Source organism: Ptychodera flava, chromosome 4 (genome assembly GCF_041260155.1).
Source record: "Ptychodera flava strain L36383 chromosome 4, AS_Pfla_20210202, whole genome shotgun sequence".
NCBI classification, from domain to species: Eukaryota; Metazoa; Hemichordata; class Enteropneusta; family Ptychoderidae; genus Ptychodera; species Ptychodera flava.
This window is the reverse complement of record NC_091931.1, coordinates 12,798,714-13,038,235: the sequence shown is the minus strand read 5'-3', so window position 1 is coordinate 13,038,235 and position 239,522 is coordinate 12,798,714. Positions and strand designations below refer to the sequence as shown.

Genomic DNA, 239,522 nt, shown 5'->3' with positions numbered 1-239,522 from the left:
CAACAGGGCCCCAGAAGGCCAGAACCTGTCAGTGAGTAGTGCACGCGCTGCAAAAATTTTGCAAATCCGGAGACTTTTTTGAAAAAAAGCGTCTAAACTTGGCCCACAAATGCTCTATTTTATTTTGTGGTTGATTATGATCTTTGTACAATTCACAATTTTCGTTTTAGCCGTAAAGTTACTCTGTTTACGATATTATTCATGTTCACGTGCATGAAAACAAACCATTACTATGTATTTGTGGGCAGTCACGTGGTCCAGCTCAACTAATTAAAACGCAATGGACAGGGCATGGTAATATAATATATAAATAATTACATGAGTATGTCATTCAAATGAGCATTGGTCAGTATATAGTTAGATGTGCCTCGAGGATGGATATTTGAAAGCTCAAACTTTTATAAAATTATTTTGGTCTGCCACTTGAGGGGCACATTTTAGAGCTCATGAAATAATTATTTTTTTTCAACGGCTAAGTATAGTTAAATTCGAAACTGTTATTTAAACCAATACAGTTACCACAGAGATGGCGGCCATTTTGAATTTCAAAAGTCCGTATATGCTGGGTAATTTTTCTTTGTCTTGTACACAATTTTGCGCGGTGACCCCTTATTTTTTTGTTGCTTTCAAAAGGGATTCGCTTAAAGTTTCCTAATGGAATGGTTTAGCGCAACTTTAATCCTTTCAATTTCGAAGAGTGTACTGCCGATTAGTCTCCAACGATCACACGTGAAGGGACCTGGTTGTCCCTCTCGCTATCGTTCTCACAAAGAAAAAAACAAAAAACAAACTACGTACAAAGAGAGAAACAATTTCGCTATTTAATAACAATTTAATTGGTCTGATTATATTTTTTCTTTAAAAAACACTAATGTTCCTGCAAACAATAGTAAGTCATTATAAAGTATCTCGACTCTATCATTTACCGATTCAGTTTAACACAGCAAGGAGTTGTCGTCTGCGTTGTACGTAGGAGGGGGATTATTGAGGATAATTTGTCAACGCCTTCCTTGTATATTTGTCAACCGGTTAGCAGATACTCCCAAATTGTTAGATAATTGGCTTGGCCATTACCTTAGAGCCAAACATATCATTTCGTTCAAGAGAGATTGAAAGGCATGCGATCGCGTTGTTGGCGAGTTTGTAAGAATTTGGAGACATATTACGTTTCACTCAACAAATATGTCTATTTATTTGTAACACCAGTTAGAGTAGCATTTTAAACAAAAACAAACATTCTCAGCCCCGATAATACTGGTACAGCAGTTTCCAAATTATGCTTGTAGATAAAAGTAATCGTATTTCAGAATATTTAAAAGACGGTTTAATTTTGATCGTGCTACGTTCATTTCTTTAAAATAGTCTTCTCTGATATTACTTGTCTTGTGCAATCAAATTTGATATAAGGATTCAGGTAGATGACTGTATTATGCTTTGTTTAAATGATGATGAAATGTGTATATGCAATTTTGTAAGATTAATTTTCTCTCTCTGTTGAACAATAAGGTTCCCCTTCTCATAACTTCAGATTTATGATGTAGCATCTTGGGATGCCAAATGTGTGATTATTTCAAATGGCAAAATTCGTTTGTGTAATTTTTGCGTGTTTTCCCTCAGAAATTCTTCATAAATTGACTTTTCCATGTGGTTCAAGAAATGACATGAGATTCAGATTGGTAAATTTTATATACACGTGAAAACGGATAAAATTGTAAATTTTAAGACCGATTTCTTCACTTCAATGATGTCATGTAGTAAAATATTTTACTACTTGTGTGACGGCTGTGGTGTTGACTCAATCAATTAATCCGCTGATACGGACAACGGATTAGAAAGTTGGCAATGTTTTCAACACAAGTTGGAGAGGAGATAAGGACTTGTCGGTAATATATAAAGCAGTCAGACGGTGTGGAGTCGAAATCTTTATTTGAAATACCACAGTCAAAATTAATAAAATTACTTGTAGTAATAAAGAAAGCAGTCAGACGGTTTGGAGTTGAACTCTTTATTTGAAATATCACAGTCAAAATTAATAAAATCAAATAAGGTAAACCGTTGCACACCTCCCTCCCCACCCCAGGGGACTGATTTCTTTCCCCTGTGATAGCAGCTTCTGGCATAGCTTACAAGATAATAGCTTGCCTTGGCCAGGGCGTACGTCCCGGACTTTCAACTGTCCGCCCTGATGGGGACTTCATGCGCAAAAATAGGCGTTCCAAGCCTTTGATGTACTTACTCGAGCAATAATGAACTAAAATCAATCGACTCGCGTCAATCAGCTCGTGTCTTTATCAGTAGACTTCATCAAAACAAACATGTATGTCTGTAGTCGGCTTCGCCAGGAATAAAACTAAAGCTGAGCCTAATTGTGAGAAACGAAATACGAGCCATATTCGTCATTCGTTGTTGAAGTGCCTCAAGAAAGTTTAATTACGTTGCTGGATGTCTCTGCGTGGCCTGAAGGAGCTCTCGTGAGGAAGTTCTACCCTTCAAAATCCATTTAGATGTCTAATCGAATCACTTCAAACAACTGTCGTGGTTTCAAATCGACTGTTTATCCCATTAAATCTTTGTGTGATGATCACAATCTTATTTTACATGTATTATCACTGGCGCACGACGTCTTTTAAAATCACTTGTCTGTAATTTTAATGTTGAAACTAGATTTGATTCAAGTCTGTGATCTGTGAATGTTTATGTGGAGTGAACGCGACGATTTGTCTTTATTTCATGTGAAACGCGGGGGAGGAGTGAACGCGTTGAGTGGGGTGAACGCTGGACAGGAGTTTCACCGGGAATCACTACTGCGCAGACTCAAAGGTAACGCATTCAATCGCTTGGCAACCTGGCCAGGGTTGCCAAATTCGGAATAGGTTTGTACGAAATAGGAGAGGCACAAGACAAACTATTGTAAATGATTTTAGTTTTTTAAAAATCACCGACTTGAACTACGTCTATGAAGAGTTCAAAGCTCTCCAACGTATTTATCGCAACAGTTTGAAGCGAAAAAAGAAAGAGCACGATCTACAGAAACAAAAACGTCTTACCAAACCTGCCATGGACTCAGATTTTAGGCGTTTTTTGGTCTATGTTACGACCATTTACCCCAGGCGCTTCGGATACAATTTCACCGAAAGTGTGGTTTGACTATTTTGCTAATTTATTTAACACCCCAGGGAATATTGATGAGGATTGTAATGACTTTTAATTTTATTCTGAAGTTCAAGATTACGTAGACTCTGCATTTTCTTTACCTAACGCTGTAAATGTTGATGTATCCGATGATACTATTACTGGCATTGATGTTCTAGATTGAGAAATAACATCCGTTGAAATTGATTCGTCAATAAGTAAGCTCAAAGTTGGCAAAGCTGCAGGTATTGACGGCATTCCAGTTGAATTTGTCAAGTTAAGTTGCCAAGATCAATTTTGTTAAACCTGTTTAATGGTATTCTCAACTGTGGTTGTTTTCCCTCTGAGTGGGTAAAGGGAATGATAGTCTCTCTTTTCAAGAAGAGGCGAGAGGAGCTGTTTGAAATTACAATGGCATTACTTTACTCCCTATTATTAGTAAGATATCTGTTATGTTCAACCCTTTGTCAGATTTTATTGAAATTAATTTTCCCATTTCCTAAGCTCAGTCAGGGTTGAGGAAGACTCACAGTACTATAGATAACATTTTTATTCTTGACACCATCATCTGGAAATATATTTCAAAACACAAATGTCGTTTATATTGCGCATTTATTGATTTCGAAAAGGCATTTGATAGAATAGACCATAGCTCCTTGTTTTATAGACTTTTGAAATTAGGGACTAATGGCAGAATGCTGAAAGTCTTAAAATCCATGTTTAATACTGTGAAATAGTGTGTAAGGACTCCCCATGGAATTACTGAGTTTTCAATTGTACCTTTGGTGTTCAGTAAGGCTCTGTTTTGTTACCTTTTTGTTTAACCTTTTATTGACTAAACTCTTAGGATTCCAATATTGTGAGGGTTGCACACTTTTGATCAACTGTTTTACTGTGACATTGGCTTTCGGAGACAACAGTCTCCTTCATCAGATGTACTTGCAGAATGGACAGAGAAGCAACAGGCCAAATGCGTGGGTAATGGATAATGCCTAAGGGAGGTGTCAAAATGAAACAAAGAGTTTGAGCAAAGGTGTGAAAACACTGTTGAGTGAGGACAATGGTAGGAACAACCACAGGGGGCAGATGAAAGTCCCCTGGGGTGGGGAGGATGTTTTCTTTGTGCAACGGTTTACCTTTAATATTTGATTTTATTAATTTTGACTGTGATATTTCTAATAAAGCTTTCGACTCCAAACTGTCTGACTGTGTTTCCACTTCCTTATCTCCTCTTCAACCAGTGCACATACTACTCTAATTGCTGCGCAAACATTGCCAACTTGTTAATGACTGAGCGTATCAGCGGATTAGCTTATTAAGTCAACACCACAGCCTTCCCACAAGTAGTGAAATAAGGATGCGTGTGGGCGGCCGTGGTGTTGACTCAATCACTTAATCCGCTGATACGGACAGCGGATTAGCACGTTGGCAAAGTTTTCGGAGCAATTACAGTGGCGTATACACAAGTTGGGTGAGGAGATAAGGACTTGTCGGTAATATATAAAGCAGTCAGACGATGTAGAGTTGAACTCTTTATTTGAAATATCACAGTCAAAATTAATAAAATCAAATAAGGTAAACCGTTGCACAAAAAAACACCTTCCTCCCCACCCCAGGGGACTTTCCCCTGTACCCTGTGCCTAAACCTACAGTGGGTGTTCAAAAACAGAGTTATTTTTTACAACACGTGAGTAATTTTCTAATAAAAATTATATTATATCATCTTACCATGTGCCATTCTGGTTGGACGAGAGCTCATTCCACTGATGCTAAAATACTATTTTAGCACTGGTAGCGGTGGTAAAACGAACCCTAACCCAGCATTTTCGAAAATTGCCCGGTCTATGCATTAGAACGTACCTATCTTAACAATATCCGAAACAGTTCGCTTTGTTTCAAAGACCAGAGTCCAAATTTCGATACAGAGATAAATTATGGGTCTGTAACTTACCTCTTGGTGAAAATAAAGTGGAGGTCGATGATAAAAGAAATCTCCAAAGCAACACATACATTTGGGTATGATGATATACACAAAGATAAGCTCATAGGGTAACAGCGCACAATGCAGTTTCGTTGATTAAGCGGGAGTAGCATGTAAAAACTTTATTTGACCACCTCTGATTATATTCGACAAATCAATGATCGAATATTGGATGTTCCTCAGAACTCCAAGGTAGGAGCACGTCTGCAAAAATCCGATATCGACCATATGCACGTTGAAGCGAAATCGCCCATTGTTGATTCAGTCAAAGTGCTTGACATTGACCAGACACCTGTTAACAGTGCATCGGTGAATGAATGTGATAATGGAGATGCTGAATTGGAACAGAATGCGGACAGGACAGTTGTATGTAGTCAGAATGCTACGGCTGACAAGAACGACATGCCAGATACAACTGAAAATGGTTTTACCACAGTTACATACAGGCGGAGACATAAAAGCTATGCCGATGTGGTTGCCAATGGGCAGGTCAAGAATCCAGTGTCGTCCAATGACCGTGATACCACAGGGGGCAGATGAAAGTCCCCTGGGGTGGGGAGGATGTTTTCTTTGTGCACCGGTTTACATTTAATATTTGATTTTATTAATTTACTATGATATTTCTAATAAAGCTTCTGACTCCAAACTGTCTGACTGTGTTTCCACTTCCTTATCTCCTCTTCAACCAGTGCACATACCACTCTAATTGCTCCGAAAACATTGCCAACGTGCTAATCCGCTGTCCGTATCAGCGGATTAGATTATTAAGTCAACACCACAGCCGTCCACACGTAGTGAAATAAGGAAATGCGTGTGGGACGGCTTTGGTGTTGACTCAATCACTTAATCCGCTGATACTGACAGGGATTAGCAAGTTGGCAATGTTTTCGGAGCAATTACAGTGGCGTATACACAAGTTGGAGAGGAGATAAGGACTTGTCGGTAATATATAAAGCAGTCAGACGGTGTGGAGTCGAAATCTGTATTTGAAATACCACAGTCAAAATTAACAAAATTATTTGTAGTAATAAAGAAAGCAGTCAGACGGTTTGGACTTGAACTTTATTTGAAATATCACAGTCAAAATTAATAAAATAAAATAAGGTAAACCGTTGCACAAAAAATCTCCCTTCCCAGCCCAGGGGACTGATTTCTTTCCCCTATGGAACAACTGGGGCAAATCACAGCCAACATAGTTATTTGTAATGTGCTAAAGCGGCACTTTCAATTCCAGGTTCTCGCATTAGTGGAGTTCTCCTCCCAGTCAAACACTTGGCCAGTACGATGTTTCATTTCTATAACATTAATTACACAAACTGATCTTAACCTTTTGTCACATTTGCTAATCCTGCAAACATAGTTTATGCAAGCTTTGATTGACGGTCGCTTCAAATCGCCAATGGTCATTGATTCCCCACCACAAACGCTCGCATTTCCTAAAAAAATTGCCTTCGAGTGGCGTTAGACTTTGAATATAACCACAGAGTTCGATCAGCAGCAACATCGCGCTGACCGCTTGGCAGTCTGTCTGTGTTTTTGCGGCCGGGAAAAACTAAAAAGTGGCATTTTCTGGAGCGTGTGCCCGCCTGTTGCCTGTTTAGTGTCCACTTACACAATGAACGCCGTCATACCTTGGCGTCCTTTTAAAGGGAGGTTCCGTAATCTCGATTGAGTCCTCTTTAAGGTTCCAAGACAAGAAATTGACCATTTTGAAACCAACAATTCTCTTGTGTTTAAGAAGCTCAGAACCCCCGTAAATTGTATATTTCGGAAAGCCTAGACATAGGGAAACAGTTTGGTTACCATAGTGTCACCATTGTTTACATAACTATCACGTGACAGGTAATTTGCATAACCTTTCAAAAATCGATTTTCCCTATGTTTTGTTTCAATGCTTTGAGATATGTGGCTGAAATTTGTGTGAGTGCAAGCTGTCCTAAGGGTCTTCAAAAGCATGTCTCAGAATTTTTTTAACCTTCTACAACAGTTTTTATGCCAGAAAAACTTCCAGAGCAGTGAATTTAAGCGTAGTTGATTTCTTTAAAATTGTGCTCCAAAAAAACTAAGCAAGATATAAAAAATCTGAGACACACTTTGGAAGAATGTTGTGACAGCTTGCATTCCAGCAAATTTAAGTCAGATATTTTGAAGCATTGAGACAAAACATAGGGAAACTGATTTTTGAAAGCTTACGCAAATTACCGTGTCACGTGATAGTTATGTAAACAATGGAGACACTGTGGTTACCAAAATGTTCGCGTATATCTAGGCTTTCAGAAAATATATAGTTTACAGGGGTTCTGAGCTTATTAAGCGTTAGAGAATTGTTAGATTAAAAAGGTCAAATTTCTTGTCTTGGAACCTAACACAGTCGAAATATTGTATGATTTTGAGTTCTTCAGTCTCTCTGCGGATGATGCTTTTACTACGGATCTTTCTCAGTACAGCCACACGGAAATCATTGATAGAATGTCCAGCTGTTCGGCAACATGTTTATATGTTTTGTTGCTCTGTATATCGAACTTGTTATTGTTGATGCGTTTCCGCAGCGGCTGTCCCGTTTGGCCAATATATAAAGCGGATGGACATTTATACAGGTGATAGCATAGATGACGTAATTACTGGAGTCACAGTCATATGATCCTTTGATGTTGAAATTCTTCTGATTGGGTCCGACAACAGTAGTGGCGGTATTGATGAGAGGGCACAGTTTGCATCTTACTTTATTACAGGGTTTTGTTCCATGAAATTGGATGGTGGTAGAAAGTTTACTGGTGACAATGCGTTGTTTGAGGTTCGGAGGCTGCCTGTAAGCTACGATCGGTTTTTCCGGGAAGACTTCTCGGAGTAGTGTGTCCTCTCGTACGATTGGGTGGAGTTCTCTATTTAAAGAGGGTTATTTTATGGATTATGTTTTGATAAAATTGTGTTTTGAGAAAAATTATGGTGGTCGAATTAAAAGGGTGGTCGAATTGATAGTGTTTTTACGGTATATGTAAGTGTCTTAAAGCTCTTGTATTTATCACTTGCAGATGATTTGTCTATCATGGGTAATTCAGTAATTGGTTTACAAAGACAACTCGATAACAATGGAAACTGAAAGTCAATGTACGTAAAACTAAAGTTGTTGTTTTTCGTAATGGTGGTAAACTGAAACGGTATGAAAAATGAAATCTAGATTGGGTACGTTTCGAGACTGTTTCTAATTTAATTATCTTGGACTAACTCTATCATGTTCGGAAGTTTGGACATATGCTCAAGAAAACTTGGCCAAAAAAGGAAAGAGTTTCGTTTAATGTTAAAAAATGTTGATGCCAGTTGTGTAATGTCAATGTTGATGTTGCTTTGCGGATTTTCGATTGTAAAATTCTCCCGATTCTAATGTGCGGATGTGAAGTATGGGGTTTTCACGGAGGTAATGATGAAGAAAGCGTTGACGTAGCATTCTGTAATACATACTACAAGTCAGCCACACATATAACGTTGCCGTCCTATGAACTGGGACGTCATTTGCTGAGCACACTGAGATTTCCTCGTATTATTAATTGTTGGTTGAAGATGCTACATTGTGATAGTAGTAGATTTTATTTTTATTTTTATTATTCAGCTTTGACATAAAGTCAGGATGAGTCGCACAGGTGACTAACACCTATACAAAAGCAACCCTCCAAAAAAACACACATGTAACAAGTTACACATACAAAATTAAAAACAGAAAAGACAAACGCAGAATAAAACAGTCATAAAAAATACAAGAAATTTCAAAACAGAACAAAACAAAACAGAGAAATTAACAGAGACGGCAATTTTTACAGTGGCACTTTTCCACCCAAGTACAAGTGTTATCAAGATAAAAATTATTGTTTAACAAGCCCGTGTAATGTTTTAATAAAATAGACTTGTATGACCTAACACTTGTTGAAGATTTGCCATGAAAGGGCATAACACTACTCGAGTAAAAAGCTCTGTTAAAAAACGAGTAACGAAAACATTCAGTTTTAAAAAATGGCATCTTCATGGAAGTATCATCAGGAGATTTAAATGTGACAAACTGGCTTAAATTTAAGTCATACATACCAGTAAAACATTTAGCTAAAAGACACAGTCATTTAATTCTCTCCTGTAGCTCAATGGGAGCAAATTCAATTTAATCATACGCTCTTTGTAATCCATCTCCTGGGGATATCCAAGAATGTATTTTGTGGCTCTCCTTTGGACGCCTTCAAGATGAAGCATTGATTGCTTAGTCGTGACAGCCCATGACTGGGATGAATAATCAAGAATACTACGGACAAGGGATAAATACAGTTGGAGTTTCATTTAGTGGAACAGGTGTGGCCACATGTACGTTTAATCAGTCCCAGCATGCGGTTTGCTTTTGTAACAGATATATTGATATGCTTATCCCAAGACATATTTGAAGAAACTTCGACTCCAAGATCGCGGATGCTGTCAACTTTTCTAGGGAAACACCACGCATTGAATAAGTATAGGTAATGGGGTTGCGTTTTCTACTAATGGTAAGGAGCTTGCATTTTTCAGCATTGAAAAGCATGCTCCATTTCTCACTCCATGATACTAAATTGTTGATATCACTTTGCAGTTTTAGACAATCAGAAATGTCGTTGATTTCATTGATACATTTGGAGTCATCTGCAAAGAGTGCAACCATTGTGTTTGAACTAACATGGTCTGGTAAATCGTTAATATATAACAGGAACAACATTGGCCCCAGTATTGATCCCTGGGGTACTCCGGACGATACATTACACCACTGTGAATTTGAGCCCTCTACAACAACTCTTTGTTTTCTGTTTGACAAATATGCAGTGAACCACCGCAGTAAAGTGCCATGAAAGCCGAAAGATTTGATTTTGTGGATAAGAAGGTCATGTGGAACGGAATCGAAGGCCTTTGAAAAGTCGAGATATATTATATCGACTTGCCCTGACCGATCGAGGATTTTCCCTACATGATGAAATATTTGTACAAGTTGTGTAGTCGTGGAACGTCTTTTAGTAAAACCATGTTGCATATGATGGAGAAGGGGTTCAATATGTGGATAAATGGAGTTAAAAATACATCTCTCGAAAACTTTGCTACAAATACACAATAAGGAAACAGGCCTGTAGTTAATGACGTTTGATTTGTCAGACTTTTTGTGCACCGGAATAACATTAGCTGACAGCCATTCATCGGGTAGTGCACCTGTTTCTATCGATTTGTTGTAAAGTGAACACAATGAAGGTGCTAATTCATGTGAGCACTCTTTGAGAATTCGGGCTGGCAATTCATCAGGCCCACTGGCTTTGTTTGTATCCAGGTGTTTTAAAATATGTTCGACCTCACCGATCGAAATGCTAATACTGCCAAGACCAGCATGTTGGAAAACTGAAGTTACAGGATAAGTCCGATTCATGGGTTGAGAAGTAAAAATGGACTTGAAGTGATCATTGAAAAGTTCTGCTTTCTCGTTTGGCTGGATGGCTGTCTTGGCATTGAGTTTAACTTGATTCGGTATATTTTTAGATTTCGTTTTACTTTTAAAGAAACCCCAAAATCTCTTGGGGTTTTCTTTAACTGAGTCACTGAGGACTTGTAGGTAATCATTATATTTGTGGGTGCACATATTTTTAAGTTTATTTCTTAATTTGCGGAAGTTAGACCAAGCTGATGATGAGTTAGAGCGGTGTGCCTTTCTCCGTGCTGTTTGAACCTTTTTGCTAAAGTGTTTAATTTCACTGTCAACCCAGGGAGGTCTGTTGACATCCTTAATTACAGTGGTTGGTACAAACTCCTTTACTGCTAAGAATACTAGATCTTTCCAACATTGCCAATTAACATTAATGTCAGAGTCAAGCAGTGCACTATGGAGAGGGACTTTATCTAGTAATGAACGCAGGCCATCAAAATCCGCCTTTTTGAAATTAAAAGCTATGCGTGGAACTTTGCTTAATCTAGTAATATGTGTTTTAAACACAAATTCAATGACAGCATGATCGCTGTCAAACAGCTCAAAGGTAACCGTTGGTACAGAACAAAGTTCTGGTTCTTTAACAAAAATTAAATTAAATCCAATATTTTACCTTTCTTGTGAGTTGGTTGGTTGACAATTTGTGATAAAGATACACTAGACTAATGACTTAGACAATGTTGCAATTATCAATTTGAAATGGCCGAGAAAGCCTATAATTGCTAGGCAAAGAAAGTTTAAGATTTACTATTCTCTTTTGGTTTTGGTATGGCAATTGCAAAATGTTGGAATGAGTCTGTCTTTCTTTCTGCCTTTGAACAGAGATGTTTTGATATTGGCTCTCAAAAATGGGAAATGGATCCAGGAACTTTTCCCAAGTCGGACTCATATCGCTTATTCAAACATTATTTAAGCAAAAAACCGCTGCCGCAGGCGGGTATACACGAGATTTTGGTACATGCGCTACATATAGCACGAGCCGATAGGCGAGTGCTCTATGGAGGGAATTGTACCACAGTCGAGCGTATACCCGACTGCGAAGGGGGTTATTGCTAATATATTATATCTACTTGTTTGTCTTTATTGTCTTACTTGGGTATTTTCATCACTCTAAGCGCCGAATGCGGAAAACTGACGTCTGAGAGATCGAACGTCAGGAATTCATCGCCCGAGACCGAACATTATACAGTTTGGATTAGGTCGGCACACAGGCTCAAAACGATAACATACGCATTGCTTTCATCAATATTTCATTAATAGTCGCGCCAGCGGCTTACTGACTACGCATGCGCATATTTATAATATACTATGCGAGTAACCGGAAGTGTACCCTTCTTTCATTGGCGCCGCCATGTTTTTTTTTTTTGAGTACTCGTAAATAAACAAATACGAAACAAATGACTATTATATAACATGCCATTTATAAATATACCTCTTTTATTAGCCATTAAATGTTATTATGCACCTTGTCGCCGATACAAAATATCGTTTATGTAGATAAAGGGAGAAAACTGTCGTGCATATGAACGGGGGAATACGCAAAGAATGCTGGGATTTAATTTTAGAAAAGCGCCCCCTGTGTCAATAATTAGATTCAAAAATTGCCAGTTTTTAGACGGAACGCTGTAGTTTTCAGCACGAGGGACCGTGTTTTCAGCTTGCAAGTGGAAGGTGGGCAGTGCGGTTACCATTGCAATGATAATGATTGCATGATACGTCCCTTGTTTAACGCAATAGGCTGTTATCATTGTAAAAATTGCCAATTTTTGTCCAAAATTTTTACACGTTACAGAAAATCTATACCTGCTCTGCTGCAGGGTTTGACGTCGTGTACGTACGTGAACTGCTTTCATCAGAGGGAAACTGGGCATAGTTGTCATATAAACGTTTATGAAGTAACAATTAATTACATTTTATCATGAATCAATACAAATAACATTGCCAATCTTAACCTCTGGCGCGACACCAAGGGCTGAGCCCTATATAATATTATTACATGCTACTCCCGATGAATCAAGGAAACTGCATTGTGCGCTGTTACCTATAATACGGTGGCCCAAAACTACCTGTTCTCCGCATTCAAAGTCTGCGTCGCATTCAATTGTTTTTCTCTCACATATGTCTCCGCATTCAAAGTCTGCGTCGCATTCAATTGTTTTTCTCTCACATATGTCTCCGCATTCAAAGTCTGCGTCGCAATCAAATGTTTTTCTCTCACATAAGCTTATGTCTCCGCATTCAAAGTCTGCGTCGCAATCAAATGTTTTTCTCTCACATGTCTCCGCATTCAAAGTCTGCGTCGCATTCAATTGTTTTTCTCTCACATATGTCTCCGCATTCAAAGTCTGCGTCGCATTCAATTGTTTCTCTCTCACATATGTGTCCGCATTCAAAGTCTGCGTCGCAGTTAATTGTTCCTCTCCTAGATGGGCCACAGGCGGCCCAAACACTATTAATAAGCTTATTATTGAGTTTTTCTCAGTTTTCTCTATCAGTTCTTCTCCCTTTCTTCACGCTCTGACTGATCGTAGGAAATAAAAAGAAATTACTTTATAGCCTAACCTAGCCTCTTGACTCTTTATTTATTTTACACCCCATTACAAGGACGTTTATCTCTCATATACACACATCTTGTAATTAATTAGTCAACATGACTAATTATGCTAATCCGTGGACTTATCAGGGATTTTATAGGTTAGTCAACATCGCGAAAGATAGGAAAGGTTACTAAAACTCCTTTTTCATTTACATCTCTATCTTTCCAATGTTGACCAACCCTTGATAAGTCCACGGATTAGCATAATTAGTTGTGTTGACTAATTAATTACAAGATGTGTATATGAGAGATAAACATCCTTGTAATGGGGTGTAAAATAAATAAAGAGTCAAGAGGCTAGGTTAGGCTATATAGTCATTTATTTTATTTACTACGATCAGTCAGAGCATGAAGAAAAGGAGAGGGACTGATAGTGACAGAGAAAACTGAGAAAAACTCAATAATAAGCTTTATTAATAGTGATTGGCCGCCTGTGGATGGTCGTCGCAGTCAATGATTTTGTCATCAACACATGAAGGCGTTGGCAAGTTTTGGTGAGCGTGACCCTCGCTCCATGACCCATGATTGCATCCGGAAAAAGTATCTTTCCTTTAGTGTTCGTGATCGCGAAAAGCTCATTTTTGAAGGTAAGTGACAAAGTAATTTATTGTATTGTAAGCTTATGGGGTTAATGATCTAGCCAAGGGGGTACGCTGCTCACCAGTATGGGCGCATCATAATGGGTCCCACATGAGCGTCCGAATGTAAAACGGCAGCCCGTCCCACAACTGCCAATACATCCAGGGCTAGACGGTGGCTAGATCATTAACCCCATAAGCTTACAATACAATGAATAACTTTGTCACTTACCTTCGAAATCAATGAGCTTTTTGCGATCACGAACACTGAAAGAGTGATACTTTTTCCGGATGCAATCATGGGTCATGGAGCGAGGGTCACGCTCACAAAAACTTGCCAGCGCCCTCATGTGTTGGTGACAAAATCACTGACTGCGACGCCCATCTAGGAGAGAAACAATTGAATGCGACGCAGACTTTGAATGCGGAGACATATGTGAGAGAAAAACATTTGATTGCGACGCAGACTTTGAATGCGGAGACATATGTGAGAGAAAAACATTTGATTGCGACGCAGACTTTAAATGCGGAGACATATGTGAGAGAAAAACATTTGATTGCGACGCAGACTTTGAATGCGGAGACATATGTGAGAGAAAAACATTTGATTGCGACGCAGACTTTGAATGCGGAGACATATGTGAGAGAAAAACATTTGATTGCGACGCAGACTTTGAATGCGGAGACATATGTGAGAGAAAAACATTTGATTGCGACGCAGACTTTGAATGCGGAGACATATGTGAGAGAAAAACATTTGATTGCGACGCAGACTTTGAATGCGGAGACATATGTGAGAGAAAAACAATTGATTGCGACGCAGACTTTGAATGCGGAGACATATGTGAGAGAAAAACATTTGATTGCGACGCAGACTTTGAATGCGGAGACATATGTGAGAGAAAAACATTTGATTGCGACGCCGACTTTGAATGCGGAGACATATGAGAGAGAAAAACAATTGAATGCGACGCAGACTTTGAATGCGGAGACATATGTGAGAGAAAAACAATTGAATGCGACGCAGACTTTGAATGCGGAGAACAGGTAGTTTTGGGCCACCGTACTATAAGCTTATCTTTGTGTATATCATCATACCCAAATGAATGTGTTGCTTGGGAGATTTCTTTCATAATCGACCTCCACTTTATTTTCACCAAGAGGTAATAAGTTACAGACCCATAATTTATCTCTGTATCGAAATTCGGACACGGGTCTTGGAACAAAGCGAACTTTTCGGATAATGTTAAGATAGGTACGTTCTAATGCATAGACTGGGCAATTTTCGAAAATGCTGGGTTAGGGGCCGTTTTACCACCGCTATCAGTGCTAAAACAGTATTTTAGCATCGGTGGAATGAGCTCTTGTCCAACCATAATGGCCCATGGTAGGATGATATAATGTAATTTTTATTAGAAAATTACTTACGTGTTGTAAAAAATAACTCTATTTTTCGAACAGCCCTCGGTAGGTTTAGGCTATCAAACCACAACTTACGGGCAGAAAGTGGGAAAGCTGAAAAATTATTAAGAGAAAATAGAATTTGTCAGAGGAGCCATTTATATCAAGTTGAAACTGAATTTCATTTCTGCTTATCTTGTCCGTTGTACAATGAGTCAGAAGGAAATTTCTTTCTCTATTCTTTTGGGCATTACCTTCCTAGGAAAAATTGTCAAGTCTACTAAAGTAAAAAATCCGTCTACTTTGATTAATTTAGCTAAGTTCATTTTAGGCTTCTAGACCAAGAGAGGAAATCTCTCATTGTGTCCAATAATACTTAATTGCTTCAAATAAATACTTACAAACATGTATTGTATGAAATTAATTGCGCCCAATGTGTCTGTATCAATTTTCTTTTCATATATTGTATAAAGGCCGAAGGCCTAAAATTCTGAATAAACCAAGTATCGTATAACCTACAGTATCGTTATAATGAAAGACATGTCAATACGAACAAAACAGCGATGGGTATTGATCACTTTGATTAGCCATACCGTCCAAACGATTAATTTGTTGTTATTTTGGTGTAACCATTTAAGAGGCACTCCCACTTGGTAACATTTTTAAAACACATTTTTTAATGCCAACGGTCGATATTTGACGTGGCGACTGCGCGCGGATTGCGAGATATCGATAAAAACATGTCATTTCCCGAGCGTATTTTTCACATCCCGAAGTTTTACGATCGTTTCTGATTATGACCCGAAATCCCCCGAAGGTTTGTTGTTGTGCTGATTGACGATATTCTAGGGAGTCCACAATAAGTTCGAACGACGCAATTTTACCTCCTACTGCGAAGACTTTATATACAGCATTATGCCTTCACTTCAGGTAAGTTTTTTTAAAAATTCTCCATAGTTTTGTCGTTTTCATTATTCTCAGTCAGTTCTATTATATTTTTAACCAATACCAATTACATATCAGCTTTTACGTGTACAATATTAGCCGCCTCTATGATGACTACATTTTGTCGTCTGCCACACAGTTACGCGTGGTTCGATTAACTTAAAGCGGCCGCCGCGTGGTATGCGCCTATGCATACCACGCGGCGGCCGCTATGTATTAACCGCACGTATCTGTGCTGGTCACCGAGGCGAATTCTCGTGGAATCAGCAAACTTTGTTTTCCGTTTTTTCTCCGAGTCAGTAAGACTCGACTTCCCCCAGGGGGGCATGACCGATCACCGACGCGAGTGATACTGTGGCGTACAGCAGCGTTAGCATAGACTCGTACTCCATAGCTAGTTGACAATGGCCCCAGTGCCGAACGTTCGATGTTCGGAAGTTGAATTTAGGTGGGCCACCGGGATTCAAACTTTTACTTTTTTGAGGACATGTTTTTATCGACATCTCGTTATCAGCGCGCAGTCACCACGTTAAATATCGACCGTTAGCATTTAAAAAAATGTGTTTCAAAAATGTCACCAAGTGGGAGTGCCACTTTAAGTGATGGACTCAGATTATATAGGCTATAAGTTCAGGTCAAAACCTCTTTCTAACACGTAATCGAAAGTTCAAAAGAGCGACGTGTTGATGTCACACAGACAATATAACGTGAGAAATCGGACGACTACGCGACCTTTCAGTTTTACTGTATAATAGATGCAATTTAGTAAACTACACGGTAATTACAAGTAAAAAGATTCAAACTCTTTAATGTTAATTGACGCACAGTTAATGGAGGCGATAGGACTTGCTTAATTTAATGAATTAATTTGAAATCAATTGTTCTTCTTTTCCGTTACAAATCTAATACTAGAGTGAATCTGAAATTGGCTAATCGTATTAAGGTTGAAACCTCCTCTACTCTCAAAAAAAACGAACGAATTTCGCTTATTGAACACCTGCTATGACCTGAAACCGTCGTGAATGTATCATTGAAATATACGTTTTAAAAGTGAGTGCAGCAATTGGCATGTTATCAGTCATTCATGCGGGAAGAGTAGTCAATATGAATCGTTGTACAATGTTCCTTGGAATGGTATTAGTAGAGATACTCACTGTATCTGCTTTTTCGTCATCCTGTCAAAACCAAGGTAGGCTGAAATTTGAAATTCTATTTAATATTGAACGACGATTACTTCACCACGTCTCGAAATCTACAAAAACATGTTTAAAGTATGGGAGATTGTAAAAAAAATCCCGTTTTTTCAAAAATATGACAAAGCGCATGAAAAATGCCCCCACATTTCTGAAATTTCCCTGACAGATACAAACTGTTGCTCTACCTCAAAATGTATTCCCTCTTGACATCAAATCTCACTGCTAATAAATGGTCAGCAAACTGCGGTTCTCCTTTTGACAATTCAGGAATGTGCGAACACAAAAATGATGCCGTAGTCAAGAACATAATTATGGAACTAAAAAGCTTGGTGTCGCAGCGAGTTTGAAAAATTATAGTTCATTTTAACGGTTTTCGTTTCGCCCCATGTGATAACATAAATCATGGTGGGTTTGTTAAATAAGTACATAAATGGTAACAATATGCAACTACACCCAACTCTTAAAAACAAAACCATACTTAACTGCTGTTTCATAATTTGCAGGTCTAGTGAGGAGCCATCTTGCTGGCAAAGAAGTATCCTTCCCAGAAGTGGCCCATATGTCCTACGTGAAATATTACGGTGCAGTGCCAAGTATGACAGAAGTTTCCGTGTGTCTGTGGGTCAGAATACCAAATCCAATAGAAGGGCATGTTTACACATTTGTATCATATGCAACCTCCAGTTATCCTTACGAGATGCGGTTTCAGAATGTTTACAAACATGGAGATTCAGACACGTACAAATTACGGGCTGGAATCAACAGGAGGGGGATTTGGTTCATCGAAGAGCCTGGATTTGATACGTGGACGTTCTGGTGTTTCACCGGCAGCTTGAATACAGAACTGGTCTATCTCAATGCAGATATGACTTCTCATTATTTAGAAGACCTAACTGATAGACGTGATTTTTTTCTGGTCGAAGGAGGCGGTGTATTGATACTTGGACAGGATCAAGACTCAGTAGGTGGGGGTTTTGAAGAAATCGAGTCGTTTCATGGAAGTTTAACAGAATTTTATCTCTGGGATCGTTTAATCACACAGCAAGAGATAAGGCTACTGATGCGAGGTAGTTGTGAAACATTATATCAAGATGCTATTATATCCTGGAACTATTCAGCCTTTGAATTGGTTGATATTCACGAGATCGATATAGATATACGAAATATATCATGTAAGTAAACACAAATATTATAGAAATACTATAAAGCTCAAATGAAACACCTCAGTATTTTCGTTTTTGTTTGAGAATTGAGTGGGTGATGGGTGACTACAAGTGTTTCTCTCAAGTTAAATGCAATTTCAAGAAAGTTGAGTACGTTTCGCCAAAGAAACATAGAATGTCTCTACTACCTGTTAAACGCTACATTCAAGTAATTATATTTCAGACATAATTTCCGGAACAGAATGTGTAGACGCGAGGTACATTATATAACCTTTGTTTAATGTTTGACTTTTGCTAAATTAAATAGAGCGAAGTGTTTGAAAATGCTAACAAATATAAAACTTCTAATCTATAGCTGGTTGCTGTACGATATATCACTTTTTTATTTTTATCGCATGCTCAATTACCACCATTAAGAGCAGAAATGTCTAGATACATTCGTAAAATGGACTTTCGCAAAGTTATCCGACGAATTACATCAACCGTTGCCGTTCTGGTATCACTATATGCAAGTGCCTGTAATTTAGCTGAACCATGTCATGGTTATACAAGTGTAATTTATCGAGGTCCAAACTCCTCTACATTGCTCACTTTAACATCAGTAGTTTAAACATGTAAACTATAATTTTACTTCCATCTCGTGTTAAATGACAAGGGTTCTATTTATTCTCCTAAACACTTATACGAATCTTGCAACTTAAAGAAGCAACTTTAGCAAGAACGGTTTATTTTTGAGATGATAATTTGCAAAAAAATAGTTAAATCTGAAAAATTGGAATCGTCAAAATTCTTTCTATACGGTAATATCCAAACAATATATAGACGGGTCTTTCCCTGAGGTATAGAGATTTTTAATTCGGTAAAACACAAATACAAGGACGTAGTGTATGTAAGACTCACAGTTGTCCGTCTACAGTTAAATTACCATCGGCAAATGCAATTGATGTACTCATTGTACTCATTACATTATAATGAAGCTGGCGAAAACATTTATGAAACGCATTGACAGAGCAAACGCAAAATCATATTTTCAACGTAAACTCCTAGTATGGCCAGGTTTTTATCCTTCTTAGCTGCATGCGTGTTATCTTGTGCTTGTATTCAAATTTCATCCATCGTTGTTGCAATTACAAAGTCCTTACACGCATTTTCACCAAACAAAGATAGATCAAAATGTAGGCAGTTTCTACAACAGTTGACAGGGTAGGTGAGAATGACGGAACATTTGGTGTTTGTTAATTATGTGACAGTGACGTTTACCTGCTGCACCTGTCTACAAGCTGCTGTTTCCGCTCTCTTAGAAAACACTTTCTGCCTTTCAAACAATTATCCGACCCTCGTGAATGGATATGAAAATATGCAACGACTGTACCCACAAATTATACGATATACCCTCATTTAAATTCTCCAAATACAAATTAACAATGCAATTTACATCACAGCAAACCTAAGAACCCTGGCAATATAACGTAAAATACACAATATCTATTTAGATTGACGGTGAGCTCTGATATGCAGGTTAATATTCAACCTCGTCTAAACGAAACCACACTTGCAAGAAGAGAGACGATGTTTGCACTTGTTTAGTTCACATGAACAATAACACCTGCTCATGTTATTTTGGTTACGTTTCGCCCATTTGGGTTTTGTTAAGACATTTAAAGTCAAAGATCGATTACAATGTACAATGATGTTTTAACAGTATATTTCCTTGACTTATAGGTAGGTGTACCCACTTTAATATATTTTTATTCTTTTCCTCCAATAATCGAATTTTAACTGAGATGACTTAGCAAAACTTAAATGAGCGAAACCCAAAATACATCAGGCCAAAGTAAGTAAATTCTTTGTTTTGCGTCCACTCAAAATCCTAAAAGGTACACGGATAAGCGGCTAAAAAAACACACACAGAAACTTTAACACAAAATTTGTTTGCCTTATTAGACAATTTTTCTCAAACCACATGAATACTCCCAGACTCCTGTCGCAGTGTGACACACTGTATGATCTCTGTATGCATTTACATAACAAATGGATCAAAATAAACAGTCATTCTTTGACGTTTGCTTTTCTCTTATTAGTTTTAGATTTCTTTCTTGTGCATTAAAAGTGTCCACATGTCAATACCATTGCACAGCAACTTGACAGCCTCATCAAATTACTTAAATCTGGACAGTTTGAAGAATTGGTACACTATAACAGTATACAGTAGCGGTCTTTTGTCCTCAAGTTCTTGTACGTTTCTTTCAAGTTTCTTGTAATGTCTATGCTCTGATGGAATGTCATAGTTTGGCTTAAAGGTGTCTGTTTTGAAAGTAAACACCAAACAGAAATGGTAACTTGTAGCCTCTGCATTTAATTTTAGAAAGATGGGGCATCAGAGAGAAGAAGAAATTGGTGATATAATTGACAAAAGTATTCCCTGTAGCTTCCTCTGGACCATCCGTAAAACCAGCACCTTTCCTTTCCATCAAATAAAAGAAAGCATTTCGCAATTGTCAGTCTCCACACACAGACTCATCAGACCCAAATTTAGGTGGAAGCTTCACATCTATATTCCTTGCACTTTCCAAGTACCACACCCCAGATTGATTGAAAAGATGAAGTATCATGGCATAAATGGAAATATTCTACAGTGGGTCAAAGCATGATTGACAAATACAAAACAGCGAGTAGTCATAAATGGAGCATCATCTGAATGGAGAATACGTCACAAGTGGTGTCCCAAAGGGTTCAGTTCTTGGACCAGTAATTCAATCATACTGGCGGTGAAATTAGTTCTGAACTCAAAAATTTACTGACAATACCAAGACATATCATCCCTTGCGAAATTGTAGTGATCCTGAAATTCTACAAGCTGATTTCATTGATTTTGACAAGCTACAAAAAATGAGTGACACTGGCGGACGCATATTGGCTACAACAACCCCTTCAATAAATACTCAATGAACAATATTTCACTGGGACGTACAACTGAAGAAAATGACTTGGGCGATCTACTTCATTCTACCTTAAAACCTTCAAGCAAATGTGATAAGTTTGCAAAAAAGCAAACAGAATGTTGATCTCATCAAACGATCATTGTCGATCAAATCAAAAAAATGTCATTCTTCGTCTTTACAAGCAACTTGTGAGACCACAGCTCGAACATGCAGTACAAGCTTGGTCACCATGGCTACAAAAAGACATAAAAATCTTAGCACGGCAAATAATACGTAAACCCCAACACTACAATTATCAAAATAGACTTAAACAGCTTGGTTTAATAACACTTGAACAAAGAGGAATTCGCGGCGAAATGATTCAACTCTAGAATTAGTTATCAAAGGCCATGACCACTGTAACCTTTCACTTGAGTTAGCAGCCGACTCGAGAACTTGAGGACACTGTCCCAAACTTCATAAACTAACCGTTTGACTTAACACAAGAAAGTACTTTTTCAGCAAAAGTTATGGACACCTGGAATAAATTAGCAGCCGATGTCATTAATGCAGAAAGTGTGACCTCCTTCAAGAGCAGCTACGACCGCCTACTATAAGTTTTAACTTTCACAGAGGGATTCTAATATACTTTCCCATACCCAAACTGAACAAAAAAGTACGTAAAGGCCTTTCGTTTACAGGACTGATCACTGGTTTATTTTTTGTTTCAAGTTAAAATGGACGAATTAACCAAATTTTTGGCAAACCTAAAATACCAATTAACTAGGATAGGCCTCAACACTTTCCGATTTTTCCGTCTGCCATACTCTCTGAGTCGTGGTACCCAAGTCCAATCGGCCGACTGAATCTCTCTCTGTTCAAGTCCCGATTGCTCGCAATGACCATGCCTTCAAGTTGCCGTGCAAAGGTTTCCTGTTTTTTAACTTCGATTATTTCCCTGCTTTCATCCATTTTTTATCGTGACGACAAAACCACAACAGGCAAAGCCACAACAGACAGCGAGAACGTGAGGCCCCGGCGTGAGGCTGAGAGTATCGACAGGGGTAAATGTGTAGAGAGCACTGTTTTACGTCACCGCATGGTCCATAGTGAAATCTGATTACCGTAAAGGAGTATTTCGTCGCAAAGTTAAAAGCGGCGAAATTTTGAAAGGAAAGTTTGTGGTTTTTTTCCGAAAAATCTCTAAAAACCTAAGCGCGCGCGGACGCAAAACAAAGAATTTACTTACTTTGGCCATTAAGTAGTGAATGAAGAAGCTACATATATTTCATTTTAAATACTGCTCTGGCTAAGTTAAGTCAAGCCATTTTTATCGGGATGTATTTCGTCGTTATCACTATGATGGTCGAATCTAACCTAGTGACAGTTAAACGCTAAGTAACTACAAATTTTAAGTTTTTGTTCGTTATTACGTTAATTCTTGTAACGTTCTTACTTTTTGTGGTCTATATTATGAAATGTGGTGAACAAATCGAGTCATCGCAGCCTGTGTATTGTTTTGTGACATAAATATACGACTAATTAATGACGGATGTTTTGATATAATACTTTGCAGTATACTTCAACGTTTATCAAAATCCCATAGTGAAACGCCGACACAGCGTCAATTACGACAAGCATATGCATCTAGCTAGATACGATGGCACGATAAGTAGTTGCCCGTGTCGACTTTATTACTGAAATGAACTTGGGCAAGGTGAAATGTCTAGGGAAAATGTGGCTTATTGTTGTTAAATAATATTATCATTGTTTTATTAAATCACTTCAAACAGCTAATCAACTAAAATAATAGCCTTAAAGTCAGATTCTGAGTACTTGGGTTGCTGTACATTATTAAAATCTGCCTATCAGTTATGGTCTACTTACCTACTGCACATCAGCAGTTTTTTCGCAAGTTAAGAGACAACAAAAGTTAAAAAACCGATGAATAGAGGCGATATTGAATGATATTGCCACCAGTTATAATGTACCCTTAATTATATTGATTTATGGGTCAGTAATGGCTCAGGATATGGGAAATATTATCACTAAGTGATCCCACCTTAGCTGTACGAGATCGTAACACTCTTAATCTGCAGTGGTATATACTGTCTAACTTGTCGCAAGATGTATTAACTATAATAATATAATTTAAATGAAAACAATGGCTCAAAATAAAGCAAGCTTAAATCACACCTGATACCGGCCCTGTTCTAGGAATATCATTCTCAGGAAACCGAAGAAAGAAAACTGTACATAAAGACTAAAAACAAGCTGATACGTAACTGGCAGGGTCAGTACGAAGTTTTCAGTTTTTCGAGAAGGAAGAAACTAGTGTACTGATTCGACGACCAATGACATAAGTTATGGCCGTGTATTTAAAATATTAATAAAAAGACGCGTTTACATATTCAATTGACTTACAAAGGACAAAATGTGAAGCTGCAAACTTCAATACGAAGAAAGATATACTCTTGATGATGAAACTAAAATGCAATGTTGGCTATTGAGCATATTTTGTCATTTTGATGGCACCTGTCGAGGGCTAACCTTTGTCATTCATGCTACATCATCAAGACGAAAATATTAGCAAGGACACATCAAATGGAGAGACAAGACATTTCTTTCGGTAAGCGCACGTAAAAAATTGCATTACATGGAGTCTCTTTGAAAACAGTGCACCGTAGCATAGTGAATTAATCGGGAAATGCAATAAGTACCACACAACTACGTTTGCGACTTCAACGAATGCAAAGCAAACAAAGATCAGATGTGAACTGAATGAGCTCACGTCTGTTATAACAGGTTCATTAATAGTAATCAGGGGTTTCACTAAGTTTTGAAGCAGGGGGCCACAATAAAAATATAAGCGGCTTGCAGGTGCGTGCCACGACCGCCAAGCGGTCGTCGGGGGGAGGGTGTGGGAGGGGGTTTCCCCCTCCCGGCCGAAGGCCGGCAGCCCTACAAATTCAGCTAAAACTTCACTTTTTACAGCTCACAGTCACTTAAAATTATAGTATTTTCAGGAGTATTGTCAGCAGTGTTCCAGTGTTCCAGGACAATTTGTGTTCATATCATAAAAGCAATTTTGCTGAGAGATTAAATATGATAATTTATAATTAAAAATGATAAAAATTGGGTAATGTTAAATATATTTTGAAGAAAAAAAACAAATCTACAAATAATTTGACAATATTGCTCAATAAAGTATCTTCATGTATGCTATGAAAATCGTTATGTAAATAACCTCTGTTTACTTTTAGGAGGTAAAGTACCATAATTCGTTATTATTAATGATATAAATTTGATATTGTAGACGATATTATACAGTGTTTCATCAAGATGGGGGAATGGGGGATTCCCCTCTGTTGACATGTTGGTACCCCCAAGTAATTTGTCAAGGGGGACCAGCCCCATGATATGGTGCCTGTCACACCTTAGAGATTCAAGTAGAACACATGAACTGGTGAAACCCCCCTTAAATTTCTGGTAAAGGGGAAAATCCCCCTGTTGATGCCATCCCTGGATGAAACACTGTGATATTTTAAACACAGAAAATTATAAACTTTTCATTATTGTATTATGTTGTGCTTTAAATTAAGAACCTCGATGTTGGGTATGGAAACAGGTAAATGAAGAACATTAATACCATTTGGGAGGTAAAAATGATAATTTATTTATCAATAATAATTAAAAATGATTATGGTGATCATATTTCACAAATAGAAACAAAGTAAGAACCTTGATATGGGATATGAAAATTTGTAAGTTCAGAAGCTCACACAATAGATTGGCGTGGATAGACCGATAACAGTACATAAGGCCAAAAAAAAGGAGAAATGTTTCTGGTCAGGCCTTACTTAAAAAAATGGTGCGGCGACGCGGATTTTTTTTTTCTTTTTTCTCTCTTTCCCTCCTCCTCAAGGGAGGGAGGAGGGTCAGTTAAAGCGCCAAAGCGTAGCGGCTAATTTGCATAATCATTTGCATATCAATTTATATTTGCATATGGATGTAAGCTTGCATATGCACCCACACATACAAGTACATCACAACAAAATGCAATGGTAACACACAAGTATGCAGTTTGAACATCATGGAAACTCTTTATTACACTTAAATAAATCATCACAGTATTGTAATTACAATTGCAATTAAAACAGAAGATTCAGATTGAAACTTTGAGAGCAAGAAATGGTTCATCTGATTGGAGTTTCATTAATACATACATTGCTGATAAAATTGTCAAAATTTGCCAACAAAGAGGAAAATTCACAAGTTTAAGTTTTACACAATTCAAATGTATGAAATTGAGTTTTATATTACTTTTGAACGACAAACAACGCGAATAATTTTTCATCACGGGATAGATTTCAACAAGCGCCCCCCCCCCCCAGCTGTGATATCGCAGCGGTACTTGTGGCGTGTATCGAACCCAATGACCCGAGTGCGTTCGATACACGTCACAAGTACCGCTGCGATATCACAGCTAGCTACCCCTCCCCCCTGCATAACGTCTACATATACTGCCACTGAACATCGTCGTTCGATTCTTGATTTTAAAAAAAAAACCAAGATGATCACAAGACATGAACTAAGTACGACTAGAATCACTCGAAAATCAGGTGTAAAATCTTTCAGAGAACGAGTCAGAGTGGAACCACACGCGACGCCAGGATCAATGTCAACACGTTATAAGCATGTCGGCCAACATGGCCGCCGCCATATTGAAATTTATGCAATGTGAACTCGATCGCGATCGTGATCGTACTCAGACAAAACTCATCGTTGTAAAATCATAATCAACCTCACCAGTCAACTCTTGTTTCTTTTGCGGTCCATTTCGTTGATCAAAGCATGGGAATGTGATCAAAGGCCCCGCTAGTGCTACACCGCCTACCTCTGTGAACACTTGTCCGCGATGTATGCTGAGTATTTAAAAGGTCTTTGTTGGTCGTAATATAGTCGTTCTGGAATGAAAATTTGTGAAACAACCCAGCCGATTCTTCTATTGTTTTAACGTTCCTCTCAACACTTCCGGACAACTTATCTGATGCATACCATACTTCACACCTTCCACTCTTTCACCAGGTTGAAAGTTGCAGTGAGCGCTACATTAAATGTGTAGACAATGCATGCAACAGCTACGCAGAGCCTGTGAACCAAAGGATGGCGGGAATATTTTAAAGCGTAGCGGGGAGAATCAAAGCGTAGCGGGACCGCTATGGCCTTGGGAGAACACTGAGTTTTATAGTTTTATCAATAGTAACATTTAAACTGTTCATGCAGTCACTGATCATGCTCCCCAAAGAATTTTCTCTTTCTCTTCAGCCGTTTTGGTTTGGTGTTATAGTAATCGGTATGTAAGCTTAGTTTGCCACGGCCGCCGGCCACAAACCAGGGGGAAAAAAGGGTGACGCGCTGTTGTTCAAGTGACGCGCGCGCTGACCAGAAACATTAATTTTCTTTTTTTTTTTTTTTTGGCCTAAGCCTTATGATACCTCAAGCTATGCTAGCAGTGCGCAACGTCGGTCTACAAAAATTCAAACTGTCTGAGAAGTTTTTTCGTAAGAAAAAATCAGGCCATTACCTTCGAAAACAGTTTAAACCCACGTAATTACTCTTCTCTTGTTCCTTCGTGCGCTTTAAAAACCCAAGATTGTACAGCGAAGCTTGACTATGCGATTGCTGGTCCCTCTGTATCGGTCATTTTGAATTGACCTTATGAGGGTCGACAACTTGTAGTACGCACGTTTTCATTGGCGGATATAAAGGTCACCACATAGGGGTAGCCAATAGCCAATAGCCAATAGAATTGTCCATTGCAATTCCGATTTTTTTTCTCAGGTAATACACGCTGGACGTGTGCGATCGCAGTGCTCGTCAACTAAACTTTGTTTCACATAAAAGCCGTTGAACAGTTTGATAGCACACCTTGTGATACTTGTCCGAATCATTTCAGAAGGTAAGAAATATTTTAGCGATGAAATTGTTCAAAAAAGTAGCCGGCGAAATCATGTGAGTAACCGGTCAATTTCGCCGGCTGCCGGCCCTTAAAGGCGGAGCATCCCTTTAAAAGGGAGAGAAGCTATGGCGGCGTTCATTGTGTAAGTGGGCACCAAACAGGTAACACGTGGGCACACGCTCCACAAAATGCCCGTTTTTAGTTTTTTCCGGCCGCAAAAACGCAGACAGACTGCCAAGCGGTCAGCGCGAAGCTGCTGCCGATCGAACTCTGCGGTTGTATTCAAATGACCTAAAATGTGCGCCTACGATCGTGAATAAAATAGAGGGATAAGTCGTAGCATTCGGTGTTAATACCATCATCCGCTCCAAAAGCACACCCGATAGGTACTAAATAACAAGTCAGGCCAAAAAAATATATTTTACATTTTCGGTGCGTACGGGTGAACGTTGCCATATTGACCACTCCTGGTTTTGTTGTCATGTTCGGAAAACTAAAGATACTCGCGACCCGCTGTAGTAGCTGTTTTCAGAAGTATGTTGCCCCAAAACAATGTTCTGTTTTCGCCACAGGCTCGAAAACCCAGGAGCTTGCTGTTATTCTACCACACCGAGTATAAGACCGATTCTGGAGTGAAGTTACAGAGTATTTTCTTTTCTCGCTTATGTTTAATGCCATCGTCAGTCAGTACTGGCTCGACGGCTGGAAATTGATTCCCTCTGCCCTTCGACTTAAGGTCGCAACGCTTCGCTCTGAGTGCATCTTGAGACACCTTGAAAACTGTATCCCTACAGATGGAATATCGGTAGCCTTTCTCTGAAAGATAACGATCGATGCCTCGTTGGTAGCTGGTTAAAGTATCTGGTTCGTACTCACTGCCATCACTTGTTGGGCTCCGATGAAAAACTTTGCCAGGTGTTGATCCATAATTTCTGGTGGCAACAAATGAAATTCAACATGACTGCACTCGGTAGCCTACAAAAAGCCCACTAACTGCTTGACTGATGTGTTTGTGGCTTTAACTGTGTTTTTTCGGCGTTGATTTGCCATGAATCGGTCAATTTCTTCACCACTGACATTTTACGCTGCTCCGTTACCGACATTTTGTGTTGTCCACCTGATCGTCAAAAAGTGACAGCAGACTACAAGTTTCCCGCCCTCACATAAATTGATGCATATTCTAGAACCAGCCGTACTTTATATTTTACACATGTATTTTTACCCCGTATTTCCCTATACTTCATTACCCTCCCACTTTTGCGTTTCGGGAATTTGCAAATCAGTTCTCAACAGCTGATTTTGTTTGTTTACGTTTGAAAGTAGTCCGGGTCTCATATCCACCACATGTGGAATATGGATTTATTGTAGTCATATACCTGTAGTGTGACGTCATACTATTGGGATAACTGGGTCTATGTATGTGATAAATGACCTTGTTCTTCATAACGGTGGTAGCTATTGTTGTGATATTGTGACCAACTTGTTGTGTTTTGATTTGTTTATAATGTCAGAGTTGGAGACTTTCTGTTTTGTGCATTTCGGATATCGACAAATTTCAAACCTCTGCTCAGAGCCGTCAAATTTCCCTATTTCATCACAGATAATGGAACACGTTACGTCCAGAAACGCACCGGTCACATTTCGTCTTTAGCCGAGTGACAGACACTAGAGATAACACATCAGATAACAATGATATCATTAATGGAAAGTGTGCAATTCCATTTTTCGTTGGAGATTTCTTCTATAAATGTAGCACATTTGTTCATTTCAAATGGAGGATGGCAAATAATCAATAAAAATTGTTATTCAAGTGCTCTGGATTATAAATCATTGCCTATTAGAAGATCCTGACGTTCTGATCAGTTCAACGAATATCTGCATCATTCTCTATATAAAATTTCACTTTTCATGACCCAGTGAACAACCGAGCGCGCAGATTACGTTTTCTTGATAAACATGTCGATATTTATTTAGGGTGGTTGTTGCGAATATTCTCACCGCTGTTTTATGCAAAGCAACAGTTCATTTTACTTATAAATAGGCTTCGACAGAAGTCTCACACCTTTTAGATTTAAAATTTATTTCTTCGGCCCTTTTTCTGTAACTCTAGATCAATGAATATGAAGCGAACCTCCTGCATGCATAGATATATCCCGTCATAAAGCAATGAAAGCGGTTCATTGTGTGTTCATGGCATTTCATTTTATTTGACATGATTGTGAATCGTAATCTATGTTAGACAATGGTGCAAAAATAGGGATTTGTGAAAACTGAATTAGATCCATTTTGTTGATATATAAAAACAATGGAGTAAAAGTTGCAAAACATCCTTACCTTACATTGAGACAATCGACAGTAAGTTCAAGATGTATTAGTTCATGCAAGACAACTGGGAATTTGAATTTTGACAGCAGATTACAAGTACTGTAAACTTTCGATAGCGTCTAGTGTGATTTCGAAAACCATACAAGTCTAACAGCATTTTCTTCACTTATCATATTCTTACTTATTAGATTGGCTGAATAAAGCTCCGTACGGTGGTTACTGACAATGGGAAGGTGAGTTGAGGAGACAAATGCCTGTATTTAATGTGTTTGTTTTATACTAAGTGAACTTGTATATTCTTTCCATTGACACAGGTACTTCATATTTATTTCAATATTTTAGAGAAGCCCATTTACATCGCCATCCGACATTATACAATGAAATACACCGTTGTAAACATATTGACTGACAATAAGGGTAAGATGATGGCGTGCCCGGAGGCCTAAGAGACATCCAAAACTGCAGACCTAAGGGAAAACAAAGTATACTGTTACCTGAATACGGCTAGTCAATGTATTTGTGTAACACATCTCATCCAATTTCATGATCGAGAATGTGTAGAATGTGCGTATGTGTAAAAGGCACTTTCAAGCTTAGAAAGTCTACTTTTGCCTGAACTGTTAATCGGTGACTACTGAGGTTTAGAACGTGTTAAGCAGTTACTGACTCTTTGCTATGGAAAGCCGTTGGGGACCCCTCGGCGAAAACTCTTTCCCCATTGAAAATGCATAGGTAGAAAACTAAGAAGTTTTCCGTCGAAATATACCAAAAAAATACCACCCGGCTACAATATAACTTTTAGCGGCCCGTCAAATTAAAAAAAATGCGACAACAACAACTCAAACCCCGTTATGTTTTGACCACAAAATATCAGTCAGCGTCAACATTGCTAACACTATGTAACTTGACCTTGGATGAAAACTTGCTGCAGCGGTAACAATCTATGAGGCACTTAGTGAGATGTCGAATGATAACGTTGGCGGCGAATGCCTAACTGCGAGTGCGGAAAAAACATAGGCTCGTGCGGACGCGAAATCTCTACTAGCTCAGGTTCCAAACGTGGACGCTGTTACCATGAAACCGGTGCGGAAACTTCATATACTCGCGTTGCGGTGCGACAAAACTTACAACGTACAGACGTTGCGTTAAAAACTACAACTTGAAGCTACGACAAACTCTACTCTGGTTGCACACAGTCTGTTGCAAAAACGGAGAATGCGGAAAAATACCGTATGCAATGAGCATGTTTGGTAATGAAAGGCGATATGCAATTACGGAGTACCTGCGGTGCGACAAACTAGTTCGTTCTGGTGCGACAAAACAGTAAGCTTGCCAGCGATCGTTGTGCGGAAAAAAGTAATATGCAAATGAGGAGTCAGTTCTGGTGCGGAAAAAAAACGATATGCAAACGAGGAGTCAGTTCTGGTGCGGAAAAAAAACGATATGCAAATGAGGAGTATGTGCAGTGCGGAAAAAACTAGTTCGTTCTGGCGCGACAAAACCAGAACTTGTGCGGAAAAAACTAAGATGCAAATGAGGAGTATTTTCTGGTGCGGAAAAAAAATATGGAAATGAGGAGTACGTTCGGTGCGACGACAAACTAAGTTAGTACGTTCTTCTTTTATAAATAGTGTGTAGGACCGAACCGGGCCTTTCCTATGTCACAGCGTAGACCCTCTTTTTAGGGTCTATGGTCCCAGTCGCTTGGAGTTGCTGTAAAGTTTGTGTAGGAGAAGATGACTGCCCCCGTCGCTGGGCTTTTCTAGGCAGCAGTTACCTTTTCCCCCTTCAATTTACTATTTAATTGTTTTTTGATATTTATATGACCAGAGATTTGGAGCAAGCCCAGTAAAAAGGGTATCTATATTACTTTACACTGAACACGTACTCCTCGCGCTTGTGTCCCGTTAGGTGTATGCTATGCTAAGTGTGACCGAGGAGAGTCCCTATTTGATGTATGTGGTCAAGTTTGTCAAACCGAATTAATTTTATGAAGCCTCTGCAGTTTATAAGCATCAAACAGCCAGGGCAGGGTGACATGACAGATATTTTTCAGCAGCACATCGACGCCCACTGACATTTGTGGATGATTAGAATCTGTAAACACTGTCTCACAATTATGTAATATAGGGATCACTTGAACGCATATCCACTATTACAAATATATGTGTGAAAAACACGGATTATTACTGAGTGATTACACGAACTGTTTTGGGTTATATGAAACTTAAGATTTTGTGAATGATACCCAAGTTAAAACAATTTCCAGAGCACGGCATAAATTTGAAGAAAACCCCAATTCAATTATTTGGGCTATTCTCAGTGATTTAAAGTTGACTCCGTGAACTTTGAGTGTGGCATGATATCGCGGCCCTTGCTGTTCAAAGGTCAAACTTTGGAGGGGCAACCTTTCTGAATGGATTACGCAATATATTGATCTTAAGGTTGTATGCACTTCGAAAGTGATAGACTGAAACTTTCGCTCAAAAATCCTCAATGAATCTTTCAACCATACTCTTTCACAATCAAGAATAAAAATCGGGGTTCCCGTGCTAATTTTGGTAGCAGAGAAACAAATTACCCAAAAGTTACCGATATTCGAAATTCAAAATGGCCGCCATCCCTGTGTTAACTCTGTGGAGTAAAAAAAAAAAATTTCGATTTTCGAATAACTAAGCCTGTGAAAAGTTTTTCCTACACCAAGAGCTTTAAAATAAACCCCCACAAGTGGTATATCAGAAGTCGAAGATCAGAAAAGAATTGTGAGTCCCACTCGCTGTCCCCGAGGCGCATTAATAGATTTGAAATTGCTTCGTTCATCTACATTGAACTTAACTCACTGTCTATAAAACTATCTTTAACATGTAATTTACTTCTCGTTAATAACTGCTATGGAATAAGTAAGATGACACAGTTTCATAATTTCGTGGAATTATGTAAATTTTGCAGAACATAATAAGTTTTACCTCTAAAGTTGACCTTCGAACGGCAAGTGCGATTATGGTATCAAAGTCCTTTCTCCAATTCGCGTGATGTACACTTGTTTACGGGGTCAACTAACCACTGAGAACAGTCAAAATGATTGAATTCGGGCTTTTCTTCAATTTGGGCCGTGCTCTGAAAATTTTTTATACCCTCGGTATCGTTCGCAGTATTTAAAATTTCATATTACCCAAAACCATTTATGTAATCACTCGGAATCCGTGACTTTTTCACATACATATTGTTTATTTATAGTGTACATGCGTTCGAGTGATCCTTATATTACATAACTGTGAGACAGTGCAGTGTTTACGGATTTTCTCATTTACGAATGTCAGTGGGCGTCAATGCGTTTGAAAAATATGTCATGTCACCCTCAGTACTTGTACTAGATGTTTGAAGTAATATTAGCAGAGGCTTCATGAAATTATTTCAGTTTGACAACGTTACCACATACATCAGTGTAGGGACTTTCCTCGTAACAGAGGACACAAGTGCGTGGAGTACGTGTTCAGTGCAAAGAAATATAAATACTCTTTTTACTGAGCTTGCTCGATATCTGTGGGCATATGAATATAAAAAACAATAGTAAATTTAAGGGGGGAAAGGTAGCTGAAAAGCCAACAAGCGACGGTGGCCAGTCTATCTTTTCTTGCACAAAAACTATAGCAACTCCATAATTGTGAGACAGTGTTTACAGATTCTAATCATCCACAAATGTCAGTGGGCGTCGATGTGCTGTAAATATATGTCATGTCACCCTGCCCTGGCTGTTTGATGCTTATAAACTGCAGAGGCTTCATAAAATAATTCAGTTTGACAAACTTGACACATACATCAAATAGGGACTCTCCTCGGTCACACTTAGCATAGCATACACCTAACGGGACACAAGCGCGAGGAATACGTGTCCAGTGTAAAATAATACAGATTACTGGGCTTGCTCCAAATCTCTGGTCATGTAAATATCAAAAACAACAGTAAATTGAAGGGGGAAAGGTAACTGCTGCCTAGAAAAGCCCAGCGACGGGGGCAGTCATCTTCTCCTACACAAACTTTTACAGCAACTCATTTGCATCTTAGTTTTTTCCGCACAAAGTTCTGGTTTTGTCGCGCCAGAACGAACTAGTTTTTTCCGCACTGCACATACTCCTCATTTGCATATCGTTTTTTTTCCGCACCAGAACTGACTCCTCATTTGCATATTACTTTTTTCCGCACAACGATCGCTGGCAAGCTTACTGTTTTGTCGCACCAGAACGAACTAGCTTGTCGCACCGCAGGTACTCTTAATTGCATATCGCCTTTCATCACCAAACATGCTCATTGCATATGGTATTTTTCCGTATTCTCCGTTTTCGCAACAGACTGTGTGCAACCAGAGTAGAGTTTGTCGTAGCTTCAAGTTGTAGTTTTTAACGCAACGTCTGTACGTTGTAAGTTTTGTCGCACCGCAACGCGAGTATATGAAGTTTCCGCACCGGTTTCATATTAACAGCGTCAACGTTTGGATAATGAGCTAGTAGAGATTTTGCGGCTGCAAAAGGTGATAAGATTTCGGGATGGCTGTTTAATGCGGAATCGTTATCATAGAGTTTCTGCGTCCTCATGTTGATTATGAGCAGCTAGAGATTTCGCGTCCGCACGAGCTTTTGTTTTTTCCGCACTCGCAGTTAGGCATTCGCCGCCAACGTTATCATTCGACATCTCACTAAGTGCCTCATAGATTGTTACCGCTGCGGCCAATTTTCATCCAAGGTCAAGTTACATAGTGTTAGCAATGTTGTCGCTGACTGATATTTTGTGGTCGCAACAAAACGTGGTTTGAGTTCTAGTTGTCGCATTTGAAGTTGACGGCGCGGCTAAAAGTTATGTTGTAGCCGGGTGGTATTTTTTGGTATATTTCGACGGAAAACTTTTTAGTTTACTACCTATGCATTTACAATGGGGAAAGAGTTTTCGCCGAGGGGTCCCCAACGGCTTTCCATACTTTGCACAATGATGCTTACTGTGTTACTTTAAATTAACGAGTCGGGACATTGAAATGAGGTGTGCTACTTCATAAAATCGTACTAACGTCGCACAACTCATCAGCCTTGATTGTATTGCACAGGAATAGTATTGAGATGGCCGATCCTAATTTACTCGAAATATATGCGTCACTGTTCATAACTGATTCTAGTAGTTGTTGAATTAAACCTTTTACCGTTGTTTTCCGTTTTGCTTTCTACAATTTAATTCTTTGTTTGACACATCCCTAATTAGTTCCAATCGCGTTGAATCCTTTAAAGGTATTGCTGGGCTAGTACTTTGTGGCAGATTTCGCAAAATTTGACACATGAAAAAGCAATGGCGTTTTCAGAGCATTTAGCATTTCGATGGTCCTCAAAATTCTTCATTTTACGCCATTGGTACTTTTGTAAGCATACGAGCTTGTGAGTATGGGCACTTTTCAAACGAATTGAGCATACGAGCTTGCCCCCAATGTTTTCTAGAGTTCTTGTGGACTCCGTAGAGTAGTCAACGCGTAAGACAATATGCCTTGAATACGTTCGCGTCTACCCGACAAATGGGAAACGGTCCTGAAATGTTGAACTCTGAGTGTCATGTAATCGAAATTTCCTTTTTTCGAAATTGAACAGGATCTGACCGTAGCTTTATGGGCAATATGGACTATGCATCAAAGTGAAGATGTCTCAGATTAAAATAATATATATAAAATACCGTTACAAAAAGAAAATGCCACTAAATGATAACGCTTTTTTTTCGCTATTTGATGACAACGTACCTCAGAAACAAAACATAAAAGTCGGCATCTTTGTGCCAACACTACTTAACAATTGTACATCGTAATGTGTCTATGAAAAATCATATAAGCCATCCGTTCTGTGCCATACTACACTCAAGGCCTGCGGGCTCTATGTCTCTATAAGATTTACAATTACATGGACCTGCGTCGTGATCGTTACAAACTTACAAACAATAAATCTTTACAGGCCCAGCGGTAGGTTATATTTAAAATATTGAATTGGTCGTAATACGTCGTGAAAATAGCAGGTTTTTTTACTCACTATTATAGGATAGGTAAAATGAAGCCCGCGTTGTATCAGTTGCGTTATGGCCTGGCCTCGTCATACCATTTTGGAATAGATCGCTGGCGAATGAGGTGTTTTTTCAGTTCTTGAAAATTTGATACTTGGCCATTATCCAGTTGAAGCTTTCCTCTCCTATATGTATAAAGTGGAGGAATGGACACCGCCGTTGGGTGTGTGTGCAGGACAGAATGGACAAGGCTGCTGTATTCTTGACACTTCAAACCCTTAGAGTCTGTATGATTATTATTCTTTATTACATTATTAACAGTAAATATGATTCAACAAAACGAAAATACTCTGTTCTTTATTATCAAAACACCACAAAATACGCCTTATTTCACTAAAGAAACTTATCTTTCATCTTTGATATATAAATATAAATTTTACTATAACCCAAACGGGATTCGAAACCCCACACACTCACGGCAACATCGCCTAGCTGATAGGCCTCACACAAAACCAGTCGGCCACTGCTTCCAACCCAAAAGAGTTGGTCACAGTAACCGACTTGGATGTTGCAATTCTGTGCGCGACCGAACAACACGGTGTGCGTGGAGCAGACGACACACAGACACGCAGTACACACACATATATATTTTTTATGTCACCGACATCGAATAGTAGGCGCAGGGTGTCAGCCATTTTCTTTGATTGCTTTGTTTACTTTCAAGTCACATCATTCTGTAGTTTAAGAACACTCCAAACCTGGTGACGTCTATCGTGCATATCTCGACGTTTACAGTAAAATTTATGGCTGATATTTTACTGTAAACGTTACCAGGATGGCGCGATATCGGCATGGGTATATGATAAGATGATATACATGTACAAGGAGAAAGAAGAGCAAGCTTAATTTAATCGAAAGACTTATTTACACCTTATAATTTTATGATTCAGAGGTAAATTAGACGATATCTGAGTCATTCCTCAAGAAAAAAAGATATAGCAAAGATATAAATATCTGGCATAGCGATGTAATAATCGCGAATTTCAAAGTATCTGGGTTTCTTATGGCGAATTACGATGTTCGACTTACGTTTGAACGCACTCTTAACAGGCTCAATCTATTCAAGAGAGGTTCGTACAACGTGTTATAACTGGAAAGATGAAGGTAACTTAGAATCATGTTCAGAAACTAGATACGACACGAACGACAATACATTTGGACTGACCTATGAACTCACGATACGTGACAAGTCATCTCAAGGCACCGGGCAACTTGTTTACAGTAACTCAAGCTCGTCCTTCCCAATGTTACGACTACCAAGTGGAAAAACAGAGAGTAATTTCACCTTGGAATTACTTTTCAAAATAATAGACATGTATGGTAAATACGCAGAATACAACATGTCTGTTCAGGTAAGACAGAAATGTTAACCTTCACCTGGATATACGGTAGATTTACAATTTAATGTTTGACGAATATCATTTGACTCTGTGTCGCGATCGAACCTTTTCGAAAGTAACAGCAATTTATTATATATTTCTTGTCATTTACTATTTATTTATTTACTTACTCGTATTTTTGGTGACCCTGTGTCAAATTTGCTTTCAACATGGCAGAGAGCTAGGCGTCAGTGTGCCCGCATTGCTGCCACGGAAAGCATTTTCTGCTGTCGCTTTGTGCTCAAGCAGAATTTCAACTCATGTACAGATGTTAAGGTTTTAATGTCGAACCGTTACGGTTAATCATTTTAAGTGAGTGATTTGTACCACAGACTCCCCATTTTGTTCGGACACTATTCACATTTACATTAATTTTACATTTTCTCTGTCATTTAAAAAAACTCTACTCCTTTAACCCCAGAATGTATCCTCGGAGGGCGCAATCTATGTATTGCTGACAAGTTGCAGGAGGAAGAACGATTTCTATGTGTTTTACATTTGATAAGTTGCCCAATATACTTCGCACATAAACCATACATTGCCAGACTATCCTCTTAGACAGTTTATAGAACGATACTTCAATTTTTTGGCACGATTGTCTTCGGGAAAGGAAAGTGTAGAAACTCTTGAGGTTTGTGCTGCGATGTGTCTGAAAAGAATCATTTCTAATGCTTTTCCTACATTTCTCCATCATCTAGGTTTATGATTTGTCATCAATGAGTGAAGCTGAAGTGAAAGACATCATTCACAACTTAGAAGAAGGGGTAAGATCTTTCGAATCTAATAATACTGCCGACCCTGTTGTTGTCCTGAACAAGATTTACAGTGTTGCCGAAATCATCAACGGATTGACACAGGTTAGTTCACATTGATTGATTGTTTAAACTCTGTGGACTCATCTCTGCTGCATCTTGTTGTAAAGCTACTGTTTGATCTATGACAACGCATGGAAGTTGTTTTTGAGTATGATACATTTTATTTTTTGAAAATAATTTCAAAGGGGATTAGGTAGAATATTTGCAGTATTGCTTCAAACATACATTAACCTAAACGAATTAAGTTGTACATAAACCGCTTGTAGAAGTAATGTGTTAGTGACGGGCAGCATTAGCGGGGCCCAAGGATTGTCATTGTTGATAGAATCAGCTACCGAAGATGATATGGTGATATTCAAGGTAGCTGTTTATTATGTTCTCAAGCTAATTCTGATATAAAAAAGTTTGAGCTCAAATGATTTGTTGATTCCGGAGAAGAATGATTTGCTTATTATTTTCGAGGTCATCGTATTTTTTTGTAAATGCCAATGGCCGCCAAACCATATTACCGATCCGGATTACTTTTTACACACTTGTACTAGCACCAATGATGCTCTTATCCAAGTTTGAGTCAAAATGGTTTGTTGGTTCTGGAGAAGAGGATTGTTGAATACTATTTCAAGTTTATTAAAGTTTTGCACAGATGGCAATATGCCAGGCAAACCATGTGATTGATTCTGATCATTTTTTGCCTACTCGCAAGGAGTTGTGCAAATAGATATGGATAAAATTTGAGGTGAAACTATTGATTGGTCGAGGAGAAGATTTTCCGATATTAAAACTTTTTTGAAAATCCAGGATGGCTGCCAAGTCATGTGACCAGCTCCGATTATTTTCGCACTGAGTCCTCATATTGTGTTCTGACACTAATGAATATATGAGCCGTCATTTAGCTTAAATGTGGGTATTTTGTTCTTGAAGAGAATAGTTCTGAACATAATTTCAAGATTACCGTAGATTTTTTTGCAAAAATCAATATCGACGTCAAATCACATTAAAACCAGATGATTTTTGCTAATTTAAAGTACTCGCTCTAATGATAATATTAGCCACCCAAGTTTTAGCAAATAAACCTATTTGTTGGCTTTTGAGAAGAAGATTTTTGAAGATTAAATTTGATTTTTTTCGAAAGTTCAACATGGCCCCCAAACCATTTACCTGATCCAAATGTATTTTGTGTGCAATAATATTTATCTTATCGTAGTTAAATTGGGCGGGTTCGAGGCTGTGTGTGTGTTTGATTATCGTCAAACGAGGCTACCCTTGGATTACCATTGTTAGCTTTGACGTTCAAAGGCTCAATATCAAGTAATATCAACCATTACGATGGCCATGTGGTCATGTGACCGCTCGCAATTTATAGGTAAATTTTACTAGTCTGAGTAGAAAACTGCAAAATGGGGCAAACTGATGTACGGAGAGGACTGCTTGATACACCAAAGCGACATCGGGATCGCTACCAGTGGTTTCTGTAAGAAAACACAAGATTAATCAATAACATAAGCCAAATGTCTTGTTTATGAAAAAGTATCCAATGAAAAGGAGAAAGCAGTATAAAATTATGAAACCGAGACAGAGGAAAAATAATTCGCAAAATATTGGAACGAGAACACAAAACACCTAATATCGTACACATAATGCTGCCCAAGCGCCTAGAGAAGGAGATCTACACCACTAAAAACATTGTCGGTGCAAGTAAAGAGTCTCCTTTATACTGCCTAAACCCTCTAATTCTGAGAAGTACGGTGCCCGTGTCGAGTTAGGTGTAGGCAAAGGGCAGAGTGTTCCTGTGGAAGCAACAAAGGACAGGTATATAGTCAGTCACAACTTACAATATAACTTCTATTAGCTTCTGTAGAAGAAAAAATGTCATTAACACACCAAATATTTGTTTGAAATGTTTGAATTAAGTTTAAAGTAATTGCATTCATCTAATATGCGAGAACGAACTCGCCTTCTGTACAAAAACAAGCATATCCGATCGCTTGATCATTATACTTATCGCATTTCATCTCGTCACAGTAAAGTTTAAAAGTGCAAAAGTATGCTAGACCTTGTGCAATACGTCAAAGGGTGTAAATAAAACAAACCACCAGTATAAAATTTTACACCCCCGACCAAGAAAAAGGTGACGGAGTTTTAAAAAAGGAAATGGAAATGGAAATGTGCAAAGGCATTTTACTAATATGTGCGAAAGGTATTATCAAGTTTCATGTTTTCAGGAAGTGAAGGAAGATCATTCCGAAGTTTATTTTCACGCTTATTAATCCTGAGGAAATCAGACATAATCAAGAATTTGTAATTTTGTTCTTTTTCAAATGTATACATAGGACAATTAAAAATAATGTTATCATCACTGTTTTAGAAATACGTTCGAAGGAAAATGAAGGGCGATGATAAAAAAATCAATTTCAACTTCAAGAGAGCTTTGCACTTTGTTTTTCTGATCAAAGTGATGAAATCAGTAAATAATCTTGACCATGTTTCATAACATTCCTTGGGATAGGATAGAAATTGTGCTCTGACTTGAAGTGGCGAGGGAGCTCTATTGTCATGCTCAAGATCAACAAGATCACGTATTATGGTAAAATCAGCATTGACGGACTAAATAATAATAGTAATCACGATAGAATTTGACAAACTGATAGTCATATAATAAAGGTGTCAAGGGGAATTTATTTCTTTCACTGAAGTGAGTCCACATTTTCCAGGTAAATACAAGACTCCAAGACTGAAAATTTTAAGACAAAAGTAAGGCAGAGTTTCTGATAATACTGAAAATTTATTCCAAAAAGGTGGGAATCGCGCTTGACATTATGTGAAAAAAAAATAAATGAAGGCCCAGACCCGAATAAACATCTTTTGAGATAATTTAGCCCGAAAGCTTTCAAACAAGTGAAGAGATCGATATGATTTGACCTCCTGACTTAAATGGAGCAAAGACACATTGACTCGACAACCAATGTCTTCCTTGCCAGAAGAAATCAAGAAATTCCTTCTGTATTCCATCAACGATAAAATGAGGGTAGAAGCAACGAAAATAATTAAAGAGTTTGATTGAAGCGAGCGTATAACGCGGCCTTCGATGTCGACGGCCGATATCCGGCGATACCCTAAAATCGATGCTGTTCATACACTGCCGGAAGCGTTGCTGTCACTGACACACCTGTCGTCGACTGATGTAAGGCAGTTCACTCAGATCCGGTAACCACAGAGCCCCGGCTCTAACTGCCAATGGTGTAACAAGCCTCATGTCCTTCGAATAGTTAATTTCGTCCAGGCTGAATTTGAGTAAATGCGTTTATGGGTTCTAAGGATCACAGATTGCATAACTATTCCCCATTACGATATTAATGTTGCTGATTTGTTTTTAGTTGTCGAAAACTGTTTACTTCAAAGATAGAAACCCAAAATCCGGTTTTCCGTATTCGCTACCTGAAAGTTAGGGTTTGGCATCAGTCCAGCTTGCCAAGTCAGTCCCCGCTACGCCTGGACAGCTCGAGATAAGCCCATTCAAGCCCACACGTGCCTGCAATCGTCCTCTAATTAGTTGGTAAAGCCTATGAATAATTGAATATAAATAATTAGCTACACGATGTGCCAAGGATTGACTAGTTGGCGTAGACCGAAGACTCACCAGTCATGGGTAGGCCTCTGAGACAACGCAACCAGCTCAATTTATATGCTATAAAACATACTTAGTAAGTTGTTTTGATGACCTTTGTCAAAACGTAAAGTTGGCAACACTGTGTTTCAACAAACAAGTACACTGCAGAGCTATAAGTGTACTCTTTCTGGTTTGTACCCATTTAGGCCATGGTTTTTGTTGCCCATTTTAAATTCACGACGTTTTGAATAACAATTTTCAAAACAGGACGAGTTGAAATGATGGAGAAATAACAGATATATTTGTTGAGTGCCTGTGGTATGTTCAACGGATGGATAATCATATGAGTTACGTCGGAATTCGTATGACGAGTAGATATTTATGATAGCATTTGCCTATAATGTGTCTATGCATGTAGTTGAAAGAGTGCAAAACTTTGAAATATCTGTTTCCTGAACAAAGAATGATCGAGCGTAATAGTTCTTTAACCGGTTCCATGATGCAGTGCGCGCCAGGGTATACAAAGCTTACGTTACGCATAGAACTTTTTAGCCGTACGGTACACGCAGGGTACGTTACTCATAGAACTCTATGGTATACCCCTGACCTATATTTTCGTTGCTGATGGTTAGATTATACGCGGGGCATTATTTGGCATTGCAAATTTGTGTCATTCTTCTATAACAATCCGTTGTACAACACAAATCAGTATGTTTTCGCTGTCTTGAGCTTATATACGGTGTTTGATAAAGTCACTGCAATGCATTGTGGGATAACCGGGAAAAGGTCTATTTGGCAGATCATATTGGTGTTGTCGGCAACTTGTGGCAGACGCAATCGTCTGCCAAACAGATATGATAGGCGAAAAAATGAAAGCATTTTTCCTGTTTCATGCACTTAATAACAACCTGAACTTTATCAGGTGGTGTTTGATGAGTTTGTAAATTGGATACCGCAGAAAAGTGAAGTTTAGAAACGCAACATGCTGCAGCCGAGTTGGCTTTTTGCGTTTCAATCTCACGATTTTTCGCCAACTGTGTTCATTCACGTTTGCTCATGCCGTACAAAGACTCGACCGGTGCTCATGTTCAGCGTGCAATACCGGGAGTAAAGAAGACGAATATAGCAGTTGGGATAGGTAATTTTTTTTAAAAGCCACGCATCCTGATGAGGTCGATAAAACTTGAGTTTCCAGTTTTAGAAATTTCCCAAGTTCCATTAACTAACATCGAGACTAATTGTATGTGAGGTTACTAGCCGTTCATAATTCTCAGTTTAAAAAATACGGACCAGTACACATCTAGAAATATCCCAACCGAGGCCCCAAGCTGCTATCGATCAGCGTGGGCATAGGGGTAGCTTGCCATCACCTTTGCTTACTTGTTAAGTGTTCTCCCTAGAGGGTTTTAGCGTATCGGTCCCATTTTTTTTTTATTTTTGCCAACCCGATAGTCTATCCGATATCCTGTAATTTTTGTAATTTTGAACTTCCAGTTACTCAAGTTTTTCACGATCGACTGAAGCAGCTTTACGTTTAGCTGACTACCAGTAATATTGACCGTTATGGCTACTTGTTAAATTTGGGTTATTTGAGATATCTTCCGAAGTGACGATTTCGCCACTATGACAGATACGTGACGAACACCCACGTAGTATCGAGACTGCCCGATTTCCCCCGATATATGAAACGTGTCTTATCGTCGCTCACAACAATCACGTGATCAAAGGTGAAGAAGTATTTCATGCTTTACCATGGATGTATACCGTCCATGCGATCTGCATTTATTAGGTCGAAGTGTACTAGCCGGCCAGCTTCTTGTGACTTCATGGATTTGTTCTGATGATCGATGTCCACACATCGCCGATACCAGTAAAACCGAGAACGAAATCACAAAGGTATAATAACAGAATAAAGAAAAATCTGTTCTCACGAAACACAGCAGAATTTGTTGCTATTAATATGATTTACCTCAATGCAACTACCGTGTATCTGTACTTTTCTTTGTCGCACTATACCTAAACGGAATAGTTTCATACTCCAGACATTCCGTTTTTTCTTCAATTTCCGGGAGGTTTGTTGAATTTTTTATGTGTTTGTATACAATTTTATTCAATGTTTTCGTAGGGGTGATCATAGAAACATGTTATCTGTCTACGTATATAGAAGCTACGTACGTAGCAAAATATTTTTACAACTGATTTACTGTCTTGCATTAACATTTCACAGGATTCCGTCTGAATCGTTTCATCTATTGTTGTAATTATTTTCAGGAGGCACAAAAAGGGTATGACCCTGCATATTTATGGCAACATTTCTGCAATAAGGCGCGTTCATTTTCAGATGTAGTCATCAATTCCTTTGATATTTCCCTTTCTATTTTGGCTCTCCCCAAGCTGGTCTCAAATTGCAAAATGACATGCCATTAATGCATTTTAAGTGTGGTTTTCATGAAAGCCGGTTTGGTTTTGTAAACATTCTTTAATGCGTATTCGTCAGTTGTTAACCTTGTATTCCAAGGTTCTGGATAGCTTTTAGTGCATTTGCATGGACATTAGTATGTTGCCATGCTTTGATCCGAAAGGAACAAGCATGAAAAAGATGTACTATCTTGCTATTAACGTCAGTGTGACTTTTCCGTGGAAGCACCGCAATTTTCTCCCTCTGAGACGACGTTGACTGAGGCAAAATGAACATGAACCACTTAAGCCAATAGGATGTTGCAAAATGTTTGTGTTGTTTTTATCGCCTGAAACGTTGTACTTATCACCCAAACAAAGTGAAATTTCAAGCTATTTTGAAAATTCACTGCAATTCTTTAATGTTTTGTTTACCTATATCGCTCCATCACTGAACAGAATAAAACCTGGTTTTTTTTAGTTTACCAACTTTCCCCGAGTTCCTTAATAAAAGGACGGTAATCATCATTATTAAGAAAGCTAGTATTTGGACACTGAAGTCGGTTTTTTATTGGCACACAGATTCATGTAAATAACAAGATTTTAGCAAGAGAGTGGTCAGATAACTCTATAGGAGAGTGAAAAGACGCAGATTTTACTTTTGATGTCAGCGGCTTGTTAAAGAAGGGCGGAAAAAAAGAAGAGAGCTGAACTTCTACAAAAAAGAGACCCAATCAAACCGGGCTTGGGCCCCTAATTAAGTATTTTTCGTAGGACTTGTAATCGGCTAATTGTCGTAAAAGCTAATAAGCAAATGTGTACCGTTCGCATGGTTGCTCAGAACAGCACAATACGATTCAGGATGAAAGTGATCACTTCATTTAATACAAGTCCTTTCTTGTCACAGAATCGACTTTTCGTTTAATTTGCTCGCAAATAATTTTCAAGTAGCCTCTATATGTTCTCCTTAAAAAACAACAAACGGATCCTAGAATGTGTCTTGATCTGTGCGAGTGTTTCTCTTTGATGACACCATTGGCAAGTGTTGTCGTAGTAATCGCTGTTCCTCTTCTATATCTGAATTAAGGTGTGTTTTAAAAACATTAAAAATTAATTCGAACACTTTCGTACATTTAATCATATACCTACATTCACGTGCCTGTGTAGAGCTATGGGAGAAAGCGCCCTTAGATCCGTGCATATTTTTACGTATCACGCCCGGCCCGGTCCCCAAATATGGGCAATCGCGTGCATTTCTGAACTACCTCGATTCTGGTTGCCACGCGCGTTGCTATCCGCAAACGTTCCATTCGTACACAACACCAGCGCGAGATTAGGAAAACGTCTGCTAGCTCAGATCGTTTGCGCGTGGCGACAGTGGAGCCGCGACGGTTACATCGGCTTATATTTCTAAATTCTAGTGAAATCCTGTGTAAACTAAATGTGTGCCTGTTCAGTATAAATTACAATAAATTGATATCACGCATTTGTCCTTCTTACACCTCGATTTCAGCCTGGATCTCTGTTGGTCACGTACTGGTACGCCCGTTGCTTTGCGCGTTTTCAAATTCTGCAGGTAAACAAATGACGTCATTATGTATGTCAATCCGCGACGGGAAGCGGCCATCGCATTTAATATGAAAAATTGACACAAATGGAAATGAATGTTTGATAGCGCACGCATTTTTATCTCCTAAACAATGTTGAATATTATGTTTAATATATATTTATCATTCCATAAGGTATATGATAAAATCTTTACGGCCCTGATAGGATTTTGCGGCCCTTGGTCGTACCGTGTACGGTCCCGAGCGTGCGAGGGCCCGTACGCAGTACGACCAAGGGCCGCAAAAGCCGTATCAGGGCCGTAAAGATTAATCCGATCCTTACCCTTTTGAAAGTACTCATGTCAGCTTCGTAAGAATAAGTTTTCGAAAAGAGGAAATACGAAATTAAATGAAATGAAATAGCATAGTAATTTTTATACTAATCTTTACGGCCCTGATACGGCTTTTGCGGCCCGAGGTCGTACGGCGGAAGGGCCCGAGCGTGCGAGGGCCCGTACGTGCCATTGGAGCTTTTGAAAAATAGAGATTAAAATGGTGTTATTTGGTGGCACTTGGGGAGTATTTTTTTCGTATAAAAAACTCAAAGGAAAATAAATCTGAGACAGTATTCCAAAACTTATATTTCAGTTCACTGATTTCAACTATATTTTTTGAAATTGAAAAAATAGCGACAGACATACATTTATTCACCTTTATTATTTATTATTATTTTCCTGCAATAAAAGATGGGTTTGTTGTCAAGGCATTCAACTGGTTTTAAACTTTATAGCATCAGAATAAGCTTGCTTTACACATTTCCCCTATTGGTAACCTATACAATGTAGAATATAGAAAGCAGACATTTCTCATTAATGATCAGGCAAATATATCAATCTTTAATCAGGAAAATGTACAGTACTAGCCTCTAACATAAGGCTTGCCACGTCGAATAGCTGATCATTCCCGTCTGAAGATCACAATAACGTGAAACACATAGTGTAATGAGATTTTAGTTTCTACTTGAAACCACCTGTATTATGATTTAGATTTATATATATATATATATATATATATATATATATATATATATATATATATATATATATATATATATATATATATATATATTATGTGTGTGTCTGTGTCTGTGTCTGTGTACACAAATACCGGGTATGAATATACATATCTTTACTATTATTGTTGTATTAATTCGTAACTCCACTAAATGCTTCAATACATGTCAAAAAAATTGAGTAGCCCCCCCCCTTTCTTGTTCTCCACTTTTTAGCAACCCCCCTTGTAGCTTTCGATTTTTTGAGTGACCCCCCCCTCAGATTCCTCCGATCCCCCCCAGGCCATAAATAATGACGGCTCCCTATCAACATCATCATCATCATCAACAACAACGAGCAATTCAATAAATGCAACAATGAGTGTCAAAACTGTTCAGTTCACAGTTCACTGCTAGAAAAAGCTGCTGCCTGCTGAGCGAACGATCAAATACAGAGTGCAGTGAACGATCAAATATAAAGCGAACGATCAAATACATGTATTACTCGCTGTCGGAGTCGTACATCACCATAGGTCGTTTTCTTGAAGTTGATGGCATGCCCAGGTTGATTGTGCAGTTGTTGAAGACAGTTGCTGGTGACGGGTGAGAACACGGTGGTTGGTAGGGTCGATCGGCTGTCTTTTTTTCCTCGGTACTGTCGGTAGATCGACTTAATATGGCTGAAATACGTCGGTGATCTTCTACGGAAACGGTATCGTAGTGTTGCAAACTCGAGACGTTTTTGTGTCCGGTTATTTTTATGATTTGTTGTGGCGGAATTCCTGCTTTCGTCAACGTTTGCACAGTTGTCTTCCGAACAGAATGATTTGTTTTCCGTCCACCAAAATTCATGGAAGCAGCTGCTCGCGGCATGAATGAAGCGATCTTGTTTTTCCCCATTGGACGGGGGAAATACCAAACGAGAGAGTTGATATCGGCAGCGGGTACCGGTTGCAGATAGAACGGACTATCTGGGGCACATTGTTCTATTGGACGGTGTTGTACGTGCTCTCTATAAATTCTGATCGGGTTTCTGGACGTATCGGCAACTGCGAAAACGCGAGGTGGTACAGCACGATGATCGGAATACGTTCCATCGCGAGTCTTTGTATCGCGTTCTTTGAATTCCAAATACTCAAGACCTGAGCTGTCCCGCAGTAGAGTGACGTCTCCGAAACAGAGTTTTCTGTGCTCATCCCTACCGCGAAGTCCGAAGTGCTTCGTGAACAAGTACCACAGAGTGAAATTGAGGGTGTCGCCGTCCGCGGTGCCGAGTTTACCCTCTTTCCACAAGGATTCTTCCTCTTCCGGGGATATTGCTTCACTGGCATGACTACCTGCGCCAAGGCCAGATTTTTTCAGGTGCATCCGCTTGGCTTTTATCGCGTCGTTTGTCAGCGAGAAGAACTTGTCATTCAGTGATACTCCGTAGTTGTTTTGCGAGAGATACCGTTCCAAGCTGTACTTCACCGCTGAAACTGAGCCTGGTTCATAGTCAGTACCGTCATTTTTCTTCAGATGGACGAAGAATGTTGCCAAATATTTGTTCAACGTCTTGGGTGGAATGTCCACTAAGTCGCGAATGTCGCCGTATCGGTGCTCGATGAAATGACGTACTTTTGTGACGTCCCGTTCAGTCGTACGAAATGTACTTGGTTTTCTCTGCGCTTTGATGAATTCGTCTACTGTGGCCAAATCATCTTTTCCAACTGTTGTCTGGTCTGTAGTGTTTTCTCCGGAAAGCAAAACATCTAATTCCTCTTTCGGAAGCGCAGCCATCCACTGAATGATGTCGTCCGCCGCCATCGTAGTTTGGTGCAGACGATAATTTTTGAATCTCGCGCACTGTTGTTGTTTACAGTAAAACTTTCTACAAACAAAAGTAGATCCGGAAATAGATGCGTTCAACCAAATATGGGCAAAGGGCCGGGGCGTGATACGTAAAAAAAAATGCACGGATCTGAGGGCGCTTCCTCCCATAGGTTTACACAGGCACGTAAATGTAGGTATATGATAATATATGATAAATATTCATGAAGCAGTGAGAGCATACACATGCGTTTTTGTCTTGATTATTCGTCATGGTTCCAGCCAACAATTCATCCATACTAGTCAGGTGGCTTTACAAAAATATCGTTACACGGATGACAAAAGTGCAAAATTTGCTACAGTTGTTTGCATATATGTGTAGATCAAAATTAGCTATTGCTCCAAAAATTTGGGCCACAGGAAAGGCTCGATGACGTCATTAATTCAAAATGGCCGCCATTATTGCTCAGAAAATGTTAAAACAGTGCTTATTCAGGCAGTTTTCAATATATTTTAAAATAAAGTGGCACAAACATCCCAAATTACAAATACAACATAAAATTGATGCATTAATTAATTATTATGATGACGTCATCAAGCCAAAATGGCCGACCAAATTCAAAATATCCCCCATAATGTCGTCTGATAATGTTCAAAAACTGTTAATTAAGCTAGTTTCTAGCATTTTAGTGCATGAACTGAAATTGACACCCCAAATTACAGGCAAAACATAATTGATGCAAAATAATTATTGTGAATACGTCATAAAACCAAAATGGCAACCGAAAGTTACAAAATGGCCGACCAAATTCAAAATATCCCCCATAATGTCGTCTGATAATGTTCAAAAACTGTTAATTAAGCTAGTTTCTAGCATTTTAGTGCATGAACTGAAATTGACACCCCAAATTACAGGCAAAACATAATTGATGCAAAATAATTATTGTGAATACGTCATAAAACCAAAATGGCAACCGAAAGTTACAAAATGGCCTATTATGAAGTTCACTATGCTTAGTACAATAGCCCATTTACGTGGCAAAGTGATAGTTTAAAGGTAATGTACAATTTGTCTTGATGATCCATAAACTCAAAATAAATGATAAATGTACCAAAACTTAGCCAATAACCTCAACACAAGTTACAAACTATTATGAAATTATTGATTATTTAACAATGGCCTCTGTCTGAAAAACTGAATCAATATAAAGGAAATGAAGCAACTTTATGCATCGGTTCTACCTTTGAAAGTGTTACGATATAGTGAGTAGATTAATAGTAGTGTGATTTCATGATAACCAAATCGAGAAACCGGTGAATAAATCATGGTTTGACCCATGAGAGAGAAACAAGCAATCAATCAGACACCTGTTCTTAGATAAGTCCATGTTCGACACTACTAACAGCGCAAAACTCGAAATTGTAAAACTGTCTCGAAGCAACTTAGATGATAGAGGAAATTTCATTCGCAACCCACATCAGAAAGAACAACTCTAGCCGAAAAGACTGGTCTGAAGAATCTGTCTAAAACAAACATATCACAATTAAACCCATCAATAAAGTAAGAGGCATAGCAATTGTGAGTACGACAAATGACATTAGAGAAAGTTATAGACAGCTGCGAAATGTACACTATTACTGTACATTAAGGCAACACTTGGCGACATTAACTATACGGTGAAAATTGTATATGGAATCATTTATCTGCGACTACAAGATCATTGACGAGGTGATTTACAGTTTCCATTCCCATAAGTAGAATAATTTGTACACCACGATGGTATCTCCTGCCAAAATACACGAAACTCAAGCAGAAGGAACAATCATTATCCAGCGTCTCAATAGAAATGGCTGCTCGAGCCCAATAAACCAAATCTCGGAATTTCTAGACTTTGTCTTTGAACCAATCATCCAAAGACGACTTACTTATGTCAAGGACAAAAGAACTTAATTAACTAGATAGTATAACAAAATTACAAGCAAACTCTATTCTGGTAACATCAGACGTGGTATCGATGAAGAAAAACATGCCAAAAATGAAGCCATAAATGCAACGATCATAGCGTTGGACTCTGAAACAGTACCAGCCAACACATACGATACCAAAAGAAAAAAAACCCACCAACAACTTAACGTACACAAAAGCCTTACTATCGATTATTCTGAAAAGCAACATATTTTAATTCAACCGAGAAGAATATAAATGAATTTATTGATGCAGCATGGGCTCACCAGAAAGAGCTGATATCACATACCATGAAACGGAGAAAGTTATATTAAACCCCCCATCCGGTCAAATATTCTTTTGGAAATTTAAAATGTGACATTTTCCTGATTTACACAGGGACAGAACATAAACTTTTCACATTCACACCATTTATCGAGGAGTGCAACACCATGCACCCTACGTTTAACTTGGGAATTAATATTTGATCATTCTATTGACAAAATCTTATACCTTGACCTTGTGGTCTTCAAATCCCAGAGACGCAAGAGATGGCTCGACTGTAAAACCTACACTAACCCATCTGGCGATAATTATCTGCCGCCAGCCTGCTTCATTAAAGGTTAATTACTCAGATATGTTCGTACATGCAACAACAATATGGACTTCATAAAAAAGGTCAATTTCTCAACGCACAAACTTCAACAACGATATTATAAAAAGAAAGACATAGCTTGTATTAAAAAGAAGTTAATGTAACAAAACGTCAGCTATCCATCATCAACAAAAATAAAAGTAATGATGTAACAAAATACTTGTCAGCACGACCTCATCAAAACCAGACTAAACAAACAATGTGATAAGAAAGTGGAAAATAATGAAGGGCGATTAAACGCTGGCCATGGTTTTCAAGAAAACCTATAATAACATATAAAAGGAAGAAAAACATACAAGATATCCTCCTTCAAGCAAAATTCAGATAAAGGGAGAGTACAAATGAACGGTCTGAGCAACAATTCACGCAAAAATCAGACCACAACATAATGATCTTAACATCTCTTTGATGAACGATGGCGACCATCAAACTAAGGATGTGGGAATACAAAACTATTAAAGTGATTGAAGGGACCCCACTTTGGCCCGAAACGCCACAAACATAAAACCTTTTTTCTGGGACCAATGTCACATTACAAGAGTCACAGCACTATGGATTCACTGGTTTCTCACTGTTTCCCTATCACGAAGCCACATTGATCTACTCACTATGCAAAGTAGGAAGGTATCACGAAAAGAGGTAGAAGCAACGTGTGAAGTTGCCTTCATTTCCTTTTATATAGATTCGATTTGCCAAACACAGACCATTGTTTAATAATAAATAATCTCATAAGAGTTTGTTACTTGTGTTGAACTTATTGGCTAAGTTTTAGTATATTTATCTTTTATTTTGATTTTATGGAATATTAATACAAATTGTACATTACCGTTAAACTATCATTTTGTCACGTAAATTGGCTATTGTACCTAGCAAAGTGAACTTCATAACCGGCCATTTTGTAACTTTCGAATGCCATTTTGGTTTTATGACGTCATCTAAATAATTAATTTGCATCAATTATATGTTTTGTCTGTAATTTTGGGTGTAAATTTCAGTTCAGGCTATAAAATGCTGAAAACAGGCTTAATTAACAGTGATTTAATATTTTTAGACAATGTTAGGTGGACGTTTTCAATTTGGTCGGCCATTTTGGATGATGATGACGTCATCATAATAATTGATTTGCGTCAGTTTAATCTTGTTTTTTTATAATTGAGAATGTTTGTTTAAAAGAATAGTGAAAACTGGCCGAATAAGCCGTATTTTACCATTTTTAAGCAATATAATGGCGGCCATTTTGAGTTTATGACGTCATCGAGGCTTTCCGGTAGCCAAAATTTTTTGAGCAATAGCTAATTTTGATCTACATATATATGTGAACCTCTGTAGCAGATTTGGCACTTTTGTCATCCATGTAACGATCTCGCTGTTTTTGTTGCGAAGCGACCTGACTGTACAAAGGTTTTGATTGGCTAACGGATCAAATGAATGTGCTGAAAAATATGAAGCGTACAAGTTCATTAAAAATAGTGTCAATGACACTGCTCCCATTTTACAGAAATACTAAGTATAAGTACACAAATGACATTGCATTCTTACAGGTTGATTACTAAGAAAATTCCATTGTAAGTCCAAATTCATTTTATACCCCAGCAATATGAAATGCTCCATCTCATAATGACTTTTACACATCTGACAGAAAACAACAATAGGATCAAGACTATTATGTTTTAAAGCAATCCAACAAATATTTTGGGAGAAATGATTTTTTGACAAAAAATGGAAAAAATTGCCCCAATAATACAAATATGAAAATTTCACCACAATTTGAACGAATCTGACAAAGGCAAACCCTGGGATCATACATACACGTTTTCAAGGCAATGGGATGAGCGCTTTCAGAAAATAAGATTTTTTGACTAAAAACGGGAAAATCACCCCAAAAATACAACTTTCAACATTTCACCACAATTTGAAGAGCTAAAGTCACTAGAAGAGCCTACATACCAAAAACATACCAAAAATATGCATGCATGCATGCATGCGCATACATACATACATACATACAGACAGACAGACAGACAGACAGACAGACAGACAGACAGACAGACAGACACATAGACATGCATACATACATACATTTATTTTTACAGCTTTTACCCTCCAACAGCCGACCAAGCTATCAATATCAGCTTGTTCAACTTGATACTACTGCTTATAATAATATAAACAAGAATTAATTACATTCTAATTAAAGTAAACATGCCTTGCTTATCAAGATTATGTCATAAAAAACAGCGTATTGGTCAGGTTTTAAAGAATATTCAGCTGGTTATCTTTATCAGTATTTTCATCCTATTAACCAAGCACATTTTAACTCTCAAATTAACATTGCAAGTAAGTTCTGTTGAATAAGTTGAGACTGTACGTACTCAGAGAAAGCACACCGAAGAGACAAATGTTTGCAACTTAAGAAGTTCAAGGTCATCAAAAGCATTATAAGGAATCATGTAACTCTTTCATTGCACTGTTTACACAGATTGCATAATTGCTATAAATAGAACATGAGGAATCTTATAGCCCAGCTTTACCATAAAAACCCTTTCACTTTGACCACTCTTTTAATTTACCACTTTTTTTTTCCTAAAAATGTAATTTTATTTTTTTTATCCTTATCAAGTTGACCACAACTGGAAATCGGAACTTTCTCTATCTCTCTTTATATGGCCAACCTATCATGACAAACTACTATGAGCAATTTCTTTTAGATAACATACAGAGAACAATACATGACGGTACAGAATATGTCGAAGTTGGGATTCAGGAAAGTTGCATTTACATGTTTTAATCATCCAAGATGGTAAACATTTCACTATGAACTGTCAAAAATGTTGAACTTTCTAATAATTCTACACTAAAATTATTTTGGCTTGTTGTTTCCTAATTAATTCAATTATTTAAAATCATATTAATTATTTTTCTGGGTAAATTGATAGGGTTTATACAGTACAAGAGTTACATACAATGTAAGTCAAATTCAGTTAAATATCAATTACCGTCTAATAGTGCATCATTCCTATAAATAACACCTCAGCCTGGAACAGCACAATCATAATCTGCTCATTCACACTGGCAGTACTTGACTTTGAATGAATGACCTACTACATTTAACCTGTGTACCAAATTTGAAAGCATGGCAAAAAGTACCACAAATTTGCAAATTTTGCCTTTAGTACACCGAGTCATCTTCAGGTCACTCCTAGGAACCTGCACACCAAATCAGAAAGTAATGGCATACACATTTTCAAAGACAATTTTTTTTACCAAAAATGGCAAAAATTGCCCAAAAATACAAATTTTGCCATAATTTCGATGAATTATATTTTGAGTTATCACAAGACACCTGCACGCCACATTTTACAGCGATCCGACCATTGGGTTAAGAGAAAAAAGATTTTTTACTAAAATGGCAAAAAAAAAGAAATAAAATTCATTAAATATAGAAAGCATCAAATATTGATATCAAATCTATATGTTTCTAAAAACCAAATATGACAATGATCAGATGAGTAGTTCCTGCGTGCGTTATTGATTTTTGACCATTTCCGCCCTTTTTTCTACCTCATTTGCATATCAATGAGACTAACAAGTTCATTTTAACAACGGCACACCCAGACCATATATGGCATCACTACACCAAAAATCAGCTTAATACGTGCAGCGGTTTGTGAGTCTTTGCATTGGACGTACAGACATCCCCACATACATACATACATACATACATACATACATACATACATACATACATACATACATACATACATACATACATACATACATACATACATACACACACACAGACATACATACATACAGACAGACAGACAGACAGACAGACAGACAGTCAGACACCTCACTTACAGACTTTTTACAACCATATAACCTCCCAATTGCCATATAAGTATGGCAAATGGGAGCTAAAAATTATTTTCCTGCTACTTTAAAAACAACCTATTCGCTACGATACTTCACTTCTACCTCATTTGCATATCCATGAGACTAACAAGTTCATTTTAACAACAGCACACCCAGACTATATATGGCATCACTACACCAAAAATCAGCTTAATACGTGCAGCGGTTTGTGAGTCTTTGCATTGGACGGACAGACATCCCCACATACATACATACATACATACATACATACATACATACATACATACATACATACATACATACACACACACACACAGACATACAGACAGACAGACAGACAGACAGACAGACAGACAGACAGACAGACAGACAGTCAGTCAGACACATCACTTACAGACTTTTTACAACCATATAACCTCCCAATTGCCATATAAGTATGGCAAATGGGAGCTAAAAACTATTTTCCTGCTACTTTAAAAACAACCTATTCGCTACGATACTTGGTTTTTAAGCATTTTTACTTCTCTGTGTGTCGTTTGGATTTTTCAATTGCAGTTATTTGTCATCGACATTTTGTTTCGTTTCCAAATCTCTGGTTCATATATAGAAATGTTTGTAATATTGCTTTCACTCGAAAACAATTAAACTCAGGGTTTACTCTTAATTGATTTCCTTCAACAGACTCAAGTTGGTCTTCTAATTGAAGTGGTGAAGGAGGTAAACTTATTTTGTTGATTATTGCTGACTGGCAAATACACACTTTTAAATAAAAGGGCGGTTTAAAGGAAATATAGTTATTTTTAAAGAAAAAAGTTTTAAAAAACGTCTGCGTTTGATTTAAAAATTCCAAATTTTGTCGCCGAATGATATAGTTATTGCCATTCTAATTAAACAAACCTACAGCCATGTTTTGAAAAAAATTGTTTCCGCTTCTAATGAACAAAGTACTAGGCTCGTTGATACACAATGAAGCAGATCCAATCATAGGGCTATGATGCAATATATTGCAATGGTGTCGTAGATTTTTCATATTATGCATTCTATCAGGCCTTTCGTACATAGACATTTAAACTCAGCTAAACGTGGCTTTCTACATGATAATAATATGCAATTTATGTATGAAACACAGATAAGCAAATTTGATAAGTGACGGTCATCTGTACTTTCAAGCATACAATTCAAGAAAAGTTGGATATACACCTATTAAATGATTTAACATGAACTTCCTAAGTTGCGTGGCGTGACTACATTATTGCGTTTTTTCTCTAGGCCAGAACCTTGTTAATGAACGTGTCATATTCGGCATTCAACGCATGTAGATGCAACTCAGAGTGTGTGGAGCAGGCTGCACAAACATTATTGAGTATTTCATCATTTCATTATCCCGATGAACTCGTTCAAGAAACACAGGTAGGAAGAAAATAAAAGTGTGAATGAAATACAATACATTTCCTTGCCACTGGCAATTACAAGTGTACGTTCGGGTGTGGATATTGACGATAGAAATTGGATTATATTTTGTCTATTACACACTACATACCGTGGATGCATATATAATACATGCAGGCTAAACTTTTTGTTGCATCTCTTAATAAGTGTAACATGAAAATAAAATTGAAACTAACGTGAAAATAACACAAACAACAGGAGCCGCAGTATATAATCACAAAAGTTCGCCCCATACCATCAACAGTTCAAATTTCTATGTCAGCAATATCAAAGATGCTGAACAGCAAGCACTTTGTTTCTTGCATTGAATTTAAATATCAGCCAAACTACTGAATGGTATCGTATAACATTGCCGCATACATTCTGACACCATGCATACATACATACATACATACATACATACATACATACATACATACATACATACATACATACATACATACATACATACATACATACATACATACATGTGTGTGCGTAATCGCTTCTTTTTTATCTAGGTTACGGGGGCAAAGTTTCTTCACGAAGTTGTCGGAACACTAGATGTTATCGTTGAGGTACAGCACAAGTCAATTGTATTCGAAGTAACGACAGGTAAGCATTATTATTAATATGCATGCTAGCAATCATGGACGGTAATGTCTTTCGTGAAGTTTTGAAGTAGCTTTTGATTTTTTGACAAGTATATCTGTTTTTTCTCTTAATAACACTTTCTTGTTCTACTCCAAAAATCTGACGTAAATTTGATGTTCAGCTAATGAAAACGACGTGAATGTGTGAAATTTCCAAGTTTGGTCCGAAGTAGAATTCATTTGTCAACAATCACACTAAGATTTGAGTAAGCAAGGCTAATACTTTGTATTTTGATATGTTTTAGGGATAGAAATAAGAATAAGCACTCAAAGATTAAAAATACTAAAAAAATATATCACAAGCATGTTTTCCTGCGGTACATTGTTTTGTACACTTTAAAAAGAACAGCTGGCTCTGAAATAATTACTTTTAGTGACTGATATATTTGACATTTGTTTGGGTTGCATTTCAGACTTATTCGAGTCAGCTTCAAATATCATCTCGGCAAATCATGGTGATTTAGTGAAAAAAGGCGACTTCAAGTGCAGTGAAACAGTAAGCCATTTTCTGTCAGTTGTCGTAACAGTTTCATCGTCTCTTCTTTTAAAGCCAATTTAGGGTTTCTAAACAAACAAAGTAATATCTACTCTACCACTTACGATTTCTTCTATGCATTTCACATTCAGTCGGTATCTATTCATATTCACTAGCTATTTAATGATGTGAAGTTGAAGGAAAGGGATAATTTCTCTGTCTGATATTTTTGTACATCATCTTTTTTTACTAGAGAAGGTTAGACAGAATTTTGTTTTGTCTAAAGCTTATAATCTTACCATGTAGGATTCCTTAATAACTTCCCTGACGTTCGATGCCATAGATGCTTGCCTTAACAAGTCACTATCAACACTTGGATCATCTAAACAGAGGGACACTAGAAATTATGATGGACGACAAATACAGGCCAAAGTATCTAAATACAGTCAACGTTATTTCCATAGCAACGAACATTTATCTAAAGCTGGTGGATTTTTTATACCCAGACTTACTGATGGTGTAAACACCTCGACAAAGGTAAGTTGAGCCTTTTCTAAGGCCTAGTCCTAAAAAATACCCAAAATTACATTACGTCAAGCGATTCCACTGAACTGCAAAAAAATTGCTTCGCACTGTTCTGCCGTTGACTTGCTTTATAAATTAATCATGTGTTTGGTAATTGACACTCTGATTTTGTTCATGCGCATCTACAAACATTCGAAATGTAAATACTGGCGAATCATTAATATTACATTTCCAGGATCCTTCGGGGATCATTTTGGATAAAAATGACACTGCTCTTCAAGACAACGTTTTGTTGTTGTTTATTATTAGTGACTGTGTCAATAAACTGAAAATGACGAAGAAAGTCTCTGCTTATGAATTCGCTTGCCTACCCCTTTTTGAATGGAACATGAGAGGAAAATTATATTTGCATTGGTCCTTCGTCGCCGCACAAAGATACAAATTTTCAATCCTCTATTTGTCTGGTTATTCAGTCTTTAAGGGAAATGTTTCTTTTTTAAATGAGTCATCTTCGATTAAATAAACAAATTAACTATTCTGTTTTAAAGATTCGGCAACTGAAGTCGATAGTTTTGTTACACAAGGTCAATACTGTGAATTGTGGTAATTCACGTTACAGTACCGTCCAATATAATTGCCAGACGGCCATTTCGTCATGAGTATTTTTCATTTTAGCAAATCCTTTAGAAACTTTATGCACGGTTTTTAAAAAGTCGGTACTTGTGCCAAAAATATAAAAAAAAACAATATTCTTTGCACTGTGACGTTTTCCATGAATGACACGCTACGATACTGTTGTTCATCTGTATCTGGTTCAATTACACAACAGACCTTTGTAAATCGATCGGTTGAAAGTACTGGTACATGAAGTACCGCCAACAAACGGCCATTTTAACACACTTTTATCCTCTTAAAGTGTACCTAAATATCAGGGATTGCAACTGTACGAAAATCAGCATGTGTTTACTCTGACGAAAGTCAGTTGAAGACGTGGTTGACCTTTGTCCTTTGGAAATCTTTCTCTTACACTTGTCAATTTATCTCTGAATGTGCAACCATGGCGTAGAGCATCACGTTTCGATACAGTGAATTTCAGAGCCGATCAGTAGTCGTCTTGCTCAGCTTGCATCTGACGAAATATAAAAGTGAATATATGTAACACTTGATGTAAGAGCGACCGATAGAAATCAGTACCTCATGGCTGTATTTTTGTCCTCTCAGTTTATAGGGTCAGCGATAAACCCGAAGCAATGCTTATCTCCCACGGCAATAAAGCTACTGCCCGTGGTGACTTTGGAAATTTTTGATCAGAATGGCCATTCGGCTATGAGCAGCGATACCTACATTGTCAACGTCACCAATGTGAATCACAATCATAGTAACTCCGTATATCTACATGCATTTGTTGGGGACAGGATTGATTTTTCCGTCAATCTAACCATCCCAGTTCAAGTACTCGTGATTCATCTAGATTCTAAAGGGACCGATTTGTGGTACGAAGTCTATCAATGTGCGAACAAGAAACCAAACAAGACTATGTACGACAACTACTGGAATATTCCCGGTGGTTCCGCCAAAACCGTTAAAGTAAACACAAGATCTGACATAGAATATCACAGTTTTATGATAGACGTCGGTAAGGACCCCTTTTTCATCACTAATACCTCACATGAGTTTCCAAATTTTAATGTGCCGGCAGTTTTCACTTGACAGACACATAATTTTGCGACGCTTTTCTTCTCTTCTATTCGTGTACTCATTTGGACACCTGTCGACTAAACGAACTTTCTGCTGTCCTATTTTCGTTATATTCGATAATTTACTACTCTCAGGGTTGGAGGACATTTGGACTTCGAAATCTCGGTCAATGCGTAATTTGTATCTCTCGTCAAAAACTTTTCTTTGTTTTCTTGAGCACAGTCACGTCTATAAAAATTGCTATGTGCCTCCAATGCCGAATAATGTTTAATATTAACTTCACAATCTAAGACGGTACAGATTACAACGAAAATATTTCAAGCTGCGAAACTTAATTTTCCTAAGCGTTTTTTTTAAATCGACGTGTATCAGTGAATTCACATCATTAACACAGCACGGTCGGGTGTAGCATTGTTAACATTTAATCAGCTACATGCTCTCAGTTACACAACACACCACGGCCACGCAACACACGTTAGACAGAGAAACATAAGCAAATAACTACACTTTGCAATGTCTATGCAATGTGTTTCTTCTTTATTCCTGATGAATTACAATGTAGCTTGTGTTTGATTGACGTTTATGAATAGTACACTAAGTATACTATGTATTCAGCTGTCTTGTTGTTGTGAAAGACAGAGACCATGGGTGTAGATATTTACGATAATCAATATGATATAAATGTTAGGCTATAATTGTTGCCGGTAACTTGGTTATTTCAAAGGTGGCAATGTTGACCATGGTACTTCCCACAACATAATGTTATCCATGTCGTATTTATCCTGCCTGTACTGGGACGAACACAACCAGAGATGGCAGACTGATGGATGCTGGGTAAGAATGCCCTCTCTCTATGGCATTTTGTGCTTTTTAAGAATAACCCTTAATGCATATTGAAGGTGTGCGTGACATCTTTACTGTAAGACCGGGGAACAGTAGAGATCAGGCACATTTTGGAGAATGATAAAGCTAGTCTAATTTACGCCCCAAATAATATTCTGAACCATCGATTCCCACCTGATAAAACCTGACCGAAGAATACTACATTGACGAGTTTTTAAATCTGTACCTAATTTCTCTAAAATAACATACAAGTGAGAGAAATGAAACAAGTGAGAGAAATGAAAGGGTGTGTTTCTTTTGTCTTTAAGGTAATGTGCGCCTCGAAAATGAAAGTCTTAAACTTTTGCTCGAACACTCTTCAAAATATTTCAATTACTCTCTTTCAAAATCAAGCATAAAAATCGGAGGTCACCGTGTAAATTTTGTTACCAGAGAAACATATATTTGAAATTCAAAATGGCCGAGATCCCTATGTTAACTCTAAGGAGAAAATAAAGTTTTTGATTTTCAAAAAACTAACCGGTGAAAGGTTTTCTTACACCTAGAACTTCAAAATGAGGCCCAACAAGTGATAGATAAAAATTGCAACAGTTTGAGAGTCCGAATATCCCTCCGAGGCGCATTTTACCTTGGTTTTACGAGATTTCATTTATTCAAAATTTGTGACAGTAATAGAAAATACGTTATGACAGACCTATTTGGTACGATGACGTTCCATGTTTTTTTACCTTCTAGCCCGATACGAATGCATCAACCGACGACTTCACCATTTGTGTCTGCAATCACCTTACATCATTCACCGCGGCTCACTTTGTAGTTCCGGTTAATGACATCAATTTTGGTAGCGTCTTCAACAAGGACATCACTCACAGCCCAGTGGTTCTTGCAACTGTAATATCTTTATTTGTTCTGTATGTCGGACTGGCGATTATCATGAGAAAAAAAGACAATGAAGATTTGCGAAATGTAAGTTTTATGATACTTATATTGTCAGAAGAAATGCAAAGCTTCCCCTAAGTCATTGCTGGTTCTGAATTAGTACTAGGACGGATATCGATAATCGATCAACTTTTACGCCCTCATTTACCACGCAAAAACTTCAGGGACAGGGTTTAAGATCAGCGTCTACAGGGCATTGCCCAGGGTTAACTATGCTATGAATCGGGGACTGGTTACTATTTTAAATGCGCTTCAATTATTGGCCTCTTTTTCGTCGACAATGTTGTGTTTTCCACGTTACGTTCATAGTAATGTAGAAATTAGAAAACACTAGCGTTTGGGTACAATGACACTCCGCACTTTCGAGCGATCGAAGTACTTTATCGTCTGATGAATACTCACTATTTGTAATTCACTTTCACTACGTTTTCGAATGGGCAGGCCCATTAGTATACGAATTGGATGTAGGATAATGTAAAACCGCGACCATATAGCATGGGCAACTAAGGGCTCCGGAAATGGAGCTACTTTCGTGGATTTGTCAGGGACATTCATTGACAATACATTTGTTTATATGGTTACCCATCTTCATTTATCTCGTGATAATTGTTACATTGGTTTCATGACTGATGTTGTAGATTACCTTTCCACGCAAACCGAAGAAATGGCATTTTCTTCTTATGTTACAATGACGTGAACAAATAACCCCACTGCCGAATGGGTTGAAAATGTCTCGCATAAGATTTGAAAGTATGTCTGTCTGTCTGTCCGTCTGACAAGAGACAAAAAATCTTACCAAGTTTAGCAATTGCATCTCATATAATCAGTGTGAACGATGCTATTATTCATGGAAATGCTGAAAGCTGAATGCTGGTTTTGTGCATGTGAGGGTTTTCTTGTCATACTGCTAAGGGAGCGTTCAGTTTTTACGGCCGGGGGTGGGCCGGCAAAATCCAGGGGGGGGGGTCACCTCAAATTTGAAAACTGCAGAGGGGGGGGGGTCATGTATTTTCAAACAGCTCAGAGGGGGGTCACTTAATTTCATAAGCATCCGTCACGTCAAAAAGCAGTTTAAGTGTTCAGAAATATTCTGGGAGATCAGAATGATTTGCTGCTTGATTTCATTCTCTGAAGTCATTTAATTGTAAATCTGAACAAAAATATAATTATCTCTCACATGAACATCTTGACTTGGCAACTCTGAGGCATGTCTTATTGTCAATGGAGCTCACTGAGGGCAATGAACAATTCCTATTACTTACATATTAGAGATATGGCAAGTTTTAAACAGTTACCTGTAGACTACTAGTACCATGAAAAGTTAAATAATTCTTTTAGGTGAAATTCTAAAATCCAATTTCCTGCACACATATCCATTTGTAACCACCCTAGTCTAATCAAGTACATTGATATTAATAATCAAGAGTACATAAATACACAGATTTACCTAATTTTGTATTGGAAAAAAATTATTCATAGTTTCCTCATAGACTCCCATGTACAGTGAATCTACATTTCGGTGAAATTCCAAAATCCAAATTTTGGCAAACACATCCATTTGTTACTACCCTAGTTTAATCAAATACATTCATATTAATAATCAGGAGTACATAAATACACAGATTTACATATTTTTGTTTTGGAAACAAATTGTTTATAGTTTCCTCATAGACTCCCATGTACAGTGAATCTACATTTTTGTGAAATTCCAAAATCCAATTTTTGGCAAACACATCCATTTGTTACCACCCTAGTCTAATCAAATACATTCATATTATTAATCAGGAGTACATAATTACACAGATTTACCTATTTTTGTATTGGAAAAAAAATTATTCATAGTTTCCTCATAGACTCCCATGTACAGTGAATCTTCATTTCGGTGAAATTCCAAAATCCAATTTCTGGCGAACATCTCCATTTGTTACCATCATAGTCTAATCAAGTTCATTGATGTTAATAATCGGGAGTACATAAATACACAGATTTACCTATTTTTGTATTGGAAAAAAAATTTATTTATAGTTTCCTCATAGACCCCCATGTATAGTGGATGAACACATTCAGTGAAATTTCAAAATCAGATTTCTTGTACACATAATATGCACCTTTAACCATCATATTCTAATCAAGTCCAATTATGTTAATTATTCAACGTCTGTATATGCTCATGTACAGCAAGTTTTTCATTCAAAAAAAAAATGTTCACAATTTTATCATAGACTCATATGTATAGTGGATGAACATTTTTGGTGAAATTCTAAAGTCAATTTTTTTGTCCACATACCAGTTGTAAGTACATTTATGTCAATTATCAAACATCTATAAATGCATAGATATAGTTTTGTATTAAAATAGTATTTAAGTTTTCTCATACACTATCATGTATAGTGAATCAACATTATCAACAGCTGATCATCAATTAAATCCAAATATCAAAATTTTTTACGCACACGCTTCCGCAAAAATATTGCGATCTACGTGTAATTTCTGTCTAATCCCTTTAAGGGGTAATTTCAAAATTATAGCAAATCAGAAGGGGAAATTTGAACATTAACACTTTGTGAGTTTGTGAGGAGGGTCATTTGAAAATATCTGAGAATCTTTTTTTTGATTCTATCCCTCCAAGGTGTATGGTTGTGCAGCTTTACTCAAGCAATGTGGGAGGGGGGTCATGAAATTTTTGTCATCTTAAAAGGGGGGGGTCATCAATTTTTTGGTACAATGGGTAAGGGGGGTTCACTTATTTTGCTTGATGCGCAGGAAGAATTTGCCGGCCCACCCCCGGCCATAATAACTGAACGCTCCCTAACTGTATACAATTTACCCCAGTGTCAACATATCACAAGAAAACAGATTCTTTCTTTATCCCACTCTATAATGCCAACCATTTCTATTTTTCAGTGGAGATCAGCTCCTCAGATTCATAACACATCTGATGAACGGTACTTTTATCGCATAACAGTCTTTACTGGCCTCAGACCTGGTTCTGGTACTACGAACACAGTAGCTATTCAACTATTTGGTGATTTAGGAAAGAGTAGAATCATTCGGCTCGTGGACAAAAAGCGCCGTTTGGTGAGTAATATAATGTGTGTGATTTTAGAAATCTGGAAAACGAACTTTAAATCCGTCAACATCATTAAAATTATCATACTGCCATGCGGCACAGTCCGGGTCGAATACTTGCCCTTGTATCACCCCTATTTGTAACAATCAACCCTTTTGTAACACTGACCAAATTTGTAACAAAACTCAACCGAATTTGTAACACTAGCCCAATTTGTAACAAACTTTAACTCTATTTGTAACACTAACCCAATTTGTAACATACTTTAACCCTATCTGTAACACCAACACAATTTGTAACAAAACAACACTATTTGTAACACTAACCCTATTTGTAACAATAACCTAAGTTTTCAAAAAAATTGACCATATTTGTTTAAATTTTGATGAAATTTGCAAATTTGTATTTCGGGGGCAATTTTCCTGTTTTTTCCTTATCGAAACTTTTTTTCGGAAACTGCTCATCAGATTGTTTTGAATTTGAAACTACCGTATTGTCTACGCTGGATTGATAGCTCTGCTGGTAGACATAATTGTCCCCGAGGCTGTTATTGTGTACCCTGGGTTGATAGCTCTGCTGGTAGACAGAATTGTCCCCGAGGCTGTTATTGTGTACCCTGCGTTGGTAGCTCTGCTGGTGGACAGAATTGTCCCCGAGGCTGTCTTTCATTGCTTCGCTTCGATAATGTTTGTGTGCGACGTATGATAGTGAGCTTACGAGCGTGAGTGTTTCACGAACTCTACAGAGTGTGGAGGGGTCGCAGTCAGAAAAATTACAACAACTTAGCTCGGTTGTTGAACCAATCTTTTTGAGATTGGGAATTCGGCCGAGCGGTTTTATCTGTGGCTTCTCCGCTAAGTGATTGGGTACCGTACGTTTTTAGTTCGAATCCGATTGAAACCACCGCGTTTTCGGTGTGCAGGTTCCCAGGGATGACACTCGTAAGATATAGTCAAGTTTTGCAGATATATGACAAATTTAATTTTGGGGCAATTTTCACCAATTTCGGTCAAAAAATGTCAAAAATCTGCTTTTCTTACAACTCATACTAACCCAATTCTCACACTAGCCCAATTTGTAACAAAAGTTAACCCTTTTTGTAACAATATCCTCATTGTGAAAAAGCTAGACCGTTTTTGCTTAAATTTAGATGAAATTTGCATACTTGTGTTCATTTTGATTAAATATGGTCAAATTTTTTCAGAACTTAGGTTGTTGTTACAAAGAGGTTTAGGTTTTGTTACAAATAAGGTTGGTGCTACAAATAGGGTTGATTGTTACAAATAGGGGTGATATAGTCACCCCTATTTGTAACAATCAACCCTGTTTGTAACATCCACCCAATTTGTAACAAAACTCAACCCTATTTGTAATAACGACCTCAGTTTTGAAACGACCATTTTTGTTTAGATTTTGATGAAATTTGCATATTTGGATTTTTAGGGTCAATTTTCCTGTTTTTTCTATGGCGAAACTCATTTTTTCGAAAACTGCTCGTCAGATTATTCTGAATTTCGGTGTGCAGGTTCCTCGGGATAATACTCGCAAGATATAATCAAGTTGTGCAGATACATGCCAAATTGTATTTTTTGCGTGATGTTCAACAATTTCGGCCACAAAATGTGAAAAATCTTCTTTCTGACTGAAATCATTTTAAACCAATTTGTAACAAAAGTTAACCCTTTCATAACAATAACCCAATTCGTAACTAAACTTAAAGCCGCACTTTTCAATCCCAGGTTCTCGCATTAGTGGAGTTCTCCTCCCAGTCAAACACTTGGCCAGTACGATGTTTGATTTCTTTAACATTGATTACACAAACTGATCTCAACCTTTTGTCACGTTTTGCTAATCCTGCAAACAGAGTTTATGCAAGCTTTTGATTGACGGTCGGTTCAAATTGCCAACGGTCATTGATTCCCCACCACAAACGCTCGAATTTCCTAAAAAATTGTCTTCCAGTCGAGCTAGACTTTGAATATGACCACAGAGTTCGATCGGCAGCAACTTCGCGCTGACCGCTTGGCAGTCTGTCTGTGTTTTTGCGGCCGGGGAAAACTAAAAAGTGGCATTTTCTGGAGCGTGTGCCCACGTGTTGCCTGTTTGGTGTCTACATACACAATGAAAGCCGCCATACCTTGGCATCCTTTTAAAGGGAGGCTCCGCCTTTAACCCTATTTGTTGCAACAACCTAATTTTTGAAAAAAAAATGGCCATATTTGTTTACATTTTGATGAAATATGGTCAAGTTTTTTCAAAACTTAGGTTATTGTTACAAATAGGGTTAAGGTTTTTTACAAATTGTGTTAGTGTTACAAATAGGGTTTATTGTTACAAATAGAGGTGATACAGCCCTCCATGCAAGAAGTCTTATGCCAGAGGCAAATATCTACCAAAGTTCGTCCTCTGGTGTAATATACAAGATTAATCTGTTATATGCATCGCCAAAAACAAACGTTAAGTTGAACGTTCATGTTTACTTGAAATGTACTTTAATGCTTCTCTGATCAAGCAATGTATATACTGTTACATATGTTCCAGAACTTAAAAACAGGCAGTATTTGTAGTTTCCTTGTGTCAGAAAGATACCACTTGGGGCCACTTCATTGTATGGACATAGATCTTCGGTCATCTGACGCGAAAGGATATGATAAGTGGTATTTAGAAAGGATTGAGATAGTTGATGTACAGACAAAGGAACGGTGAGTCAATCATATTCCTGGGGGACATGTGAAAGGGTTATTATTAACTTTAAAATTCTTTACCTGTTTCGTAAGATTTCTCTTATCCCCATATTTCGCTGTGTTCTTAACTACACATCGAGTTGCATGTAAATAGTCAAAACAATATAATGCGGTAGCGAAGAATAAAACGTATCAGCCTTATATATTTTCGTGAAGTAGAAATTTAGTCTAAACCACCATTATTGCAGGTATTAGTTAGATAGATAGATAGATAGATAGATAGATAGATAGATAGATAGATAGATAGATAGATAGATAGATATCAGTGATGGGTGCATGTCTGATGTCAGAGAGAGACAGAGAGAAAGAGAAGGAGAGAGACAGAGACAGAGAGAGGGGGACTTGTGCAAAACACCCATATCATGTTTTTGTGTGCTTGTTTTGCAGTGCTGTGATGTGATTTGTCTTTTAAAGATTCTACAATAACAATCTCATATGATATTTTCTCTTCTGTGTTTTAGCATTCTAAACTGTTCTGCACTATGCCTTCATCGTAGAGTTGCATTTTGTTTGCAGATTCAATTTCATGTGCTATGATTGGATTACGCGGGTCGACGATCAAGAACCGAAGAATGTAAAGTTGACTGTTTCTGAAGAAGGCCACTTCTTGAGATTCGTTCATCTCCTATCCAGTCACATTCGCATACAAGTTTACGATGAGTACATGTGGGGCTCGCTTATGACCCGACAGATGCCGAGTAACTTCACCAGAGTTCAACGTCTGTCATGCTGTGCTGCCATGTTATGTCTTGCCATGATCGTCAACGCGATGTTTTATGAAACAGAAGATAGAGTGCAGTCGACGAAAACAGTTGAGATTGGGTCACAAAGTTTGTCACTCGGTACAGTCTACATTGCCCTGATAAGCAGTCTAGTAACTCTTCCCATCTCAATTACCATGGTAACGCTTTTCAAGAAATCAAGACGGAATATTAAGATTAACCCCGCTACCAACATTCAAATTACTGGTCGAGAATGTCAAGAATCAGCAGATGTTCCTCAGAGTATGACATCCCGATGCTACACAATAATCGCATGGATTCTGGTTTTCACCTCATCATTTGTCTCAACCTTCTTCGTAATACTGTACAGTCTTGAATGGGGTCCAGAGAAATCCAAGCGATGGTTGATAGCGGAGTTAACATCGTTGATCTCATCGGCAGCTCTTGTTGAGCCATGCAAGGTAAACATTCGATGTCCGTCTACGGGTCTCTCTGTAGCAGTCTGTCCCTTTGCATGCACGTGTGCACTATGCACATGCATATGTATGTATGTACGTACATATGTATATACGAACGCACGTACATACGTATACGCAAGCATGTATGTATGTCCGCGCTGTGTCCTTTTGAGGTAATATATCAGAATGTACGCGGCAATATTGTACGGTATCAGTTAATAATTTGCTGATCAAAACATGTGAGTTAATAATTTGCTGATCAAAACATTTGAGTTCCAATTCAAGAAACAAACTGCTTGCCGTTCAATATTTTTAATATTGTTGACAGAGAAATTTGAATTTTTGACGATATGAGGCTATCTTGTGTGGTTTTAAGGGAGAGCTTCTGCTGTTTCCGTGTGTTATGCTATTTTTAGTTTTATTTTCATGTTACTCTCATTACAAGGTCCAGCAGACAGTTTAGCGCTGAGCTGTCGTAATATAGTGCAGCGAGATTGTGGGCTGACAATGTGATGTAGGCTTTGCTGTTGGTATTGCGACTTTTAGTTCAAATAAACAAATTGGCAATTTCTATGGCACCGTGCCACAATGATATATAGACGTCCAGATAGGTAGATCTTAATTACAGCACGGGAAGGTATTTTGACTTGTAAATACTAAAATGCCTTCCTTGGCAATTACCTGCTCCCCTTTTTATTCAGGCCAAAAAAATTCCTATATTTCCTCCACCGACCTGCTTTCAGAAAATAGGGTGGGTCGGTCATCAACTTCTTTGTTATTGTCTGCTTTTAATTGGGTTCGACTCATCAAAAGACGTCACAATTTGGCAAAGTCCAGCAAGTATGATTTATAAAAACAAGAAATCAGGTCGGAGGGTCTCCAATAGGGTACGCTGGGTTATCGAAAACATGTCTTCTTGTTTTTTCATTTGTCCTAATAGTGTGTGGTAAGACATAAGGCAATCAAAGATACTGAGTGATATTGTAGCCTATGATGGCCACGTCTGTAGATTTAATAAGTGCAATATATATATATATATATATATATATATATATATATATATATATATATATATATATATATTTGTACTTGGAGTAATTTTGTGTTATTATTTATAACGCTCTGCTTTATATATATATATATATATATATATATATATATATATATATATATATATATATATATATATATATATATATATATAATTTATAGGTTCATCGAAAAAGCCTAAGATTCCTTATTGTCATTGTATTTCCACACAGGCGATAACATTTGCTGTGGTATTTGCCACACTTCTGAAGCTGCGAAAGAAACCCTTCGTATTTGAACTAGATGATGTGTACAGACAAGGAAAGGTAATGACGAACACAAGCGAAGGCCATTAATCATCATCAAAGTACGAATGCTTCAAAGACTACCATACAAAATATACGTAACTATTTCCAGTGTCCTGAGAGCTGAAGAAAATTGAGTTTGAAGCATTCATGTTGCTCTCGGGCATAAATCCTATGTTAATTTCACGATCGGTAGTTAGAGTCACAGGCATTCTAAGTTTTACACAAATATTATGCATTTAGAGCGATTTGTCAGAAAACTATCCCATAATATTTCGTGTACAAATTTATATACATAATTTACTAATATAATTTACATAACATTATAGGAAAACACTTTCAATTGTTGCACGAAAAAATCCGCATTTTGAAATAACTTGAAATAACTACATATTTGTAGATGGGGATATAGCCGAGCGGTCTTGTTTGCTGATGTCACCTCTTAGTGAGTAGGAGGTACTGTAGATTGTGAGCTCGAATCCGCTAGAGACGTTTCCTGGACTGTACAAACAAGGCAGTCAACAATCTGCAACAAGTTTTACTTTTATTTGGTTTATAAGCGAAGTGGCAGACTCATACGGACGAAAAAAACTGTACGTAGAGAATAGTGCGTATAGGACAGAGTATTGCCCGTTAGATTCTATAACACATTAAGATCAAATATTACCCACAAAGTGAGGGCACAGTTCTGGTCTTTCAGTAACATTTGCTCAGGAGTTATTATGCAATTTATGAGAACACGTATTAATTGGATTGATTTCTATACAAGTCAAGGAGAGAGTTATAATTATCTATTAACTTCATTTTAAATCTATTGTCTGGAATAGCAAACACAGTAAACATTCGACTGCATCATATAATTCATCTGCATACATAAAAATAAATAGAATTTCGTTGAAATTGTAAAAATGTGACCCTATTCTTTCACTATTGATGTTAATTTTAGTCCTCATTTTAATAATTCATGCCAAATTAATAGATCTAGAAGGTGTATTCAGTTTTGAGCGTCTGACGAACCCTAACATTTTATTTTCTACACAGATGCATGTCAATTGTTTTCAGTAGTGAAAATGAGATTTCAGTATAATCGGAAGTTAATTTTCCTAATCCTGCGAATTACCCGTGAATGCTATTGTTATGTCGATAGTGTTTTCAGCGGTCGATATCAATTTATGTCCTAGTCGTAGACAAAGATGTGGTAAATTTTAATCATTGATGTTCACGACAAGTTGAATATCAATACTGCGTCCATCATTGCTTGGTTGGTGATAATTACCACTATCACTACAACCATAATTTCGTCGCCATCATCATGGCATCAAGGCATCATGGGCCAGTAGCTAGAGCAGTGGGCTCACGATCAAAGGATGGCGAGTTCGAGCCCCGGCATGGCTGTGGTGTTTATGTCCTTGGGCAAGGCACTTTATTCCTCATTGCTTCTCCCCACCCAGGAGTGATGGGTACCTGGTAGGACAGTGGTTGTAATGTGTGTGTTTAGCTCTGCTGCGCTTATTGGCTGCACATGTGAGCTGTTGCTTGCTCCCCAGGGAGTTGAGTGGTATCATATTAGGTCCAGTGACCAGGGGTAATAATAATTGTAAAAAGCGCCTTGATCACATGTAGTATTGTGGATATGTGCGCTACATAAGAACCCAATATTATTATTATTAATAATATTATATAGAGCTCAGCCCTTGGTGTCGCGCCAGGGGTTAAGATTGGCAATGTTATTTGTATTGATGATGATAAAATATAGAAATAATTTGTTACTTCATAAACGTTTGTATGGCAACTATGCCCACTTTCCCTCTGATGAAAGCAGTTCACGTACGTACACGACGTCAAACCCTGCAGCAGTGCAGGCATATATTTTCTGTAATGTGTAAAAATGTTGGACAAAAATTTTTACCATGGCAATTTTTACCATGATAACAGCCTATGTGTGTTAAACAAGGGACGTATTATGCCATTGCAATGCTAACCGCACTGCCCACCTTCCACTTGCAAACTGAAAACTAGAGCGTTCCATCTAAAAACCGGCAATTTTTAGCTCACGTGTGTAAACACGTGGGCTATTGTCATAGCGATGTCTGTCTGTCTGTCTGTCCGTGTGTGTGTGTGTGTGTGTGTGTGTGTGTTAGTGTGTGTGTGTGTGTGTGTGTGTCTGTCTGTCTGTCTGTCTGTTTACACGATAACTCAAAAACGCCTGAACGGATTCTCGTCAGATTTGGTACACAGGTACCATATGCTACTTGCAAGAACTGATTAGATTTTGGTTAATGTGGCTTGCATATTAATGAAGTTATGCAATATCGTTTTTTTCCGTACAATGGTTTCCCTATGGAGACGGTAATGACAGTCTAGACATATATCAAGAAATACTGCACAAAATATCATGAAACTTTTCACAGATGACAATCTCAGAACATTATGATGATACTGTGAGTGTCATGTCAATTGCCTTCTCATTTGCATATATAATGAACTTTTGTTATTAGTGAGATAACTCTGAAATTCCTGCACCAAACTTGATGATACTTTCAACAAATATTGATCTGATATATACCTAATTATACTTAGAAGCATTGGACAGTATCAAGTTAATAAATAGGTCATTTGCATATTTTATGAAGTTTTGTAATAAGTCATATAACTTCGATATAACTTCACCAAATGTGATGAAATCTGCTGCAGATACTGATCCGACTGATATCTAACTGTAGTGTAAAGTATTCAGTAGTGTGAAATTAATTAAGGGTTCATTTGCATATTTAATGAACTTTGTAATTAGGTATATAACTCTGAAATTACGGCACCCAAGTCTTTGAAATTGGGTACAGATATTGTTTTGATAAATATCTAATTGTACTGAGAAGCATTTGGCAGTGTCAAGTTAACAAATAGGTCATTTGCATATTTTATGAAGTTTTGTAATTAGTGATATAACTCCAAAATAACTGCACCAAATGTGATGAAATCTGCTGCAGATACTGATTCGACAGATATCTAATTGTGGTGTAGAGCATTTACTTGTGTGAAGTTAATTAAGGGTTTATTTGCATATTTAATGAACTTTATAATTAGTGATATTACTCCAAAATTACAACGTCAAATTTGATGAAACTTGCTACAGATGTTGATCCGATAAATATCCAATTGTACTGAAAAGCATTGAACAGTGTCAAGTTAATAATTAGCTCATTTGCATATTTCATGAAGTTTTATAAGTAGTCATATAACTCCGAAATAACTGCATCAAATAAGATGAAAACTGATGCGTATACTGATCTTACAGATATCTAATTGTGTTGTAAAGCATTTAGTAGTGTAAAGTTAATTAAGGGTTCATTTGCATATTTAATAAACTTTGTAATTAGGTATATACCGGTAACTCTGAAATTACGTCACCAAATTTTGTGAAACGTGCTACAGATATTGATTTGATAAACATTTAATTGTGCTATAGATCATTGAACAGTGTGAAGTTAATATAGGGATTATTTGCATATTTAATGAACTTTGTAATTAGTGACATTACTCTAAAAGTACTGCATTAAATAAAACGTGCTACAAATGTTGATCTGATGGATTTCTAATTGTCCCATGAAGCATTGAGCAGTGTCAAGTTAATTAACAGCTCATTTGCATATTAAATAAAGTTTTGTAATTAGTGATTAAAATCTGAGAGTACTGTGCGATATTGAAAAAAACCTGCTTCATTAGTGATAACATATATCTTATTGTTCTGTGAAGCGTACTACTATTAATGAACCTGTTGTAAAACACGTGAGCATATTCAGTTCATATCTGGTTTAATCTAGTTATTGACACAGGGGCGCTTTTCTAAAATTCAATCCCAGCATTCTTAGGGTATGCCTCCGTTCACGTACGCGTACACGACAGTTTTCTCCCATTTTCTGTTTTTTATGCGTGATATTAACGATATTTTGTATCAGCGACAAGGTGGATAATAACACTAACTGGCTAATAAAAGATGTATTTTGTAAATGGCATGTTATAAAATAATAATTAGCACGTTTCGTATTTGTTTATTTACGAGTACTCAAAAAAACATGGCGGCGCCAATGAAAGTAGGGTACACTTCCGGTTGCTCGCATAGTGTATTATGAATATGCGCATGCGTATAGTCAGTAAGCCGCTGGCGCGACTATTATCATTATTATTATTATTAATAATATTATCTTCAACATCAATGATACTTGCACTTTTGTTATCATCGCCACTGAAACACATAGCTCCAACATTTTCTGTTTGAGTTTTGGTATTTGTATAATTTCTTGTCAAATTTTTCTCATATATTTCTATACTAGCTAGACTTCCTCAGGCTTAACGAAGTAAATTCTCTAGACACAGCACAGACTTGTGTCTGCAAACACTTTTTAATCATATACATATCGCTTCTATTATATTCCTCTGCTTTTAGGTATTTTAGCTGTGTTGTGACATTAAATTGTCCAAGTGTGTTTCATTGCCTCCTCTTCCATCAGTTTTAAATGGTAAATTGACCCTGATAGACGACAGCACTATGGAATTTATGTTTTTTGCGAACTTTTATTTAGTTTTCAGGCTCCATTAACTAACATTCACCGAGACTTACTATATTTCCTATTGTCGTGATAATATCTTTGATCAACGAACTTGTGGACAAACATTCCTTTCCCAATAATCTTTGGAAAGGAATGATATAACATTAACAACAAACACGATTGGAACTAATTTGGGATAATTGGATGGTGAAGTAATGTCGATTTAATCTGCAAATGTAATCTCATCTGCTTTTCTTTTTACGTTATTACACACTTGTTTCATGAGTAATTTGCAATATTGCAACATTCAGCTATACGGGACCTAACTCTTTCGAGAAATTTGAAAAATATAAAAATCCAATCATCCCAAATTAGTTCCAATCGTGTTAACACTTGCTTATTTGTTTGTTTTTTTGTTATATGTTTGTCTACAATATGCAGTGTTTCAACGTACGATTTTCCGTTAACAAGTCAATCCAAAATTTTTCATTGTTATTGTATGTAAAGTGTAACCACAAAGCCTGATAGGTATGTAGGACAAAACGGAATCTTGTTAGCACATCAACAAATCTGGTCTACCAGTGCTTGTGTGATACGCTATGTACGCTAGTACGCTAAAATAGGCTTACATGTATATGAAGCAACCATCTCGGACACATGAGACATCGACTATAAGTATGTACAACTTTAAAACCGAAATTATACCCAAGAAAATAACAAATACATGGTCACTATTTTCAGTTCAGTCATAGACTGTGATAGGATAATTATGCGTCTACGAAGGAAAGTGACAAAAATAAGGTGATATATGTAAGTATGCTGAAAAATTGAATTGGCCTACACGGTCACATTTATGAGCAAAACTCAGATTGCCATGTGTCACCTTTGAAAGTATTTCCATTTGTTGTGTTTTTATATTTTAATTATTTATCTATGAGATATACTGTTGTGTGAAAATATTACATTCGTTAAATCGTTTCCATTATTGTACGTTACACGTTGTCTTTACTTCGTTGCACTATAAAAAGATTAACATCACAGTTTATTATTGAGAAACAGTATCAGTTTCTAGGGTATAGTAAGAGAGACAATTAAATGCATGCGGTGGAAAGAGTAGTTTGAAGTCGCAATACTGGGCGAAATCAGAGAGACAGCGTGTGCGTCGCACAATTTCGAGAAATAAGACTTCACTTGTGGATGCATCCTTGGCTTTCTGTGCCAGGTGGACAATTATCAATTGTTGTAAACGTTGCTTTTATCATGAATTTAATATAGTTCATTAATCTTCACAAAAAAGAAAGTTTTAAAACATTTCTATCAGTGGTTTTGAACTGAAGGCTGCCATCGCCGGTAAGCATCATAGCTTTAAAGAAGAAATTTCATGAACGGAATGATTCTAAACGTCATTAAATAATAGTTAAATAGTAACATTGTCAACTGTCGACTTTTGCTCTTCAGTCGACCAAAAAGAACGATTGCGTTATGGTGACACCTTAACATATGATTTCTTTGATCGGTTTTGCGACTAAAGGCTGCCCTAAACGTTGGATATTTCTTGTAATTCTTTGTACGTCAGAAAACGTTCAATAGCTCGAACTGAAAACGATTCTTCTGCAAGATACTACAGTGACTTGACAATAGTTGCATATTCGGATCGTGTTATGTCCGTCATGTGACTGCTTCAATTTAATCTTGTTTCACTATTCGACTTACCGGCGCAACTAAGCTAAACTTATATTTACCTTATCCATTGAAAAAATTACAACACCTTACATTCTGCATATCTATTCTCTCATTCAATAAATAAATAATAATAAATAGTGAAGTGCATTGTAAATTCAACTACCTCCAAAACGAATGTGCCATGTGATAAAACATGGGTTGAAATCATTCCATTTCCTTTTGGAATGATTCCATACTGGAATGGAACGGTTCTGAATTGGAATAATATGGTTCAAATGGTTCAAAGTTGTAATTTACAAGTCGGAAATTCTAAATTTTAATTCCCAGTACATATGTCAATTTTGAAGAGGGGGCCTCCACAAAATTTTGCACCATTTTCAATCGAAGATGTTGTTGTTGAAAAGTTATTGCTTGCTTGGCATATGAATTTCAAGTTTAGAGGCTTTCTAAAGAGCAGAGGGTTACATGGATTGGAAGGGGCTGGAGGATTGAAGGAATGGAAACTTTTAGAATTGCCCTATTTTTGCTCTGAATACAGAAGTTTCAGCAGATAAATATTACAATAAGAAAACAAGCTGAATGACACTTTGGAACCAAAATCCTGCCTTGATAGGCAGAGATAATGTATTACGCCAAAGAACATTCTAGTTATCTTTTTTCACATTACTAAATAGTTCCAAATATGCATATATGAGAAATTTGATTCTTAAATCATCTACGCTTAAAGCTCCATAAGCATATATCTTTTGGCTATTTTTTCAGAACTTTTGTTTTGTGGTTTCCTACACTTTCTGCATTGAATCCCTAAACTGAAATTTAATGCCAAGTATTTAGCATATCAACAGAACCTATATGAGTATAATCTCCATTGTTATTGTTGAAAATTGTTTTCAAATCCGGACTAGAATTCATTTACAAACGATAAACAATGATCACTACACACATACAAGCTGTGTTGACAAAAACAATACTCGAAATTTCAGCCTGACAAACGGATTAGGGTGAGACACGGTGGTTGATATACAGTAGCAGAATACTGAAAAACTTGCCACAAGTTACAGCTTATGTCTCTTTAATTTTACGGTGTTGTTTTACATTTAAGCATGTTTTGATTGAAATAATTGAAGATTTTCTGACACAAGAAGTATCCAAAAGGGCATAGCCTTGCGTTACGTAATTACTTATAGTGTGTGTTAACCGTTTTGAACACGTTACCAACTATTTAAATATTTGACTTCATATTTGACATTTCTTTTTTAGATATGTATTATTACTTAAAGTTTTTTCGATCGATCACCAATTTGGTAATTATGCATCAATCTCATATTCACTTAAATTGTTGAACAAAGCATTTTTAATGGTTATACACAATTGTAGTTTCTTACTTGTATTAGAGTGACGTAATAAAATGAAATTAAATTCAAACTTTTGAATCGTTATGATCACTACGACACACATCTGATGGATGAAAACACATTCCTGTGCATGGACGTTTAGACTGTGAACAGCCGCTTGCGCCCTTGTGGCCTCTGACGATCAATGGAGGTCGGACATTATTCTTGCGTGGGATTGATCTTTTGAGTTCAAGCGATGGAGACAGAGACAGCGGCTCTATTTCTTCAAACTTTATTATTAAAGCTACGTTGTACTACCGCTACAATATGTTGCGCTTTGAGTATACGCATACACTTACACATACGACATATAAAAGTAAGGAGATTAACTTAGGCTGTGATATAGCAGGTTTTGGCGGGAAAGCAAGAAGTGCAGGGCTCGATGTTGCATTGTTGCTCACGCTTCTGTTTTGGCTATGTAACCGTCGAATTCGGCCCGAAATCACACGAAACGAGCGTTTTTGAAGAAGATTAAGTGTCAGGTATGAATTTTGAGGACGATAGGGAACGATCGAAGGTTACATGATAGATGAACTTGCTAGTTTTGACAGTTAAATCGAATGTTGAAGATGACACGGTGGCATAGTCCCTGCACGAAATAGCCATTTGGTTTCCTGACTTTCTTCTTCTCGGGCATATTTACACACGTCTATGGGGCGAATATATAGACGCAAAGCAGAATAGACCACAGGTGACTGTGGTAGGACGGTAATAGGGGTGCCATGTCATCCAAATTCGTGTACAAATTGGTGAGAGGCCGATCGTTTAACATGATTCAAAGCTCTGTAACGATAGTAATCATCTCGTCGAATGTTACAAAGGCGCGACCGAGCACTTTCTTTACCGCGTTTTTACGTCAGTCCGATCATACAAACATCCGAACTACGGGGCGCGTTAAAGGTATACAGTCATCTGTAATCTAAATATGTCCATATATGGCCAAAGGGGCGTTTCTTGATATTCAGAATGCCCATGTGAGGGCGCTGTTTTTAAAAAGCGGCCACCCGCTTAAAATCTGTGATTGGTTAGATTTTCTCTTTCCATGGTAACTCTGGCAAAATTGGAGCAGGTGACATTATACCTTTAAGGTATGAAGGACCATTGTACGCGTCGATTAGCTAAATCGCATTTTCACATCTTGCGTATGGAATAATTTCTGTATTTCACGTAAGTAGAGGCGTTGTCCGAAATCATCTTCAAGGGTAGCAAGCTTAAGCGTCTTGCTGCGAATCGTCGGAAGGCGAGTAGAAATAATCACGTAGATAGATTAGGTACCAGTTCTAGGTGTAGGGCGCGAGTCACGGCACAGGTCAACAAATATGTGTAGGCTTTGGTTTCGTTACCGTTAGACGACTTAACGAATAGCACTCCGGCGAAATATACTCCAATAATTGCGAAGGAGGAGCGTCGTTTACGCGATACGTTTGCAATGGAGCTTGTGTTTTTCACGGTCTACCGAATCTTGGCGATTTAAAAGCGTTGTCGAATGTAGGTGATCTCTGTAGACCGGAGTGCAGGTGTGTGCAGCATTGCTGTATAATTGATCGAACGCCAGGGATCGAAATGTGAGGCTGAAGGCCAAACCTTGGTACCAGTGTAAAGAAGAGAAGGTATGACATGACAAATCGGCGATAAGTCCAAATCTCTCCAAGAGCCAAACAAAATAAAATTTTCTGCCCTCAAAAAAGTCATGGGACGGTCAAAAATAACTCAAAAACTTAAAATCTTTCTTCTAGTAACTGCATTTCACCGATAGAGGTCAAATTCAGGCAAAAATATAGAGTGTCCGTGTCTTCTGCGGCTAGTCCGGCATTGCACTTCATAATAATACTTCGTACTTGAATGATCTCCACTGCAAGAGAAAGTTACGGAATACAAATGTGGATCGACCCTTTAATGCTCGCAGAAAAATATGACAAATATTTACGACAATTACCTGTAATGGCTACTGTGTATTCCTTTACTTTGTTGCGTAATTCTTCTTTGAAGATAAATAAAATATGACTAAACAACGAATACCAAACATGATATATTTAAAACATGGACATTGACGTTATTAAGCCTATCATGTTCTGTGGCATAAGCATTGTTCTAGACCAATACAATTCGTAACATAACAGTGCCTATTATGTTGGTTGATCACCCATATTGTTAAAGATAAAGTGGAGGGGATGCATGTGTAAACGTCTCGTAAAAAAACTTATCCAAATGGAAATCTGGAATTGACAGCTGTACAAACCTTTCTGAGAATAGCTTCGTCTTTAGCGCTCATTCTGATTCTGAATCATCGGAAGAAATAATGAGTTAGCAAAAGCACTAGAAACATTTGAAGCCAATCAGAGAAGTATTAATTGCAAGTTTCTTTATGTTTTGCCTTTAATTGAAAATTAATCCTCTCGGACTGTATGTTTACTTTTAGGGGTTGCAAAGGATTGCCTGATAAATAAAATGGCAATTTCATAAACATAATACTGGCCAGTTTTCTCATATTGGATCAAAATGAATCCAAAGCCCCTTTTACCTTTAATTGATTTCGAGAGAGCAAGCGAAACAAAGAAAGAGACACATTGACATACAAAGAAATCATACAATCAGAGCAAAGTTTACATTAAATCAAACAACAAGGGACAGAAAACATTTTGGAGATGTTCAAAATAAACCTGAAAATATTGTTTTGAAATTTCAGGAGAAATCTGGTCTTCTGTCAACCATTAGATAACGGTGGAGCCATTTTTGTGTCGAATGTAATCCTGCCTTCAACAGTGCTCCAAATACAATAACGTTTTCTTGTTGGTTTATTGTTGCATTGCTAGCCAAGGGTTCAAATTACAGAGAATTTACAATTTGAAATAATTCTCGGAAATGCAGATAGAATAATGAGACCAGCGACCCAAGTCTGACATATGATCCACAGCCGCGGTAGCTATCCAGTCGACTTCTTGGAATTTAGTGTTCTTGTATTTTCATGACTAAGTCTTACTCTAAAATATGATGTAAAACAGTTGCAATTTATGGTGGACAGTGAAATATCCACTTAACCAACATCCTAGACTTGAAAATCGCCCCTTCCATGCATTCCTTTTCACCTCTTCAACCACCCGACCAGATTACTTCTCCATTTTTCCAGACTCCCAGCTCAAAAATTTCCTTCTTTTCCCTCTCTACGATCAAAACGCTCCTAACTGCTCTTTCTTTTGCGAATAATTGTCATTTCTTTAGCTCATATATACTTTGTCCTCCCGAAAAGAATACCCCCGAAAATAACACAATCGTGTTCCCTGTGTACCTATCGTTTAATTTAACAACGTTTTGCATCAAATCTTAGTAGCAATCTTTCTATGGCGTCGCTGTTTCGGAGGTATCTTATCTCCCACAAAGTATGATACTCGAATGATGATGTTATGCAATTTGTAGACGAGAGCATTTATGTCATTTTATGTAACCAGACTTTGCAAATCAGCATCATTTGCATTGTGGAAAATCGGTAAAATTCGTAATTTTCTTGATCACAGTTCAATCGAAAAATTGGTACATGCTTTCATCACATCAAGACTTGACTATTGTAACAGTTTATTGTATGGTCTCCTTAGTCATCAAATGAAAAAAACTTCAACTAATTCAGAACTCTGCGGCACGGCTTGTCACTAGAACCAAAAAGACAGAGCACATTACGCCAATACTGTCTAGTTTGCACTGGCTTCCTGTATATAAGAGGACAGAATTCAAAATTCTTTGTTTGACATATAAAGTTGTTCATGGTATGGCACTTGTCTATTTAACGGATTTACTAAATGTCCGCACTCCTGGCCGTTTGCTGCGTTCAACTACTGAGGGAGTAATAACTTTGCATAAACCGATTTGTAACACAGTATACTACGGTGAGCGATCTTTTGCTGTCTGTGCCCCACGTTTGTGGAACAAACTGCCTTTTGGGGTCAGAACGTCTCCTAATTTTAATGTTTTTAAGTCAAATCTCAAGACCATTATTTTAAGAATGACATTGTGTAGTTTTTAATCAGTGACTGCAGTGTCTTTTCGTTTCATCTAATTGTGATTTTCAGTTGGTTTTTTTACTCTTGTAATTTTCGTTCTTTGTGTTTTGTGAGGCGCCTTGAGATGTTCCATTCATGGAAGGCGTTTTTAAAGAAATAAATATTATTATTATTATTTATTATTTATTATTATGTCGTCAACACGACACCTAATCTCTTTAACAAGTTGATTTGCATGCAGGCAAAGCAGAAACCAGCTTTATTGGTGTCAAATGAACGAAAACACTAATTGTGTTTTCCGTGTATATTCAAAACTAACTTCATCAATACTTCAAGAGATCCAATGCAAACAATTAAGATGATAACTTAGTGAGTTGGATATGAAAATTGGATTGTTGCATGCAAATGGTAGACCAAGAGCTGTATGGTTGGATGAATATTTTTCTCTTTAATTCATTACTATTGTTTGCAATTTCATTTTGTAAATCCATTTGAAAAATATAATTGCAGTTTTAATTATCTTAGTTTGAACTCGAGTGGCTGTATGAACCCGTCTTATCATCTGATAAATATCAGTGGGTATTGTTTTCAGGCATGGAATGCAAATAATGACTCGTTATCGATGGGAACATTCATACATTTTTCATCGTGCACCCTCTTATCACAAATACGTTCAGAAACACTTGAAAAGTATGTTTCCATGAGACAGCATTGAAATCGACTGGCTGCACCTGCTTTAGGCGTCACACATTCATTTTAGTCCAGACCGGTTCATCTCGCGCTGTTTTGTGCTCTGTGATTGGTCCGTTTTGTGTTTCAACAGCAGATCATTCTGTGAGTTGCGCAACGAGTGAGTGTTTCTTATCGCCAATAGTACCCAAACTATTAAAGAGCTGATATATTATGTCGATAATAATTTTTCAGTATGCAAGGTCGGTTTTGAATATTCATCACGTGTTCACATTACACTTCGGTCATAACAACCTCCTTGTGTTGGAAGATGATCGGCTGATATGAAACTTAACCATAGAAGTTGCGCACGATTCTTGAAGTGGTATCGCCATTAAGTGATGACGTCAAAATCGCCGTATGCATAACACAGACCAATCTGGTTCCCTTACTGCCCTTACCCATTTTTACCGCTGGCTGCGCTGCTAACGAAAATAGCGTCAGGCATGGCAGTCAGAATTTCGACTGCATATTAATGACCAAAGTCACCTGACAAGATCATGTGATCAGATTATCTGTACAGTGCAGTGGAAAGCTCAGAAATTAACTGACGAAACATCGAACGTTGAAGTTACTTGCACGGCTTCACTTCTAAGTCTCCGACTTTACTTGAAACGTCAAGTGACTGTAACTTCTCAATATGAAACTTGTACATTAAGGCCTGTGGTCTATAGTACTGAATAAATATGATAATGATGTAAGTCTCTGACTCTGTTCTTCTATGATGGTAATAAGTGGTGAAATGATGATTATCGTCTATGATTGTTTTTTCAAGAAGTGACGTGGTGACCACGGTGACTGACTATGTATCTCTCCTTTGCATGTACGGCGATGACTAAAAAAGAAACGATTTTTCGTTTTTCATTCAATGTCGACATAGGATGCTTGGCTCGAGAAACCATGGAGGTAAAATTACTCCATAGGCATACGGAATCTAAACTCGAAGGCAGCTCCAAGTTGGAAGTAAATTCAACGCAATCACTGCATTCGTACTATTGACCAATGATAGCCATGCGCATACCTGACCCTATTTTCGCTAGCAGCGTAGCCAGCGGTAAAAATGAGTCAGGGAACCAGATTAAACACATACGTCTAGTAATTGAACGGCACTGAGCAATTGATAATGTTAAAAGAAAGAGTATTCAATTTCTTCGAATGACTTGTTTTGTTTTTTGTCGGGTGATGCACAACCAATGGGGGAGCTAGCTGACCGATTTGTCATCACAGAAATAGTTCCGTCTAAGTTGGATACAATATCGTCATTATGACATTTTATACATCAAATTTGTTGTCACGTACAAAATGAACCCGAAGCAATGGCCATATTTACCCTTCTTACACTGCAGTTGCAAAATGCGACACACTTTTACATAAAAGAAGTTATAATGCAAATAGCAATCGATATGATTGTCACGTATTTAAAAACTCCCCAAAACTTCTATACTTTCTTTTGCAATATACTTTTTGTACAAACAACGGTCCCTCCACAATTTTGTGCCGACACTATAAGAAGCTAGCATAGACTGTCAGATCTCCTGTTGTATTTGCCATATGGCTGTACGCTAATCTTTAAAACGAAAATTTTCATCGCCGTTATCATTAAGGTATTATTTTAACACACTCTCAACTTATAAGCAGCACACACTCCAGGCTCTGACCCCACATTCATGCTTCACAATAAACTTTGTTGTAGGCAAATCATCTTGAAAAACTGACTGCAATGTTTCATGCCTTCCTATCTTTATATCTTCCTATCTGATGACACAAAACGCAGTGTTTTCAGCTAATGTTGTCACCTTCCGTTGACTCTTCGCGATTTATTTTTTCAAATCACATCGGATGAATAAAGTACTGCAGAATGGTGTCAACAGAGCGGACGTTTGCACATGAGACTCAACGGTCAGTGCGGTAACTTCAGTGTTGTCCTGGCATTTAAAAGTAGGCAGGTAATTTAGGAAAGTAGACGGGTGTTGCGAGTGAGCGTAGCGAACGAGGGGAAGAGCGCGAGAGAGGGTGTCCCCTCTCTCGCAAGGCGAAAAATGAAATTTTGGAGTGGAAATGGTGTTCTCTGGTGGCACCTGAGGTGACATTTGACATTAGAGGAGGGATCAAGTTGTTTAGTGCTTGATAGAACTTCGTCATCTAATGTTTGAGAGAGGTGCACAAATAACTAAATCTGAACCCTGGAGTCACTCAAAAAATGCTAAAACTATAATCAGAAAGAATATATTATGGAATATATTTATTATCATATATAATTATAATCAGAAAGAATATATGTATAAATAGTGTTGATGACTCTGAGTATCTGCAGAACGATATTAATGCCTTACTGAAGTGGAGTAATACTTGGAACCTTTGCTTTCACCCAATCAAGTGTCAAATTATTTCAATCACTCGTCGTAAAAAATATTATCTACTCGTATAGCATGAATAGTACCATCTTACGTCGTGTTAATTCAATAACTGACTTAGCAGTGGATATATCCTCCACCTTGGTTCGGAATAATCATATAAAAAATAATAAGAAAGTCTAATAGTAAATTAGGTATGATAAAGCGTATTTTCGGCTTCGATGCTTTGCAGAATGCAAGTAAGACTTTGTATTCAACCCTCATTAGGAGTGGTTTTGGAATATTGTAGTTGTCTGTGGGCGGTGTACATCCAAGCAGAATATAAAGGCTTTGGAAGGGGTTCAACGAAGGGCTACTCAGTATATCCTTCACTACGCGGATTTAGATTACAAAGACAGGCCTTTTAAACTTAACCTTCTGCCTTTAACATACAGAAGAGAAATAGCGGATCTAGTATTTTTCTGTAAGTGTTTCAATGGTTTTTGTGATGAAAATTTGGATGACTTTGTATCTTTTTATAGTTCCACTTCCAATTATCCCAGTACGAGATCTAGTAACGACTATTTAAAACTCAAATCTCATTCCTGCCACACAGATTCAATTACATGTCATTATTTTAACAGAATTGTTCCCTTATGGAACCAGTTGGATTCCCACATCAGAACTTCAGAGAGTCTATCTCTTTTTAAATCTAAAGTAGATATGTTTTATCAGCAGAAATTTAAAACTCATTTCAATTCCACTCACACTTGTACATAGATAACAACATGCCGCTGTCACAGTTGCCATCCAACGTAATTTGCTCCTGTGTGAGATTTTATCTGACATTTTCTCTGTTTTTATCATGTGAATGTTTGATGATCATTTTTTTCTGTGTGTCGTTGTCCTTACATTTTTTCCTATTTTTGATGTATGGTGGGACAGTGCTAGAGGTGTTCGACACTTGTTTGTCTCTATCATTTACTGGCTTCTGTTTCAGTCTTGACTCTGTATGTATTGCTCAACTGTGGTGCAAAGGGGTTTTATCTTGCAGTTAAGTTGTTTTTTTATTTTTGGGTATCTATGTTCGGTCTTGTAATCTTTGAATGTCAGTGAGGAAGTATAATAAATAAATATGATAAGTACAATCTACTGAAAATCAATACTAGTAAGTATAACCCCAGACTCACTCGAAAAATGCTAAAATTATAATCAGGAAGAATATATGATAAGTACACGTTAAATTAATACTAGTAAGTATTCACCATCTGGCCTACCTATATAACTGTTTATATTGTTTTCATAATGTTATTTAAAAATGACATTCAATTCAATCAGAAAAGAGATAATTAATCTAGGGACCACGTCAAAAGATGGATGTCGGATAAAAAACTTAATTCTTTAAGTTTTGCCCCACCCCTTGAAACTTATTTGATGAATATTTATCAAGTGTTCCCATTATTTTTTACTGTGATAATTCCAATCATACTTAAAACAAAATCAGGATGGAAAATTGAACATAACGACAGTATTCTAATGAAAAACACATTAATTACTTTTGTTAAAAAACTTATCGGTAACATAATTCAGTGTAATGTAAACACATGCACCGATTTAAAATGTATATTTCAGACAAATGGAAGACAAAGTTTTCCAGTTGCAATTAAGGCAATGTAGGGAGCAAGAATATATAATTACATCATCATTTTTTAAGAAATTCTCAACCAAATCAAACTAGAATATCGTTTTTGTCGGATGAAAAACATTTTAAAGAATTAATTATCCGATATCGATCTTTTGACGTGTTAGTATCTAAAAATGACACCCAATAAAGTGAAATATCCTTACATACCCTAAATTTTAACAGTGCGTATACACGCAGACACGTGTAGCGTATCTGTAGGTATAGACGAGGCTGTCAGAGAGAACAGGTAAAACGATCGGCAACACACATGTCTGTGACCGTGGATTCTAGTATGTAAAATAATCAATGAAAATAAAGTACCCATTCAAATAAAGAGTTGATCGTAAAAAAAAATTCAGTTCTAGCTCATTTTTTAAGTCTAGAAAATGCGTCGGTATTGCTCTGAGAATAACTTGATTTGTTGAGAAGATTATCATACTCGTAGTGATGTTGGCAGCCAGCGTGGCGGCGGAAAACTAGCTTGCCATTCTCGTGAACTTCGAATCGTCGATCGAAATCATATCTTTTCGGTGCTTGTCTAGCACAAATTCAGCGAAATTGAAATTTTTCATACATAAACTAATGTATTATTGGAATCAAGTATACCATTTGAACGGGCTTTTTTCGGGGAAAAAATATTCCATCGGCAAGGTGCTAGTGGCCTCCGCCTCATTTCTTGTTGAGGCAATCGTTAAAGATGACCTAAGATGACCTTCGATACTAATCAAACCAATTACGCTGCTCGTAACAGAGGCAACACCATAGGCGCGTCCATCAGCCAATCAACACTATTTGACAAGTTAAAAAATCGGGCTCTAAAAGTCACAAATGGGTATTTAGAAACTGTTTTATGTTTGTACAGTTCCAAGTGGGGAAAGGGGTCGCGAAACTGCTAATCGTACGTGTGCCGTCTAACAGCTGGCAGTGCGATCCTGAAATTAATAGGTCTATAAAAATAATCTAATTACGTTAAAAGCAGCCGGGAAAATATGCAAAACTGGCGGGTTATCTACCCGGCACCCAGCTTCTAAGGACAACACTGTAGTACACAGTGAAGTCCACGAGATATATAAATTTAATAAATGTAGGTTCTCTGTTTTTCAAACAAAACAGAATAGTCCGAAATACATCAAAAATTACAACTGATGGAGCTTTAAGTAAACAGAAGAATTAAGCCGTATTGAGGGTCAATGACCTCAAACTTCGAACAGAAATCCTCTTTGGCATCATTGTCACAATTTACTTGTCGTTGTAGACTATGTAAACGCTCCGAACACTTTAAACACTACTGTGTCTTCGGTTTCATATTGTGGTTTGTGCGCGACATGTCATTTAATGATGATCAATCAGATTTACAGGAAACGCAAACTTTCCTTGAGGAGTTCATAGCAGACTATCGATCAAGATGTTCTATCCAAATGGTCAATCAACACGTTGTTCCTCCCTTTCAGGTGCCTTTAATGGGTTCCTTGACCTGTACCAGCTCACACACACAGCTACAGTACTGGTCACACTGGCAAGGACGCAAAACGCAACCGCTACAAGTAATGGCATTCTGGAATCGGCCGTATTGTCATAAAGCTTTCCTGCAAAAACAATAAACAAAGCGATACATCAAAGGCTATGTTCAAGGAGTTCGAATTATCATTAGCGCACGTCGTATACGTACAGAAAGGCCATGTAAGACTTCGTCAGTATTGTGTCATACAAGAAAGTCCGATTTAGACGCGCCTCCTAGTTACATTCACGACAAGCGACGTAACGGCCGATATAGCTTCGCTTTGTTATGTATGAGAATAACTATTTGTGATACATGTGTAGATGAATAATGGCCTGACCAAAAATGGCAAAACTAGCTGCAAAATTACACAATTGAAGATTTCATCGTAATTTAAACACATCACATTAAGATCATACCTAAGACCATGCATACCAAACCTATCAGACGAGTAGGTTTTAGAGAAACAAAATTTTGACGAAAAGGAGGCAAAACTTGCCCCCAAAATACAAAATTGCAAATAATCAAAATTTCAATATATCACATTTAGTTAATTTGTAGGAACCTGTGTACAAAATAATAAAGCTATCAGACGAGTAGTTTCTGAGAAACCATTTTTTGACCAAAAGTCACAAAAATTGCCCGAAATATTAAAAATTGTAGATTTCATCAAATTTTGCATATATCACGTTTCGATCATCCCTATGAATCTGTTTACCAAATATCAAACTTGTCAGACAAGCGGTTTTGGTAAAATAAATTTTTGACCATAAAATGACAAAAATTGCCTTAAAAATACAAATTTGCATATTTCTGCACGATTTGAACAAATGCGAAATATGTCACTCCTGGAAATCTATATGCACAATATCAAAGTTGTCCGACTAGCAATTTTTAGGGGGTGATTTTTGACCAAAATGCCAAATATTTGCTTAAAAGAAAACAAATTTGCATATTTCACCATAATTTGAACAAATCTAAATTAGGTCATCCCTAGGGGCCTGTATACCAGATATTAAGCTCTCTGACCAGCCGTTCAGGAGGAGATTTTTTGCACGAAAATAGCAAAATTAGCCTCAACAAAATTAGCTTAAAAAATACAAATTTTTATATTTCATCACAGTTCGCACAAATCTGATGAAGGTCATCCCTGGGGACTTGTACTTTAAACATTTAAGAAATCGGACTGGCCGTTTTTAAGAAGAAGATTGAAATGTAAAAAGTTGACGGACGTCGGACGACGCACCACGGACTGGACGACGCCACACATCCACCAATTAGATAGGCTTCGCTTCGTCGACAGGGAAGCTAAAAAGCTGGCTGAACGTGACGAATTTTAAATAACTGACTTTAGGCCTGAAATTAGACTCCATTTTTAGATAGTGGAAGATAATTTATGACCTAAGAGTCTCCAAGAAAACACAGCGTTTATCTTGTCAGCAAAACTATTAGTATCCCGAGAGTGTGCGATAAGAAATGAAGATATGCGTTCTACTAGCTAGGACAAATTTGAAGTGTGTGCGCATGCTTTCTTGAATGCTTCAATACAGACATTAATCCTTACCTGAGAAAGTTAATACCATTCCACCACAAGAAGAAGACACAAAATATATCAATCCGATAGCATTTGGAAGATCCTCCAACTCTACTATCTCCCTCGTGCAGACAGTGAACATGGGTGAACAAACACCGTGAGAGAGTCCGATACCAACACAAGCAATTACCATGATGACGTAATTAGTGACGAGGGCGAAGGTCAAAACACTGGTTGCTTTTAGAACAAGCATCGATGCCAGCAAAGCCATTGGGAAAATCACTTTCAGGTCCACAAACCAACCATGACACAGCCGACCAATCACAGAAGACACTCCAAAAGCTGTCATCAGTGCTGCCGCATTCATTCTCGGGATCCCCACGTCGACTGCCCGTACAACTATCCACATCATATACGTCACCATTGCGATGCCAAAACCCATCATGCATACAAGGAGAACAATCATACGTGGGTATCGTGGACAGATATAAATTCCCCACATGCGATAAATGACAGAGCATATGTTTCTCCTTGTTTTTTATTCGAATACGCTCGACGACCATCATGTTCATGGTTGATTGCATTCTCAGTTGTCCGATCATCGTCTTGTAAAGGTACAAAACCGTCGAGGTTCTTGACACGGCTTGAATCATGGGGACCCGACTCTGTAATATCAAATGCAGACACCTCTTCAGAATGGATGTTGTACTGCATTTCCAGTGTTTTTACTTTGCGTTTTTCCGTTGTCTTGGTAACAGGTTTCATTATCAATGCACACACAAAGACATTTGCTGACAACCCAGCAGTGATTAGAATTGCTCCATGCCAACCATAAATCTCAATGAGTGTTTGTACAAGAAGAGGGAAGATAATATTTCCGAGACCACCGCCAACTGTGGCCATGCCATTGGCAAAGGCGTAGCGATCTGTGAAATACTCGGCTATGATGGACAGTGACGGTATATAAATAACAGTGAAACCAGTTCCTTTGGGGAAAAATACAAAATACATGAGGGAAAATGCCAAGAGGGTTTGACCGGTTGAGAAGGGCTTGACTACGCAGTTTCTGCGTAGTGAAGCTTCATTACGTATTCATGGTGACCCCTGGCCAGCTGTCAATAACTTTGGGGGCTTTTGTCTTTTGGCCTTCTTTGCATATGCGTCGTTGGACACGACCTGCCAATCACCCAGGTAGTCAATTAAACTATTAATTGACTGTTTACCGACCCAATGAACACTATCCAGCAGTATCAGTCATATTGTAATCGCGTGGCCCGGGTGGGCACAACGTAGGAACGCGTGTATTTCTATGTGTACGTTTCACTTGTGGTGTTGTTTGTACCATCGTGCGTTTGAAGTCCCTGTTTCACCTACAGCATTACCTTCAAGGTGACAGGCTTACTATTAATGTTCAGTATCATTGCACCGGGTTCTGCCCACGGTGAAAAACACCTAGGCCTGTTTTGCCTACTAATTACTGCCCGTCGCTGCCCGTCCTGAATGTAGCCTATCTATAGCTACAGTAATCACATAAATCATTTATCAGTTTTGAAATATACTCCTAAATTGTAAGTTTGATCAAAATCGAGACCACATTCAAGGGCTATGCAGACTGTCCATGTACGCACACACAGTGACAAGAAGGCGTCAAACACCTACTCACCAAGCACATCGAATAGGCGAAGGAAGCATGAAAAAGCTAGGCTCATCGCCAAAACAAACGCGCCAAGCGCTAACAAAAACCCATACCAAGCGGCCCTTTTCAGGGCCACCAAATACTACAAAAAGAGAACTACCAAAAAATACGATAAAATGACATAGAACACACAAACACTTAAAAGAAATAACAAAAATCGTACACATAACAAACAACTGAAACACAACATTAAATACAAAATAAACAATCACAGTAACGTAAGAGAAAACATGGCCGTGGAAATAAATCAGCTATTTCTAAAGAAAAGCCGACAACAACATGAAATTCAACAACAACCTATCATCGCTCAAACTATGAAACTCCGAAAAATAGTACTAGGCAAAAGCCTTAAAATTCATTCGGACACCAACAAAACTAAAAAGAATAAAACCACCTCAGGATTTCAACAAATAAAGTCGTATAATGTGACTACGCTACATCGTGAGACACAAACAATCGCAACACCAATTCAAAGAAAAGTCAAATTGGACTCCACGAACAACAAAAAAACAAAAACTTGAAAGCTATCTGAAGCTTCTAAACTCGCACTTCTAGAGATACCCTTTCAAACAAGGAAACAAAACATGTCGCGTGCCAAAAGAATCGCGATAAACCAGCTTGCAAACAATGGACAAATTTTGGGAAAATAACCCTTCGACAAGGGTCGGTTTTTCGTTATTGTCAACACAAACGATCACGTACTCGAATGCGAAAGGCAATTACGTAACACTCAGTATTATACACAACAAGCCAGAACAAACAGTAAACAAAGTAAACGAACTATTAATTAAAATGTACGAGAACAAGCACATCAACCAGGATACTTGTAAGTATCTTGATCCCATAAACATAAAATCCGTACCCCGCAGTGGTACTTATTGCCTAAAAATTCACAAACCTCCGCAAAAATCTAAAAGACACACCAGTCAAAACAAAATTTACCGAAGTAAAGAAATATAGAACAAACAAACCGAACCACCAAACGGACTCACAACGTGACCAAAATTATATACTTGCCTCGCTAATCGGAAAGCAAGACCACTAAAATGCATTAAAATAAATTTTCACAAACACAAACTAAGGAAAGAATCTACACTGCGACTGATGAGAAACCACTCGGGTTTCGAAACGCAAGCGTCAAAGGGCGACTCTATCAGCTTTTGTAACAACATAGGTCCGGCTGCGTCTCGCCATAAGCTTTCCCCACACAAACAAAACATTACCGTACACACTAATCCAAACTTCTCTACAAATATCCAAAGCGAAACAAACATTTCATTAACACAAACAATCGGATAAGAATGTAGGAACACATTTTCGAAACGAATCAAATACAACCTCGACACAAAAACATTTAGGATAGTTAGGTGGGGAGCCTGTTTCACATTTTTTACATCTCGCTATACTGTCTATGATTCTAAAAATAAAGTCATCTGCCACTTTTTCTGTATACGCGGTTTGGCAAAACTCATCTCTTCAATCGAAAGTCGGGCGATTTCATGGTTCTTTGGGGCACTTAAGTGTACGTCGAGCTTAAGGAATGTAGTTACATTCGCGATATTTTATTCGAAAATTATTTATTTCTTCAAGGGCAAATGCACATAATTTATGCTGTTGGAAATACTGGCCGCTCATAAACAAGACAATAAACTCAATATATGTGCATCTTTACTTTTATTGTCAAAGTACCACCGACACCCACAAAAAACCAAATGGTTCAGTCCAGGTATTTGCAACTCTGCCATCCGACTGGTCAACAGGAAATCAACCATAGGTGTCTTTTGGCACGCGTATACGCCAGTCACCTAGGCGACGGTAATCTGCACCACTTATCACCATCGGGAAGGTACTCCTCCCCATATACCACTGGCGATCCCACCCTCAAGGCACTGCGTCATTCGACCAAGCATTGTTATTGTAATTTCCTGCATAAAATTAACAGCGAGGTCAACCGGTCAAACTCTCTTGGCATTTTCTGGCATGAATTAATGCAAATCTAACTGATGAACCGACAGATGCGAGAGATCAATACTTTGGTTGGATTTTCATTTATGATGGCGGTAGTGATGTAATGCAGGATCTTATCAGGGTAGTATTCTGTACAGGTGCTCTATACTGAGATAGAAAAATAAAAGTACTCTTAGGGATTTCTAATCTCCTTCAGTTAAAATATGCATATTCTATAAGCATAATTAATAGCGGTATTAATAGTAAAATAGTCCATTGTACCGTAAATGTATTTGTTTGAATTTCTTGTTTTGCTCACGAACCGTAAAAACACGTTCTTCTCTTGGGTCTTCACTTTGCTCATGCAAAACATTTTGTTTTGCCTCAACCAGATTCTTCAAAATTCACTGTGAAGTAACACTTGGAAAATCTGCTTTTATTGTGTACACAAGTAAGGGACAACACTGATCTCAGCTCTGTCGAGAAACAGCTGGCATACATTGCACTATAGGGCCTTGAAATTTTCACACACGAAATAACAAGCTTACGGATGCAGTTTGACTGTCCCTATACGACGCTCTTTTGTATATACGCGATATTATTATTGACAAATCATATCGCCTTTTCAATTGGTTTCGGTCATCACAACCTAAATTTAATTGTAAAGTAGAGGAGAAATAATGTAGGGCATCTACGATAGGCTTAGCTGTTGTAAACATATAAAGACGTTTCTTTCAATTAGGTTTCTCCTTTAACTTCATCCTACAAAATTAACACACTTCATAATTTAATCTTACATAGTTGGGATTCATTTAGACTCTATCTCAAACTAGAGTTTCCATTAACTATACTCATCAGAACTCATTTTTTTAATTGATGAAATTTATTTGTAACAAAATATTCATAAATGCATAAACTTAAAATGTTTTCGTTACAAAAGACTTTTTATGACACAACAATGTAATGTCCAGACCGTTCACAAAGCACAGTAGTCTACAATTACAATATAATGTAAATAATGCATGTACGCTTCTTGGATTAGCATGGACCCCATCCAAACGTTGAAAAATTCATAATTATCGCCAATGCGAAGTTTTTGGATGCCGAGATGTCGAAAATAGTCTTGAATGTATCAACAAGTCATAAAAGGCAGTACCTGTAAAGTGCATAGTTGTAGCGTACTGTATAAAAAATCCCCAAGTAACATCTGACTGGGCGCAGTTGGTAGAATAAAGGTTAGGGAGCCTTCAGTAATTACAGGGAGGTGGGCCGGGGGAATTCCGCGCACACCTGTACCGTACAATGTGACCCTGCCTCTATCCTCCTGTCTAAAATGTGACCCTCCCACTTGTCCGACATTCTACAACTTGACCCCCCAAACCACTGCAATATTCTCCCTAGGAAGAACTGAAACAGTAAGCTAATGTGTACGTATTTAAAAGAATCGGCGTATTTCGTTGGTGATTTTCTATTCAGGAAATATGACACGGACAATCAAAGGTTTGGCCACAAAATCAGCTTCTGTCAAAAGTGACCCTCCCCCAAAGATAGGTTTATAAAAAGTGACCCTGGCACTTGAACAGTTTTCTAAAAAGTGACCCTCCCCAATTCCCCCGGCCCACCCCCTCTGTACAATTATTCAACAATAACAACATCAGAGCCGAACACATTCAGGCTGAGATGTTCCATCGAACATTAGATATTTCGACGTGTTTTGGAGTAGAATGAGGAACTCTACGAAATATCCGTAAATCGACAACGGTGATGTGAGTTTGTGATATAACATTTTGATGGGAATCTTAGTGCCCCAAATCTATGGGTAGCATGTGCACTAATTATGCGTACTTGCAGTGCCTAATTCTGATTGGGTTCTGCAAAGAGGCAAAGTTGTCATGCTTTTAGAGAGTTAAGTACTTACCGAGTGAAACTGAAAACGTCAAGTACAGGAGGTGAACGCTGTCGGTAAAAGCAGTCGTTACCATTCCAACCACAATAAAGGTCGCTCCCACTGCAACTACTTTCCGTGCCCCATACACTGACGTGAAGTATCCAGTCACAGGCGCTGTTAGAGAACACAGTTCGACATAGTATTCCATAAAGCCTCAGATATATGGAAGTAATCTTGTGGTATTTGTCCATCACATTCGTCCTGAATCCTATTAATTCCCATACCACGTTTATTTGTTTGACATGTGATTTTATTCCATCATAAGGCAACATCCTTCAATCCCTCCATCTATACATGCATTCATCCAACCATCCATTCACCCATCTATTCATTCGTTAATTGCCTGATAGTTTAAGAGCAAAATATTCTGTGCTTTCCAGATAAACAAGAAAACTTACTTATAAGAGCTGTAATCAACCACGGTATGGTGAACACCCATGACAAGGTTTCAGCGCTTTCGTCGAAGGTTTTAAGAAATTCAACCATATATATGCCATTTGCACTCATACCGCCTCCACAAATGAAGTGGACGAAGAAACAGCTGGCAAGTACAAGCCATCTCCGTCGGGTTATATCTTGTGGTCCTGTCTTTGTCATGGCTACCAGCGATAGCAGAATGGGTTGTTATACCTATGGCTAATGATTGGTGTGGTTGCTGACCGTAGGAGGTAATACAGTCGATGAAAGCAAATGTCTAGAAGACCTGTATCAAGATTTAAATCGCAGGAACACATAATGTCTGATAACATATTTTCTAACAACGCTAGAATGAATCAATTATATACGTACCGGAACGATCACGATCAAACTACCACTGGACCGAGACACGGTGCAATACGTATATATTTAAAAAATCAAATTACTTCAAGTACAAAGTAATAATATCTGTTACTTAAGTTTTATGCATCCTGCAATCTTCAGACTTCTCTCTGAAGATTGCAGGATGCATGATGCATGAAACTTAAGTAACAGACATTATTACTTTGTATTTGAAGTAATTTGATTATTTTATAACGCTCTGCTTTCCGCATCGATCACTGACATTTTCCCACTATATATATAACATATATATATATATATAATATATATATATATATATATATATATTATATATATATATATATATATATATATATATGTGTGTATATGTGTGTGTGTGTGTGTGTGTATATATGTATATTCTTTTTCCTATGACTCAGAGATAATAGTTCAAACTGGCTAATTTCCGTATAGGGATCGCGCGTTATGAATGAAAATATTAAAAAACCCAATTGTCAGATATTATTTTCGAGCCTTATTCAGATTTACTTTTCTGCAACATGAACAGAAAGCTGATATGGATAATTGCTTTTCAAATTAAACAGCTGTTGACGAATGGCAATTTTAATAACAAATATTCGTAACACTGACATCGCTGTAAGTTCCCTCGTTAGAATGCCGTCCATTACTCGATATACTCTCGCGAAACAATAGAGTAAGGCATGTAAAATAGTCCTGCACAGGGTACGTAACGATATAGAATAGTGTAGATATCACGGAGTACAACGTCTATTCATGATCGTGACATAATTGTTTGTCCATTGAAATTTGTTGTGAAACTTGTTCACCGATTTCATGTGATGTAGTCTGTGTTTGCAAAGGGGCCTTAGAAGTCAATATATGTAAATAAGTAACCAAAAAAATCATAATGATCGGCTTTGGACTCAATCCCGTGATTTTCGACTCAAATTTATGTATGAACTGATCGCCCAAAAACTGCCGGGATAATGTAGTGCACTAGGATATAAAATGTAAGGTCCAGGATCAACCGTCCCCCAAAAATAGAACACTGCAAAAAGAAAGTCTGTACTTCTTCGTGCCCCACAGTGGCCACTTCCTTTTGACAGACTTACCAAGAACAAACTATATCAAACTTCTGGCTACTCTACTGCGAGTTATGTATATTTAATTTACTAGTATAGAAGTACATCAAAAGTAGGTTCATTACAATGGAATTATCGCGTGTTGATAGAATAAGTAAGTGTGTTGTTAGTTAACATAATGCATACGAAAACATTGTGACGGGTCATTAAAGTTGTGTGGTTACTCAACTTTCAGAACTACTAAATCATAATGACATACTCAACATTTACAAGCACTTGAAGCATTTGTTAGTCGGCCATCTGTTATTCGATGGTCGTCATTATGTTATGAGAAGACCGGACTGTTGAAGCGAAAGTGTCACAACAATATTAGAGAAAGCTCACAATTGCAATTTTTCGTTGAAACTTATCGAAAAGTATTTTTACATTTTGCTCCACTGCAAATATTCCCAAGCAAATGTGTACGATCACTAACTGGCATGCATGGGAACACAGTGTTGTTGCAAAATCACTGGACTGTTATCCCCTGCTTTTTGACAGAAAGGACCTGGCATGGAAAATCGTGGCATCCTGCAGCCTAGATGGAAACCTAAGGTCATTAAAACCTCGGGCGCATTTTGGTAGCTTGAGCAGTCGAACTTCTGAAGAGGCAGTAAAGTGTATGCCCACAACTTTTTAGCGGCCACATAACAGTGTAGAAGCCACTCTTGCAATTTCTATCCGCATGTGCAAAATACTAATCACAGACCTAGTTGCGTATATATGCTTGCTTTGTGAACAGCTACTTTACTCCACAATGTGGGGTACAGTAACTGTACTTTGTGGATGATGAATATGCGTGAACAAAGTTTATGGATTTACTCTTTTCTACCGTTTTGGTACCAAAAGAGTGGTTTGATCATGAATGTGAATGATTTCTTCATGACAGGAAACACCATGTGCAAACCGATATAAGATTGTTCAAAAAGTGTCGACCTCTCAACAATAAGATTTTTCCTAGTACTTATTTGTATAATATAAATTTTAAACTTATATAAACAGCGTCAAAAAGGGACGCGCTTCATAATTGTGCAACAGACTGGTCGTTGCTCGGGTCATGACTTTCAGCGATTTCATTTGTTGAAATTAATATATCTTATTTGTTATGGTTTTACGGTCAGAATTTTCTTATTTAAATTTTAAGTACCTTATAATCGTCATTATGATTTTGACGCAGGCAAGATGAACTCCTAAACTAAGGACTTACTCCTAAGGTATGTCAGCTTTTATGATCGACGCCCCCTGAATGACCTCATTTTCGCATAGCCATTTGTTATGATGTCATTTCATTGTCACAATGCGACAGTAGGGCATGCGGCAGAAAGGCATGGCGATACTATTTCACCATTGGATTTCATAACGGTAAACTCGTACCACACTGCCTCGTCATGCCAATTTGTGATAATGGCATTCTGGAACCAAGGTTTTTCAAAATTTCCACGTTTTAATGTCTCTAAGATAAATTTTGGTGGGCATTCTGTGCCATAGAACCCTGCCGTTAGTTTTCACTTTTTGGCTGTTTTAACATTATCAGAAACCTTGGGTGATATCGGAAAGCTTCATTTGCCGTTTGAGAACACGATGAACACCATTACAGGAAACACGTAAAGTATAATCGTTGGCGAATATATTTAACTCATCCGTATGTTTGAGAAGGGAAAGGTCGTCGAAAATGATCAAGAAGGAACCGAGAATATTCCTTTTTGGACGCCTAACGCGTAAAATCCTGAGGTGGGGCACGCTTGCACAACTTGAGTCACTCGCCAGTAATGTAAGCTTATTACTTAAACCTGCAGAACCCTGCTGAATGAAATAGTTCCCAATTATGTTGCAGCAGTGTTTGTGTAAGAGATAACTGGAAATGCATGACATGACGCTTGTACTGTCGGGAATAGTCAGATCTGACCGGCGTCAGTCTAGTGCAGCAACGACACCGCAGCATCTCACACTCAAAATCCATACCTGCCCTAGTATTTGATATATTGCATAGAAATATTGAAAAAAAATTATCAACAGTTGCAGCTTCTGCCCCGTTAGTAGACCCACTTGTTTGGGTTTTTTACGAAAAATCATACATATTTAGATTTTTTCGAGATAAAAGTCATGAAATGTGACAAAAACCGATGAATTGATTAATCAAACTTGATAGCCTACCGCTCATAAGTGTGCTTGTTGTTAAAAAATAGATTCGTTTGTCTCATTGAGATTAAAGTGTCAGTAAAGTGCTGTTTCTCAACTGTCTTGGATATTTTGGAATAGAAAACATGCAAGTACCATAATCCATGTCATCGTCCGAAAGCGTTATGGCAGCAACGGATGCATATTATCGGCCTGGAGCTCACACTCCCAGCCTTCGATCGACTTTTTAGCCAGGCAACACGGCGCTGCGAGCCGGGTGGTCTATGCTGACTTTCTTCACCTCCAGTGGGGAGAAACATGGCCATGGTACAATGCAATGCTTTACGATAAGCACATGTATGTGAACTAAATCAGGAAGCAAGTTTGATGGATCGTATCAAAGCTATAAAAAACGATATCCGCCGACCATTCTCAGGACTCAAACGAAAGATGTCCATCAAATGTTATCGGGACCACAGGTATACGCATGGGTGCAGCGTTGCTTCAAGTTGGACAGTCGATCGAAGGCCCTGGATCTAAGATTAAGGTCGGGCCGAAGGCCGAACCTCGATACTGGGCCGAACCTCGGGACTGACTGGCGTAAAGCAGTACCGAGGTTCGGCCTTCGGCCTCACACTTTCGATCAACTGTCCAAGCAACCGTGACGCTGTACGCACCACCTGCACCTGTGATCGATATATATCAGTTCACTTCACTACTAGAAACGCGTACATCCTACGGTGCAGTACACGGTAATTGTACACGTACTGTACATGACCAGTCAGCAAGAGTTAGAAAATATCTTTGTGTAAAATGCAAAGATATAATCGTCATTGGATAATAATACATTTTGTGTCAGAATTTTAAAACTTCAGTAGTCGTATGAAAGCCGACACGTGTGCGACGGCAGAACTATGCGTATGTGTCCCCGCCCCACCGCGGCCGTAGCTCCGCTGCCCGGCCCCGCTGAACACCTGACCTCAGCAGGTCACCGCGTCAGTAAACTTGTGACTTCGCGCAGAATACGAAAACTTCCCGCTTGTCCCATTTGCAGATCTGCAAATTTATACATTTCCGGTGAAAACTCTACTTGAGAGTTTAATGACTCTTATGAATTACCACGCCGGGGGGGTGGGGGGGGGGCGCACACCGATACACTCGTAACATGTCGAGTTTTATACTTTTCGTAGTTAGGCGCAGGTAATTCTGCATTCAAACAGCGAAATAATGATAAACATATCAATTTGCAATATACCTTAGAGGTTAAATCAATCAAGATGTGCCAATTCTAAGCCATTTATGTATGGAAGACCGGTCACGACATGCGACATGCGAGGTTTTTTCAAACTGCGACCTGGGAGTTCTTAAACTGCGACATGCGAGTTGCAAAACTAATATGGCGTTTGCATACATGTCAGGTAGAGACGAGCTTATTTCTGCATACTTCTACAATGGAGACATCTTGGGAGAAATAACGGCCACGTTAGGACTCCGACATGTATGGAAGTCCGGTCACGACCTGCTACATACGACCTGCGTCTTTAACTGTGATCTGCGACCTAACCCTAACCCTAACCCCTAACGGCATACGCTAACTAACCTTAAGTTATGCCGTTACAATTTTTCTTTCCCTTGGCCTAACTTCCAGGGTTGAGAGCGAAGTAAGGCTTTTTACGAGAGAAAACCTAACCCCTAACTTTAACACTAACCCCTACCCTAACCCTAACCCCTAACCCTAACCCTAACCGCAGATCGCAGTTTTAAAAACTCGCATGTCGCATGTCGTGACCGGTCTTCCATATTTATGTGTTTTCCTTCGGCATCAAAAAACCACAGAATGCAAGTGACGAGGTCACGTATCAATGGCGTTCTAAAATGGTGTCAGGCAGTAAATGGAAGAGCGTTACCCACGCTTGACCGACCGAGTAAAAAACACAGATAAGTGCAAATTCTGCCGAAAATCGAACAAATTAGCACATGAAAATATTATAAATTTAATGACATATAAATTAGGTGTTATCGACTTCAATTTTGTTTTGCAATAGTCACTTTAATTAACCATTCACCACCGGAACCTCCAAAGGGGGTACCGACGACTGATGGAATATTTGAACGTTCGCCTCTCTCGCGAGACTGAAACGGGAGTTTAAAGAATCGCAATTTTAGTCAAATTTCGGGAATTTGATCACATAATTTGTATACCACCATATTCCTGAAATCGTAGAGAACCTGGAGCCCCCAAAATCACGCCGTTCTTCGGCCTATAGCGCGAGAAGGGGGCAATATAAGAAACGAGATAACAATCGTGCAACCCGAAAAGATTTTACCATATAGGAGTAATCATACAGCTGTATTGACAAACATAAATACGCACTACTAGACAGCTGAGTTACGAAATGTCTGTGTTACGCAGGTCAAGGCTATACGTTGCCAAACTGCGCAGGACAATGCCAAAGAACCAGACTGCAGCATGAACCATCGGTATTTAGGAATACTTACTGAAATTTAGGCCTGGCATTTATGACAGTATCCTAGATAACCCTCTCCCCACACTCCAAAAAGTGGTAGGCGGTGCTCTCAACTTTGCATCATAAAGGTGCATGAACATTCTTTTCTAATATGTCAGCTGAGGTCAATGATGTCATATCATGACGTCATTGACCTAGATTTAAGGGACCTTGTACAGCGGTAGATTTTAAATCTGCGGTAACACGAGTTTTGGACGCGCGCAACCTAAGTATAAACGTGAAAACCAAGACAGAAGTGATATAAAGTGTCCCGAAGTCACAAGGAGACCCCGGGAAGGAGACATTGTATTACGATCCCTACAGGCTACGGGAAATCATTTTCCTTCTCTTGACACCGATGATGAAGCGAAAAAAAGACTCCGTGAAAGGGACGACACAGTAGTCGCATGTCCGTTGAATATAATTCAATGTGATCAAATAAGCATTTTAAAATCATGTGGTATATCAGCATGTAAACTTGACATCAGAGGACGTGGAATACTCTAGGTTGATTAATGTGAAGACAGCAACTTTAAAATGGCAAGAAAATATGTATACATATGTATAAATATTGTCTTTGAGAATGTACAATAAGTAAAGTGAAAATGTCATTTTTAGAACGCGGATTTTCAAAGTATACAATAAAAATAAGTTCACCGCTCTAGTTTTAAAAATATAATGAAGGTCGTTAATTTTGTCAATAACGTTACAAAATACCGAGTACGCCTATTTTGCACATAACCTTTGAAACCTTTTGTGGGGTTTATCTTAAAATCTAGCATATTGAAATCTGGTCTGTTTTGACTGCAGCAATGTGCCAAGTTTCATGAAAATTACAATGGAAGAATAGATTTTCTATCATCTGACGAAATCCTATGGCAGCAGACGTAATTGTTGCTCTCTTTTCTGTATCATTTTCATCTGATTGTCTTGAAACTTGAGACCACATCCAACAGGGATGGATGAAGTCTATACAAAAGATGAGAAATAGGAATATTCGCAATTCGTGACATTTTGCGGCAAAGCGATTATAGGCCTATCTAGTTGAAATCGGTAAATCGACATATCGGTATTTCGGCAATAGGCTAATTTCCTAATTTATTTCCACACTTGCATTTTCGGTCAATCCCTGCGTATACTGATGTATTGATATCTCGCATGACGATTTACATATGGGACAATCTTGACCGCCATGCTTCCTTTTTGCAAACTAAACACCGTCAATGTAACGTTAGAATTTAAAGCATTTGCGATACATTTAGCGGCCATTCAATTTTTGGAATATTAAACCTAATAATTTATATTTAAAGTAATCTCGGAAATGTGATTTTTCTGTCATATGTTGCATTGAAGAATATCCTATTCTAAGTTTAAGTTTCTCATATATCGCTATTGGACGAATGCCCAATATAGTAATAAAGACTGTGTCCCTTGAAAATAATGATAACTGCGGAACTGAAGGCTCCCAAAAACGTGACTGCAGGCAGTTTTATTTGAAGTAGACAAAAAGATTAATTATTTTCATATTGGAAACCCTCCTTTGATGCTCAACAAATCGTACACATGTCATCCACATCACATTCCGATGACGACAGCCATACGCCTAAAGTAATGTATCGTCACTGAAATTTGCTACTTCCTCTTGTGCAAGTCGTAGCATCTCTGCTACCATGTCATTTGCCTCAATCGACACGATGTCATTCCCTCGAGATTGTGCTACTTTTACGAGCAAGGGCGATTGCAAAATGGTCAATATAGGCTCGGAGTTAGAGGGAAGGGAAAAAAGGGCAAGCGACGCATGGCATACTACTCGGGCAAAAAAATAAGTAGCCCTCATTTTATGACTGATGAAATATTATCCTGAGGTAGTTTACATCACGAATTTCACAGTTGTCGTCAAATTTCCTTTTCCAAACTAAGTTTTACATGGTCGACACTTGAAAATAACTTGAAGTAAAACCATATTCACAAAGAAACTGCAAATGACGACCGAATTCGAACGAAATAAGATGCCGCCATCAACATAGTCCAGTCAATCTAAGCCAAAAAAGGGGTCAACCTAGGGCTAATTGCAACAGAAATTATTTCTTCACCATGCATTTGGGAAAGGTCCTAGAAATAACATACTAAAAGTATAATAAAATCTAAGGGGTGCAACAGTGCCTAATTTGCATAAATGTAAAGGGGGCTCATGGGTATAAAATTGAAGCTGATAGATGGTTTCTACTTAAAATATGTGGCTAAACATAATTTTGATACAGTTTTTTTCGCTTGTTTGCCTCGTTATTGGATTAGGCAATGTTGATGGACATAATTTGTCGTCATAGAAATATTCCTCATTTGCATAAATCCAATATGGCCGCCACAACACTTCACTTTTCTTTGATTTTCTCTTATTAATAACTATTTTTAAGCTACTACTGACAGCAATAGAATAATTTTTTCACTTTGTATTTTGGAGAAGTCCTAGAATTACATATTAAAAGCATAGTACACAATCTAGAATTGTAAACAATGCCTAATTTGCATAGATGTAAAAAGATTATAGTCACAAACTTGGTGCTGATAGAAAGTTTCAGCTAAAAATATTTGGCTAAACATGATATGTTATACAGGTTTTGGCTTATTTGCTTTGTTTTTGGTTAAGGTAATGTTGATGGAAATATTTTGTCGTCATAGAAATATTCCTCATTTGCATAAATCCAAATGGCCGCCACAACCTTCACTTTTCTTTGTATTTTCCCAATATTTTTAAGCTACATTTGACAACAATAGAATAATTTATTCACTGAGTATTTCAGAGAAGTCCTACAATGACATATTAAAAGCCTAGTACAATCTAGAAATGTTAACAATGCATACCGTTAATTTGCATAAATGTAAAAAGGTTATGGTTACAAACTAGGTGCTGATAGAATGTTTCTACTAAAAACATTTTGTAGAATCATGATATATACAGGTTTTCGGCTTATTTGCCTTGTTTTAGGTTTAGGTAATGTTGATGGAAATATTTTGTCGTCATAGAAATATTCCTCATTTGCATAAATTCAATATGGCCGCCACAACACTTCTTTTTCTTTGAATATGACTAATTAATAACTATTTTAAGCTACTTCTGACAGCAATAGTATTATTCTTTTCTCTGTGTATTTTAGAGAGGTCCTAGAATGACATACTAAAAGACAAATACAATCTAAGCGGTATAAAATACCTAATTTGTATAGTCGTAAACGGATAATGGGTGCACTACATTCACTGATAAAAGAAATATGCATATTGAATTGAGGAAAACGCGACATTATGTTCAAGTAATGTATGCATTTATCTTATTTTTTGTCCAGGCAATATTTGAAATGTTGATGAAAAAAAGTCACTTGAATTCAGTTTACATGCCCAATATGTGAGTATAGCAGTCATTTAAAGGCTATTTATAGCTAATTTGAATAAATGCAAATTTAACCAATTTGCACCCCTTATATTTTCCTATACTTTTAATATGACATTAGTGAGACCTTTCCAAAGGTCATGGTGAAGAAATAATTTCTGTTGCAATTAGTCCTAGGTTAAACCCTAAATTGACTGGACTACAATGCTCTAGCTACATAAGATTGTATGACTCCTCACCACTTTGACATTTGTAGACATTTTTTTTTTGTATTCTTATATTTTGCTACTATGTCAGCAAATCACCTAGCAATAAATTTAGCCCTCTACACCCCTCGTCCAAATCCCCACCGAATCGAATGCGACAATCTAGCAATAGATAAATTAGTATTAGACTAAAAACAGAAATACCGAAATACCTAATACATATTTTCAAAGGGAAACAGTAGTCGGAACTGCGCCTGTGCGAGTTTCTTGTTTACAAACAATGTATTTTGTGCCCGATCTCTAGGACTGGTGCACATCATCATCATAGCTGCAACATTTAAATTATGCGATGTAGATAATGACAGACATGTTGTAACTTTCATCAATCACCATCGTACCTTGGATACAGTGTTTACATTGGTCGTATGGGTCCCATGCGACCTTTAAGCTCAACTCCGACGACTATATCCACATGTCTGAATCAAATGATATACGTATTCATCCAGTTAAAACGAGATAATTGAAATAATAATTTGGCCGTATTGTGTACGGCGAAAAAAGAATGGCGTGCCACAAGTTTTTGAAAGCATGTCGTTCAGATGCACTTAGGGACTGGACACAAATTACAGGGGGGTGGACCGGTGTTTTTTGGGGGTGGGTCGCCATTTTTCGCGCAAGCATTTTTGAAGGGTCATAAAATTTTGTGCAAGCCTATGGAGGAGGGTCACCTTTTTATGCATCAAAGCTGAAATTGCATGTGCACGTATTAAAGAATATGGAATACTGAAAAAAGAAAAAATGCCTCCTGGCACTTTCATTTTCTGTCATTTCCATTTTTCGGCGCGCCCTTCGGGCGCAAGTTTAAGGGTATAATAAACAATGTATTAATGATCCAAGCAACCACATTGATTTAAGTTGTCATGATTTCTACTTATTCAACTCCTCTATTGTACATATAAACTGTCCCCTATAATGATGCTTTCAATAACAATTTGGAAGATCACTTATTTGATATCATTCTCCCATTGACAATACATTGGGTATAGGCCGGTGTCAAATGTTCATGAAGTTGCATGTACATTTTTCATTTTTGAGGACATTGACAGAATACAAACTATTCAGAATAGTGCAAAATGTCATCAATAACAACTGGAAGCTTCAGGTCGAACAACTTTTGAATAACAATTTAGGATCAGATAACCTATGAGTTATTTGCAGTCATGGTGTCGATTATGGACACACTTTTCATACATCCAATGAGCAAATGCAGTTCAGGAAGCTTATCATTTCTCAACACTCTCATGACAACAAAGTCTCAAGTCAATCGGCAATAAGATAAAAAATAATCAACAAGGGAGTCTTTAGTACATCGTGGCATGATTATAAGTGAATCAATACCAATTCAGTTATTTCAAGGAAGGCCTGACGCCATGACCGTATTTTTGGCAGACATTGTTAAACATGCTAAGTTCCATCCAATACAAAGCCGAACGTATCAAAGCGATGAAATTCGTTTCCTCGCTTCGATAAAGTGTGTATGTGCGATGTATGATAGTGAGCATGAGTGCGTGAGTGCTTCACGAACTCTACAACGTGTTGAGCGGTCTCAGTCAGAAAAATGTAACAACTTAGCCGGCTATTGAACCACTCTTTTTGGGAGTGGAGATTAGCCGAGTGGTTCTGTCTGTGACCTCTCAGCTAGGCGACTGATGCCGTATGTTGTGGGTTCGAATCCGATTGAAAAACTAGCCGTATTAAAACTCCGACAATGAAAACAAATTTCAAATCTATCGCAGTCTGTTGCATCTACAATAAACTCAAAACTGTATCTACAGTCCATACATACGAAAAGTCAATAGTTTGAAGCCATCTGCAATATCTGACACGCTATGTATAGTACAGAAATTATAAAATGTCTCAGCTCGGAGCAAACTGCACCAAGGTAACAATTCCGACCATGTAAAGACATCTATGTCAGTCCGTTGCATCCACAATAAACTCAGAACTCTATCTACAGTCCATGGATACGAAAAGTCAATAGTTTGCAGCAATCTGCAATATGCAATACGCAGTGTGTATGGAGAAACGGTCAAAATGTCTCAGCTCGGAGCAAATTGCAGTAACGTTAAAACTCCGTCCAGGCTACGATATTACAATTCTATCTCAGTCTGTAGCATTCTCCAATACACTCAGGACTCTATCAAAGTCCACAGATATGAAAAGTCAATCACTTTGCAGCCATCTGCAATATCCGACACACTATGTATAGTACAAAATTATCAATTGTCTCAGCTCGGAGCAAACTGCACAATCCGTGGCATTATTAGGCCAACAATATTTCGATGTGGAAATCAGAGAAAGACATGATAAATTATGTCTAAATTGCATATGACAAGCCAATTACATAGATTACATAGATCGTCATATTGCTAATGTCTACCTTGCATGCGCAATGAACTATGCAAATTTTGACCTGCTCCGCCATAGGACGGAGATAATGTCTGAGCTCGGAGGGAGGTCAGCGGACCCTTCTCGTTTAGGGATGGACCATTAGACCTTGGGAGGGGGTGGTCACAATGAGATATGACGATCTATGTAAGACGCAGTCTTGGCAATATGACAAGCCAATTAAAACTGTGTGGGGACTCTTGTACTAACAAAAATAAATGTTATTCACTGTCCAATCTGCCCGGCCTACGATTTCCGGCCAAACAGGCTACAAATAGTCAGAAGCCACCTCGTCGCCAGTCATTGGAAACACCCGATAGAGGACGCTACGGACTGAGATAGATTTGAAATTTCTTATCGTGGACATAGTTTTAACGATAGTGCTGTTTGCTTCGAGCTGGGACATTTTAAAAGTTTCGTCATATGCACAGCGTATTGGATATTGCATTTTGTTGGAAACTCAGCGGGTTTTTTCTTAAATGTTGACTATAGATGGAGACTCGAGCATATCGGATTATACTACGGACTAAGCTAAGACGTGGACGGAATTTTAATCTTTCTGCAGTTTGCTCCGAGCTGAGACATTTTGATAATTAAGACACATAGCGTGTCGGATTTTTCGTAAGCATGGACTTTAGATATTATTAATATTATCGAAATCTTTATTTAAACTCGATAACTCCATAGATGAAACACCTCTTTTCATTGAGGTCGAATAGACAAAAGAAAATCATATTACAAGCACCAACTTGAAAACACGAAAAACACAGAAGTACAAATATCAAAAAAGCTACGAAGAAGCATCAGACAAGTAAATAGAATACAGAAAGTTGTTACAAGATTTCTTAAAGCTATGATTGATTTGGGGAGATTGTTATATTCATCCACACCCGCAACAGACAAAGTGTTTTGATAAAGAAGTGTACGTGCTTTGGAAACTTTAAGGAGGTTCTGATTGGAAGAACGAAGTGATCTGGAAGGGATATAATTATTGAACATACTGGAATGGAGAATGCTACGAACTGAGATAGATTTGAATTTTCTTATCATGGAAATAATTTTTACGTTACTGCAGTTTGCTCCGAGCTGAGACAATTTAAAAGTTTCGTCATATTCACAGCGTATTGGATATTGGGGTTTGTTGGGAACTCGGCGTTTTTTCTTAAATGTTGATTATAGACGGCGACTCGAGCATATTGGAGGATGCGACGGACTGAGATTGATTGGTAATTTCTTGACATGGACGGAGTTTTACATTAGTGCAGTTTGCTCCGAGCTGAGACATTTTGATAATTTATGTGTTACACATAGCATGTCGGATATTGTGGCAAAGTGATTAAATTTTTCGTAAGCATGGACGTTAGATATAGTCCTGAGATTATTGTGGATGCAACCGAACGTGCATTGAGTGATTTGTCAATTTTTTGGCCTGGACGGAGTTTTAACAGTTTTAACGTTAGTGCAGTATGCTCCGAGCTGAGACATTATAACCGTTTCGTCATATATACAGCGTATTGGATCTTGCACATTGCTGCAATAATGGTTGACTTTTCGTATCACTGGCCTTTAGAGAGAGATGTGAGCTTATTGGAGGATATAACGGACTGAGATAGATTTTAAATTTCGAAGCCTGGACGTAGTTTTATCTGCAGTTTGCTCCGACTCGGAGCTGAGACATTTTAACTCGTCCTAGGCCTATACAGTGTATTGGATTTTGCAGTTTGTTGGAAACTTAGCATTTTTCTTAAATGTTGACTATAGATAGGGTGCCGAGCATATTGGATGGTGCTACTTACTGACTCGGAGATAGATTTGTAATTTCTTAACATGGATGGAGTTTTAACGTTAGTGCAGTTTGTTCCGAGATGAGACGTTTGACCGTTTCGTAATATGCATAGCGTATTGCATGTTGCAGATTACTGCAAATAATTGACTTTTCGTATCCGTGGACTTAAGATAGTCCTGAATTTATTGTTTTTGTACTATTCATAGCGTGTCGGATATTGCAGATTGCTGCAAAGTGAATGACTTTTCGTATCCGTTGAATTTCATAGAGTCCGGAGTTTATTAAATGATGTTGCAGACCGAGATAGAATGGTAATTTCGTAGCCTGTACGGAGTTTTAACGTTACTGCAATTTTGCTCCGAGCTGAGACATTGTGACCGTTCCTCATACACACTGCGTATTGCATGTTGCAAATTGCTGCAAACAATTGACTTTTCGTATCTGTGGACTTTCGATAGGGTCCTGAATTTATTGTAGATGCAACGGACTGAGATAGACTGGTCATTTCTTAGCCTGGACAGAGTTTTAACGTAAGTGCATTTTGCTCCGAGCTGAGACTTTAATAATTTTTGTACCTATACATAGTGTGTCGGATATTGCAGATTGCTGCAAAGTGAAAGATTTTTCGTAACGGTGGACATATAATAGAGTCCTGAGTTTATTAGAGAATGCTACGGACTGGGATAGATTAGTAATTTCCTAACCCGGACAGAGTTTTAATGTTAGCGCAGTTTGCTCCGAGCTGAGACTTTGATAATTTTGTACCTACACATAATGTGTCGGATATTGCAGATGGCTGCAAATGACTTTTCGTATCTGTGGATTTTGATAGAGTCCTGAGTGTATTGGAGGATGCTGCAGACTGAAATAGAATGATAATTTCGTAGTCTGCAATTTGCTCCGTGCTGAGACATTCTGACCGTTTCCTCGTACACATTGCGTATCGCATATTACAGATTGCTGCAAACTATTGACTTTACGTATCCATGGATTGTAGATAGAGTTTTGAGTTTATTGTGTATGCAAAGGACTGAAATAGATTTGAAATTTGTTAACATTGTCAGAGTTTTACCTTAGTGCAGAATCCGTGGCATTATTAGGCCAACCGAATTTGAATGTCGAAATCGAAGAAGGAATTCTGAAATATCGTCATATTTGTTTCTGTGATTGTCGTTATAGAGTTGGCATTTCCAACATCGGATTTTACATGTAACGCCGTGCATTACGCGGCCAGCTTACATATGATGATGATATTAGAGAACGAAATGCGTATTAGCTCGAAATCCAGCACATATGTAATGTTCGCACGAAACAAGTGAGAAGATGTAAAGACCATCGCTTTGCAATATGCTAGGAATAAATCGAATATCGAAATTTGGTGTAGAACAGGAAGTTAATTCGTTTGTCATTGTTTCTTTTGTAAAGGCGGAGCCTCCTTTTAAAAGGGCGCGAAGCCGTGGTTGCCTTCACTGTGTAAGTGGACGCCAAATAGGCAACACGCGGGCACACGCTCCAGAAACTGCCACTTTTTAGTTTTTTCCGGCCGCTACAGGGCAGAAAACTGCCAAGCAGTCAGCGCGAAGCTGCTGCCGATCGAACTCTGTGTTTACATTCAAATTCTAACGCGACTGGAAGATGATTTTTAGGAAATTCGAACGTTGGTGTTGGGGAATCAATGACCATTAGCGATTTGAACGGACTGTCAATCAAACGCTAACCTTGTACACTCTGTTTGCAGGATTAGCAAAAGAAGCCAAAAGGTTGAGATCAGTTTGTGTAATTAATGGTATAGAAATCAAACATCATACTGGCCAAGTGTTTGACTGGGAGGAGAACTCCACTATTGCGAGAACCTGGGATTGAAATTGAGGCTTTAATGTTGACCTTGACCTGGCGTGGCAAGTCGGACGGCTATGCCAAACATAATAAGTTTCACATTAAATGAAAGTTTCAGTCAGGCATATTAATTACAAACGAGTTACTCTGCTTTGTTTCCGAAACAGACGGCACATGGTCACCATGCTCTCCCCCCCCCCCCCCCCCCCTCAATCCCAATAGAGCTGTTATTGAGTTGCGTTTGCCAGAGTGGACAAAGTTTCAGGGTACCTACTTTTCGGCTAGATGCGTTCCTTATTCAGAATAAAATAATTGATGGGGGTTTGTAAACACGTAATTAATTTGCAGTTCTCTACAGCTCGATATCTTTTCTTTAATACTTTCTTTTTTTCATTTTTCCCGTAAATCAACTTGAAGAAGTGCCTTTATGTAACTATCATCGACTGACAGCCGTTCTAGATCCATAGCTGTCCTTGTGCCAGACTTCCAGATCAGCCTCAGGCTGAGTTAACAGCGGCTCAGCATAGACACTAACTTTGCAGTTTTATCAGAAAGTATCACAAGGGCAGGAAGGAGCACGCTTTTGACATGTAGACACCAGCTATTTAGGAAACCGTCGACAGTATAGGCGCGGATGGATGTTTTGTCTAAAATGTATCAGTCTGAGTGAGACGGGATTATCACTAAAAATGTAACATTGTCGGGTCCAAACCAATATCGAAAATCGCATATCCGAAATAAGGGGCAGTGTATCAAATTGCAATATTCGATTTTGTTTCACGCATAAGACAGAACACGTCGCACAAGAGCAACTACTTCATGTGCAATATTGCTAGTCAACACTCGTAAATATCAATTTAAAGCCGATTCCACACAAATGTTTTTCTCTTTCAAAACTAGAAAGATGCCTGGCCGCCAAATGTATCGCGCACCTCGCGCAATTTAAATTTTCGAATTCGTTGACAAAATCGCAGCGGTTAATGTAAAATTAGCTTGTAAACTCATTTCCTTGGGTCTGAAATCTGTGACAAAATGCAATTTAGACATAATTTATCATGTCTTTCTCTGATTTCCACATCGAAATATTGTTGGCCTAATAATGCCACGGATTGTGCAGTTTGCTCCGAGCTGAGACAATTGATAATTTTGTACTATACATAGTGTGTCGGATATTGCAGATGGCTGCAAAGTGATTGACTTTTCCTATCTGTGGACTTTGATAGAGTCCTGAGTGTATTGGAGAATGCTACAGACTGAGATAGAATTGTAATATCGTAGCCTTGACGGAGTTTTAACGTTACTGCAATTTGCTCCGAGCTGAGACATTTTGACCGTTTCTCCATACACACTGCGTATTGCATATTGCAGATTGCTGCAAACTATTGACTTTTCGTATCCATGGACTGTAGATAGAGTTCTGAGTTTATTGTGGATGCAACGGACTGACATAGATGTCTTTACATGGTCGGAATTGTTACCTTGGTGCAGTTTGCTCCGAGCTGAGACATTCTATAATTTCTGTACTATACATAGCGTGTCAGATATTGCAGATGGCTTCAAACTATTGACTTTTCGTATGTATGGACTGTAGATACAGTTTTGAGTTTATTGTAGATGCAACAGACTGCGATAGATTTGAAATTTGTTTTCATTGTCGGAGTTTTAATACGGCTAGTTTTTCAATCGGATTCGAACCCACAACATACGGCATCAGTCGCCTAGCTGAGAGGTCACAGACAGAACCACTCGGCTAAATCTCCACTCCCAAAAAGAGTGGTTCAATAGCCGGCTAAGTTGTTACATTTTTCTGACTGAGACCGCTCAACACGTGTAGAGTTCGTGAAGCACTCACGCACTCATGCTCACTATCATACATCGCACATACACACTTTATCGAAGCGAGGAAACGAATTTCATCGCTTTAACTACCTTGGTGCAGTTTGCTCTGAGCTGAGACATTATTTCATTTTGTACTATACATAGCTTGTCAGATATTGCAGATGGCTGCAAAGTGATTGACTTTTCATATCTGTGGACTTTGATAGAGTCCTAAGTGTATTGGAGAATGCTACGGACTGATATAGATCAGTAATTTCTCAGCCTGACGGAGTTTAACGTCTGTGCAGTTTGCTCCGAGCTGAGACTTTAATAATTTTTGTACCTACACTTAACATGTTGGATATTGCAGATAGCTGCAAAGTGATTGACTTTTCTTACGTGTGGACTTTCATAGAGTCCTGAGTGTATTGGAGGATGCTGCAGACTGAGACGGATTGGTAATTTGTTTTAGCCTAGACGGAGTTTTAACGTTAGGCCGCGTTCAAAAAAAATGGTGAGGGGGGGGGGGGGCTGGAGGAATCGCGATTGAAATCTTATTTTTTTTCAGATTCCCTCCCTCGATACCCTCAAAATTTTCAAGTCCCCCCCCTCAATACCCTCAAAAATTTTCAAGTCCCCCCCCCCCAAATTACCATATAGCCGCATATTTGTTAGGAATGCACGCAGAGTAAAAAAAAAACCATGTAATGTGTCGTTCTGCACGCAAATGTTCAACACTACCTCTTATCAGCAGGTTGTAGAGCCATATACCTAGGCAAATTCTTAAATTGATTCATTTTTAAATGCATCAGTTAACTTTTTGGATTTCTCAGTCTAAGCCGACTTGAGTTTATCCAACTCCGGCCAGTTCAACGGTACCAGCTGAAAAGCACACAAAATGACAATCATGAGAGAGTATGAAAATTGTGTATTCCTAGCTACGTTTAACCAAATTGTGAAAAAATGAGCACAGTGACCTACTGAAATTTTTTTTTCAAAAGTACAAGACATACAACTCAGATGCCACTTATAAAATGTTTTACAAAATTGACAATACTGGAAGGTTAAAATATTCCATGAAATTAATGTTTTAATCTCAGAAATTTTGGGTGTAATAATGGCAAATTTGATAAAAAATAAAAGATTCCATTTAGTCACACATTTTTCCCTTTAAATTAGAGTCTTTACTGTTTAAAGTTTTACTTTTGTGTTATTGGTACAATGAGATGTGAAAATTTCATTCACTGCATGAACTTGAAATGAATGGTTTTATATATTGATTTTAAGTGATTTTAGAAAAACTGACTTTTCATCGTACATTTGTATGAGATCAAGTATGGTGACCCCATTTTCTCTGATATTTGATTGTTCTCATGTGCCAGAATTCAAAAATCCGTGGTAAAACTGTTAGTCCCCTAGTCTTCTATGTGTTGCTCTCTGGCTGGATCTTGTGTACAAATAGATGTATGTTTCACTGTCAATTGAGTGTCCTGTGACCGAAACTCTTCTTAAACTACATCAGAGTCAGAGCTACATGTATAACTGTCACTGCCAGTATGTAGTAGCAGGGCAGTAGTTGTATTAACCTTTTATTTGACAATATTTTGTTCAGTTTATACAATTGTGTTCTTGTTCTACTTCCTACAGAATGTTGAGCTATCCAGTATTCAGCTTGCCAACACAGCCTACATGTACCGTGCATTTGCATCATTCAATTATCACCAATATTTAGACAAACGGGCTTTGTTGAAAAACTGAATATTGTGTTTTTCAGCAGCATGCTGTAGAGAGACACCAAGAAACTGTGTTTGATAAATTGCATAGAAATGTTGAAAAATTATCAACAGTTGTAGCTCCTGCCCCATTACAAGGCCAACTGTTCTACGAAAATTTAATGACATTCATACATTTTCAGACTTTTTCGAGATTAAAGACATAAAATGAGACAAAGCGGTTCAGGGTTTTGTTTAATTATTACTAACATTAGAACCATTGGCCGACATCAAAATGTTGGGAGTCAAAATATTTTCAGGTCCCCCCCTATAGGCAGAGCAAAACTTTCAAGTCCCCTCCCTCAACTACCCCAAACATTTTCGAATCCCCCTGAATTCCTCCAGCCCCCCCCCCCTCACCACTTTTTTTTGAACGCGGCCTTAGTGAAGGTTACTCGGAGCCGAGTCATAGATTGTCGGATATTGCAGATTGCAGCAAAGTGAAACTGAAGACAATAGATAGCCGTGAGCATATTGAAGAATGCTTGGAATTGAGATGATTTCGTCGTTTCTTAACAAAATAGGAGTTTAACGCTATAGTGCAGGTTACTCAGTTCTGAGATAATTAAATAATTTTGTTACACGCATAGCTGGTGCGGTCAGATAGTACAGATTGCTGCAAACTATTTTCGTGTCACAACTAAACGCTATTTTCTTTCTGTTTAGTGACGTTTTAGTGATTTTGTAACCCAGGTTTATTGTTTGGACCTTTTCACTAGTATGGCAGAATCTTCACAAAAGGAAATGTAGCTACAAACAACGACGGCAAGTTCATGAATATTGTCACACAAGTCTTTGTGAGCATGTCCCAATCTGTGCAGTCAAGACAAGCCTGTAGACATTGGATACTATCGTTCGACCAAATTCGTCGGGCAAGTAGAATGGACGAAGTGAGACAGCAAGAAGTTCGATATCTGCATGGGGTATACATACACTTTCTCGGACAATAATCGTTGACATACAAACTCCACCACCGTGAGCCTTGACGGTCACTCTTTGTAACCATGTAGTCGAATCGGATGGCCAAAACCATCAATTAACAGCTCTGAATCGGTGACATTACTATCTAGCCAAGTTTCTGTTAGCGCCTATATACACGCATCTCTGTATCATCTTATTGTCGATTGACTTGAGACTTGTGTTGTGATAAGAATGTTGAGAAATGATAAGCTTACTATCTTATAGTGCACAGTCTTGATTTCTTTAAAGTCCTTAAAATATTAAAGTCAAATACAGTGTACCTGAGATTGTGATTTCTGAAGCAGGTTGACTTTCCTGAAGGAAATGCGGCATTCATGATTTTTGGGCGACAAGATTTTGTATTTATGAGCTTTTGTCTCTTGATACGTTCGGCTTTGTATTGGATGGCACTTAGCATGTTTAACAATGTCCGCCAAAAATACGGTCATGGCGTCAGGCCTTCCTTGAAATAACTGAATTGGTATTGATTCACTTATAATCATGCCACGATGTACTAAAGACTCCCTTGTTGATTATTTTTTATCTTATTGCCGATTGACTTGAGACTTTGTTGTCATGAGAGTGTTGAGAAATGATAAGCTTCCTGAACTGCATTTGCTCATTGGATGTATGAAAAGTGTGTACATAATCGACACCATGATTTCAAATAAAACGAACGCCATCTATTGACGTCGTTCGTAGGCAAGTATGGAAGCGTGTTCTGAGCTATTATGTAAAAGTGTTTTCTGGTCGGCAAGGGTTGCGTCGAGTAATGAACCACGCTGACACTATTAATAGTCGTACCACGTTTTCATGAAAATGAAAAATAAACGAATAGGCCCTACCAGTTGCAATAAAAAATAGATGGGCCTCAGTTTTTGCAGAAATTTCACGATTTTACTTGTCCGTACCCTATGTAAGCTTCGTTTTCAAAGTTATCCACGCGTCGTGGAAAATGCAGCCGATGTCGGTACATTGGAGAAATTAAAAAACAGACAGGGGATAAACACACTCCCATCTATAACAAACGCTCCTTAGGCTGCGTCCCGGGGCTGCGTTCACAAAAAACGGTTGGGGGGGGGGGGGGCTGGAGGAATTCAGGGGGATTCGAAAATTTTGGGAGTAGTAGAGGGGGGTATTTGAAAATTTTGCTCTACCTGTAGGGGGGGGGGCTTGAAAAATTTTTGGTTCCCTTTTATGTTTTACATTTTTCAATTCAAATTTTTGTAGGTAATTCAATGAAAAATTAATAGTACCATTTTTATGTCATCCAATTGTTGTAATGTTTGTAAATGTTTAACAAAATCTAGAACCATTTTGTTACATTTCATGATTTTTATCTTGAAAAAATCTAAACGTTTGATTTGCCGTAAAATACCAGACAAGCCTATAAATAACAGGGCAGAAGCTGCAAATGTTGATGATTTTATGCAATATTTCTATGCAATATATCAACTAGTGTCACTATTACTGCATACCTGAGCAGTGACAGAGATAGCTCTGACTCTGATGTACACGGTAGTTGAAGAAGAGTTTGCGTCAAATGACGCTCATGACAGTGAAACATACAGGCCAGAGAGCAACATATGGAAGACCAGGAGACTTGAAAAGTTATCGCGAATTCTGGCATATGAGAATAATCAAATATTAAAGAAAAAAGATGGGGTCACCATGCTATCGACGGTATAAATGTGTAGCTGTTGTTGGTTCAAACGTAATATAGATGTCATAAGAAATGCTACAAGGACACTATCATTAATTTACCTCCCTGCCAACGTACACTCTCTTCATATACTTTTTGCAGAGAGTACGTTGGCAGGGACGTAAAATAATGATAGTGTCCTTGTAGCGTTTCTTATGACATCCACGTTACGTTTGAACCAACGGCAACAAAACAGTTATGTTCGTTGAATTTTATTGGACAACAAAAAATGACTAATAAGCATAAACATCAATACAAACAACAACAACCAGATGTCTGGGTACCCTGTGGTTTAATAAATCCTTTCAACCCCATTTTAAGTATCGATAATAATTCAAACTTGTGAACGGCGAAATGGGGTGAAAAAAACAACTATTTCTCATCAGTGGTCTTTCAAAACGGTCCTCTCTGAGGCTATATCTTTTCTTCTTCTACATCATTGAAGCACAGTGAATCAATCAGTCCTGCAAACACAAAACATTGTATTAAAGGCTTACACAGAATGCGGAAGTCCGGACTAGTATTCAGTCGTCAATAACAGCCAGTGTCTTGATGTGTATATAACGGATATTTTGCATTTTCCATTAAGCGTGTCCAAGCACAATTATTACCGCCGCAAATACAGTGTATTGTGCACACTGCCGAGTGTACAGGGGAAAACAACTCAAACAACGAATTATAAGCTTTGTCCGGGTCACACTGGACAGTCTCTCCAGTGACTCCACAAACTGGATATTACACATATAATGGAAAGTTGAACCTGGTAATTTCGACACGATTTCGTAACAAGACAAAGAATCGTACTTTATAACCAGACGTCGACGAAAATAATAGAAAACATGTCGAAAGATGCACCTTGAAGCGGTATAAAGGACGACGCTTGGCGGCCCGGGTTTGGCGGTCCTTTCTTTGGCATGCCAATATTGTCATAAGGGCGCCCCCTACGGGAGGCTTCTGCGTATATGAATGTAGCCTACACACTAGACTCTCCACAGTCGCTGTGCCTTGTTTTGTGCGCGCCTACGATGGGCCTGCATTCGAAGGCTACGCTGTGCAGCTGTGAGCACGCGCTGCCAGACACAGCGACTGTCGGTTCTTGCAAAGATATGAATATTCATAAGGGTAGTGACGTCTAAAGAAAAACCTATCTAATTGGGCGGAGAGAATATATACTAGTAGCTGGTAGATCTATATACGCGGTATGTTTTTATTTTTCATTTTACATTTTATTTGGCTATGGTACTTGTCATTTGTTTTTGATTAACGGATGTGTGGAGTTCTATAAAGTACCCGGATCAGGCAGAAATCCGACCGGTCGCTTGCAAGAACGTCCAGACCCTGGGATTCGCGTCGCGTCTCTGAAGGGCGCGCGCGTGTTCAACAGGGAAGAACGCAAATCGCAGGGTCTCTGCCAGACTACCTACACAGCATACATACGTTGCGTCATGGACCAGACCTTTCTCTTTTCTGGGAGGTATGAGGTATGGTTGCAGTCATTGCTCATATGCAGGTTCATATTTGGGAGTAAATCTGAAACTCTAAATCATAAACAGATTTGAAAGAAATTATTTCAACACGTTCAATATTTTGTTTTATTGTGGGAATGTGAATTTTGTCTCTCCTGGCTCCGCTCCCCCATTAACATAGTAGAACATTCCAAATATGTAAATAAACAAAACCTTGGTCGAGCCTTCGTCAGGTCAAGTCACAGCGTCTTTGTGGGAGGGTAGCGATACGATGTTATGCCGTAGTTTTACTTCCGGGCTCATATCGATTTATATACATGGTACAATTTGTCAACACAGTTCGCTGTGTCCCATGAATACTGTCTGTTGTACCACGCACTATACGGAAAACGATTTTCCATACACGTAGGCCCGTAGTTGCCTGAAGTGTGTACAGGTGGGTAGAGTGCGCCTAAAACATGCTATTCATTATAACAACGCACCGCCCATGTTCTTCCATGATAATTTCGTTCGTGGTTCATGTTAGGACATGTTCGGGTGACAGCACAATGGCGCGTTCAATGCGGACCACATGTTTTGTAATTAAAGAAACCGGGTATGGCATTACCATTTAGGCAAAGTCGCTTGTGATCCAATACATGGCGGAAGTCCGTGTAAGCACTTGAATTTCAAAGATTTCGAATGCTAACATGGGCTTTCGCCGTGTGTACCTGTACATTGTAAAGTTTACTGTAGTAGCAAAAAAGAAAGACCACTTGGGGTTAAATTTGGCATTTTACCTCCAAAAGACTGTCTCAGCAACTCTGGGAACTCTTTTAGACATATCTTGGGATAGCCTAAATGTAAACGTGACGCCTACACAGGCAACATTCTACAAGTGCATACCAAGAAGTGATGACCACGAGACAGTGGTGATTGCAATGCCAGTTAGCACTACAACGTACCTAACCATGATGTATGACTTGAAAGAAATTATATTTTACAGTCAGGTTTCTTCTTTTGCAGAAGTACTTATACATGTATGATGGAGGAAGAGCCAAAGAAAGTGGTGTCCACAAGCAGTTCAGATGAATCACAGACTTTGGAATATGACATTTTATGTGATGATGTGCAATCTGTGGCAGAAGTGACAGTTTCAGGTGTAATTCCCAGAGCAAACACTCTCAGTGAAGATCATGAACATATTTTGCCTGAAGGGTCAGGTGAACATGGCTGTCCAAGGACATCAGCAGACCTCAAACTTTCTTCTCCAGTATCAGCAGGCCAAAATGAGACTGAACCACCTTTAGAGTCAGAGCTTTGTGATATTACAAAGCATTTGGAACCAGAAGTCAAGTCTGAGGTCAGTCCAGAAGGTGATAATCGGCCACCCATTAAGACATTTGTTTTCCTTGATCTGGAGACAACTGATTTGATTTCATACTACAGGCCAATGCCGAGAATTACTGAAATTGCCATGCTTGCGGTCCATCGTGAAGGACTTGCATCCACAAATGAGACTCGGATCATCGATAAACTGGTGATGTGCATCGACCCTGTCGATGATATTCATACGAGGGCAGCTGAAATCACTGGACTGAGCAACAGTCTACTCCAGGAGCACCAGAAGCAGACTTTCAACACGAATGCTGTGGTTGCCATTCGGCATTTCCTGAAGCGGCAGTGTCCTCCTGTGTGCTTGGTGTCTCACAACGGGGTCAAGTTTGATTTCCCAATATTGAAAGCTGAACTGTCTCAGATACACGGAACACTTGGAAACGTCCTGTGTGGGGACACTTTGCAAGCTTTTATAAGCATACAGAATGACCTCTGTTACAATGGAGATGATGGGCCTGACATTCCAAGTGCCAAAAGGCCAAAGGGAGACCTTACATTGCAGTCGCTTTATGATAGGCACGTTGGCAGTCCCTCGTTCTATCTCCACTCTGCAGAGGGAGATACCCTGGCTTTGATGAAGATTATGCAGAAGCAATATGGTGTGCTCGCTAAATGGTTTGATGAACACGCAGTACCATTCGATAGCATTCAGGTACCAATCGTCAGGAATTTGGCTCCTGAGAATGTCCTGCCATCGCCACCAGTCACACCTCAGAAACCTGGTGCAGAAACAGCTGCCATACAAGGGAGTGGGGGCGCAATTTCAAATCAGACTGCAAACATGGGTGATAAACAGGCCAAGAGAAGCCTCTTGAGTGACCAAATCAGTACCACCGAAGTTGCCTCTATCGTCAATGGTGCAAATATTACAGCAGCAGACACACACTCTGACCCAACAAAATCTAAGTTGACCCATCTTTGGACAGAAAAGGATGCAACTGCACCAGAAAGTTGCACTTATATCACACAAAAGCTAAATTCCTTCACGTCCACTGTTGAGACTCCATCAAGCAATACCAGTGATGACTGTGTACAAGATAGAGTTGAAACAGCAATAATCCAACCTGCTGTTTCCTCCGGGGGATCAAACTTTCCAAAGCCGCAGTGCTCAGATGACGAACAGATCACATCTTCTGATACCATTACTGAGACTCCAGTGATAGACACTGAAGAAAACCATCATGAAACCACTAGTACTTGTGAGCTTGAAGTGGTTCCAGATTCTGAAGAGAACACCTTGCTTATTGAAAACAGTTCCATATCATCGCTGGATGGAGGCTCGACTATGACATCCAAAGAGAGTTCTTTGCTGTTGTGAAACCATCAGAAAATCTGTGTTTTCTTTCCAGAGGTTGTGATTCAAAACCAGAAGATTCAAAGTACATGGACTAAAACTTGATAATGTTTCAGTTTTTGTTTTATAAAACAAATACAATGTCTTTATTGTTCTACCTCAAGTACCGGGTATATTGATAAAGACAGGGCAATATCACCTTCCCTAAATAGTGCATTACGGACAATATGCAATGTTGTTGTGAGTTTTACGAACACAACAAAATATTCTGGAAGATGCATCAAAAGTGAAAGCCAATAGAGCTTTCAATATATCCAAGATAGTGTTCATGTGCATGTGAAATTAATTCAGAGGATTCCAGATCTGGAGTGATTTTGATTGGTGAGACACCCGTATGCTTTTCAAACAATCTATTTATGTGTAAATAAAGATATAAAAGAATACAATTATTAAATGATATGTAAATTATGTATTGTTATGTAAATTACAATCCTTTGTTTTTCCGACACACTGGAAGAAGCTTAATTAGGTTCTGAGAGTCGTCGTCATAATTGACCAATGAATGCTCATTTATCTACCGGTAATACTGGATGATTACCTTTTTGCCTTTATTTCCCTATTTATTCATTATTTAATTACAAACTGATATACGAACTCATGTTAACAGCATCAGCAGATGTCTCGTCTGCACAAATTCATTGATGGGTAAATTAAGCAAAAAGTCTTTCATTGAGATCAAGAAAACCTGGAATACTTGCATAAAGTCACTCAGCGTACAAAATGACGATGCTGCATAAGTGCATAAAAGTCAAAAATTTCCCCTTTGTTGAAATGCAAAGAGATGATTTTATTGGTGACTTCTAGACAAAATGTTATTGTTCCTATTCCAACTTGCATTCCCGTGACAAATAAACATTTCCATGATGTATGAGAAAGCTTATATCGGTAAATGTATGAAAGCCACTGCCAATTAAGATTTCATATACAAGCTTTTATGAGGTCCAAAAGTTATGTAACAGTGTATATTCAGCTATGCATGGTGAGACTTGTACACTTGATGTTTTGGTATAGACCACAAAATGTTTCTAATTGTTTCTGAATGTTTCTGAATGTTTATAATCTTGTCTAGCTGCAAGCATCAGTGTTGAGTTTGTACACAGATTGCTAGTATTTCAGCATGTTCCAAGAAGTCAATGACAAAACTACTTCTCATAGCAAACAAACTTCAAGAAAAAAGCTCAACAAAGAGTTACTTTTTGCCTTTAATTACATCATAATGAATAAATGAATCTACCGTGTGCAGTGTAGCCATTTATTTTGTCGTTGACAAAATTTTATGAAGATACTAACAGCCATTAAAATACAGTGCGAATCCTCAATTCTCATTTTTCAGTGCTTTGTAACAAACTATCATATGATTAAACTATCTGCAGCATATAGATAATCAGAAATAAATTGTTTGGTTGTTTATTCAGAAGAAATTGTCTCCTCACAGTGTCAAATACAATTTATCTGTTTATACATAAGCATATATTACATGTATGTGCACTGCAGTCGCTGGTAACCTTTAGGTGACACTGCTGCGTTCTCGAGGTTTGATTTCATTCATCTGTTTGGTATTTTTACCAAATGTTCAAACGAAGTTACAGATTGCCACTGATTTTGTACCACGTTGCAAGTATTGTTGCAGTATTGGTATTCTGTAGTTCCCCCTGTAATGTTCCTGGCTTTATAATTGTCTCAGCTAGAGTCTGCAACTGTTTCATACTAACAGATACATGTATTGGCCAGACTGCAAAAGAGCATGCTCAATTTGACGCTCGGCTTGATCAAGTCCCATCACAGCTTGCATATTAGTAGATAAGACTGACCATGAAATGGCATAAAACTGTACTATACCTATACCGGTATACTAGAATTAGCTCACCTCTTTTAGGCTTTGCTGTCAGCGGCATGAAGCTTTCTATGTTTCAGCTAATATGCTTCTGAGGAAATTTTCGCTATGTTCTTTAAGAGTAAATGTTGATTTTTAAGCCTATTGTTACCTATTGTACGGATCTCACCTTGGTTTAGATATTCCCTTGGGGCTATGATGAAACTGAGAGTTGCTTATAATAATGCTGCCCGTATTTTTCTGGGATACAGAAAGTTCAGTAGTGCAAGTTCCAAGTTTGTTTCAAACGATCGGTATAATTTTGACAGTTTACTGAGAAAACAAATGTATGGCTTTATGGTACGAATATCTATATGTGATAATGTAATTATTCAGCAAGTGAATCAGTGCTTGAATTTCTCATCTGAATTACGCAAGTTTGGATTCTCTTTTCTAGTGAGATGGACAATTGATGTCCGATTTAAAGAGAAAGAAATAAAATAAATTACATTCAAGGCTTCTTCAAAAAAAAAGCTGGTTGGATTCCTTTAATATTTTGACTACAGGTCCCACGAGATGATCTTAATCAGATTTGTTCAAATTGTGATGAAATATGCAAATTTGTATTTTTGCCATATTTTACTATTTTTTGGCATAAATCTCCTCCTTAATGGCTCGTTCTACAGCTTTAACATTTGGTATACAGATCCCTAGGGATGACCCTTTATACCGTAGATTTGTTCAAATTGTGATGGAATATGCAATTTTGTATTTTTAAGGCATTTTTTGTCAATTTCGGTCAAAAAATCTTTAAAAATTTCTTCAAAACTGCTTATCAGAGACTGTATTATTTGGGATATAGGTGCCTAGGGATGACTTCTTTCAAATTTGTTCAAATTGTTCAGGAATGTGCAAATTTGTATTTTTGTCAAAATTTTTTTCACTAAAACAGCTTGTCTGATAGCTTTGGTATTTGGTTTACAGGTTCATAGGGATAATCTAAATGTAGTATATTGAAATTATGATGAAATCTGCAATTTTTGTATTTTTTGGGCAACTTTTGCCACTTTTGGTCAGAAATTTGTTTCTCTAAAATTTCTCAACTGACAGCTTTGATTTTCGGTAAACCTGTGCCTTGGGATAATCTCAATGTGATATATTGAAATTATTATGAAATCTTTAACTGTGATTATTTTTGCAGCTATTTTTGCATTTTTTGTTTGGCCATCCTAAAGTGAGCTATCAAAGCTTTCCACCTTATCAAAATGTCACAAATAGTTAGTCTCTACCGGTACATAATACAGCGAAGCTCTATCGACCGTAGGGTCACTTGTTAAAGCAATGCCCCCATGTACTTTTCATCAAAATTGTTTTCCAAATAAATGGGTCAATTCTGCAAAGCACATTGCACAAATATTGATCTCATACAACACAGATGGGTGCAAATCTTTTTCAAATAAAAAGAGAGTTAAATGTTAATCCTTAACTCTGTATCACATATTGTGATATATTCCCCTTATTGAATCAAATAGTATCTATTATCACAGCTATCTGTGCCAATATATAACCTTTATAACCCCAGTTTTATAAGGTCTATTTCTGTGCACTAACAAATGCCGTAAACTAATACTCTGGATATTTCATGTGTTTGATGATTTGATGATATTACTTTTGTTTCTCAAAGATTCTTTTAATATGTTTAATTGCACGATGCATCTATTCAGTTTTATGTTCTGCTTTCCAGCAAAAGGGAGATTTATCACTTGATTGAAATATGATAGAAATGTTTTGACTGCTCAGTGTATTAATATTTAACAATCCTACACGTGGCATGATGGTGTACCGTATGTACAGACAGTGTCACATTTTAACTCAAATCTACTTTTTACAACACACCATACTCATAATCTCTGCAGTGATCATTTTACTCTGCACTGTTGTCATGGTGATAATGATGCAATTCAAAATTTTAGTTCTCAGAGTGTATTTTTCATGGGATGCACTGTTGTCATGGTGACACTGATGCATTAGTTTAAATTTTTTAAAACCTATCAGACTAAGCTTGTGCTAAGTCTGAAACTAATAATTGACCAATGAGGTGTTTTACCAAAACCAGTAAACAGCTGCGGTATTACAGTAGTATGTGGCAATTTTACTGCTGCGTTTTATCGTGTTATCAGCTGCGGTTAGTTCCATTCCTAGGCAAGTGCTAATTTCAAAACTTTGGATGAAAGTTTCAAATAGAGGTGATATTCTGGCAAGCAATCATGATGATTTTCCCTATTCATTGGCGGGAATAAAGTTCCAAACCATTGAGTCTGCGTCTCCATTCTACATTTTGTTGTGGCATTGGAAAGCAGTATGTGCAATTCGTGCTTCGCATAAAATTTCACAAGGTGCGTACAGCCCTGTGATTGCTGTACAGAGTATACAGCAATCACCGGGCTGCCTTATATAAATTAATAATAGCAGCTAGCTGAGGTCACTTAGGAACATGTCAGGTCTTGAGCCAGCTCAATGCCCACCCTCACCTTCCAAAGAAATTTGCTTGCAGAGTACCCTGACCCTGGGTGTCATCATGGAGAAATATGGAGAAATACAGTATATACTGCAGCCTTGCCAAGTCTATTCAGATGTGAATATGATAGCACACCATGTATACATATTGGCAGCATGATGATGATGAGTGACGTAAAGAAAGCCTCAAAACTCAGCCAATCAGTTTTATTTTTATTTCAAAAGTATGCAAAAACAAGATGCCCAAATAGAACCTCCCTTCCTAACAAGATACAGCAAAGTCTCTAAATAAACAGAAACATCTTATAAGATCTTAAAATTTAATGCTACAGTCATGAGTCAAGTTGATTCAAAAGAAAATCTGAATGTATGAAAGTGCTTCAGAGAGGGCAGAATGCAAATTTTTCGAAATTTGAAGACCTAAAGGAATTGCTTGTCCTTTGTGTGAAATCATAGACCCTCGAGGGTCTATGGTGAAATTCAGGCTGCACACATAAATTAGTATTTTTAACGACCATCAAGTGCTGATGACGTTTTGTTATATTCATGAAGTTAGAATGCATGATATACCGTAATGGTGAACTCAGTCAATACAAACAAATTCAACAAGATTAGAATTTGCATATTACATTGATTCATGCATCAAGGACATTCAATTAGTTGAATAATGAACTCCCAAATATGTCAAAATACTACTCACAGTGCTTCTCAACAAAGTATATTCTCATTGCAGTTTTCTACGAGGGCTACAAGTAGGTTAGTAACAATTGAAGATATGATATGTAAACCATTTCATAGTATGCATACAGAATGCATACACGGCCACCTGGCAAAGGTGCCAACCATACAACAATTATACACGGCCAGTTGCTGTAACTTTCAATAATTTTTTCACTACTAGTTTTTTTGTTTTGTATGTCAGTTGCAAGTTGATATGCACAACAGCAATACAGTCTACAGACTGAGATGACAAGCTAAATACTGTGTATCAATCTCAACATCGAGTAGAACAAGAACATGTTGAAGACATTTAAAACAAACAAAACAATGAAAATCTCATCAAAAGTTACAATATTTTCACTATTTTTGTTCTATAAAACAAATTCCTTCTCTGTAAAGTGTGTTGAAACACTGGCAGCCTTGCCCCAACAAAATGTACCGGTATTTTACACCATATGCGCTGTTGTCAAACGAATTTTGGCCCATACTCAAATCATTTTATTTTAATGATACAACACTGAACACAAATCACACAAACACTACAAAGTCGACAGCTGAAACACAAAGGGGGGGAACAAGACGTTGTATTTTACAGAGAGCTCGAAAGAAAAACATAAAAATGTTACAGTTAATGGAGCATGAATGAACCATTCTACAGTTTCTGTGCATTTTACCTAAAATTAAAATTTTTCATTGCAGGAAGCATCCAATTTCCAACCAAACATACTTACAGATGTACACCTAACTCGGTATACACCGGTAATGTTAAGCATTTACAAAGGAAGTATGACGGTAGTATTGCAATGAAGTTTGAAACAATCAGTTTCAACACTGCAAAAAAATGTATCTCACTGTATACAGAAACGCAGGTAACCAAGCAAGCTATATACATACTCTGAGATACCAGTAATATAAAACTCCTTTTAATGTTGTAGTTGTTAGTCCTCATGACGTATATAACAAAAATAAGATAGTTACATGACATTATTTTCTTTGATATCGAGTTGTTGACTGGGTCAGAAGAATATCACTGAACAAATACAGTATAGCTCTGCTTGTATTAACGTTACTTGTAACACCGATAAAATAGCTTTGGTTCCAAACTATGCTTGTTAAAATAATACAAATGGCAGAAAAATGCTAAAGGGAACAATAAAAAAATATAAAATCATGAAATAAAAAGCTTTTGTGCACAAAGTCAAAGAGAAAACTGCCAACAGGTTAGGAAAACTACTTTTTGCAGAGTGTCGCTACATGTAAGTGAATATGTACAGCTATTTGGGTTTTCTAAAAAGGTATTTCTAAAAAGGTATTTCTCAAGAAACAAAAAGTTTTTTATTGACTTGCCATAAACTAAACTTAAAGGCTCTCTTCTTCTTCTTTTTGAGGAAAGTACAGTATATTTTCACACAGGTATATCTACTCAAACTGTAATGTTCCATGACCCAGCAAAAGTGTACACCTTCACCGTTGTCTCCATAAACTTGACAAATTCTCTGTGCTTTGCTAGTTTATCATTTTGTACAGCCATTGGAGCTGGTTTCTGTTTATGGTAAATTTACTTTATACAATGTCAGCGGTTCATTGTGACTAAAGCCTCTCACATGCTTTTTCAGTAGAGTGTCCACAGTGTCTCTGTGCATTTACTGTGTCATCTGTTTTATGAACAATTTTCATAACAGTTTCTTCTTAACACTGTATAAAAATGTGGTTCAGTATCGGTGGTTCATAGTTGTCAAATATAGACCCTGGACCTTACAGCATCTGTGCTTGCCAAAGCCTCAGTAGTATTTCCTTTAAAATACATGTACACACATGTATCATCCAGATAATTAAATATCTCACTTGTCCAGGAAATCAAATAAATTAAAAGAGTCTAAAAATGAAAATACAGATTAGTGTATTCAACCAATGTTAGCTTTCAAGTTAGTCTCACTTTAAAGATGTTGATAATGATTATCTACACCTTCAGATATGAACAATGACAAGTTTTAATCACTTCACGAGTGAAATGAAAGTGAAAATTCGCCTTGCTCAAAGCTGAGTATAAGTTAATTAATAAAGTAATCAATCTATTTATTTACTTTATTTATTTTCTACAAAAGCAAATGATTTCATCTCATTTCAGCACCTAAAAGCAATTGTATTAGGCTTTGTTTTATTAGGAAATTTACAAAATCTGATGGGTGCAAAAACATATTAGAGGTCAAATGTTGTGCATTGCAAAATGATTGCTATATAAGATCTCCAAACTAACAGATGTTGCTATTTGCATTGAGGAAAGTTATGGCAAGAGTTTTAAGTCTTTCACTCTTTAGGTGCACACTACCTTTACATGGAGTGTGCCTCAGGGACAGAGATGTCCGGACTCTCAAACTTTTACAATATTTTTTTGGCCAACCACTTGTGGGGGCTCATTTTGTAGCTCATGGAGTAAATACAGTTGTCACTGGCTTGTTTTTGTGAAAATCAAACATTTTTTTCTTCAACGTAGAGTCAACATGGGGATGGCAGCCATTTTCAATTTCAAGAGTTGATAAATATTGCATAATTTGTTTTGTCTGATTTTCATTCTTGATTTTGAAAGGCAATGGTTTTAAGGTTTCTTTTTGGAAAGTTTTGGGCAAAACTGTAAAATTTTCAATTTTGAGGCACATACCACCTTACATAAATACAAAAGGGCCTCAGCTGACTGAACTTGACCTGGCTACATCCTCTGTACCCGGTATACCGGTATGTTGACTTTGGGAAACTATCTTGTACAGCAGGCAGAGTATTTCATGTTTTGTGAAGGGCATTCACAGGGGTACTACACCAGTAAATGCTGGAGAGGACACCTAATTATTTGATTTTGCACATGTGAAACCCTTTGTACATACTCTACATGTATGCGAGCAGAAAGAAAAAATATCACCCAAGTTTCCATATGATATACATGTTGCATTACTAACGTTCTACAGCCTTTACAAAAATCCCCTTCACACCTCTTGCCATGAGAAGCTGGCCTTATAGTTCCACTGCCAATCTAGGTGTGTTCTTGTCTGCACCATGGCCAGCATAAACTTAATTTGTCCGGGTAGCAACACTTCCTTGGCAGGCAAATATCGAGACACGATCATGTGCGAGTAGTCCATGTTGAACATGATCGTGTACTGCCTATCTGGACAAATATTTGCCACTTCCACAACGCCACCAGCATTGTTCTGCCGTTCCAGGAAATACAAGCATTTTTGGTGGACCTCTTTGACCGTGTTTTCCTGGTCAAAGACAGGAGGTATGTGATTCCAGGCCGGCTGCTTCGACTGTCTGCCATTCTTCTTTCTGGGTGATTTCAAGGAGCACACACACAGGTCCGCTTTCACCCCTTTGTCAGCACAGTTGCCATAGTGACTGTAGGCGCTCATTCTCTGGTAACTAAGCAACTTCATCCCTTCTCCTCTATCCATGGAGGACTGCACCACTGCAAAGAAGACATCTTCCGTGTTTCCTGAATTCTCTCCTGCTGGAATGTATATATCCATCTTGGTGATAGCCACATTATCCTGGAAGAAATACCGCAAAAAATAATGTCATTTTTACCAGTACCAATCACATCAGACCCATTTATAATAATCTAGATACCATATGGTGTCAGTTAATAATGAAAAGCCTTGTTACAGATTTTTTTAAAATATAGAACAGAAATGTACATGAGATAAGTATCAGAAACTGATTGACATTCAATGAAAATACATCTTTGACTCTTTCATACTGTTCACTTTCATTTAACCTTGGCTGATGTATCTGAACTCTGAAAATATCAGTCACAAGTGCATGTATATCAAAATTTGCGGTCAATTGAATAGATGCATATTTACTTGTTATAGTTGTACAAATGATGACGTACAATTTCATCACAAAAGTACACAGTATACGGCCAGCTTCTAAATTGGTGTGGCCCGTGTTAGTCTTGACGGCATAGTTTCTTGCCAAGCCTGTGTCTGCTCAAAGTTCAAGAGTTGTGCACATCAGGAGTACAATACTATCTAAATTATGAGCTATAATTCCACTCAATTGACACAGCATGAGCAGCTGTGCCTTTCAGATTAATTCTCAAATAACAACTGCATGCACACATGTGAAGATATCATCCGGTGAAATTTGTGCACAAATGTACATGTACACTCAGTGTGACAATTTTCGGACAGGGTAGTGAATTTCGCCCAGAGCCGTTTCATAAATGACAAGCACTACGAAATTATTACCATACCTTTTGAAACTGGAATGTGTTTATCCTCAAACTGTTAACACGACGGAAGTAGTATTAAGGGGGTCAAAGTTGCCAAATTTTGACCCCATGTTGAGTGCTTAGTAATCGGACTGCTATCGCAGTAATCAGATGTCATATTTGAATGTGATTATAGGGGCTGAATATTGATATTTTGAAACTTCAAACCCGCGATTTTCAATTTGATGTGTTTAGAAAACTGTTTGTAAAAATTTTGTGATAAATTAGCTATGTTCAATCCATGATCGACGCAACTATATCTTGACGTGTGTGGTGCTTACATATCAGACATGGGGTGTCTCTGTGTGTTGCTTTTGACACCTTGTATTGTACGGTTTGTTAACTTCGCCAAGTTTGTAGCCCTAAATAGCTTCTACCGAAAAAAAAACTTCAAAACGGGACAGCAGCGTCACCTGACTTAGTATGCGGTAACATGACTTGTAAAACGCTATCAATATAGAGCGTAGTGAGTACAACAAACAGCGTATCATTAAATGTCTGAGAACTGAGGTCATCCAAAAGCTGTCAAACTGAGTGTAGAATGTATCTGTGCCAATGCACGCAAGAACTACAGTGCCCAACCTACAATTATTCTCGTACTTCATCAATACGACAATAGAATTATTCTGAATGAATATTTGCATTCCAAAGCATCGTTTTAATGTTCTTAATTTTTTACACCAAGTTCAAACACAGTTTTCAGTATTCTTGCAGTTTTTAATGATAATCAACATGTACGAGGGTGAAGTTCAACTTCAATCCATGTTTAGTGGTTCTAAAACCACTATCACCTTGACCTTTTCACAGGGTTTCACTTGGATACATGTATCTAATACGGGCGAATTTGAAAGTATAGGGGAGAACACGTGAGAGGCTGAGGGGGAAAGTTTAGAGGGGAGTGTCCTCTCTCTTATAAGGAAAATTTTGAGAAATTGATGTGTACAAAGGTGCAGTCTGTTACCATCTGAGAGGTGTTTTCAATTTGTTTTTTACTGAATTAAAATGTTAGAAAATGACATAGGACACCCAAGGAGGAGAGCACAAGGGGGGTGTCCCCCTCTTACATTGAAATTTTGAGAAATTCATGTGCGCAACGGTGCAATCTGAGAGGTGTTTTCAATTTACTTTGCAAACGGTGAAACTGTTTGAAAACGACATTGAACACTGATATTTTTATTACATTTTTTGCATGATCAGTGTTTGAGTCACAATATTCAACAATCAAACAATGACAATATACCGGTATTTGTACGGGAATAATAGAATCCCACACCCCCAACGGGTTGGGATGGAATGTCTCACACGAGTTGGGGAATTCTGTCTCACACGAGCCAAAGGCGAGTGTGAGACAGAATTCCCCAACGAGTGTGAGACATTCCATCCCAACCCATTGGGGTGTGGGATTATTTTTCTCACGTCCCTCCAATATCTTTAGAAAATTGCATTTTATTGTGGTAGGTTTATACTATCAAAAACCAGCACCTGATTGCACTTGTTTCATTTGTATCATTCCGCAAAGAAAAATGAAGTTCCTTTCATTGATGAGCATATCAAACACGTTAACATGTATATTACCGATATAGCAATTTTGTTTTGTTGGTCAGCCACAAAATTCTCCAGGTCATCTGAGGAAAATGTTGCGAAACAGCTCTGGTGGCCATCTGTTGATGACATTGCGTGAAAGCTGTCGTCTGCTACAGCCTCGTGTGCATCGAAGTTTTTCGCTAACTGTATCACTGTCAAATCAGTTCTTCTCCAGAAAATATGTCGACGAGCGTAAATAGCCGATAGGTTTGTAATGGCCTGAATTCTCCCGTTACAACATAAAAGCGGTCATCCTCCGTGTATTTGTTGCCGACGCCGCGCTGACCGTACTCAAATCTAGAACAACCTGTTCACTCTGCAGTTCAGTCGTCTGTCCCCTATAGTGCCAGTTGTACATTACGCGATGTTCTATTCGTCAGATAATTCGTACAGAGAACTGGGCTCTGAGCAGAATTGACCAATCAACATACGTTTCACATACGAGGTGTTCGGTCGCGCAACAATACAGAGTGTGAGAACAAATTGTTCTCACACTGTGTTCTCACACTCCCAGCGCACTGGGGACGTGAGAAACTCTTCTCCGTCTGCATGAGATTGCAGATCAAAGAATATGTAGCAATGGCAAATCTGCGAATTTTTTGTGTCTTTTGCAAAATCTTACATGTCTGTAGATGAAATTTAATGACCAACAGTTAAGAGTAAGTATTTTTCCTTATCCATAATGGCATTCATTATTTGTTCGCAACTTTGAGATTTTACTGCTGGGCAAATGACCTCGTCCACTGTGTAATTTCTCTGGCTGCTGGCTCTAATGAAAAGCCTGCTTTTAACACAATGATTTCACCCACATCCATAATTATCATTAGTGACAATGGACTTATTTACAGGTATAATTTGGGTGAACAGGTAAAGTCCTGTGGTACTACAGATGACTTTGCTAGTCCTGTATATTTTATGTATCATGCAAATGCATATTTTTGCAATTTTCCGCGGAGCAGTGAAAGTCTAAATTCATTTGATAGTTTCAGACACTTCACAACTGGGCAGAACTCTGGTATACACATCTTGGACATTGACCTGTAACTTGCAGTAGAATGCATCTCAGAGATAGATATTCTGTCTCTCCTATTTTTACAAAGCTTTTAATTTAATAGCCTACTGCTTGTTGGGCTCATTTTAAAGCTCTTGGGGTAAGAAACATTGTCCTTGTCTTACTTTTCTAAAATGAAAAATATCATATTTTTCCCCCATGGTTGGCAGCCATTTTGAATTTCAAATAATGGTAGCAGTAAATGTTAGGTAATTTGATTCTCTAGCACAAATCTTTGCATGGTGACCTTTGAATTTTATTCTGAAAGACTGAAAGTTTCATTGACGAAAGTTCGAGCAAAATTTCAAGTCTTTCACTTTCACAAGGCAAGTATTACCTTGATAGGCAAACTCTGGAATTTGAAGAAGGTTGGTACAAACGAAACCATGTGACGTGCACAGACACACATAGAAATACATGTATCAAATGCTTTTGTACACATGGGTTTTGTTTGTACTGCCATCATGTGACCTCGTAGACATATTGTCAGAGTCCAAGCAGCACTGCACGTACATTTTATTCCAGAGTAGGCCATTTCATCACCACACTACTTTAACGATTACCTATGCCAATAAATTTCTGAACATGTGTCTCAGCAGTGGCAATAAAAAGAGCTAATATTTCTTAATTTCTGTAGATAGGCTAAACTTTACATGAGCTGTATAATTTGCAATTCCTTTGAAAAGAAACCAATGTACAGACTCTCACCTCTTGATGGCTCTCCCTGACATTATCAAATCTGCTTGCCACAAGTCTCTTGCACGAACCAAACCCACTCTTCGCATGGGGATGTGCTGCGATGAATTGATCCTGTATGGCGTTGTTGAGCTGCCCAAGTGCAAATTCTGCCAAAATGGCGTGATTGGTGTCATTCTTGACGTGTGAATCGAACCCTTGACAGATACAGAGGTTTGGTTGGATCCTGGGAATGGTGTTACAAGTTCTGTCTGCTGGCGTACTCATAAACAGTCCCTGGGACTGTACGTCATATTTTTTGTGTGTCTTACTGACGGATGGTACGTACTGTGGCACCAGTGATTTAACCATGTAGTGCAAGTCTAACAATGTGACTAATTTATGCTGATTCTCTCTGAGGGCGGCCATCTTCTTTTCACCGAGCATCTGCGCAACTTTATTTGGCACTATGATGAATCAGGAATGGATTGTAAAGTTCAATCCTGCCCTCCTCGGTTTTCTCAATGAATTCTCCATATGCATTACCGTGGTCAGCGTACATGATGGTCAGAGTGTTCTCTTGTTTGGTGAGGAACTCGACATAATCGGCCAGAGCATCGTCCAGAGTTTGCACCCGGCGTCCAGTGTCCTCATGCCCGGTGTTCAGGAGAAGGTTGTTGAAATACGGCTGCTTGAGTTTGGCCATGGTGCTCTGGAAGTACTTCACATACTGCAAGATGTACTCATGTTGGTGTTTGCCACGGTAGCACAAAGCCTCAGGGCCGTGGAATGGATCATGGTGGTGGTTCACCCTCAGCATTTCACAGCTAGACAGGGTGACATCGTATCTGTCTATCCTTGCAGTCTGCAGGGCGTCTTTGAACTTTTTCCATCTGTCAGCCAGCTCAAGGTCGCGGTCCATCGCCAGAAGGTCCTTGACCAAGCCCCATTCCCATGTCCAGCATAAATCCTCAAACCATGATGTATGATAGCCATGCTTTTTGAATTGCTCAAGCATTGCTTCAGTTTTCAGAGGCTTATGTGGCATGTCTAACACGCCGAACGGTTTTGCCACATCGTAAATTTCACCAGCGAAAAATGTCATCAGGTTCTCATAAGTTCTACCCTTCAATGACTGGAGCAACTCAAAGTCTAGAACAGTGGATGCGTTTCTTCTGTTGATTTCTTTCATTGTCTGAACCGTGTTCGGCAAAGAACGAAAGAAGTGGTGCCGGGATATTGAATCCAACATGACCACGTTCACGTCTATGTATTTATTTGTATGTACTGCCTTCTGATTGATGATCTTCGGTGGCAGTATCAACAGCTGATACACATTAATGCCGACAAGGTGGTGCTTCCCTGCTAGGATTAAATCATCTTCATACGCTTCATCATCATTGTTGTATTCATATTCTGGAGTGTCATTTGTGTTGCTCTCATCATCATCCTCATCATCCTTCTCCTCCTCATCTCTGAGTTTTGGACACCTGATAAAGATGAATCCAAAATGATGCTGGCGACTTTTTGGATCAATCATATTCCTGAGGAGGTCCTGCAGTTTAGCGATGGATGGCAAACTTCTCCAGTGAAGGGTCCCCAAATCCGGGCTGGTGGTTGCTATGGAGACTGGTTTCTCTGGGTCACAGACATCATTGTAGCATTTTATGGCATTGTGCATTTCCTAATTGAGCAAATAAATAAAATGATAGTAGACACGTTTAACATCTTGTTATCAATACATTCTGTGCATTTTAAGTCAGTCCGCGAAATAAAGCATAGATAGCCACAATATTTTGCAATCTGCTGGAATATTTTTATCCATCCACATCAAATGATAATTGATATACACACACATACACACACACGTACATTAATATAATGATTATATTTTATTATCTATATTAACATATTACTATTATTACTATGATATGTCCACACACATAGGCAGGTATATTATATTACCAGTTTCACCATATTATTATCATTACTACCGGTATATCATGCATATCCACTCACACACATGCAGCTATATCATATTTTATCACCAGTATCAACGTATTACTATCATTACTATCACAAATATTCATATACACACAGAGCTATATCAATTATATTACCAGTATCACCATATTACTATCATTACTATCATAAATATCCATACACACACAGCTACCGTATATCATATTCTATTACAGTATCACCATATCATAAATGTCCATACACACACAGCTACATGTATATCATATTTTGTGACCAGTAATACTGTAATAGGCTTGATAGTATTAGTAATACTATCATTACTATCATATATATAAACACAGACACACAGGTATATTATTTTTATTACTACTTTTACCATATACCGGTAGTCTAAAAAACTTATAACCATTATTGTTTTTTACGCTATGAGACAAAATCTCAAGACACAAACTACATATGTCAGATTAAAACCACACATACATGTACATATTTGGACTTACTTCATATTCACAGATAGTTTGGTATTGTTGATGATCACAGGATTCCTTGGGGGTTGACAGGAACATGTCATTGGCCAGCTGACATGATCCTCTGATTGGCTGAATTCGCCGGCATGAGGCATTCCCAGGTGACACCGCTGGTGAGTTGAGATGCGGGATAGCACAGTGCTGGCCATCCGCCTGCAAAAGAATAACATGAAACGGTTGACAAGTCAGAAAATTTCAGATGACATGAGAAAGTTGATGATGAGAAATGCGTAGTTTAGCTGCTGGCTATACCTGAAAATTCACAGGTGTGCGCAATCAACTTCAACTCAAACCAGCCATGCTGTCTTGACATAACTTTTCTGGTCAATTATGTTATTTGAGGAAAATATACTGAAAAAACATACTTCTAAGACAGTGCATCAAATTTTTGTAAATTCACACATTATTCACATTATCTCTGGAAATGCTAAGAAATGTTAATTGTTTGACATACTTGAGGTGGTATGCACCTTGAAACTGAAAGACTTAATATTTTGCTCAAACTTTCCTAAATGACACTTTCAACTGTTTTACAAAATACAAAATTAAAAATGGGGCCACGGTACAAATTTTGGAACTATGGGAACAGATTTACTGATCTTTGAAATTCAAAATGGCTACCAGCCTGTGTTAACTCTATGGGTAAAAAGCAAAAATTTTCGATTTTCACAAAAATCAGCTAGACCAGAAAAGTATTGTGAAAATTTGAGTTTGCATATCTGCCCCAGAGAAGTATTCTACCTAAAAAGGTTTGACAACTGGAAACATGCACTTATCTCTCTGCTTCATGGGGAAGTAAAGGTTTCCTTTTTTTTTGTTATCTGAGATTAATGCCAACCCTACTCCTCATGCTTTACAAGTTTCAATTACACTGTGTACAATTCAGTTATTGAATTTTCCATGCCAACTGACACCTTTCATCAATTTCGTCTCACAAGAAAAAAACTAGAATTTCATATTTTTCTCCCTAAAATAAGTATTTTGAAATACAACGTATCACCTTTGCCATTACTATGCAATGCATACATTATGCAATGTTGCTGTCATCAAACCAATTCCACCACGGACTAAAATCCAGTTGTCAATAACGTTTGCAATTACACATGTAAAGGATACTAACAAAAAGCTAAAACTCGGCATTTCAAACTAATTTTTTGGAGTAGAACCGATTTTGAGCGTAGACCAAGAAATTGTTATTTATTTTTAGATGGAAAAAATTCTGGTGAGGAAATGATGGCCTGTGGAGCTGTACTAAGGCAGTGTGTAGAGCCAGTTTCACTGACATCACAAGTGTATTGATAAATTGACCAACACAGAAAGACAAATGTTGGCGAGCAATATCGAAAACTACTCACAGGTTTCTGTAAGTTGAGTTTCCTGACAACTTCTCCCATCAGCTTGTCAATATCATCACCTCTCCCGTCGTCATCACTCACTGCAGTTTGCCGGTTGTTGGAATGATATTTATATATGAACAACACAGCGACCACCAAGGCAAGTATGAGCAGGACTCGAAACGAGGAATAGTGGGACCTATATCTCATGAACATGCTGGTCAGGTAGCGTTTGCCCTTTGCCATCGATGGAAAACCAAAAGTGTTGAAAGGAAATTATGCTGACTCCACTGCTTGCATAAATTCTGTGCAATGAAATTAACAGTTAATCTGCATCCAACAGTCAACAGCATGAAAGTTCAAGCATGATGAAAGAGTAAGGTCTCTTGCCAGACAAAATTACATCTTCTTCTTGGCCAAACATTTCATTACTACCCAATGGCGGCTGATTCATTTGTATCCATTCATGGCCAGATGGTCCCACCATCAGTCTCCACAAAGCCTTTCCTGAAACCACAAATACGGAAGAATGCCTCTTCAAAACTTTCCTCAAAGTGCTTGGTCACTGACAAGATCTGAAGTTCAAGTCTTCATTTGAGTCTCTTGTTTTGTCTTGTATTCTAAAACCTGAGACATGAAAGTGGAGAAATGAGGTCAGTGGCAATTTATTTCAAAGAATGTTTTCTTTGATTGGAATAACGTAATTTTGATATATGGTGAATTTTATATTAAACAATACCTGCCGTAAGCTTTAAATAAACAATCCAGAATTGGTACATCAGTGGTGGGAAATTTGAATCAAATACAAAAATGCCAAAAACTCTCTTGGATAGTCCAAAGAGAGAAATCTCATTGTACAATAATTGATTGTTACAAAAATGTATAGCAGACATTTTTTAATCCATTTGTTGGCAGCATACATGAATGCACCAACTCTGGTGTGTAGTTGTCGGCATTGGTAGCACCAGGTGGCACCCATTTTCTATAGATCGGAACTTCTGTCAGACGAATACAAATACAAATTGTGAGTTGGGAATCCATGAACATGTACACGTGCACGTGTACGTAACAACAAGCGACATGCCGGTAGATGCAGCATTGTAGCTCGAGGTTTTGCCTGGGTATATGGGTCGGACGGCAAGACCAGATTTCCGACCCATATACCCAGGGAAAACCTCGAGCTTACAATACTATAGCCCTGCGTACGATACTGTGTGTTCCCGTCGTGTTCCCGGCCTCCCACCACATGATGGGAGGCCATTCAGCTGGGAACATACCTGTAGTAGGTACTGCAGCTACAACAAGCGACAGTGAACCTACGGCTCATAAGCAGCTACCTACCGTATAGCTGTCATAATTCATCGTAGCTTGTGGTCAAAATCACTAAGCGACCACCCGAGTAAGGGAAAATATTGGCGATTGCAGGTGAGAGCTGTCAAGCCAGCTATTACCTCCATGTTCAGTCGTTCCACCCTTTATGATTCAACATACCTGGGTTGTCCTACACTACAGGCGTTTGGAAAGAGAGTTGCACGATGCGTGTTCAATCTTAATGTACACGGTATTACAGAAGGGTCTTTTTCCTTACAACAAGCATACAGATCCCGCGAGCGCCTTTTGTTGTCTTATAAGCCAAGAACGCAGACAATATGCATGGAGTCAGTGAAAGTCTGCGTACGGTATAGCAGCAGGAGCCTTGATAGTATTATATTTATAATGGTTTCTTTCACACAGACGTGTCGCCCGTGTAGGAGTGTTGGTGTTTTCCTCTTTCATGAAAGAGCAATACTCGTACAGCATATACAGTACCCGCGCATAACTTGCTTTACCTAACGCAGAACTGAAAGAGAAACATGCAGAATGTGACTAGTCAGCTTACCGGCATATTATTGAGTTCTGTAACGTGAGTTGTTACACCTGCCAGATATCACCATTGGCGTTATCGAGGAGGCCCTGTATATGTATGTTGAAAGAATCGATTGCGCTGATGTAGTTTTATGGGCAACTTAGGGAGTCTGTGTGAGTTTCACATCAGTGTGTGAAAACATTCGTTATCACTGAAGTTTCAAGCACGACAGCGATCAAAAATATAATAAGCATAATTATGCTTAAAACGACATTTTCAGTAATTATAAGACAAATACCAATCAATAAATACCTGAAAAATGTCAAAAGCCGCTGCCGAACCTACGCTCTGGGAATGAACTGATTTGCTTTGGTTTTGCCTGACTGAAAACGTAAGAAATAGTGAAAATGACCGCTGCGGGCAGCAAATGTAGAGGACGACGGTCTCAACGAGTGATGGCAAATTTTCCTCACACGGACTGAATATGAATAGTTCATATCTTTTGTCGTTATGTTAGTTTACAAGATTGCCTTACATTTTCAATCCATGCATAATAATAAAACCTATGTATGTGGACTATAGTATATGGTGACATGCTGGTCGGAACATCATTTACTGTGTTAGGTTGTTCCGTGCTGAGGGACTTCGTTCTTTTTACTTGTTTATTCGTGTTTGTTTATTTGTTACGTATGTTTATTTTCATAGATAATAAAGAACCAACAAAGAATGGTACTTGGGTTCGTGTATGTTTTTTTTGTTTCTTTGTTTGTTTACAAGTATAGTAGGTAAATGATACTTTGAAAAGTTTCTAATGCAATCCACATCAATAAAGCATACCCGTCTTTGCCATGAGGAGTAAGCACTCATGTGTATCAACGACTCTCTCTCACTACTCACCCTGTGAGTTATTAGAAAGGGTGACACTCATAGGTATATTGATGATATCATTATTTTGAGTAATCCTAGTATATCTGATCACCATCGCCAGTTATCAAGTGTTAACTTAAAGAAACAACAGAAAAGATGGGTTCAGCATGTCCACTGGCACAGGCGCATGAGTAGTGAATAGTTAAAAAAATATTACATTAATATTATAAGTGGAAAAACTAAAAATGTAATGTTATCAACAAAACTGGTACTGTTTGAGCTTCCTTTCTGCTGTGTAATTTGAAAAGTAACTGAACGGCAAAACGTATATGCATGATACTTGATATGACACAGTATTCTACGCCACCTTCATTTTATACACATTCTGTGATTTTTGAATGTGGGGCAGAAAGGAAGCTCAATGCTGATGTATTAAATACAAAAACGGTTTATGAAATACAATGTATTATTAAGTTCATAATATTTCCTAATTATGATATGAGTATAATATTTCTGAACCTATGGATTACCTGGATACATATATATTTCGAAATAAGAAACAATACAATGTATACTAAGCTGTATAACAAAAGGAGCGGCTTCTGTTTTGAAATCATTAAATCTTTCCCTACGCGTCCATGATCAACTCCTGAGATACAGTAGAGCTTGCCGTATGAAGATCTCAACTTTCGAGCAAGGAACAAAAACTTGCATTTGTAATGTAAGGATTCTCAGAAAGTATATAGATCGATTAAATCATTCAGGTAGTATGCGCCTTGGAAATGAAAGATTAAAACTTTTGCTCAAACACATCGAGGAATCTTTCGGCTAGCATTGTCTTCCAAAAACCGGGGGTCACTGTCCAAATTTCCGTACTGGAGAAACGACTTATCAAAGATTAAACGATATTTGAAATTCAGAATTGCCCGGCCCTTGTGCTAACTGTATGGGGAAAAATAACGGTTTCGGGGCTTCGACTCCAATGTTTTCTCGTAGTTTTCTGTTTGTTTACGAATATATTTACAGAGTAAATAACAATATAACTCAAACATGACGATACTTGAATGTAGTTGTCAGGGCATAGTACTGTATGCGTGCTGTTCGAGGGATGTTATTTCGCATTTTATATTTTATTAATTGCTTCATTTCAAACAAACATATATCGTTATGTTTCAACTATATAATTTTTTACTCTGCTTAAGTATTCGTAAACAAACATCGGAGAAAAAATCGAAGAAACCCCCTGTGCTGGAACCATCACTAAGCAATGATGGTTTGCGCAAGATGATCTTTTTGTTTTGTCGTTCTCTCTTTTTTTACCTGTAAATTATTAATACCTTGAATGATACTGATTATTGGACCTGCTTGCAAATCAAAACACAGAGCATCGCCTCTCAATTCAAACATCAGAAACACGGTGACCCTACCCACATCCCCACCCACCCCGAGCCCGAAGAGACTGAGCAGTTCCTAAGATGACAGAAAAAACAACTTGGAAATCGAGATTAGATACCATTTTTTATTAGTTTTTTGTGTTGGCCATTTCATTAATAGAATTATGTTGGAAATCATTAAGCAATTTTGAGATTGCCTTTCTTTTATCGCAATTTTGATGCTTCGATGATAAGAATAAGGGATTGGCATTGCGTTTGCGTAGGTCGATCCCGCAGCCCTCAGCACGGCGGTCATCGCTCTTCAAGTTCGTTGAGGTTGGCGCCACCAAGTGGCAAATATAAATTCTACGGTCACGACGGACCAACGAACAACGTCACGCGTAAATATGGCGGCCGGGACTCCCTAACAGATGTACTGCTGCTATGTACATGTACACTAAAGGCGTACAACATTTTCATGTTTCACCGTCCAGCCAAACGGGATCTGAGAGGTAGTGACTCGACAGTACCACCAGGTAACTTTTGGAATACTCAAAGGTTAATTTTTTTCTGTGATGGCCTTATGATCGTCCTTACCGCAAATTTCACGCGTATGATCGTGACCCCCTTTACAAGCTCAGCTGTTTGTCCAAATTAACCGGGCATAGGAATACGTGATCAGCTCTCGGCGCGACCAGCCAGGCGGGTACTACTCCCTCAACCAGACGGCGTGACACACCCATCTCCAACCAAATGACCTGATAAGAGCATCCGGACCCGACAGAGGAGTTATAGTTACACGATGGAGTCCGAAAATACCACGGTCACATTCACTCCCATTACGATAAACGGAACGATTCCTACAACGTATGCTCCCGAGCCGCTCACTTTCGAATCGGATTTGATCTGGTTGATGGTGATCACTCTGACAACGTGCCTATGGATTCTGTATCTCATCTATTACAACTCACGAGTGTTTGGGTTCGTTCTGACCAAGATTCTGAACAAGTTTGTTACCGGAGGACATCTTAAAATAGGTAATTATCGATCCCTCTTGTCCTTACAGGCTGATTGCTCGCGATAACTATTGCCATTGTTATGTACATCATCACAATCAAACACTTGAAACAGCTAGTATCACCATTATTAAAATGTGTGGGTTGAGGGACTATGGTTGCACCCAGAGCAAAGCCTGACATTGTATCCCATTTGATCGTGTCAGTAAATTATAATCAGGCCCCAAGGCACAAAACTAAAACTAAAAGTAAAACATAAAATGTAAAATGGCACACTTTACTACAGATGTTGATATGAAATTGTTTTTTTATTCAGGCAGCTAGATTGTTTACTTTATTAGTTTATTATGTTCAATTGTTGGCATCTTTCTGTTCAAAGCCTATGTGAATGTCCATTTATCTACTCTTGTTGTGATCATGTTTTTGCTAGCTTTTGTATATCTTGATGAGTATGCATGCATGCATATGTATGTATGTATGTATGTATGTATGTATGTATGTATGTATAATTATTGAATCAGGAATAGTCATATAAAATGTCATTGTAACCTTTGCCCTGTGAAAAAAAAACCAGACAATTTTACTAGATCATCTTTCAACTGCACAGGGGCTCAGTTTCTGATGTTTTCTTGTTGTTTAATAGTTTCTTTTTGTTTACAATATAAAGATAACGTAAATAAAAATATGAAAAATGAATTCCAATTTTGTATTTACTTTTATAGTGATGTACATACATGTCTGGTATTGTGTACTGTACAGTGTACATCACAGGTAGTCATAGTAGATAGGAAGAACTGTGCGTACATGTTGTTCTAATAGTGGTAATACCCATTGTCGGAACAGTAGAAATAATTTTAAAAATACTTGGAGTAAGTCGTGCTGATGTGTGATATACAAGTATACATGTACATCACTTCTCATGTGTATATGTACATATCAGGGAGGTAATACAAGATTCATGCATAGGCCATACATGTCGTACAGTGAGTTTCATTTATGAAAACAAAGCTGCTAGGGTAGAAAGGTGTGATTTAATATCGACATGTTGACCTGACCACCGGGTATACATAGCATGATACAGGCCAGTTGCATCTCAGACAGCTGTCTGTCTAGTTCTGTCAGCCAGGGCAGATCATTATTGAGGGGATATGATGACTCAGACCAAAAAAAAAAATACCTCTATGCTTTTCTGGTAACCCTAACCTACCCGTGTGTAACCTTTCAATCCAAACTTTCTGTTCGCATTTTCAAACATCACACGTGATTTGGCCACATTTTGGTGGTTTTTTTGGAGGGTCACACCCATTGAAAAATACTAAAAAATACCAAAAGCTGCTCACTGACCAGTGCCATTTCCTGAAGGTATGTTAACAGAAACATGCAGATTTATTTTAGCCTTATAAAGTACAGGTAGCACCCAGGTAGGACAGGGTGTAAAGTACATCAGAATAATCAAAGCAGGATTTCGATGAATCAGATGTACATGTAGTTTTCAACTCAGAAATTTCAGGTGGGGAGTTAGGGGGAGAGGGTAGCGCTATTCAACATTGTACTGTAGCTAGTATTAGGCCTTGCCTCTCTGCTCCACATCAGTACAGTACAGCTGTGATGCAGTTTTCATGCGTCATGAAGGTTCATATATGAACTTGAATTGGAAGTGAAATTCGCTGTGACAGCTTGACAGGGATTAACCATTCTCTGCAATGAAGATGAAACGTCACGAGAGTAGAGTGGGTCAGCAGCTTTCTGTGCATGAGTGCATGGTACAGTACATGTATGTCGTTTGACATTATTGAGGGAGAACGCTGTCTTTTTTTTTTTTGAACCCCCAAAACCCAAGTTGTATTTTTAAGGCACTATTGACAAGGACCCAAGCATATCATGAAAAATAAAATCACTCAGGACAGATAAGAAAAATAAATGCATACTTAGTATTGGACAGCGACAGGCCATCAGTGTAAATTATGCTTTTCTACATAGTTCAGTTACATTGCATATTAATTTTAAAGATGAAGTGAAATATTGATTATTGTCTTCTTTGCATTTTAACCGTAATTTTATGTCTTTATGAATTTCACAGGGTCATTTTCTGTTTCCTTGCTGTCGGGTAAAGTTATGTTTCGGGATGTTCATTTCCTCAATGAAGACTACACAATCAGGTAATGTAATATATTCATGTACATTTCAGTGGTTCTGGAAATTCTGTCTGGTTGCTCTGCAGAACACCAGAACTCTGGTTGTTGTGTGACAGGGAGCAACAACTTTCCTGAGGTTTCAGGGGATTGCCCTGATGAAATCAATTGCTACATGTACACATGTGTACCCTGTGTATGTGTTTCATGTATAATTTCTAATCTTATGTGCAATTCATGTATCCATTGCCATGACTGGTGTTGAATATCCATGCACATGTGGAAATGCATGCATGTTCATTACCAACGCAAACGGTAGGAATGGCAATGATCTGTGTGAGAACTTTGATAATCTTACGATATGTAGAAGATGTGAATAATAGGGCATATAGAATGAACATGAGATGAAAAAGTTGTATTTACATAAACATATCTTTGTTATACAATAGCAAACCATCATTACTTTTATTTATTTCTCGAAAAGGCACTACAATGTACATGCACATCTCACATTCAGATTGATAATATTGAAGCAAAAGCAAGAGCAAAGAAATTTACAACAGTAAAAAATTGAAAAAATTTACAGAGTAAAGATACCGGTAGGTTATGATAAAACTGATGAAAAATCTACAGCATAAAAAGCAGTCAAAGTTAAAAATCACGCAGCATAGGTTACATAAATACAGTGTCCCTTTAACAGATTTAATCAGTGTATAAAAAGGCGAGTCGTTAGACCACATTAAAATAGTCAACAGAATTTATAGCATTGCAAATTTCAGCTAGCAATGAATTACATCTAGAGAACTTGAGAAGGTGTGCAGACAAAGAATGTTCTCTGCCAGTACAGTATACGTTTTTGAATTTTCCAAGAGATGATGACACCAAACATAAGAACTCACTTGATCTGAGTTCTCTGGCAGGAGTTAGCTGTCAGGACACAAAGCTTCTCTGAAAAGCATTGGCAGCATTTTTTCGTATGTATTCTGTACATACAAGGTATTACATCATTTACATAATCCTCCCCGTAGTACCGGTATTGTGTCCTGTTGCCTGTATACATGGTACTTACAAAAGGCTCAGAGCAGTTGCATGTAGACCTTGTGGGCATACAGCATTGCTTGGTATGTTATATGCAAGCAGAAAGCCATTGTATAATTGTCTTCTTTTGTCATACATCGACCTCAAGTGTTTGTTGACTGATAAAAAGGCATAGTTGTTGAGATCTTGGATTTGAAACCACAGACAAGTGGTCCGTGCAATGCAATGTCTCTTGCATATATGGTATCAGATCAGCCATGCCAGTGGCATACAGAAGTACATGTAGGTGTTGGGAAGACAATTCATGAAATATGAGATTTCTGTGCGTTTTGAAACTTTGCTATCCAAAAGCAAAGTACAAGCACAAATACTGGTTAACACACCTGCTGCATTTGTATGTCCATTAAAAACAATTCACATTAATTTGCGGCCAGGAGGCAAAGTTCATTTTTTTGATAGACCTCACAAAACATATGTTATTGTTATTGCTGCTGTCTCCATACTATGTAATGTTGTCATGCCAGGTATAGCTTAAAATGCCATGGAAATACTATAGAGATACTGTAGAAAAATGAGAAAAATGACGACCAGTTTTTCAAGCAAACATGAGGTGAAAAGTCATCATGTTAAAAAATAATAATAAACAAAAAAGTGTTAAGTCCTTATTTTTTCAGGAAACTTCACAATTCTGTTTATTTTAATAATGATGATATGCATTCGTGAGTTTTCAACCTATACAGTTGAACAGTACGCGTACAATAGGTTTTGCATTAACATTTTCATTTTGTTGAAAATTGCTGGTTATCAACAATAAGACAGGAACATCTGTCTCTATTTTTGCACGCACTTTCATTGTGCCGTGTTGTGAAGATGAAGAGGTCCACATCATTTCACAGTCTGCCTTTGATGCCAATATCGTTTTACCTTTGACCCATGACCTTTGACATGTACATACAAGATATGGTGGTTTTTTGTTGCATTCATTCAGAATACACCCATACATTAGCATTTAGGGCTGCAAGGTTATTTAATACATGTATCACCATATCCATATCCTTGTCATTGTTTTCAAATTATAATAGTTGAGATGTTATACATGTATTCCTAACTTTTAACCCCAAAAGTATAGCACCACGAGGAACTACAATGTTTATGTAGTTCTAGACTTGGTTCAAGTCGGTGAATTAAAAAAAAATAAAATCATTTATAATAGTTTCTCTTGTGTCTCTCCTATTTCGTACAAACCTATCCGGAATTTGGCAGCTCACGCCAGGTTTTCCCAGCTATTGAATGCGTCGAGTTTGAGTCTGCGCAGTAGTGAGTTAGTTTCTGCCGGATTCACCGACTTGGACTTCTTGCAAGTACAGGCGGTGAGACGGACTGTGTACACAGTGACGTAGAGCAAATACAAAATGATTGACAGCCCCGCCGTTATTCTGGCCAATAAGAAGAACGCATGCTCTGCATGCATTCAAAAGTTTGTTGTCATCTCAGTGCAAAGCTAGACATCGAGTACGTTTTATATCTGGGCGAATAATGGCATCAAGTTCGTACATCAACTGCATTTTACAACTGATCGGTCGACCATCGCTAATCATGCGAGATTACCAAAGAAAGCTTGTTGAGAGTTACATTGAGGGAAAAGATGTGTTCGTCTGCGCACCAACCGGCAGCGGAAAATCACTGACATACGAAGTCGCCCCACATTGTTTTGATTTCCATCGCTTTGGGCACGTAAGAGAACAGGCTACAACTGTAAGGACGGTGTCTTTTTCCATCCTTGAATAACCGGCGACGATTTTCGCATTTTGCAACATGGGCCCCACAAACAACACAGATATTTTCACGCGTTTTCGGTGATAGAACAGAGGTCGTGCTGACTTTTGTGGGAGGGATCGCACTCGACATTTTGTCAACAACGCCATGTGAGTTTTATGCACGTCTCGTTTGGGTCAATTGGTAACTCCTCCCAATGTGTAAAATTTAGTGATGTCATCTTATGAATAATATATGAGTAAAGAAAACGTCATCTCATGAATAATTTATAGCAACGCAGATCGTGCAAGAAAGCCAAGTCTGTGATTCCGGGTGAAACTCCGCTGCACAGCGTTCACTCCACTTATCGCATTCACCCTACTCATCGCGTCTACTCACGCGCGCGTTTCACATGAAAGCAGAATACAAATCATTGCGTTCACTCCACTCAAACATTCACAAATCACAGACTTGAACCAAGTCTAATGTAGTTCCTAAATGATAGCAACAAAAATTCTAATAGATAAAGGTATTAGTATAATAGGGAACAACATCACATGCTCTCAAAGTTCAATGACCCATACTTGTGGAAGGCTGCCATTGTTCATATGTACCAATCAAACAGAATGTAATTATTGTAAATAACTCAACAGGTTTCTTATTTACATATCCAAGTCTGTGCTGTATGCTGATCAATTCCCAATCGTATTTCTTCCAAAGATTGAGTAATCTCCATGTTTACCTATGGGTAGACCTAGTTGTCCAAAAAGTATGCTTTTGCAAATATTGGATCACTTGTTTGCAAAACCTGGAAAAAAACAAACAAAAAACTGGTTTTTCATGTTGACTATATTTTGTTCAGTTAATACCTCAAAGTTTCATAGAGAGTACATTTCTATCGCGCCCCCATGTTGACCTATTGTTGCTATACTATGGGGTAATGCACAATAACGCAACAAGAATTGTAGTGTAAGGAATCGGAAGCAATAGCTTTGTCAGCAAAACTACAATTTACAAACACATATTGTAGATCTTGTCATCAGCTTTGTTTTGCTGTTGTCTGTTACCTGTTTATTTCTAATAAACCACGGAGTGATTTTTCTAAGGTTAACATGGTTAACTTTGTTTTGGTGAAAAGTTGGGTACTGTACAATAATTAACGGCATATTCATATATCACTTGAAGAAAGAAATGATAGGAATGAATTTTGCAGATCTTGTTGTTTCTAGGCAAAGTTTCTCAGTGTAAAACAACACTACTTTAGATAATTGCATCAGTGCGAGTGTACTTGAAAACTAAACTACCCAAGGTGTGCAATAAAACGAATAGACCCATAAGTAGCTCCATGACTTTTGAAGTGGGAACTTTCTAGCTTGATTGTCCAGCAGAAAGCAGGGTTCTTGTGTTGCTGTGTATACAAGAATGCAGGTCAAGCATTGTATTTATGTACACACACACTTTGGAATTAAGGCAATTATAAAAGAGCCATGAGTACATGTGCACAAGGAGCTGCCAATTTGCACCAAATTCCAGCATGATATTACACTGTTTTACTCATTACTGACGGTCTGGTTGAAATTTATAATTTGGTGTGCAATGCTGATAACATAAGGGACTGGTCAGTTTCTTCAGCCTGGGGGGGCCGGTGGATTCATGGGGGGGGGGTCACCCTGTTTTTGACTTTGGTGATAGGGGGGGTCACCATGTTTTTGAAATGCCCAATAGGGGGGGTCAGTGTGTTTTTGAATTTTGACACAGGCTCATCATTGCCTAAAATGCTAGTGTCAGCCACAAAATTCATCATTCAGTTGTATTTTTCGGCGCGCCCTTCGGGCGCGTAACTTTAATAATCAGTCATATTTTTCAGCACGCCCAACTTTAACATATCAAGCATACATACATCAGAGATATCCGTATGTTCAATATTTTTCAGCGTGCTCTTCAAGCTCATTACTTTAATATATCATACATCTTTCAGCATGCCCTTCAGGTGCATGACTTTAATATACAAGGCATATATATCAGAGATATCAGGATGTTTCATATTTTTGGCGCGCCCTTCGGGCGCCATACTTTCAGAGATATCTTGATGTTTGCTAAGTGAAAGTGTACCATTATGAAATCTGCATTTCATATGAAAAGGATGACAAATTCCTGATACTTTTCTGTTCTCTCTGTGAGAATTCAGTATGAGAAAGCAACATGCACAAATATTTCACAATATATATTTGATACAGTGACTTATTTTAGAGATAGAAAAATGACAAGATATCTTTCCTTCTCATTGATGCAATTATTTTCCTTTGTTTCATAGGTTTTCTGTAGAAAGATGCTTTTTTATGAACAAAATAACAATTAAAAAAGGCAGTTTTTGTCATTATTAGCTGTGCTTTTATGGTTTCAATGTTACACAAGAAAAGGTCCTCTCAGACACTGTACACATCAGATTTGGCTAAAAAAGCTCTCTAGGCTCGTCAGTAGATTTAATTGGATGGTTGGCAAGTCTTAACACCCATCAAAGTTTTGATTCACTGCTTTTTCCTCTTTGATATTGTTATGTAGGTCATTTCCCCCACACTCATCATGACCTGAGTTCAATTAGTCTAGAACATTCTCAAGGTCACTGCCCTTAATGACCTCACAACCTTGAATTCAATTAGTCATGTTTGGAATGTTCTGGAAAGTTGATTAGTTGTGTAAGGGAGATAATTTAGAACAGTAATTAGCATGTCAATAAAAGTTCTAGATTGTTCTTATATGCCTTTATAAAAGGGACGTGCACAGCTTCCAGTCAGACTTTTGGGATCGTGTCTCTTGTGTGTTACTAAACTCCAGCAGTAGTCATTCTCAAGACTTTTCAAGACCTTCACTGCCAACGCTGGATTTATACTGTGGACTTTGTGCAAATTCAAGCCTGCAAGCCAAAGGACTGTTCATTCATCCGACTGACTGTTACAACTCTGAGACTGGAGCTTTGCCGTCCCAGCTGAGATAAGTAGTCTGTACACTTTAAAGCTTGTATCCTATCCCTAACTTAGCAATTAGTTTTATTTTCGTAATAAATTTTGTTTAAACGTTAACTGCTGAGTTCACCCTTTTGTTCGTTTTCTCTGCACGTAACAAATTGGGGGCTCGTCCGGGAGACGAATATTTTGAGCCGTTTGACAACATTTTGCCAGCCTTTTCAAAACTACTGTACACTGTGAACTCAGCCAAATCCAATCATGGCGGAATTTAAACCAGACGAATTTATGGATGACCTTGATCAGGACACATTTAATTCCCTCAGAAAAGACAACCTCATAGCACTGGCAAATTTCCTTAAAGTAGAAGTTAAAAGATCTATGCGCAAGAGGGAAATACAGTACCGTATTGCCAAACATCTAGTTGATTTAGGCCAATTTGAGGAATCCACCTGAAAGATTATGAGCCCAAGTCTACCTCTGAACTCAGAAAATTAGAATTAGAAATGCAGACAAATTTGGAGATCAAGAAACTAGAATTACAAATGAGAGAAAAAGAATTACAAATGGAAAAAGAGAGACAGGCAGATTTGGAGCTTAAGAAATTGGAATTAGAAAAGGAAATGAAAGAAAAAGAATTGCAAATGGAAGAAAGACAGAAAGAAAAAGAAAGGCAGGAAAGATTAGAAATGGAAGAAAGACAGAGAGAAAAAGAATTGCGATTAGAAGAACAGCGATTACAGGTAGAAATAAACGTTTAGAGCTTGGACAGTCAGGAAAATTCTTCCCTTCGGACAAGTTTGACATCACTAAGCATTTCAGGTTAGTTCCCCTTTCCAAGAAAAGGATGTTGACAAATATTTTCTCCATTTTGAGAAAATTGCTCAGAGTCTGAATTGGCCTAAGGAGTCCTGGTCTATGCTTTTGCAGAGTGCTTTGGTGGGTAAAGCCAGAGAAATTTACATTCAGTTGTCAGTAGAGCAGGCTTCAAATTATGATTCTGTGAAGGAATTAATTCTCAAGGGCTATGAGTTGGTGCCTGAAGCTTACCGTCAGAAATTTAGGGATTGTGAGAAGGTGAAAGATCAAACTTATGTTGAATTTGCTCGAACAAAAGAACAACTGTTTGATCGTTGGTGTTCTTCTGAAAAGGTCAGTCAGAATTATGACAAATTACGACAGCTTGTTTTGATTGAGGAATTTAAAAGGTGCATCCGGAGTGACATCAAGACATTTATCAATGAACAAAAGGCAGATACATTGGAGGTTGCTGCACGTTTGGCCGATGATTATTCATTGACCCACAAATCTTCATTTCTCAGCAAACCATCCCAGTCCTTTTCCTACAGAAACAATGCAGGTAAATTTAACTCCTCCTTTTCATCCAAGAATTTTTCAAAGGAGAGTAGAAAATCAAATGACAACAGTTCACAGAGTTCAAGTAACACTCCCACATCATCAGATCCCAAGTCTCAATCTCCTTCTGACAAACAGTTTGGTACACTTTCTTGTAATTATTGTAAGAAAGACGGCCATTTAATGTCAGAGTGTTTCAAATTGAAAAGAAAACGTGAAGGTCAAAGTGGTCAAAGTGGATCTAAGCCAACCGGCTTTATTTCTTCATCAACTCAATTAGAGTCTAATAATGTGTGCAACACATTTTCTGAGGTTAAACCCCTCTCATCCCCAATTAATGAGGTCAAGGTCAATTCTTCTCAAGATAGCATTATGGGTATTTTCGAGCCATTTATTCATAATGGTTTTATATCACTTTCTAGTGATTTCTCTTCCGCTACCCCTGTCAAAATTTAAGAGATACCGGGGCTTCCCAGTCTCTTTTGTTGGCAGATACCCTGCCGTTTCTGAAAAGTCATTTTCAGGTTCTAAAGTTCTTATTAAGGGGGTAGATTGTAATGACTACATTCCTGTTCCTCTCCATAATGTCTATTTGTCTTCGGACTTTGTTTCTGGACCTGTGACTTTAGGTATTAGGCCTTTTTTGCCTTTTGAAGGGATTCACCTTCTTCTTGGAAACGACCTTGCTGGGGACAAGGTCATTACTAATCCACTTGTGACTGATAATCCTAGTTTAGATCAAATCCAGAGCCAATAGAGGAAGACATTCCCGGCCTTTTCCCTTCATGTGCCATTACTCGAGCCATGTCAAAGAAAACTTCCGAGAATCAAAATACTCTCAAAAATAATGTCACAGATGTTGACTTAAATGACACCTTTCTCAGTCAGGTGTTTGACACGGATCATTCCGTTATCCCTCGTGGATTTGAAACTTCCAGTAAAACTTCTGCTGACCAAAGTCAGACATTTTCTAGATCAAATCTCATTGCAGAACAACACAAAGACCCAGATATTTTGTCTTTGTTTGACAGGGTAGATGATGAAGGTAAAACTTCAGATAGCTCTGTTTCCTATTATACAAAGTCTGGTATTCTCATGCGTAAATGGAGACCTCCAGATGTTTTGGTTGATGACGATTGGGCTATAAAACATCAAATTGTGGTTCCAAAGCCCTATCGTGCTGAAATATTGCGCCTGGCCCATGAAACTCCCTGGGCTGGTCACTTAGGAGTCAGGAAAACTTATCATAAAATTCTCAGTCACTTTTATTGGCCTAATCTCAGGCAGGATGTAGCACATTTCTGTAAAACTTGTCACACATGTCAAATGGTAGGAAAGCCGAATCAGACCATTCCAAAGGCCCCTTTACAGCCAATTCCTGCATTTCAAGAACCATTTAGTAGGATACTAATAGACTGTGTTGGGCCCCTACCAAAACAAGATCAGGAAATGAGTACATGTTGACAATTATGTGTACATCAACTCGGTTCCCAGAAGCCATACCACTGAGAAACATAAAGACAAAGACTATAGTGAAAGCTTTAGTCAAATTTTTCACTTTATTTGGCCTCCCTAAATGTGTCCAGTCCGATCAAGGCTCCAACTTTATGTCTGGTATTTTTCAACAAGTAATGGATCAGCTAGGCATTAAACAGTATAGGTCCTCCGCCTATCATCCAGAAAGTCAGGGTGCTCTTGAGCGATTTCATCAAACTTTGAAAAACATGATTAGGACCTACTGTTTTGACACAGAGAAACAGTGGGATGAAGGAATTCATTTTTTGCTCTTTGCTGTTAGAGAGTCAATTCAGGAGTCTCTTGGTTTTAGCCCATTTGAGCTTGTATTTGGACATACAGTCCGTGGCCCACTTAAGCTCGTTAAAGAGAAATTCCTATCAGACGATGATGATTGTCTGAATATTTTGCAATATGTGTCAGATTTTCGTACAAAACTCTCTAAAGCATGTGAATTAGCCAGAGATGTGAATTAGCCAGAGAAAATCTTGAGTCATCTCAGCAGTCAATGAAAACCAAATATGATAAAAACACCTCAAAACGGAAGTTTGAACCAGGTCAAAAAGTTCTTGTTCTACTTCCGGTTCCTGGCAAACCACTCCATGCTCGTTACTTTGGGCCATACCTAATTGATAAGAAATTGAGTGATTAAATTACATCATAATAACACCTGACAGGCGAAAACAAAAACAGCTATGTCACATAAATATGCTTAAGCCATATTTGGATAGGGATAATCCTACTATAACTCAGCCTGTCAGTGCAGTCAGTTCAAACCATTATGAAGATAGTGATACTGAAACTGACTTGAGTGAAAATACTCTAAACTCAAAGCTGGGCTCGGTCAAGCTTCAGAACTCAGAAATCCTGGAGAAGCTGGAGTCTACAAAGTTGGCACACCTCCAGCCAGAACAACAACAACAGGTGAAAGAACTGCTCCATGAATATAAACACCTGTTTCAAGATGTTCCAACGAGGACAAACGTCATCTATCACGACGTTGATGTTGGGGACAGTAAGCCTGTAAAACAACATCCATACAGACTGAATCCAACAAAAGCAAAATATCTCCAGGAAGAAGTCAAATACCTGCTGGACAATGACTTTATTGAACCCAGTAAAAGTAACTGGAGTTCGCCGTGCATACTTGTTCCCAAATCAGATCACAGTTATCGTATGTGCACAGACTTTAGGAAGGTCAACACTTTAACAAAGACAGACACTTTCCCAATCCCGAGGATTGATGACTGCATCGACCGAGTGGGAAAAGCCAAGTATGTGACGAAATTTGACCTACTGAAGGGATTTTGGCAAGTCCCTCTGACGGATCGTGCTCGTGAAATATCCGCCTTTGTTACACCAGACGGATTGTTCCAGTACAAGGTGATGCCATTCGGAATGAAGAACTCTCCGGCAACGTTCCAACGGATGATCAACGACGTCATATCCGGGCTAGACGGGTGTGCAGCCTACGTTGACGACGTCGTCCTGTATAGTGACACCTGGGAGGAACACATCAAGCTCATGCGGAAGTTCTTTGAGAGACTGAGCAAAGCAATGTTGACTGTCAACCTTGCCAAATCTGAGTTTGGTTGGGCAAGGGTAACTTACCTCGGACATACTGTAGGACAGGGTGAGGTAAAACCTGTTGATGCCAAAATCAGTGCCATTTCAAGTTTTCCCATACCAAACTGCAAACGACAACTGATGCGCTTTCTCGGTATGGCTGGTTACTACAGAAAATTCTGTCCAATTTCTCCACAATTACTGAGCCTTTGACTAACTTACTTAAAAAGAAAGTAAAGTTTGTTTGGTCAGAGCAATGCCAACAGGCATTTGATACACTTAAAGCCATACTGCAAAGTGCCCCAGTGTTGTCTGCACCAGATTTCACTTTGCCATTCAAATTAGCTGTAGATGCTAGTGATACGGCTGCTGGTGCTGTTTTATTGCAAGAGGATAGTCATGGTGTAGATCATCCTGTTTGCTATTTTTCACGCAAATTTAACAAATCCCAGAGAAACTACTCTACAATTGAAAAAGAGTGTTTATCTTTGATATTAGCTTTACAGCATTTTGAAGTTTATGTTACTTCTTCAAATCAGCCAATAGTGGTTTATATTGATCACAACCCTCTTGTTTTTCTGCAGAAATTTAAAGGCAAAAATCAGAGATTGCTAAGATGGAGTTTAATGTTACAGGAGTTTAATCTTGACATTAGACATATCAAGGCAGAGACAATTTAATTGCAGACTGTCTCTCTCGTATTAGAGTTTATTGTTGTTCACTTTCAAGAAGTTTTACTTTAGAGTAAGAAAAAAAAAAAATTGAGTACTTAAATCTTTTTCAAGATTACATTTGCAAAAGAAAGATTTTTCTTTGAAAAATTTTCTTTTTTTTTGAAGAGGGGGTGTGTTATGTAGGTCATTTCCCCCACACTCATCATGACCTGAGTTCAATTAGTCTAGAACATTCTCAAGGTCACTGCCCTTAATGACCTCACAACCTTGAATTCAATTAGTCATGTTTGGAATGTTCTGGAAAGTTGATTAGTTGTGTAAGGGAGATAATTTTAGAACAGTAATTAGCATGTCAATAAAAGTTCTAGATTGTTCTTATATGCCTTTATAAAAGGGACGTGCACAGCTTCCAGTCAGACTTTTGGGATCGTGTCTCTTGTGTGTTACTAAACTCCAGCAGTAGTCATCTCAAGACTTTTCAAGACCTTCACTGCCAACGCTGGATTTATACTGTGGACTTTGTGCAAATTCAAGCCTGCAAGCCAAAGGACTGTTCATTCATCCGACTGACTGTTACAACTCTGAGACTGGAGCTTTGCCGTCCCAGCTGAGATAAGTAGTCTGTACACTTTAAAGCTTGTATCCTATCCCTAACTTAGCAATTAGTTTTATTTTCGTAATAAATTTTGTTTAAACGTTAACTGCTGAGTTCACCCTTTTGTTCGTTTTCTCTGCACGTAACAATATTAATGATTGACATCCATTTCTGTACAACAGTTCAGGACATCTGGTTAAGCAGAGAAAGTGTGAAATACATTCACAGCTCATTCAAAATACAGCTCATTCAAAATGTACTGTATTTAAACTTTAAGATTGACACTTTGAAATTCCTATCTTACAACTGACATGTCAACAATTTCACTAAAACATAGAATGACTATTTAAAATATAAATATATGTAAAATGTAAAATATTATATATATATATATATATATATATATATATATATATATATATATATATATATATATATATATATATATATATATATATATATTTATGTCCATCTTTTGTTTACCTTTGTCGCGCCCGGGGGGGGGGGGGGGAGGTCACCCTGTTTTAGAAATTTGGAATAGGGGGGGTCACCCTGTTTTCAAAATTTGGAATAGGGGGGGTCAGCCACTTTTTGACGTCGGCAAAAAATAATCCACCGGCCCCCCCCCAGGCCGAAGAAACTGACCAGTCCCTAACATCCTGGTGGCCCACTTCACAAACCTTTACAAAAAAACCCTATTGAGTAAACAGTAAGGACTTTTATACTGTATGCACGTACCTCTGTTTTGTTTCTATACATGTTGTTCATGTACTTCATGTTGTTCATTGGCCAACACAAAGGTTGAAATTTAAAGGACCAATATTTGACAGATAAATCTGTTTAACCCTTTGAGAGCCAAAGTCAATGGTTGTTGGCCTTATGAAATATACCTCAGTCAGTTTTAGTCAGACTTTTTGCAAAATTTTGTTTGAAAAACTGTGGCTGATGAAGTACTGTGTTCATTTGGTCCAAAATTATTAGAAAAATTACAGAAAAGTTCATAAAAATTGGTAAAATGTTGCACTGATACTTTGGTGGGAAAAAATACAGAACTTAAAAGGGTTAAAGATTTCAAAAAGGGACATAATACGTTTCATGTATTAAACTATTACATGTATGTATATTTTTACCAAAACCGTATATCACATTTATCCAATTACATCCATGCAGTTATACATTCTTTTCCATTTTCACTTCCTTTACAGTTTCTAAAATTTTGAAATTAAGTGCTTTTCAATACAGAATTCAATTGCTATCACAGTGTACTTGTCCCTGGTATTTATGTGTGGTATCCTGAATCAAATGCTAGACTCTATTCAACGATCTGAAAGTTTGACTATATAAATTTAACGAGTTCTCATCATGTTTAACCTGTTCTGGGCCCTTGATATGTGGAATATCACAAAAACTTTCTTATGCTGCTATCGTATCAGGAAAGCATAAAATTACATCTATGGTTGTTCACTCTCTGCAGGGTACAAGATGGCTGGGCAATATTCCGCTGGTGGCGACCTTTCCGACCTATGCAAGACCCACAAGGTAATGAGTTACGTGTACTCTGGTGCTGTGTCACCTCTCATCATTGCAATGAAAATCTGCCAACAGGTGTTTTCATGACTGAAAGATGAACCTTTGCTTTCCAACAGTCTACTAATGCTTGTAACATATACGCACCCATAGCAGTTTGTGATATTGGCACATGGAGGTAGATCAAATGCCTGTATTTTTCATAGACTGCTGATGAACTTCATTGTTTTATCAATAAGGTCAGATAATTGCAGTACAAGGGACAGCAATCAATTGATGCATGTCAATGGTGAAGGTCACTGACTGTACAGGGTTATGTCACATTTGCCAATGATAACATCAAGGCAAAACTACAAGGTTTGAGAGATTGAATTGCTGCAGTTTTCTGGTCTACATGTGCATGGCGAAAGTCTTAAAACACGAGTACTTTAGGTCTTATAGTATGCAACACACAGATAATTTACTCATTGACATTCCACAAAGTTCTGGGATGGTGATAAACATACCAGACTTTGATTTCTTGTCTCTATGGCAACTGGAAGTTGACAGTGGTTGATTGCATCTTCCCAATCATCAAGTGGTCACAGTCACTCACTGTCTATACGCTACAAAGTATTTTATCTGAAACACTTTTTTTAAGGCACAGATTGTTTATCAGCTTTATGTGAAGGCAAATTGATAACATTTTAATCGAATCAAAGGTAAGATGAAAGCCAAGGGATAACACCATAATACATATAGATAAGGGTGGTCAGTCAAGGTCAACAAGAACTAATTCAATAATCACAATAAAGGACTTTGGCAATGTGTATTCCATGGTGACCAGGGCATGATGACCTTAAACTGCCCTTTTTGCATTTAATCCTAGTCAGCCTAGGAGTGTAGCAGAACCACTCATGACCTCAAAGCACCCCAGTGAGGCAAGGTCAAAGTCAGGTGATATATACATGTGTATCTAGTAATGATGGCATGCCAGTCAACAAAGCCTGTGTGTGTTGGATTAAGTGAATTGAATAATTACTGACACAGAGGTCAAGAGTTCATGTTTCGGTACCAGCTATTTATAGTAAATTAAAAATGAATTAAATGAAATAAAAATGAAATGAAAATAATTTTCATAATATTACTAAAAAGTAATATACAACAAAGACATGGTGGTTTCTTTTCAAGTGAGGTATCATACATGTGTAGTCCATGACTTGGCTTTGTTCATGTACCTGTATGTCAGCTGAATACTCATTTACATGTCTTGCCCCTACATATATGGTGTGGATTGATCAGAGGTTTGCCCAGGGGCTTGTGCTATCTATGATAATATGGCTTCAATTTTGGTGTTTGCATTTTTAATTTGTTGTGTTGACACTTGCAGCATTATCAACTCAGGGTTTAACAAAGTAAATATACAGTACCAGCATACGTGTATTATTTATATTATTAGAAATTATTCTATGTTTACTCATGGAGGTTCTGTTTATCAAATTGAATTTAGATGTGTTTTCATGGTGGATAGATTACAGACCACAGTAGACAGTCTGGGTTTTTTTTAAACATTTTTTGACCTTCTTTAGTATTGTTCAATTTTCAAATATGAGGTTTTGAGCATGTTGAACAAAAATAACATTCAGGTTGTTTTACAACGTCCGCAATGTCCTTGATGGTTTGCTTAGATTAATTACCAGCGATATATTTAAAGGAAAGTCATAAATGACTGCTTCACATATGACCAGTTTCCTTTCGTCAGCAATAGTATTGTGATCAATAGCAGTGCAGGTTTTAATCAATCAGACGTTATTGCGTTATGAGACTTAGTAAATTATGACAAAAACTAAACAAAATTGTAACGACAGGTACTGGTTGAAAAATGAATAATCAAATAGAATAGGGATACATGTACACTTTGGAAATACATGTATCCACCTCCAAGTCAACCTAGCTGTTGTTAAAGATATGGATCTCTGCAATTTTGTCCTGTCAGTTGTTTATACATAACAGTTTCAGATTCAGGGATTGAAAGGAAATGCCTCTCTTCCTACAAGAGATTTATTACTGTTTCTCAAGCCTATCTGTGGATTTGAAAGTCAATATCTAGGCTAGAAATAAGGGAGAGAAAGCTAGAGAATTAACTGGCTACCAATCCGTGTGAGTCACATTTGGCGGGCACAGTGACTTCTAGGCATGAGAAACTGTCAAGCAGGAAAGAATATTAAGGGCCTGTACCTGTAACTTTTAATGATTTCTCACTATGTTTGTTGTAGAAATTCAATTGCAAGTTCTTTTTCTACTCCGTCAAGCATGTGTAAGAACATGGTCCCTCTATAGAAGGATAGTGGTAAGAACTACCATTTACCTTGTCAACACAGTGTCTATGCATGTAAAATGCACTGTTATTGTTTACATTTGAATTCTAGTCTGGACCAGAATTCACGAGTCAGCAGTAACAATGCAGTCTAGACAGGTACAGACTGAGTTGACAAGCTGAATACTGTGTATCTCAACATGCTTTGTAGAGCTGAACAAGAAACTGCAGTTGACATTAAAAGCAAAAAACTGAAAAAAATCTTAAGAAAATTACAGCTGCATTGTACCAGCCGTTTAAATATTGAGAAATAGTGCCGCTCAAAGCATTTAGCAGTTTGAAACTTGACCTTGAAACAAAGCAGCAGTAATGACAATCGAAAACCGATGTAAAATGCAATTGCAGTGCATGTAACATGCTAATTTAGGACACAGCGAATGGATTGAATTTTAATTTGAACACCGGTGCAGAGTAGATTGATGGAAAATTTTCCAGCAGAATAGACAGGTCTGCTCACCAGTATTGATTTTCTCCTGCTGCCATGGATTCCGCAACACCAGATGTGCATCAGTCTGCTGCAGAAAATCTGATTGAAATGAGTATGCCTACGTTCTGCAACCTTTGACTGATATGGGTCTACTATGAGATCACCCATATAGTAAAACTACAAATCATGTTATTTAAAAAAAGTAGGTATAGAAACTGTCAAATAATATGACAAGTTCAGTATTTCAGATCCGTCATTTGTCTGTATTCTGCATTAAAATGCAGCATTAATGATTTTTTTTGCCCCTGTAATTCCACTTACTGTATTGAATTGCTTGTATTTTATTTATTTGCAATTGATTATTACAAGTATTGAAATATTTCAGATTTTTCAGTGAAGTATATGTGTGTAGCAATAGACTCAGGATGGTTGATTTGAAACAGTTTAATGTTTGGATTGAGTTTCGCAGCCTGAAAGATATGTGGGTGAATTTTCATCATAAATGTATGCTGCAATATGTGTTTGCACAGCTTAGTAATATACAATTCACAAATACAGACTCCCAGCAAAAATATGCAAACAGGAAGTTTGGTATGTTGTCTTTTTAAAAATACACGTGTGACTCAACATACAGACAGTAATCCTATTCTGCAATAGATAGATTCACATCAGATTTATAGCGAATGTTAATCCAATCGTGGATTTGCAGCCTACATGGTGCTGATGTAGAGCAACAAAGGTGAATTATAAGGACAATGTAGATTGCCGTCCATTATGAAATCTGTTACATGGACTTTGTACTGGGTATGGCCGCCCCATTTGCAATTTATTATATTCTTTGACATGAGAAACCAGTGTAATCCTTCATGAGCATAGCAGACTGTAATTGGGCAAAACAATGAAGATGATGTTCACCAAGACAATGGAATAAATTTTCAGCGTAAGACAAAATGACTCATCTGTAAGCATACTCCGGTATGTGCCATTTTGAAGTCTCCAGACAAGATTTTAACGTTCCCTCTGCACTTACAAGAATGAGATTAATGTAAAATTGTTCTGGGATACAGATTATTGATTAAATCTATTACATTGCAATCCAGATTGGAGCATATTTTATTAGTGTACCGGTATGGTAGATACATCAAAGCCATATAAGGAAATAAATTTATGTGACGTGGTACATTGTTTTTCCAGTTGAGTAAAGTCTGACTGTTATGCTTTACACAGTGAATACTGCAAATAAAATGCATTAGCCCTAAGCTGCCGTTTTCTGTTTTCCACCCATGGCATACCAGTACATTTCAAACATGACAATTTTATAAGTGATTTAATGTCAAATACTGCATTTTTGTATAAAAATCTCTGTTCTTCACATAAAGTTAACCCATTGAGTGCTGTAATTTTTCCAACCAAAATTTTAGTGCAACATTTTACCAATTTTTATGAATTTTTCTGTAATTTTTTGATAATTTTTGACAGAATGGACATTACTTTTCATTTGCAACAGTTCATGATCAAAATTTTGGAGAAAATCAAAAAAATATTGTCTGGATATGAAAAAAGAGTTGTCTAGGCTATATTTTATGAAGGTGACAAGAATTGACTTTTGCTCTCAAAAGGTTAATATTGTGACTTGTTCTAGTTAACCAGTCTTGCTTCAGTTCAAGTAAGCTGTTTGAGGTTATGAGTTCTGCCATCCATGCTTCAGGGTCCGTGTAGTTTGCACTTCGAAAATTACATGTAAAAAGCTTTATACACTGAACTTTGCTAAAAATTCCCTTTGCAATCTTTCAACCTCTTTTCCAAAATCAAGAGTAAAAGTTGCATCTCAAAAGTTGAGGGTCACCATGCAAAAGTTTGGTACTTGACCAACAAATTGTATATGATATAGAGTTAATATGTATTTTCGAGGCAATTTACCTTAAATAAAAACAAAAAGTTACAGAGGAATAAGAAATAGTGTTTTTGTCTTGTATCTTTCAGCGGACATGTCACACGCTGAGACCAGACTGAATATACTCCTGAATGGATTTGAATATCACCTGTACAATAGGTCATCACTGTACAGCCAGATGGAAAAGAAGTTTGGCCTTGAGCCAACAATGATACCGGAGAGTGAAAAAGAGAGAAAGAAAGCAGCCAATCAGAAGAGGTACAGTCATCATCTTTATATGACATGTAGTTGTGTGAACCAGCTAGCTACCAAAACCATATATCAGGGAGTGTAATTCTGATATGCTATGCACCTCTTTTGAATACAGGTGTCACAAAGTTTGTATCGGCACTTTTGCCTGTTTATAACTTGAAATGCCTTGAACATAGAAAGTCTGTTGATTGGTTTGTATGATGACATATTGTGATTTACCAGAACGCAAGAGGTAATATTGCCCCTATTTTGAATGTGATAATGTAGATTATATCATACCAGTATATCGATGGTGCAAATACAGTGATCTGATTGGTCGAGATGTGATAAGAACCATGGTATAATGGCGATATAGCATGGCTGGTACACGCACGAGCTCATGGCTAGAGCAAAAATCCTTTTTTGACTTTCTATGCCAGGATTTCAAATAGCAATAAATCACACCCAGCAATGGTATAACACTTGATTTTGACCAATCCATTTCATATATATCGTGAACTGGTCAAAATCTTGTAGTGAACTGTCGCTGAATGTGTTTTATTGCTTAAAAAAAGTAACAGTCAGAAAAGAATATTGTGCATAATTTCCAAAATCCCTTCTGTAATCCTCATTATGCCAAATTTTGAAGTCTTTATTTATTTGTATTTGTCAGTATGAGGTTTAATCAGTCCCTCACTGCTGTATCATGTTTATCATATTTCATTTTTGTGACATCAATTTTTACATATCTATATACATGTATTTCAAGTTCTTGAGAAGGAAATTGAAAATACCAATGGTGATTCCCAGAAACAAAGAATTGGTTTCTGTGTCATTGCTGCAAATTGGCTGATTATAATCTGCTGGTACCCTTGAATACATAAAACAATCAAGGGAATAAGCAAGCAAAGCAATCAAAGAAAGACATCTGGTGAAAATCTGATAGATTTCCAAGCACTGATTGAAGAGTGTTCAGACAGCCAGATAGATTATGTAAAAGGAAACAGAAAAGTAATTATTATAATAATGATAATAATAATTACTTCTAATTTAGATATTCACATTAAAGAGCCAGAAGATGTTACTGTTGATTATTCTTTCACGGTTATTGTTTTGGTTGTCATTTGCAAGTTCTAGTTCTACTCCACACAGCAGGTACAAGCACCTACTACATGTATTTAGCCAGGCAATACAGTGTCTGTAAATTGTAGAATGCACTGTTATGGTTTACATTTGAATTCTAGTCCAGACCAGAATTTGCTTGCCAACTGTAGCAAAGTGGTCTACACATGTACAGGCCGAGTTGAAGAGCTGAATACTGTGTATCTCAACATGCCTTTGGTAGAGTAGAAAAAGAAACTGCAATTTATATTAAAAACAAAAACTGTGAAATTTATCAGACGCTACAGCTACTGGCTCATGAGTATACCCTGTTTGTTTCTCTCATGCTTTGAAACAGAGAGAAATAAAAAATATGCGAAACAATCAAGGTGGAAATATCCGTCCCAGCACTTCATGTTCCGGCATTGTTAGCATTCAATACATTTTTTATTCACTGTTTAATGAATCTGTTTAATCATAATAGATATATATCATTTATAACAATCCTTTTTGTTCTTTCTTTCACTGAAACTATTTTCCACCTCACAGACAAGAACAGACGGCAGCCATCAGAAATAAAAGTGAAGGAGTGACTTGGCGGGATTTGATTCCAGTGATAAAGATCGACATATCAACAGTGAGTGTAATTTGCATCTCTGAAAATGGCAAAGCTCAGATTCCTACTCTGTAGAGACGGGAACAACATCAGGCTGCCTTTCTTTTCACATTGCTACTCAGTTTGTAAATTGGGGTGTAAAATTCTATGAAATGCTGGAATTTTGTGCTCAAAGTTTCTTGAGGAAAATTTCAACTGTTCTCTTTTACAATCACAATAAAAAATCTGGAGACACTTTTCAAAATTCTGAATTACAAAATTCCAAAATTTAGTGATAATTGCAGTGTTTCATCTAGACGGGGGTGGCGGGATTCCCCCTCTGCTGACATGTTAGCAGCCCCAAGTAATTTGTCAAGGGGGACCAGCCCCCATGAAATGGTGCCTGTCACACCTCAGAGATACAAGTAGAACACATAAACTGGTGAAATCACCCCTAAATTTTCTGGTAAAGTGGGAAATTCCCCCTGTTGATGCCATCCTGGATGAAACACTTTTAAATTGAAATTCGTATAGATACACTGTGCTTACACTTTGAGGAAATTAAAACTTTCAATTTTCACAAACAAAAGACAGTTTATCAAAACTTTATTTACTGTAGAAGCTTCAAAATGAGTCGGTTCAAGCACAAGATTGGGAAAATCTTGTAAAAACTATTTGAGAGTCTGAAAAAACGGCCCCCAAGGCACTTTCACCTCAACTTTCAACACCTTGTATTGTATCCCAGTACTCTGGGACATCACTATCTAATTGGGAAAAGCAAATACTTTGGTCTTTGGTGGTTTTGAGAACCACTCTCAAGGTACACATAGTCCTCCATTCAGCATGTGACTTGGTAATCTGTTGTGTAGCTATTATGGTAGAACTATGTTAGCATTAACTGGTCAAACAGACCAACAGAAAGGTGAATTCATTGATCCAGTCGTAAAAGTTCATGGTCAGACCCTTGACCCTGGAATCTGCTCACCTGTCTCTATTTACCCAAGGGTAGTATCCAGGCCTTTTACACAATTACAGGTTCAATCTCCGAAAGATTATTATTGAAGTTCTGTAATATCATAGTCTATCTTTAACTTATGACAAAACCAAGTGTTCTCCTATAATGCAGACACTTGTACCTTTGAAAAATGCCGAGTGATTTAAATATTTTGAATTTTTTTTACTTTCACACTACTTTACACATGTAGACATGTATTACAGTTCCACTGTATTCAGTCAAGTCTTGATTTGTCATCACAGGGACGGGTTGTATTTGGCAATCGTTTGGCACCGACGACACTCATGGTAAGCGTGGAAGATACTCGTATTGTGTACACAACGAAGCAGACATCGTCACCTCTTGATCTGTTTATGCACAGTGTCAAGTGTAAAATGGAGAATGTACGAGTGATGTTAGCGCAGAGTCCCAAGTATGAAGGGCCACCCATGGATGAGTAAGTGAAATTGCGTATTTGTGCTCCTCTTCCTACATGCATCTCTGTGTGATGTGTGATAAACATTTCCATTGTTTGTCCTCCTGAAAGCAAAGTGCGCATTTACTACTGTACACATTATTCACATAATTATGTTCTCTTCTTTATTTTATTGAAATATTTGTGCAAAATGAAACATGGTACACATGTACACATTGATTCGATCTCTATAAATTATTATGATGGTAGGTAATAAAAAACGGTTAAAGTGACATTTTTTATTCAATCTGTACTTCAATTCTTATGCCCTACTGAATTGCCTAGCTCAGACTGTTTTCTCTCACAAAGCGGCACCAATGAACCAGCATCGATGGCTTCCATTCTACATCAAAATTCGTACCTGCTGTACTTCTGCCATCAAAATGGATCTCCTATGCATTTTTGGGTGCGATTGCCAATCTCAACACACAAAAAAGTCACTATCACATAATGGCTGGCTGTACACACAGCGCATTACTCTGACTTAAAATGTTTCAATTGATTGTACACTATCACTAGGTAACCAATCACAGCATAGCTACTTTCAAGTACATGGCAGCCATGATGTGAAGTGGCAATTCTGTTTCACGATTCCCATTTTTTCCACGTCAGTGGGGAAATTGCCATGTACCTAATCACAATCAACTGTGATTTCAACATGCTATGGGAGTAGAACTAGAAACTGCAGGAAAGCAAAAATAGTGAAAATAATTATCAAATGTGACAGCTACAGATGTACTGGCCCTTGAAATTTACAAAGGAATCTGACTAAAATGATCAAAACCCAGTTGAGTATACAGAGTGTTATGTCATGACATTGACCTAAATGATGCGATGAAATGACATGAATGCACTTTGCATCATGACTCAGCAATACTGTGTTTATGCATGTGTACTGTGATTCACAGTTCATGCAGTTGAAATTTTCAGACTAGCAATGGATGGCCAAAGGTGAAATTCAGAAAAAAATATCAAAAAAGCTTATAATATGTACCTTTGTAAATGTAATTATAGTCAGATAGAATTCAGGAATACTATTTTATTGCAGAAAATCTGAAACTTTCATGATTTCTAACCCACGTTGTGTATATAATACACAATCCAATCAATAATTATCTCCAATAATGCTCATTAGTACACATTACACAGGTTTAATACTAGCGGTAATATGTTGCATTTGAGCATTAGATGCCCGTTTGCATGTGTTTAAATTTACAAATGCAATAGCTTGTTATAATTTAAGATTCCATTAATGGCTTCACGTTCTGATGGCTTGACATTCTCCTTGAATTTTGATACAAAATGCCCAGAGTCACTCTCTACTGGTTTACAACTTCAACTGACTTCTTATGATTGATTTGAAATTGATGTTTCTGAAAGCTACATTGACCCTTGGTGAAGTGGTTGAGTGGACTACATCATCATGCAGTACAGAGGTCTAAACATTTTTTTCTCTCTGCTCCAATAGAGAGGCCAAGATAAATCATGTATTGCTGTTTTTGGTGCAGTTGTTCAGATCTTGGTTGTTACCAATGTTAACACTCAATACACATTTACCCTTCATATCATATCTGTTACACAAATCAGTGGAATCACCCAAATCAGTTTTCCTTTCACACATGGTGACTGGAATATACACCTATCATTGTTCACCATTACATGCACTTGCTGTAGGTTACTGTCTTTCCTTCCACTTATTAAAGCCCCATTGCATAGTAACTGTATCGTTTGCATTTTGCTTACCAACCATGTACTACCGGTATGCAATCTTCTGGGAGATGTTTTTGATTCCTGGTATCAAGCCATATTGTCTTTGAAAATATCACTATTTCAATCCTTGGTGGTGGATGTGGTTAATTAAATTCAGGTGCCTATCGTGATATATTTGTGGCAGCCATATTTGAGTTCACAATTTGAACATAATTTAGTTGTTAAAATCTAAGTTATATGTTTGTTTATCCTAAATATTTAAAAAATGTTCTGTGGTCACACTTCTGTAAGCATTTGTGCATAAGTACATCTTATCAAAAATGCAAAAAGATACAGGAAATCGGGTATAAATGTAAATATTATAGGGAAGCAGTGGATGTCAAGCTGTCACAAACTTCCTCATTAGGCATTGGAATAAAAATCAAACATTTGGCAAGCATCGCGTGCATACCTGTACTGGAAAATTTTAGAAAACTGCTTTTAATACCTTGTGCGTCATTTGCAAAATACTAGACGTGTACATATGCATGCAACTGCTGGATATCGAGGATGTCAATACAGTGACTTATGTGAAGTGTTCCACTTGAAGGGAAAGAATGAACTTTAACACCTCTCTAATTGTGATGCTATTCATGCACTGACTATTGACTAGATAAATAGGCAATGATTACCCAATCTATTGTAATATTTATTTTACGTGCTAAGATGAGCATCAAATTGTCATTTTATAGATAAAATGTAAATTGACATGTGATCTCATGAAATACTTGATTTCTCAGACTATCAAATGCTCAATGATAATTTACTTTTGTCTCAATTTACCGTATATCTTAATGTTGTTGTCATAGTTTCAAAGTTATCAAGTAAGCAATATGCAATCTAATAACTTACGGATATATTAAACTTTAATAAATTCAATTCAGTTCAATGTAACTCAGTTTATTTTATGTAATTGCTTTTCAGTTCAATAAGAATGTATTTACTGTGAATCTGAATGATAAAAATGGCAGCTTTGGGTAGGAAGTACACAATTTGAACATGAAAATATAAATAACAATATAAGACACATCTTGAAAGTTGCTATGTGTTTTATTGATTTCTGATTCACACCCTTTCTTTTCCAGAGAGAGAGAGAGATAAAGTATGTTTGTTGTGGCATAGGTCACACACAATATTTCCTGATAATCTTGTGCAGCTGAGTGTATCCAGAACATGTCAAAGGTCAAAATTAAAGAATGCAGATGTTTATATGCTGTCAAACAGTGCCCTGTAGTCTTGTAAACATACAGTATATTGTCAGAGTCATGATAACCTTAGCTGTATCCGTCAACCATGGCCTTGGCCTTGTCTGTTTTTCAAAAATAGCATTACATTTGTCAGCTTCATATTAACAACAAGGACATAATAATATTCAAGTTTCTGTATCTTAAAATAAATTTCAAGGATGAAAGTATGGTAAAAAAACAGCTTGATATTTACATTAGAAACATTAAAATTTCATATCTTTGCTTGACACGAGTGTAGTTTCATGTTTCCTTTTAAGTAGGACATGAAATTCCCAACCCCCTACAGTAACACAATATTTATGACAAAATGTTATGGTAAACCGCTTAGGAGTAATACTTGTAATGAACTTCAGCCTGATTGCGCTTGTAAATGCCTTTGCCATATAAATATGTTTGCCACATGGCTTTTTCTTGGCTCAGAAAATAGTGGGTTCATACTGAAATTTCAGAGTGTATGATTCAATGAGGGTAATGAATACAACCAAATTAAAAAACATATATCACTGTGTGTTTAGTGATAAATCAGTGCATTCCCATGGATCCAAAAAAGTCACCAAACTTCACTCTAAATCAAATTTTTTTTCAGCCCACCAAGATACATGGGAGAAGGCTTTGTTGTCCTACAATCAAATGATGTTGACCTGTATTACTATGTCGATGAACCAGGTAAATCTGTGTCTTCAGCTCTCATAATCATTTAGTCCTGTACATGTATCTCTGTGTTATTTCTCAGTGTCATTAGATGTCTGGTCTCAGACAACTTGAACCTTCTATCTGTGTCACAGTTACTGCAATGTTGATGACCATCTTATCAGGTCAAAGTTTGACAGGCTCTCCCAGGTACTGATTACATTTCACATTCTCATATATAAATGACTGTAATCTCTCACAGATGGGATTTAGCAGCACTTCTAAAGCTTTCTAGTTCCTATACGAAATTACCATAATTACTTGCAGAAGTTTTGTACTGTACAGAGTTCAGTGAATGTCAAGATACGGATATCTTTCTGGCAGATATTGGAGATGGGAGTAAACATAACCAAAAAACCCGAAATAAAGTTTCATTCAGATATGAATACTTTAGATGAAGATTCTGTTTTCTAAATGTACAATTATTTTGGCTGGAATCTTTGAAGTTAAATTTTGCAGCATGCTAACCTACGTGTTCCAAAGCGGAGCCCCCAAATAGATTACTGACTAACAATTATTACAGAAGTGTGTTAACAGTCTGGTGTCTTCTGCAAAACTGTCTGTTAATTTCTGTCTGTGCACTTATTTCTTTGGCAATTTATGATTTATGAATATTCAAATTTGACATTTTGCATTGACAATTCATGGATGCAAGATAGTTACAATATATTGTGATATTATGGTAGACAGATCTATTTAATTCTTGTATCTGATAGCAACTTTTGACATTGCCCCACCCCATCCTGATACATATGCCATGGTTGTTTTCATTGTGAAGGTTTGGTACCGGACTCTGATGAAGACCAAACAGACGATCCATGCTGGGGCATTGATGTCAAATGTGGCAAGGGAACTGACATCAGTTATGGACCATGGGCAGATAGGCAACGGTGAGGAAAAACATGCAAATGGACTTTATTTGTAAATTCCATCAACACAGCCGTCACCATACAATCTGATTATAGAGTTTTACATTTCCAAATATGGCGAGACAAAGATTAGCATAACAATTAGCAGTGTCAGATTGGGTACACCAGACGTAACCATGTCAACTTTTCAGAGTGTCACGTCATTTACAAAAAAATTACAATGTATGTACTGTGTGGTGTAAATTTTTTGTTAAGACACTCATGCTTTTGTTGTTTTCATAGTGAGTGTCAAGTAACCCTTTAGGTACAGTACACAGTTTTAAAGTACAGCATTTATTTTAAAGCAAATAGTTCAAGGATTTTGAGTAACTGCTATTAGTGAATTAATTGCAATTTTTTAGGCTTATGTGTGCGAATCTGTTACATGTAGAGTTAATCCTTCTAAATTGACATGTATTAATGACTTTGACTTCATCACCTAATGTAGTTTGGTTTTTGAATCTGAAGACCTAAAACTGTATTGCTCTGTAAATTGTGCAGTGTCATCCCAGTGAGCTCTCTACATGTATTTGTCATGTCACTGCAGGACAGTCTGAACTGACATTTAAGTTGACATAAACTGATCTTTTGCAGAGGTATTAGAATGACTTGTTACATCACGTATAATTCAAACAAAGTAAAGTCTTATTTATAAGACCATTATTGAATATATATAGGGTATGTAGCGGGGTAGGTTGGTCAGTCAGGTAGGCAGTTGGCGGATGGGTGGGTGTACATACAATGTATTTTACATTGATTATGACAGCTAGTACTTGTTTCACGTTGATATTACGACTGCCATTTTCACAGCATTGTGTTTATTTGACACATGGGCCAAATATAGAACTTTGCAGTATTGCCCTCATAGCTCAAGGCTATGTCTTGTGCCCTAATATAGCAGATGAATAGGCGTATCAGGAAAATGTGAAGGAAGTTGTGTCTTGTCTCATGTGCATTAGATTTTGATGTAATGGACACATATAATAATAATATTTGAACCAAGGCAAATAATACATCCCTTGAAGAGCTTTCAGTAATACATGTACTGTTAGAAGCCATACAAAACAATTGTTGCCAAATTATTGAATTTCATGTTGATTGTTCAGCTAGATATTGTTGAAAAAATGGCGGTCCAAAGTATATGGAAATTGTCGCAAAATGCAATTTGACAACTGTGTCGAAAGAGGCAGAAGCTGACCCAAGCATACAATTGTCTGTTCAGTGTAACAGACAGCTTTTGTCACATTTCTGACTGCACCGTGGATTAGATGAGAGAGAAGCATCGGTTTTGTGTTGAATAAGATTTATACGTGCCACAGCTGGTTGCAGGCAGTGGAGTGTGCGTCAGATATACTGTTCATTTTCCAACGGGTTTATAAGTTGTAACATATGGCCTTTAGACGTTGCTGTGTTTCAACTATTCTACCAACCACACACATACATGTACATTTTCAAACTAAGATGAATGTGTAAGATATTGCCAATTGAAAACCAGATCAGCGTCGCATGACAAGAATACGGTATCGTGAAATTCAAAAGGAAATGTACACAAAAATTATCAGTCAATTTGCCTTAGTTCCATCATAAATGATAGATTGTCATAACTAAGTGTTTATCACTGTGAACCTACCGTATGTTTACAATTTTATTCTGTTATGATAGAAAAGCTGATCTTATTCATTTTGAAACAGATCAACATTTCCTCTTCTGTTTTGAGAAATGGAACCCATGCTATGTACAGTTTAAATAAATAGGCCCGGGGAAATTTTGCTGTATGTTGTAATCTGTCAACCCTATTGACATATTTCTTACATGGCCGTTTTTTCTGCCTTCAGGGAACTGTTACAGAAGTTGTTTTTTCCAGTCGATTTCCAAGCAATGCAGGTGACGGAGCCTCCAAAGGCAGGAGAACCACGTCAATTCACGCGATTTGATTTCCGGATGAACATTATTGCCGATGCTACCATTGATATTTTATTTACAAAAAATAAGGTGAGTGCTTCATAGTGTTGGTTTCAAATGATCTCAAAATTCTGTCAATTTCATGAAACAAATAAATGCATAAATTTTTAACAAGAATTTCTGAAAATTCTAGGAAAACCCTAGTGAAACATCCTGACATCAGTTTAAAATCACATTCTTCTTCTCACCCAGCTATGGAAAGAGTCAGTAAAATTTGTGAACCTTTTGTAATGGTGTTATCTTTGTAGCAATTTTCTATTGTTTTCTATAGTCATAAATTTACATATCTTCCTCACAACAGTGATATACATAATTCATAATCAGACTGTGTTGAGGGTAAGTTAAGGAATGAATCTGTAGTGTACATTAGTGATATGAACAAGAAACAAGAGTGTAAATACAAAAATTCAATATTGGGGAAAAAATTATGAAAAGCAACAGCCCCTGTAAGTTGACATAAAGACCAGAGAAAAAAATTATTATTCCTTGGATATTTTTGGCAAAGAAACAGAGGTGCCGAGCAAATTTGTTTAACAAACAAGCAAAGTCTCCCACTATTAACATCATTTAATCTTGAGTGTAGATTTTACAAACTGTCCACAATAACAGAGGCATTACAGTGCAAGCAGTGTTGACCAAACAAAATCCAATCATTTCCAGATGCTCAATGAAGAAAATAAAAAACCCGACAGCACTAAAATAATTGCAGTCCAGAATTATATATATTTGCTAAGTGTGAAAATAACTTCCAAATTGGCTAAAGTAGATGTGGTGATTCCAAAGAACAATTTGAAATATTCTTCTTGGCCTAACATATTGCAATAACCTTTATATTCAGGAAACCAATGCAATACACATGAACATCGGTGCTGGTTCGTACGTAGAGGTTATGGTGCCGTGGAGGGTTCAAGAAGATGGTTATAAAACAAATGTGACAGGCCAGCTGTTGCATCTGGAGTCTTCGACAAGTTTACAATACAGATCACTCATAGAAACAGAAACGCTACAGGTGAAAAAGAGTTACTTTCTTTTCATTGATGTGAAATGCAGGCATTACATTTACTTCTGATCAATAAGATTATTTATGTAATCAGTAATTTATTGAATGCCTTAATTTAGGAATTTGAAGAACAATTTTGTGCATTTTCACATCTAATGTGTGCACAAGATCTTTAAGTAGTTTTCAGATATGCCAAAGATATGTACCACTCTTGGTTTGGCTAGCTGCCTTGTAGAACCCTTCAACAGTCTTAAGTGTTAAAGAGTGATTTCATTCCATGTCTGTGAAATTATTACCTTCTCACTGTTAAATTGTTTTTGTCTGATGATTAAGTATTGGTGACTGCATATTTGCAGTTTCTTTGTGTATCATGAGTGTTTTACCTTTTTTCATAAATGTAGTAAATATTCTTTTTTTCTCTTTTAAATAAATTTGTGCAATCGAACACATATTTCGTTATTGATTAATGACAAATTTTTACTTTTTGTGTCTTCAAACCCGCAGTTTACAGTCGGCGTGCATTATCCCCGAGTATGGAACCATCATCAGACATGGGAATGTGATTTGACATTCTCAAGGGGGATATGGCTTTTTATTTTCCAACATAAAACATTCCTTTTAGGTGAGTTGCCATTTTATCGGAAAGGGGCAGTCCATTTTGTGAGATAAGAAAAGTTATTCAGTGTGGTTTTTTGTCAACTCTCCATAACTGAGTATCAGTAACAGATGACAGGGCTTGATTTGTTGGTATATGTAGCTTGGTACAGTAATAAATTATCAGGTTTCATTATCAAAATTTTTATTCTACAAAAACATTGAATATGGTTTCACTCTGCAAATATTTCATATAAGGTAGTGGTGCCTCGGAAATGAAAGAAACTTTTGCTCAAACTTCCCTCAAGCAAACTTTAAACCAGCCTCTTTCAAAATCAAGAATAAAATTCCGGGTTCATCCATGCAAATTTTGGTACTAGAGAAACAAATTACTAGTACCTAATATTTGAAATTCAAAATAACCATCATCCTTGTGTTATCTCATTGGGTGTGAAAAAATTCTGGATTTTCTCAAAACTAAGACAATGAAAATGTTTTTTGCTTAAAGAGCTTTGAAATGAGCTCCCACAAGTGGTAGGCAACACTAATTGTAAAAGTTTGAGAGTCTGAAAAAGTGTCCCCAAGGCATATTCTACAATAAAACAATGTTACATCCGTTCATCATTTAGCTCATCAGAATCACTATTGTTGTGAAAATCAAGTTTACCAGTCAACTGCTGCAGTTTTGTAAACTTGATATTTCCTTCTTCCAAACAGATTTAATGACTGATTGGTCCAGTAAAAGTAGGCCAGACATTCTATCATTTACCCCATACACATGGCAGTTCAACATACAATTCCTAGAATTCGAACTCGTCCTTCCCGCAAACCAGTACAATTGGATTGACTGTGCTTCCCATAACCAAGAAAATGGTAAGTCATTTTTTTAATTTGAGGCTCCGCCTCTCATGTCATTGTAAAAGAATAATCTTTAGCTCTGTCAAGAAGTAAACAGTGTTTTAAGAGGGATACCAAAGTTCAACAGACAACATCATATGTTCATCATGTGCGTGTGTGCTTTTGTGTTTGTTTGCATCTGTGTGTGTCCACATCTCTGCACTTAGAAAGAATGCCAACCCAAAGGGACTGATTCGGTATGATGATGGAGTTCCTTAATTAATATGCAAAAATAAATATTTGTCTGAAAATTTTGACCATACATGTACTTTTGGAAATATCTTACAAGAATTTTGAAAAAATAGTACTTTGATATGGTAGATATTTTGAATGAAATGCCAATAGATCAACCACAAGCATTTGTAATAAAGATAGGTGTATAGAGACAAAATTTGTCAGAGTTTCTGTCGGCAGCAGGAAAATGCCATACATACATTGCTATATTTAGTAACAAACCTACGATCACGACCAGCACTACTGAAGCTGACCAAAGTAGTAAATTCTTTCATATTTTGAAACAAAATTAATCCATTCATAGCATGAATAAAGCTCATATGTGATGAAATATTTGTCTGTAATGCTTGTACAATTTTCACAATTATCACTACAAAACACTCCATATTACTGCAAGAGATTCCTTCTTAATTATGGCATCTTGTTCTTTGTCTTTGAAATTTCAGTATTACTGGCGATATGTGGTGATCATTTTGATCTGTCCTTCAGCTTGCCTTTCTCTGATTACATGCCAGAAACTGTGCCGATTAAATTTTGGATTGCGGTGAGTTACGAGTGGCTTGCATTACATCCAGTTCTGAAATAAATGAAGGATAAATTTTGAGGAACCAGGAGTGTGTAATCATGACAGAATAATGCAATAAAATAAGATAAGTTGCTTGAATGTTCCACCTTGCTGTGATTGTGAATTGAGAAAGAGTATTTTGATGTTTGAAAAAATGCTCAATCAGTTACAGATCAAACATGTTTTTTCTCCATTTCTATGAATGAAAATTTATGATAGGACATACTTCATTTAGTACAGTACACTGTGTGTGTGAAAATGAAGTATGCCTTATCATAAATTTTCATTCACAGCTGCAATACAGTGTACTGTATGATATAAATTCAGGTGCACAGTGTACTTAGATGTTAGTGTCTTTGCAGGATTTTATCACATCTCTGTTTTTAATTATCACTCTTGAAGTAGTCGTTCCAAATTTGACCACATATAGTTTGCATAATATATCCTTGTTTTCCTTCCTTTCCCGCTAAAGATTCAGTCAGCAGCTCTCCGTGTATACCTGCCGGAATCCAACACAAGCAGACACGTCCTCCTGGCACTGGACCAATCCTGCAAGGAATCCATGGAGAAGACGAAGAGTTACAGTGCCGCAAAGTGTAACTACAACAGTAACAACAACAATAAGTACAGGAGGAAAGCAAAAGCAATATGGAGAAAATTCACCCTGGAGAGGCAAGTCTTTCTGTATGGTACCCATTGCATATCAAGGCAAAATCAATTCCAAAGAGTATTTGTTCTGGTTTGTCTGATACTCAAATTTAACTTTCAGGAGTTGCCTTCCATTTAGATAAAATGCATTTTGTTTCAACAATAACCTGATTGATGTATATGGAAAGTGATTTGGCTGTTTTTGCCTTCCCAGTGTACAACTTGACCAATGAGGGCGCTGTTGCACATAGCTGATGATCCACCAAATCATTAAATGGTGATCAAGTTAATACAGTGGCTCTGCATACCCGTCAGCTTCGTCCGTAATAACATTAGAACATTAAAGAAACTATCCACAAGCTAAAAGTGACAATGTCAGGAACACACACTTTACTCTCACATGCCCAACAAGGGTACAGTTCTTACACCCCCCCCCCACCCCCCCCACCCCCAATGTCACTGGTGAACTAGAACTGCTTTGAACACTCAGTATGGCAGTTTCCATGTTATTTTTCCCTTGACAGAAATTTCACTTCATAAAATGTACTGTCAAACTGAAATTGTCAAACTGCCGTCTCTTGGTTGTACTATATCTTTACCATTTGTCTGTCATGTTGCAGTGCTGGTTGGGTCGACTGCTGGATAGCGCCAGAGGCAGCCTTGAACATAACTTACACTTATTACCCACTACCTCCAAACGAAGACATTCCGCCCATGACCTTGGCACCAGTCAATGACACAACAAAATCAACAATGTCCAGAGAATCAAAAGCATCTGTTGCCATGGTAGTTGACCCAACAAACCTACCGCCGGATTGCATCCATGTAGAGTTAGACGTTGGGGCATCAGAAATCATCGTTTATGGCACTGTCGTCAGACACTTTTACTTTCTTAAGGTTTGTTTGTCAGTTATCATATACCTTTAATATCTTTGACCTCAGATGACCTCTGTAATTCAGCATCTGACATGCAGATCACCTCTTTTTTCATAAAGGTTATCAACAGTTGTATATTTATTATTCATGACATCTGCAAGATTAAATAATTAAATAATGTCTATCGTTTGTTTCTTTTGAAATCAAAGAGATAATAGCTGTTACTGCTGACAATGGTTTATTAGTTTTGTTCAAGAAAATGAGTAAATTTTATTATTCATCTTCTGGAAGTACATTAACATACAATAATTAGATTTGTCAACTTGAACACCTTACATCACGGACAATGCATAGCATTATTGTTGATATATAGATATATAGTATGCCTGACTGCAATTCAGTTTTCAACAATAAAATGGGACATCACACATACAGTCTACACAGTGTCTCTTGAGATTTTTAACACAAAGAACAAAGAAACTGCATTCTACAAACACAACTAAACGCTGAAAAATATGTCAAAATTTACAACCAATGGAGCGTAAGTTTCTTTCATGTTTCTCTATTGTCTCGTCACATTTTCTGACACAGAAGGACAGAAAAGCAGAATATTTTTACTGATTTTATCTGTAAATACATATCTGCATTATTGTCTGACAACAGGAGAACTTCTTTGGTGAAGATCAGATGTTCACAGATATGATTGACAACTTCAAGTCGATGACCTCGTCGCCGTCCACAAGTACTGTAGTCAATGTGTGTGAGCAGGAAGAAGAGAAAGTTAACCCTTTGACCTTACGACCTCTCAATGTCACGGTGTCAGTCAGTGTGAATGACGTGACTGGATACTTTCCAAAGGTATGCCTAGCATGGTTGCCCTTCATGCCGCTCATACACTGGTGTTTTCTTTGATGAGTAAAAAGTTGACTGTATACCAGAGAATGGTAGAGTGCTGATATAGAGACATGGTCACTTGACTGAAAGAGCCTGGCTATTTTGTTTCTTAGATGTAACAACAATGGTCAGGCATTCCCTGTGGGCTGATGTGCAGCGTCTCTGAAGCTGTATCCAATTTGGTGGCTGAATCTTATCGTTATAACTAAATGATACAAATAGACTCCCTGCTGTGAAAAGTGACAATCGACCAATCAGATATAACCTTCCAAGCACACTGCACATCAGCAGTTCCTGGCACCTAATCTACATGTAGGAGAGGACAGAGGTGTCAAATTTTGCATATGTACAACAGATGTGCAACAGCACTGAATTCTGTTCACAACCTTGTACACATAGAAGTAGTTTCAAATCAAATTATTTAGTTTTGGACAGAAAGTTTTTTTGCCTATTAAGTTTCAAGATGTCCCAAACACATTGTTGCTGAATTTGACCCTGTGACACTTGCCTACAAAGAATGACGAAATTTCAGATTGGCTTTCAAATAACTACCATGATATCTTTCGTATGTATTACTTCATGCAGCACTGTGGTGACAAGGATGGACCAATACCGATGGGTCGGTTGGAACAACTTTGTTTTGAGATGCACAAATCCTACCGAGAAACTAAGCTTCAAGTTCTGGTCTCTCCTGTCACAGTGTTCCTGTCAGATACATATTCTGTAAGTGGCATCGCATTTTGTTTTCCTGTTATTAACAATTTAGGGGGAGGCAGGGGGGATTCGAATCTTGAGGCACCGTGGGGCAGTGGTTATGTTACCAGACCCACTATCGGAGGATGGTGACTTTGAGACCCGGTAAGTCATGAGTAATGGACTCACCGTCAGAGGATTGTGAGTTTGAGACTCCAGCATGACAATGCTTTAATAGATTCCTTCAGGAAAGTTTGAACAAAGGTTTTAAGTCTGTCATTTTCAAGGTGTGTACTACCTGAATAGGATCTAATGTATGATGTACATGTATTGTAGGAGTCTGACAGGGTAGGTTATGACAGTGAGCTATCAGATACTAGTATTCTATGATCTGTTGTGTCTTCACTTCACAGAGACCAGAGCCAGATTCGCATCTGAAGGATGGCCACTTGACCCTGTCTGGTCTTCAGATCCGGGGTCATGCCATGTTTTCAGGAGAGGGACTTCCACCAACCAGCGAGACACTGGAATACGGATGGCTTGTAGAGGTCCAGGTGGGATCTGTCAGTGGCAAGATCACTGCTCCACAGGTAAGTATTACCCAAGCATCTACCATACATCTCTTTGAATACAGTTACAATAAATTATTAAGCTAAATTTTTAAAAGAGACTAAGACACAGCTGATTTCTTGAAGTCTTGAATATCTTTGATGACTTTTTTGAATTGACTGAAAATGCAGATCTGTCTGAGGCCATTTTCTGCTGTTTACACTTTTTCTTGTTTTAAGTCAGCACACTCATGATTCTGTGATATCATCAGTGAAATATATGGATAAGTAGCATAATAGGATAGAAATGCAGTACATACATATCACATACTAAAACTTGGCGTATCGTTCCTGCTTAATGCTCCTAGTTTACTGATTCTAATTGCATGAACAAGACAACAATAAATTTGATTGCTTTTAAAACCGAACATGAAAACGACTGTAAAGACATATGATTATGTGAGAGTAGGTGTTTAAAATGGTAACCACTGCATTGCACATCAGTATTCACTCTTTCTAAAATTTCTTTCATTTGCAGTTACAATCTATGGCTGGCTTTGCCCAAACATTTGTATTCCTGGCCCTGGATTCTGAGAATACATTCCAACCCACTGTGCCATACAGGAACTGCCAACACAGTGTTCCTCAACACCTGTGTACAAAGAAGGACCCCAAGCTGACAATTCTTTGTCCTACAGTAGAGGATGTGAAATACGAAATGACAAGGGTGTCAGTGGATAACATTGACCTTTATCTCGTTGAAACAGGATCTGCTTGCCATATACAGGTATAATAAAAAAAATAATTATTTACATATGCATGGTCCTCCCTGTAAATATGTGTTTTTGACTGAGGAGACCAATACTGCAGAAACTAAATTACTATATCATCTACTTGATGTTGTTGTTTGTATTGTTTTTACTGTGTGGGTTGATCTTTTGCGATCATTTTGCAATGTGTAATGTTTCTCTGTCAAGTTCATAGGCAGTTTACTACAATACTAGTTTCTCATCTCATTACCATACAGGTTCATCCAATCAGACTAGCGACCTGTAATCTCCATGGGAACAGTACCGGGCAGGGTGTGACCGCAATGATCAGAGACATTGAGATGAAACAGTACGTAGCACATAGCAACGACACCGGTGATAGTGGGTCGTATTCCACGTGGATTGAAGCTGGTGGTGTTTCCCTTGGACCCATTGTTGTGGATGCGGCAATGTCACTTACTCACCCAGAGCTCCACCAAATGCAACATCAGTTCCTGAAACTCCACGACATGAGGACAAAGCGCCTGTGGTTTATGTGGCCCATGGATGAGACCGTCTTCAACCAGGATGTGATCGGGAAATGTGGCTGTCTCGGCGGATGCAAATTCTTTGGAAATAACAGCAACGGGGTTCATTTCTTCGAACGAAGTCGGTTTGATGCAGCAGAGGGAACGTCTGATTCACTGTTCACCATGATTCCGGGACAAGGCCCGGAGAGTGACCAAATCTATGGCTACGGTCAGAGCTTGCTGGAGAAGGGACAGCTGGTGTTTGCCGTGTGTGAAAGACGGCGAAGTCCTGACACGTCACCGACGCGGTCTGTATTCAAGTTTACACCGGGTTATGTGCCAACGTTCAGTCCGACTGCCAAGAGAAGTGAAACGGGGAGTGGGAGCACCGATACCAAAGTTGCCAGTGCTCCTGGGTCTCAGACCTCAGTGCACATGATTTCAACTCAAGCTGAAGTCCTGCACTCAGCTGCAAAGGACTCCCGCACGGATGTGTCATGCCAAGCTACTAGTTGTGACTGCCATGTTGGCAGGCAGTCTACAAGCAGTGTTCATTCCAAATCCAGTGTTCATAGTTCAAGCCACAATATGCATTTGAAATACCTCGGTGGACAGCCGCCGCTGGTTGGAAGTTGCCATAGCCTTCCAGTTGAACCTCAGCATTGGGATCATACTCTACAGCAGGCACGCCACCATAGTTTTGATTTAGGAGATACAGATCCCATGCAGACAGACAGTGGAGATGAGTCACGGAGGGGATCTGTTCAGTTTTCTATTGACAGTCGGGAGAGCAGGCACAGCAAAGTACATGCCACTCTCTCAGGGCAGTCAGTAAGCAGTAGGACTTCTCAGAGGAGCAGTCTGCACTCCCGCAACTCCCTTGGTCGAATACGACAAGCGCAGTCAGAGACATCTCTGGCAGAGAGTGAGTTTTTCTCGGCAGCTGAAGATAACGATGACGGCCCAATGTACTTCAGTGATGACACGTTGAGCGCTGAGAGCCAAACGCTTTTGAAGCAGATTATCAGACTGACAGATCCAGATGCACCTGTCGTAGAGGTTTCCAGTCACGATGAAAGTGACGCTTCCACCATGCAGGAATCCTCAAACAGTGACAATGAACCCAAGTCAAAGTCAACATCAATATCATCTGGTTTGTCCTTTGTTTCAGCCGTGGAATCACCCAGCGACTTACTACCAGAGCATCTTGACCAACCTGATTCTCACGAAAAGCATACATTGCCCAGTGACCAGCAAGTGATTGACTACGATGATGTGATGGCGTGCTATGCAGATCACCTGACACAAATGCACTGTTCCCATTGGGTAACTCCTCCACCGGCGCAGCAGCAAGCCACGCCAAAGTCCCCCTTCAACACAAGGACATCTCTTGGTAGTATTGCATCTTATGAAAGCATCCAGCTACCTGTATTTTCACAGCATAACAGAGGATTAGGCACTAAGCTGCTGTATGACAGGACTAGGAAGCGCTTTCCGAGTTCTCTCAGCGATTTGGACTACGATACTGATGAATCAGAGAGCTTGGTTGGTCTTTACCAAAGAGAGCTTATACGCAATGAAGCTACTGAGCAGGGTAGGATATGAATTAACAAATACCTATTCTGCCTTCTCCCTCAAACAGGTCCATACATGATATATGCAATTAGAAATGATTTAACAGGTACAAACAGGTGTTGTATCATCATACAGCAATGAAAATTAATTTGGGAAATTTTCAGCAAGTTTTACAATTCCAAAATCTGTAATTTGAAGTTGCCATTTTCATGACTGGTTCATCACTTTACATCCTGGTATTATTTGTGGTATGTTGAATGAAAGTTTAACATTGTGATGCAAAAAAAATGAAACCTTGTTCGTAAAATGAGTTACATTAGCAATATATAGAACTTGGTGTGTGTCGTTGGCCATTGCAGGATGTTCACTAAAAATTTAAGCTGAAAATCCACAAAAATATGGATGGAAGATCATGTTGGCCGTATGTAAATGGCCTTTAACCTTAACCCTTTGCACCCTGACCCTCTGGTACCCTATGACACCATGCGGACATTTTTGTCTGAGCTGGGTTCAAAGGGTTAAACTTATTGAAATTTCACTATTTAATTGTCAAAGTAGCCTTTACCATACTGTCATAATGTGCAGGGTTCTTATCAACAATAATTATCAAAATTTACAGAGAACAACACTTCTTCTGAGAGGAGAGCAGACATTGCTGTTTTGCATAATACTTTTTAAAATTTGATCATTGTTGTTGATATCATGTAATTTTTTCACATGAACGGATGCAATAACGATGTTGCCATCCGAGGGAAAATATTGGAGAATATTTCTGTAATTGTTTTTGTTTTGCTTATTTATCAACAGTTTTCTTATTTTTTTTGTACAATCACAGGCAGCGACAGCCAACATAAGGCAGATGCAGTAGAGAGTGAAGAATCCAAAACAACTGCAATTGTACAAGTCAGGGGAACCGTTGATGCCATGGTGTCTCCCCTCATGGTTGATGCAGTTCAAAGGTCAGTTGGTCAGCCGGAACTACAACCGATTGTGCTTTTTTGAGAATTATCATGAACATAATTTACATCCTATAACATAGGTCTAAGAAATTAATGGTGTCAGAATGGTATGAGGGAAGTCGTCTGTTTGTAAGCAGATGAATGTTCATAGCTGTTATTGTAAAGGTAAAGAAAGCACCTCGGAGACTGACATTCAAACTCCCAAACTTTTACAGTTCTTTTCTGATATACTACTGGTGGGAGCTCATTTTAAAGCTCTTAGAGCAAGAAATATCTTCTGTTTAGTTTTTTCAGAATCAAAAAAATTATTTTTCCCCATAGAGTTAACACAGGGATAGCAGCCATTTTGAATTTCAAATATCAGTAAATGTCAGGTAATTTGTTTCTGTAGTACCAAAATATGCACAGTGACCCCTGATTTTTAGCTACTGTAGACTATAGTCTATAGAAGCTATTGGGATGGGTATCCGTCCGGTGTCCGATGTCAGTCTGTATGTATGTATGTATGTATGTATGTATGTATGTATGTATGTATGTATGTATGTATGTACCCAGGTATGTATGTATGTCCGTTTGTGAGGCGTCCGTCCACTCAAATATCTTGAGAACCGCAGTACTTACTGATTTGATATTTGTTGTGTAGATGAAAAATATGATTTTGAGAAACTAGTTTTTTTAATTTTTTGATATTGTTGAAAATAGGCAAATTAATGCCAAAAAAGGTGTTTTTGGTAAAAAATCTTCTTCTCCATAACCGCTGGTCAGACAGCTTTGTTATTTGGTATACAGGTCCCTAGGGGTAACCCAACTTAGATTTGTTCAAATTGTGATGAAATATGCAAATGTGTATTTTTAAGGAATTTTTTGGTCATTTTTGGTCAAATTTGACTTACACTGTATGTAATTCTTGTACTGTATAAACCCTATCAATTCACCCAGAAAAAAATAATTAATATGATTTTAAATAATTGAATTAATTAGGAAATCATCAAAGCCAAAATAATTTTAGTGTAGAATTATCAGAAAGTTCAACTTTTTTTGACAGTTCATAGTGAAATGCTTACCATCTTGGAGGATTAAAACATGTAAAGGCAACTTTCCTGAATCCCAACTTTGACATATTCTGAACCGTCATTTATTGTGCCCTGTATGTTATCTAAAAGAAATTGCTCAAAATAGTCTATAGAGATAGAGATAGAGATAGAGACAGAGATAGGGAAAGTTCTAATTTCCATTTATGGTTGACTTGGTAAGGATAAAATAAAATTACTTTTTGAGGAAAAAAATAGAGTGGTCAATTAAAAGAGTGGTCAAAGTGATAGGGTTTTTATGGTAAAGCTGGGCTGTAAGATTCCTCATGTGCTATTTATAGCAATTATGCAAGCTGTGTAAACAGTGCAATGAAAGTTACATGATTCCTTATAATGCTTTTGATGACCTTGAACTTCTTAAGTTTCAAACATTTGTCTCTTCAGTGTGCCTTCTCTGAGTATGTACAGTCTCAACTTATTCAACAGAACTCACAGTGTTAATCAAAGATATCCACCTTCTTCATCAATACATGTGTCACAAAAGGTTATTCTCTACATAACACAGCAGAGCTCTGTCAACTGTTGAGTTGCTTGTTCTTTCAAAACCGCTGGTCAGACGGCTTTAATATTTGGTTTACCCTAGAATGACCTAAGTGAGATAATTTCATACAGTCAGGAAATACTTAATTTTGTATCCATGTCTATAGTAGCTTCAGGGACTTTGGCCCTATGTTTATTTCTTGATTTGGTAAGAGAATAGTTGAAAGTTACAGTGACGAAAATTCAGCAAAAGTTAAAGTCTTTCACTTTTGAGGCACATACAGGAACATCTTCTGCAGATAAACATGTTTGTGGTTTATGCAAATATGTTTAGAGCTATTTTGTATTGAATCAACTCATCATGTGTACTGTATATACCTCTAAATTATCTACTGTTGAATTTGTGTGTCTTTCAACAGGTATGTAGAAGCACTGACTCCCCAGATATGTCACACACATCCATCTGCAGTGCTTGATAACCTCCACTTCAGCTGTCTTGGTGAAGTCAAGGCACACCACAAGATAACATCTGATGACACTTCCACTCCAAGCCCCAAACACAGTGAGGTAGACCACAGTCCTGATGCAGCGCCATCTCAGAGTCTCAGCAAAGTTTCCAGTTTACAGGTGTTTGTGTCCTTGGCCAGAGTGAGTACCATTGCTATTTGATGTGAACAATACTGTTGTTTTGTGACTGTTAAGTCTCAACCCCAGTATGTCATTTACCAACTTTACCTTATATGTGCACATGGACTTTATTTGTGGTGGAATACACCTCAGGGACTCAGGGCTGTCAATTATAGCCGGTCACCGGCGGCAAATCGCCGTCTGACACAGGTCTTGCCGCCTGTTTTCCCTATTCAAGGCCTGCAATAATGATCTTTACATGCGTTATGCTTTCCCAATTCTACCGTTGGCTACGCTGTGCTACAGAGGCGCAGCCCCTAAGGCTCGTTGGTAGCAGATTTCTGATTGGTTTCGATCGGTACAGTCAAAAAGCTTTGCGTGTTCTGATTGCTTTTCGGACGTACACGATCGATATGGCTACGAAAGTCGACAGCCACGTTGGATTTATGGGTCCAAAAAAGACCCCGAGAGGCTTACACTAGCTCTGGATATAAAAGTAATGTTCATATTTGTAAATCATTTTATTTTCCTGAGGAATTTCAGTGATCGGGGGTTCAATCCATCAATGGTATAGCATGCAATGTAGATTTCACGCCACGTCTGAGCAAAGTGCCATAGCATTACGTGTATTTAGCGACCGGAATTTTTGATTTGTTTTCCCGTTTGCAGATCGTGAACACTCTTTACAATGAGTAAGAATCGTTTACTCAGCGCAAAAAAAACTTTGTGGGGATTTACATAATTTTTAGTGAGTTTTGACTACCACTAAATTTGTTTGCACCAAGCCGCCGTTATATGAAATGTATTCTTACAGTAGTACATGCTGTGTACTTTGGTTGTTTCGAAGGCCCGAGTATTGATGTTTGATAAATATTTTCCGACACCCGAAATCTTTCCTCAAAAGCAAATATCGGTATTCCAATGCTTCAAAATCATTTACCAAGACCAACGTTTTTTAATGTTTAGGGCAATCACAAAATTTAGCTAGGCTTGACTATATACTTTCGCGGTATCTTGCACATATGTGCGGCAGTAAACCATGTTTTGAATATGGATATATCATGCATGTAGTGAGCCTACCCACTTAGCCGGCATGGGTTTCGACAAAACTCGGACTACTGTATGGATATCACAATAGATAGTCATCAGGAGAAAAGATTTGATTGTTAACTTTCACGCGCAAGGATTTACTACGTAAATAAATCAACATATTCTAAATCTTGTTGATTGTGAGGCTAACGGACAACGAAGCCACGCAATTTCATTAGCGGATGTAAACTTGAGTATGTAATTGTTTGTGTGACGTAGCGTCTACTCAAATTGTCTCTGGTAATGGTCTCGTATTTACCCCATTACATTTGTAAATTTTCACACTGGAAATTCATAGCCGGTAACTCTGAGGAGAGGTCTTGAAACAGACAAAATAAAATTACAGCAGTATCAACCAGACGTAGATCGGAATTTTTTGTCGTGACATTATGACATCAGTTTTGCAGTGGGGACAAGAATTTTTTTAATTCTAATACGATTAGCTGTTTATGAATGGGAACGTATTACAGTTATTGAATTACTTTCTGCAGATGTTGTTTCTTGGGAAATAGTTTCTGCAGGTGTAGTTTTTAAAACTACATCTGAAGAAATAGTTTTTGCAGATGTAATTTCTGAAGCTACTGTTTCATCAGCCTGAGAATCACACAATATTGAGGTATTGTCAGCTGGTACTGCCATACAAGCCTTGGGCTTAGATGAGTACTCCAGTGATTCTGATTATGGTTCAGATTATGATCTTTATTAAGCAGGTTGTAATTCAACAGAATTTGCATGCAAATAATAATAACCTGGTGTATCAATAAACATATAAACTCTGTTATACTTCTGTTTGTCTTTCATAATTTATTTCACAAGATTCAATTTCATGTTACTTTTGATACTTCAGTTATAATAAACTTGACAGTAAATTGCCCTCAAAAGTGCCACCACAGGCCACCAATTGAAGATGAATAATTAGAAAAGCTTCAGCTTCAGGAGGGGGGACACTCCCCTCCTGGCCTCCCCCCACGTGCGCTTGCACGCACGCCTTGCTCCACTTCGCTCCGCACAAGGCTGTACCCTCCTGTTCTTTCACTTGTACCCTTCTATTCTGAAAAACATTGACAGCCCTGGGGACTTGAACTTTAAGTGTTGCTGTGCAGACTACCTTAACCTTTGAGCGCCAAATTCAATTTTTATCACCCGTATAAAATGTATCCCAGCCAATTTTTTTCAGATTTTCTACCAAAATTTTGATAAAAACTATAGCTAATGAAATGTGATGTCCTTTTGGTCGAAAGTTATCAAAAAAATTATTGAAAAATTCATAAAAATTGGTAAAATGTTGCACTAAAATTTTGGTGGGAAAAATTACAGCACTCAAAGGGTTAATTCTATTGATATTGAAAGTTTACAGCTGTTGAGTTAGATATTGTAATCTTTCTAAAGGGTTCAGAAATGAGATTCTTCATTTGTGTCACCAATAAAACCAGGCATTAGGGAAAATTGCTGTTTTATATGAAACTACCATAGCATTTGTATCTTCAACTTTTGGAGCATACAAAGGGAAACTTTAGTAGAACTTATTAAGTTTTGCACCGTAGTACATATATGTGCTTAGAAAGTGAAAAACTTAGACTTTTGCTCGAAAATTCCTCTAAGAAACTTTCAACCATTCTCTTTCAAAATCAAGAATAAAAATCAGGGGTCACCCTTACCACAAACAATTATGGTTACCTTAAGTTGACCGGTATTTGAATTTCAAAATGGCTGCCATCTCTATATTAACTCAATGGGGAAAAAAGTAAATTTTCAATTTTCTCAAAAATAAGATGGTAAAAATTTTATGTACAGCATTACAGCAAGAGTTTCCAAAAAGCCCACAACAATGGTTGTTCAGAAAAGTGTTATCAAAATTTGAAAGTCTGAATATCTTGTTGCTGAGGCGCATTTTACCGTAATACTGCCGTCAAGAAAACCTATACAAGAGATGTTGTTTGCTCATATAGTAAAAGCAGAGTCTAGTGACTAGTTCCAGTATTTTATAGCAGACTTTGCAAACATGAATACACTTTGGTTGATACGGTGTTTTTGTTTTCTACCTTTAGGTCAATGTCTGTGTGTTCCAAGCATCTCTAGAAGAGACGGCTTTACCTGCTTTCCCTATGAACGTAAAAGAGATTTCTTTTGTGTCTCTCTTAGCCCTATCTGCTGACAAAATTAACACCACCCTGCTTTTGCGAAACAGATCAATGAAAGCACTGCCGTCAAGGTCTGCTCACGAATCTCCCCAGTCAAGCAGTAGTGGCAAGAAGCTACCTAGGGGCAATGATTCGAAGAAGTCTGAAACAGGACGTAAAAATCTGAAGTTCCAAGAGCCTGACGATCTCAGAGATGAGATACAGACAGAGGAGTTGGCGGCACAGGTTACAGTGTCCAAACTGCATTGCCAGTTTCGGAAACTTCCCACACCTGATGAAGATCTGTCCAAGGTTATTGTGACCGCGGTGGCTGAAGATCAGTCAAAGGTCATGTTTACCTGTGAGAGGGGCCATCACTCCCAGAGGTATCCGGGAGGACACTGGCTCAACAGACCGAGGACAGACTCTGTCGACAGCTCAGACTCGGGATGTGCAATGGAAAACAAAACCGGCTGGATCATGTTGGAGTGTGGAGTTGATGACATCTCTCTACAAGCCGGAAACGCATCGGATTTGATGCCGTGGAAGATAAATCAACTGTACTTGGTAGTCCGCGAAGTCCACACGAGGCCGCTAAACCAAGGCAACGTAGGAAACGCAGACCTAAAGCCAGCACTGCTAAAGGCCGCAATCCAAGGTCCAAACCTAGATTCTATTTTCCCAATGAAGAGGCAAGCTCTGATGATACATTGAAAGGAGACGATTACGAGGAAGAAGGCCTGCTAGACTCAAGTGATGAGTCAGTCAGATCGAGAATCTCGTCATCATCTCCTGAGAGTGGTGATGAAGAGTCAGATGATTCAGAAGTGAAGGATGAAGATGAGGAGGATGATGAAGAGGAAAAGGAGAATACAAAGGACAGAGAGCTGCCAGGAAATGCCTCCAGTGGTGTGTTTACAGTTTCCACAGTGTGGTTTAATGTGCCTTCACCTCCCAAGAACAGACATCAGGAAATTACATCTGGACAAGTGTAAGTGTAAATATATTGTAAAACATAACTTTTTTGCCAGCAACCTTTACAGCTAATCTAGCACAGTCTGTTTATTTGTTAAACTTTTCTCTATGGGTGGGATATCCTAAATAAAAAACCAGCTGATTGCAATGAAAATCCAAAAACACTACACAAGCATGCAGCTAAGTCAATGTATTTTACAGTAGTTGCCTGTCACAATCAATGGCAAATGTATCCTAGCGCTCTGATAAATATGTATTGAAACTTCATCTTTGAATACCTATGCATACGCAAAAGATACACTTGAATGCTTGCAGGTTTAAAACATTAGTAAATAAAAAAAGAGAAATTTGTCATTCATAGCTCTAATATGGAGCAAATTGATGTGTGAAGAAAGACATTAACTTGACCACAATCCATACAATAGCAATATTTTCTTTACACTGCCTTTTGTTTCCAAGTTCACCCAGCTGTACAATCTGAAGCAAATACATGTGCTAAGTTTGACAATTTTTTGCAAACTGTTGTACAGTTTTATTCCACAGAACATGCAATCTCAACACTCAAAACCTATTTTATTGTCATCGTAATTTTGAAGTTTGGAAACAATCAAAGTGTAAGGGCTAATGAATTTCATCTGTACACTGAATATTTTCCCTCGATGCAACGCAAATGTTTTTCCCTGGATTAAAATTCCTTCATTTTCTCACATTTTCACAGCTTTGACAGCAATCTGTTGAGCACTGCCACGCCTGCAATCAATGCCTGGTTGACACCTGTCGATCAGATGACGGCTGCCGTATCCAAGCTGACCAAAGGTCAACACCAGAGGATCTGTGGATTGATGGCATGCATCATGGCTGATGCTCTGGATATACAGAAGATACACCAGCCTTTTAAGGTAAATGGAGATACTGGCGTTACTTGTATTTGACCTTTGCACTGCCATGGTTTGGCTCAATTCCATTGGTTACAATTGTGATTTTCAACAGCTTTACAGGGAAAAGGGTGAATAGTTTACACTCATGACACACAATATTAAATTATATCGACTTTGTTCCATCACAATCTTCACAAGAAAAGATGGTTCATCAAATTAGTTTGATCATACAGGTTTTGACATAATCTTGTTACATTGAGAAAATATTTCATACAACTAGACACTTATGCACACAATTTACTAATAAAGTTCAAATTTACAGTCATGTGTTAGGCAAGTTGACGTATGGTAAACTCATGAGCAATTCTACTCTCTGGAGGAGATTGAGTTGTCATTGTTAATGAATAGTTAAGGCTTGATTGACATCTGATAATCATCCTTTCATTTTCATTAATTTTGAGGCAAACAATCTAATACTGTATTTTCGTGTTGTTTTCTTGCAGAGTAAGTATACAAAGATTTCTGCCTGGTCAAAGTGTCTACAGGAGGACCCATCCTGTCAACTTGTGACTGTACTTAGGAGGTACTTGCACCAGGTAAATCTCGGAGACATCGAGGACGCTGTAGCAGACGGCACCATACCAGCTGTGAGTTCCTTGGAGAAAGGTGTCCATGCACTGACCAGGCAGTGGAAGGTCACTCTTGTCGCTCCAGGAGTCAGTAACTTCCATTTGAACAGTCGGAAGAGCGTTTTCTATCCAGCACCGCCGCATGCCCACGTGTATCCAGTACCTCAGATGTTTCCGGGTATGGATGCACAGGGCATTGCCAGGGAGAGAAGTGGCATGGGAATCAGTGATGTTGACGTCAATGAGCAAACAGCATTGTTGAGCAAGTATAGCACACTTGAGAACGATCCTTTAGCCTCTGGGCAGCTCGGGACAAAGAGCTCACTGCCACACAGTTCTTCACAGATTCCGTCTCTTGATAAACCAGAGTATAAGATCACATATGAGGAGTTTGCCACAAGGAGTAAGTTGTCTCAGACAGCAGGCATGTCCTCAGTGCCAACTGGCTTAGGACCAGTATACAGGGAGGCATTGTCTGATTCTCCCGGGAGGCTGCAGTCAACCAACACTGGGTCGCATCATTCATCAAACATGCTGCTCTATAATCCACCTCCTTCAGCTGCATACAACAGGAAGGAAAGCAACGCAAGTCTCTCAGCTAGCGGTGGTAGCCTGGATCCAAATGTCCCGTCTAGTGTTCTAGGAACACCACTGAAAGTGAAACAGACAAGTAGTGCCGCTGTAAACTCTCAAGATCCAAATATACAGTACTGGCTGTCTCAGAAGCGAACCAAAGGCAGCAGCGTAGGCAGTTTAGGGAATATGACGGATGTTGCAGTCAATCCCATGTATGTGGCACCCAATCCCTTTGATGCCAACTACCCATCCCTGGCAGCTCAGGGAATAGAGTCAAACGCCACAACGATGACAAGTTCAAAGTCTGTCAAAATGGAAGAAGTCCTTCCTTTCATGCCCCAGTCACCACACCCAGTTCAGCTGGCTGATGCTCAGATCTTATTCAAGCCCCTGCTTACGAATATGGGACTGAAAGTATCGACTGGACTAGAGCCTTCCAAAATGAGTGAAAAGTACGGAGACTTGTCTGTGGCATGCAAATTACAGTGTGTCAAAGTTGACATTGTTGAAACGGACTTGCCTAAAGAACAAGTCACCGCAAAGTATTCCGGAAAACACAAAGTAAAGAGAGGAATACTATCTAGGAGTGTTACTGAACAGCCAGCATTCATATGTGAAGATTTTAACATTCAGGCAACTGTCAGAGATGTCTTTGAAGAGCAAAGTCTAAAGCCGACGTGAGAGCCCCTCCTAAATCCCCACCCCTTCCAACAGAAGAGGATGTAGAACGCCCCACGATTGAAGCTCATGTCATACTTAACATCAAGAGCATGACTCAACACATCAACATGCCTCTGCTTAGGTTAGTGACCCAGGTACTAGCCATGGTCAGCAACGTCAAACAGACCCGAACGGACTTGAAATTGAATAGGTACACGGCAAGTGCAATGTCGGGCAGTGTGAAGTACAAGAGTGGAAGGAAACACACAAACAGTGGGCTTACGAGAACAGATTCACGCAAGAGACAGGCCTCAACAAGAATGGACCGGAAAATCAGTCAGATAAGCCACACAAGACAGCCCAGCATGTCAGCATCCATGAGAAGCACAACCACGGACAGTGACATGTCAGAGCAAGGTAGTGATACCATTCCAAAATGCTGGCAGACTATGTACCATTTGTTGGATTTGTACTCAACCATGCCTGATCCGGCAGCCTACAGCCCACAGAATGTCTTTGTGAATCCCTTGTTCTTCCTTGAAGGAGGGGGAAACAAGGCGGATGAACAGATGACAGTTGAAGGATTGGGAAGTTCAGGGGATGAAATTGAAGAGCAGACTGTGGATGAACACCGAATCGATATCGAACCAGAGGAAATTCCTAATGCACCAGCTGATGTCGGCTTTGAGGAGACTGCACTGCCTTCTCCAGGCCGGCAGCAGAGAGCAATGACGGTATCAGGAATGAAGGAACACACCCATCTCCATGTCTTTGGAGTAGTCATGGTCCAAAAGACAAAGCTTCAAGCAAGTCTTGGCGGGCTCAATCTGGAAGCTGAACTGAGAAAGGTGCATGCAAGCATAACTCATAAAGTCAAGAGGAAAGGAGCATCTCGTAGAAGGTCGATGGAGTCCTCAGCTTCAGTTTGTCTCACAAAGGCACGTGTTGTCCTGCTTGAAAGATCCGAAGTGGATTCAAAGACAATAGTCACAATAGACGTGGACAGATCAATGGCTCTGTACTCAGCCAGTAGTGGTAAATCATTCCAGAAGGCAGCATCAGTGCTGTCTGTCGGTGCAATCCAGATAGACATTCCACAGCATCCAGCCATCCTCCATGGCATGGTTGCACGCACCACCAAGAAACTATCCACGCAGATTCAGCATCTGAAGCGGCAAAACACCACCATTCCTGAGGACACAGTGGATGGAGCTACAGTGTCCCAGCCAGCTGCTGCAGGCACACCACAGTCAAAGCCAAAGGACGATATCACACCAACAACAGAACTGCCCCATCTCCCGGCTCACACCTTGACCAAGCCAACTAAAATGACATTCAAAATACAGATGGAGAATATGACAATAAGTGCTGCCTTGCTTCCGTCATTAGGGGCACTGTACAAGGTGGACCGCATCTTCAGCACAGGTGTCACTGGAGATGAGGCGCAGTTTTCTCTGTTACTGCCCAGCCATTCTCTCAATTTCTCCTCCAAGGTGAGCATGCTGCATGAAACAAACTTTCCATCATCAGCTACTATAGACTTCCCTCAGATTGAGTTCGAGGGGCAGTACAAATCTGAAGAGAGGCCAACCAACCAAAACGCCTTCAGTTTCTCTGGCAAGCAGATCATCAGATATGGCAGCTACTTGGATGCCGTTGCTAAGGTTGGCTCATTTGAACACAGTCTGACAACAGACCTTCTCAACCACTTAATCTTTGTCCAGAAAGTTTTCTTAAAAGAGGTGGAAGAAGTTGTGCAAAAGATGGCGGAAGAAGAAAAACCTGTACCTTTGTGGACGGAGCATGGTAAAACCCACAGTGGTGTGGACAAGACAAAACCCGTCTTGTTTTCATTGCATTTCAAACTTGAAGGGATACAAGTGACCGCCACAACTCCAGCATCAAGTGCTGTCAGGTTTGAAACGGGTGCAATTGAACTTGAACTTTCAAACAGAATCCAAAGCATTGTTGGAGCAAGTGGTCTCCAAAGAACGAACAGCAACCTGAAACTCTTTGGCAAAGCTCAGGTGGACTTAAACTTGGCCCTCGGCGAACTTGTCAGGAATCAGGTCTTTGAGGAGGCTGACCCAGAGTTTCAACAGATGGCGTACTTCAAGACTCGTATTGGTCTGCGTAATGCACTTCAAGATGAAATTAGTTCCACAGAAGATAATAAGGAAGATAAAGAGGCTTTGTTAATTTCCCTGAAGAGACCTTTGATCTACGTCCAGCCCACAGCATTTGATAAAGCTGTTTTGATATACCTGAACTACAAAAATGCTTACGAGAATTGGCATGAACAGATAATCTTGAACAAGGAAGTGCAGTCAGCGACCCAGGCTGTCTTTGATCGGCTTCCGCACCTTCCCCAGCCAGATCCCAAATCTCTTGGAACAACTCTCTTCCTGCAATTGACTGTTGATGACCTGGGTATCTGCATGCCCATGAATCCAGCCCTCCAGTCATTGACCCCTAGCAGTAAACTCCTAGATGATCATGGTTCTGCACTTGTTCTCACACTTGAGAGCTCGCTGATCACGGCATGTTCATCAGGCTCTCTGGTTAGCAGGGGAGTCTTCAAAGGGTTCTGTCTCAGGTTTGCCGATGACTTTGAGACTTCCCTTGATGACTGGAAGCCGGACCCTAACCTGGAAATCATCATGAATGCCTGTACAGTGCCAGAGGGGACCTACGAGGTGTGTTCCAGAACAAATAGGAAGAAAGCGGTGGCGGAAAACCTACCAGCTGCCGGCACCTGGATTCTTAGTGTTCTCTGGAAAATGCAGGGCATTGACATACAGCTGGATACAAATGTCGGCCACAGACTGTCAGCATTGTTTGGCACCCTTACTGCATTCACTGGCTACGCTGAAGACGATGACATCGCTGACTTGAACTCGGTGATGGAGCATCATGATGATCATGTCTTCACTTCTAGCACAGAAGATATTCCCGTGCTCACAAAACCTACTATCCCCGTTACCCCAGGCACAGCCATAAAGAATCAGTACCCCGACATTGATCCAAAGTACAGGGCCCTGATGATAGAGAAAGAAATGAACGAGCAAGCAAAAATTGTCAAAGACTTGCAAGATCTTGGCGCCAGCAGTGTCACCATCAAAGAAGAAATAAGAAGACTCCAAGAGCTAGAAGCTGCAGTCTTCAAGGACTTCAGAAGGGATGTTAGGAAGAAACTACGGCGACAGAGTGCCAAGGCCACCTCTATCAGAGATAGGTTTGTACCCGGTTACAGACCAGCATCTCATCATCGATCGAGATCAATAACGCATCCTCACAAGGAACATGGCAAGGGAAGGAGAAAAGGTCACTTGGATCCCAACTTACTTGCAGAATACAACGAAGAATTGGCAGGCCTTCCTATGAAGCACAGCAGAGCCAGATCCGACGGCACAAACTATATCGACTCCAAAGTGTCATTCCGTCCGGGACCACCAAATTCACCACCCGTGCTGTCACAGAGCTTGGTAGAGTCAGACGGCGACTATGGAGAAGACTACTCCAATTTCAATGCAACTGTTGATGATCCTTTGTACATCAGCTCACAGATGGACAGAAGTCCCAGAAAGCCATACAAGCAGGCCTCTCTGCCTGATATGTGGGACATGGACACTGACTCAAGTGATGGAGTCGAGGCCTCGTATCTTGAAAAGGCCAAAAGGTAATAATTTGTGTGAACTCATCACTGTGTGATAGGTTTCAAACAACCTCACCGATTTCTTTTTAAAAACCTCAAACAAAGAGAATGACTGATCTGAATATATTTTAATTAAAGAAGTTATTATATATCAACTATGAGAGATTTGCAAAACAACACTATTCTGTATTCTGAAAAGAGTATTTTCCAAATCTATTTGAGTTCATTTTCATAAGCTGTGTCTGTATTTCTTAAGAATAATACCTTTCTTGGCAAGACTGAATGCTGTACCTGTCCTTAACAATTTTACAAATCAACACAATGCTAGGGGGTCCAGTGCATTTATAAAGTTGTTGGAGGGCCACCTAAAGAATCTCCAATTGCTTTCATAAGAAGAAGCCAGTATTCTTAAGGTAAACCATGAAATGCTCACACCATGATACACCTTATCGAAAAGATGATGTTGAGTGTAGCAGAAATAATGTCATAGAAAATGTTCATACAATATCTATACTCTTGTCTTGAACATCTGTCTAATACGGTTTAAGTGTGTGTAGCTGTAATATGAATGAAAGTATTTGTTACATGAGACCAATGTGGTGATTTTGTTTGTATTTACTAGCAGAAAGACACCTAAAAAGTCTCCTACCCATGTTGACCCTAGAAAACCTATGATAAACGTGGACAGGAATGTAGATCCGTTGCCAGGTTTCCCTAAACCTACCCAGTCTTCAACAAGTGCCCACACTCCTTCCCCGAAAGTACCACCAAAGCCGGAGACAAATGTGGATTTTGAATTGGATGTGCAAGTGTTTGTCGACAGTGGGAAACTGGTCCTTCATCCAAATGCCTCGGAAAACGCCATGGAAGAGGAACACAATCAGAAAGTCAGGTGAAGAAAACATCTCCGGTGCTTTTTTCCATCAGCAAAGATGAAAACAGAATGAAATAAACTGAAGAAAAATTATAGGAAATGCATCAAGAGTTAAAGTAAACTGAATTTTAATTCAACCCTGGTGTAATTGACTCAGTGTAACCTCATTTAGATTAAGACTCTCAAGACGAAATTCTTACACCCATACTTTGTACACTTACATGTATCCCCCCTGCCTGTTGATGAATGAGTCAATATTTCAGTTGATATTTGTAAAGTCTCTGGATTTGTTTGTTCTGACAGAAGTAAACATTCCAAAGTCAGTATCATCAATGAAGTTTCAACTCCGCCGAAGAAGAAATCGTCCAAACAGAAAGCCTCGGTGCAGAGTGTTGCTAGCAGCCTGCGGCCAATATTTCAAGGCTCTACGCTGTCTGAAACCACAATGTTCCTCCTGCCAGCATTGGATGTAAAGGTAGATCATTTACTTCTTAAAGCAGCAGGCTGAAGCAGTAGGCATTATCGATATTTAAAATGGCCCGCTAAAATCATGCAGCATGAAAGAGAAAGTTCAACAACAATCACTTGATATACACTTTAATATTGTGTTTACAAGTTTGAAACCTAGTACAAAGAATCCATTTTGATTCCACTGTTATAAAAAGTTTCTCAGGATGTATTTAAGCAATAAAGCACACCCAGTGACGGTATACCACGAGATTTTGACCAGTTCATGACATATATGCCCCAATCAATAATTGAGTGAATTGGTCAAAACCAAATGATATACTGGGGTTTTAATTGCTACTATATCATAACAGTGTATTGAAATTCTGGTGAGAAATGTCGTGAAAGGAATTTTTCTCTAGCTGAGAGCTTACGCATGTTCCAACCATGCTATATCGTGAATATATCATGGTTATTTTCACATCTTGAAATTGACCAATGAAATGGCTGTATTTACGCCATCAGTATACTGGTATGATATAAATCTTATTGTATTGCTATTTACGGATTATGATATCCAGTATTCATCTTACATGCCATTCAGCTCTAAGTCACCAATGTTGCTGTTACCAATGAATTTTTCCCAGCGATTAGAATATTGAACTACTTATATGTGATAATTGCTTATAAACTTGGTTTAACCCTTTGCAGTCCAGAGCGCCCTCAAACGCCCTATGGGGGTGCGGCCAAAGCGCCCGAAAGCGCCCGAACATTCCAGACTTCCGGGTCGATTTGAAAATGCGGGAAACGTAACGGTTTTCCGTGATGAACGTATCATCATTTTCTGATGACGTACTAAGCAAATGTTAGGCTACATTTTCCCGCTCATAAATATACAGGTTGCCATTAAAAGTTTTTGCACAAAATCGATCGATGTTTTCTCAGACGCGTCGCTAAGTTTGAATTTTAAATTTTTGTTTACGTCCTGCCGTAGCGTCAACCCTCACTGAAATATCGCGGATGTCGGTCGCTCGAATACCTAAATCATGAGAATTTTCCTTGACAATGACGAAAGGGAGGAATTTGAAGGCTTTTCAGACGTAGACACAGTGAGTGACATAGACGTTGGCGAGATCGATGCAGCGCTACGGCAAATACTCCAGTTTTAGGACTTCAAACTGTAACCGGAAGCGCCCGATATCTTGCGTGAGATCCATCGTCGTCCCATGGTATAAAATTTCGATCTTCCGAATTTTCTGGTCGCTGAATCTGGCCCTTAGCATCGTTTAGGTGTCGGAGCTCATCCGGTAGATTATTTTTTCTGTTGATTCCGTTTTAAAAACGTAGAAACAGTGAGTGGCATTGACGTAGGTGAGATGGATGCAGCGCTACGGCAAGTACATGCTCCATGCAAACTATAACCGGAAGCGCCCGATAAATAGTGTGAGATCTCATAGGGTCGCCTCCGTGGTACAAAATTTCGATCTTCTGAATTTTCTGGTCGCTGAATCTGTTTCTTATCATAGTTTAGGCATCGGCGCTCAGCCGTTAGATTATTTTTTCTGTTAATTCCGCCGCCTTTCCGTCAACAAGTTGTCGATGAAATAAACCACTACGCGACTCTGTGCCGATGGCCCGGCGCCGACGTAAACCAGTACTGGTATGAGACGAAGGTTGATGAAATGCGGGCGTTCATAGCAAAATATTTTGATCGAAATTCACACCATGCCAGATGTAAATGACTACTGGTCAACAGACGACAGATAACAAGTACCGGGGATCGCAAAAGTAATGCCAAAGAACCGATATCAGAAGTATTTTCATGTCAATGATAATGAACTCGATGTGCCCGCCGGTGACCTCAACCGTGCATGATCCTACGTTCAAAGTTCGACCTCATCTTGACCTCAGGCGTTCAATTTTCTTTTCCCGCAAATTACGGTCATTTCGCCAGCCTGTCGATTGATTAGGCTATGATAAAATTCAAAGGCCATATGATGCAGTACATGCAAGCCAAGCCAGTCAAGTAGTATTTCAAAGTTTAGATGCTTACTTGTCCCCTTAGCGGATACTGTCTGAGCTTCGATCCCCAGAATTTATTGGAAAGAAAGGCGGACGTACACGGTACAGGCGCCAAAAAGAGAACTATCGTACCCTCATTTTTTTGAATTAAAGACACTTTATAAATAAATACTTTTATTTTGTTGTAAATTTGATAATTTTGTGTTCGATATTACTTTTACTTTATAATACGTTTAAAAATGATGCAAACATTTCCTCAATGTGCCATGAAATTTGCACAAGCTGGTTGATGATATATAATAATATGTATGGCAAATCTCGTCTCTATGATGCTACAACAATTGCAAAATTAGAAAAACATTGATTTTCAAAATAACATCATGTAAAAAAAGAAGAAACACTCAAATTATGTGTTTTGTTTATTTTTATTTCATCTGGGACTTCTTACCTGAAAAGGAAAGTGTAAAACTGCGCAATAAATCAGCTGCCAGCTTCATTTGATGAGGAAAAGTGTCAAGAAATTTTCTTGAATTCCCCATAAGCAATATATCATTGGAAAGGAAATTTTATAAGCTTTAAAATAATTTCAGGTTGCTGTAGTCAGTTTTGAGCCACTTTTTTACAATTTTGGAATAAACAATACACTGTTAATGATTACAGAATATTTTAATTTTTGAGTGGGGAGTTCTGGTCTCAACTGTACATTGTTATGCAAATGAGCTGGGCTGCAAAGGGTTAAGTGAAGAGTCAAGAGATTGTCTCAATTTCAGAAAAATGCAACATGAATATGTCACCCTCTCATACTGGTACTGGCAAAAGATGTCAGTAATTAGAACCACTGTCCCTTCAAGCAGGCTACTGCAGACTTTTGTCCCACACTGGATTATTTACTGCATATCTGAAAGAGTTTCGTTGTTAACAATTTTATTACCTCATTCCAGGTACACTACAATTCCAAAAACTACCCATCAGACCCTGTGCTTGGGAAAGTACCATCATACAGTTCCCAGGTAAGCAGTGATTCAGATACCAACCAACCAACAGCAGACACCACCAGTATTGACAGTGGTTCAGGCACTAGCAAGAAATCCAACACAGTCAAGAGAGCCACTCTGTACTCATGGGTGCTGCTGCAGACGCCACCAGAGGTGAGAAAGAGAAATGTTTCTCCGAGTGAAGTTTTGATTATTTTCCAGTTTTATAACCATTTCATCACACACAACCTGCAGTAGTGACTATGAATCCTGTATCACCCCAAAAATGATCATCTCATCAAAGTCTGTTTACATTGACATGCAATAACTTTGTTATTATTTTTGAAAGCATCATATTGTTTATTGATGGTAGAGTGTAGTAAGATGTAGTTTACTATGTTACCATGTACTTCTTGGTTTTTCAACTCTGCTGTTTCCAATATTGCTTTTGAAAATTTGATATAACTGGTATGTTAATTACAGCTTTCTGGCTTTATTAACAAAAATGTCAACATTGGTACTGAATTTTCAGAAAGAAAGAGCCCTGAATTCAATTCATTTTGATTTATCATATTGAAAGTCTGTCAAATGATGCTTGCAATGGTTATGCAAAAAAGTATTGCTATCTATAGGTATTGTTAATAAAAGATTGGAATTTCCTGTTGTAGTAAAGAAAAACCACTGGAATTTTTTTTTCAGATATTGATTCCTTATGCACAGATCAGCCATATCAATGATTCCACAACAGATATACATTGTAACAGTAGACAGAAAATTATAATCTTTGATTTTCTTTTTTTTTCAGGAAATTGTCATCAGTCCGTTTCTGTTGGACTTCCTTGAGCAGTGTCTGGAAACTTTACCAATCCAGTCACTGTCTTCCTCTGGAAAACCAGAAGGGTCAGATCCTGCCACTGGTAATGTCTTTGGGGTTGACCTCGAAGCTTCAGCAACATCGTTGGTCTCCTCATCAACATATGACTACGCCACCTTCCCAGTGGATGTGGTGATGTATCTGTGCGTGCAGCCATCGCTGATCAGATTCAGTTGCCTTCCACTGTCTAGAGTGGAATGTCTGCTGAAACTGCCCAGTCTGGATTTGTCTCTGTCGTCAAGGAAGGCCTCTGACGTGACAACAGTCTCCAGTGACAGCTCCCACAGTAAACTGAAATGTGAGTATTCCCTGATGAGTTTTCTGGTTTCTGTACTTTCTGTACTTTCTTGCATGCAGATATATTTACTCACACTTTCACCTCTACCAATACACATACACAATGCGCATACCCACACACACTTGACACACATGCACCCACAATTACATATGTAGGTGAAAGTTGTCTGTACAATATCCATTTGTACAAATTCAAATTGATCAGTCCAATATACAAACTATGAATGTGCTGACATACAACTACAAGGTATGCATATACTGAAATCAAAATCACTAAAATAACAAGACATACACATTAACACAGTCTATCTGTACACATGATGATGTTATTGAATGTAAGCGATATGGCCCCCTTATCAATTTCAAAATATTAAATAACTGTGGGTTTGTTTAGGCTGATGTATATTCTTTCATTGACAGAGACTTATTATTGATTTATTTACACATAACCAAACATTGCCCATGACTGCACTTTGCATAAAGGGATACAGTTATCTTTGAAATCAAGTACCGGATAGAAATTCAGACAATGTGAGGAAATTCCAAATAACTTGATCACATAGACTGTCCTTATGATAAGCACACTATTTTTTCAATTTATTGTGTTTCGCCTTATCTCTACCAAAACAGCAGTTTTCAGAGGCATGTCTGGATCAGCACGGGCGCGCAACCTGAGTGGGGCCCGCCCGCGCTCTGGTACCGGAGGATCCGACAGCAGTCCCTCTGCTACTCTGCTGACTGCCAATTGCAAGGAAGGAGGCATTTCCTTCACTGCGTGCCTGTCGGAGTTCTCTCTCTTCATCTTTCATCCATACGGCGGTGCCCATGCCAAGAAGCAAGGGCAGTTTGATCTTGGTAAGCCTGTATAGTTCACCATTAGAGTCAGAATAAAGCCTGTTGTGTTTCATTAAACTTCATGAATATTTATTTCAGTAACATTGTCATGTTGAATGCAAAGTGCTCTTTGTTCAAGGAATCAAATAATCTGCACTTGTTGCAGGAACAAAACCTGATGAAATAATGGGTGTTTTTGATGTGGAAAGTTGTCATGTCCTGTGAAAACAAGGATACCATAAATTAAAATGTTTCATATATGATGTGTATGATTTGTGAAGCCTGTCAAATTCCTCACCAGATAGAGTATTCCTGACAATTGGACAAGACGCAAATTGTATTAAAGGATTTTAATGCAATGAAAAACAGAGGCTTGCAGAGTGTGAATTTGATTGAACATATAGATCAAAGGTGTACCAGGTGTGTTAAAGAATACAACGAAATATTTTCATTTTCATGAGTCTGTTTTTTTCTTGTCGCAAAGAAGCGATAAAAATGAAACAAACATTATGCAAGGAGATAGAAACATGAATAAAATGTTATGTACATAATGGTTACAAAAAAATATTGTGTAATTCATTGACATATATAGTGACAAATTCTTCCTTCTCATAATTTTAGGTGGTCTGGCAGAAATTCCCAGTTCATCATTTGGACGGAAAGATTCCCTAAGCCTCAATGTTGAGTTTGTCCGTGTGAATTTATCTCGCAGTAGACGAGGGCAACCAGTCTCCTCTGATGTCCTGGGCGGAAGTGGCAGCAGTGGTCGGTTCCATGATTCCTATGGTTCCGGCATATCCACGCCATCGTCTCAGTCTTCCCAGCATAGCAGAACAGTCCAGACAGGAGGCCCTTCACATATCAAGTTTTCAAGTAAGTGGCAGTAATTGTAAGACCTCTGAGTCAATACGGTTGTGACAATTTATTTTTTTGGCGGGTTTCTCAGTCAGAGTTTATTTATCCAGTTTGCCCAAAGTTTTGTACTTTAGTTTGATTTACCAAAGTCGTGACTTAGCTTTGATACATGAATGTAGGCTCTATAGTCACAATTACACACTATGGTAACTTTTGTTTCGATAATGCAGAGATCTTGGTTGCAAACTAGTGACAAAATATCAATATAAGACAAGGCATGGTCATAGATTACAAGGACATTCACTAATATATCAGTCGTATGTGCAGTGGCGCTTACTGATAGTAAAACAATTTAGCAAGGTTACTTTTATGATCTACAAATGTTGCAGGGTTTAATTGGCAGATTTATCATTGTGAAATGTGATTTTTTCAGTTGATCTTCACAGAATGCTAGTTTCAGATGGAGGCTATGTACTCATGTTTGGTAAATTTCAATGATGAAGAGTTGGTTTTTTATCTTGCTCATATCAATGACCAACTAACAGAGATAAAATTAGGTGTTTGTTCAAATTTATGCAAAAAAAAGATGAAGATTTCAAGTTTGTTACATAATGTAAACCACCAGATGTTTTGATGTCCTCATCATTTTCTCTATGATGAATTAACCTGTATACTGTCCAGAGAGGTGAAAAAGTCAATGGCCAATGTGATAGACTGTAATAATGATACACGTTGCATTGCTTTCTTTCCCAGTCATCTGTGACATAGGTTCAGCATCATTCAAGTACGACATGAGACGGCTGACTGAGATCCTGGCGTTTCCCAGAGCCTGGTACAGACGCAGCATTGCAAGGAGGCTGTTCCTTGGAGATGACAGCACTCATATCATGTACACCAGTGACTCAGATGCAGGTCAGTAGTTGTCACGTCCATCTGTAGCAGTAAATACAACCAGTATCCTGGCAACAAGGACATCAGTTTAATCCTTGTTGTTTACTGTCTTCACAGAGAGGTCCTACTTTGCTCATAGAAATGATCAGAGTTGAACTAAATTAGATTTCAGTTCCTCTGGTTGTGCATATCAAACTCAATAGCTCATTCACATTCTATGTTAGCCTTTTTGTGTCAATTCAGGACAATGCCTGTAGTCTGACAATATTACAGTTGTTTGCGTTGAACCATCAGCAATATGGGAAAAATACATACTGTCTAAATTGAGGAGTGGCCAACACTGTCAGGCATAATTATCATCTAGGCAGTAATATCAGTCGGTAACAAAGAAATCAACTCTGCAAGAGTTGAAAGATTGTCTGGAAGGATGTGACTCGCGTAGTCAAAACAACACACATCCACACATCCTACTAACTGTCCAAAACGCATCATTTGCTAACAGCACTGTTTGCGTTGATCTGTTGGTGTTGTGTTGACTATGTTTGACCTATTTCCAGACAATGTTTCAACTTTCGCAGAGTTGATTTCTTTGTTATCGACTGATCTTACCACTAGAAGATTTATGGTTACCGTATTGCCAAGAGTTTAATGGAAACCACTGTAATGACATATTCCGTACGGTAATAACTCTTGCTGTAAAGTCTCATTTGCTGCTGTTGTTATGTCAAAGTTCACAGTACCACAAAGGCAGTTATCAACACAGATAATGTCACTGAAGGTTAATGGATATTTTACATGTAGAGTTTTCACTGGAAAGCATTAAATGTTGATGCTCCCCCTCCCTCGCCAGTCTCAACTGTTTCCTTGTCTCTGAATGCAGAGTCCAGCAGTTCATCATCCATTGAGCTGTCAATATCCGGGGATGCCTCACCAACCAAACAGAGAGATAGAGCTCTTCGTCACAGCATTGGGGGACCCTCCTTACCCTTGAAGCCACCCTCACCGGGTGCTGCCATCGGTGTGAGGAGTCCGCGCCGGCAGAACAGTCTGAGCAGCATCAAGACTGGTGGGCTGAGTCCCACAAACCCGGCAGCCAAACCATTTCCCGTGGCTCCACATCCGTCGCCGGTTGAAGACACGCGATTACCCAGCACTGCCAGCAGTGAAGACGGCAGGAAAAGAGCCCATACGGTGTCTGCACGTAAGTTTGCCCAGTGAAAGGCAAAGTGAGAGAGAAAGACCGACTGACAGTTGGATGACTAACAGTCAAATAAATCAAAGGCTGAGAAACTGTGTCTGGTGTGAAGAAAGTGATGTTTTGAAAGTCAGAGAAAAACTAACTGATAAACACCAAATCAAGGACAACGAGAGACTAATAAATTGTTAGGCAGACAGTAGATCATTTAGTAAATCATTGTTGTAGTAGTTGGACACATGTTGGGAGCATACGTAAAATATAGCAATGCATACCGGGTACACACAATGTATGGCACTGTCAACTAAAACTGTAAATGGCTTGATACAACAAGAGGGGAGACAGTTTGGAAGGAAGACTACATAATCTACCCCACAACCTTAAATGCAACGTCTTATTATAGGACTGTATGTAAATACAACCTATGACTATGTGAGTGTGTGTATGTTACATGTATGTGCTCATAGGTATACAGTACAATTTACAAATATATCTTTTAATAATGAGTCACCTGTGGTTATGTTTGTGTGATTTATACCTTTGTTTCCAGTATGAATGTATCTCTTTGACTACACAGAACAATGGCTGTTTTGGTGTGTGATATGATACAGTTTTTGTGGAGGATATTTCAATTACAAAAGACAGACATAAAGTCGAAATGTATGTATGTATGTCTGTATGTCCATATATATGTATGTATGTATGTATGTATGTATGCATATGCATGTCTGTATGTATGTATGTCTGTATGTCTATATATATGTATGTATGTATGTATGTATGTATGTATGTATGTATGTATGCATGTATGCATGTCTGTATGTATGTGTCTGTATGTCTATATAATATATGTATGTATGTATGTATGTATGTATGTATGTATGTATGTACGTACGTATGTAGGTATGAATGTATGTATGTATGTATGTATGTATGTATGTATGTATGTATCTATGTATCTATGTATGTATCTATGTATGTATGTATGTGTGTATGTATGTATGTATGTATGTATGTATGTATGTATGTATGTATGTATGTATGTATGTATGTATGTATGTATGTATGTATGTATGTATGTATGTATGTATCTATGTATGTATGTGTGTATGTATGTATGTATGTATGTATGTATTATGTATGTATGTATGTATGTATGTATGTATGTATGTATGTATATAACACAGTGCAAGTAAAACAAAAATGCCTGTAAACTATCTGCTTCAGTGTGAACTTACTTTTGCATCTGTAGCGATGTTTATGTAACTTTTCCAAATTTTTTTTTTTCAGACTAATTGTCATGTATGTACGTGTCCCATAATTAACAACCTATGCATGCACTCTGTCTGTTTTCTCCCAGATTCAGGCTTGCTACCTAGCATAAGCACATTCTTAAGACGAATGCACTTGCTTAATGAAAACGACAGCCAGGGTTCTGACGATGACTCAGACCACAAAACCCCTTCTGTCTGGTTTAGCCCTGAGACTCTACGCAGCATTCTAAGAGACAAAGTGCGATCTTTTCGGAAAGGTAGAATATGTCAAGAAAAAAGAACGGAAATGCATAATGTAATATGTCCATCCCATCTTACTCACGTTAAGCTTCATATGTAAAGAAAGTTCCAAAAGAACCACCACCATTCACTGTTTTTGGTACCGTAAAAAATCATAACATTATTTAACAGTTACATCTTAAATCATTTTGATCATCCAACTGACAATACATTGTGCTCTAGCTAACATTATTGTCAACTTTTCCCAACATGTTATAAAAAAATAATTTGCTTCACAAATCACAAGACAGTAACAAGTATGAAAATGATATCACAAAGCACTTAGCGGCATATTTAGAGTTAATTAACTGCAGTGAAAGCCCTCACACCACCGTACATCAGGCACTACACACTGCATTTCTCTTAATCTCGTTTGTCAAGTGTGTTCACAAATGTCATACAGTTAAAATGGTTGACTTCACTGTGTAAGTACATGTATGGATGGTAACACAATGCAGGTAGCTTTGTCATGCTACAGAGATCTTCAAGGAGTATTTTTGTGGTGTGCATTTCATTTTTACAGCAAGATTTGTAACCACTTAATCACTGTCCTCACTAGATTGTCACAAACAAATACACTACATTTCTTTCCTCAATGGAGAGATTTGGAGGTTGTTGCAGGCTGTAAGCAGTTCTGGTTTCCCCAAATATGGAATGGGAAATGAAGTTGAACTTGCCAATTAACTTTGTTTTACAAACACTTGTCTTTGTAAGAAGTCAAGTTAAAATGTATGACCACACCATTATGTTTTCAAACACTTCCATATTTGGGCATCTGATATTTTTGTTTGTTGGCCTTTAATTATGATAATTTATGGTGAGATGTTTGTTTTATAGTGGACAGAGTCACAACAGCCTGCAAAATTTTCACAATCATAATTTGAGATGTCAAAACTCCACAAAATAATACACTCACCCTGGCTGTATACCTATTATAACTACATGATAAAGAAAGGATTGTCAAATTTTTCCATCAGTGATCTGATTTTCACATCAATTTATGTGCTTTCTGTGGGTTTTTTTATTGAAAACCAGAACTGTTTAATCACTGCTTAATACCATTCAACTGTTGATTTGTATAATCAGTTGTGACTTGTGTGTCCAGGACAGTTAGATCTACAAAGAACAGGAACGATGGCAAATGAAAAATACATACATAGTCACCATGTTAACACACCAATGATAACATTAGCACAGAGACTGCTCTGGATATACATTAATAAAAAATTTCAATAAGAATAATCCATGGTCATCACTTTTACTACTTCTTATCATTTGGTATTCTCAGGTGATTCTCGCCAACATGTATAGAAATTATAAATTAAAGCAGGTTTTTGAACACTTATTCAACATGTATATGGTGGAATGCTCCTGGGGGAGAGACATTCAGACTCAAATTTTTACAATTCTTGTCTGATCTGCCAATTGTGGAGGCCATTGTAAAGGTTATGGAGTACGAAAAACTTTTACCCTGAGTTTTTTGAAAATGAAAAATTGTGTATTTCCCAACAGAGTTAGCACACGGGTGGCAGCCATTTTGAATTCAGATATCGGTTGATGTGGGGTAATTTGTTCCTCAAGCACCAAAGTTTGTACAGCAACCCTTGATTTTCATTTTTGGTTTGGTGAGAGAATGGTTGAAAGTTTCATTGAGGAAAATCTCTGCAAATATTTAAGTCTTTCACTTTCGAGGTGTACATGTATACCACCTTAATATCACAACATCTTATAAGCACTGTGCACTCCTTGCATAAATTTACTCATTTTCCCCCATCCTTCTAAAACCAGATCCTCCATCAGTACGAATCCTGACATCTGATACCGAAGATGAAGATGGTTCCAAGAAGCGATCCAAGACTCCCCACACTTCCACACCGTCCTCTCAGACAGGCAAGACTCCATCACAGTGGGAGACCACAGTGCTCTTTGCTGTCAACCTGACACAGCTTGATGTGCAAATGAATATGAGTAATGTTATGGGCAACACAACGTGAGTACAAAATTGAGTCTAAGTTAGCCTGTAACATTGAAGGGTATCAGCTAGTCACATGTCAGCCTTACACTGCAGGGCCTCCATTGAAGATGCGCTGTAGAAACTTATGCATTTCATCAACACAAGGCTGATAGTATATTGAAGGATAGTGGCTGCTGCCAGTGATAAAAAAATAATTGTACCAGTGATAAAAAATTATGGCTTTTATTATAAAACAGATATCCATGGAAATGATACAGAAACAAATAAAACAATTTTATTTCCCATCATACATGTATCTCTAAGATCCTTCTGCAGCTAGCATAAAGCTTTTATTGCTTTCTAAGTTTTTTATAAATCAGCCAAGGAAGTCTCAGAAAGGCAAAGTAACTATTTTGACCCTGTTTATGGATCACATAAATGTTGTGAAAAGGGCTCACTGAACGACTGTTGTCTCTTTGTAATTTTTACTCCAGAGACCGTTAATTCTTAGCTTCCCACCTGAAGAAGTAAGAATGAAAATGGAACCAGTTCTTCAGAGACTGTAGCAGCCGTATTCTAATTTTAGCCATATTTTTGATGTCTTTAATCTGTCAGATGGTCAACTCGAGGTCTGAAGAGCCATGGCAGACTGTCTATAGACAGTACTGGATACAGGGATATGAAAATATCTGCTGGACTAGGGAGTTCATCACTAGATGCCAAGGGAGGTGTCATAGGTGGTCTTATTGAGCTTCAGGATATCAACACATTTTGTGAGTGTTAAACAATATTTTTTTTAATTGAAAAAATTCTTGAAAAACTGGAATATTTTAAATCAGTATTTTTATAAAGTACAAAGTAGTTTTAATTCATTAGTTGTTTTAAAAATATGAAATTTTCATTTTTTCAAAAATTTTGTCTTTTGAAATTTTCTCTTTTCTTCACGAATTCTCCTCCATTTCGGGATTCACCAAACACCATTTCTTATATTCAAAATATTTTGATAAATCCCCTTGTTAGTTCCCTTAGGGCCTCAAAAGGCACCCTCTTGAACTGTTAGTTTGGTTTGGTCTGCATTCTTTAGACATTTTTGATCACTTTATTGTGAATTCATTTGTCTTTCAGTGCACATCCTGGAACAGCCCGGTAAGGAGCCCCAACACAAGGCCGGAGCCAAAATGGTGAAGACTGAAGTGAGAATAGACTACATGGGATCCGGTGTGCTGATGGCCAGACTGAAACTACTGGAAGTGGTCTGCCGAGATGAATGGAAGTTGAATCTTGACAGTGGCATTGACACTGTTGTCAGCACAAACAGGTGTGTGACAGTATTTGTCCGGTCATTTGTTGCACAGTGTAGTTTGTCAAAACTTCCAGTGTAAATGTGGTGCCGTCAGATCCTATGAACGCACGATCTAAGTATTTTTATATAATCTATACAAATGAAAAGGATGCAATACAAAATAGCTATGGACTGTAGCTGAGTGAAAGGTTTTTTTAGGGTATGAGTCCTCAAAATTTGATAAAGTACATGTACATGTAGCTTTTTCAGAACACTTTTCACATCATTTTCACCCTTCAAAAGCGAACACACAATCAAACTGTACCACCATTAACGGGCTCACTTGATATATACAGCATATTCATTGCATTCACAAACTTAGGTGTTAGGTGTATGGTATGGAGTTCAAAGACAATCTAAAATGCAGTAAAATAACTAAAACTATGGGAGTATTCTGTTGTGAAGGATTGGCAGTCATAATATTGAAGTCAGAAGTTACAAAAGAATTTGGCCGGAGCAATTTAGAAATCTTCGGTGACTTGTGACAAAATGGTGCACATTTCTAAAAGCTAGTGCCCTTTATATTTGAATGTTCCCGTGCATCTCTCACCACTGAATAACTGTGCAAACCATGATATAATTATCACAGGGAAATAGTGAATATTCAGGAAAAGACACGGTATATGATTTTCAAAACAATTCTAAAAAATATACAATGAGTTGGTTATGCTCACAATGAACGACTCATCAAGACCCATTTCATTCTATCTCCTTTCAGACCTATGTCTGTCTTTGTGAATGCTGAACTGGAGTGGGACAAGTTCCAAATGATGATCTCACGATCCACAACCCCAGACCTGATCAAAATAGCCTGTAAGCTGGAGGAGTTCTTCAGCCAACAGTTTAACAACAGCAAGAGAGTGTTGTCATCACTGGAACCAATGGCAGGACGACGCAGCACTAGAGAAAGCACTTCCAGCCAGGACAGGTCATCTGAGGGAAAAGGTACACATAATACAATCACTATCATTGCACTATTGTTTGTATATTTTTCATCATAATTTAGTTTTGTTTCTCATATTTTTCAAAGGGAAAATAAGGTTTCTGATCCAAAAATATACAATCTTAGATGTTTCTTTCTTTGAAGTTATAGTGAGCTGTAAAGTTTGAATATCACCGCTTCTGATCATATGGACATACAAACTTTCAACTAAGCACTTTGACAGTCAGTAATAGATTTTTATAACTTTCTTGTACCATATCACTGTATTGATTTGTAAACAACAAACGATATTTGTTCGTAACAACATGTTTTTCAAGAAAGGTTAGAAAGTCATTGTCCACCTAAGATACACTAGTTTTGGTGACAGTATTCCTGTGAAAAGTGCCATTGTTTTTATGTGATTGCATTTGATGAAGCTGTATTTTGTAGAAAATGATAAAATGGCAAATTTTGTATTTCAAGACATCGTATCAGTTTATGTGGCTGCCCATGTGTAGTCAAAGTCTGAAATTGACTTACGGTTCAAATTATGCACAGTCCTGCCTATTGTTACATCGGCGATTTCATTCCAACTTATCATGTCAAAGAAGAGAGTGTTCGCTAATCACCACAAAAGTTGAATGGCTGAGCTGTATGTGTTAAAGCTGGACTAATTTGTTTCCTTTTTTGTTTTATTGACAGTGAAAAGCCATCACAGACACTGGCCAGGGGTGGCATCGTTGATCACCAAAATTCGATTGGTCAAGTTGTCGCCAAGTTACCCGGACAACCCGGTCATCCTTGGTGGACACGTCAGCCTCCGTGGCAACCATGCATCATTGGCCTGTTTCCATGGCGTCAACTTTCGTGCCAAGTCTTGGGCTTTGTTCACAATGAGAGAACCAGAAATCCTGTTTGAAACAGAAGCCCAGGACATTCTCTCAGAAGACAAAGGTATGGTATTACTTGATGAAGGCTCCTCTCATTACATCACGGCAGAATGTCAATGTGGAACAATACTCACATTTGTACAAAAAGAACTCTAAGATGATGAACACAGCCATGGATGTCAAAACTGCAAATTGACGATGTAAAGTATCAATGCAAATATAGTTCATATATTCATACTTGTAATGGTCAAAATGCACACATATGCAAGTGCAGTTTTATTGACAGTTTACAGCAACAACAGAGGGCAGAGGAGTTATCTGTCAAAACAGAGTCACAACTGTCAAAACATTTTGTTGAAAAGATAACCAACTTTTGTCAACAAAAGGTCAGGGTGTTCATTTTAACTAGAAAGCAAAGGAATTGATTGTCATTATTTCTTCATTATTTATTTGTAATCCATTAAGATTGATACTGTTGTGAACTCACTTCCCATCAGTGCCCAGACACCTGAAGAAAAATGGCTCCATCGTCCTTATACCACCGTTATGAACAAATTTTGAACATTATGAAGATATTCAGAAGCATGTGAATGAATTAGAACTTAAATATTGGAATTTTCATTTCAGAATCTCTGGACACCAATGTCATCCAAGATCTTGTCTTCAATCTGGGTCATAATCAAACCACGAGAGCCGAGTACCTGACACACTACAACTTCATGGCGACCATTTGTCGCATCTCTCGTGGACGACACAATCCTCCAGCATCTCTCAGCAGTGTTCAAGAATGGTTCCACTATGCATGTACCACAGCTGGACCAGAAGGTGAGATCATATCTGTCAGTCAATAGATTCGGTAACAAATATAGTATGAGCCTGTTAAGGACAGAGTATCCATTACTGTGTATTGAACCATTAAGAATGAGGAAATCATTCAAATAGTAAGATCTTGTGCAGTGCTGTATCAAGTGTAAATTCAGTTTCATATGTGCTTTTCAATATAAAGGGGATTTGGATGGTGGCAAAGGGAAATCATAGTGCAATCGTCTGACTGTGAATCATACACTCATTTGGAAAGAGCTTCTTCCACAGAAAAATGCACAACACTTGGGTCAGTTGTATATCATGCCCGCTCATGATGCTAGGGTAGAAATTTCAACAACGCAAAAAATGTACTTTTCCCAGACTTTTGATGTCAGTAGAGCTTTTCAGCTCTTACTTCATTGAAAATATTGTCTGAAATTTTTGATCAAGATACCAGAGACAAGCCAAGAGTGATGAGTAAGTTGTGTCTTGATCCTGCTTTTGATGCTTCTTTTTTTCACCCATCTTCTTCTACCAAAGAGTTGGAGTTCTTCTACAGGGAAGATGGACAGGAGATTGAAGCCAACATGAAGAGAAGGAAAAGCCTGGAGTACAACCATGACTCGGAGACGCTATTTGCACTGCCAAAACTACAGCTTGAAATGAGAACAGACCATCTACAGAAGTCAACACCTCCAAAAGAAGATGGTATGTGAACTTGCATGTCATTACTGTAGAATACGATTCGGGGACAGCTGTTCAGATTCTCAAATTTTCATAATGCTCTTCTGATCTACCGCGTGTGTGAGTTCATTCTGAAGCTCTTGAAGTCAGTAAAGTTGTCACTTGAAATTAAAAATCTAATTTATCTCCATGGAGTTATACCGGGATGGCAGCCATTTCAGATTTCAAACATGGGTAAATTTAAAGGTAATTTGTTCTTTAGTATAAAAAAATTGCACAGTGATCCCTAAGTGTTATTCTTGGTTTTGAAGGAGAATGGTTGAAATTTTCCTTGAAAATTTGAGTAAATGTTCAAGTCTTTCAGTTTCTGAGAATCTTTACTTCATTTGGTTTACATTATACCAATATTCAATAGGTCGGCTATATTATATTATGCTGGTGTAAACCCAACCCCAACTGCAGAATCACCACTCTGTCATAACAAAAGTACCATTCCAAATGCCCTGATAGGGGCAGTATAAGGTGGCAAAGCTCCACAAACATTGCTGTTACTCTTAATTTGGGACCAAAAGTACACCATTCATCACACAGTAATGTTAAGCCCCTGCTTGGTTAAAGGCACTAGCATCACCATTTTCTTTGCACATTTATGAAAAAGTTGTGCTAAGTGAATTAAAACAGCAGCAGCATTGTAAGGATGATAAATTTTCAAAGTCTACCCCAATAGATCCTGATTTATAAAATTCAAAATGGCTGCCATTTTCTACCTGAACTCTGTGGTAACAAAAAAGGAATTTGCAATTTCATAAAGAAAAAATTAATCAACCTAATTTTTTGTACAAATGTCTTAATGGCTTGTTGCAAGCCACAGACCTACAGAGAATTTTGAGATTCCAAAGATTAAACATTTTACGGTGTATTCTGCAATGGAAAGAACCACCAAAAATTTCTAGTACCAGTATTAGTTTCTTGTGGTCTGATACTTGTATTCTATAAAAATGATAATAATCATCATCATCATCATCATTTATTTGTATGTAGCTACTAAATTCTATATAGACAGTGATCAAAGTCGTGTAAAATGCTATACAATATTTACCATTATCATATACCCATGCCCATGTTGCTACATCCTAGTGACGTTCAACATAAAATATCAGCCGTGATATTTCACGGTAAACGTCGAGATATGCACGATGAACGTCATCAGTTTTAGAGTTTTCCCGAACTACATTAGCAGTTTGTTGGTAAACAACGTAAACAACAAAATGGCTGCCGCTCCCCGCCTGCGAAGCGATGTCGCCGACGTAAAAACTTGAAGGGCTTCGAGGAACACGGGTATTTCTGGTTGCAAAATACGGAAATATCACGTTGAGTCTTGAAATGTTTTCCCATGGTATTTTTTTTGGCCAAGTTCTACTGCCGTTCGCACGGCGCCGGCACTGTGCACGGTCTCCTCCGAACAGGTAGTGAGCGCGTGGCGTGACAGCGATGTCGCGCGCGCGACGACTGTTGACATGGCAACTCTAAAGGTAAACTAACAAAATGGCGTCCCCGTACGACGATCGAAATCAGGATAGATTTAAAGCTGAGCGTTTTTGATCGGTTACAGTTGTAATAGCATATTGCATCTTAAAATGTTCCTTCTGTATGACGATTTTTGTATCCCGGTGTCTTTCTTCTTGGGTTTCATTGAGATATGGACGACTTGCAGCGATGTCGCGCGTGATGTTGACATCTTTGTCGTATACTTTATGAATGAAGCCTGTTCACATAAACATTCTGATATTTATGCGCAAGGCGTAATAAAGTAAAGCCTCAAAATTTAAGGTTTTTCGTTCTATTAGTAAAAATTCCCTAAAATTATGGGCATGGGTATATGATAAATCGGTTATTACCCAATATCGCCTGTTCCTTGTGTCGTATCAGCATTCGTGTCATTTGTGCTGCGTCAGACACTCGACTTCGTCTCGTGTCTGACGCAGCACAAATGACACTCATGCTGATACGACACAGGAACAGGCGATATTGGGTAATAACCTCTAATAACAGTAGAAAATAAATTCCAGATCTAATAGTTTTAGGAGACAGTACTCAAACGAAATATTCAGAACTAAGAGTTTTGAAAAGCAGTATTAAAATATATTTAAAAGCAGTGAAATGCTATATGATTCGGTGCATTATCATATGTTTGTTTGTGAATCCTTATGAATCGATATCAATATCCAAGGATCCAAAGCAAGGTCAAATACGAAGCACACACTCATCTTCTTTCCATGTTATGTGGAAAAGACAGAGCTTACGCACATTGAAAATGAGCTCTCTGTTGTGGAGACTTTTCGGAAAAGTAAAGCTTATCAATGTCTCACAGGAGTTCTGTAAAGTGAACGCAGACTTTAAATGAATACACAGTAGTAATTATCTATTCTATAACCTTATTGACCCAAGTTTCATCATTTCACTGTCCAAGGAATGGATAGCTTTCCATGTCCTAATTTAATGAAAAAGCATGTGAATTCCAGGGAGTGAAGAGAGAACTTTCCTTTACTCTGTTTTTTTATCCCTTTTTTCACAGTAAAATTCTTTCACATGCATGTGAAGTTGCTTATTAATCTGAAAAAGCCACATTTGGGCAATGCATTAATAATTATCTTGACATACAGGTATGCAGAGACAGGCGCCCTCATTAGGTGAAATGTAATTTCATTCAAAGCCTTCGGCTGACTCACAGCATGTTTGCAAGGTTATATCTGATTGGTCGATTGTCACTATTCACTGCAACTGAGGGAGTTTATTTGTTATTTTCATTATAACGGTACGATTCTGCCAACCAATTGGATAACAGCTTCGAAATCGCTGCGAGTCAGCCCAAAGCCTTTGATGTGACCGTATTTGAGAGATGGAGTAATAGGAATAAGTTCACTGCCTGTGGGTATCTGTGCAATTGTCAATTGTGATGTTATTTTAGTACTTAGTTACATTGAAGGGGCCTGGAAACACAGTGAAAGCGCTGTTGACAGAATCTTGTACCCTCCATCCTGCTTGCAGAAGGAACACAATGAAAGAAAAGCATAATTTCAATTTGTAGTGTTTATTGTAACATTTGCGGTCACCTCTTAAGATGTACATTTTTTACGTGCATTATTTCCAAAAATGTAATCTAAATTTGAGGATAAATGTTTACTTTATATATTAATGATGGAAGTGACAACATTTGCAAACGCCCTTTATAGTTTGGTTTCATTTTAGGTTCACATCACGCAATATCAACATTATTTTTACTTCATGGTTCTAAAGGTATTTCTCAAATGTAGGAAAACACTGTCATCTCCTAAGACTTGATATAAATTACCAGTAGTTGATTGTGTATTAACTATCTGTCTATTATTCAATTGTGGTACCGAAAAGATGCTGTGGTTTTGACGTGTGATAAAGCACTGTGTTAATATTTTTGGTAGGTAAAAATGACCAAGGCCACAGTTTTGTTCAATTGCGGGCATGTAAATAGATAATTCATTTGCATGTTAATGAAGTTTTGAATTGTGCATCTATCTATTTATTGATATCAGCAAACTTATGTAGATATATTTATACTAAAATAAGGGCTTGTTATGCCTTTTCTGCTACTTTTAAATACATCATGTTAATGCTAGAATTACTTTTATAGTCAGAGTTTCCTAAAATCCTACATTGATCACAAAAAACAGATGGTAAGGAGTGCAGGGCTTTTCAGCGTGTGCGATTGCAAGTCAATTAGATGGATTTAAAATGAGCGAATGCAGATTTAAAACAAGAGAACCGTATTTTTGAGAAATCTCCAAGTGTTCCTCCTCTAAATCGGAAACGTTCAGTTCATGTCTTGTTCCAGTTGGTCAGAAATGAGACGTGAGTGGAATGTTTTTCGAGCAAGTCTGTGAAATGTAATTTGTACTTCAAGCGTAACCTTGTCAGAAAAAGCACACATCTGTGGACTGTGTTACAATGAATATTGAAAACGTCAATTTGTGCTTTCCAGCATAAGTTCAACCTATCAGTTTCAGATCAGGCAAAATTGATTAGTCATGCACTGCTGTACTTGACCTATTTTCTGTTCCTGTACCGTAGAAAGCACAACAGAATTAAAGTCAAATTTACTGCTGTGCCACTGAATCTAAGTTTGCATTGGAAAATTGAGAATTTTCAAAGCTAAATGAAAGAAAAGGAAGAATGCACTGTGGGATAGATGTTTGGACTCTCAAATTATTAATATACTTTTCTCATCTATCACTTGTATGGGCTCATCTTGAAGTTCATGGAGTAGGTGAAGTTTTCTCCATCTTATTTTGTGAATTTTCCCCATAGAGATAATTGAGGGATGGCAGCCATTTTGAATTTCAAATATATATAAATTTAGGGTAATTTGTTTCATAAATACAAAAAAATTCCATTCTGATTTTTTCTTGATTTTGAAAGAGGATGGTTGAAAGTTCCCATAGGGAAAGATTGAACTAAAGTTTAAGTCCTCAATTTTGGGATGCTTCCCTATTACATTGAAATAATTAATGATTAGCCATCATAAATGTATCGGATTATATGAAAGGTGATAAACATTATCTCAGTAGTCATAAAAATGTTCTTTGAACCACAAGGTAATTAATAATGTTTTATTATCAAGGCAAATGATCTTGATAAATTGCAGAAACAAATGTTAATGCATATATCTGAAAGGATAAGATGTACCTAAAAGGAAGTCATAGAATTCCATTATCAATGTTTGAAATGAAAAATGAGTCAAAGCATATTTTATTGAACATCAAACTTTTTTGGGATGAATAGTGGTATAATGATTTTATAGCTATAAATGCAACAATTTTTGATTTATGATACTTTAACATAGTTTTCAGAAAGACTTTATACAAACTGTGTTTCTAGTACATTGCTATTGATTGTTCTTGAGCATTTGAATGCATAATGTGTAATTTGTATCACTATTAATATTAAAATGACGTAGTCAGGTTTGTCAGGTTTGTCTAGAGTACTGGAGGTAACTATATCATGTGACTATATGAAGTAACTATGTAACTATGGTAACAAATTCTGAGAATGTGGTAATGTGAAATCAAGGAAAATCAGTAATACGTAGAAGTAAAGCTTCTTAGAGACAGATTTTCAAACACTTTAAAATCTTAGAAATATTACCCTTCATGGTGATACACTGCGGCTTGTGTGTAGTCATCTTGAAAGCCGTAAAGAAAATGGAATATTCACTTCAAAATATTTCTCAAAATTTGACAATCGAAAAGAAACGAATAGAAATAAAGGCTGATTTTAATTAAACGATACAACAAATTTGTTTAAGTATGTTCTCGAGATAATTTTGGCCATGAACATATTTATTTATTTATTATTTGTTCATTTATGCATTTGGACATGCATTTACATCTATTTGCTAATTTGTACTTTATGATTTTAAAAACATTGATTGCTGTTATTCACTTCTGCATCAGTGTGAAAAAACTCTGAAAATTGCAACAGCTCTTCAATTTAAATGAAGACCAAATGTATGTGCAACTTTACCCAATGCTTATCATTGCTGACCTACATTAGAGCACAAGAAATTTGGACTGCATTATTCAGATAAACAGAATGTTCCTTGACCTTTAGTTCAACAATTAAAATGTCTAATTTAAAATCTGTGATATGTACATGGAAAAGAATTGATAAAAATTCGCTTGGACTCAGCACTTAGAGTTTTTATAATCAGGTGTGATCAAATGTTTTGCCTTATTAGGTGAATGTGAGAGGTATTGTATTTCAAAAGGCCACTAAAAAGCTTCACATAAGAAATCTGATAATGCCAAAGTATCGTTGCTTGAAATCATTACACCACTAAGACTGCAACTCATAACTGTAGATTATCTGAGATGCAGTGCTACATGCCATTTCTCAGTATTTATCCTTTTTTATTTTCATGTTTTTCTTTTTCAGATTCCAAACCCAGCGTGGATGTGACCTTTGTCACCCAGTTTGCAGATCACATTTGCGTTGCCATGGATGTTGAACTTATTTTGTTCCTCCACGATCTCGTCAGCGCTTACATTAATGAGAAGGAAAAAGGTGAGATGCTGTTCGTTGCTTCGTGGTAATCACAAACCGAATTCAAATTCAATTTTCCTCAAAAAAGCCTTCTAAGTGATCAGTTTCAAGGTCACTCCAACATCAGCAAGTCCTCATTTTAACTAAATGCAGAAAAGTGATTTCAGGCCAACTTAAAAGACGGATTCTGGTTTACCACATGGATTTATAAATTTTATTAAATGATAAAAGAATTGTAAAGGATGTCTCATACCAGTGTTTGAGGAAAAAGGCGATTTTTTTTTTATCGTCAACTGAAGCAAGATTTTTACCATAAATCAGGCAATGGACAAGCTTATATGGAACAAATTGCCCGTTCACCAGTCGTCATGGAGATTAGCTCTGCACAATTCTAGAGACATGATTGGTCTGCTATATCTTTATTGAGATCTTTTATCGACAGGGCACCCAGAATTTATCGTCATCATTGAAAAGTGCCCCCCCCCCCCTCCCCAACCCAAAATTTAAAAAAAATCCTCAGAAAATGGAAGAAAAGGATTGGGTAAATTGATGTTTCTAATAATTACTTGTCTTTTGTGCCCGTCTTAACAACAGGACATGATTTTTTTGACAGAGTGATTGCAAATCATGTCCAAAGCATTGACACTTGGTATTTGGGTACGCAAAAGCGATGTTAAAAGAAGCATACACTGTGTGGAAAAGTATGAAAGTACATGTATACATGTACCGATATATGTACTGTGCATGGAGTGTGGAATATACAGTTTTGAAAGTGTTTAAGTGCACATTAATTAGCTGATATAACCTATCTCTATACCAGCGTCTTTTACACAGATCTTTGTTTTCCCTGTGGTTCTGTTTACATTCTTTTTTATGTCTGCTTTTTAAATGCCGAATAGACAGAAGAAAAATTGAGGACGGCACACAAAGAATTTTATGTCACTTATTTTGTACACATCTGTACTAAAAAATTTATAAGTGACTTTCAAATACCCACATTGTTGTTTTTTCCTATTTTACTGTGACACTTCTGATATCTTTTACAGTTTGTTTTTTATATAAAAAGGTGACTGTTTTTCATTACAAACAATTACATGTAAATAAGGATCGCAGGTCAGCTGCATGTAATATCAAGAAGTTAAACTTTAAAATCAATGTGATCTAAAGCTCAACTGAGCAAACAAAGTATAGAGATCATCATTCATGCGGAAAATCCTTCCATTTTGTCATGTTTTATTCTGTAGAAAGGCTATATTGCCTCAAAATATTTGCAAATACCGATATTGAAATCCATATTTGAACGTGTGAGTTTTGAAAAATTCTAAGGGAAACAATCCTGACATATTTTTCTGCTTTTCATGGTCCATACTGCATATTTTTGTTTGAAATAGCAATTTTCTTTTTCTTACTTTATGTGTAATTTGACGCTCCTTCAAAAAGTATTGGTCGTGATAAAAAATAAATTTAGATTTACCAATGTTTTTGTTTCCTATTTTGATATGATCACCACTTTCTTAAGCAATATATTTGCAAAAATGTACAGTGCCCAGCGTTCATAATCCCAGTTCCAAATCAAACACTGTATTTGGAGCAGAGCCAATTTTCTAAAATCTGACATCTGCACTATAAGTCAACAAACATTTACATTAAAACCGCATTTTTCATGGGCATTTCCATAGAATGATGACTCATATAACGCCATGGATTTGTAGTTTACGCACTCGGTAATCTTTTACATTCAAAACTTCAAATAGAAGTGTGTCATTTAACCGCAGCTTGTTGTTATACAGCTTCAATCTTTTCAAAGTAATAAATTTCAGTGAAATATATCCAATTAATAGGTGGCACAGAATGCAGGCAATTTTGTGTATGCTCTATTCATCGACTCGATCCTAGGTGCCTCAATTAACTGTTCATTCAATTATTGTAAACTTTTTGAGAGCTGAATTGAGCTTAAAGGTTTGCTCAGGTGGTCAGTAATGTGATACCACAAGACATTTGTCAAGTCACAGTTGCTGAGAGGAATTTCCGATATTCACAAAAATATGAATATTTTGTGTGATTTGCAGACAAAAACGTGGTATAGGAACGCAGGGTGTACAAATGTGTAGTTGGTGACCATCAGCCCTTTGATGTCATTGAAATGCATGTGAGTTGACACACATGTACGAATGCATTTCAATGACTCAAATTTGGTCCAAAAATCATTTGAAAGTTTGGACATGAGATATCCTTCCATTTTGTAACACGTAGAACCTCGCAAATATCCACTCATCAGTAATTTGTCATAAATTTTGAAGATATTACAACAGATATTATTCAAAAAATCTGTTATTATCACATTTGATTTCACAAGCTATGGACTTGTTAATGAGCTGTGGACTTGTTAAGTTCCAGAAGAATTTTTTGAGGACACTGTGTACTATTATTATCATCAAAGCCATTTTTCATGGGGGCCATGAAAATCTTACTTTGATTTATTAAAAAGGAAGTACCCCAGATATCCATTATTTGTAACATGTGCAACAAATATATACTCAGACAATCTGATTAATTAATCCATCAAGACATTTCTCAATGATTTCATTCCGTATAGTTATGAGATGTTCATGACTGTTCACTGGTAAGGTTGATTTTGCCAAATCACATATACCATCGGCCTCAGTATTAAAAATGTGAGAGGCAGAAACCAAAGCTGTTGAAAGTTCTGGTAATGGAGCGTTTAAGCCTGTACGACAGGCAATGTTTACGTCAGCTTTGTATCAGTGTTTGGAAATCTGATGCCAAGGGTAATGCCCGGTGGCAGATAAGGTTGCCGGATGAAACCCACACAGAATATTGATACGAGGATTTGTTATCCAAAGAAGAAACCCATATCATGGCCCCAGGAAAAGTGACATTTACTTCTCTGTGGATGGATGACATAAAGAATATCTAAATGGAAGCATTGTTAAGAGATTACATAGATAGCATATTCCTTTTTTAAGAAAAATTTTGTGTTTTTAAGAATTTTAACCCCATCTGAAAATTTCACAGGAAGAAAGATGAGTTCTGCAGACAGGGCCTCACATGATGATTCCATATCTGATGTTTTTCAGGATTCGTGTTATGACAGGACTTTTAACTCCTTCCTTGGTGCATGTTGTCTTTTCTCTATTCACTCTAATATTACGATATTTTTGGCAGTGACTTCACGTTCGAAGAAATAGGGCAATATTTCCCCTGACTCTCGTTGCTCAGCTTTAATGAATATTTATCCAGACCAGACCGTGTTGACAGATTCCGTCGCCGTTTATGCAACGTGCAGTGTTGAATCGTAAAATATTGAATTAACCGATGAATTTTTAATGGAGAAGTGAACAGTGTAAATGATTTAGATAATGTTAACAGGAAACTGTGTGAAAATCATAAGTTATGGATGTAGATGTTAGTAAAAAAGCGCCCATCTCTTTCAATATTGAAAAGGTGTGCTAGCTTCTCATCAGAAATACAGACATCTTTCTCCAAAGGGATCTAAAAAAAGGAATACTCAATTACACATGAAAATAGGTATTATCAGTGTAACTGTGTCAGAAATTACAATTGTTCCTTTGTGAGCGGCAAGAAATCCCCTCTAGGGATTGTGTACTTCCCGTATGGTTTAAATTATGTATGACTTGTCAGATTAACTGAATGTTCATCCAAAAATCTGATGAATGATCTGTGTGCATTTGTTGTGATGCAGATGTGCACCAATATGCTGTGTGCACACAGTTAGAAAGCCTGTCTTTCTTTGTGAATGGAAATTTCAACAGCAAATGTGCAACCCCATCGCCGTGCCCAGTAAAAACTTAGAATGCATGGAAACACGTTTCTTCCAAGCAAACATGTTAATGGTCCTCTTGAAGCTATGGCCGGCTGGTCACTGCACTTAAATTTTTAGCTTCCAGTTGCCATGGCAACAGAAGATACAGGGGTAGTAGCTGTTTGGTGTCTGTTGTCTGTATGTACATATATGCCTGTCTGTCTAAAAGTCTATGTGTTATTCTGTCAGCCCAGTCAGTTTTCTCAGACACTGCAGCATTTATCAGCGTGAAATGTAGTTTTTAAGTGTATTTCAGGTCAACAATAGAATTTCTAAGAACTTAGTGTCATTGCTCTGAAAATATACAAATGAGCTCAATAAATCAAAAATGTACATACATACAGTACATGTACATACATGTATCTACATAATACACACATGTACATACATACAATACATACATACATACATACATACATACATACATACATACATATATACATACATACACACCACATTCGTAATATATACAATCATATATATCTAGATGACAAACAGGGAAATGGACAAACACCCATGAACATAAACAAACAAACATATATACACCACAAAACTCATAAATATATTCATGATATTTGATCCTGACCTGCTATCCCATAATTACAGTTGCAACTTCCTGAGAAACCAAAAATGTTGACCCAGATACAGTGTACATATTGATGCTGAAATTCACCACATAATGGTCTGTGATATTACGAATGACAGTCAATTTCTCTAAATATAAGTTGACACAAATTTACTACATTCACTCAAACCACTTTTAATAGTGTTAGATATCAAAGGCTATAGTATTATGTGATCACATGACTCATATCTCAGTATGTAGGTGTTGTGGCAAGGGTAAATTTGATATTCAAAGTACGGATAATAATCTCCATAGACAATCTGACATCAGTCTTGACAAGGGTAAATTTAATATTCAGAGTACAGATAACAATCTCCGTACACAATCTAACATCACCAATCTTTACTCCCAACGGATTTATCATTCACAATCACAATACTTGAAGTATGCTCACTTTTGATAATGCTGATCAACTACAGGTTTCACTTTTATTGAGTATCCATTCAGCATCAATAATCAATGTCATGGAATCCCTATTTCAACAAATGAGAGGAAATCGTTCAGATTTCAGAATGTGAAAATAAAGGACCCTAAAATGTTTGACAGAAAATGACATTCTTGCACAAAAAAAAACTGTCATGTGATGATTTCATTACAAAGTTTCTTTACACTTTCCCCAAGGAAAGAATCATGTCAACCCTTTCCCTTCTAGACAGTATCACTTCCTTGTCTGCCAAGAATGTAAAAAGCGGTATTGAGGCACAATTATATATTTTTGCCTACTAGGCTTGGTCTGTTATAGCAGCTTCTGTAAAATCATGCTTGTAGTATCCATGTTTTCAGGAGCCTTCAAACATTCAATTATTTTTAAATGCACCATATGGGACATGTTGTGCTTCACTAGTTTAAACCAACTTGACTGGATGGTTGAATATGAACTTAGCAGGATAAGTGTTTACCCTTTCAGTGCTGTAATTTTCCCACAAAAATTTTAAAAAATTTCAATATAACATTTTACAAATTTTTATGAACTTTCTGTAATTCTGTTGATAGTTTTGGATCAAACGGACATAACTTTGCTATGGCTACAATTTTTAATTAAAATTGTGGGAAAGTCTTAAAAAATTGTCTAGAATTGAAAAAAGTTTTTGCCGTTATATTCTATAAAGGCAACAAAAATCAACTTTGGCACTCAAAGTGTACATATCTGCATGGCATGAGTGCAAATGTAAACTTTTGAAACAGAGAAATTATACTCACTATCATCAATTTTTCAATTTTTCAATGTGAGTAGACTTGTTGTCGGGCATACAACAAATGTTACACAAAAATTTCAGTTTTGTATAAAAACTTAGATTTTTTAATTTGTTTGCTGAACTTTTACACTGTGCCTTTGTTTATCACAATAGCTTTCTACGGTCAGAGAAGCAGCGGTTCTGGAAAGACACTGAAGTCACCTGACAAAGAAAAGAAAGACGAGACACCGATATCCGGTGTTGTGGACTGGAGGGAATTCAACTGTAAAACATGGCAGTTGGAGCCGACTGTCAGGTTAGTAGATGGCCAATACAGACTAATAAACATCTGTCATGCAGAATTTTAAATACAGCCGACAGAAGAAATGCTACTTTTGAGAAAAAAAAATTGAGTCCAAGTGACCCAAATTGCAGTGTGATGTCTTTCTAGATGTAGATTTGAAAAAAACATTTCAAATCATGTTTGAATAAAGAAAACATTGAAACTTTTCAGGAATCTGCTAAAAAAATAAAATTTGCATTTAATAATCCAAGCAGCAGACCAAGATTCTAAATTCAGTTTTATAGAAATAGTTACTTTTATCCTGTTACCTTGCCATAGATATTTTTTTTAAATTTCAGAGATGATTTCCTTATTACAATTCAGCATTTCCACTCAGACCCTTGTATACTGAACATTTATGAAAAAATCAGAAAAGAGAACAAATATCGTGACAGCTCATTACAAGTGTGAGAAGGCTGACTGGTATTTAAGATTTTGGAATGCGAAAGTAAAAGACTTTAAAATGTTTAAGCTCCTCCTTATGAGAAGAACTGCAATGCCAATATTTCAATTTAAAATTTCTCCGAAAATTTCCCAAGAGAAAGAAGTATATAGGCAGCATTATTAAAGTATGACCTTTGAGCAATTAGAAAATTAATGGCAAGGAACAGATGAGAAAAATAGATTAATTTACTCCATTCTCAATTTGGTCACTTTCTTCTCCCCTCCCCCAATGGCGGAGAGTCAACAGTATTTTTCAATCAATCAAAATAAGATGATTGTTTTTTTGCCTGACGTAGCCAACTGATCAACTCTGGTAAATTTCTGCATGTGGATTTAAAAGACAGGTTTTTGAATAATCTATTAGTATTAGGAAATCCTCTGTCCAATGGAGTAAGCAGGAAATTAGATGTGCTGTGACGCACAGACCATAACTCAATGTTAATTGTATATTGACAGAGAGCAGGCAATGCATGCATCAATAGCTGATTTTCAATTCCCTATCTCAGTATCACAGTATGTTTCAGTGGACGGGGTAAAGTTGCTCTCTAATGTAGTCTGTGTCATCATTTTTGCTACCCTTTTGTGTATAAAAGGTGTATAATCAGCATAGGAAAACTGCTATAATATTTCTGCTTTATTATATACCTATGCCCGTATCACTACATCCTGGTGATGTTTTGCATAAAATATCAGCGTCGATATTTTTCAGTAAACATCGACATACACATGTTGAACATCATCAGGTTTTGAGTGTTCTCGGACTACTTTTGCAACTTGCAAAGAAACAAAGTAAACAAATAAAATGGCACCACTCTGTACTGCACGATGATCCAATACAGCACAACTGAAATATGGCAAGGCTTTTTAAGCAGAGGAGAGTTTTGGGAGTATAGCAATTGTAATATCATATTGGCCTATAAATTGTTCTTCCCATGAGAGATTTTGTAATATCATATTGGCCTATAAATTGTTCTTCCCATGAGAGATTTTGTTAAGTACCATTATCTTTTCTTATGGTGTGCAGTGACATGTGGAGGAATTGTTACGGATGATATTTCTTCATTGGAAACACAGTATAGTTTATGAATGAAGCCTGTTTACATATTAAATATTGCCATCTTATGCACGTGGTGGAATAAAAGTAGAGTAGGGGAAAAAATTTTCCCCATAATGTGTGAAATTTTGGGCATTGGGTATATGATACCAATAAATGGGTTATATACCCAATATGGCATGTTCCTTATGTTGTTCAGCGTTTTATTCATTTTTACTGCATATGACACTCAACTCTGTCTCATGACTTACGCAGCACAAATGGTACTGATATGACATAAGAACAGGCGATGTTGGGTAATAACCTTAAAGGACAATACAACGTGGGCTACCAAGTTCTTGCTTGCTACCTCTGATAAAAAGACTGAATGTACATATACATGTACATGTCCTGGCTATTAAGCCAGATCAGCAACACTGTCTGGGTTCTTTGCTGGAACATGGTTTAGTCCTTGAATCGGTTATTGTAGTACTACGCTGAATGATGAAGAGTTTCTGAAACATCTTTTTGAGTGAGGTTGAACATCATAATCATAGTTAGGACAAAATAACGTGACCAGTAATCCATACTGAGAAAATTTAAATGCTCATGTGGATGAAGATGAAAATACTAAAAAGAATTTAAATGTCTATGAAAATTGTTTATAAAAGGATGTTAATGAAGATTAAAATGTTTATTGTGAAAATCATACCATCTTGTAGTATTCTAGGGCTGAATTTGCGATAGAAATGTGAAGTTATGAGAATCATGTGAAAATTATGAAAAATTATGAAATCCTGGAAATATATATTTTTCTGTCATTACAGGCTCTTGTCATGGGGTGGTAAAAAGATTGATCCTGTTGGTGTAGACTATGTCCTTCAGAAACTCGGCTTCAGTCATGCCAGAGTCACCATCCCCAAATGGATACAGCGCGGTGCCATGGATCCAGTGGACAAGATCCTCTCAATCCTTGTGAAGAACATGATGGTCCTGATGGCTGAGGAGGAAAAGGAAAAGGAGACACCCCCATCCCAGTGATTTGCCAGCTGAAGAAGATATTGATGTCAATAACGTGCAGGGGTACTGCTGTGTGAATTTACCACCCATGATGAGGAACTTCTATATACAGTGTCATGTGTCCCATCATCTGTGGCTGGCTGTCGGGGTCAAAGGTCAACCACGGTCAAATGGGTTCGTGAACACCATAAACAGAGCAGTTTACAGATGGTATCTCAAACTGCCTGCTTGTTGAAATTCGAAGAGCTAACAACTTGCCAGTTAATGATATAAGGATACGATGCATCGTACATAAATTTTACTTCATTAAAACTCTGGCTGTGTTTCAGTCTGACAGAATACATCTTTACACGTACAACTGTACAAGCTGAGATCCAATAACATGGTTCTGTTATGACAGCATCTGTCTCTTTTTCATGTCTACTTAAGTGCAGCTGGGATTTCAGATACTCGAATGCAAACAAATATTTTAATATCCCAACATGATTATATTTTGTAGCCAAGAATCAAAACTGCAAGATCAATATTTTGAAATTGCTATGCTACCAAAGAAAGGTATAAATAACGTGAAACCAATTTACCAGATAACCATCTTTTACAAAACATTATTGGTGGCATTGTATTGTCCCGCAGTAGCTTGCCATGAAATCAGAACAAGCAAGTTCTGCGTTCATGAGTTGTTGAAAAATGTGAAATGTGCGCAAGCATACATGTCACTTTTCAATCTAAAATAGCCTTGCTGGACAGATTAATTGAAAATTATCGCAGGGTCACTGATCAAAGTCTTTACTTGGCATTAATAACGGCGTTTAAATCATTCTATATTCAAATATTAACCTCAGGGTTGGAGGTCATGGCCGACTTGGAGCCAGATAAATATCAGCGCTGTTGCCTAGATACTGTCTGCTGAAGGCAATTTTGATAGCAGACAGATTGTAAAATTCACCTTACAATAATATTCCTTTTATCGAGATAATATTTAACAAGATGGGAATTTACAATGGGATTATTACAGCCAGTGTATTCATTGATTAGCATTTGATTGATGTGTTCGTCGTATTGTATAATTGGCATATGGTTATATGCATGATGGATCTATCTTGCCTGCAAAATTTGATACCATCATGAGATCATCACATTGTTTACATTGCAACCAATATGCGTAGATTAGATAAAATCCCCTGTGTTGTCGGTAACACTTCTTTTTGCACTGTTTTCAAAAAATTTGAAACATTCGCAGATTAATTCACCTGCTTGTTTTACATAGCCATTGACAAAAAAACATTGTTCAGTGCAGACGTTGTAATTTTTCACACCACTTTTTCCGAACCATCAACCGTTAGATTTACATTGTCACTCAATTGTGCTATTTGGAGCACTGCTGTCTAAGACTGTGTATGTTGTTTTGAGACAGCGGTGGCAAGTCTTTTTTTGTGCCAGTATTGTGTTTGGATGCTCTGCATGTTGTGACAACCATTACAATTGACAGCTACACCACTGGGACAGTGGTTTATATGTCCATAAATTGTATTGGAGCCATTGGAATATGTCAACCAGAGAGGAAAGGTTTAGAAACACTTTCAGTGCTCATTGTGGTTACATTAGACATGTCTTTTGAAATTCTGTATAGGTCTTAGCTCACATGAAGAATTGGAAAATTCCTTCACTCACAGTCAAGTTCAATGATTCTGCAATGTCATTGAGATGAATGAAGGTGTGATCTCAGTACATAGAGGAATAGTGCAAAAAAATAAAAATGGCCAGAATCATTAACTGCAAATTATCCAATTTAGACTCCTCTTAAAATGAAAAAGATCAAACAGGCAAAATTACAAGTGCGCGTCATATGGGAAAATATGTTGTGTGGGAAAGCAACTAAAAAATTCAAGTACTGAGCACTTCCTAGTTTTTGCAGGGTTTTGAAATGCAGCCCTTAGCAGTAATATCAAATGTCCACTCCTTACTTGTGTCTCATTGACAATGCATTGCATTTTCATTGATTCTCGTTATCAGCTAGAAAACGGTACATTTTATACAGTCTAAGGTTATTCAAAGTTTCTTCAAGCAGTCATCAGCGTGTGGAACAAGTCCAATGACTTCACATTATTACAGAAAAAAAAAACTATTTACACATTCACCCTCATCATTGACAGTTACACTCTGTGGATTTGTTTGCTATTCCACTCAGAATAGCATCAAGTAGAATTCATTACATGTAGACTGTCCAGCAAATGTGCAATTCAACGCTTGAAGTACAGAGCAATTCCATTACCCTAGTCACTCAATGAGAGCATATTCACATCAAGTAGCATTACCGGTTTCTCCTCGTGTATTGTATTACGTAGGAGACAATAAATTTGATCAGTGCCTGAATTTACCACACATTTCGTTCAATGTGCAGATCCCCATATTTTTCAAAGTTGAAAATTCTTGTTTTAGCGGACAATTCTTCACTGTTATGGTAGCTGGAGTTTTGGAAAGCCAATTTAGGCCTGTGGGTGTACGGTGCTGCTGTTGTCTTTGACTGGTCTCAACAATAGACAGAAAAATGTGTGGACACTGGATTTGAAACACTGCCAACTGTGATAGCCATTCAGTGTATCATTACATGTGAAGAATTTTATGCCAAGGAGCTGTGTGACATTTTGGTTATTTTAGGAGCCGAAATTACATCTCCCATTGTGACTTCTTGTTTTTCTAACAACAAGGCCTAGTACCTGCACTTTTGGCTAGTATTGCATATGTCAATATTGAAAAGTGTTTTTTTTCCTTTTTAATACAATGCAGCTTTTGTAAAATTGAAAACATGACATATTGTTCATTGTTAGACATACAGATTTGACAGTGTGCTGCAGTGTTTATTTAACATTTCTACTGAATATTTTCCAAATGCACCAAGCTTCTATCTGAGCATGTACAGTTTAGCTGCATATTACACATTATAAGCATAAACCCTGATATACTCACTGCATACTTAGAACTGGTTTAATCAATCTGCATAACCTGAGAATGGTCTAATAATCTTATAAGATGATCTTTAGGGTTTTTTGTCTGGGAAACAGTAACTCCTTCATGGATCTGTGTCCTCTATTCCAAGTAGACAAGTCCTACTTTGTCACAGAAAACAAAGAGAACCTAGTCAACTCGTCATTAGTGTATCAATACACTATATACTGAACCAGTCTTGCATTTGAAGATGTTCTCCAATAGGTTCAGTAGGACAAGTAAAATTTAATTCTAAGAGACATTAAATAATCTTTAATATCAGGGGAGAGAGTAAGATGAATTATTGATATTCTAGCATAGATTTTTATCACGCACATGTACTCATAACAATTGTTATGATCAGTCCGTCAGTTATTGATTGCATGCAAACAAGGCAGCAATTATTTGTTTAACGATTACAAAGTGTAGTGTGGAAGCTATGCACAAGGTTTTATTGAATTGTTTTCATTTATTAGCTTTCAAAACCTGTCAGCATACCTGAGTATGATCTAACATTCACAAGACCATATGTGCAGGGAAATGATTTTTTGCCCTTTCCCATGTAAATTTGTTGCTTTTACCTTTTCAGTTTTTATGACCCAGTTGTGGCCTTTACAGATGAAAAATTATGCATTATCAGCTTTTAATGCAGAGAAAAGAGCATTTACGCAACCTTTTGCCCGATTATGTAAACTGACAGTGTCAATTGTCACTCAGCCAAGTATTTAAATATTTCACATACTTTGTTTCTATACGTGTTGTGACTTTAGAATGCATGTCTATGTATGTGTTCCAGCAAACTAAATTCTTTATCTCATGCTGCTACTGAAAATGTTAGAATCAAATATTATTAAAACGTGAGAGGGGATACAAAAACCATATAATGGCTGATAATGGAGGATAATACGGCTAGTAATATTCTTTTATATTGAGATTTATTGACAAAGTGCCACATCTGTCTGGCCTAGCACACCATTATCCATACCCTGCAATTTTTCTTCTTCTGAAGCAGACAGACATATCCCTGGTTGAAGAACAAAAGAACACATTTGTATCACATCACCTGCGGCTGTCTGCAAACATACTACAACTGCAAACCTTCACATAATTGTTGAAAAGGGAGATTTTACGGACATTTCCGTGCTCGGCTGTCAGGGGGAAATAAAATTAATTTCTCTGTATTTACAACATGGCGTCGTTACAGAAGGAAATAGGAAATGCTGCCTGGGGGATTTTTTGTCCAAACCTAAGTATTCTCGCAAGGGAGTGAAATTCCATCCTAATTATAAAATGTAAATATTTTATTGTAATATGATTAGGAGAATAATAAAATTAATCTTCAAGACGTAATCATTGCCGGTACTCAAGTACGGTTCCAATATGTTCACGATGAACTTTTTAAACTACTAAACATTTGAAAAAATTTTTGTAATATAATTTGCCAAAGTATACATTCTTGTTGTAAATATTCCTCCTTGGTATTTTGAACATGTTTAAAACATTACGAATCGTTTTATGAACCAAGTTCATCAGCTTAAGTGATTGTGTTTCATTCTCCAAGTTATGAGATCATATGATAGGTTACTGTAAATACGCTGGACTTTTCTGTCAATAATATTACTCATAGGAAGTGTGGCCCTTGAATAAAAGGGACTCAAATATTTGAATGTCCATTGTTCTGTGACTGTAGAAACATAATTTGAGATGGTGTGAGAGTCGTGTAGCTCTTAATCGTTATTTTTCATGATCTCTGTCAGGTTTTTGGTGGTTTTTTTCAAGGTGTCTGTTTAAGCTTTACTTTGAAACTTTTTTGAATACGGTGCGCCAAGATCAATTGATAAATTTATCTTCAATGTATATTTTCTGAATTCAGTGTATGACTGTACCAGCGTTTGCAAGATTTGGCCTAATTGCTGGTCTGGAGTGAATGAGAATTCTGTGCTTAAAAAAGATATTGTTATCTTATGGTGTGTTACATGGACAAGACTACATACTATTTTAATCTAGGGTCTATTGAGAGCACATATTAATGTAATATTATTGTTCAAAGAAATAAACTGTTTTGCTCAAATTGTACCTCATAGCAAGAGCTTAATGCCTTTGTGTGCAAATCAGAAGCAATTTACTGTTTTTTTCAAAGATTTTTGTAGATTCAGGGTTGTTACTGTCTAGGTAATGCAATTTAGTCTGGTGCAATTGTCTAGCTCTGCTCTAGATACAACAAGGCCAGTTACAGCAAGCTGACAATTGCATCCGGGTATGCAATGGTTCATTTTCATGTCCTAGGCAAGACTCTTATATATCCATAAAGGGCCAATAAATCTAACTTCTGATGATTTTTCACCTGTTTTGTTCTCAATGTAAACCATAATTTTTTTGTCCTCTCCCCAAAGCATGTTGAGATACACAGTATTCAGTTTGTCAACTCGGCCTGTACATGTGCAGACTGCATTGTTATTGTTGATAAGTGAACTGTTGTTCTGACTAGCAAATGTAAACAACAACAGTGCATTTTACGACAAGCTAAAATTTCAACATGCTTTTTGGAGTAGAACGAGAACTTGCAGTGGGCATATAAAGTAAAAATAATTTTAAAAATCAAAAGTAGAGTTCCTGGCCCTTTAAAAGATTACCATCTTCTCATGCATATGGTAATTTTCCATTTGCATGACCTTTGACCATTTGCATGACCTTTGACCATTCACTGAGTCTGGGTCATGGCAGGTAGTCATTGTTATGCTCAGACCCAACCCCTTGCGTGTCAGCAGTCTGGCAAAACTGCAAGGCATTTACATGCTATTTCTATCCAGCTATTCATGAAAGTGCAAGTGTTCAGATACTCCATTTACGAATCCTGCTAGCACATTGGGACTTCCAAGATTTTGTCAAGGTGAAGGCCAGAATAAGGGTGTATCTTACAGATTATCATCGCCCAAAACTGTATTTGTAGATGCTATTCAAAAGTGTTCACTTTTTTCAAAGACTTGTTTTTGCTTGCAATGTCAGTTTTGATGAAATTTCAAAGTCTTTTAAATGAGAATGTAATCTTACAACTAACTTCTTCTGAACGAATTATTTGTGCTAATAGCTAATATGGTAACCCATAGCTTTATTTTGAAAGCGAATCTGAGGTACTTTTTTTTTAACCTCACAGTGGGTAATTGACAGATGAATACGTTTCTGTACTCTTTTTCTTTTTCTTTGAGATTGGTCAGACGGTGTTGAAGACACTGAAACTACATAATCATGAATTAGCCACCCATGACACAAAACGTTATTGTAATAGATGACTTGAAGTGACAATGTCACCTGTTATCTCTTTGAATGAGTGAATGAACTTGTTGAATAAATGGGTGCAATATTGTGCATTAATTATCTGCAGATTGGTGTTGTTTTGATTTTCTCCCGATATAGCATGATTGTAATACCTTAACTCTTTGAGTGCCAAAGTCAACTTGACTTTATAGAATACAACACAACCAGCAACTTTTTTTCAGATCTAGACAAATTTTTTGAGATTTTTCCCCGAATTCTGTTCAAAAATTGTTGCCCTTGAAAGGCTATGTAGATTTGGTTCAAAATTATCAAAATATTGCAAAAACAAATAATAAAAATTGGCAAAACGTTACACTGAAATTTCAGTTGAAAAATTACAGCACTCAAAGGGAAAAAATAGCCAAAAGATACAGCTAAAGCTCCATAAGCTGTATCTTTTGGCTATTTTTTCAGAACTTTTGTTATGTGGTTTCCCTATACTTTCTTTCAAGTCCGGACTATAATTCATTTGTAAACAATAAACAATGACCACTACACACATACAAGCTGTGTTGACAAAAGGAATACTCGAAATTTAAGCAATGACAAACGGATTAGGGTCAGACAAGGCAGTTAATATACAGAAGCAGAATACTGAAAAACTTGCCACAAGTTACAGCTTCTGTCCCTTTAAGTGTGTCTTACAATATTGTGGTCACTGATATACAGCCAACTTCAGCGTGATAGTTGTGGTCAAAGGAGGAAAGCAGAAAGTTTAGTCACTAGAACTGTCATCCAAATAAACTTAATGCCCGTCCTATTCTAAAGCATTGCAAATTTTGTAGTAGTTTTGGGATTAAATAGCAGTGAGTATGCACAGCGTTTATTCGTTATTTTTGAGTCGGCAGAGAAATCCATAGATTGTCCACAGCGGCTTGTACCTCTGTGGCCTGCAGTTTGCACTTTTCACTTTCCCTCAAGCCTTCGGCTCACCAAACGTACACTACGGCACCAGGTTGCATTTTACGCAAAGAAGGCACGAGGGACTGTCGACAGTCCAAGAAATTCGTATCTCATATTTCACATATCCATGTAGAAAATTCGACAGTTTAAAATATGCAGTGTGGAGAGATGTAATCAAACACTCTTGAGATACTGATATGCATGCGGAGAAATATTAATTACAAAAATGGCAGCTTTCCAATCTCTTTGTAGGACGGGTCAATTATGTTTCACTTGTTTTTGATCGAACTCCAGTAATATTGTGTCCTTATAAAGTTTGTTCACATTTAACCATTGTCTCTAGACTGTCTGAGACTAAGGGAAGGATGGACAGTCACATCTCCTGTACATGTCCGAATGTGGCTAATATATGTGTGAACACTTCCACCGATAGCGTCATGATGTCCACAGAGGGCTTTTTTCCTCTCAATTTTGTTTTTACTCTTCAAGAACGCGCAAAAAACATGAAAACAACATAGGAATGCACGCAGAATTAAATGCACAGCAGTGTTGCTTTAGTATTTTTTATAGCAACAGTTCTGCGATTCGACTTTTAGTGCAGCATTTGCACAGTGTTGTCAGCTTAACAGTGACATATGTGTACAGTTCTGAATGGAATGTTAGTGTCAGTTATTTTGTTTACAGTTCTGTTTTATACAACACTGTGTTATGCACTATCGTCGCGTATTTTTGAGCTTATCTTTTATTTATTTTTTTCATTTTATTTCCTCGAACAGAAAAAAAGGTTGACGCGGCGGGTGTGAGTTGACGGGCGCGATGAGAAACAAACTTTTTATTTTTCTTGGCCTTGTTGACAACCCCTATAATCAAATATCACATATTTAAAGGGCCAGTAATGCTTACTTTTGATGATTTTTACACTGTTTTTGTTTTTAATGTCAACCATAACTTCTTGTTCTACTCCCCACAGCATGTTGATATTGTTCACTAATGAATTCTTGTCCAGACTAGAATTCATGTGTAAACAATAACGATGCATTTTACAAATATGGACGCTATGTCGACAATCTAAATAGTGGGTGTTTCAACATTCTTTTAGGAGTAGAATAAGAACTTGCAATTGGCATACAAAATAAAAATAATGAAAAATTCATAAATTAGCACTATTTTTCCCTTTGAAATATCAATTTCGAAACGTCTGCAGTCGTCTCCACAAACCTGGCTCACGTCACAAGGAGCTCAATCTCATAGACTGCTTTTTGTTTTTGGTCAATGAATACATAAATACATGGAGTAAATTACAATACAGCGGAAATATGAATATATATGCTTGTATGAAATAAAGCAATATGTAAAGAAAGCGTTATGTAAAATAAAGCCAGAACAGCATGCACTCTCTCCCCAAGCTAGCACTCCGACTGGACAAATAAATCTATTCCAGTGCAAACCAGGCTACCTTCTCACGGGCGAACTGGAAATGAATAGTTCAAAAATATTATATTATTTTCGTAATCATTAAAATAATAATTCGTAATTATTAATATTCGTACGATGAATTCAAGTTTCAGGGGAAAAGAGATATGTCATGCGGATAATGTCAAAGTGCTTATAACGGATATGTCTTCTATTTCACAATTTCATGCGTAATAGTGACGTCATTCCAGTTGTATGACAGCAAGCTGTGTGCCATTGTGTCAAGACAACGTTGTGGAAATGCTATTTTCTGCAAACAGACACACATGTATGGTATAAGTAAATAATCCTTTGGGTAGTCTGCTATGCAAATTGTCCGTATTTCCAGGAGGTCGAAAAAATATTCTTGAAGTATGCTTTAGATGCGAAAATCATTTTAAACAGAACATCTATTGATCCGCTGATGTGCTGAGAGCCAAACGTTCGCACGAAACAATCACCAACATGCTATTTTTTTCTCGAAGTCATCGCATCCTCTTCGATTGGGTAATCGGAAACTGTGAGTTCAATTCTATTTTTATCGTAAAACAAGAAATGTTTTCATTCATGTACTTATTCACTCAAATATCTATTGGTTTCCAAAGATTTAATCTTTACTTGTTTCACGATTTGAATTGTCGGAAGAGGTAAGGGAGGAAAAAAATCTTTTCGTTCACCTGTCACCTCTTATCTTATGTTTTATCGCTGTGACTCTGCAATGTTCAATTTGAAATGTTCGTTTCCTGGTTATCCTAATCATATGTAAATTATGCAAATTATCCGTCATGCTAAAGTTTCATGTCATCAGCCAGCCAATGATGAGGTTAACGTAAGACTATTTGTGCGGGTAGGTCTATCAATTACGACTGCGAGGGATACAGACCCAATTGTTTACGTAATGTTGATAGCCATATGCATGCGATGATCGGCGTTCCACACGAAATTGAGTTCCTTGAATGATATTAGATATACTGTGCTATTGTAACCCCCATTACAAAAACTGTGTATGTATGCATATGCATATTTCCGTACAAGGTTATTTCCTTCTCGTTCCTCAAAACACGCCCAGCCAGGAACTGCTCTGTAGTCAAATGATCTTCTGCAAACCACTGCACAACACAGCCGTCGATCCCCGATATATGACCGCTTCTGCATGTAACTTTATAGTACCTTCGTGCACAATATTGTCCAACGGTCTACGGAAGTTCTGCACTATATGACGTGTTTGGAACGTACCGTTCACACACAGCCGTCACGAACACACGAGATATGTGACTGAATTGTATTATCTCATTGCGTCACATCTGGCATATGAGAGAAATTACTGAATACTAATAGGTTTGAGAAAGTCATATTTTCATTGACCTCGATTTCCTGATGACATGGATGAGTTCTTGCGTGTCAATTAAATCCCTTTTGTGAGCCTTAAGATGTAAAGGGCATCAAGCACGCACAAATAACACCATTCATGTATTATGTGACAAAGTAGGGGAAATTATTGAAATTTGAGTTAAAAGCGGAGAAACTGTGTTTCGTTGAAGCATAGAATCTAGAAAATTCCATGATCTACTGTAGAAAGACATCTGGACACTGATCTCGAAAAAGATATCTGGCAACAATATCGTGACAATGGGGGACTTTAAATATCAGCACTGCAAAACACGGTAGAGTATTAGAGCCATGGAGAGTCGATTTACGATAAAACATTGATATCCTTCTCATGGTAACCTTCTACTTTACAAATTCAACAAACTACAGCTGTAACTGTTAATAACTTGATCAAGAAAACAAGAATATTCTTTATTTTTCCCGAGGATGTTGGAATGCAAAATATGAGCCTTGTCTGACACTGCGCACTGAGTCAGATGAGTAATGCTACCTGGTCACAGTAAATTTTAGTTGTCGTCATTGACGTTGTCCACTGACAACTTGAAGAATGCACATTTGGAACTCTCATTTAATGAAAATTATGTTCAAAAAATGGTGTCACCATGCTATATTACAAAATAAAATGACAACGTTATTACTGTCCGTACAAAAGATTCTGGAAAAAATACTGAGTGGGCAGTTTTTCTTAGCCTAAGCGCTCTTGATGAAAATGTGGTCGTGTACAATCTAAAAGTCATTGGTCAAGGAATGTCGTCAAACTCTTCATTGCAGGAAATAAGGATACTTTATTCCTTAATCAGTTTCCTACATGTTTTAGTGCTGAAAATTGTCTTAAAGCTGTGTGAACTGCATTAAATCAGAAGGTGTGCCATATTTCTATGTGATGTATCGCAAAACACAGCTGGAGCACTAATTTTTCTCAACATTGTTCTTGTCTTCTCACTGTACCCTACACGTCATATGCAAGAATCAAATCAGAAAGATGGCAATATTTTCTAGTGAGTTTTAGCCTATGTATTCTCGAAATTATGAAAGAGATGACGAAAAGTAAGCCTGTCGGTATGTGGTTGAAAAAAACGTAGAGTAGGTGTGCTTCGGGATCTCTATCTAAAAATGTAGGATGATAACCCCCATTTCTCTTTAATTCTGTTACTAAAATAAATTAAAGGAAAACACATGTAAATATCAGCTAATGACAATGTTCCTTAAATTTCGCGTAAACTATCCAAATATGACGAAACGGGCCAGTTTAAAGTAGAAATAAGGGTGAGGTATGGGTACTTCAGGACCCTGT

General features: G+C 37.8%; 5 protein-coding genes across 7 annotated transcripts; 2 read left to right on the top strand and 3 right to left on the bottom strand.

Moving 5' to 3' along the window:
• Positions 1-47,054: 47,054 nt before the first annotated feature.
• On the bottom strand, positions 47,055-48,359 carry LOC139130625 (uncharacterized protein KIAA1958-like). The gene has a single exon (XM_070696374.1). It carries the CDS (start codon positions 48,357-48,359, stop codon positions 47,055-47,057), a length of 1,305 nt encoding a protein of 434 aa, XP_070552475.1.
• Positions 48,360-84,297: 35,938 nt separating this feature from the next.
• Positions 84,298-101,368, bottom strand: LOC139130918 (monocarboxylate transporter 14-like). Of its 2 annotated transcripts, none has more exons than XR_011552022.1 (5): positions 101,231-101,368; positions 95,111-95,415; positions 94,683-94,826; positions 89,152-89,786; positions 84,298-87,675 (listed from the first exon to the last, which is right to left on the bottom strand). XR_011552022.1 is itself a non-coding variant. In XM_070696729.1 (5 exons), exons 2-4 carry the CDS (start codon positions 95,307-95,309, stop codon positions 89,584-89,586), a joined length of 867 nt encoding a protein of 288 aa, XP_070552830.1. In that variant the 5' UTR covers positions 95,310-95,415; positions 101,231-101,343; the 3' UTR covers positions 84,298-87,675; positions 89,152-89,583. The 2 variants fall into 2 exon arrangements, 1 of the variants encoding a protein (XP_070552830.1); XM_070696729.1 differs by having other exon boundaries at positions 89,152-90,107; positions 101,231-101,343.
• Positions 101,369-118,301: 16,933 nt separating this feature from the next.
• On the top strand, positions 118,302-124,563 carry LOC139130917 (uncharacterized). Of its 2 annotated transcripts, none has more exons than XM_070696727.1 (2): positions 118,302-118,632; positions 119,623-124,563. In XM_070696727.1, the coding sequence occupies exons 1-2, from the start codon at positions 118,628-118,630 to the stop codon at positions 121,310-121,312; spliced, it is 1,695 nt and encodes a 564-aa protein (XP_070552828.1). In that variant the 5' UTR covers positions 118,302-118,627; the 3' UTR covers positions 121,313-124,563. The 2 variants fall into 2 exon arrangements, with proteins under 2 accessions (XP_070552828.1, XP_070552829.1); XM_070696728.1 differs by lacking the exon at positions 118,302-118,632 and adding an exon at positions 118,832-119,053 and having other exon boundaries at positions 119,623-124,558.
• A 1,308-nt stretch (positions 124,564-125,871) lies between these two features.
• LOC139130916 (uncharacterized) lies at positions 125,872-139,813 on the bottom strand. The gene is made up of 5 exons (XM_070696726.1): positions 139,699-139,813; positions 137,841-138,446; positions 136,459-136,638; positions 134,009-135,659; positions 125,872-129,940 (listed from the first exon to the last, which is right to left on the bottom strand). Exons 2-4 carry the CDS (start codon positions 138,063-138,065, stop codon positions 134,433-134,435), a joined length of 1,632 nt encoding a protein of 543 aa, XP_070552827.1. The 5' UTR covers positions 138,066-138,446; positions 139,699-139,813; the 3' UTR covers positions 125,872-129,940; positions 134,009-134,432.
• Positions 139,814-142,296: 2,483 nt separating this feature from the next.
• Positions 142,297-234,550, top strand: LOC139130920 (bridge-like lipid transfer protein family member 1). Its single transcript, XM_070696732.1, is given in 46 exon segments — positions 142,297-142,942; positions 145,002-145,080; positions 157,990-158,054; positions 162,809-162,977; positions 164,601-164,688; positions 165,904-166,097; positions 169,698-169,777; positions 170,580-170,691; positions 172,545-172,701; positions 173,510-173,680; positions 174,176-174,293; positions 174,983-175,138; positions 175,843-175,940; positions 176,434-176,633; positions 177,230-177,506; positions 178,149-178,343; positions 178,965-179,102; positions 179,486-179,662; positions 180,159-180,407; positions 180,648-182,493; positions 183,310-183,433; positions 185,424-185,652; positions 188,769-189,344; positions 189,347-189,831; positions 190,534-190,714; positions 191,197-192,567; positions 192,570-196,237; positions 196,836-197,105; positions 197,391-197,562; positions 200,498-200,704; positions 201,336-201,702; positions 202,332-202,556; positions 203,157-203,408; positions 204,144-204,302; positions 205,162-205,482; positions 206,837-207,007; positions 208,818-209,019; positions 209,599-209,756; positions 210,109-210,301; positions 211,044-211,270; positions 211,950-212,201; positions 212,765-212,962; positions 213,482-213,649; positions 219,593-219,721; positions 225,519-225,660; positions 227,992-234,550. Coding segments are annotated over 46 exon segments (15,465 nt in total). The 5' UTR covers positions 142,297-142,707; the 3' UTR covers positions 228,206-234,550.
• Positions 234,551-239,522: the final 4,972 nt, after the last annotated feature.

Bases quoted from the DNA above. Each gene is read 5' to 3' on its own strand.
- LOC139130625 (XM_070696374.1), bottom strand. From the start codon at position 48,359: ATGGCGGCGGACGACATCATTCAGTGGATGGCTGCGCTTCCGAAAGAG.
- LOC139130918 (XM_070696729.1), bottom strand. From the start codon at position 95,309: ATGACAAAGACAGGACCACAAGATATAACCCGACGGAGATGGCTTGTA. The intron at 94,827-95,110 runs GTAAGTTTTCTT...GTTCTCTAACAG, and splicing joins GTTGATTACAGCTCTTATAA to CGCCTGTGACTGGATACTTC. The intron at 90,108-94,682 runs GTAAGTACTTAA...TTTTCCCCAAAG, and splicing joins GACGTTTTCAGTTTCACTCG to GAACTGGTTTCACTGTTATT.
- LOC139130916 (XM_070696726.1), bottom strand. From the start codon at position 138,065: ATGGCAAAGGGCAAACGCTACCTGACCAGCATGTTCATGAGATATAGG. The intron at 136,639-137,840 runs GTGAGTAGTTTT...ATTCTTTTGCAG, and splicing joins AACTCAACTTACAGAAACCT to GCGGATGGCCAGCACTGTGC. The intron at 135,660-136,458 runs GTAAGTCCAAAT...TTGCTCAATTAG, and splicing joins AAACTATCTGTGAATATGAA to GAAATGCACAATGCCATAAA.